A 285,946-nucleotide genomic window follows, 5' to 3' on the forward strand; every position below is an offset into this window, starting at 1 on the left:
AAACGTACTGGCTGGAGCACTGGATTGGCTCCACCAATGTGCTTATGTTGTGCTCTCTGCCTCCCAGCAAGTCACCTCTCTCCCTCCCAGTAAGCTGCCATGGCTCCTTGTGGAGCATATGCAACACAGGGCTGTCCAGGTGACATGGCTCAGACGTCAGAACCCTGGGGCCTGGGGAAGACTTGGACACAGGGCCCATCCTCTGAAAGACCTTCAGAAGCCACTGCCCCACTGGAGATTTTCAGCAGAGGGGTTCCCCAGGAGTTAATGAAGCCTTCACCTCCACAACCTGAGGAGATAGCCCTGACCTGTCCTCCAAGCCTCAGGATATGTCCTCAGAACCCTCAGCAGTACAGAAAGACACCTCTCTGTGGCCTAGGGAAAGCAGAAAGTTCCTCAGCTCTGTCAGAGCCAGGACCTGAGGAACAAAGCATGGCTCCCTTAAGCTCCGACAGTTTCCCGTGGAGTTGGGAGCATCCAAGTCTTTAGCAGCCTTTCTCAACCTGTGGGTCCCCAGATGTTGTTGGACTACAACTCCCATCATCCCTAGCTAGCAAGGCCAGAGCTCAGGGATGATGGGAGTTGTAGTCCAACAACATCTGGGGACCCACAGGTTGAGAACCGCTGCTTTAAAGCCTCCAGCCCATTTACCCTGCATCCACTGTGCTGCTGGTTTGCGAAGCAGCGTGCACACGTCACATTAGCCGCAATCTCTCCTATCGTTTCTTATGAAACATGTTTTTTTGAAGCATTTCTCCCTCAAACCAGCTTTTCTCCAAATTTAGAAAAAGGAACCGCCCATTTGCATTGTAAACTGGAAATGTGTCCACAGCCTCAGTTTGCTTGCTACCACTTGGCGTCTTGCATACAGCCTGACTCAATCCAGCTTCACTGTGAGCTGACCGTGGTCCTATTTCCCCCCTGCAGGTCCTAGCCTGGAACAGCAGTTTGCTCCAGGCAATCTGTGCAGGAGTTTGTTCTTGGGATGATGATGATGATACCCCGCCTATCTGGCTGGGTTTCCCCAGCCACTCTGGGCAGCTTCCAGCACATATAAAAACGTAATAGAACGTAATAGAACATGGTGGAGACAGTAATGTGGAACAACCTTCTCTCCTCATCATCTGTTTTCGTAGGTGCGCGAAGAGGCCTGTCTGTAGCAGGCAGGCTTCAGGCTGGTGGCAACTGAAGCTTGCTCTAAATTTGGAAGAATCAAGGCTGATATTTTTGGATATTGTGGAACAGTAGTAGCAGGGTTCCTCTCTCTGTCTGTGCACACGCTATACCTTTAAAGAGCAATCAGATAATTATGGGCACCATAATTTACAAACTACAGTGCCCATAATTCTTTGAAGGAGGGAGAATGCACTTGAAGGGTACTTGAAATATATAGTGTGCATCCAGACTCTGTCTGGGAGTAGCCATCCTCCTGTGTCCACATGGTTTACTTGTGGGAAGTGGCTGAGAAGCCCAGTTGGCTGGATCAGATGTGCCATGTGGAACAAAATGCAAAATAAAGCTCTTGCCTTAGATAGCTGTTTATCCAGCATAGAACTTTTGCACGTTGCAAACTTCTTTGAGAATACAGCTGCCCTCCCTCTGCCACCCATGGCTCTGTGGTGATGCCTTGGGTTGAGTAATGGAGAAGCAATTTTCCTCCAAACCCTTCTATGCACGTGGGGTGGTTTAACCAAGGGCAGCTTCTTACAGTCGTACCTGGCAAGGTGGGCAACTTATTCAGGCATGTTTGCTGTTTTGGTAGTTGCTTATATACTGGAGCACGAGGAGGATGACGACGATGAAGAGGAAGAGCAAAAGCAAAAGCAAAAGAAAGAATCAGAAAAAGAGCGAGAACAAGAACAAAGAAAAGTAGAAGAACAAGAACAACAAAGGGTACAAGAACCAGAAGCAAAAAGAATACAAGAACAAGAAGCAAAAAGAGTACAAGAACAAGAAGCAAAAAGAGTACAAGAACAAGAAGCAAAAAGAGTACAAGAACAAGAAGCAAAAAAAGTACAAGAACCACAAAAAATACAGGAACAAGACAAAACACGGCGGCCATCAAAAGGTCAAGGTTGGTGCATAAAACCAAGAAAATGTTTATCAGTTTAAGAAAAGTATATTATAACCTTCCAACTTCTGCCCACCCAATACTTGTTCCAAGTGTAGAATGCACAGTGTCTTGTGTCAATATGTACATTAAAGATTCCCTACATACAGGGTACACTGTATATAGTATGCCACTCCCAGCTTGCAACTTAAAGGGCAACCCAGCTAGTCTTGTCTCTCTCCCAGTACATATTATCCAAGGTGAGCCAGTGAATATGTTCCAATCACTGTGTCCTTTACGCATTAGAGCTTTTCTTTGGGCTACAGCACACACCTCCTCTTGCAATAAACAATAAACTACTCAGCTAGTCTTGTACCCCACTTAATTATTACCCACAATGATTGAATAGATTCCAAGCTCTCTGTTGATACATAACAAGAGATTTTGAAAAAAGCAAGGAGACTAGCATGTTACTAACACCCCCATTTCCTTCCCCCACCCCACCCCTGGAAGATGATGATATTGAAAGGCCCTGCACCTCCAAAGATGCATCTGATGGGACGGAGGCAGAGACACAAACCAATCCACGCTATTTCCCAAAATCACCAAAAAAGATCACATTGGATGAGATCCTGCTTGGAATGCAGAAGATCGAGTTCACCATCAGTAACACAAGTAAGTCAGGAGGACCTCTCATTTGGATTTGATCAAGCAGTAGAGGGTGTGTGACTGTCAAGAGCATATTGATACTGAAGTTGCAAAGGGAGTGGGGTGGGCTTTGACTACACCTACTGCTTTCTCTGCCCTTCCCCACTGCTGGTGTGCCCCCAAGGTTAACCCCAAGGGAATGCAACACTCAACAGAAAAAAAACTTCCATTCTTCTTTGTATAGCTTCTTTCTGTTATACTTCCTGTTTTTTTTACTTCTGTATCATTCTTGCCACTACAGGTAACTCACATTTGACACTTCTTTTACTTACGTGATTGCATGTAATAAAAAATTTAAGGTCTTATACAGTGGTACCTCAGGTTACATACACTTCAGGTTACATACGCTTCAGGTTACAGACTCCACTAACCCAGAAATAGTACCTCAGGTTAAGAACTTTGTTTCAGGATAAGAACAGAAATCGTGCTCCGGCAGCACAGCGGCAGCAGGAGGCTCCATTAGCTAAAGTGGTGCTTCAGGTTAAGAACAGTTTCAGATTAAGAACGGACCTCCGGAACGAATTAAGTACTTAACCCGAGGTACCACTGTATATATAATAAATGTTCATAAATGTACCAACCAAGCACATACATAGATCAGTACAGGAAGACCGACCTGAAACCATTCTGACTCCCAAACTGACCAAACGTTTTCTCTGCAAGGAGGGAGGGGGTGAGGGAACCTTCCCATTGTCTCAGGAATTGGGTAATCACCATCTCAAAGGAATGGCCAGACTACCAGGAAAGGCAATCAGATAAGGCATTATTGATAACCTGGTACAGGAAAAAACAACATTCAAATTTATGCTGTAGACCGCCTTTTTTGTGATGTAGGCATGATGTTTGTGGGGGGTGGTCTTGGGTTACACCCCTTCTGTGATGTATGTATGATGTATGGAGGGGTGGTCTTGAGCTCCAGAGAAGGCAATTAAAAATGTCTATATAAGAGCAGGCACACCTTTGTTCTGGGATCGCCTCCTTTCTCCTACATGTGAGGGAAGCACCCTGCTGCAACAGTTTAATAAAGATCAGGCTTACTAGCTGCTTTGCTTCTCAATATTCTCTGGTTGGCCTCTGTTATTTTCTCCTACCGATGGAGAACATAAAAAGGACTCTGTAAGGGCTCTTGTGTCCCCCATAAGGGAGTAAGGGCAGATTGTGTTTACAACAGCAGATTTGCAATTTGTGGGGGAGATAAATAGATGGAGAGTGAAGGAAACCCAGGGGTGTAGATTCAGGAGTTTGTGGCTTTTACACATATTTGTGTATACACGTGGACCCCCATAACCTAACCTTCGCATAAGATGTGAGTTACCTGTACGTATTTGAAACCAGTTGTCACAGAGTGTGCGTTGAAGCAATAGTTGTTCTGCCCAAGTCAAAAATCATGCTGTTTCATTGCAGTGAGAGACTTTGAGCAGCGCCTTTCCCGCTTGGAGCAGATTGTTTTGAAAATGAGGAATGCGTGGATCCACCACAGAACTTGCCATCTAGAGGGTCTGGAATATGACGATGAACAGGATTAATATTTTTCCCCTTTCCTGATTTTATTGGTTTTGTAGATTTGCAAATCGACATTCTTCCCCATCCAATAAAAAATATTTATTTGGGAATCAATAAGTTGTTTACTCTCCTAATCAAGACATGGCTAATTAAGACATATCTGTGTTTTCTGGTTATGTTTTAACACTTTGTGTTAAACAACCTTTACAATTATTTTTCAAAATGGAGACTTGATCATAATAAAAAGTTGACCATTATGGACTATCATTGGCAGGGTAGATAAAAATCAATGATTTTTTAAAAATAAAATAAATCAGATTTTTTTTATTTAAATCAGATTAAAAAAATAAATAAATTGGATTTTTAAAATAGAATGCTTTTGGAGGAAAAAAAATTCTCAATATATTTTTCTATTGATGTTACATTATAGTCCAAAGACGATTCATCAGGAAATAAGGATTTGTTTTAAGTTTTTCATATGTACTAAAACTCAGTCTAAGTTCTTTTCTTTTAAATTGTTTAATCACATCAGTTAACAAACATGGATAGGTATGCTATAATGCTATTGTTTTAGTTAAATTTGTTTAAATTGTTATTAAGGAAATTTTTATTTTTCTCCTTCCAGTAAAGTACAGCAGAAAAGTTGTCCAAATACAGTTAACTTATGAAACCTCACAATAATTTCAAAATTATCTGTTTATGTATTTCTAATACTATAACCAAATCAGTAATTTGTGATATAACTGAAGAGTACTCTGAAAATTTATTATTCCAAAAATGAAACCTTCATCTGGTTGTAAATATTAAGATTATACCATCAAGAATGAGTCTTTCTGTAAAAAAAATGATTTAAATCAAGTTGTACTGACTAGTGATTTAAGTCAAGTCGTACTGACTAGTGATTTAAATCGTGATTTAAATCAATTTGATTTAAATCAAATCTACCCTGATCATTGGTGATAATAATAAGCAAAACACTACCCTGTTATGCGCTATCATTGGTCTGTACCTTTGCCCACGTGGTTTGACTTCAAACCACACAGGTAAAGGAAAACATTTAGGACGGTAACCTTGTTTTAATTCAAGGCTTGTCCCCATGAGTGGGCATCTATGGAGGACCCACACCCTAGCAGGGGCTGACTGACCTGATCTCCCTGGATGTGCTTCTCTGCTTTGCCAGGCATCCTACTTGTTCACCGAGGAGAATAGGACGCTGCCTTATAGCGAGTTGGACCATAGGTCCATCAAGCTCAATATTGTCTCCACACAGTGACAGACAGCGGCTGTGCAGGATTTCAGGCAGGGGAGCTCTTTCCCAGCCCTACCTGGTAAGGCCACTGGAGCAGGAATAGGCAAACTCTGGCCCTCCAGATGTTTGGGACTACAATGCCCATCATCCCTGACCACTGGTCCTGTTAGCTAGAGATGATGGGAATTGTAGTCCCAAACATCTGGAGGGCTGGAGTTTGCCTATGCCTGCACTGGAGATTGAACCTGTGACCTTCTGCATGCAGAGCACATGCTCTACCCCTGAGCTACGGCCGCATTGGGTCAGTGTGTCTGGCTGTTGACCAAAAGTTTGGAGGTTCGAGCCCACCCAGCGATGGCTGTGGGCAGGATTCCTGCATTGGACTAGATGACCCTCAGGATCCCTTCCAGCTCTCCAGTGGTACCTCGGGTTACAGACGCTTCAGGTTACAGACGCTTCAAATTACAGACTCCGCTAACTCAGAAATAGTATCTCGGGTTAAGAACTTTGCTTCAGGATGAGAAATTGGGTGGCGGCGGCACAGCGGCAGTGGGAGGCCCCATTAGCTAAAGTGGTGCTTCAGGTTAAGAACAGTTTCAGTTAAGAACGGACCTCCAGAACGAATTAAGTTCTTAACCCGAGGTACCACTGTACAATTCTATGATTCCCTGAGAGTCAGAACCTGCCTCTTGGTCTAGTCCAGAAGGGATGAGCCTTTCTCAACCTGTGGGTCCCCAGATGTTGTTGAACTACAACTCCCATCACCCCTAGCTAGCACCAGAGCTCAGGGATGATGGGAGTTGTAGTCCAACAACATCTGGGGAACCACAGGTTGAGAACCCCTGAATGATGGCAAGGAGGAGCAGCAGCAGCAGTAGCCACTGCCTGCTTGCACATTGGCTCTGCCTTGCTAGGAGCCAGGATGAAGCAGCAATAGTTGCCAATAATACCAGGCAAAGAGTGGGGCCAATTGTGGGTGTCTTGCCCAAGCCACACCCCCCCCCCAAAGAATCTGGTACTGATGCTATTCTAATTTCCAGTTTATGATTCATTTATTATATGACTGGGATAGCTGCCTTTCCTTCGAACAACCACAGGATTCTCGTCTACCTCCGTCGCCGCCTACGGTCAGCTGCCGGCAGAAGCCTGGTGCTCTGCTGCCTCGCCCCGCAAAGGAACTGACCATCTCTCGGGCCCCTCCAGGTAATGAACTTTCCAACTCGGCCCGGAAGCTGGGCGGCGCGTCACTAGTCTACCTGCTGAAAAGTCTATAGGGAAGGCGAGAAGGCGCCTCTCCTCGGCAGCCAATGGGAAGGCGGCCCAATGAGGAGGCAGAAGGAAAGAGCTCCGCGGCCAGTAGGAGAATGGCAAGAGGAGGCGCGGAGAGCCGAGCGTGACGTCCGGGGGACGCTGCGCCAAGCTTGTAAACAGACCCTATGGAGGTGCTGTTAAAGGTACAGGGTCCCTTCTCTCTTTGGGGTGGGAAGGCAGAACCCGGCAGTTGGGGTGAGAAGGGGCTGCTCAGGGAAGCTCGAGCGGCCTCGACGCAGTGCTGCTTCTAGAAATGAGAGATGTAGTCTGCACATGCCCAGTGGCACTCTTTTCTTCTTTTTTTTGCACGGTCTACTCAATATATGTCCCAGGTGTCAACCCTGTGTTTGGAAACAGGTCCCAGAGCTGTGATTTTGAAAGAAACGGAATAGTACCTTCGGCTATAGGGCGGCATATAAAGTCAATTATTATTATTAATAATAATAATAATACTGCAGTTCTTGCGATTGATTGAATTCTAAAATTGTGTGTGTGTGTGCATGCACTATCTTGGGTACAATTTTAGACATGTATATTATATATAATTGCATACAAAATGTAGTAAAAAAAAATTCTAGTGTTTAGAGCAGTGGTTCCCAACCTTTTTTTGTCTATGCCTCACCTAAGCATCTCTAAAATCCTGATACCCCCCCCCATGACATATAATTCTTATTATTCAAAAAGTGAACTCCTATTCAAGTGGAGGAAGCCTAAAAGACAATTAACTGTTAATAACTCATTCTCGAATTGCCCCCCTGTGGGGAGTGTGCCCCAGATTGGGAACCATGGGATTAGAGTGTTGGGCAAGAACCAGGGAAACCAGAGTTCAAAGCCCCACTCAGCCATGAAGCTCATTTGGATCAGTCAGTGGCTCTCAACCTACCTCACAGGGTGGTTAGGAGGATAAAAATGGGGAGGGGGGGGAAGCACATGCACCACCTTGGAGGAAAGGTGGAACGTAAATGTAATAAAGAAAGAAATAAACTCTGCTGAAGCAACATTAACAGCATTTAAGTTTTGTAAAATGGTATGTCTTAGAGATCCAGCTTACTTCTAAGTTATGCCCTCTTGGCTGAGAAGACATTGATCCTAATGCATGGTTGTGCAGATTGGTTTTGGTTACCCAGTTGTGAAGATGCTTGATGGCATCTTAGTGTGGCATCAAAAAGAGTGTCCCAGACCTCAAAGCCCTAAGGCCTAGCTGAAAGATACATTTAAATGGCAATGGGGCGGGGGGGGGGGGACAAGAAGGCAAAAAAGAACGGGATCTATGAGAGAGAGATTGAAGCAGGGTATGGGAAAACAATATATGAATAATGGGGAAGGATAGGGAAGTCCTGTACTGCAAACCCTTTTTCTTCCACACCATACACTCGAAGTGCATGACTTCCACCAAAGAATTATGGGAAGTATCAAAATTCAAGTCCACAATGTTCATAGCAGCCCCAAAATTTTGCAAGTTACTGCAAGACATCTTTGTATTTCATCTTTGTCTTTGTTTGCATAAATGAAGAATAAAACCTGGTGGACTATATTGGCAGATATTATTATTATTATTATTATTATTATTATTATTATACTTTAGATTCTCCTTCTCTCCTCTGCAAGATGAGGAGCGGATTGTTTTGTATTATTAAAATTATATTAATAATTTTTTTTTTAAAAATGTAGAAACTTTGGTGTGTTATGGGTGCTGGGAACTGTAGCTCTGTGAGGGGGTAAACTACAGTTCCCAGGAATCTTTGGTTGAAATAATATGTTTAAAATGGATGGTATATATGTAGCCTTAAACCCAGACTTGTGGGAGAAGGCTTTTGGTGACCAGGGCGGGCACCCTGCACCTTGCAGAAGCTTTGAAACACTTCATTCTGGATTTATTTACATGCTCCCATGTCTTCGCTGACAACAAATTCTATCAAACTCTGGCTCAAACTAAGGGTTGGTCTTGACAGTTTCTGATGCAGGTGCTGGCCTCTTCAAAGGACCAATAACTGAAGGTGTACAGACCCAACCAGCTCCTAATCCTAGGCTGTGCAGCAGCGTATGGATGATAATCTTCAGGACGGAGCAAGAATGAAAGGCAACACTCTGGAGAGTTCCACTTTTCATCAGCCCCACAGGCTGACCTCTCAGCGACGAGTGGCTGAAGAATGTGTCAGGTATGGAGAAAGTCCAGGCACAATACTGTCACCAGGTATTTTCTAGTGGGATGTGCCTGTAAAGGGCCATCGGAAGAATGAAAAATGACATTCCAGTGGTAATGTTGAATTGCAGTAAGAATTCATATTGCAAAAATGACAGGGGGGGGGAGTTGTAGGAGAGCCATGCAGCATAGAAGGTGGGGTACAATTTAGGCGAGATAACAAGACTTTGAGCAGTTTGGAGGGTGTTGCATTGTTGTTTTTTTAATGCCAGCATTTACACTTTAGGAAGTAAATTGGGACCATGCAGGTTACTAATGAGTTCAAATGGGCCGTCTGTAATTAAGGAATACTCGGACTCAAGTCTTTGTTCTAGAAAGGACACTATTTTCCCCTGTGTCAAGATTTCCTTTGCAATGAGTGCTAGTCATTTTCATGTTACTGTTTTTAATGAAAAGAAAGTTCTCCCCCCCCCCTGCAAGAATGGACAGGGAATATTCTGGGGAACCTAAAAGCAGCACAGCCGATTCATCAGAGTCATTCTGTGGTAGTTGCTTCCAGGCTTTGCAAGATCTTTTTCTCTTGAAACTTCCTCCTTCTTTTTGTCTGCTTCCAGCACCCAACCACTAAGGAGCGCTGGAAAAGCCTGCCCTCCCCTAACATGCTCATTCGAAGAAGGCATAAACCGGAAAAAAGCCAAGCTTGCTGGTAGAAGACACATGAGTCCAAGCCTTGCCCCTCCAGGCCCTCCAGTGCTGGAACTACAGGGGATGTCTTACGCACAAGTCTTCCAGAATTTGGATCTCCATAACCAGTGTCCTTTCAGTATGCCACAGTGCAGGAGGACTCCAGAAAATCCTGAAGCTGCCCATGCAGCCCCTTACATGTCCATCTCTGCCCCTGCCAGACCAGGAGTGGATTTGTCACAACCCCCGTCACTGAGTCACCAGCTGATGGGTTGCTGTCATCAAAACGCTCACGAATGCACGCCTGTCAGGGACAACAGCAGAGTGACGAGTCTGTACGCTGAACTGATCAGAGAACTGGAGCGGCAGGTGGCAGAGTTGAGGAGAGCGCTGGCGTCTCGGGAGGAGGCTGCTGTGCGGCAGGAGAAGAGGATCCAGGAGCTGGAGCTGGAGAACCGTGAGCTGAAAGCTCTCACCCAGAACTTAGAGGAGCAGAACGACTTCCTGTCCATCAGGAACGGTGCAGGTGGAGGAGCACCAGCCAAGGTGGTGCTGGGAACGGGACACCCTCTCTTTGGTAAAAAAAACCCCCAGTAACACCTAAATGCTGCTTGTAGTGGGGGGATTAGAGCTTCACCCCAGTGCGCTCTCCAGTCTGTACAGGAAGTTTCAAAAGGAGGCAGTCCATGGGGACGTCTCAACAAGGGATGTGGTGTGAGAGGAACAGAGGAAAGGATGATCTTGCATACTAGGGGTAGTGTCCAATATGGCTAGGGACACGGGTGGCACTGTGGGTTAAACCACTGAGCCTAGGACTTGCCGACCAGAAGGTTGGCGGTTCGAATCCCCGCGATGGGGTGAGCTCCCGTTGCTCGGTTCCTGCTCCTGCCAACCTAGCAGTTCGAAAGCACGTCAAAGTGCAAGTAGATAAATAGGTACCGCTCTGGTGGGAAGGTAAACAGTGTTTCCGTGTGATGCTCTGGTTCGCCAGAAGCGGCTTAGTCATACTGGCCACATTACCCGGAAGCTGTACGCCGGCTCCCTCGGCCCATAAAGCGAGATGAGCTCCACAACCCCAGAGTCGGCCACGACTGGACCTAATGGTCAGGGATCCCTTTACCTTTACCTTACCAATATGGCTATGGGGACAGGGCCTCCACAAGTTATATAAAGTGTAAACTGCAACCCAGGAGGTGGTGTCAAGCACGCAGCACTGGGGAATTTAACCTTTCCCCCTGGGCCTTTTTGTCACTTCATATAGCCACCTCCTGCTCTGAGTTGCCATGGGCCTTGCAGCGGGAAACAAAGAAATACCATACCTTTGTTGTCTTCCCCACTGGGCAAAATGAAGTCGTTTATTGTTTTCCACATGACTTCCTGATTATTTACAATGTAATCCACACGCTTGAAAATTCCGCTGCTTCCAATCACTTGCTTGTTGTGTCTATTAAGTGCATGCAGACAAGAGAGGTCTGTCATAGCTATGCTTAGATCTAATGACTGCAAGCATCGGGCATGTTGCGTTTTTCTTCTTTGCTGAACTATGGGTGTCCCTATAGCACTGCTGGTTGTCTCTTCATATATGTTGAAGCTAAAGGTGAAGCAGACAGCGCTGCCAAGAAAAAGGAAGGGAAGGGTAGGGGGGAAAATCCATGTGATCCCTTCCAAATAGGAAGTACAGTAAGCCTGCAACTTATGTACATTTAATTTGCACACATTCTGTTTTATAAGCTTGGCAAAGAAGGAGGAGGAGGAGGAGGAGGAGAAAGAGGTTGGATGTTCAGGAAAAAGGGCTTTGGCAATCTCACTTATCATTGAACCCAATGTTTTGACTATACACAATTTTGGCTTTAGACACGATCCCTGGAATGTAACGCCCACATAAGTTGTGGGTTTACCATGCTTTGAAAAACAGCAGCCACAGGTGTCTGCTCTCAAATCCAGGTAGCACACCATGGGAAGATAACTACACACACTCCTTTTCTGAGAGATTTTCCAGAAATCCTGTCTGATGTACAGTTCTTGTTGTCTGTATCTGCTTTTCTTTCCCCAGATGTCAATGAAAACAATATTCAGTTCCTCAAAAGCCTGGTGGCAGTGCTGGAGAATGTCACACCTTCACAGGTAAAGGTGCCATGTAAAGGGGATAAAAAACAATCACTCGGTTGTTTTTTTCTTTGAAGAGTAAAGTGGAATTGTGAATGAGAGCTGTTATGGTTTAGTATTCCACTACAATTGTCATATATATGACAATTCTCTGTTATAAAGCCAAGAGTCTCAGGCTTGTAGTTCAGGGCTAGCCTGTAGGTAGTTGACAAAATTACTGCCTCTATACCCAAGAATAGAAAGTACCCAAGAATAGAAAGTTTTCTTTCCAGGTCAACAGCTGACATTGATTGTGTGAATACAGGTTCAATTTCCAACTTCTCTAGTTTTTATTTTAAAAGGATCGGGTAGCAAGTAGTGTGAAGGACCCTGGAGAGCCCTTGCTGGTTAGAGTAGATAATGTCAGGCCTGGAAGTGCGCAAGGATACAGGAGAATATTACAATACAAATGGAAAAACAAATTTAATAGCTGTCAACACAACAAGAAATAACAGTATGAAGAGAAGATTGCACATGGGTGAAGGGAAGTAATGGTTAAAGAGGGTGGGAGGTATAAGGCAGTAATTGGAAAATTGTAGAGGACAAATGTGCAATTTAGGAGGTTAAGAACAAGGAATTAAAAGAAGATGATTTAAGTTAAAGAATAGTAAAATAAGGAAGAATTTAGTACAAATGAAAACATGAGAGTCATGTTACTGCTTCTATCTTGGTTTATTTTGGTTGTAAAGTCTTCTGTTATAAAGGTTTATTTTCGTTGTAAAGTTCTCTGTTGTAAAGATTGTACATAAAATCAATAAAACATTATTTTTTAAAAAAGATAATGTCAGGCTTGGTAGACAAATGATCCGATTTGTTATGAGGCAGCTTCCTGTGTAAGTCTATATACCCCACTCTTTCTCTTGTTCTTTACTCCCAGGTATCTGTATCTTTTTCAGGTCAGTGGTCTGCAGCCACCACATTCTCTGGAAGATCAGAGGCATGCGCCAGCCACTGTGCCACATATCTCACCAGGTTGGAGGACACTAAACACAGAACCAGGTGGCTTGTCACCCTGGATAAATGCAGGAGATGGTTCAGGAAGTCCCATTGGGCTCAGTGATGCCACCAGCACATGGGACAACCATGTACAAGAGACACTGTCTGATGAGTCACCTGTATGGGCATTGCCAATGGAGGTAGGTGATGGGGGAAGAAGTCTCTCTCTGACTGGATGCTGCAATGATGTTAAACATATTGTAAGGCGTTCATTCAGAAGGAACATTGGGTGGCATAAAGCAAGACCTGCCTCTTTTTGATTCAGGAGGAAAACGGTTCACACATCTGCATCACAGCTCAGGCAGAACTGTGCCACTGAGCTATTGCTTTGTGGCAGAGTGCAACCAGTTACTTGCATTTCCAGATAAGGCTCCCACAGAGCCAGTGACCTGATGCCTTATGAATTAGCTTCCCATATCTGGCTGTTAAATGAGGCCTTTCATTTAACTTGGCTGATCGGTATGCCACATTCTCAGTGCCTGTCTGGGAACAACTCCTTGGGACATTAAAATAACAGAATAAAACAGCCATGCAGGGCACCATTTTATATTCCATGTTTTAATAGCAGCTTCAACCCATTTTCAAACTGAAGGAGGGAAGTGCAAAATACAATGCAATGTTGTACCAGCCTTGAAGATTAAGTGGAATGAGAGTCGCTGTGCTTATTCATAAGGAAAGCAGAAGAGCCCTGCAGATTCAGACCTAAAGCATATATAGTCCAGTATCCCATTTCCCACAATGGTGAAACAGACGCCAATGAGAAGCACACAAAGAGGATGTGAGCGAAGTAGCGCTCTCCCACTGTTGCTCCACAGCAAGAGATATTCAGCGACATTCTCCCTCTGATCCTGGGGACATCAAGATTCTTGGTAGCCCACCCTATCAACCCACAAATTAATCTCCTTGTAAAGCCATCTAAATTAGCGACTGTCACTATATCTTGTGACACTGAATTCCACCATTTAACTGGGCCCTGGATACCATCCCTGAAATGTAGAATCTAGCTTGATGCTCCTGCCCATTTTCAAAAGGCAGGCAGGAAACACTATACAAAGCAATGCAATGTTGCATCAGCCCTGAAGGTATCGGAAAGAAAATGGGTTCACATGTTCAGGGTGTCATTCTAGATTTCAAGTTCAAAACCGTATTCAGCACCTGTTTTCAAGAGGGCAGGAGTCAAGGATTCCGTTCAAACACTTGGACTTTACTAGTCTGAGTCAGGTAGTGGCAGCTGCTTGCCTTTCCACATCAGGAGAGACATGCACAGACCATGGTTGATGCTGCCGCTGAGTTGCATCTCCTTTTACCTCCTCATGACTGGTAAACAGAATCAAACAATAAAGCTCCTATGTTTTGAGAAGCTTTCCTCCTGGACCTTTGGGAAACAGGTGTACAAATTGAGCTTTCAAATACAGAATATAAAATTGTCGTGACAGTAGTGTACACCAGCTAACATTCAAATATCTCAATCGCCAAGGTAGACACCATATAATCTGAAATTTTCCTCTTCGTCCCCTAACTGCCCTGCCACTTTTGTAAATGGACCTGTAGTGTCAAGCATGTTTGCTCTCCGAAGAGAGAAATAAATCAAGATATGTCCACAACAAGTTTCACTTCAGTCTCTCAAAGTGTGACCCGTGTCTTTCTTAAATGGATGCAGCAGTTGAGCTGGGATTTGTCCTTAAAACAGAGAATGTTGTCCTGAACATGTGCACCAACCTACATCTCTGTTATCAAGAGAGATACTGGCGGTGTACTAGATTTTGCATTTCCTCTCCCTGTTCCTCTTCTAAAAATGGGTATGAGCTGTTACTGAATTTCAGTGAGATCGGTGCAGATTTGAGTGCCTAGTATTCTCAGCCCTGATTATACAACTACTAAGCATTACAATTTCCTGCCAGGTAGGTTTCAACACAATCAAATCCACACAGAATACCAAAAAGGTAAACCCAAGTGTGGCTTTGCTTGTGTGAACTGGACTGAATACAGCTAACGTTTTGTAGAGCGTAGCTTTGCTGCTGTTGCATGTCAGTGAATTTTTGAGCCGGTTAAATACTCCTCTGCTTGGTTCTGAATCGATCTGCCTGATCACAGTCTAGCCTCCTTAGATGCAAGAGTGGGAGAAAGGGGGCGGGGCTTCAACATCATAGCGCAGCTTTATAGAGTAACATAACCTTCTCCCATTGGACAGGAGAATGGGAGGACGAAGCTGGAACTGGTCCCCAACTCGCAAGTCTATGTTTCCCACCAGCAGCTGGAGGACCTATCCCAAGTCTCCACTGACAAGCCTGAGCTGATGACCAGACGCCTGTTGGATTACTTCTTCTCTCGTGAAACTCTTGCCCGGTCTTCGGCCACTGGACAGCGCATCGCCCACAATAACTTGACCATGGAGAAGCCCACGCCATTGCCGGTTGCTGTTGTAAATGCTATCAAAGGTAGGGGATGTGGCGAGATCTTAAATAGTGCTGATAGGAAAAGCAAAGTGTGAGCAGGTTTACAGTATTTCCTCTTTGGTAAAGACTGGGGCAGTGCCTTTTTATCCCAGCTGTTAAACCTCATTTGCTTTACTCTCAGATTAGAAATTCTGTAATAAACTTCCTCCTCATTCTCAACCTCAATGAATATCTAAAACTACTGTGTATAAGCCCAGGACCCTCGTACCTACGGGACCACCTCTCCCGGTATGCCCCATGGAGAGCCTCAAGGTCCATAAATAGCAACACCCTAGTGGTCCCAGGCCCTAAGGAAGTTAGATTAGCTTCAACCAGAGCCAGGGCCTTTTCAACACTGGCTCCGGCCTGGTGGAACGCTCTGCCTCATGAGACCAGGGCCCTGCAGGATCTGATTTCTTTCCACAGGGCCTGTAAGACAGAGTTGTTCCGCCTGGCCTTTGGCTTGGAGCCAATTTGATTCCCTCGCCCTCTTTCTTTTTCCTTTCTCCTCCTGTGATGAGCCTGCATTTTAATATTTAAATGTTTCAATATTTAAATGTATTTTAATCTTGTTTTTAAGTTGTATTCATTCAACTTGTTTTTATTATTGCTTGTTAGCCGCCCTGAGCCTGGCCTTGGCTGGGGAGGGTGGGGTATAAATAAAAATTATTATTATTATTATTATTATTATTATTATTATTATTATTATTATTATTATCCCCTAAGCACAGTCAGTATGCTTTTAAAAGGCCTTTTGGCTGTATACAACTGTTATTTTTTATATTTTTATTAAATTTATATGCCACCCTTCATCTGAAGATCTCAGGGAGGTCCACAAGATAAAAATGCAGGAATCAAAGCACAAAATAGTTAAAACAAAAATAAAACAATAACCCCACCCCCACCCCCCATAAACACATTTAGAAGGCCATAGACCAAGGCTTGGTTGAAGAGGTACGTTTTCACCTGGCACCTAAAGATGTAAAATGAACAAACCTCCCTGGGGAGAGCATTCCACAAACGGGGAGCCGCTGCAGAAAAGGCCTGACTCAAACTAAGTTGTGTCCATTAATTTCAGCGGGTTTACTTTGTGACTCGCATGGAATACAACTTGTAGTTTAGTTTATATTTTAAAATAATGTTTCCTACAAAGCTGGAGTCTGCACACACTGCGCTTTGAGCTTACGCTGTATGGTCAAGTGCTTTGTGAAACTGCAATTATTATTAGGATGAGGGAAGACAAGAAAATAGGTTTGTTGAGAAAAGATATTTTTGTCATGTTTCGGTCCCAAGATAATGTGCAGCCACAGAAACTGTTGGGACATTTGTGAACTTGACTTATATTATTACTGAATCATCATCAGGAGTTTTTATAGGCTTTTATAGGGTGACAAAAAGGTAAGCTTGTGTCGTAATATTTGGTGCAATGCTTCCTTTCTATGACCTCTCTCAACTTTTTCTTTAAATATACATATGATTTTTTCCATAAGGTCACAGAAAAAATGCTTTACAAATAAACTGGCTCCACTAAAACAAACAAACAAACAAAACCCTCTGTAGAACCTTCCTTACTGTTGGCTTTTGCAGAAAATTCCTAATTCTTTGAAAATTTTGATCATGAAAACACGTTAAGATCTGTGTACTTCACTTGCATTTATTCGACTGGTCTGGAAACATACAACCTGAACTGATGTTTCCAGTGTATGTCACTAGGAATAACACTGAACTAAGCCTCTGCTTCTTCTCTCTCATTGTGCTTGCACCCCCTCCTACAGAGTACGTCACCAAAACATGTGGCAGAGGCTGCAATTTCAATGCGGTGATCAACAGTAAATGTGGGACCTCCCGAAGGGCAGTTAAGAAAATGATTGACCCGGACTGTCAAAGTGGACTGAATGGCGTTACAACCACTGTTTTCCAAGAACCCCTCAAAGGCTAGCCCAGTAATCCATTTTGAGACCAGGATGATACACATTTGCACTCCTTCTTGTGCAGCAATATTGGCAGATGGAGACCAGGTTCCTATGCATTGCCAGTGCAGGGGACAGGGAAGAGAGGATGGAATTTGTAATGTTTCTCTTGGAAATCTCAGCAAGTGGGATGACCCCAGAACTCTTCATTTCAGGAAGCTTTGAATGGACGGGACTGTCTGGATGAGAACTTGACTCCCAAGTATTTTCTGAGCTACGTGTTTGCCTAGAACAGTAAAGCAGTCTGAAAACAGATTTCCCTATCCTGTTACGTGAGAACCATAATTTTAATTTCTTATCCACTAGGATCTCCCAAAATGGGACCACCTCATGCCTACTTGTTTTTTAAGTTTACTAGCTCACACTCAGTTTTACCTTCAGCTGCAAACTGTTTGGTGCTACTAGCTTTGTAACTCGCCCACGGTCCTCTCAATCACCATTATTTTATGAAGGTGGGAAGGTAAGTCAGATATCCATTTAAAAAGTCACCCGCTGGGGGAATTTGAGCTCTCATCCATTTCCTCTGCAACCCTCATCTCCTGCAAACTGGTCTAGACAGTCAACCGTGGAAGCCACTTGTTACTGAAGCAAAAACATGGCAAGACACTAGCTTCTAATAAATGTTATATTTCTTGTAAATAAGACAAGTTTCAAACTGGAGTGTAACAGCATGGGTTCATTTATTTCTCTTTCCTGCCTACCTCTCAAAACGGTTGTTTTCCCAAGTTGGTGGAAAGGCCTTGAAGTGCAAGACTTTGAGGGCAACAGGATGGAGATTCAGGTTGGTGGGATGAATTATGTATATTCTGAGCCCACACTGGAAGATTAGTTGGCTTCCTGTCAGCTAACCAGAGCATACAATCCATTGGGAAGTTCTGTACAAGCCCCACTGAAATATACCTTCTGTTCATTTCAGTGCGACGTATGCCGTAGAACTTCCTGCTGGCTTGAGCCTCTGAAAAAATCCACAAAGTATAAGCAAGTTTGCCTTGCCTGCCCTGCAGTCTAAGGCTTGTTTTATAGGCAGGGGATAGCCTGAAATGGGAGTCCCATGATGACTTACCCTGCCGCTACTGTGTGCAAAGTCCAACAACAACATGCTCAACATTTTGAATACATCAGCACTGTGTGTTCCTGTGGAACGTATACACCAGCCACAGGCCATATCAATACATGAAATTAATAAATCGTACCTGTGAATGTTGTTAATGCTGTACACAAAGGGATGGTAGGAAAGAGAGAAAACTTTAAATTAAAATGTACATCCTGCCCAACTAAGTTTTGCTTTTGCATTGTAAACTAAACTGACAATGAAGTCTGGAGCTGCCCTTGCAATCACTTGCATATAGTCTCAAACCACCTCTCTAGAACCTCCTTATACCTCAGCAAGCCACCTAAATGTGCTTGCTCTTTCATTCTTTAAAATGCAGCAAAGCAAAACGATCCTTTGTTCCCAAACTGTGGCTGGATTTGCTTCCAACGATTGGATTTATCAAGAAATGTGATTTTTCTCTCCCCCCCCCCCACTCCTCCCCTTCTGGGCTGGCATCACACTGGCCAGCCGAATTTCGTAGCATTGATTAAAAACAACAGCAAGGAATTGCCACTTAAAGAAAAACATACTTCAAGCCGTTACAACTAAAAAATAAAGTGGATTTTTTTTTTTAATTTAAAAGCTCAAAAATAACAAGCCGTATGCTTCTGAAACATGTAGGAAACACATAACGCAATATATAGTCTATGATACAATATACACTATAATACACAAAAGGGGCTGTATCGGACTTCTGTTTTAGAAAAAAAAGCGGGAGGAAACACTAGTTTTCTGGAAAGAAATATGATGGAACATAAGCTGAGTGGGAGGGAGCGAGGAGAGAGAACACCCTTCAGTTCTGGAAAAACAATGCTTGCATTTCGGCACACAAATACTTAGCTCACTTCAATAGGGCTCGGCAGTCTGCAGCCTCCCACTGGGTTGCAGCCCATCACTCCAATGCATTAAATCAATCTGTTTCCACACATGGAGCTGCATCATTCGTTCAGTGCTGAACTGCATGCCACACACCACAGGGTTTGCCAAATGCCTCGCATGTGTTAAGAGCAGATTTCTGCTGCCCTCGTGGCTGTCTGGATCAGGGCACATGGCTCTGATCCATCAGTCCTACTACAGACAAACGAGAGATCCCATTCACACATAAGACTTTCTCCACTCTCCTGAGCAAAGTGCTGCTGCTTGCACACCATAGAAAGCTCCGTGTGTAAGCACAAGAGCACCCCACTCCCCTAGTTCACAGGCCTGGGTGCAGAGCTCTTGCCTTAGCACAGGGGCTTGGAACTGTGCCTGAATCTTTCCTTGGAGTGAGACTTTCTTTTAAAAAAGGAGGAATCATTAAATTAAAAAAACAACAACTCACAATACATAATTTGGAGGAAAATATAAGGCAACCTTCTCCGTAGAAAAAACAGGGGGCTTCCTAAGGAGGTTTTGTTTTTTTTTAATATAGATATAGATATATATTTATAGATATTTATAATTTTAAATATAAAGTAGGAATGTGCTGGGGGTGCAGAGAGAGTCCCATTTTGGGCGGCTTCCCTGCCCACCATTCAAAAGCTTCACAAGCACATAGAGGTGGGCGGGAAGAGGGAATCAAGATTACAAGTGGGGTATAGTTTCGCTGGTGCTACTATCAAACACACAAGGAGGCCCTTTGGTGCGGCGGAGCAGGGCATTCGCTTGGTGGGCTCCTCAGGCCACTGGGTGGATGCGCTTTGCCTTGCTTCCCCCTCCCCCACCCCCATTTTTCCCCCTGCCCGCTACTGGGCTTTGTGCTGATTTTTAGCCAATTTGCTTGGAAGCGACGTTGTTTCTCCTTCATCCCAGACTGAAACCACAGCGTCTGATGCACCTTCCAAGAGGTTCTGACAGAGTGTGCAAGGAGGCGGAGGTCATCCGATGGAAAGAACAGCAGCTGTTACTCCCTTCTTTGTGCAGATGTTGTCCCAGTCAGGAGGGTTGCTTGGGCATGTCGCTGTCCTTTCGCAGAGACCATCCTTCATGGCAAAGGGTCGCCGGCACCCACACTGCTCCCTTTCCTTTTCCGATTGCACCCAGCCCTACAAGTTCTTGGTGACCAGGTGAGTTTTATAGTGCTTTGTCAGGTGGTCGCTTCTAATGAAGCGCTTTTGGCACTGGGCACACTCAAAACGCTTGTCGCCTGCCGAAAGGAAGGAAACGAGAGCGACGTCGGCATGCGTGATACAAGTTCACACAAACGTGTAAATTAACTGGTGGGATTTACTGACACGAGATGTGGTGATAGGCACTTGGCTTGGATGGACTGATTTTTTAAAAGGTTTCAGAAAAATGAATGAAGCCTTAGCTTTTATAAGTAAATGAAAACCACGTATACAGACATTCATAACAAGAATGGCTTATCACCGTCCGCATGTCCTGCATGCTACAGGGAGCATACAGGAGTCTCAGCCTGCTGTTTGGGGTGCCTTCTTTAAGCAAAGCGTATAACAGATATTTACATTAGGGTTCTGGGGAGCCTGTGGTTCTCCTTGCGGGACTCCATCTCCCCTCAGCTCCAACCAGCATGGCTAACAGGGATCTCCACTACACTTGTAGCAGCCACCATACGGCCACTGTAGCTGAGCAATAGTTATGGTGCCAGCAGCTATGCTTGAACAGCAACATGTTTAAGGCTTGGGTGAGCGCAGAGGCAATTGCTTTAGAGAAGAATTGGCGTAGGGTAGTTATAACCATGACCTGTGAGCCCAGGAGTCTCTCATTGGGTGGCCTCAAGCAAGAATCTAGCTTAGTCCTTTCCAAGGTAGTAAACTCTCATCTCTGAGCTACACCACTCCAGCCTGCAAGTGGGGACACATATAACTCAACACTTTTCCATATAAAGTTCCAGCACGCAGAAAACAAGTGGGTTTGGGGAAAGCTGGACTAGAATACTTCTCCATTAGACCTGATTTTCTATACGGAGGAATTAATTTCTGTATGAGGAAGCATTTAATCATGTGAGCAACCCCACACCTTGCAATAGTATAGCCCAAAGACAGGCTCACCATCAAAGCAGGAGCTAGGCCACCATCTCTCAAGCCTTAGCTCTCCATCTGTGAAACGACAGCAGCCTCATAGGCTTGCCTTACATCAGGCATGGCCAAACTTGGCCCTCCAGCTGTTTTGGGACTACAACTCCCATCATCCCTAGCTAACAGGACCAGTGGTCAGGGGTGATGGGAGTTGTAGTCCCAAAACATCTGGAGGGCTACGTTTGGCCATGCTTGCCTTAAATGGTTGTCATACAGATGACTCAGAGAAGATGCCAGAGTAATTAGGATTTATAAAATGCTTTTCCTATTCATTAGTGTTATACGACTCAAAGAGAAGGGGTGCAGGTGGGAGAGAGAAGCAGAGAGGAGACGACCCACCTGTATGCGTCCGGGCATGCCGCTGTAGCTCGTCACTTCGCGTGAATCGCTTCCCGCAAAAGACCCAGTTGCAGACGAAAGGACGCTCCCCTGTGTGCAGGCGCACATGGGCCCGGAGCAGGGAGGTCTTGCGGAAGGTCTTGCCACATTCAGGCACGTGGCAGATGTGCCTCTTCTTCCCCTGATCCCCCAGCCTGGAGGGAAATAAAAGGGGTGAGAAACTGTGTATGGTCTAACTTGTGTGCGAAGACCTGGGAACACTTGACTTCAAAGCAGAGTGCCCTGGTGAAACCTCACAGATCAGATTACTAGCTCTCCAAGGATGACTTAAGTAGCAGCAACACTGCTAACTGGTACCAAGTGGTAACCCAGCTGCTCCTCTGGAAATAGTCTCCACCCTGCTGCTGCCACCCAAATCCTAACGCAGGAACAGAAGTATTTGTTGCCAGAGCAGCAATTTGTTGAGAGGCCTAGGGGCTTCTTCCCTTACCTCTTTTCCCCATCCTTGCAATTGGGGCAAGTGCAAGCCATCCGCCGTCTCTTCTCCCCGGGCTGTAGGTCCCCCAGGAGTGCTTGCTCCATCTGCAGCTGAATCTGGGTGGGGCTCAGTCCGCTGATGGTTAGGTTGTTGCCAGAGACATTTTGCACCGTCAGCTGTTGCTGGCCTGCAGGAAAAGGGATGGATGAAGCTTAGATATGCCCAGATTCAGTGGGGGAGGTACAGTTACTCCACTAAAGCTCCATAGAAAGTTAGGCCAAGATATCACAGACCCCACACTGAAACTTTTCTCCCTTGCCTTTTTACATGTCAGTACTGCACTGGGCTTGAAGAACTATCCAGGGTTCTGAATGCCAGGATTTCGTTCCTGCCTGGGACCAGGCACCAAGGTTCTCCCCAGCCTTATCAGCTCTATTGACCCCGGTTTTAGTTCTCGCTGGAGTTCTCCTTCACAGCCCTACCTGCTCCCCACATCCCACTGCTTCCTCTGACATCTTGCCGTATTATGAACACCAAGCCTCTCATAACCTTTTCAGTCTCAGAGAAGCAGAAGTAATAAGTGTTGCCTGACTCCTTATTTCCCCAGTCAGCAAGTGTACAAAAGCAGAAAGGGTGCTGTGGTGCTATTATAGCTGTATGTGCAAGGACACACCACGCATGCAGTTGAGATAGCATAAGGATGCCTTACAAAAGCCAGAAGATCCTCCGGCACTCTTGAGCATAACAGCACTGGCACTATATTTTGGGGCTGCTTTGGCCATCAGAAGTAGCCATTCTCCTGCATCCATTTGGCAACTTGTCCTCATTCCGGGTAAGTAGGTCAATACAATCCCAAGCTTGCACCTCCTACCCAGGAAGATAATGATGAAAAGCAGCTTGAAACAGGGACCTCAAGCAGTAAGGGTTTCATTGCCTACCATATCAACTTTTATATGTGCCGTAAACTATGTGTAACAAGATTTGCAGGGCACAAGAGAGACATCCTTTAGGCAGCCCAACCCTAAAGCAAGTGTACTCAGAAATTAATTCCACTTAAATTCAGTTTTGTTCTATGGCTGTCCTAGTCTCCCTTTATGCCGTTTCTCTCCATGTTTCCCTGCTGTTGTCCCAAACCTTTAAAAAAAAACACACAATACATATCCCTCCAGGAAAGCTATATCCATCTGGATATGCTGCTCATCGCAGGATCATTACGTATCACATACACTACCTCCTGTGTTGGTGATGGTGACAGGAACACCTTGAACTTGCACCCCATTGATGCTGATGGTCTGCATTGCCTGAGCAGCAGCAGCAAGCTGAGCAGCATTGAGACTGATGATGCCTCCGGCAGGGGCGATCTTTGGCAGGGCACGCTCTTTGCGAGCCCCTGTCTTTTTGGTACTTCCTCCTGTCTGGGAGGTGCGGGGTGCAGGACTGCTGCAGGAAGTGGCAGAGGAGGCAGTGGAAGAAGGTGCCACAGTTACACCTGGGGCTTCCTGCAGAAGCACTGTCTGCAGCTCACCGGAAGGCGTCTTGAAATAGACCTAAACAAATGACACAAAAAGGAAAAAGCGTGCAGTCTGCAGCTTCCCATTTTGGTGGTCTCCCATTACCCTTTTATAGCTTTATTGTAGATTATATAACACTTTCTTAATACAGACACATTTTCTATCCCTGCATTAGTGTAGATACCTTCATCATAATGAACATGGGCTCCCCACCTCCCTATATTATACCTTATCCCTATCACTGTGATAATTCCTTATGGCAAGCGTACTCTCTTATACACTTGTCACCATTCCACTTTTGGCAATTTCAAAAAAAAAAAAATGTAGTTATTTCACTTTATTGCAATATCGACATTAATATCACCAGATAACTTAATTGTTTTTTTAATCCTGAACAACAAGTCTGGCTCCAAAACTACCACTACTACTACTAAAAGGTTTAACATGCTAAATGGCACGACAGAAATGCAACCCTCACTAATTTTCTTGGTCTCCTGGTTGCAGTAAAAAAATGTTTGGGATGCTTTATAAAAATATATATATTAATTATTTGTAAGCCACACTGGGTGCAGGAAGAAGAAATTCTATAAATAAGTAAAATAAAATAAATCAAAACAAATTAAATGTGATTTAAGAGGTTTGGTGACAGTAGACATTTTATTTTCATGTTGTCAGGAACTCTAGAGATGGGGCAGTTTAGAAGTGAAAAAATAACCAACAGATCTAGATCCAAATAAAGCTACTGAGGTGAGGTGGGGGAACCAGAGCTTAGTACCCATGTCTGGGGATGTTGGGGGGTGGGGGACAGCAATTACCTCCAAGCACTGCAGGCCCCACTACAGAAATATAATTTTCACAACGACTGAAAATTCCTGGATCAGACTGCTTTTTAAATAATTTGCACATAACCTTAGCATTTTTTATATTTTGGTTGAGAAAATGGACTCCCTAAATTTTATATGCATGTGTGTGCACATGCATACAGACACACTCAAATGAGCAAATAATCCATTGGGTATGTACTTTTCTACGCTTAGAAGATTGGAATTCCTCCCACCCCAGCCCCAATTCCACCCCATAATTCCAGGCATTCTTGACCTGCAACTGAAACCCCCAAATACCTGAGTGGGAATTGGCTCAGTTGTCTGGATCTGGAAGTTCTGCGGGGATTTCTGAGGAACGGTTGGAAGAGTGGCCGAGGCTGCCTGGACCACGCGCAGAGCCTGCTGTGGAATCTGAACCACCTGCTGCTCCTGTTTGGGTTGGACCACTTGCACCTGTTGGACCATCGCTGGCTGCCCAGATCCCGGGCTCTGCACAATCAACAGGTTGTTCCCTGCTTGGATGATGTTGTCGGCCGTCGTTTCTATCAAGACCGTCTCCACTTGCTCTGTCACAGCCATCGCAGCTGCCTGGGGTGAGGACACCACCTTCTTCCGGGCCTTTTTGCTCGGTTTGGAGGGGCTGTCTGGGACGATCTGAGTTTGAGCACTGGTGTCCCCGGCACTCACCAGGTTGCTCACTGGCAGGGTAAGAGTGACGTTGCCACCAGTGCCAGTTAACTTGACCATGTTGCTTGCGTTATGGACAGCTGTTGGTGGGGTCTTATGAGCGGGCGCAGGTTTGATTGGCACAGGCTTATGAGTTGAGGAGGAGGAAGAGGATGCTGACGAAGAAGAGGAAGAAGGGGTGATGGTACTGGGAATAATCTGTATCTGGTTGCCCAAGTTCTGCTGTACTTGAATGGTCTGCCCTGATGTCGTCTGGATCTGCGGAACCGCCTGGTACTGGATGTTGGCAGGTGAGCGGGCCCCTTTGTTGATCACAGTTGGGTTCTGGATAGTGAACACCAATTGCCCGCCGGGATAGGATGTCCCGAGCTGAGACCCCTGGATTTGGAAGAGGTTCCCTTTGGATGACAAAATCCCAATGCTGTTCTTGCTGGAGCTCAGCGGGAGGGGAGCAGGCTTGATGGGCACCAGTTTCCGAGGAGCAGGCTGAGGAGGGGCAGGAGAGGCAACTGCTGCTTCTACAGCTGGAGGACCGATTTTGCTACATGTGGCTGCAAGCAGGGCTAGTGGAGATGGCTGAGAATCCTACAGGAACAGAAGAGTTGTGTTACAGGTAGGCTGGCAAGAAATAGGTTGTTTCAGATCCAGCACAGCGTAGCTGGAAAGGAAGGAAGCCCAATGTGTGGGCAGTATCTTAATTTCCACAACTAAGATATGGGGCTTTGTTCTAAGGGTGCACAGTACCACATTCTCAAATAAGAAGATCTCACCACTGAATTTGACTTCAACAATCTAGTGTTTCTAAGAATAACAATATATTGCACTCTTGAGTGCCTAAGGTGCTCCACCTACATAGTGTCAAAATCCAACAGTCCTATAAAATTAAGTCAGTGTCATCTCCATATTGCAGGCAGACTTCCCCTGTCTCTTGATTGCAGGCATTTTCCTGTCCTCTGCTTTCCATTAAGGCTCCATGAGGCCCAAATGGAAGCTAAGATATAGCCATGCCTTGCTCCTCATTATAATGTTTCCAAAAAAAGAACAAAGTTTTCATTTCCTGCTGTCTATGAATAACACCAGAAGCTTTTGTGGGGTTTTTGAGGAGCAATGGCCTCAATACTGCTCTCACACACGTTTGAAGAACAAGAGCATAAGAATGCTGATTTCTCTCCGTCGCCAAGAGAGCACATGAAAACAGGTCAGGGGATATTCTGGAGTTTTCAGAGACCTCTGCTTCCTATAGTACAAACAGAGATGCTCTTTGATGATGGCGAGGAAACAAAAGAGATTCCTGAAACATTCACACAAAGGAAGAGGGCTGGAATCAGAACATTAACTGTGCTTCAAAGAGAGTATCTATGCGCCTGTTCATTCTGCACCTAAAATGCTTCTCTCAGGCCAACTTTACACAAACATCAAGCAAGAAAGAAGTCACCCGAAACTGAAATTACATGGCAGATGCCCCCCCCCATGGCCTTACTTGCCCCCTCAATGTTTTATTCAGGTTGATACCCCTGCTTGCCTCTTGGGTTAGAAAGTGGCATGAGGTTTCCTCCATGCCACTGCTAACAGTGGAGAAAAGCCACATGGCAATGATGGATCTGTATGATCGGTAGCACCCCACAAGGAGTAATCACGGCAGCTGCCAGAAGCTTGCCGTCTCTCTCAGCCAGGCAATCTGGGTGAGGTGGTCAGGTGAATGCCTGCGCCATTGCCACAGCTGCTAGAAAGACTTCTTAAACTTAGATTTGTAAAAAAACCCAAAACAAAAAAAACACTAAAAAAAAAAGTTCCAAGTTTAAAGGGCCTTTCTAACTTCTACAGGAAATCACAGCAGCGCACGCTTTTTTCAGGCCACCTCCTTTGTGTGTTTTGAGTGGGTGGCTCTGGGCTCCCAGGGCTCTGGGAGTTCAGGAAACCAATGAAATAATTATCTCTTTCACATAGGATTCTGAATCCCTGTGGTGTACATGCCCTCTCGTTTCTCTGATCAGGGCCAGGGGACATATAGAATGCAAATACCTTTCTCTGCCTCATTTTTTTTGCTAAAGCAGACGCTATCATCTGGGAAAGAAAGGGTTGCCAGGAGCAAAGGCTTTGGGAAAAGTGCCTCCATTAGTTAATAGCTCATCAACCAAATGTTCAGTAATGGTGCTTACTTGACCCAAGGAATATTTATATAGGGCATCCAACCCAATCTGAAGGATAGGTATGCATTAAACATGTATTGGGACCAATTACATATTTAGAAAGGAAAACATGGAATAGCCAAATTGGGAGTGTACCACTTCAGAATGGCAGGAGGTGGGGGAATTCCTGCTTATACAAAGAGGAGAGAATTCTGACATAGCCTTTTCTCTGACATGTTTTCTACACAGAAACCACTTTCACATGGGAGAGCATTAAAACATAGCATTTACCCCCTGAATTCTGAAACAGTAATATCCCACATGCTTTTTTGAACATGCAAGTTAGTTACCAAAGATCAAGGAAACCTGGGAGGACTTGACTGTCAGCTAGGCTTTCTTTGCAGAGTGAATCATTTGCCTTTGAGTTTCAGTTCTACAAAAGCCGGTCAGTCAATGCCTTCCTTTACTTACAGCCCAGGACCCTACCACACAAGCATTGCTGTCCTGTAAGTGGAACCAGCATTCATTGTCTCCTCATGCAGTGACACCACTAGGCCACAAACATTTTAAAGACCTACCTGAGCTGTAGAAGCAGCAGGTTGCAAGTATTCGCTGGGACTAACAGCAGCAGTGGCAGCCATACTGTCCTCTGTATCTGCAAGAAGGAAAGATGGCTAACTGTTTACTGAGGCCTGCATCCACAATGGCAATATCCACAAAAATCAGAGAGCCTTAGGATTACTTTCATTTTTTAGAGCATATTTAAATCTCTTGATCACAGGTCTAAGGTATGGTCTGAAGGACAAGAATGCGCTACCTTGCAGAAGCTAAGCAGGGTCTGCCTCTGGTCTGTGTCTGGGTGGGAGACCTCCTGGGAACCAACCCATATGCAGCGTTGGGTTCCATGATGGATTAAAATGTGCGAAATAAGTCTTAAGAAAAAATGTTATCCATAGCCTAAATCTGGAGAACTGTGTTCTTGATTTATTTAACAAATTTGTATCCTGCCCATCCAGCCCATTCTACTCTCAAGGCATGTCCATCATCCCAGGGCTGCCTGCTGCTGAGAACCAGGAAAATGAGGCTTGGCAGTACAAATGAAGTTTGCCACGCTTATCCTCATCTAGTGGAACTTACTAATCACCACAGGTGACTAGAGGCAGTCTGAACTAGGTGCTTCATATTTCTTATCTCATGTACACTCACAACAATCTTGTCATGTAGGTTAGGCTGAGAAACACCAATTTGCCCAAGACCTGTGGAAAGCTAATAGTTTTCTCACATTCAAATGCATGCCGGGAGAAAAAATGGGCAGCAATTCACTTCCCAGATAGCAAAAATCAGTTTGCATAAACATTCCTACGGACTGCCCCAGAAAGCATCATAGCTAAGCAAGTCTCTCCCGGTAAAGAAAAAGTTCAGCCATATTGGCCAATGCTTGCTCAGTGGAGAGTACTAACTAAGGTCCCTTTACACGTACCCTAACTTGTATCTTTGCAGCTGTCTCTAGGACTGGATCCCACATCAAAGAGTCCATGTAAAGCATAGGTGGGCAGTTGGTGGTCCTCCATATATTGTTGGGATTCCAAGTCCTGCCTGCCTCAAGCAGCATGATTTGATAGTGAAGAATGGTGGGAGTTGTAGTCCAGCAACATCTGAAGGGGCTTAGGTTCCCTGCCCTTGGTGTAATGACTTCCTCTAAATGCATGTTTAGCATTTCAAAAGTGACCAATGCCCAAGAGTCCAGACATCTCTTACAGGGTACACTGAATCAAAAGTCTTGGTGGAAGTCTTGATATGGTTTCCAATTGGCGTAGGAGCCAACTCCTAGGGCCATGGGGGCTTTGGCCACCACAATAATATATTTGGCCCCCACAATATTTTATTCAAGTTGCCCCCTCTGGCATGGTACCCATGGATAAAGTAGCATCCACCCTAGTCTCAAACACAAATAAACAAGAGCAGAGCAAGCTGACATGGACTAGACTCCCAGTGAATGGTTAAAATAACCACATCCCCTTCTTTTTTCTGCAGGAGGTGGTTGCTCTCTTGCCTGCTTTAAACTTCTGCTGTTTAGTTTGCACCATGTGGGGCTATGAGTAGCTAGCAGCTGCTTAGGAAAGTATATTGCGAGTCTTGCTGGTGGGGAGGTGGGATTTTGTTTGCATCATACTGAGTGAAAGTGAACAGATTTTGATATAGGAAAGCATGACGGTGGTGATGAAAGTGTAAACTTAACCATGCCTATTCAGAAGTCCTATTGAATTCAATGGGGCTTACTTCCAGGCAAGTGAGGTTAGGATTTCAACCTGAATTCTGATTTAAATGATACATGGCCAGGATTAACATGTCTGCTACTTACCTATGAGCAAAAGCTACCAAGCCCAAGTCAGAGCCTAAGAAATCACTGAAGTTAGTGGAGAACAAACACAAAAAGTGTTTGATGGAGTGAAATAGGGCACACAACATTATATTTCAGTGCAACATCATGGCAACAGTCCTCTTTTACTCTTTGTTCTGACTAGGCTATGGAAATAGCACGGGTCAGCAGATGTAAAAAGCTCCTCTTTGAGTGCCACAAAGATCTGGATGCCCCCCTCCCACTTTCAGACAGAAAAAGCAATAAAAAATTTGAACTAGCCAAGTCACCACTGAATCCACTTCCTAAGTGCAGAAGGGGTCCATGCTTATGGGAGATACCCCCAAATATTCAATAGCTAATTTTGAGCTCCTCCAGAGGAAAGACTGGCATCCCCCAGAAAGTCTAGTGTGAATACTGCATAAAGCACTTATATTGGGGGTGGGTGGGAAATGACAGTTCTTTGAGCTGGTTCCCCTCATTCCATTGGAATAACTAACAATGTGTGAAATCAGTATTTGTACATAGTAACTAGTGCTCAGACTCTTTGGAAAAACCCAGTTGCCAGAGACCCACAAAACCACTTATTTCAATTGGTAGGATTCTCAAGATTCTCCTTGCACCATCCCACATCACACAGCAAGGAGTACAATTTTAGAGAATGTTGTGCCAGCAGACACAAGAGTGGGAAAGGGACTCTAAAAAGGCACAAGGAAAGGATTGAGGATCTGGGAATGCTTAGTCTAAAGTGGTTGGGGAGGGGGATCCTTACTGTGGTGGCACAGAAGCAAGTCCCAGTGAATTCAATAGGGACAAATTCCAAATGGGTAGTTCTGTATCAAACACAAGTCCTGTAGCATCATAGAGACTAACCAATTTATTACAGTGTACTTTTTATGTGTCTCAACTGGCTAAATAAAAAATGAACAGTGAGGATAGATACTACATATGGGACCGGGGGGAAAGGGAGAAGGCATACCTTCAGTATACCTAGGGGCCTCTATAATTTAGCATGTCTGAGTGTATCATGGGATTGTATCCAACTAAATTCTACTTCGAGTAAACCTATTGAAAATAATAATTAGTCATGTCCATTCATTTCAGTGGCTCTAAACCACAGAGCCTAGGACTTGCCGATCAGAAGGTCGGCGGTTCGAATCCCCGCAACGGGGTGAGCTCCCGTTGCTCGGTCCCTGCTCCTGCCAACCTAGCAGTTCGAAAGCACGTCAAAGTGCAAGTAGATAAATAGGCACCGCTCCGGCGGGAAGGTAAACAGCGTTTCGTGTGCTACTCTGGTTCGCCAGAAGCGGCTTAGTCGTGCTGGCCACATGACCTGGAAGCTGTACACCAGCTCCCTTGGCCAATAGAGCGAGATGAGCGCCGCAACCCCAGAGTCGGCCATGACTGGACCGAATGGTCAGGGGTCCCTTTACCTTTACCTTAGTCTGACTAGCACTGGATACAATCCATGGATTCTATTTTATAATGTATTACTTTATCTATATAATGTACATCTTGCATTTATGGCGATGACTGGTGACCAACAGTAAGAAACACCACATCTAGTAATAAATAAATAAATCATATAGCAGCAATTGCTCATTCAAATAAACAGCAAAATCTAACAGTTCTAAATTAAAAATGCTTAAATCAGCAGTTCTTAAAAGTCTGTGGAAACAAACACCTTTGCCTGGTGCCTAATCAAGTCTCCAGGGCAGGGGGAGACCTCCTTTGGGAGAATGCTCCAAAGTCAGAAAACACCATGGAAAAGGCTCTCTCCAGTCATCACCCACCACACTTTAGATAGAGAGGAGCACCAGAATAAAGGTCTCCAGTGACAACCATAATGGACTTGTGGGTTGCTATGGGAGAAGATGGTCCAGCAGATACCTGGGTCCTAAGTAATGTATGGCATTAGAAGTTAGTGTAGACTTTAAAATGGTTGCTTATGTTAGAATTCGTTTCATTTAAAGCTGCACTGTTGTTTTGAAAAAGACACATTATAATTCTGACAACAAATTAAAAATACAATCTTTTATTCAAAAACATCAATGGACTTTTTAATCTATGCTGGTTCCCCACTATTATTTAAGTATGTGCCCACCCTCTTATAACCACTGACTGTCCCACGTGTATGTCATTCCCACCTCTCTTCATACCTTCCTGGATCCATGACCACATGTTCTCTCTTGCTCTTGGGCCACCCACACTTTCTCCTGTACACTATACGCTTATGCTATAACCACATGCCCATACGTGCACCCAGTAGTCAGCCATCAACACATCAACCCTCAAGCACCCTCTCATACCTACCTTTTACTTGTGCTACTTGACTTAACAGCCATCAACCTCCTCCTTTCGAATGCACAACCTAGGCCCTTCCAAACGTATGGGACCCATCCTTCTCCATGCCACCAAATTATCTTTGCACCTTTCCACTGGTTGCTGCACTTCCTTCGTCACATTCAAATTCTGTTTTCTACTACATGACTATCCAGTGCCTCCCAACTCAATTCACCCACCTATTTTTCCCTTGGTATGAGGACCCCCCCATCACTTACACCCAATAACCACGTGTCTCCCTGTACACTTTGTCCCCCCCAGTTCAATGCCTGCCTTTTGAACCACTTATCCCTGCCCTGCTCCTCTTTCCCTTGCTAGCTACCTTTGCATCCAGTGCTTATCTTCTTCTGCCCCCTGCTCAGTCCCTGCCCATCTCCTGCACACCTTTTAAATACCCTTGGCTGTGGCCCCCTTTTCTGTCCATTGTTAAGGCTAGTAAACCTACCACCACTACCACTCATGTACCTTCAAGAGCAGCCTAACATACAGAAGCTTATCAAGAGACAGGCATCTTTTTTGCTAACATGAAAGCAGAGGACCTGCAGACAGCTTCACCTGCTTGATATCAGGTTGCTATTAAAAGTCCGAGCCCAGGGGGAAAGCAAACAAACCCCCTCTGTTCCCACACCCCACATGCCCTCTGACCCCAGGAACCAGTCGACGACCCCAAGCCCCATCTCCCTCTCCCACTCCTTGCATTCCCCCCTCTCTCTTATGGGTCCCCCGAGGAGGCGGGCTCTCGTCTTAGCCCCGCCCCCTTCCGGTCCCAGTTGCTTCAGTCCCGCTCGCGCGCTCGGCCCCCTCCCTCGAAGGCCCCCCTCCCACTGCACAGACCCCTCCTCTTCCTCCGCACGCCCCCGCGTTCCCATCCCTTGGTTTCTCCTCCCACTTCTTCACGACCCCGGGCCCGCCCCGCTGGGCTCACTCACCGGATAGAAAAAAGAGGCGGCAGCGGCTGGGACCCCCCTCACGGCGCCATCTTCCTCCTCCTCAGCAACCCGGGCACCGCCCTATGAGGCCCGCCCACTCCGCTGTCGAGCGACCAATCCCTGTGCGGTCCCTACGCCGTTTGACCAATCAGAGCGCGGGTGGTCCGCCTGCGTAGCTGCCTCCTTCCCGATCGGCACGGCGTCTGGCCAATCGCCGCCCTTCCCCTGCTGCGTCGGGCTCACCCAATGGGAAAGAGCGGCTTTGACAAGGACGGACGTCATTTCAGAGCCCAATCGCAGGCGTGAAATCACGAATTGACTAGCCCAATCGCCAATTGGGGCTGAGGGGCAGTGTTGCGCCTATCCTTGATTGATTGACAGGCAAAGGACCCGCGAGGAAAAAGAGAGAAGAGAAACACATCCACACAGAGGCCTTAATCAAGGATGGGTGGGCTTTATTTTTTGGGAAGTCTGATTGGCCAAGGGATGGAAGAGTGGCTTCACAGGAGGCCAATAGGAAAACTGGGGTGATTCCTCCGCTACATCTTTTTACGAGCGTTTGGGTTCTATACCTGAGCTGGCTCCTCACCAGAGGCGGCTGCGTTTGGGGCACCTGCAGAAGCTGCGGCGGCCCTAGAAGAGAGGCGGCGACTGAAGACTGAGACCCAGTTTTTTCTGTTACTTAAAGCAGTTGCAAACCAAACGGTTTCCAAGCTCATCTTTGCCATCTTGGAAGCTGGAGACATTTTGATTTTTGTTTTGATTAACGAAAATGGGAGGCCGGGGGACTCCTCGGCCTTTGGTAGCGCACAGCGTCTGCCACAACAGCAGCGGCTTGTCTTCCAAATCATGTAAATGGCACCAGCATTTATGGATTAGGCAGGCAGGCAGAGAGCCCGACAGCAGGTGGAGCCAGAACCAAAGGCACGTAGAAATAGCTGAAGTCCAGTTTTGTCCCCATCGCTCCTGCCTGCTAAGTTGAGGGTCGATTTCAAAAATTTCCACTGGAAAAACCGTTATGTCCCTGTGGAGATGGCAGTACAGTGGTACCTCGGGTTACATACGCTTCAGGTTACAGACTCCGCTAACACAGAAATAGTACCTCAGGTTAAGAACTTTGCTTCAGGATGAGAACAGAAATCTTGCTCTGGCGGCAACAGGAGGCCCCATTAGCTAAAATGGTGCTTCAGGTTAAGAACAGTTTCAGGTTAAGAACGGACCTCCGGAACGAATTAAGTACTTAACCTGAGGTAATGAGTCAGTGGCTCATGTTATCACTCCTCTACTATTGTCCATGTGGGTCGCTCAATCATTCCTACTCCTATCTCCTTTGTTTTAGAAGATCAAGATGATCAGGTGACAGCAAAAACAGCAAGGTTTTTAGCGGGGGCAATTAGAATAAGATCTCTTATTTGATTATTGATGTAATTAAGTTTTTACCTCTTCAGCACATTTTATTTTATTGCTATGGCTAGTGGCTATGCAAATACAGATTCTTCTGTATTGAGTTGAGGAGGAGGAACCTGACAGGCAGGGTCTCCCCCACACACCAACCCTGGACTAGATGTAAGGCAGGCAGGAGCGGCCTGAAGTTGGTGAGGCAGTGCCCCCACTTGCCCTAATGCAGTGGTACCCTAATGCAGTGGTAGCCAAACTTGGCCCTCCAGATGTTTTGGGACTACAACTCCCACCATCCCTAGCTAACAGAACCAATGGTCAGGGATGATGGGAATTGTAGTCCCAAAACATCTGGAGGGCTGAGTTTGGCCACCACTGCCATAATGGATCACACTGTACTGCCTGGATGAGGGTATTTCAATCTAGTAGGCCACTCTACTCAGTATTTTTAGGTGGTGACATTCATTTGTTCATTCAGTTTATATCCCGACCTTACTCCGAAGCCCACTTTAAACTCTTATTTGTTCCTTTGAAGCCCCACCCTTACCCACTCCCCATCTGAAAGCTACTGAGAGATCAAGGAAAACCAAAGGATCATCATGTTTCCCTCCCCTTATGGTTTTGATCTATGGGCTACTTTTAAAATGAGGCTGCATTTTAAATTGCATGTTAACCTGTACTTTAAATTTGTCCCCCCCCCCCCGCCATTATATTTTTACTGTAATTTTACTGGTGTTAGCCGCCCTGAGCCTGGCTCTGGCCAGGGAGGGCGGGGTATAAATAAATTATTATTATTATTATTATTATTATTATTATTATTATTATTATTATTATTATACAGGACCAGCAAGGCTGTTTCGTTTCCAAAGCCAGGCCTGAAGCCCACTTGAAATAGATCTACAGAATGGTTTTATCCAACAGTGAGTATGCCTCACCTGATATCCCCACATCAAAAACACAACCTGGTCACAGCAAATGCAAGCATTTATTTCGCACCAATTTGCCTTGCCACTTCAGGCATTCAGAAACCTCTAGGCTTCAATATGCTTTACAACTCTAGGGGGCACCAAATGCTTTTGAGAACAATGCAGGCCAGCATCTGCTCAGACGTCCTGCAACATATTCTAGATTTAGCATTTGGTAGTAGTGCGATTGCAACCAGGACCTATCGTAGCATGGTTCAGGCTTCCAGCTGCTCCGTTCCACCCATCCTCCAGCTTAGCACTGTGGCCATTCTTTGCTGGTCTGTTGTGGGTTGGCTCCCTGGCTCCCAATATACTACCTTTTCCTCCAAGGAGCTCAAGATGGTGTACATGGTTCTCCCCTCTCCATTTTATCCTCACAATAACCCTGTGAGGTAGGTTAGGCTGAGAGGCAGTGACTGGGCCAAGAGCACCCAGTGAGCTTCATGGCTGAGTGAGGATTCAAACCCTGGTCTTCCAGGTTGTAGCCTTAGCACTCTAACCATTGCTCCATGCTGGCACTCAGCCTGCTGATATTTCCCTCTTATGTGTGGGTGGTGCTGTTTTGGCAACATAAGCGACTGGCATCAGAAACGGAGGGAATGCTTATCAACACTGGACAGTTCAAAAAGGAGAATATGGAAAGTCAAAGAAGGCTGTAGTGCTGAGTCTTTAATTTTCTCCCCCAGACTACAATTCCCATCATCCCTGACCACTGGTTTTGCTAGCTAGGGATGATGGGATTTGTAGTCCAAAAACAGCTGGAGACCCAAGTTTGGGAAACACTGCTAGAGTAAACCAGAGGGAGTTCAACCTGTGGAAAATATTCTACAAATGACTTAGCATTTGTAGACAACAGCCAGCCCTGTGCCTCGTGAGTGTTCATGCCTCATTTAAAGCACATGACTTCACTCAAAGAAGCCTGAGAAATATTCTTTACACCTCATAGAGCTACAGTCCCCAGCAGCCTTCAGTTCCCAGGCTTCTTCGCAGGAAGCCATGTGTTTTAAATGCATGGTATGTACGCAGCTAGTTCTCAAGAGGGTTTGAAAATCGAGGCTATTGCAATGTGTCATAAACAGCAGCAGTTATGGTCTCTGAGTATTAAGCCTATGCATTCAGTTTGGTCTTTAAAAGAGACTCTTGAAGCGATACGATAGGCATCTTTAAATATATGATGGGCTGCCTGTCGCAAAGAAGATTGGGCAAATTGGTTTTCTGTTGGTACGTTTCATTCTTCCACAAACCCCTCTTTAGTCTGTTGTATGAGTAGAAGAGCCTTAAATGCCATTTTAAATACAGTGGTACCTTGGTTCTCGAACTTAATCCGTTCTGGGAGTTTGTACGACTCCCGAAACCATTCGAAAACCAAGGCACAGCTTCCGATTGGCTGCAGGAGTTTCTTGCACTCAAGTGGAAGCAGCATCGGATGTTCGGTTTCTGAAAAACATTCACAAACTGGAACACTTACCTCTGGGTTTGTGGCGTTTGGGAGCCAATTTATTTGACAACTAAGCTGTTCGGGAACCAAGGTACCACTGTAATGATTAAAAGTTATCAGCAGTTATAGGTGTACCTCTGACTATCTGGAGACAGACTGCAAAAGCACACCATCATCTCTATGACCAGCTTCCAGAGCCCCCTGGCTGGTGACTATGGGAAACAGAGGGCTAGATTAGATGGGCCTTGATATCACTCCCTCTAATACCAGACTCAGATGATGAGTGCAAATAGCACAGGTACCAAATGGAATGCATGCGAAATTAGAGGGAGATATAAGCAAGGACTGAGCATGCTCGGAAGCCACAAAAAGTTGAGTATCCGTTGAAAAATAATGGGTGTTTTTTTTTTTTGGGGGGGGGAGTCCAGAATCTAGAAGTGTGTGGCAGGTGAGGTGAGGATTCACTGCAGCATTTTGTTGCAGGTCCCAGTTGTGATTCAGAAAAGCAATTGTGCCTTCTCACACAGGCAGATTATACATTTGAAGGGAATTAGACTGTAAATTCATTTGAACATCAAACCCAAATATAAGCTTTGAACCTTTGGGGTTTTGAGAGTCTATGTGCAAATACAAAATATTGGTGAGAATTTCCCTCCTCTCGTTTGCTTCCCCTTTACGTTAGGGGTGTGAATGTGAAACCAGGGCATCATCAAACCAGGAAAGGGCACTGACAAGCGTGGCTTCACTGAGAATCTTTGTCCCTTTTATAGTCTCTGAGATGCTTCAGTTGCTCTTTCATGTAGACCACAGAGCGTTGCTGAGAGTTTACTAAGAATCTTTGATCTGCCTTTAAACAAAAAGAGGAGTCTATGGTTGGGTGCCTTTTCTTTTTTTACAGACCTACCGCTCTCCCTCTCCTCCCCGCTTCACAATCGGTATTAGAGAACACTAAGCGAGTTCTGGCTTGCTCTGAAGCTATGAGGTTGAGAGATAGGTTGCATTGCGGAGATGACAAAGACCCTGTTGTGGGGCCAGCCAGGTACAAGGGTTTAAAATACAGGTGGAAAGATTTGTCAGTTTCCATTTCCCTCAGTCCCTCATTTCTCCAATCTTAAATTCAGTTCAACACATTTATTTACATGTTGCCTTTATATACCATCATTTCATGGTGGCTTAATTTTTTAATTTTTTTTTGTTTAAGTCATCATTAAAATCCATCCTAATATTTCTCCTTATATGCAGTTTTGCAGCCTAACGAACACATTTCTGCAAGCAGTTTCCCTTAATTAATGCACTTCTGTACCCTTTGTTAAAACCTGCATTGCATGCAAAATTCTTAGTAGTGCACATTTCAAAGGATAGCTGGATTTCAGTTTATATCTTGTTGTGTGATGTGCAATTTAGGACTAAATTTATTCCCATCCCTGAAGTTGTTTACATATTTTGTGTCAGGGTAGACACGTATTCTTTGGAAAGCTCAAGAGTTTTCAAAAGAATACTCTCCATGCACTTACCTGAAATTGCTAGATTTAGAAAATATACTAATAAGACTGCATATACATTTCACCTTTAAAGCGTATTCAAAGCACATTCTTTCCCTCAAAGTATTCTGAGCACTGTAGTTTGCACTTCACAGCGTTACAGTTTCCAACAACCCTTGACAAACCACAGTGCCTAGAATTTGCTGGTGGGGAGTGTATGTATGATTTGAATGTGCTTTACAGGTACACAGCCTACTGCAAAGAGACAAGGCAAAATAAAGTGGCGGCTTCAGGCCTAGTTCCACAATATGGGGCTGGCAGAATGAATCGACTCCCGCATTCCTCTCCCTGGAAATATTTGGCAAAAGAAAGAGAAGATGTGGTAGCATCATCACATTCCCTGTTTCACCAGCCCAGCTTCACTTTATTAGCTGCAGTTTGTTGCAGGAGGCAGGGGAATGAAGATGTCCTGTTGCCACATGTTCCTTCTACCACATGTCGCCAAGGGAGATGCAAAGGTGGAGAGAAATATAGGACACTGCCCTTTGTCAGGTCAGACTGTGGATCTATACAGTGGTACCTCGGGTTACATACGCTTCAGGTTACAGACTCCACTAACCCAGAAATAGTACCTCAGGTTAAAAACTTTGCTTCAGGACGAGAACAGAAATCGTGCTCTGGCAGCGTGGCGGCAGCAGGAGGCCCCATTAGCTAAAGTGGTGCTTCAGGTTAAGAACAGTTTCAGGTTAAGAACGGACCTCCGGAACGAATTAAGTACTTAACCCGAGGTACCACTGTATTGCCTCTATGTCAACTGGCAGCAACTCCTCAAACATTTTCAGACAGGCGTCTTTCCCTGGGATGGAAGCCGAGACCTTTTGTGTGCAAACCAAGTGACCTGCCGCTGAATTTCAGCTCTTCCATGAGGGTCTATGGCAATTTAAACCCTTGCAATAGATAATGGGAGCTGAGGTTGGGTGCCCTCCCAGTTTCTGTATCTGTTCCTTGCAGTGTTGTTTTTTTCAGCTGGAGCGCAGTTCCAGCACCTCTCACATGGGCGCCATTGCAGGCTGACACTCCCCACACCTGTTTCTTGCCTCTGTGTGCTTCTGAGAAGCCTAAAACGAACATTTCAAGTCAAAATGGAAGCTGGCCAATGTGTGTGTGAGTCTACACTTTTTTAAGATCTATGACTGAAATATACTCGGATTTCATGCTCTTTATTCAGCTCATAGTGGTGAGGAGGAATGGAAGTTCCTCCACAATATCTGCTTTATATACATTATTTACACAGTGGGCTGCACGTGATTGGCTAATTCCGGGATTCTCCTGTAGGCCAATCAGGTTGTGGATTCACTTCCACCTGGAGCTGGACTGGGTGGCTCCTGCGGACCAGTCATACTGCTGCATTGTTCTAGGACCAATCAGACTGCTGCGTTTTGGATCCTATTCAACTCAGTACATAACAATGACTCTAATTTGCTCCTAGCCGTGATTGGTTAAGCTAAGCTAAGCTAATTCATATTTCCTTTTCTTCCATCCATCTCCTGTGTAGTGGTGGCAGGATTTAAGCTTTCCTACCAGGTTTCTACCGTTGCACACGTGCATGTTCACACAAGGGCCCTTCCAGGCTGCCCATGCCATCTGCCTGAATGTCAGAGAACAAGTGGGGGGGGGCACATTGATTTGACCTGCACCAGAACCAGGGGTGACCCCCAAACCAGCTAGGCAGACAGCTTGCCGTAGTGTTTAGTACCTCTGTGGGTGGTGAACATGGCTGCTGTGAAACCGGCATCTGTTCAGGGTTGCCCCGAGTCATAGAATCATAGAATTGTAGAGTTGGAAGGGACTCCAAGGGCAATCTAGTCTAACCCCCCTGCAATGCAGGAATCTCAACTAAAGCGCCCATGACAGATGGCCATCCAACCTCTGCTTAAAAACCTCCAAGGAAGGAGAGTCCACAAACTCCCTGAGGGAGTCCATTCCACTGTTAAACAGCAATTACTTTCAGAAAGCTTTTCCTGGTGTTTAGTGGGAATTTCCTTTCTTGTCACTTGAAGCCATTAATTCGAGTCCTACCCTCCAGAGCAGGAGAAAACAAGCTTGTTCCCTCTTCCATGTGACAGCCCTTGAGATATTTGAAGAGGGTGGCTTACTCTAACAACGTCATGGTGAGTTCCAGCACCTATTTTTCCTGGAGGAAAAAGCACAGCTGGAATGTATTCTTGAACTCTGACAATGGCTCTAGCTTGCTTGGGTGGAAGAGGGGTGTGTGAGGTACGTGTAGAAACTAGCCTACTGTACAAAGGCAAAATTTACACTCATTGCTGCCCTGGCCCCACCCACCACTGGCATAAGGGAATGTGGCCCTTACATTGACAAAAATTCCCCCCTCTGCTCAGCAGAGTTCTGCAAAGTCCCCGTGAAATTACTGGGTGCAAGAGCATCAAGACCACTTCACACTACATGGGGATGTTCTTCATAGAAATACCTTTAATCACTCTTCTCCCACTTTAATTATCATGGCTCCCCTCACAAAATCCTGGGAGCCAGGGCCGGCCCAAGACATTTTGGTGCCTGAGGCAAACCACAAAATGCCACCCCCTGCCAGGGAAGAAGGTGTGAATGAGGTTCTGCATCAAGAACAAGGCGGTAATAAAGATCAACATCTGGGGGGAGGGTAGGAGGAAACCAGAGGTGGCCCCCTCACCTTGCCTCATGGATCTGTAGCTTGTTAAGGGTGCTGGGCCTTGTAGTTAGTTCTGTGAGGTGCCTCCCCTCACAACTCTCAGCACCCTTCACAAACCACATTGGCCCCCAGGGTTCCTTGGGAGCAGCAATGACTGCTAAAGAGATGTAAAAGTGCTTTAAATTGTATACTGTGGATGCCACCTGAGTAGAGGAACATCGCTTCGAAAAGAGCGTTGTCTGTTTTGCAAGGTGTACAGGAGTCAGGAAAATGTGTCACAGTGGAAATTTTAGCATTCGTGCCACACTGGTGAACTTGCAGTTTTTTTAAAAAACACAGGTGCTTGAATAGGGAAACAGTTCAAATGTGGCGCAGTATTGTGGGCGGAACAGAGGCAGATTAAGGTTTCTCCCCCTCCCCAAGCTGGGGAAATACCTGGATTCAAAGGCTCCTGAGCCGCAGCACCTGGAGGAGGGTTAAGCAAAAGGGGCCTTTGAAATAGTTACATCTCCCACCACCACCTGCCCACATCCTTCCTCTTCTGCATTTAAGAACAACATGGGAGGGCTATTATATATGGGCCTAGAGTTCCACTGCTGACGGTTCGTTGTAGGGTGGGATTGGATGTGCACCAAAAGTGAAATATCTCCTAAAGACCCTTTTGGCCCCCGAATACTTTCGGAGAAGTCCAGGAGGGATACATTCCTCTTCCTCTGCTTGTTGCACAAGGGGCTATAAATTTGACCCCACCCACAGAGCTGCCAACCCTTTGCCTCTCCCTTTCTCCTTCCCGAGGGGGAGGAAGTCGCATGGGCAATAAATCTTCTCCAGTGCCCCGAAGCACTTCTGGAAGTCAAGGCAGAAGTTCGTTGGAATCGCAGAGCAGAGAATATGCTACAGGCTGAAGCCGGTTTAACTGTCTCCCCTTCTTTCTGGGGAATTCGGGGGCTGTATATCCTTCAAGGGGGGCCCAACAGATATTCGAAACGAGGTTCAGAACTTTCACAATATACAATTCCCAATAAGTTTGTGGTGTATATATTATATGCCTTGAGATGGTCAGTATAGAAAGTGTGTAGACCTAAATTCAGGTCCTGCACCTTAAATTTATTGTTTGTTTATTAAAATTTATGTACCATCCTTCATCACGAGATTAGAAACACAATATAAAAAAGCACAAATAAATACTTAAAACAGAAACAACAAAACACATTAAAACAAGGCTTCCACCCAAAGAATTGTGGGAACTGTAGTTTGCTGGAAATTGTAACTGTGATGGATAAACTAGAGTTCCCAGGGTTCTTTTGGGGTGGGGGGAGAAGCCATGCACTTTAAATGTACTCTAAATATATGGTGCGCACATTGCCTTGATCTGAGCCAGGAGGCTCACCAGAGCTTAGCTCCAGAACTTGTTTTATATACAGTACTGTACATGTTTTATATACATGTGAAACTGTCTTATATCTGCGGGCATTATTAGAGGCTTGCCCAGGGGACCCAAGCCTCAGATCTCTGGGAACCGGCCCTGGCTCTCCTGCCCCTTTCCCTCTCCTAAAAAAAAAAATTATTAATTTTTTAATTAGTTCGCTTACAGGACAGATGGGTGAACTTCAAAACGCAGTGCTGGCGAAACCCCAGCTACCCATCATTTAATTAGCCAAGAGGCTAATGCATATGAAACAGCGTTTGCAAATTGTGTGCAAATTTGTCTCAAGACCTTAAGTAATTAGCAAAGCCTGCTTATACCATCAGATCATTTGGTCAATCTACATTTAAAGCATATTCCCCACCCCCCCACAAGAACCCTGGGAACTGTAGTTTGGTATGTGTGAATGGAATTTTAGCTCTGTGAGGAGCAAACTACAGTTCCCAACATACACATATTAGCTCAGTATTGTGTCCAGGATTTCAGACTGGAGTGTTGATGGTCATTTTCTAAACATAAAGAGTTATGCAAGTTTAATTTGTCCTGGGTTGCTGAACAGGGATTCATATTGAATTTGCTCCTTCCCAGCATCCAGTGCTCACTTTTCTGGCAGAAGGGCTACAATCCTAATCCCATTTACCTTGGAGTAAACCTCATTGAATTCAATGGGACTTACTTCTGAGTAAACATGGTTAGGATTATGCTGTTTTAAGTAGATATATAATTGTACTGTTAATTCCTTCTCCCTCTCTCCCCCCAATCCTGATTTTAAAAACAATTAGGTAGGGCTTACTTAGATGTTACTGCTGTTATTTGGAAGGAAACTAATATTTATTTTTAAATAAATAGTTCTGCACTAACCAACTGGTTTTGATAATGAATTATTATACACAGCGTTAGATAGCTTTTCGTTTTCTTTTGCTATTTTTCTGTAAATCATAAGAATAGAGGGAGCTACTTTTCTAGCTTGTGCACATTTATTTTTCTTTACATGAGTGGCACTGCAGTATATATTTGTATCTTGCCTCTCCCACCAGGACCCAAAGGCTGTGCAAATGGGTTTCCCTTCTCCCAACGACAGCCCAGTGAAGTATGCTCGGCTGAGAGATGATAGAGCAAATACTAAATCCGTAAAACTGCACATACAGTGGTGCCCTGCAAGACGAATGCCTCGGAAGACGAAAAACTCGCAAGACGAAAGAGTTTTTCATTTTCTGAGTTGCTTCGCAAGATGAATTTCCCTATGGGCTTGCTTCGCAAGACGAAACGTCTTGCGCCTTTTTTTTTTTAAACCGCCAATGCATTCCTATGGGAAACCGTCAATACACATTGGTGCTTCGCAAGACGAAAAAACTCGTAGAACGAAAAAACTTGCAGAACGAATTAATTTCGTCTTGCGAGGCACCACTGTATTTTGTTGTTGTTTGTTTTCATTTATCAGGGTTGTCAAACTGTTTTTGGGTGGTGGTGGTATTTTGCTGTAAGAATCGGGGCTAAAAAATGTTGAGGTTAAACCAAGAGGAGCTGATTTTCTGGCATTCTTTAGATGGGCGGCATTATAGATTTGCATTCTGTTTTTCCTCCAGAGAGATCAAGGCTGTGTATGTTACCCTCCCCCTTTTTATATTTGCAACAGCCCTGTAAGGTAGGCTTGGCTAAATTAATATATGCAGAAGTTCTGGCCAATAGATTGCAGGGCAGCGGGTGTCAATCCTCATGCAGTGTACATAGCCCACGAAATCCTGTCACCATCCCTGCACAGACTGCATTTCTCTTACCACGGCATCTAGGGTTAAAGGTGCTCCTCTCACAGGCGCAAGTTGCCCAAGCAAATAGCCAGAGATGGCCATCATTTCAGATACATGTAATTCTGAAGGGGGCAGGGGGGAGGGAAATCAACACACAAAATACACCGTTCAGTACAGTGCTGTTCTTAAAAGCTGGGTATTCCTTCAAACAAACAGAACGAGAAAGTTTAAAGAAGAACTAGGATTGCTTACAAAGTCTTGGGGAGAACAGATCCCTGGTCATTTGGGGGCTCTTAATTTTGCCTGCAAACGAGAACAGCCAGCAGAGGCCGCTGTTAGCCCTTCTGGGTACTGGTGGTCTCCTAGATGGTCACCAGTTGTACATAAGGTTTAAGAGTAATTTCAGTGTGACATAATCAAACCCTCTTGCCAGCTCATTCTTCCCGTGATTAAGCACAGATTAACTACTAAGCCGTCACAGGAAACTGAAATCTCACCACTTTAGAGCCAATAGGGGCAGCCTGGGATTCCCACCCCCACTTTTCTTTGTACTGAAAACTCTTGAGAGATTAGTTTTCCAGCCTCAAGGAGAACAATTTTAAAGCCTTACTTTGCTTCATTGAAACTAAGGCTTTTCAGATACCACACATTTAAAGCATGTTCCCCACCCCCAAATAATTTATTAAGGGTGCGGAGAATTGTAGTTCAGTGAGGTGCAAACTGCAGTTCCCAGGATTTGGGTGTGTGTGCTTTGCATTACTGAAACTAAGCTTGAGAGATTTACTATACTCAAGCTGTCCCATTGAGTCCATAATGAACCCAGGTCCATACCATCAGTTGAGTATCTTTGGAACCAAACTGCTGCTGTTCTGTCATCTCTCCCCACCCTGCTTTCCATAGGCTCACCCATAAAAAGCCAGGCAACCTCATGCACCCTGCCCCTTTGCGTTTTGTACATGGCGTCTCTTATTAATAAGCTCTCTCCTTGCCGGGCAGTGCGGTGTGTGCTTGGCTGAACAGGGCTGGCCCTGCAAATCTCGGGCTGGCTATAAATATTTTCCGAGTCTTTAATTGCAGTAAATTATCAAATTACATGGGAGACTCAGCTGGCTCTCAGGCCAGACGAGAGTCATTGCATCTCTGAAATAATCGTAGGGGAGTGGGACACACAGCTTACTGTGTGGCTGCGTACACACCTGAAATGGTGATCTTTTTGCTCTATCCAAGGTGTACCCTAGGCAGAAATGTTGTGAGGGAGAAGCCCAGTGTTCACTACCGGGAGAGAATTGTATCACCAGTGCAAAACATGAAAATTGTAAGTGCAGCAAACTAGCGGAGGCTGATCTATTAAATGGAACACTGCTCCATCAACCTCAGTCTGCCCTCAGCCAGACCCCACCTGCCTTCCTATAGGTCATTCTGGCAGTCAACTTCTGGCTCCTTATCCTCAGTTTTGGCTTTTGAGAACTCTGGTGGGACAAAGGCAGATGGGACAAAAACGAGAATTAGTTAGCTCCAACTGTCTTTGGTTTTGGCTGTAGCTACTCCAGGATTCCAGTCTCTCTTTCTTTCTTTTTTGATTTTTTTTTTTTTAAGTTTTAAACATAACACAAATTAAGAGCTAATTAGTTATTTATCCCTTCTGAACTCCCCCCCCCCCAGATTCCAATTTCTCCCTTTTGTTTCCTTACACATCTTAACTTTTCCATTCAAATGCAAGTCCATTTATAACCATCATTCACATTACTTCATAGATGTTATATCAATCCTGCTATTGCTTTTAAATCTTTACAGTGAGGTACTCTATAAATTTTGCCCAGTCTTGTATAAACTTTTTTTCATCTTGATCCTGGATCTTCCCGGTCATCTTTGCCATTTCGGCATAGTTTATCATCTTAGTTATCCATTCCTCCTTCGTTGGAACTTTCTCTTCTTTCCATTTCTGGGCAGGTAGCATCCTTGCTGCTGTACAGTAGTTGCATACATAAATAGTCTTCACCTGTTACTGCTAATAAAAAGGGCTCCGGTTTTATAACATTTTAAAACATTTTCTTCAATTCATTATAAATCATTTCCCAGAAGCCAATGGTATTTATCTCCAGGAAAGCCAGCAAAAATGTGTAAGAATTTATCTAATGTGTGCTGGAAGTGTAACGATAAAGTGGGTACATTTTATCATATGCGGTGGTCATTCAAAAAGGTAGTGGGCTTCCAGGATTCCAGTCTCAAATGGCATCACCTATTATAGCCTAAGGCTCCCGTCCTGTTACATGAGAGAAGGCTTCAGATAACACAAGGGAACTTACTTCCGGGTAGCTATGCACAGGGCTGGGTTGTTAACTTATCCCAAGTTATTTTAATGAATGAAAATGTACTTGTTGTTCTTTCCCAAGTGCTCGTCAGTTATTGCAGTGCCTTCGCACTCATCCATCATAGCACAGGAAGATGGGAGCTGTTTAATTTGAATAAATGGATGTAATTAAGGTGGTCGGATGCAAGAGAGGGTGGGGCTCCTGAACATTTTATTGGTGTGTAGAAAAGAGAATTTCAGCAGGTGTATCTTGCTGAACCAACTGGAATTCTGGGCACCTTCAGACTGGCGTTGTACTGTTGTGTGTTTATCTGCAACATCATCTTGACACGATAACAGTGCATTAGCAGCAGACTTGTTTTGCTTTAGTTCGCTCTGTGGTGCTCCCCCAATGCTACTTCATTCTTGCTGTCCGGAGGAGCTGTGGCGCAACAAATCGCAGAACAAAAACAAACCAGAAGACAGAATCATAGAGTTGGAAGGGATCACGAGGGTCATCTAGTTCAAGCCGCTGCAATGCAGGAATCTCAACTATAATATCAGTGGCAGATGGTCATCCAAATTCTGCTTTAAGACGGCCAAGGAAGGAGAGTCCACAACCTCCCGAGGGAGACCGTTCCACTGTCAAACAGCTCTTACTATCAGAATGTTCAGTCGGAATCTAATTTCTTGTGACTTGAAGCCATTGTCTTGAGTCCTACCCTCCAGAGCAAGAGAAAACAAGCTTGCTCCAATCTCCACGTGACAGCCTTGAGATATTTGAAGATGGTTATTGTATCTCCTCTCCATCTCCTCTTTTCCAGGCTAAATGTACCCAGCTCCTTCAACCGTTCCTCATAAGGCTTAGCTTCCAGACCCTTGATCATCTTGGTTGGCCTCCTCTGCACATTTGTGGTGCAAAAAGTTATGGGATTTCAGTAGGAGGTTACAAGGTATGCACTGGTTAGAAAATAAGCAGTGCAACCACCTCGAAAACTTTGCAGGCACAAACCATGTGGCCGTCCTGATACTTTCATAAGCACAACACATCATGAATGCACAATAAAAAGGACAACTGGAAGGATCCTTCATCTTCTTCTCAAATGTTAAAAGATGCAGTAGCTCTGTTCTTTCTTGCATCTGGCCATCCTAGGGAAAATACTCCATGCAGGACTCAGTTGTTTAACAACAGAACCAACAAATTTTGGCTACTGAAAGAAAGCTAGAAGGAAAACCAGGAGTGGATTCTTGTATGATAGGACTGTGAACTCAGGTCTGGCACTAACAAAAAAATTCTAGGCTGCTATATTCTCAGAAGAGCCCTGCTCCTTCAGTATCTGCCCTTCAAAGCAACTATTTCACATTGGCTCCAGCTAGTTGGAATTGGAGTTCTAGGGAGTGGAGGAATTATTTATTGCAAGTTTGAAGTCTTCCCACCCCTAGCTTAAATCCCACCCCACCCTCATACAGCAGATCCCGCTTGCTATTTTCATATTCAAGAGATTGCATTTGTTGCGTTTAACCCTTGAAACTAGGGTGGTTGCTCTTCTGGGAAAAAGAACTAAAGACAGCACATACACAGCTGCATTTGGAAATGGGTGGCAGAATGTGGAACTTCACCGGGATCTTCCAAGGCCTAGAGCTAGCTCCCTTGCTAACCACTAAAATAAAAGGATTGGGTAAGGAGCAATCTTGGAATAATTCGCTTAATATTCCAGGGAAATGATGATTTGGCAGTGGATTAAACCTTCCAGACCAAGCAACTGCCGGCAGGGGACGCTTGTGGTTTCTCGGTTTTCTGTTCAAATTGCTCACATGGTTTTGGGGTTTCCTCTCCCACCCTAAGGGCTAGAAACTTGTTCAGGAAAAGAGAGGAAGAGAGAATGAAAAGCAGGAAGGAATTCTCAGACTTCTCCTGACTAGGTTCCATGTAGATCGGAGCCTTAGTTCTTAGCAGCTGTGTTTATCTTACAGAGCAAGTAAGATTATACTTTTATTAAAGCAACTAATCATATGCATAAGCAACAAGTGTTGTCTCTTGGTGTTTATTGAAACAATAAATCACACGCATAAGCAGTAAGCGTTGTCTGTGGGTGTTTGTCTAAATTTTAAGACACCCCAAGTTCCCTTTAGTATTCCACTGCCTTGTCTCCACTTCCCTTTGACATGTAAAACAAAGCGATTGAGTCATCTCTTCTTGCAATGGCACACTGTGATTGATGCCTGAGCCCAGTAACCATTGGAAAGAGACAAAGCAAGCAGAAGCCAGAAGACAAGGAGGAGATTGGACGAAGCCAAGGTGGTTGCAGGACTGGCATTTTCAAAGCATTTCACACCAGTTATCTCAGTGAACCTTACAACAGTCCTGTTAGATAGGTCTATAATATTATAACCTATCTGTGGATGGGGCCCTGGAGTGCTAAGGCTGATCAAATAGAGACATACCTTTAAACCACATTCAAAACACATTGTTTCCCTCAAAGAATTCTGGGCACTGTAGTTTCTTAAGGGTTGTTGGGAATAGTATCTCTGTGAGGGATAAACTACAGAGCCCAGAATTCTTTGAGGGAAAGAATGTGCTTTGAATGCCCTTTGAAGGTATAGCGTGTACACAGCCCAGGCTTCTAGGATTCAGTGAAATAGACCAGGTTTTGCCACGAATGGCTCCATCACAGCTGCAACCATTTCTAGAACACATAGAATCTATAGACCAGGGGGCCAGGTGAAAACAGAATTTATTCTGTTTTATGCTTCAGGTAATAAATTCTAAATCGCACACCCTTTCTCTGTCCCTCTTTCCTGTATATGTGTGCCAAACCCCACACACCTTCTGGTTTTTGTTTTTGTTTTAATTGATTTGGGAATCTTGTATCCTACTTTTTAACCACATGGTGTTCAAGGCAGATGACAACAATAATGCAAATCAATTTAATTAAATGCTATAAAGCAATAAAATAAAACAAACAAAAATCAACACAGATAAAACAATAAAAGTAGCTAGCTAAAACCAATTCTCACCTGTAGGGTGTTGTAGGACATGAGCAGCACTTTGAACTGTGAAAACATAACCAGCCTGGAAATGGACTGGTAGCTAGTGAAGCAGTTGGCTAACCCCTGAGAGTGAGTCCCACTGAATTCAGTTGGGCTTTTGTCTGAGTATGCATGGTTAGAATTGCACTGTTGTTGTTGGGGGGGGGGGGTCCTCACATTCTCCCTGTACCCAGCTTTGGTTGCAGCACTCTAAACTAGCATTTCATGCAGTTTTTAAAGATGCAGAGGCCCTGTCAGAAGAAAAGTAGCAACTACCCCCTAATTCTGACCTTGCACGTTGGGGAGTTGACCCATAAGATCAAGCTAGGCGTGAGTCCTTTTAAAGGATATTGCTGTGTTTTCCTCCAGGCATGCCTTAAGTCTGGCTTGGTTTTGCAAAGGACTAGAGAAGCCCCATAATGCCCCATAATGAAAAGCCAGTGGCGAATTTATAATTAAGAATCTGTACCTCCTGTTTACCTTGATTAGAAAAAGTAACTCAAGGTTGAAAATTACCAGCAGGTGGCAATGGTTGGTCCTCTGACAAGAGACCATGGATGGGTAGGGGAAGAGGTTGCATGCATAGCTCCTGTGACTACTTCCGTGGCCAACACATTTTTATTTCTCAAACTGGGAACGATTTAAGCATGCCTAAAAGTCTTCTAACCAAGTATTTGAGCTCAGCTTCACTGCAAGAGCTCAGCCTCAGAACCTGCAAGTAACCAGCCAGGCACATGCGAGTGACTTTGTGCAGACGCAAAGTATTATGCCTTATTACGTATTAACTGTCATAAGCTCCGTTATGCACCCACATTTGAGTTTTAGGCAGGATTGGCCCGAGACATTTTGGCACCTGAAGCAAACCACATAACGGCCCATGTTCCTGCCAGAGAAGAAGGGGTGAGTGAAGATCTACCTCAGGAACAAAGTGGGGAATAAAGATCTCAATTGGGAACAGGGTAGGGCCTCCTATGTGCCAAAAGGCCACTGTAGAGACAGGTTGGGGGTGGGCCGCTGCTGAAGGCAACAGTTCTTCAGTGTGCAATGCAGAAAGGATGCTGCTCCTTCATGCTGATGGGAAGGCTACCTGAGCTTCACCTTTCCCCCTCAGGTACAACCTGTTCTATACCTTCATGGGTTGCTTGCCTATAGGAGGGCAAGCAATGTGTGAAGTACAGGTGGGGGAACTTTTAAAGCCTGCAGACCACCTTCCCTTGTGGGCAACTTTCCAAGAGATGCATAGCATTAGTAGGCAGAGCCAGAGGCCAGAGTGGACAGGGCCAAGGAATGATGCACCTGTACGACCAGGTGCAAAAACGTCAGAGGCTTCTTCACACCCACACATCTCTCCGTCATCCATTCATGTAAGCAAGAGGCATTGTCCCATCTCTGGGACACATTCCAGCCTCTCCAAAGTGCTCAAGGTGGTGGGGCATACATACCCTCCAACATTTATCTGATGAAAATAGGGAGTTAGGTGGGCGAGAAGCATGGCTTGGGAGAGAGCAGAGAAGCAGAGAGGCTTGAAGGGCCACATTTGGCTCCCAGGGTCTTATGTTATCCACTTCTGGAGTGAAGTGGGGGCCTTTGGTCCCAAAAGCAGTACAGTGGTACCTCGGTTTTCGAAAGTAATCCATTCCAGAAGACCGTTTGACTTCTAAAACGTTCGAAAACCAAGGCGTAAAGGGCAGTCTGCAAATTCAATAGAGAAAATTGGGGGAGAAACTCAGCAAAAGCCGTTCAACTTCTGAGGCGCGTTTGAAAACGGAAGCATTTACTTCTGGGTTTTGGGCGTTCGAAAACCAAAACATTCAACTTCCGAGACGTTCAAAAACCGAGGTACCACTGTATAGAAATAAGCCAATGAATGAGAGAGAGAGTTATTGGCTTGGCCTCAGCCTCCTTGTGTGGAAGCACTGTGTTTCTGCGCACTGTTTCCACACATGGTTTTTATCATATGAGTACCTTTGGGCAGAGTCTTTGTTTAGATACCTTTTAAACCACTCTCTCCAACTCAACAGAATAACACTGGAGGAAGGGTTATAGCAAAGTGATAGAGCAACTGCTTTTAATATAGAAGTTCCTAGGTTCAGTCCCCACCTTTGTCTGAAACACTGAAGAGCGGTTGCCAAACCAGTGGTCTGCCTCAGTTCAAAGTAGCTTTTTATATTCTTAACTTCTACAAAGCCACACAAGGGGGAGTGGAGATGTCCTCATGGTGTCCTATTGCAAGTACCTTTGTTGTCAATGACGTTAATCAACATGTGACACATTTACCTATTTAGGAATTTCAATTCTGCCTTTCAAAACCGAGTTCTTTCCAAATAGAGTTCCATGTTTCCAAATGTCTGTACATAAATAGTCCACACAGACAAGGAAAGGTTTGCTGGGGAGAGATTTAGAAGAGGAAGAAACCCATCAGTTGTGTTGGGGGTGGCAGAGGATGCTGCTGTCCCTCCTCTTTGTCCTGTTTGGCTCAAAAGTTAAGATGGAATGAAGGGATACTTGGCTTCCGACTGGACAGATTAGGGACTGTAATGTAGGAATCCCGTCGCCATGGGTGGATTCCATACCATAAATAAACCAGTGCTCACTCTGTCCCGCACCTGTGTTTATCTGTCTGTGTCTCGGCTTCCGTTCAGCCGGGAGGGAGAAGGGGGGGGGGTATGGAGGGAGGAAAGGGAATATATTCAATTGCTTGAGCAGACTTGTGCAGGGCGGCGAGGGGGGGCGCGGGAACCAGGGGGGCAAGCTGACAGAGAAATAAGGAGTATCCAAGTGGGGTGGGGGTTGAGGGGAGGACAGTATAAACAATAACATGGTACCATTTCATATGGTTTGCTATAACAAACAATGCAAGGAGCGTAAGGCTGCTGATGGGAGTAATGAAGGCAAGCTTTTTAAGGAGCAGAGGTAAGACTAGGCCAAGTTGCTATGGCAACAAGTGTAGCCTATCTTGGTTAGGCCATTAGCACTTGAGGCTGTTGTGAGGCCTCGAGGGCAGTTGAACTTTATGGTGGCTATAGGGATAATTTCTATAGCATGTTTGCCGTGACAGATATCGGAAAGATTGGGAAATTTATTTGCAATACATTTACTTGCAGGATCGCTTTACGCCATATATATATTCACTTGACCGCTCTGATTTGCGGAACTGGTGCAGGTGGTGTGTGATACTTATTCCACATTTGTAATAAATTAATCTTTTTATGTGGCATCGTCTAGACTTTGGAACTCGCAGCCTGTTGACCTGCTTAAACCAAGCCTGTCCAGGCATGTAGAAGTTACATGTTTTATCTCATTTTAGCTACTGTTAATTTGAATAATTTTCAAAGTTTTTTTTAAACTGAGTTTTTTTAATGCTTTGTTTCATATTTTTGTAAAAACCTTAAGAGGTTCTCTTGCAGTCAAGCACGGGCCTCAGCCAGGTTGCTCAGCTGTGGTGAGGGTGTCTAGGGTTATATCTACAGTACAGGGCCACCCCTACCATTAGGCAAAATGAAGCAATCATCTCTGGAGACAGATGCCAGAGGCTAGGGGTGGCAGCAACCCTGTCCCCCCCACCCGCAGTCATTTCTTCTCTTTTGGGGAATATTCCTCACTTTGGGGGAGCAAAGCTGTGTGTGCCACACATCTCTGGCACCCTATAAACTCGGCTGCATCCCTCTGGTGCATGGTAGGACACTATCTCATTGCTAGTGTTGGAAGTAAAATTTGACTGTCGGGCCAGTCAGCATCCATACATGGAATGGGGAAGGGGTATCCAGTGCCAGATTTATGTATAGGCTAAGTAGGCTGAAGCCTTAGGGCCTCTAAATCTAGGGGGCATCGCCAGCCTGTCTGCTCCCCAGCAGGCAACCTCCCCTCTCCCAAAATTGCAAACCCAAGACTTCATGCAAGGGGAGGGCAACTCAGGCCCAGCAACTATGATACTCAGGGCTAGCCAGTGGGGCCCAATTTGAAGAAGTGGGGCCCAGCTTTAGGTGTTTGTTTTTTTGTAGGGCTCCAGTTCACAGCCAAAGTCTGCAAAATCTTAGAGATATAAATAAAATCCATCTAGATTGCTCTGGTGCAGGGGGCCCTTTAGGAGCAGCCTGCAGGGCCCAATTTGGCCCAGCTGCTCCAATTGCCTTAAGGTCAACCCTGATGAGACTGTGCAGGGGTTGGACTGACAAGCCCTGCACCTCCTAGGTCCCTGGTGTCACTATTCAGAGTACAGACTCAAGGACTTGTTATGGAAATAAAGGAGGGGCACTTATTAGAAATCAGTTTTGTCACCTCCTCCCCACAAACCCTGGGACGATGAGCCCAGCCACCTTTTATTCACAGTTGCATAAGCACTACACTACAGCATGGCCATAAACCTGTACATTCAACAGCTGATATACACACCCAATATGTATCAATGGAGATTTATGTTACTGCTTTATAAATGAACACTGTGTTTTATTAATGGACTTGGTATTTTTGGAATTACCTAAGAGCCACCAATAGGGAGCTGTAAAATCTGATAGCTAACCAATCGGGTACTACAAACAGCGACCCCTATTGCTGAAAGCAGGTAACCAGCTTCAGCTCAGCCTTTGCACTGTTGACTAAACACCCCCTGCTGTGCAGATAATGGAGAAAGCTTGTAAATTGTATCCCTTCTGGTGTCCTGGCCAACTCTATTACACTAGTGTAAACCCTGGTGCACCAGGAGCCCAGAATAGCAGCAAATAAAATCTGCTCATATGTCAGTGGCAGATAAGACTTGTCAACCAGTTCTTCCAAAGTCTTCCTAAATTATAAAGCTCCAAAATACAGGCCAAAAGAGAGCAGGTCTGGGAAGAGCCCTGCTCCATGTAGCTCCTGCTCTGCCATTTGATAGGATGCCCACTTGCCCTCCTTCTTGACGTGGAATGCTCTCTATGGGAGTCTCCAGGTCCAATATAAAGACCATAAGAAGGGAGAGCAGGGACCTTGAAGTTCCCAACAGCTGTTAAGCAAGCAAGCAAGCAAGCAAGCACACAGGTCACCTTTGTTGCAGGATGCCTATGTCCTGGCCAGGCCTGAACCCAATCTTGTTTTTGTACAATCTTGTTTGTTCTCAGTAATCAAAATTACCGGTATATTATCAACATATACAAGCAGAAAAGTTGTTTTCCTTCATTTGCAAGGAATCGTACAAAACAAAGTGGCACTAATAAAGGAAAGTTCCAGGGTGGCAACAGAAAGCAAACTAAAAATGCTTTTGCAGTTCATCAGAACTATCCAGCAATATCAAGTTATAGGAAAATCGGTGCTATAAACAGTAATCCTTCTAGTTGGTTAATTGATTTGGCAACTTCCATGCACATGACGTCTGATGCTAATTCCCCGCAAGGAGTTAAATGATAACTCATCAGAGGCAGCAACAGTTGCAAATGGAAACAAAATATCTGTGAAAGGAAGAGGAGCAGGTTTGCTCAAGTGTGTTGCAGGTAGAAATACTGTTTGTAATGAAGTGAGAGCAGAAGTTTCTCAAATTAACAAATAAGAAAGTTTTGAGAATTTACATGCTACATTAAAATTGATTAATTCATTGAGAAGGGGATTGTAGGAAAACACTGGGACCTAATTTGAATAATAGAGTGCAGACCAAATCACCTTTCAGGAGAGCTATGAGATTCAGGTGAGGGTCATATGCCTTGTCAATCCCAGCAGGTATATAACAGGAAGACCTGCCTGCTCCAGAGGGATTTAACCACAAGCTCATGCTCTCCTCCTGCGATTTCCGGCAACTGGCTAGCAGCCATCAATAGCCCTCTCTTCCTCCATGAATCTGCCCTGTCCTGTCCTCTTTGAATGCTGTCCAAGTTGGTGGCCATCACTGTCTCTTGTGGGAGGGAGTTCCACAGTTCAACGATGAGCTGCATAAAGAAACATTTCCTTCCATCCATCCTGAATCTCCTGCCACCGGATACCCACGAGTTCCTTGGAGGAAGCCGTTATCAAATCAAATCATTATTATTATGCTCAATGACCAGCATTAAAGAAGCCATTATAATTAAGTCAGGTTGAAATCTATCGCATATGAAAAGCTACAATAATTTTATGAATAACAATATCACAGGCATGCTTCTATCATGGCCTAGCTGTGTTTAGGGCTTCGTTTGTACTATACATTTGAAACAGTAGCATATCATTTCAGTCAGTCATTTATTTGCCCAAGGAATCCTGGGAAGTGTAGTTTGTTAAGGGTTGTTAGAGGAGACGCCTATTCCCCTCTCAGAGCTGCAATTCTCAGAGTTTCCTGGGGAAAGGGATTGCTCGTCAAACCATTCTGCTTTAAATGTATAGTGTAGATGGATCCTAGGAATGGTTGCTCTGCCTGAAGGCTTTTGGGGTAAAAATAGTTTGCTATGTACATGTGGGGAACTGAGGCAGTGTTGCAGTTGTGGCGTTATATAACCTCTGTGCCAGTAGCTATTAGAGAGAGTTTACCCACACACCAGCAATTAAGGGTGGGGGGTGACACAGGGTTTTCCAACTTGTACTGAGATTTCTCATGTTATGCACCTGCCCATTTGTACTATAATACATCACTGCTTCCATGTTATATTTTTCTAGGCCTATATAAATATGAGTGTGTGTGAGGCCAAAAAACCTGCAGAAGAATGAGATTTGGTTCTAAGAAGGATTTTTTGGAATGTATCATGCAAAGCAATTGCAGAGGGGCAGGTGGTTCATGTACATTTTTTACTCATTTAGGATAGTCACAAATCACCCTTCCTCAAAAAGGAAACCAGAACAATGTACAAGAAGAACAAAAGCAAAATACACCAAACCTCTGAAGGGAGAGGGGAACGGTTAATCATTAATATTATCTACACATAGTAAATTCCGGCACTCTGCTAGGATGGTTACACAAGCTCAAACCCAAAAATGCAGTTATTTGCAAAGTCTAAATCAGACAGGTCAGGAGGCCGTTTCCTGTCTAACCAGCTATCTGAAACTGCTGATGTTAGTTACAGGTCAGAAGGTCGTTTCCTGCCTAGCCAAAAACTGCTGTCAACTAAAAACCACTAGCAAGATGTTTCCTGCTTTGCTTCTGCTTTAAGTAATGCAAGATAAGAAGAGATACGAAGGGAATGCTTAGCTAGCAAAAGAATACACGTGTACAAGGAGGTGGGAGGGGGTGCTTACTGAGCAGAGAAAATGCTTAACCAGCAGAAGAAGTGCTTAGCTAGCAGCCTTAGCCAGCAAATATAGATGTGCCATATAAGGAATAAGTTGGAAACTTGCCAGCTGATTGGGGAAGTTTTGGGGGGAGGTCTGGGAGGTGGGTAAATACTCTAAAGTATAAGAAGGCTTGCAGATGCGTATTGCTGCACAGTCAGATTTCAGAAACTATATTCTGCTGACTGTCTCTGTGCACAGATTTGCAATAAAACTCTTTTCTCCAAAGAAGAAACTTTCCTGGAATTTTTTTATTCTCTTCTCGGTCCTGGGGACGCGGGTAAGCAATTCTCTGGCAAAGTAAAGGGCATAAGCCTACAGCTTGGTGCGTTGGCCGGGAATTGCCCCACCCCAAGGGGGCCGGGAAGAGCCAGGCTCGACCAGGTGAACAGCTTGGACCGGTGTTGGGGTTCCAGTGCACACCCTGCCTGTTCGTGGGGGGAGCCAGCCACACCGCTCCTGAGTGGAGACACCTGGTCGCGGGAGAAAGGAGACGGCCGAAGGGACGTGGGTGACTTCTGAAGTTAAGGTAAGCTCCGGGAAGTGGTATTGGAGCTTAGGAATAATGGGGCTTGATCACCCCCGGCTGGCCGTGGCAATAAGGTGCCGTCAGCTAGGTAGGGAAGGAAAGGGAAGGAAAAGGAAGGAAAGGGAAGGAAAGGGAAGGGGGAAACAGGGGAGGGGAGGTGTGTGTTGAGTGAAGATACTCCAGTGCATGTAGATGAGTGGATGAGAGGCTGGGGCTCAGAGCCATCGGCCAAGCGATGTGTGGTCCTTGAAGTGCGGTTCCCAGCAGCGCGAGCTCGTCTGGGCCACTGACAGGACGTGGAGATTGGAGTGTGTGTGATTGCTGGATTAGGTGCGGAGTATCTTATAAAATGGAGTCAGGCGGTAATAAATGCACCCCTTTGCAATGTTTTCTGAACAAATGGAAAGCCGCCACAAAGGATGATGATTGGGGTTTTAAATTGAAGAAAGAAAGATTAAGAACCCTTTGCAAAGTAGACTGGCCCACCCAAGGGACTGGATCGCCTTCCAAAGGAACCTTTGGTGAAAACCTAACAAACCCCTTATGGCAGAACATTATTAAAGTTCACCCTGACCAGGTGCCATATATTTCAACCTGGTAGACAAATGTTGACAAAAATCCCCCTTGGCTGAGAGCGTGCCACACAACCCCGCCTTTGAAGAGGACCCTGCAAAGATAATTAGGTTATTTGAAGGGATCTTTAAAACCTACAAGCCCACCTATGATGATATACAGCTTCTGCTAGATTCCCTCCTGACTACAGAGGAAGTCAGGAAGGTACACACAGGAGCTAGGGATTACTTGAGATCCCAGAACAGATAGGAGGTAGAGATAGAAAATATTTACCCCAGGAGGACTCCCAATTGGGACTATAATGACCCTGGTGGAATAAATGCCATGGAGACTTACCATAGAACAGTAATAGAGGGCATGAAGAGGGCGGCCAAGCGTCCTATCAATATGGCCAAAATTGCTGAAGTTGTGCAGCCGCCCGGCGTCTTCCTTGAAAGACTGAAAGAAGCATATAGGCCACAATGCCCCCCGGGGAATTAGTGATGGAAGCCCCGCTGAGGGAATATTGGTGCCTCATGATGGTACAAGAAGAGGAGGGGCCTATTCCCACCTGCATTTTAGAGCAAGTAAATCCAGCTGTATGGGCAGAAGATAATCCTCCAGGAATGGCTAAAAATGTACCGCCCGTAATTCTGAAACCCAAACCCTTTGCTAACCCCATAGCTGTACACAAATAGACCAGTATGTTCAGTCTCTCTCTCGAGTTTTCCTTCCCTCAATAGGTGGACCCAGGCTCGCACTCCCTGTGTTTTAGTCGAGCCCTGCACCACTTTGAACCTGGTGACGAAATGTGGGTGAAAGACTGGTCCCAGACTCCGCTTCAGCCCTGCTGGAAGGGACCTTCCACCGTGTTACTTCCCACACCCACTGCCGTGAAGGTTGTAGGCATCACCCCTTGGGTCCACCATACTCGTGTGAAAAGGGCAATAACTGACTGGACAGTGATCCCCAATTCACAAGACCCCCTCCAGCTGACCATCTCCAGACGCCTGGCAGACGACCGCTCTGCTGATATCACACCGGAAGCTGATATCTCAACGCACAGCTGAAGAATTGGATGGGAGGGGCGCCCGCGGGCAGCGTCCCCAACTCCGTGCCAGGACTAACCCAGGAAGCTCACCAGGACATTTAATATTTCCATAGGGACTTTCTCTTTTCTTTTTGTTATCTGCTTTATGTCCCACAGCCCTGACCCCACTGAGCCATACCGCATTTATTGGCCTGATGGACTCTGCTACGACTGGTTCGTCTTACCGGTGGTAAGAGATGGTGTGCTCTATGGCTATTGGAAACTGGGATTTGATGAGATTGCCGTCTTAAAACACCCCACTGCCCCGTTGTGGCTCCTCTCCCACACCACTGTCCGGCATGCGTGGATAGTGCTCATACGGGAAGTTGCAGAGACGCTCGAACTCTATCGAGTTCTGGACCGCTTTTGCTGTTGTGGGAGGGTAGTCAACTGTTATATGGGAGGTAGAGCACTGTACCAACCTCATTTGATAGACCAGGTCCTACTCTTAATGCAGGCGATAGATGGGACGGAACCTATCTTAATGCAAGTATTGCAGGGGTGGGAGCCTTAACCAGGTGTGCATTGAAATTGCTAAACAAGTGGTTCAATCCACCCATCAGGGTTAGCAGAAAAGTTGACCCACGTAGTGGGAGCATCAGCTCACCAGTGGACTCTCATCCTTGAGGCTCAACAGATAGTCGGGCACAAATATCAGTGAGCTCTTCAACAATGAGCACACCCCCTGAATATTGGTGGGAGGAACCATGGAAGGATTGGGGTTGGTGGATAGGGGTTATCTCAACCGCTCTTGTCATATGGATGTGTGTTTTCTTTTGCTGGCATGAGCGTCACCGATTTTGTGGGAGGGAACAACCAGCCCCCATCCCCTTGACCCTTCTGGTACTAGCCCTACTTGGGTTGGGTCTGGGAGATGACTCACATATACGGAAAACCGGCCGGTCAGAGCCCTATCATCAGATTTGGAGTAATAATACCTATGTTAGAGATATAGATCGTTTCTCTTCTATGCTTAATCTTTCTGAATGCTGGGTTTGTATGCATATCCCTCCACAATTTAAGAAGCCTGGCATACTACTGCATAGTATTCCAATAAATGAGTCATTTAGAATTAGTAATCTTATGTCAGATGGTCGCACCTATTCACCCCCAGTGTTTCTGTCACTCATGGAACAGGCACCTCGTTGTCTCCGTTTCAATCATAACAGCAGCAATTTTTTAGGTCACTATCCATATTGCAATTGGACTTATGAGTATATTAACGGATCCTCCTGCTTCCAAAAAGGTACTTCCATTTATGATGCTATGTGTGTCGATTTTTATACTTGGTTTACCTGGATGACGGCGCGCAGCAGATCTAACTGCCTGCTCCAGTCTGATTTGTGGTTGCTCTGCGGCACAAGAGCCTACAAAGAAATCCCCTCTGCCTTTTCTGGAACCTGTACTTTAGGAGTAGTCGTACCCCTGGTGTATAAGATGGATAAGCTCCCAACAGTCCGTCTGCGTAACAAAAGGGACGCGAAATCACCTATTAACCAGTATACCTGCACAGCCATCTCTAGGTCCCTTCTACCCCCTTTGGGTGTAGCCATGAATTACCGGGATCTGCATAGATTGGCAAACTGGACCGAGGCTTTGTTTAACTCCACCATCTCGGCCTTAAAAGCAATTAATAAGGAAATGTCAGAGATAAGGGAGGTAGTCCTTCAAAATCGTTACGCTTTGGATGTAGTCCTTGCCTCTAAGGACGGAGTTTGTGCCTTAATTCATTCCCATTGCTGCATGTACATTTCAGACCAGTCAGCAAATATTTCAGCCACCATCAACCACATGGAAACAATGATAGCTGCAAACCCGCTGAAAGCCACAGGGAGTGATGCATGGGGTTGGATGTATTCCTGGCTCCCTGATGGCAGTTGGCTCAGGAATGTTATAGTATTATTAGCAGGACCGCTATTAATCCTTTTGCTTCTTTGCCTCTGTATCCCCTGCTTATTGCAATGCTTGCAGCAAATGATGCAAAGACTCCTGTCACGGAAGCTAGGACCCACAGTCATCGCTGTGATGAGGGAGTATAGGCCCATACCCCAGAACGAACCTAAGTATTAGGTTGTTCAGAAGAAGAGGAGGGAGTGAAGGGAGAGGGGAACGGTTAATCATTAATATTATCTACACATAGTAAATTCCGGCACTCTGCTAGGATGGTTACACAAGCTCAAACCCAAAAATGCAGTTATTTGCAAAGTCTAAATCAGACAGGTCAGGAGGCCGTTTCCTGTCTAACCAGCTATCTGAAACTGCTGATGTTAGTTACAGGTCAGAAGGTCGTTTCCTGCCTAGCCAAAAACTGCTGTCAACTAAAAACCACTAGCAAGATGTTTCCTGCTTTGCTTCTGCTTTAAGTAATGCAAGATAAGAAGAGATACGAAGGGAATGCTTAGCTAGCAAAAGAATACACGTGTACAAGGAGGTGGGAGGGGGTGCTTACTGAGCAGAGAAAATGCTTAACCAGCAGAAGAAGTGCTTAGCTAGCAGCCTTAGCCAGCAAATATAGATGTGCCATATAAGGAATAAGTTGGAAACTTGCCAGCTGATTGGGGAAGTTTTGGGGGGAGGTCTGGGAGGTGGGTAAATACTCTAAAGTATAAGAAGGCTTGCAGATGCGTATTGCTGCACAGTCAGATTTCAGAAACTATATTCTGCTGACTGTCTCTGTGCACAGATTTGCAATAAAACTCTTTTCTCCAAAGAAGAAACTTTCCTGGAATTTTTTTATTCTCTTCTCGGTCCTGGGGACGCGGGTAAGCAATTCTCTGGCAAAGTAAAGGGCATAAGCCTACACCTCAATAAAAACACATGCAGGCTAAACATTAAAGAACGAAACCATTAAAACCCAGGCTCCCGTTTTGCTGCTAAGGATTAAACGTCTCAATATGAAAATGAATACAATTCTTCATCATCAAACCACAGAAGCCTGAGTAAATAAAAAACACCCTAAATTGACATCTGAAAACCAGTAACATGTGAGGCAGATGTAACTCCAGATGGAGATCATTCCAAAGTCAGGGCCCTATTAAGAGAATAATCTTCTATATATCCCCTCATCAGGATTCCTCGCCAGTACTATGGGCAGATTCCCACCCACCACCAAAATGGCTGGTATTGGAGAAGGTGCTCCTTGCATATATTTACAGCAGGTGGGGGGCTAATTAGTCCATCTTGCCCATTAGGCCACTTAGGCCAAGCTACATGCATTTGGCAGAAGGGTTTTAAGTATATGGTGATGCAGATAATTTAAAATATAGGGTGAGATCTAAGGTAAAAACAGAACGTGTATAAAACAGGTGCTAAAGTTGCTGTCCCGTCCCCATCCCCCCCCCCCCCGAGGTACCGCTGCCGCACGCAAGTTTGTACAATTAAAAACGCCAAATCTATTTGACTGGGAGCTTGCAGTGGATTTGCAAACACCCTGGAGGCCTTCAGAATGCCCTTCGTATGGTGTGGAGTTTGGGGCACCTCCTTCTTCTAATTGGGTTGCTGCTGCAGAGGGACCCACAGTAGACAGGGTACTTGTGTACAGCCCTGCTGCGTAGCCAAGCACGCACACACACACTCACCGCCAAACCTCAGCATTGCCCCAGGGTGGCCAGCTAAAACCAGCTCCTCGCTGGGACCAGCACCTTCCACTGGAGCCAAATAATTGCTTGGTCCTTTGTTGTTTGGTGTCTACAGCCCCGGGGCCTTCATTTGTGGGAACTTGCTGTGGCTAGTGCCTCCCTCTTTAATTACCTTCTCCTCCTGCTCATGCACCCGCTCCCTTGGCTTACTCACTCCCCGGCAGCCGGGCGCGACTCTCCAAAAACGTTGGTCCTTTAAATTGGGCCTTGGCAGCTGTCCCTCCTCCCTTCCCTGCATACTCTCCCTCCATCCACCCCACAGCAGCCACAAGGATTTTGTATCAAAGCACTTAACAGAAGTGGCGTGCGAGAACCTTGCAGTTATATCCTCTGAGTAGGTTTCAGTTGTGGCTTTGCAACAGCATAAACAGAGCTCTGCTGGATTAGAACAGGGATGAGACAGTCCAGGATCCTGTTATCAACAGAGACCAACCTCCAGGAATCCTATGAAAAGGGCAACAGCCATTACTGTTGTATCTCTTGAGCCCCTTTGTGATGGCCTGGGATTCCGATTCGGAGGATGAAACAGAGGAATCCCGGCCTGCACAGGAGTCCCCGCCTCCAGGGCCGGCTGAACTGGGGCCAGGCCTAGATGCTGAAGAGCCTGCACCTGTGGCAGTGCATCAGGAGCTGGCCCCAGGTGAAGCCCTTCTGGCCCCAGAGAGGCTTGACGACTCAGTGGCCACAGGTGAGCCTCCTCCAGGGCCCAGTAACCCTTCGGCCTCTCCTGATCTGCAGAGGTTTAGAGCAGAGAGGCGAAGGGAACTGGTTGCCCCCAGGAGGAGTGCTCGCCTTAAGGCCAGAGGAGGCGGGGCTCCTGGGGGCCGGGACCGCCCCTGGCCTTAGAAGAGGATAAAAGCCCAGTCAGCCCGGCCCCAGGTTGCGGGAGCAACGTCGTTGTTGGCTTCGGACCTTCCTGCGTTCTTGATCCCTGCTCGGCCTCCTGTTCCTGACTATCCGGTACTCCTGTTCCCTGCTCGGCCTCCTGTTCCCGACCATCCGGTGTACCTGTTCCCTGCACAGCCTCCTGTTCCAGCGTACCTGTTCACCGCCCGGCACTCTGCCTCGGACCTTGCCCCTCTTCGTGTGGACTTTGCTACACCCAAGGTACCTTACCCCCGGGACCAGCACAGTTTGCTCCCGCCACCTCCCGCACTCCCCCTTCGTCGGGGTGCGTTCGGGAAGAGCCAGAGGCCATGGCTGAACAGGCGGCTGCACTGGTGGCTTTGGCCCAGGAGAACCAGGCCTTGTCTCACACCGTGCAGCAGCTCAGTGACGCGGTTGAGGCACTTCAGCAACGCTTGGAAGCCCTACCGGCTTCTGGGGCCGACGCCCCGGCTCCGGGCAAGTACCCAGTGGCTTTGCCTGAGAAATTTGATGGAGCCCCGGCCAGCTTTCCCATGTTCCTGGCCCAGGCCAAACTGTATATTCAGGGGCGAGCCCGGAACTTTCCTGACGACCGTACCAAGGTGCACTTTTTGATTAGCTTGTTAAAGGACCAGGCGGCCAAGTGGGCGTTGCCGCTACTCAGGCAAGACTCCCCCTTGCTGGCAGACTATACGGGGTTTTGCAATCGTTTGGAGGCCGCGTTCGGCAACCCCCAGAAAGAGAGTCAAGCCAACCGGGCGATTCGGCATTTGAAACAGGGCAAGTCCACGGTGGCCACATATACCACGGAGTTCCGGCTGTTGGCACAGGACTTGACCTGGAATGACTCGGCACTGCGGGACCAGTATCTCGAAGGGCTTTCGGACGAGGTACTGGACCAGTTGGCCACAATGGAACGCCCCACCACGCTGGACACTCTCATTCAACGGAGTCTACAAATAGGCGACCGGTTGGAGGATCGTCGTCAGGCCCGGGGTCGCCGACACTTCCAGTTCACGGCACCAGCTTTTTCCGGCAGCCCCACGGTCACAACTGATTTAACGGAGGAGCCTATGCAGCTCGGGGCAGTGCGGCCACGCCTTTCCCCCGCAGAGAAGGCGCGGCGTCGGGATGGAAATCTCTGTCTTTACTGTGGCGGAAGTGGACACTTCGCTCGGTCCTGCCCTGAGAAACGCCAGCCGCAGGGAAACCGCCAACCCCAGTAGCTGATGGCCCTAGCTACCGGGGGTCCCAAACCGTACAGAATGGGCCCGCACCAATGGACTTGCAACACCTTATGGTTTCGGTACGTTTATACCCTCCAGGTGGGCCCTGGATCCTCACCCATGCTTTGGTAGATTCAGGGGCAACCCGCTCCTATATGGACGCTGCTTTTGCCGCCCATCATCAGGTGCCACTTCGGAACAAGCCAGTACCGGTCCAGGTGGAAGCGATTGACGGACGACTTCTGCGTTCAGGTGCCGTTACTCAGGAGACCCAGCCTCTGGTCCTGTGTCTCCAGCAGCACCGGGAGTTGCGAACTTTGGACATTGCCTCTATGCCCCGCTTCCCCCTGGTGCTCGGGATGGACTGGCTGGAGGCCCACAACGTTCAGATTGACTGGGTCAAACGGACCGTGCACTTCCCAGACCCATGTTCCCATGCTCAATCCGGAACGCTGGCGGCCGCGCCCTCAGAGGAGGCAGCACCCACGCTCCCAGCCGTGTACCAGGACTACCAGGACGTGTTCGAGGAACGGGGGGCAGACCAGCTGCCGCCGCATCGGCCTTTTGACTGCGGCATAGACCTCCAACCCGGAGCGCCTTTACCAGTGAGTCGCTTATATTCCCTAACAGAGCCAGAGCGCGAGGCTTTGCAGGACTTCTTGCGCAAGAACCTGGAGCGTGGGTTCATTAGGCCTTCCACCTCGCCCACCGCGGCGCCGGTGCTTTTTGTTAAGAAGAAATGTGGGGAACTCCGCCCTTGCCATGATTACCGAGCCCTGAACAAAATTACCGTCCCAGACCGGTACCCCTTGCCCCTTATCTCGGAGCTGCTGGAACGGGTGCAAGGGGCACAGGTGTTCACCAAGCTGGACCTCCGGGGGGCCTACAACTTGATTCGGATCCGAGCCGGGGATGAGTGGAAGACAGCGTTTGGGACCCGGTACGGGCAGTTCGAATATTTGGTTATGCCTTTCGGTTTGTGCAACGCGCCTGCGGTGTTTCAACGCTACATCAACCACGTGTTTCAGGACCTGTTAGACAAGTACGTGGTGGTGTATTTGGATGACATACTGATTTACTCCCGTGACCCGGCTCGTCATGAGGGGCATGTCCGGACCGTGCTGCAGCGCTTGCGTGAGCACCGTTTGTACGCAAAGCTCAGCAAGTGCGAGTTCCATCAGCGGACTGTGGACTTCCTTGGTCACCGGCTCTCTCCAGATGGGGTGCAAATGGACCCGGGGAAGGTGACAGCGGTTCAAGAATGGGCGGCACCCCGGAACCGCAAGGACCTACAGCGTTTCCTGGGGTTCGCCAATTACTACCGGACCTTCATCGCTGATTATGCTCATCGCACCACCCCGTTGACCCGGCTACTGCGCCCAAAGACGCCGTTTTCCTGGGACAAGGAGGCAGAGGAGGCGTTTCAGGGGTTGAAGGCCTGTTTCCAGAGGGCACCAATCTTACAACATCCTGACCCCTCTCGACCCTTTGTGGTGGAGACCGACGCTTCCAGTACGGCTCTCGGTGCCGTCTTGTCTCAACAGATTGGTCCTGAAGCGCCACTCTTACCCTGTGCCTTCTATTCCCGCCAGCTCCTACCAGCGGAGCGTAACTATACTGTGTGGGAGCGGGAACTACTGGCCATCAAGGTAGCCTTTGAGGTCTGGCGCCACCATCTTGAGGGGGCACGACATCCGGTGGAGGTGAGAACCGACCACCGGAACCTGGAGTACCTCCAGACCACCCGCAAGCTGAACCAAAGACAGATCCGGTGGGCGTTGTTCTTTTCCCGGTTCCAGTTCCGGATCCGCTACATCCCTAGCTCTCAGAATCAGAAGGCGGATGCCCTGTCCCGGAAACCTGACGACAACGCAGACACGGTACAGCAAGCAGAACCCACCACGATCCTACCTCCGGCTGCATTCCTGGCCACCCAGGAGGCGCAGCCACTGCAGGTTCGGGTGCGGGAACAGCAGCGGGTCGACGCTTGGGCCCAGGAACGACTCCGGGAGCTGGCTGAAGGGTCCAGCCCACAGTATCCGGGGCTGGTCCTGCATCAGGGCCTTCTGCTGCACCACGGTCGTTTGTACATCCCGCCAGGGCCACTACGGCTGGAGGTTCTCCGGATGGCCCATGATGCCCCAGCAGCGGGGCACTTTGGACGGTATCGGACCACCCATCTGGTCAGTCGAGAGTTTTGGTGGCCCCGCCTGAAGGCTGACGTGGCTCGCTACGTTGCTGGTTGTGATGTCTGCCGGCGCGCCAAGGGACCTACCGGGCGACCCCCCGGCCTACTTCAGCCATTGCCAGTTCCACCGCACCCTTGGCACACGGTTTCGTTGGACTTTGTAGTGGACTTACCCTCGTCTCGTGGCTGTACCTGCCTTCTGGTTTTCTCCGACCATTTCACCAAGATGGTGCACTGCGCTCCCTGTCCATCTGTACCCACAGCCAAGGAAACTGCTCAGCTGTACCTTCAGCATGTCTTCCGCCTGCATGGCCTACCTGAGCGCGTGGTGTCCGACCGGGGCGTTCAGTTCACATCCCGGTTCTGGCAAGCACTACACCGGACCCTCGGGACGGAGGTCTGCCTCTCGTCAGCCTACCACCCACAGACCGATGGCCAGACGGAACGGGCGAACGCGGTGCTGGAGCAGTACCTCCGGTGTTACTGCAGCTACCAGCAGGATGACTGGGTCGACCACCTGGCATTGGCGGAGTTCGCCTACAATAACGCGGTGAATGCGTCCACCCAGCAGACCCCGTTCCAGGCCAGTTATGGTTATCATCCACGGCTGTTTCCAGAGGTGCTGCCGACATCCGCAGTCCCGGCGGTGACGGAGTGGCTTCAAGAGCTCCAGTCCCAGCAACAGCTTTTGGTGGAGCAACTGCACCAGGCCAAGGAAGCGTACAAGGCCCAGGCCGACCGCCACCGCCAGGTGGGGCCGGAACTTCGCGTCGGTGACCTGGTTTGGCTCTCCACTCGCCACCTCCACCCCTCTCGACCTTCGCGGAAGTTGGACGCCCGCTTCACCGGCCCGTTCCCTATCGTAGACCAAGTCTCTCCTGTGGCATTTCGTCTCCGGTTACCCGCAACCCTGAAGGTTCACCCGGTCTTCCACAGGTCCCTTTTGAGTCCGGTGGCCCCACCCGACGAGTTCCACCCGAACCGTCCCCGACCGCAGCCAGTGTTGGTTCGGGGAGAGCCTGAGTACGAGGTGGAACGCATCCTGGACTCCCGATACCGCAGGGGGAAGCTGCAGTATCTCATTGACTGGAAGGGGTACGGACCGGAGGACCGTTCCTGGGAACCAGCGGCCAACGTCCACGCACCTGCCTGCCTCCGAGAGTTCCATGCGACGTACCCCGGCAAGCCGGGTCCGGACCCTCGGTTGAGGGGGGGGCCTGGGAGGGGGGATGGTGTGATGGCCTGGGATTCCGATTCGGAGGATGAAACAGAGGAATCCCGGCCTGCACAGGAGTCCCCGCCTCCAGGGCCGGCTGAACTGGGGCCAGGCCTAGATGCTGAAGAGCCTGCACCTGTGGCAGTGCATCAGGAGCTGGCCCCAGGTGAAGCCCTTCTGGCCCCAGAGAGGCTTGACGACTCAGTGGCCACAGGTGAGCCTCCTCCAGGGCCCAGTAACCCTTCGGCCTCTCCTGATCTGCAGAGGTTTAGAGCAGAGAGGCGAAGGGAACTGGTTGCCCCCAGGAGGAGTGCTCGCCTTAAGGCCAGAGGAGGCGGGGCTCCTGGGGGCCGGGACCGCCCCTGGCCTTAGAAGAGGATAAAAGCCCAGTCAGCCCGGCCCCAGGTTGCGGGAGCAACGTCGTTGTTGGCTTCGGACCTTCCTGCGTTCTTGATCCCTGCTCGGCCTCCTGTTCCTGACTATCCGGTACTCCTGTTCCCTGCTCGGCCTCCTGTTCCCGACCATCCGGTGTACCTGTTCCCTGCACAGCCTCCTGTTCCAGCGTACCTGTTCACCGCCCGGCACTCTGCCTCGGACCTTGCCCCTCTTCGTGTGGACTTTGCTACACCCAAGGTACCTTACCCCCGGGACCAGCACACCCTTGTTATTTAGTGGTACATGAGCTTTGAACACGAGGGCTCCATTTTGCTACTATGACTAATAGGTAAAGGTAAAGGGACCCCTGACCATTAGGTCTAGTCGTGGCCGACTCTGGGGTTGTGGCGCTTACCTCGCTTTATTAGCCAAGGGAGCTGGCGTACAGCTTCCGGGTCATGTGGCCAGCATGACTAAGCCACTTCTGGCGAACCAGAGCAGCGCCGTTTACCTTCCCGCTGGAGTGGTACCTATTTATCTACTTGCACTTTGATGTGCTTTCAAACTTCTAGGTTGGCAGGAGCAGGGACCGAGCAATGGGACCTCACCTCGTCGTGGGGATTTGAACCGCCGACCTTCTGATCGGCAAGTCCTAGGCTCTGTGGTTTAACTCACAGCGTCACCCGTGTCCCTACTATGACTAATAGCTGCTGATAAACCTATATTTCATGCATCTCTCTCTTTAAAAAGTGATAGAATTCACTATCGGAGAATGTGGTGGTGGCCACTAATTTCTATCTATTATTATGTGTAACATAGAAATTATTTTTCTCTGTTCTGAACTTAGGGCCACTCCAGGCAACTTGTTTATTGAGCATCCATATTGATTTGCTTGCAAAGCATTTGTCCTGCAGTCACCCCAATTTACTTGTAGGTTGTTTATATAAATTCCTGTTAGTACTTCCTTCACCCCACTTTTTTCAATGCATGTTCCAAACTGCAAAAAATCCTACTCTTTTTAAAGCTAGATTTGTTGTACTAGAGTGGCAGAACCCTTTAATCCACTTCAGTTGCAAAAACCTAAAGTGCTAGTATGTGCTTGAATCCCTCCTGAAAAATAGTGACAGTCTGATGGCATCCCTACTGTGTCTCAATTTCATTGCATGAGCCCAAGTTTTAGCATTACAATAAGAGAGGGGATCTCATATTCCATAAAGTGCCTGTTATTTCTATACCCTTATATACTTTTTTCCTTCTGTTTCTTCTTAAGCTTTAAAGGGAAAGTGTTGCGACCCCTTGATTATTCTGGTTGCTCTTTTCTGTGTCTTTCACACTAATTTGATTTGATTAATATTTATATTCCGCTTTTCCAACAACAAATGTTGAGCTCACAAAAATCACAATAGCATTTTTTTTAAAAAAACAAGAAACATTTAAAACGCTATAATAGCAATCACAGTGGCATATGAACAAAGCAAACAACAGTTGACAGCACATTGAATAGGCGTTTGAAAGCAAGTGTAGGCAAACAAATCAGATAATGTGCATCAGGTGAAGACATCCCCACCCTTTCTTTGGTGTGTACAGCAACATAAAAATGCAACTTGAAGTGCAGCAGCGAGGAAACAACCTCACTGGGAGCTCATTCAAACTTCCATTTGTACTGCAATTTAATCTGTCCTATGATTTCTAGGCACAGGTCTGATAGGTTTTTCTTTTGTTCCACCACTTTCCCCGAGAAAACCTGCCGTTTTACGACTGAATTGGAAGAAACATAAATCTGCAGAAATGTTTCAAATTTTTAAATAATTGATACCATCTGCAAGGGATGCAGGTGGTGCTGTGGGTTAAACCACAGAGCCTAGGACTTGCTGATCAGAAGGTCGGCGGTTCGAATCCCTGCCATGGGATGAGCTCCCGTTGCTCAGTCCCCGCTCCTGCCAACCTAGCAGTTTGAAAGCAAGTCAAAGTTCAAGTAGATAAAAAGGCGGGAAGGTAAACGGCGTTTCTGTGCGCTGCTCTGGTTCGCCAGAAGCAGCTTAGTCATGCTGGCCACATGACCCGGAAGCTGTATGCCGGCTCCCTCAGCCAATAAAGCAAGATGAGCGCCGCAACCCCAGAGTCGGCCACGACTGGACCTAATGGTCAGGGGTCCCTTTACCTTACCATCTGCAAAACTTGGCTACCTCAGTGCTCATCCCCTGAATCCATATCCTTTATGAACAGTTTAAAGTGGTAGTGCCTCGTGGTTAAGATGGGAATGGGGAAGGGGCCTCTGAAATCATAGGACATACGTACAAGGTTATAAAATATGAATTACCCTCTTAACTTTTTTTTCACCGAACCTCTTACAATCACTATCAGGGTAGTACAACAGCGGCTTTTCAGAGTGTGCATATACGTGAATTTGAACATGATTTGTGTTAGTTATGGTTCATGTGCAACAAGGAGCGCTGAGATGTTTTAGAAAAAATTGACACCGAATACAAGGGTACAATCTTGTGTGTACAGTCGCCCCACCCTTGGGTTTGACTTGCCAGATCTAAGAATCCCAGTGACAAAGTTGTAAGTCAAAAATAGCTTATCTCCTGAGTTTAAGCCAATAAAAACTCAGAAACGTGAGGAGTTAGGAGTCCAACGTTGTTTATTGCAAAGCAATAGGTTACAGTCGGATCATTCCGCAAAACTGCAACCCTGCCCTGTGGTCCAGGCAGTGGTATTTATAAAGTTTCAAACAAAGGGTTTCAATTTTCACCGAACATAAACATCATTACCACATTTCACGTTAAATACACATGCGCAATAAGCACTGGCAATTTCTGCTGGTTAAGTTTTGATTCCCACCGTGTCCTGTTAAATTGTGTTAGTGTGCATGTTGGGAACCTGTGTTACGTGTAGCCATTTGAACCATATAGAAACTTATGTTTTAGCTTTGAGCTGTATCTTTGTGATTCACATATTAGCTGTATTTCTGCCCCAATGGGGGCGGCAACTTGCAAAATCATCAGTTTCATAAAGGAATAGGTTACCATAACTTCCGCATTAGAAGCACACTCAAGGATTTACAGGGGTACACATTGCCACATTTATTGTGGCCTTTTGGGCTGCCACCACCACAAGACCAAAGGGACACGGTTGTTATGACCTTTGCTTCCTGATTTAGGAGCTGGGACTAGGTGGGAAAAGAAATGCCACATGAAGGCTGATTTCTTTTCTTTTAAAGTTTTAGTTATTGCATTGTGGAGCATTTCCAATCCTTTATATTCTGAATTTGCTAACACATACATAAATATTAATATATGTGCACTTGAAGAACTGGGGGGACAGATGGACGGACATGTTTTTTTAAAGAGTATGTATGTGCACAAAAGGACTAGTTAAAGGGTGTTTTTCAGCAGCTATCCTTATTAAATGAATTAGGTTTTGGTTATATTCCCACTCGGATTGTCAGGGTCCAGAATGGCTGAGCCAGGGGAGATTGGCTCTAAAGTACTTGGCTGACAGACTTTGGTTCCCAGCCTCTGTTAGTGATTCCTGAGACAAATTTGCCTATTGCTTCTAAAACTTGCACTGAGTTCCATGAATGATTCCCAAACGCTCTTGCATTGCTTTGGCAAAATCCCATTTCCAGCTTCACCTAGCCTTTGACCAACAGCTAAAAGATTATACCTTTCCATCGGGGAGATGGTAAAACCCTTATGAGATCTGTTATTAAAACCTACAAACAGGCACCGGAAATGCCAATAAAAATATTGGAAGATGCATTAAGTTTGACTTCAAAAGTGTGAATAAAAAATCTAAAACCGCAGCTCCAAAGTTACTCATGGGATCTAAGCAGATACTTTCTTTAGGATACAGAGAGCTAGGGACAGAACATATAATAACTGAGGATTTGAATGATTCACAAAATTTAAGTTTGTTTCCCTATTCAGTGATCTGATATTAGATCTAGTGTCATTTTAAAGCACAGATGAGGACTATCATATGATTTCCAGTGGTGGTTGCCAGTCCACACCAAGATTTTGTGGTACCCAATCCCTCTTTTCAATGTAGGCAACACAAATGATATAAGTATTCTGTCTTCTCCCTACCCTCCCCACTGTAGCGGACGGGCTTCATATATGCTTTGTGACAGTGTCTTGCAGTTCTCATTGTCAGTGCAGGCTTGCCAGACAACAGAGGGTGAGTCTGGATGACCTGTTTACTGAGCATTCATCCTCATTTGTTACCACACAATTTGGGCACAGGTTATACCTGCCAGCTGGCTCCATTGAAAAACATTGTGTGCAGAGTGAGAAGATCACCATGTACTGAACATTTGTTCTGATTTATCTTCATGGAGGTTATTTGGTGTTATCACTTCTAGCCATTCTGTGGCTTGTATTTTGGGGAGGCAGCCAAGAGCATTAAATCCGCTTTAATCATGCTGTCTAAATGTGCTGGTATAGTATTGAAGCATATCCACAAAACAGTAAAAGTCTGGAAGCAGTCATAGAAGCTCTCTGCACCAGTACTTGTTCTCAGTGGTGATTACTGGGCCACAGTGATGCTCTGATGTGCATGCTGTGCCATGTTTACTTGTGGTTGCAACACAGGCAACACAGTTTTGGAGTTCTCTCTCATTTAGTACCTTTTCTGGTAAGCCACAGGCCTAGTTTACACAATGGTATGCATGTTCAGGACTTGATAACTGCCACATTTGGTGATAACTTTCATGTGCAAATGTGTCAAAAACAACCTTTTCACCTGGTGCACGGTTTTCAGTGGAGTCAGCTGGCACAGTTATCTAATGTAAGGAAATCATGCATGTGTGCAGCAGGCCATAGTGGTAGTCTGGTCCATCCCTATCCCCCAACCCATTTTAGGTGCTTGCTAGGCAACTTTAAGGGACACGGGTGGTGCTGTGGTCTAAACTACTGAGCTTCTTGGGCTTGCCGATTAGAAGGTCGGTGGTTTGAATCCCCATGACGGGGTGAGCTCCCGTTGCTCAGTCCCAGCTCCTGCCAGCCTAGCAGTTCGAAAGCACGCCAAAAAATGCAAGTAGATAAATAGGTACCGCTCTGGCGGGAGGTTAAACGGTGTTTCCATATGCTGCTCTGGTTTCGGTGTTCCATTGCGCCAGAAGCAGCTTAGTCATGCTGGCCACATGACCCACAAAAACTGTCTGGGGACAAATGCCTGCTCTCCCGGCCTGTAAAGCGAGATGAGCGCCACAACCCCAGAGTCGTCTGCAACTGGACTCAACTGTCAGGGATCCTTTACCTTTACCTTTTTAGGCAACTTTAAGAACACTCATCCTGTAATTGTGACCTCTGGGCAAAACACAAGTTAGTGCTCTCTCTGTTCCCCATCTTTTTCCAAAAGTGCACGCTAGATAGCACAGAAGTCAAGTCGCTAAATCACACCGAGGATTTGTGGCTTTCATTCAGCATACTTTCAAGCAGGGGTCAGCAACCTTTTTCACCATGTGGTGGGCCGAACTATATTTTTTGGGGGGGAAAGAACAAATTCCTATGCCCCACAAATAACCCAGAGATGCATTTTAAATAAAAGGACACATTCTACCCATGTAAAAACACACTGATTCCTGGACCGTCCGTGGGCTGGATTTAGAAGGCGATTGGGCCGCATCCAGCCCCTGGGCCTTAGGTTGCCTACCCCTGCTTTAGAGAGTGTTTTTTGGCATTAGCATACAGGTTGAGACATCTAGGCACCCTACTACCCCTGTTGCCCAGTGGTGACACTGGTCTGCGCAGAGTACCATCTCAAGCCCTATGCTGGCAGCAAGCAGTGTTTATCATTTGGCATGCTGCTGATTCCTCTGCCTTCCATAACATTCTTCACAACTGAGAGCTAACTATGAGATATATTGAAGGCAAATGTATTTTTTATATGCACACGAAACAGGAAAGACGAGGGTCTTCTGCTTACTCTGTGGTTATACTAAGAACTAAAGACGGTGCTTTCTATTAATGCTTTTTGTATAAATGCCACCTGGCATGGGAGGAGTTCAAAGGACTCTCGAGCTATTTTAATTTAGTACAATGGGCCTTTACAGATGCGGAAACTGTGTTATGGGGGGGGGGGGAGGCAGTAAGTGAGTTGCCTAAAGAGCCATCTTAGTGTCTCAAGACTCCTTGTCTTCCCCGCTGCGACAATTAAACTGGAATCCTAAACATCGTTACCCATAGAGCTAACTTCTGAGTAGATACGCATGTAGATACGCAGCCACTGTCAGACTTAATCTCCCAGATGTGGGAATGGAAACCTGGTGTCCAGCTCCCCAGCTCAGTATTTCTGTTTCTGCCTACTTCCTGCGGGAGTGTATTTAATAGTTTAACAGCGTTCTGAGTGGCATATATTTGTATGTTGCCTTTCCACCAAATCTGTGTACATTTACCCACCTTCCCCCTTTTATATGTACAACAGTCCTGTGAGGTTGACTTGGCTGAGTTAATATATGTACTCAAGTTGCAGTTCTTGTCAACAGATTGCAGGGGCAAGTGGATGCAGGGGGTCCAATCCAGACAGTGCATCAGGCCCAGGAAATCCCTGCACTCCAGTCTCAAAAGTTTTTTTCCTTTTCTTCAAGGATATTTTAAAGCACTGCTGTTAAGGGTCCAGTGATGTCAATATGAAGCATTACCAATTCCCTTGAACCACTGTTGCATTTCAGCCATATACAGAAGCCATTTTCAGCCACCTGCTGCTGAGGCAATGTGATACACATGAGTTTCTTTCTTCTGATGCTTTATGAATAATCTTTGTCTTCATTGCATTACCTACCATCTTTCATCCCTTCAGGCAGTAAACTACTGTAGATTAGAGCTGAGGTTGCTCCCTGAAGCTTTTGAATTCCATTCACCACCACCTCCTCCGTCTGTAATTTACATTTCTTTTCACTGGTTTCATCTAATGGACTACAAATTATTTATTCCCTTGCTAAGGTTTTCTAAAGGATGCTCCTAACAATTAAGATGCACAAGATATGCTTGCAAGAATTGTTCTAACAGTGACACTGGTATTGTAGGGTTCTTTGTAAGAGAGTTTTACAGATGGAATAATGCAAAAAACCTGTAAGATGGTTTATGTTTTGTCTTTTAAAAATGGAAATGGCAGCGTCTCTTGACTCCTCTTAAATCCAACATAAGTTTTGCAAAAGCTAAGTATCAAAGGTAACCAGGAAGTTTTCAAGAGCTGAGCTGCTAGATCAAACTCTTTACTAAGTTAGGGCTGCCATACATCCAGATTTTTAGAGACATTATCGGGATTTCAAAGGCGGAATTCACGTTGAAGGGAAATTTCTGAAAGGCAGCACTTTGTCCTGGATCATAGGCAAATCAATTGAAAAATCACATTTTTTTTTAGCATTTTTGTTTTTTAAAAAAGCAGCTTAATAATTTCAGTGGTTTCCTTTAAAAAAGCTCAAAATTGTTGAGAACCTATTGGGGAAAATTAGCTGCTTTTATTGCTGCTCAGCATTTAACAGCAGTTCATTCTGCTACTTTTATATTTCCACCACTCAGGAAGTAAGCAGCAAATGTTAGAACTGACAAACTGAGCAGACATAAATACATCTCAAACTATTTTTCAGCCTTGAAATGTGATAATGAAGGAAGTCTTTTTTACTTTGCCTTTACATGTTTCAGGGATTAAATCTGAGTAAATGCAAATACTGGGGTCAGCAAACTTTTTCAGCAGGGGGCCGGTCCACTGTCCCTTAGACCTTGTGGGGGGGGGGCAGACTATATTTTTAAAAAGAAAGAAAGAATGAATTCCTATGCCCCGCAAATAACCCAGAGATTAATTTTAAATAAAAGGACACATTCTACTCATGTAAAAAAACGCTGGTTCTCGGACTGTCTGCGGGCTGGATTGAGAAGGCGATTGGGCCGGATCTGGCCCCCGGGCCTTAGTTTGCCTACCCATGATTTACAACATGGTTCATAGGTTAGAATCTCCTGGGTTAGCAAAAGTAGCTCCAGCCCTACCTCTCTTAGAATTTTTAACATTGGCAGGTATGGCATTGATTCTGCTGACTGGAATTTCACTGCTGGGCACCTAACGCCCCATTTCCTTGGAGCTAAACAGAATACAAGTGAAGAAAGCTCTCTGCAGTATCAACTGGTCCTACAAACACAGGCAGCTGCTTGAGAACCATTTCTCATGGTGTGTTTGCGTGTGAAAGTCAGTTCCTGTGTGTGTGTGTTGTACTATAGTACCAGAAGTCTACCTGACAGTTGATCTCGGATGTGTATCCAAATTAGCAAGCTGGCATAGCATCTATCTGTAAGCATCCTAAAATTAGACTCTGGATTGAGTGGTCTTATAGTATGAGGTGGTTTTAGGGTTGTGCGACTGGTTCGGTCACACTGGGTGCCACACTGCAGGGAGCACCACAACAGTGTTGTTGTAGAACGGAGTTCAGGAGGCAAGGGGGTGCTGGATGTTAGCATTGCACAGGGTGCCGCTGAAATTTGAGAGTGTAAAGTCTGCCACTGATGCAAACAGGAGCCTCTTCAGATGGTAATGCTATTTACCTCACCTACTTCAAAAAGCAGATCCTGAAGCTGAGGCTCCAATACTTTGGCCACCTCATGAGAAGAGAAGACTCCCTGGAAAAGACCCTGATGTTGGGAAAGATGGAGGTCACAAGGAGAAGGGGACGACAGAAGACGAGATGGTTGGACAGTGTTCTCGAAGCTGCCAGCATGAGTTTGACCAAACTGTGGGAGGCAGTGGAAGACAGGAGTGCCTGGCATGCTCTGGTCCATGGGGTCACAAAGAGTTGGACACGACTAAATGACTAAACAACAACAACAAAAACTTCAAAAAGTGGTAAAACCCCTGTTGCATTTGGGAGCCCTCCTGCTCATTCTGCTGAGTGGGACCCTGAACATCTACCCCAAAGTGATGGGTAGTGGTGCCCTCATCTCTATCATTGTGATACCCAATTTTTCAATATGAGATATATAAATCAATCTTTGCATAAATGGGTCTACAGCTTAATAGAAATCCTATCTTAGACTGTATACTCACCCTAAAATATAACTTTATCCATACTCTTAATAAACAATACCCACATGTGGCAAAAATGACTTGAGAGAATCTCAGAAGGGCTTGAACAAGGGACTTGTCCACATTTGAGCATTATTTAGCAATTAATCCATATTTTCCCCACCCACAATTTGAATTAGATTGGAGGAGTTCACACCCTCACGAATTCGAATTTGTATCTGAGAAGCAACTTTGGTCTTTCCTACATTCCCTTTTGCATTTATGCCCACCTGCTATTCTGCCAATAGCAGTACTGACAGGGCATGCTTGCAGATAGCTGCCCATGCACCCTTAAAAATAAAACCCTCCCCAAAAGTGTGCAAAACAGCTTCTGCAGTTTTTGCAAATCTAAGGGATCAAAAGAAAAATAAACAAAAGGCTGAACTCACCTATCTTTACTAGCACAGTGGAAAAGATGAAATTTATGCATGTGTAACAGTTATCTTGCATGTACACACCTCAGCTTTCCTGTGGCTTAAGTTTTCAAATCAGATGGAAGCAACAGTATTTCTCAGTAAATGTTCCTCCCCTGCCATAAGAGTAACAAAATTTGTACTCCTCCTTGCTGCAATTACTGCCAAAAAAAAGAGAGCTCCCACTGGTGCCTAACCCCTACTACAGCACTGATGGAAATCTAAAAGGGGACAAGTCTCATGTATGCTCCCCTAAGCTCATTGGAGGAGTGGCAAGATACATCTAGTAGTTCGTGTAGGACTAGCAACCAGGGTTCAGTCCCCACTCTATCATTAAGTTTGCTGGGTGACCTAGGGATGCCATATTGCAAAAAGTGAAAATCTGGACAAAAGTAAAATTGTCAAAAACTGCACTGCCGACATGGGTTGCCATACGTCCAGGTTTTGCTAGACATACGGTGGTACCTTGGGTTAAGTACTTAATTTGTTCCAAAGGTCCGTTCTTAACCTGAAACTGTTCTTAACCTGAAGCACCACTTTAGCTAATGGGGCCTCCTGCTGCTGCTGCGCCGCCGGAGCACGATTTCTGTTCTCATCCTGAAGCAAAGTTCTTAACCTGAAGCACTATTTCTGGGTTAGCGGAGTCTGTAACCTGAAGCGTATGTACCCTGAAGCGTATGTAACCCGAGGTACCACTGTATTGCCAATTTCTGCTGCTTCCGACCACGGTATTCCATTTGTGTCCAGGAAATTCCAGATGTAGGCAAGCCCACCTTGGGCCAGTCACTCAACCTAATCTACCAAACAGGCTTGTTGTGAGGATAAGATGGGAACTGAGAGAACTATGTATGCTGTTCCTTGGGGGAAAGGTGGGGTATAAATGTAATAATAAATGAGTGTAATAAGTAGGATTCCTAAAGGATGAATGGGCATCATGTGGTTTCCATGCTTGTCTTTGGTCCTCCCTAATCCTTTTGTGAATTCGGGGTTCTCTTCATGTTCTTATTTGCTTCCAGCATTCTTTTTCACCCTCCCATAACATTCCCTGGTTACCTCTGTCACCAAGAGAGCTAGAAGCTTATGCTTTTTTTAAAAAAAAGAGGAACTGAGATTCTTAAATGTTGACTAAAAGTTTGCATATTTTATTTTATTTTACTTTTTGTTCCTTCATTTGTTCCAAGGAGGAACCCTGGCACAGAGAATAGATTTGGGGGCTCCACTCTGGCGCAAACAAAGGCTCCCGCCTGGGACAGAGTGCAATTCAATTTTTTATATGACTTTGGTTTGTGGGATTACTCTCTTTGTCTCTGTTAAATATCAGTTGTATCTTCATTAGAAAGGAGGAGTGTCTCCGCTCCTGTGAAATGGAAGGCAGTGAACAGCCATCTTGCTTGGGGTTAGCTTTGCTTTGAAAATGAAGGGGATGGCTGGCTTTGAGTTTTATTTCATGAAGGGGATGGCTTTCTCTCTCTCTCTCTCTCTCTCTCTCTCTCTCTCTCTCCCTCTTTCTCTCTCTCTCTTTTGGTGGGTGACACATACATTCAAGCACTGGAGAAGGCGAGTGCAAAATGGCAAAAGAACAAACAAAAATACGTAATTGGTGGGGATTTTAGTGATATGCCTTTCAGTGAAGTTTGCCTTTGCTCTTTGCTCAATCTTATTTTACAGCCTATTTTACTGTCCAGTTCTTGACAAAAGTACATATTGCATGTAATTACATGTGAGAAAAGATGAAAAGTCATTTATGGAGGGAATGATGTTCAACAGAAAAATGGCTACAGGCTGGTACTTAACCCATTCCTTGCCCATCACTTCTCTGCTTCAGTTCCCCCGCACATGCCTCCCCTTCCTCCTTTATGGTGTCCAGATGCAAATTAATCCGTAGATGGATTGAGTGAGCAAATGTGCAAGTTTTTGTAGGAGAGACCCAAGTGGCTGGCTGCCCTATGCAAGGGATAGCAGAGAATTCTGTCAAAATGAGAAACAGTCCCAGAAACTGCATCAGTTTGTGTGTTCATTCACAAGCCTCATCGGAAATCAGGCAGGCAAATATGATCAGTATTTGCTGGTGCCATTCCCCCACATCCCAAGCCTCAATTCATTGTCATTATTTTTTCTCATTACATGATTGATGACCGCCTCCCTCCATTGAAATGCATGGTGTGGAATCACCCAACAATAATGTAATTAACTATGTTGTTAAATTAGGCCACAGCAAACAGCAATCCAAATAACATTGCTTTTGGGGAACCTGAATTGTAGCAGGATGGAAATGGTGCTGCATGCGACAGGAGGCAAAATGGAAAAGTATGCCTTTTTAGATCCCTTGGAATAGCATGCTGGAGGTCTCCTGCTATCTGGTCTCCAAAAGCGTGGAACCAGCTCAGTGCTCTCTAATACTTTACATTGTCAGATGTGGCTGCGGATGTGCTAGACTGATGTCTTGCATCAGGAATTGATGTTAGCTTTGTCCAAACTAAACTTCAGTTTATTGGCTCTCATTGTATAAATCAGGGGTCAGCAACCTTTTTCAGCTGTGGGCTGGTCCACCGTCCCTCAGACCATGTGGTGAGCCGGACTATTTTTTTTTTTGGGGGGGGGGGGAGGAATGAATTCCTATGCCCCATAAATAACCCAGAGATGCATTTTAAATAAAAGGACACATTCTACTCATGTAAAAACAGGCTGATTCCTGGACCGTCCGCGGGCTGGATTGAGAAGGCAATTGGACTGTATCTGGCCCGCGGACCAGAGGTTGCCTACCCCTGGTATAAATGCATTCTAAAGGTTTTATGGGTTTGTTTGTTGGCTTTCGTGTTTCTACCGTGTTGTAAGTCTCCTTGTGAGTAAATCAACTTAAAATCACCATCAGCATCATAGTAGCAAAGGGGACACCTTCCTGTCTCGTTTATAGAGCTCTTCCTTCCACTCTGAGTAAATGATGACTTCAAGTGTTGCAGCTGTTAGGCGGCCTGGCAAGTTCTGGAGGAAGGACAGCAGGCCTGACAGGTTTGGGGAGAAAGGAGAGTTGGGAATAGAACAGACTGTGTAGAGTGAATCTGATCTGAGTATGTGTGTGTTTCTCACTGTCTGACTCGACTGGGAGGGGAAATGTGGAGGGGGGCGGTAGAATACAAGCACTGTATGTCATCAGAATGATTCATTGACCTAGCCCTGGCCAGAGAGTCCAAGGCAGGCCCATACAGAGCTTGTCTGAGGCCCAGGGCGGGAGTCCCCAGTCAGCTGGGAGCCACAGAGTGTACTCGGCATGACAGTGTAAGTCCGGCAGCCCCCTGACAGACCCCGCCCCCCAGCCAGCTTAGACCTCCAGGGCCCACAACAGCCCTTTGACCATGTGCAGTGTGTGTTTGCCTGGCTACCAAGACGCCAAAGCCACACACCTGCAGAGGGGAATACAGTGCTACCTCGGGTTACATACGCTTCAGGTTACAGACTCCGCTAACCCAGAAATATTACCTCAGGTTAAGAACTTTGCTTCAGGATGAGAACAGAAATTGTGCTACGGCGGCGCAGCAGCAGCAGGAGGCCCCATTAGCTAAAGTGGTGCTTCAGGTTAAGAACAGCTTCATGTTAATAACGGACCTCTGGAACGAATTAAGTACTTAACCCAAGGTACCATTGTATACTATATTAGCTTATAAAGGCTTAGCACTCGAAGCTAGGAACTGGCCATGGAATAGGTGTGATATCGATAAGAGAGCATGTCAGGGACTCTAGGACTTGAATTAAGAACCTTGTGGAATTAGATTGGGACCTAGCGTAGTGAAGTGTCTGCACTCAAGCCTTTAAGCCTCCTTAGGAATAGGCCTGTGCAATATTAGCCCTTGTGATTGGTGAGCTATTTCTGGTATAAACACTGGGAATCTGCACCTGGACGTGAATATTGCCCCCTCCCCAAGGACCATCTTCTGTAAAGTAGGATCGGTGGCTACGCTTTGTGCATCACTTTAGCTCTCTGCAAGTGATTCCAAGGACCTTGGGCTGGACAACTCATTCACTCAGCCTAGATTCAGGCACAGCTACCCAGAGCCAAAACCTGGACCTAACAGTAAGCATCACTGCAGCTGATGTAAAAAAACCCCACGTCCTGGCTAAATTTCTGCCTATCATATGGCATAGGGGTGAGCTTCTAAGTGGAAATGAGCTAGCCATCCTTACATTAATTCTACCCAGTTGAAAAATATAACTGTGGGAGGAGCAAATAAATATGCTCAAAGCCGACTTTTAATGGGTCTTATTACACTGCCATTCTAAGGGGAAAGCTGATCTCCTTATCTGAGTTGTAAAAAAGAAAACCACATCAGGCACTGCTAATGGTTTCTTCGAAGAATTAGAAAGTGGCTTGCAAGCCTCATTTTTAAGGCCTCATAACCTACTGGAGGTGTAATTTTCAGAGAGCTAATCCTACTCTGGTGGTGTCATTCTCGCCCCAGGTGGTTGTGACGTTGCTTCAGTTGGCTCATTCACAAATTCTGCTCGCTTTGATCCTGCCCATGAAACAAACCTGTTTTGCCATTTATTTTTAGGAGGGCAAGGCCCCATGTTTCCCTTTGCATCTTACATACATAAATAGGTAAGAGGCCAATGCACCCAGGCAAACCAGGATGGATGTGCAGAAGATTTGTTTTAAATATCACTGTATCATACCCTCCAAACTCTTAAGATGGGAGAACACTGGTACATTAATTTTTGTGTTCAGTGAACGACATATTTGTGTGTGTGTGTGTGTGTTCAGATAGGAAAAAAGCCAGCCACATCCCTGTGGCCAATGGCTAGCTCAGTTAAAGAGCTGTTGCTTTAATACAGGAAGGGGAACCTTTTCTGTCAAGGGGCATGGTCCTTAAGGAGTAATGGCAGTGATGGTGGGGGGCTGCATGCCAACAGTGGGTGGGAACATTCTCTATCTGCCTTCTCCCCCCCCCCCCACATCTTCATTTTCTCTCTCTCTCTCTTGCCATCCCCTTCTCCTGCTCTTTTTCTGCCATCCCCATACTCTTTTCCTCTCTTTCTCACTTCCTGTGTGTGCGTTAGCGAGTTTAATGGAAGAGATTGTGGGTCTGGTTGCGCACACTGCTACTGGCACAACAGAAGACAGTTATCAAATAGCAATGGAGGATGCTAGGAGGAGTCACCTGGGGGGAAAGTACCAATTTACACTGGAGAGTCAGTCACCTGTGCCAAATCTGCCAGCCTGGCCCAAGACCTTTTGGAAAATACAAACGGCACCCTCTCCCAGCAGTTAACCTGTGGGACAATCCACTGTGAAATTCTCCTGCACAAGCAACATTAAAATAAAAGAGAGCGACACGAAGGTATGACTGTACAATTGTGTGGCATCCGTCGATTTCGGTGGGGCCTCTGTAGAAGTTACAGGTGACTTGTAACCCAAAGGTCAGATCTCTCACTCTGCTACCTTCAGTGGTTTCCAAATATCTCTTAACCTTTTCTGATGAAATATAATCACATTTGCACTATGAGTCATGTATGCACAGAGCAGTCCTTGTTGATCCCACTTTCTTCCAGCCAACTAGATAAGTGACAGACCAGAACAGACTGCAGGGCTTGGACATACTAAACATGCCCCTCTCAAAAGTCAAGTTCAGGAGTGGCCTTACATGACGCATTTTTGGACATGAAGGCTTTGTTTGCAAAATATTGTGTGACTGTTTCATGTTAGTGCACTGAAATAATGTCCCACAAAAGATGAAACTTAGGGCATGTGCTAGCTAGAAACTCACGTTTCTGTTAAACTATCACCATTTTTTTTATTTGTCTTCAAAATCATGGAAATTTCCCCTCAATAGGTTCTAAATTTGGTCAAACTGGTTCTCCCCTCCCTAGATGACAATACATGCTTTCTGATTAAGATAGGGAGGGAAAGGAAGCGGGTATAATTAAAAATCAGACATGAATTATTCAGGGCTGTCAACTACTTTAAAAAATGTTAGGAGAGGCTGGGTTTTTCTTAAAGGTCAGATCCCAGAACCTTTTTGGAGCCTTAGCTCCAAAATGCTATACAATTTTAGCAGAGATGAACTGGCAAAAGCCATAATAAAACAGGGCAGGATGGAATGGGAAAGCACACAAACCAACTCTGAAGTTATTAAATAATAGTATACAAAATCATATGTAGGTTTCAGTTAAAGACCATGGCAGCTTAACAACAAGGGCAAATGAGGAGGGATGTTTGCTACATTGGCAACCCCTGGTATAGGCCTTTTTTATTTTTAATATCCTTGATGATTGAAATGCCACCTGTGTCACAAATTCACTGTGTGACCTTAGGCAAGACACCACCCTCCCCAATCCAATCTGCAACATGGGTCTAAAAATAATAATAATACCTTACAGAGTTGTAAGGATTACTGAGACAATAAGTGTGAAGTGATATGAATGTTAGATAAATACCTGATGTTATTATTGAAGCTTAGCTTACATTTAGCTGTTGCCTCACTTTGTCTTCACAGCAGCCTGGCTGGGTGTTGTGGCTTTTTTCAGAATGAAGATAAGGTTGGGAGAGTTGGGCATAGACAAATGGAATATAACTAAAGAGAATGTTCACCTGCCCAATAGTTTGTCTTCCTATGGTGATGCTCTTTCACAGCTTCCGTTTATTTAAAAGAAGCTTGTGCAGAAGGTGTGTGTGTGTGTGACCACATGTTCATGTGCTAGAAATATATTTTCCTCCTCAGGCACCAAAACTGCTTTGACTTAAGTCTTAGACTACCTTTAAAGCACATCTGCTCCTTCAAAGAATTCTGGGCACAGTAGCTTGTTAAGGATTGCTGAGAATTGTAACTCTCTGAGGGATAAACTACAGTGCCCAGAATTATTTGAGAAAAATAATGTGCTTCAAATGTACCTTAAAAGTGTGGCGTATACACAGCCTCAGCAGGGTTCTCTAGGCCCCCAAACCAACCTGGCTGTTTTAGCATAATGGACAATTGAACCAAATGGAGAGAGTCAGACCCTTTTAGCTTCTGTGGAACCTTTGCTGGTCAGCCTCCATGCGTCCCTCCTGCATGGAGCCCCTTCACAATACATCCAGGCTGCAGGGCAAGCACACACACATGGCGCTCCATGGCTGACCTGCTTTCCTGACAAACAACAATTTGTTTTATGACAGAAGAGGAAATTGCCATCAGTTTCACAAGAGCCAGCTCGAGTTTGTTTGATGTGCTCTGCCCTGCGGGAATAGGAGATCTCCCTCTCCCTCTCCCTCTCGCTTTCCCTCCCTTTCCTTCTTCTCTGCCCCCCTTTTTTTTCTAATTACTGTTTGAGAAGCAGCTGCATGGAAGCAGTCCTGGGAGAGGAGGAGCAGCGGCTGAAGAAGGGGAAGCAAGCCAGACTGGCACCCATGTTTGCAGAGAAGTTTCACTTACAGACCTTAAACTATTTCCATGCAGGCAGCAAAAAGAGCTGTGGTGGCTCCGGTTGGCAGTGCGTGTGCACATGCGTGCGTTGAGGAAGAATTAGATTTCGAGAACAAGCCTGACTCCATCAACTGCTTTGTGTGGCAGATCTGTTCTCTTTAGGGATGATCTGCTTCCTCATTGTTTTGGCTGCTACTGGTTTTTAAGCTTACCAGTTTTGCTGATGGCCTTTCTTGTCAGTGTTCGCAAGAAACACTGCCAGGGAATATCCTGCTATCAGCATTGCCATCTGAACTCTTAAGTGGGGGAAATGCTGGCAATTTGGCAGTTAAAACGCTCAAGCTGAGCTGATAAGTTCAAATTATTATGTGTATTTGGGTATACATCTTTTCTTCTTTGGTTTGTTGCTGTGCCTTGTTGGTCCAAAGTCCTCCATGTCATAACATATGGCCTCTCCTGTTCCTGGGTCCTGTTGTGGGTTTCCCCCAAGCTTCTTCCCCTCAGATTCTTGATTCTTTTACCCTGTTTCTCATATACCTGCTTTTCAGCCTATTACCCAACACGGTTTCTTCCTTCACCTGTGATGTTATGACAGGAAGCCTTCCACCCACCCACTTTACATTCATCTTGCTTGCTTAGAACTACTTTTACTGTCCTCTTTTCCCCCTACAGTGTAGAGCTGCTTTTGTCTCTAGGCCCCCGCCCCTGCTCTGCACCCACCTTAAAGCCTTCCAGTCACCTAGATGAAACTGCAATGTTTGTCAGTGTTCCGTTAATACAGCTAACCATTTGCCGCTGGGTAGTTTGACTGTTCAGGATCATTCCAAAACAGCCACTGCAGCCAATGATAGGATGGGAGGCCTCAACAGTGGCATGCATTTCGGGCTGTTTTAAATTTATTTTGAATAGATGGGTGGTTAAGGTACATTGCCTTTTGTTCTAGGCACTGATATCTATTGTCTTCCACTGCTCAAACTCCTTTCGTCAGAGGGGTGCTGTAGACAAGGTATCAGGTTTAAATATATGAGACCCTGGTTGAAATCTCCGCTGAGTCAGGAAACCCACCGTACTGCTCAACCAAGTCTAACTCCTAGCATTTTGGGGAAGATAAACATGAGGGAAAGAAGGATATCCAGACTTTGAATTCCAAAGAAACAGGGCAAAGGGTGGATCTAAATAAACCAACACATATGATATATTTCATCCCATTAACAAAGTGGCCAATCCTGGACGCCTAGAGTTTAATCTTTTCGAACCCACTAGTCCTTGGCTGTATACATACTGTATTACCAGCTTTAAAACACAGGATATTATTTTCCTCAGTTCAGATCGAAGCTGGTTTGAGGAGAAATGCATCTAAACCCAGCATTTCATAAGAAACAACAGGATGGATTGTGGCTAATGTTGCTTCCCAAACTAGCAGTGGGAGCGCATTGGATGCAGAGTGTAAATAGGAGTATATACACAGCCTCTATGCTCTGCTGGAGCAAGTTACTGTGAAAGTATATTTCTGCAGTGTATTGGCATGAGCTGGATAGCAGAGGCTGAAATCTGTGTGTCTGTGTCTTGTGGTTAGATGATCTTGCTTCTGCAATAGGTGGTATTAGGAACCAGATTGAATACATTTCCTTGTGACCTATATCTCAGGGTGGAATTACATGTTACACAAGAAACATGGTGTTCCCAGCCATGTGTTCTCCTTGTAACCAGAGGTGCTGCTGTCAGATTTGAAGTGCAGGAGATCATAATGACAGTCACAATAGCCATGCCCCCAAGGAGATTCAGATATACACATCTACAGTACACAGCAGAGTACCTGTTTTATTAGGAAAAGCTGACAGTGAGCATGCTGGACTCTGGTTGGGAAAACCTGGGTTCAGTTCTCCTGATCAGCCATGCAATTCACAGGGTGACTTCAGGCCAGTCACTTCCCAAACCTAACCTATCTGTCAAAGGGATCGTGAGCCAGACCAGACCTGTCCTCTACCCCCACCCCAAGCTTACAATGCTGCCATAAACCGGCTTCAGCAGATGTTGTAATCGCTCCTTGCTATGAAAAAAGCCCCAGAGCTTTGCTCTCCCAGTCTTCCTGCCCCACTATAGCACGGCTTCTAACGTAAAGAAGATGTTTGCAGAGGAGCAGCCGCAAGCCCATGAGATGGGATGCCTAATGGTTTGCCAGCCCACTGCTTCTGTCCTGCAGATTTTCTCCTGCTTGGTCAGTTTCTCTTTGATGCATCATCAGTGGTAGTAGCAGGGGACAGGTGAGAACAGGGTGATGCTGAAGAGGATATGATGCTGGTGTGTGGGAAAGCTGTTTAAGTCGGAGGGAGGACTTAGAGACCATCCACAAAGTATTTTTTTTTTAAAAAAAGGAATCAATGCATTAATGTACTCTTCTGCTGGCACACACTCATTTCCCTTCGGAGGAAAAGCTACCTCTCCTTCCTTTTGGAGAAGCAGTAGTGTTACTGTGGGTGCATGGTTTGGGGGGGGGTGCCACTTATCAGAATGAGCTGGAGGGTCCTAAAAATGCAGCAGGGCTGTCTAGCCACATTTGGAAGTAAGTACATAGCCATTAGGGATGCGGGTGGCGCTGTGGGTTAAACCACAGAGCCTAGGACTTGCCGATCAGAAGGTCGGCGGTTTGAATCCCCGCGACGGGGTGAGCTCCCGTTGCTCGGTCCCTTCTCCTGCCAACCTAGCAGTTTGAAAGCACATCAAAGTGCAAGTAGATAAATAGGTACCACTCTGGCGGGAAGGTAAACGGCGTTTCCGTGCGCTGCTCTGGTTTGCCAGAAGCAGCTTAGTCATGCTGGCCACATGACCCGGAAGCTGTATGCCGGCTCCCTTGGCCAGTAAAGTGAGATGAGCGCCGCAACCCCAGAGTCGGTTACAACTGGATCTAATGGTCAGGGGTCCCTTTACCTTTACCTAGCCATTTAAAGAGGAGAGAGGTCTTCAGACCATTAAGTCCAGAATCTAACTGTACCACTGCACCACCACAAGTAGCCAGTGTGGTGTAGTGGTTAAGAGCGGTAGACTCCTAATCTGGGGAACCGGGTTCGCGTCTCTGCTCCTCCACATGCAGCTGCTCAGTGACCTTGGGCCAGTCACACTTCTTTGAAGTCTCTCAGCCCCACTCACCCCACAGAGTGTTTGTTGTGGGGGAGGAAGGGAAAGGAGAATGTTAGCCGCTTTGAGACTTTGAGACTCCTTAAAGGGAGTGAAAGGCGGGATATCAAATCCAAACTCTTTTTCTTCTTCTTCTAGCAGCAAAAGTACAGATCATTTTCTGCTAAGAGTTGTGTCCCTTTCAGGGTACATGTAAAAGGGGTGCGGGAGAGAAACTGAGAGATTTATAACAGAGAAATACTGGCACGGGAAGCACTGAAAAGCCACTCCCTCGTCCAGCTTTCCTATCCATATTACAGTCTCCACAGCTACACTTTGAAAAAGCCGTAAATGTCATGGAAAACTGTATGTGAGCATTAGTAAGCATTTTTTTGCTATAAAGTAGCTGAATCTATGGAATTCACGCTTTCCAAAACAATAGTGTAAACCAAGCACAGCTATCCTTTGAAATTTGCACTTATTAGAATATTGCAATGCAGTTCTTTAACCACTGTTTACAAAAAATGCATTTATTACGGGAGAGTTTACTATCTAGATAAAAATCTAGATAGCCTGGTTGATTGGTTGATTGATTGCATTTATATACCGCCCTATACCTGAAGGTCTCAGGGTGGTTCAAAGGGCAGTTAAAATAACGTACAAAAGTGCATTATATTAGGAGAAATTGCTTGCAAAAATTCACACGTCAGTCAAAACTTCATATAAAAATGTGTTTCTTAGGATAAATTTGCAGTAAAATGCAGAATGTCTGCCACTTTGGATGCAAAGTAGTAGACACAAAAGCCATTTCCCCATTTATTCCCCAGAAAATGAAACACAGAGAGGAATGGATGGCACATCTGTGTAACCTGCTTGGCATTGTGCCCTTCACTCTACCCCCCTTCTTCTTCTTCTTCTTCTTCTTCTTCTTCTTCTTCTTCTTCTTCTTCTTCTTCTTCTCCTCCTCCTCCTCCTCCTCCTCCTCCTCCTCCTCTTCACATTTCTATACTGTCCTCCATCTGAAGTTCACAGGGCAGTTTACAATATAAAAACACAAAAATATATAGCATGATAAAAAACAAAAACAATAACTCCACCAGCGCGCACACACACACAGTTTAAAAGGCTATACTGTAGATTGTTTAATAAGCCAAAGGTCTGGGAGAAATGTTTTTGCCTGATGTCTCAAGATACGTAATGAAGGTACCAGGTGAGCCTCCCTTGGGAGAACAAGTGGGGAGCCACTGCAGAAAAGTCCCGTTCTTGTGTTGCCACCCTCTTGTGGACGAGGCACACAAACAAGGGTCTCAGATGATAATTGCAGAGTCCAGGTTGGTACATATGTTGAAACCTTGAGGTATTGTGCTCCTGAGCTGTTTAAGGCTTTTTAGGTGAAAACCAGGAATTTGAATTGGGCTAGAAAACTAACTGGCAGCCAGTGCAATCAGGCTAGAATTGGCGTTTTACGTTCAAACTGTCTTGCCCTGGTGAGCAACCTGGCTGCTGAATTCTGCACCAACTTCCGAACCAACTTCGGAGGCAGTCGTTTTTCTAAAGCAAGACCAGGCATCAGGTTCCCCCACCCCACCCCATGCAAATAAGAGACCAATGAGGCTGGTTTGGGGGTCAAAACATGCCACAACGGTATTGAATACAGATGAAAGAGGTTTGGCTTGGGCATGGGGCAATCAAAATACTGCCAGCCGGTCCGCCGGAAGTGATGCATGGTCAACCCAGATGGGGGTTCCCAAGACTTACATAAAATAGGGTGACCCCCGCAGGGACCACCATCTGGGGGAGCGCCTTCAGCCCTGGCCCCTCCTGGGTACATGGACACGGCCACTCTCCCCCCCCCCCCCCGATACCTTTAACAGGATACCACAGCGTTTGGAGGGGCAGGCAGAGACTACAATCTCCCCTCCATCCAAAAAAAAGAGGATTGCCCCAGTGCCTAACCAGTTGTGACAATTGCTATGATGTAGGCAAAACCACTGGGTCAGTGCCAATTTAGCCTGGCAGGCAAATTCCTACCCAGCCCCTTAAAGAACAGCAACCACCGTAGCCGCAGCAAAGTCATTGACTATAAGTTTAAACCGAGGTTGGGTGGGCAGGGGAAAAAACCTGGTGAAGGAACAAACAGATAGTGCCCCAAGTGTGGGCTGCTTAAATGGGCAAGGGGCGGATCCGAGGGAAGCCTACCTGCTCCGCCGGCTCTGCCCCCTGGCACAGCCCAAGTCTCCAGCCTGCACCCCCATTAGCCAAAGCTGGGTGCAGGCCAGGATCCAGTTCCTATCAGGAAGGGCACCACTGTTCCAGTTCCCTTGTCAGGGCCCTGGTGAAGCCTTTGCCATCCTGCAACACCGTGGCACCAAAAGGGGTGAGCGGACGTGCAGTAATCTAACCTACAGGTTAACAGAGCTTAGACAACAGAAGTTAGGCTATCCCTGTCCAGATAGTGATCAATTAACCATCAATTAACCATCAATTAAAGCATTGGCTGATTTATTTGTTGATTAAGTTTATTAAAGTTTATTAATAAAGTGTATTAATGCCTTTTGTCAAGGGTTAATGGCTCTACTTCACCTTTGCACACTGTGTGGCAGTGCAGAAGGGCCAAATGGAAGCATCTCTCAGTTTCTACACTGTATTTTGTGACGTAGCCTTTGTGCCTTGCTGGGTGAAGCATACAGGGCTATGTAGGATCACTGAAACGGGTCCTTTGTTTGGAGAGAGAAATTGCTATGGCAACAAAACCCTTTGCAGAACCATCTCATTCTGGAATCCCTTTGACCTTGACCTGAACTCATTGCCATTTTTGCTCTGTCACACAAGCGTGCCCTGCTCCAAAAGGAACAAGGCATGAGCAAACCAGCTCGTCTCCGCAGCCATCTCTTTTACACCGCTCCACCCTGTTTTGTGGGTGAGGAACTCCATAAATGAGTGATTTATAGATGGGCTTGGCTTAACTAAAATATACACACATACAAGCAAAAAGCAATTAATTGAGCCCTGCTTGGTATCTAACAGCTAGACACCCATATTTGAGCTAGTAGTGGTGGCCTTACCATTGAATTTCAGTCAGCAAGCTGTGCATTTTCCACACTAAAATAATTACATTTCTGAATCCAGGTGATCTAAGTATAGTACCAAGGAAAGCTAAGCTCGGCTATCTTTCAGAGATGGGCATAATTTCTTGTATTTTATTTACTAATTTATAGCAGATATTTACAAACCGAAGACCCAAACAAAATATCAAGGCAGTGTGCAGCAATGTATACCAATAGAATGAGACATGAAAATGTCATCGAATTAATCATTAAAATGGCCACCTTTTCTTGCAGGGGCAGGGGGAATTACACAACTGAATAGGCCTATGGCACGATGTAAAAAGCTCTTCAAGAGACAAATGAAAGTTAGCTGCAAGCAGTGCTTTTTTTCTGGAGGGACGCAGGGGTACGCATACCCCTAAATATTTTGTGAATCTCAGTTTGGTCTAATTGAGAGGCAGTATTTCAATATGAGAGTACTCCTAAACATTTTTTTAGAAAAAAAGCACTGGCCGCTAGGATATATGCCAAATCTGCTGGAAGAGAATTCCACAGGATCTGACCGGCAACATTAAGTCTACTTCTAGTTAAGGCCTGCCAGATCTCTGTCACGCAGGGGACAACTAACAGCACTCCTCTGGATAACCTAAACAGTGATATGGGTAAGCCAAAGTTGTTCAGAGCTTTGCATATTAATATAAGAACCTTGAAACTGGCCAGGCAGCTTATAGGCAGCTGGTGCTGATGTTTTGGCAGAACTTTCACATGCTGTCGGCCGTCTACATACTTTATTCAACAACTTAAACTATTTTGCATAAGTAATTCTCCATTTAATAGTCATGGTGGCAAGGATCAAAGAGCTATGTAGGACACTGAAGCTCCACCCCCAACCACACCTCTGAGCTCAATTTCAATCATTTATTTGCAGCCATAAGGCCTAGAAACTTGCTTTTAATTGTTTTCAAACCAAAATGGAGATGACTAGAAAGCAGAATTCTGCACTCAGTGCCACAAGTTCGTCTGTACACCTTCAGAATTGTGACATACACAGAGCTCTGATTAATCCACCTATCACTACCACCAAAGGGAAAGCTATGATCCACCCATCAGCTCCTCACAGACCAGGGAAAGGTAATCTGTGGGCCTACAGACATAGCTGGATTCCCATCAGCCCCAGGCAGCAGAGATTAGGGATGATGGGTGATGTGGTCAACAACATCTGGAGGGTTACAGGTTACCCACCCCTGCCACAGACCAACCACAACATATGCCAAAAGTGGAGCAGCAGATCTGACTCTTCCCTTTGTTTGGAAGGCTGCATTCCAGCCTACTGTGAAGTCTGCCCTCCTTCCAGGCATGTAAGAGACATTATCACAGTTCAGTAATACTTTCCAGTCTGGCACAAGCTCTTGAACAGGGTGTGGAGCAGGCCTAGTGAGGGGTGTGGCCTAAGAAGAGGGGGTGTGGCCTGAGGAGGATGTGTGATTCCTGGAGAATCCCAAGGACCAAATAGAGCCACATTCACCCACTGGCCCAAAGTTCCCCCCTCCTGGTTTAAACCCTCCATGCAACAGGAGCCGGCGCAGCTGCTGTTCACTTTTAAGAAACATTCAGGCAATTACAAATTGTGTGAATCACTTCATGTCTGATTTGTCAGCTCAGTTTTGGCCTGGGGTCCACTCACGATAAAGAGACCAGCCAAGTCTGCAAGGGGAAATAATATGGAAAAGATTCTTGCACTCTCCCAATCAATCTAGGAAATGGAACCTTCTGGATCTTCCTGCCTCTGGCCAGACAGACACCTGTGTGAGGGTGTGGGCCTGGGCTTACTAGCTCCTAACTGGCCAGCTTTAATGGACTACTGTTCACTGGGCTGGAAACTGAAGAGAGATGGAGGCAAGAGTTATTATTTTTTAATCAAAACCACATGCAGGTTTAAACACTTTTAAAATCCAGATATTAATCTACAGTGATTGTTTCATAATTTCCCGTGATTCATGAAGCCCTGCTGTTTCTCTCATCAGATGTGTGGAGTTGCGGGAAATGTTTTTGAAAGAGCACCTGCGATTCCTGACACCATCCTTCAGCTAATGTTAATTAGCTAGGAGAAGAGTTGAAGTATTGCCAGAAGCTCCGGACCTTGCCTAGCTTGTATTAAGAAAGTCTGAGATCTAGCAGCTCAGTTCCCGCAATGCATATCTCAAGGAATCTGCAATCAAGCTACAGCAGTGGCGGGGAGCCTATGGCCCTCCATAGGACTCCAGCTCCCATCAACCCCATTCAGCATGATCAATGGTCAGGAATTGTGGGAGCTGTAGTTCAGCAACATTCAAAGGACCACAGATTCCCCGTTCCTGGGCTACAGCATTGCAAGAAGCTCTCCGCTTTGTAGCTCAGCTGTTGCAAAGGCTATCTGAATGTCTGCCTCTAAGGTCAGAGTCAGTATCCTTCAGAATGCCAATTGCTGGAAACTGCTTTTGTGCTCAGATCCTGCTTGCCCAGATTCATCTGGTTGGCCTCAGCGAAAACAGGATGCTTGACTAGGTGGGCCGTTGGCCTGATTCTGATGTTCTTATGAATCATCAGTAGCAGTGTTTTGGCAGGGCTGGCCCAAGACATTTTGCTGCCTGAGGCAAAGGACAAGATGGTGCCTCTCCCAATCCACACCTAAAGACGACCAGTCAGGCAGCTGAATACTAGCAATGAAAGAAACTGTGTCTCCTGCAAGCTAGATTGGGGACACAGAGCAGGGTGCATGGTGCACCCTGCTTACTGGCCAGCTGTCTCACCTTCCTTAATGGCAGAGCCGGTCCTGTGTTTAAGCAACCTCAGTTAACACAGCAACCATTTCAGTTTTTTAGAAAAGTAAGTGGAGCAGAAGAAAGCTAGATGATAGAAAGCAGGAACCAAGGGTGACAGAGAAGTAGATCTGGATTTATAAACTGGTGATTTAACGATTTGGCAGATTTGCATTTTGCTGCACTGTTACCTAGTGAAGGAAAAAAAGAGGGCGGGAGGGGGGGAGGGAAGAGAGTACAAATTACAGATCCCTGGGAGGAAGGAAGCAAAGTCTTAAGGCAGCGGAGGAGGAGGAGGAAGAAGGGATTTGAGGTAGGGGTGGGAGATACAGACGCGAGTCTATGTGTCTGAGCCACAGAGATGCTTTTGAGCCACCTGGAAGGGCGGCTTCTGAACTGCAGACATCAAAAACCCACCGACGGACGCACTGTCTCCGGGACCGAAAGCCTTAGCCGGGTGCTGAGTGTAGGTCTTTCCTGCCGTCAGGCAAAAAAGCTTGCAGGGGGAGGGAGTTTGGATATTTTATTTTATTTTGAAACAAGGCCTGCAGAGATCAAGGAAAATAAGGAAGTGAGTGGACCAGAAAGCCCAGGCCTCACACGGCATTTCTTTAAACATGCTACAAAAATTAGATGAAAAACTTACTCAGAGGAGATGGGGGAGGCAAGGTGGAGTCAGAATCAAAGTGGGGGATTTGTTTCAAGCTAGTGGTGGTGACTTTCCTAGCTGAGGAACAAATTTTGTTGTGAGAAAAGTGAACTGTCCCTGATAGCAGATACCCTGACACCCCCCACAAAAAAAAAACGGAGAGAGGAAAGACCTCTGCACTTTTTTTCTGGCCTGTTCTGACCTATAGAAAAGTTATTTTTTGTACCTTTATAGACTCATAACATGGATGTATTTATTTAAGTGACTTCTGGGGGTGTACACAACACCAGTTTAAGGTGGATTTGATGCGTCTTCACGTGAGCATGTTTTATCACTGCGTCCGCACAACATCGTCCAAGTGGCAGCACATACTTTATTCCCATTTAATTCTGATTTGCGCAATCCACAGATAACACAGTATGGGGGGGGGGAATGTGACCTAAAATTGCACATTACCTAAGTGTGGATGCTCTAGAGCACATTGGATAGGGGGGCTATTTTCCCCCAATGTGCTTCGTGGCGCTTTCCTGGGTGCTGTCCATCGCAACACACCCTACTTCCATTTGTTCATCACCTGAATGCAAACTAACAATTTTGTTACCCATAGGGAAAGATACAGATTGCCTATTTCCACCAGTGGTTCCTGAAGGCGCATTTGTATGGTTTTTGTAGTTTTTTAAAACAGCTGTTTGGTGTGGAACTTCTGTTGCACACAATGGCTGTATTAAAAATAAATATTAAATAGGCCAAAGCAGGTATGGGGGTAGTGGGGGGAACCAAAAGAAGACAAACTGTCTCCACACCCCTCTCCTCCAAATTGCTCTCCCCATCTTGCCTTGGCCATGTGTGCTTGTGTGCGCGCATTTGAAATGTACTGTTTAGGTCCTTCTCCAAAATCACTGTGGCTTTCTGTGTTGGGCGGATGCGTGGAGATCAGAGGAGCCTGTGTCTCCACCTGCCCAGCTGTTATTTGCTCTGGCAAGGCACTCCTTTGTGGGCTGCTAGCTGTTTAGCTGATGGGGCCAAGCACAACGCACAAATATGTTTTCGGTTTTGAAACTGCTGTTTTGAGCAAATTTGGTAAAAAATAAATCTATTGCAAAAAGTGAAAACTGGCCATTTTGCCCACAGTGAAACATGCATGAAGTTTCATTATTGCACTAATGCATTGATCTTTTTTTTTAAAGGTGTATGTGGATGGGTAGACACCTGGGCACAAGCCCACAGTGGATCTCAGGTGTCTGGAATGTCAGACGGATGGGGAAGAAGAAGAGTTTGGATTTGATATCCCGCCTTTCACTCCCTTTAAGGAGTCTCCAAGCGGCTCACAATCTCCTTTCCCTTCCTCCCCCACAACAAACACTCTGTGAGGTGAGTGGGGCTGAGAGACTTCAAAGATGTGTGACTGGCCCAAGGTCACCCAGCAGCTGCATGTGGAGGAGCGGAGACGCGAACCCAGTTCCCCAGATTACGAGACAACTGCTCTTAACCACTACACCACACTGGCTCTCTGGGAAGTACTAATGGAGGAGACAACGCCACATAGTGCAAATACATTCCATCAAGCACTGCTTGCTGGCATAGACAGGAAACACAGATAGTTTTAAACTGAAAGCACTTTCAGTTGGTTAAAGCATGAAGCTGATAATGCCAAGGTTGCAGGTTTAATCCCCATATGGCTCAGCTGCATATTCCTTCATTGAAGGGGTTGGACTAGATGATTCTCTGGGTCCCTTCCAACTCTACAATTTTATGATTCTAAGTGTGGACAAAAGATGTACAGGAAAATTGGGCCTGTAAAACCCACTTGCACACAGCCTCTATTTACTCATACACACCCAGGTTAAAATACTGCAGAACGGCTAACAGGTAAAAATAAATAACTGGACATGAACCCCACATAAAACAGAAGCAGCAGGAGAAGAGAACGCCAGATTTAAAACTGTATAAAAAGTCAACATTTAAAAAGCTTTGGCATGTACAGTGGTACCTCAGGTTACGTACTTAATTCTTTCCAGAGGTCCGTGCTTAACCTGAAACTGTTCTTAACCTGAGGTACCACTTTAGCTAATGGGGCCTCCTGCTGCTGCCACACAATTTCTGTTCTCATCCTGAAGCAAAGTTCTTAACCTGACGTACTATTTCTGGGTTAGCGGAGTCTGTAACCTGAAGCGTATGTAACCCGAGGTACCACTGTAATAAGGCCTTACCTTGGTATGAAAAAGACTCCAGCACCCTTGGGTAGGACCCAGTAGTACTAACACCTGCCCTGGTATCTGGGTCTGTAGGCCGCCATTTTAATTCCCCACAATACTGCTGCTAACAGGGCATTGTGTGAAACTCAAGGGGCCAACGGCTGCTCTCACCATCACTGCCAAGTACACCCACTCACTTAAGAAGGGGACTGCTAAAGGGCATTTATGCCTAGGGTTCCCTCAGCCAGTGGAGCCCTCCATAATCCCCTGTCTCCATGGAAGACATTTCAGAATTGGGGTACCACAACTGGAAAAGCCCTGTTTTAAAGGCAGTGGTGGTGGGGACCCCAAAGAAGGACTTGTGAGAATCATTTTAGTGTCCCAGCAGATTCATGTGAGAGAAGGGAATAAACTGATGTTGTTGTTGTTTAATTTCCGTTTACAGTGGTACAGCAGCAGGAGGCCCCATTAGCTAAAGTGGTGCTTCAGGTTAAGAACAGCTTCAGGTTAAGAACGGACCTCCGGAATGAATTAAGTACTTAACCCGAGGTACCACTGTATTGAGGGACGCGGGTGGCGCTGTGGGTAAAACCTCAGTGCCTAGGATTTGCCGATCGTATGGTCGGTGGTTCGATTCCCCGTGGCGGGGTGAGCTCCCGTCGTTCGGTCCCAGCTCCTGCCCACCTAGCAGTTCGAAAGCACTCTTAAGTGCAAGTAGATAAATAGGTACCGCTTTATAGCGGGAAGGTAAACGGTGTTTCCGTGTGCTGCGCTGGTGCTGGCTCGCCAGCTGCAGCTTCGTCACGCTGGCCACGTGACCCGGAAGTGTCCTCGGGCGGCGCCAGCTCACGGCCTCTAGAGCGAGATGAGCAAGCAACCCTAGAGTCGGACACGACTGGCTCATACGGGCAGGGGTACCTTTACCTTTACCACTGTATTGCCTGCCCTTCACCCCAAGATCCCATGGCAGCTTACAACAATTTGAAACCATCTGACCAGCAGCACCCATCTACCAGCCAGCCAAATCACCTGGAGTCACCTCCAAGCATGCGTTCCAGGGACAAATGAAATGAAATAATTAAATCTTTCGTGTGTAGATTCCCACCCCCCTCACAGAGAGCCCTCACAGATAGCGCATTAGGGGAAAGGGCTTCAAGGACAGTCAGTTGGCTTCTGAGGGGTTTCTCTGCAGATGTGAGCCCTGGCATCACTCTTAATAAATGAAGAACTGCTCTGCCCAGATTTGCCCATGCAATCCAGGCCACTCTGCGCCACAAGCAGAGAGAGCAGGTGCTCTGTAAGAAAAGTGCCTGCAGAACAGAATAGCTCCAGGTGACTCAGGAAAGTGAGTGAACCAAATCACACACTTCATGAGTCAGGTAGGAAACATTCGAGTGTTATGAAGTGATATTATACTGCATCGCACCACTGGTTTTCCTAGTCCAAAACTGTCTACTCTTGATGGGTAGCAGTTGAGTCTCTTCAAGATCTACGCCTTTAAACTGGGTATGCCAGGAACAAAACTGGAGACGACTTTGGTTATGCATAGTTCGCGCCGTGTCACTCGGCTGTGGTCCCATTTGCCTGACTAATCGGAGGAGGAAATTCCCTCCCAAATTTAGGCATCACGCAAACTCTGAGGTACAAATTGCACCAGGTTATCCTAACAGAATATTTGCTATGGGCTGTTTCCAAGTGCATGCCACCCTGAATACTATCTCCAACGATGGCATTCCCTCCTATAGCCTAGAGAGAGGGGAAGCCCATAAAGTCTTATGTGAGGTACCCTTTCTGAACACAATTCTCTGTTCTGCCCCCATGTTAATAAGAGGGAAGTGAAAGCCGTTGTGAAGATTTTCCATTTGGGTGTCAAAATGACTTGGACCAGCCTTGCTTAGGGGCCGAACCCTACATTACGCACATATTATATAACTATAGACCGAGTAGGTCTTTTTCAGATTGTAAATTTGCTTTTTAATAGACAACTGAGAATGTGGAAGTAGTTGGGTGGGTGGGTGCCCTTACTCCTTTTCCCACAAGCCACTGTCCTGTTACAAATAACTCCATGACAGTTTTCCTCATGTAGCATTTTTGAGACAAAGAATAATTGGGCCAATATTTACTTACTTACTTTATAAAACTTACATACTACTTGGAACAATAAAAAAATACATACAATAAAACCAAATCCACTAAATACATTAAACAGCTACCAGAAATACCAGCCTCATAAATAATAATCCAGAATCAACAAAAATAGCAACTCATAAAACTCTTGAAGCCAAGTGAGGAAAAAGGGAATCACTTTAACATATCAGCAATGATAACATTTTTTTTGCTGTAGTTAGAGGATATTCCCCTGGGTTGTTGTGAGGTATGTCCCAGGGGCCAGGGGCCTATTCCAATAATCTTTTAGACCAGGCCCCAGATCTGCCCTTTCCGCTTTTAAAACTAAACAACAACAACAACTTTGCCTATAGGGTGAATGGTCATGCTACAAAGTGCAGTGGTGGTGAAACCCCAGCTAGCCACCATTTTAATTAATTCTCCCAGAGGCACTTGTTTTAGTTTTATTATGTACATAAGCAAATGTAAAGTGAGACCTCAGCTCTCTCAGAGGCTTAGTGAGGGCAGCAGGCCAGGTAGAGTGGCATCATTATTTCCTCACCAGGAAAGCACACACAATATCTGAATACTGTTGACTGAGAACAGAACTGGAGAAGGGAAGCTAGACTGCAGCAGCCAGAAGAATTGTTGCACGGTAGCTTCTGAGCAGGGGCAGTCTATTTGAGCAGTGAGAACATGGAATTACAGCCAATTCAAGAGCCACCACCAATTTTAACCTGCTCTTGGGCAGTGCAGGTCCCGTGGCGAAAAGGAGCATAAAAGAGGGAGCTGTCTCTGAGCATAAGAATTTCTAGTTGTCGCAACTGCTCACAGCCTCCTGTGTGCATTCTCTTAGGAATGCTTTCAACATTTCCGTCCGGTAGGCCACTGTCATTTGAGTATTCACAGGCAAAACTGAACACACAGCAACAGAAATTCCCTCCACCCCCATGCAGCTCCCTGAAAAGCTGGCTCTTAATTTAAAACTCATATTTCAGATTATGAAAATCCAGCTTTTGGATGCACAAAGTGGGGTTTCCCCAGCTAATTCTGCAAAATGTCAGGCCTCTTTCCAACATCTATTTAGCCTCTAGTGCAAATCTAGGATCTTTCATCTCTCTAACATCTCTCTCTTCTCTCCCCCCCCCCCACCTCACTCTCCCCTCTTCCTCCCGAATCCATCCTCCTCATCAGGCTATCTTCCTTTCCACCCCACCGCCCTTTCCCTCTTTGTCGCCATCCAACAAGCGGAACTCTCTTCCTAAGTGCATGGAAAGGATTGGCGGCAACTGCCTCTTCTCCTTGTAATTTATGCAAATGGCCTCTATAATTAGCAGTAATTTCAAGGCACAGCTCGGTGCTTCAGACGCTCCTCAGCGAGGAAATGCCCCAACGGTAATTCTACGGCATTAACTTTATTTACTCCACCTGTGTGGTCTCGGCACTAGCTAGGCCTGTGAGCAAAGATACGATACCGGTTCTCTTCCGGGAGATGATCCTGAGCTGGGGGCAAGCCCCTACCTGTCCCCAGGAACCATGGCCTTGGGAAAGGGGGGGGTACTGCAGGCAGATGCTCCTGATAAAAAAAAGTTCCATGAGTTTCACAGTATGGTCTCAGGGCGAAAAAATAATATTTGGGATGGGATCTGTAGATTTACGGGATAAAGCGTTATCCTCGCTTCCCACCACCTCTGAACAATGCTTCCTGTGGAACCTACTTTTCAATCTGTAGCTATTTAATATTGATCATACTCTCAGGGATTGATCCTGTATGCTCACTATATCCCTGGCCATTCGACATGCTGGCTGGGGCTAATACAGGGTTGCTATACGTCTGGGGATTCCCGGACAGATCTGGAATACAGCAGTCGGCAGCAGTGTCCGGGCGAAAATCAGTTTTAGGAAACGTCCAGGAAAATCCAGACATATGGTAGCCCATTCATGTCGGCGGTGCAGTTTTTGCCGATTTTCCTTAAAAATGGCTCAAAAATGGCATTTTTTTGCAATTTTTTTTCCAAAGAAGCTCAACAACTTTGGGCAGAACTAAAAAAAAAAAGAGCTAAACAACTTTGGCCAAAAAAACCTCAACAGTTTTCAATGTTTGAAATATGGCAACCCCAGCAGGTAGTGACTGGTCCATTGGATTTAGGAAGTATAGAAGTTTTCAAGTGACTTTTATTGAATCAAGACCATGGATAAGCATAAGAGATGTCTCGCAGATAATAATGGCATTGAAATTAATTGGGCGGGCAGGGGAAGTTTAATTCCAAAAGTAAAAAAAGGTGCACAAGTTCGTAATTCTTGCTCTGAATTCTGAAGTTCTGACCGGTTTTGAATGGGTGCAATATTTTGTTTCAACTGCACGTATGTAATTCAAACCTCAAATGAAAGCAAGAGCCATATATATTTGCAACAACAAGGCAGTCCATTAACATGATAACAGCCGCCATTTGTGGAAGCACTAATGGCCCTCAATCAAATGGAGAGTATCCTCACATTCACTGTGCAAAGCAAGAGAGAGAGACACTGGGTACACACTCCTGTTTACTCTGGATCCAGTGTTCTCCCATGGCTGGTTTGGGAAGTGGTGTACAGTGGCACCTCGGGTTAAGAACTTAATTCGTTCTGGAGGTCCGTTCTTAACCTGAAACTGTTCTTAACCTGAAGCACCACTTTAGCTAATGGGGCCTCCCGCTGCCACTGCGCCGCCAGAGCACGATTTCTGTTCTCATCCTGAAGCAAAGTTCTTAACCTGAGATACTATTTCTGGGTTAGTGGAGCCTGTAACCTGAAGCGTCTGTAACCTGAAGTGTCTGTAACCCGAGGTACCACTGTACTCATGTTGTAAACCTCAGTCCATATATGTCCTGTCACTTATTATGAAATACTGTATTTTGATTTGTTTTTCCTCAAATGGGCTTTGAACCAAACTGAGAAAAGAACAGCCTGTAATGCGTACACAGCCTGCGTACACAGCCACAGACTCCCATCAAGTGCAGCTGTTTTTTCAGCACCAGTTCTTAAAATCTCTGGCTGTACTCGGCTTAAAGAATGTAAATCTGCAGCCTAAAGAGTTCATCAGGTTATATCCACACCATATCTTCAAAACACTCTTATACCACTTCAACAGTTGTAGTGAATCCTGGGAACTGCCCCATGATCCTTTGGGGGATGTCATAAAGTGCTTCCATGTATGGTATGAACGTGACCTCAATCTCAGTGTGGTGCAGTTGTGCTTCAAGATCCAGGGAGACCCAGATGAGTTATGAAGCTTACTGTCTGACCATTTTGAACACAAACCTGCAGCACAAGATGATTGTGAGGATAAAATGTTGTCTGTATATGTAAGAACCATGTATGCGACTTTGGACGAAGGGTGTGGTAAAAATGCAATACATATAAATAATAATATTTTCTTGTGTGCACTTATAAGCACTGGAATGCTACAGCCCAAAAGGACAGAATGCACTCTTTGTGAGTGGTTCTCCAATGCAAAGGACAAACCTAGCCAAGGTGGGGTTTTGGTGCAGTTTTGTATCCAGCTAGGGTGCTTCTATGCAGAGGTTTATTAAAAAAATCCGTGCAGCTCATGCACATCTGCTTAAATTCCACTGCAGGGGGAACCAGGAACTCTGGAATTTCAGCAGGCTGCATTCAGAATACAGTGGTACCTCGGGTTTAAGTACTTAATTCGTTCCGGAGGTCCGATCTTAACCTGAAACTGTTCTTAACCTGAAGCACCACTTTAGCTAATGGGGCCTCCCGCTGCCACCGCACCGCCGGAGCACAATTTCTGTTCTCATCCTGAAGCAAAGTTCTTAACCTGAGGTACTATTTCTGGGTTAGCGGAGTCTGTAACCTGAAGCGTATGTAACCTGAAGCGTATGTACCCCGAGGTGCCACTGTACTGTTTTGCAGTCCTTGTATTACTATTTTCAACCTGATCTTCATAATCACCCTCTGGAATAGGTCACTATTAGTCCCATTTCGTTGATGGTCAGCTGAATCCTGGAGGGAGTGACTTGCCCAAGGCCACCCAGACAGCACCTCAGTCACTTCCAACTTTACAATTCTATGATTCCTAACCGAGGCATGACTTTTAAGTTAGAGTTTCTGATGTCTGAGTCCCAATGCTTTGGATCTAGGAAGCGGTTGAGGACAATCTCTGCTCAACACTGCATCTTTGAAGATGGGAGAGAAGCTGGTTTTGCATCATGCTCTCTAGAGGGTAGATTGTGGAAAGCTGGATATTTGGCTGGTGGAATACTGATGGAATTCGCTTTTCTGAACACCTTCAGCAAGCTAAATCTCAGCAGAGCGGGCTCAGTGGAACAGGGGCACAGCTTGGCAGCAGATAACGTGGCTTTGCATGCAGAGGGTCCCAGTTTCACTCCTGTTGTGTGCAGGGAAGAGTTGTCCTGCCTGAAAAACATCAGAATACTGCTGCCAGTTGTCTTTGTCCATGGAGTTTTCTTGGCAGGGATACTGGAGTGGCTTGCTGGTTCCTGCTCCAGGTAGTGAGAGATTTTACTTTCTTGGCTCCATGATCACTACAGATGGTGACAGCAGTCACGAAATTAAAAGACGCCTGCTTCTTGGGAGAAAAGCGATGACAAACCTAGACAGCATCTTAAAAAGCAGAGACATCACCTTGCCAACAAAGGTCCGTATAGTTAAAGCTATGGTTTTCCCTGTAGTAATGATTGGACCAGAAAGAAGGCTGATCGCCAAAGAATTGATGCTTTTGAATTATGGTGCTGGAGGAGACTCTTGAGAGTCCCATGGACTGCAAGAAGATCAAACCTATCCATTCTTAAGGAAATCAGCCCTGAGTGCTCACTGGTAGGACAGATCGTGAAGCTGAGACTCCAGTACTTTGGCCACCTCATGAGAAGAGAAGACTCCCTGGAAAAGAATCTGATGCTGGGAAAGATGGAGGGCACAAGGAGAAGGGGACGACAGAGGACGAGATGGTTGGACAGTGTTCCCGAAGCTACCAGCATGAGTTTGACCAAACTGTGGGAGGCAATGGAAGACAGGAGGGCCTGGCGTGCTGTGGTCCATGGGGTCACGAAGAGTCAGACGCGACTAAACGACTAAACAACAACAACACTGCTGCCAGTCAGTGCAGACCTGGGGTGGAGAACCCATGACCCTTCAGAAATTGCTGGTTTACAGTTCCCATCATCCTTGGCCACTGGACATACTGGCTAGAGCTGAGGGGAGCTGGATTCCAACAACATCTGGAGGATGCGGGCTCACTATCTCTGGTGTAGACAATACTGAACTGGTTCGTCGAATGGTCTGACTCAATATAAGGCAACTTTCTCTGTTCCTGTTGAATCCATTGAAAGTTGGGCCCTTCAGGCAACCAAAGACCAGTTGGATGTGTGCGTGTAGCTCTTGTGCTGACAGTCCAACTTCCCCAATTAAAGGAAAAACCGGTTGTACTCCGAGAAGACCTTTGGGTGTGCATCAAATGTCCATAGTTTTGGTATGTGTGATGTTCCCTCTGGCTACTGTTAAGAGGCATACTGCTTTAGAATGTGTTTCAAGAAACCAAAAGTGTTCTTTCTTGTATGGATGCCAAAGCCCAGAGATTTCAGCATGGAGAAAGCACAAAGCCAACCTGAAATCTCCTCAACCTCACCGTCTTTGCAGCAAGGGGTATTGGTTGTCACCAGGTGGCGCTCTTGCCAATGCAACTAAGAGCAGTTTCACAAGTTACGCAAAAGGCCAAAACAGCGCTGTGCACATTCAGGCAATCTTGCTACACAAGGGAGACACATTTGGAATTAGGTCAAATCCAATATTTTCAGCTTCCATTGTGAAAAAAAGTTTCGAGTGAACGTAATCATGGGGGCAACACCTTTGAAGTGGGAAAGGGCTGACCACAAGTTGCATAACTCTTTAGCCATAATAAACTGAAGCAGAATAACAGACACACAGTGGATGTGGATGCAAATGTAGTTAATTTGTCTATAGGATTCTGTTAGGATTCTGTTTTCTTGGTGCAGCATGTGTACGTGGAATCCACATCCCTGACTAAAGGCACTTTTTCCTCACTTCAGCTATTTGTGTGCAAGGGTGAATACAGTGCTGAAGGTGTAGAGATAGTTTTAAAAAACAAAAACTGAAGTTCATGCAGGAAGAGAGATTTACAGTGGTACCTCGGGTTACAGACACTTCAGGTTACAGACGCTTCAGGTTACAGACTCCACTAGCCCGGAAGTAGTACCTCAGGTTAATAACTTTACCTCAGGATGAGAACACAAATTGTGCGACAGCGGCACAGCGGCAGCAGGAGGCCCCATTAGCTAAAGTGGTACCTCAGCTTAAGAACAGTTTCAGGTTAAGAATGGACCTCCAGAACGAATTAAGTACGTAACCAGAGGTGCCACTGTACATTAATATCTGAACCATCATTCACTTTTTATGTCACTTATGAGCATTAAGTGCATGACTGGTCTTCCAGTTTCCACTGTTAACCACATCTCCCCATATATTCCAGACAAAGGGGTTTGTGGCTATCATTTATTTGCTACAGGAAGCACCTTGCAAACAGAGATCGTGTGACCCAGGTGGCGCGGCAGTGGCAGCATCAAAGCTTCACAGGTGGTAATTAGAATGATTTTTCAACTCGCTGATGAAAAACACCCATCATTTAAATTAAATATATAATATGGGATAATGTAAGCTTTGGGCGAGGGTCTGAAATTTGCAGCCCTATCCTTGGCATGCTTATTCAGGAGGAAATCCTGCTTGGTTCTGCGAGACTTACTTCCATGTAAGTGTACATAGGATTGCAGCCTCGGTGTATATTCTGCTGGTTGTGTGTGTGTGTGTGTGTGTGTGTAAATCTAAATTTATTGCTCTATAACAGGGTTGGGGTACTGTGATACAAATCAGCATGGCCAAAAGTCAAGGTGGTGAAACTTATACATTCAGCAATGCTTGCCACTCCAAAGATTTCCCTGGTATAAAATATATTGACATGTCATTTCAAAATAGTAATCTGTCCCAAATTTTAGGAGACTGGGTATGAATTGGAATAAACAAGGGCATAAATATGCAACTGAAGGGACAGGAAGGCCATCAGAGCAAAACCAGGCCACCTACCACCAGATTCCCCCACAGATTAAATCGCAAAATTCAGATTACAGCGTGACATTGGCAGAACAAAGGAGAGAATCAAATGCTTGACCTCAAAAATGCTCTCCTCATTCACACCTCCTTGCTGCTCACATTATATTTCATTTTTAATTTGTGTGCCACCTTGCCACTTTACCGTTCTTAGGGCAAAATATGCAGCAAAGTAACATGGTCATCCTCGAACAACTTGAGCAATATTCAAATTCAAAATACAACTAAAATCCAGAATATAACTAATAATATGTGACACAATTAAAAAATGAATTTCACATATAACATTGTGAAATAATATAATATCGGCTAATGATAATAAAATAAAATCACCCCATCAGTTATGATAAACCTCAGGAGTACATTAGAAACAACCAAGAAAAATGGGTTATCCAGACTAGGAATGGGGGAAGAATTTCATTCAGTTTGCTTTTATAGGCGAATCTGTCAAACACACACTTTCTGAAACAATCTGAGAACTGAAACACAGCCAGGCTTTGAAATTTGCAATTATGCAACCAACAAAAATGTTTACAAAAATGCATATATTATGAGAAAGTGTGCATAAAATGATGCATTTATTAGTGAGAATAGCATAAAAATGCCTTAGGCTAAGTTGTACATCAGTCACAGCTGTGTACAAAAATCTGTTTTATTAGGAGAAAATCACACTAACATGCTGGTGATGTTGTTTTTAATTGCAAATCGCTGTAAACTAAATTTAAGATTGAAAAATGAGAAACAGAGAACCAACGTTGAAAGATCGTTTGATCCCTAATCCAGACCAAATTAGCTACACTCGGGGCCCTTTTAAATCTATGTGAAAAGATTAGTCAAACTAACTCCCATCTGGATCCAACCCAGGAGTAGCAAAATGATTTATTGGGCTAACTTCCAGCCAGGCGTGCAATACTATCCTTTAAAAATAAATAAAAATGAATTCCTACACCCGAAGATGAACTCTGTGTAACCTAAAAGCTTACACTCCCAGCATTCTCCATTGTAATCTATGGCCCAATAAAGTAGCATCCATTTCTTGCTCAGCACAGCTGACAATGCCATTTAATGCACATGAATGAGCAAATACCTAGGTTGAGAGGAGAAGGGGGAAAACATTCCTTCACCATGAGTTGATTCCCATGTAACCTTTTTGTAACCTCCAGCAGAGGGTCAGTTGGTTGGGTGGCTTTTTAAATGTTTATTTTGCTTCAGGGTTTTTTTTCTCTTTGGTCATTGCGGAATGCTGATTGCTCTCTAATCCTTTTAATGTAACCAGCCAACCTGTCTTCAATAGAAACTGCCGGAATTAATGTCGCCATTTCTTTCTACTTCAGGTTCAGCCTTTCCAAGACTTATTTTGTTCAGTCCCCAATGCCTGAAATAAAGAACAAAAATCCATATATAATGGGGTATTGTTGCTATTATTACTATTTATCATTTATCTAATTCCCATCAGTGCACGACATACAGTACCAGAAAGGTTGCTGGGTTAAGTTTGTGTGTTGCGCAGAAAACAACAAAGAGTCTTGTGGTGCCTGGAAGACGAACGTATTTATTATGGCATAAGCTTTTGTCGAAACACGAAGTGTAATCCTCAATTGCAGGTACATACAAACAGGAGGGGGGAATTTTTTAGCACGGGCATCAGAGGGAAATGAAATGCAAGAAATAAGAGTCAGTTACAATTCAGTTACAGCAAGATGTATGCAACATAAGTACAGTAGCCCTTTGCAAGAGCAGTGATATATGATAAATCTATCAGCTTGGCAACATGAGTTAATGAAGGTCTGTAATGGTACAGGAAACAGTAGCAGCCCATATTGCGGGGAGCAGAAGTGGCATGAGGCTTGGTTAGGGCAAGGTTGTAGTGAGTTGAGACGCGGTGTCAGGAGGGGAGCTTAATAGCTCCCTCTCTCAATGGGGCTGGAGCAGTCAGGAAACCATTGTCTGTATCCAGCCCTAAATGATTAGAACTGAACTTTTTTGGTGAATTGAAATTCTGGCGCTGTGGTCTAAACCACAGAGTCTAGGGCTTGCTGATTAGAAGGTTGGCGGTTCGAATCCCCGCAACGGGGTGAGTTCCCGTTGCTCGGTCCCTGCTCCTGCCCACGTAGCAGTTCAAAAGCACATCAAAGTGCAAGTAGATAAATAGGTACCACTCCAGCGGGAAGGTAAACGGCGTTTCCATGCGCTACTCTGGTTCGCCAGAAGCGGCTTGGTCATGCTGGCCATATGACCCGGAAGTTTTCTGCAGACAAACGCCGGCTCCCTTGGCCAGTAAAGCGAGATGAGCGCCGAAACCCCAGAGTTGACCATGACTGGACTTAACAGTCAGGGGTCCCTTTACCTTGACCTTGACCTTACTTTCCTGTTAAGCGCCTCCCTTTGATGTTTGTTTGTGCAAATATAGCCACAGTAAATCAGTAGCAGTGGGCTGATACACTGAAACGGTCTCCTATTAGGAATCAGGGCTCAAAACTGGGTTTCTTTCTATCCAGTCCTAATCTGTTAGCTATTGTGTTTCAGCACCTGCTTTGGAGGCAAGGTCTTGAACCAATTGATTCAAACCACAAGAAAAGAGATTTCGACTAAACATCAGGAAGAACTTTCTGGCCGTAAGAGCTGTCCAACAGTGGAAGACACTTCCACAAGAAGCAGTGGACTCTCCTTCTTTGGGGATTTTTAATAAGAGGTTGGATGGCCATCTGTCATGTATTTTAGCTGAGATTCCAGTATTGCAAGGGACCCTCAGGGTCCCAACTTTACAGTTCTTTGATTCTGTAAGAGAGAGCCATTAATCATGTGCAGAGTGCAAGCTCTCGATAGTCCATACATATCTAGATCCAGTCCATACATATCTGAAGTTTGGAGCAGAGCTGCGGAAAGCGGTTGGCTTCTAGGTACGCATTATTATTCTCAGTATCTCTGGTTTTTTAACCACCGTTTTAAAGAAAATGGAGCCAATCCAAGCACTCCAGTGTGAACTTCTCATTCTGTACCGCAGAACGAAAACAACAGCAACCAAACATGTCACCGCAGTTAATGAACCGAAGTTTCGAAGGAAGCAGAGGAAAGAGACCACAGCTTTCTGCCTCTAATTATCCTATTTGTGCATCTGAAAAAAAGTGGGCTCTAGCCCACTCAAGTTGCAACAGGCAATATGTTGATGCATATATTCCCATCTTACATATGTAATACATATCTCTTTATGTGTGTACGTACTGTCTTTTACAAAGGAGACCCACTGCCAAGGCACTTGTCCGTGACTGAAAGGGTTAAAGTCAGCAGGTAGTGGGTGGGGCTGAGAGGTGGGGTTTGGCTCTATCCTGGCTCCTTCCCTGCTGCGAGTGCTTGAACCAGTCACTCCTGGAGTGGCACTTGCATATACCTGCCTAACTTGCCTCTGACACATTCCCTCTCAGTGCTCTACCGGGACTGCCTCACTTCATTGGATTCTGGATTTTGCTTTGGAGACAGCAACACAATTTGCCTGACAAGCCAATGTGGAAAGACCTGCTGGAGGATCGCTGCTCCTACCAGTCACTCTAAACAAGTATGTAACTAAACTTTTTTTTTTATATTCTCTCTCTGTCTCTTCTTTCTCTCTCTCTGTGCCTTTTGTTTTGGAAGACAGCTCTTCCCAGGCAGATGCTAAAGTCACAGGTGAGCCAAGGGTGCCATAAAGTGACCCAAAACTTGGGTCACCTTCTACCGATAATGACAGGTGGATAAAATTGTAAAGAAATGTTCTCTAGCCACCGCCACCCACCCCATAAAAAGGTAAAGGTAAAGGAGCCCTGGATGGTTAAGTCCAGTCAAAGGCTGGGAGACATAATTCATTGAAGCATTGTAATAAGATCTGCCACATACATAAACGTCCAACTTGGTGGTCCATATCCTGTCATTTAATTCTGTACTAAGGAAGCCCTCCAGCTAGCACTGCTCTGAATTATGCAAACCCTTGAAACCATTTTTAAAAGCAGTTTATAATTTAGTTAGCTGTACTTTTTGTTTAGTGAGGCATTCAAAGCAATGTAGCTGAGCTTGCGACCCTGTGCGCACTTAGGGAAAAGTCCAGTTGCACTCAGGGAGAACATATTTCCAAGTAAGCATGCAAAATAGTTGCAAAAATACCTTTTTAAAATAATGGACCAAAAGACTGATGAAAAGCTGGTTTAGTGCAATTACACAACTTTAGGAAATGAATAAAATACAATCACATTTTTGACACATTTCAAAATAAGATTTTTTTTTTTAAAAAGCATTTAAGTTTAAAGAAATTATAAGGGGGATATAGGAATACAATCAATGCAGATGAAAACAAGGATATATAAATGATATAGGAAGCTGGTTTTTATTTTTAAAAAATCATCATTTTATAAAAAGTTAGATTTCTCACACTTCAAACCCAGAAAAGGTCTGGGTGGTATGTCTCATTTGTGTTGGTTTGATCTGGATATCAAAAGATGCAGCTCTCGTATTTTGAAATTAATCCCATTTTAAGAAGTATCTTTAATGTGGAAAAACAGGATCAACCCAACTAGGTGTCTCCTGGAGAAACAAAACAAAAACCATAGCCTTGAAAGAGAATGATCACATTTCAAAATTAATTTTCTCATTATATTGTGGGGTAGTGGAATGTATATCTGCAAAGACATTAGGAAGTCAGTCCAAGATGAGCACAGCCTCTCCCCACCCCCCACCCAGAAGTGCATTTTAAATACTTTGCAAAAATATTATAAATGAAAGGACTGAACGCAGTCTTACTGAGAGTGGCTTCTTTCCTTGCAATCAGGAGTCAAAATTTAAAATGAGATAGGAATTTGGGGGGTTTACTGAAGTCTTGATTTAAGTCCATGGCATGGTTCAATCATTTCAAGATGTTTCATAGGAAGCAACTTATAAATGGAATTAAGTAATAGATAGACAGACAGACAGTAATGTCATGGTTTACCCCAGCCTTTCGCCACCCATATATTGTCGCCTACAACTTGTGTGGAGTTTTCTGCTGCTGCCCTGATCACAGGGCACATTTCTTTGGGAACAAGCACCAGTTTGTTGCACCAATGGGTTAATAAAATTTTAAAGTAAAAACAAAAAAATGGGCATCGGTAACCATGTACATCCACAGCCATCTGTCCCCCAGCTATAATTTAAAAGGAAGAAGATGAAAGGGTGCTGCCTCTGGAACGGTTTGCCACTAGCGCCTTCATCTACCATTCTCTGAGTAGTCATGTGGGCTGTTTGTGTGCTGGGCTTCAGGGCCCTAGACTTCGGCCTTGAGGTCCAGCAAGTGTGCTGGCTGGTGCTGATGAGAGTGGTAATCCAAAACATCTGAAGGGCACCTGGTCAGTAAAGGCTGGTTTACCTTACAAGAATCTCAGGGCCTCTTCACACGCTACATTTTTAGGTATATGTATTAAAGGGTATACCAAAAAATGTGAACATGACATATTTCTGAAAACACATGTCTCATACAGGTACATTCAGAGTGTGGGGATTGGCTGCAGTGCTCTGTTGAGTATGCGCACAGTGGCAAACCTGGGTTGCCTGTTGTGTCCTCTGTGAAATGCTCCTCAAGCATGGGCGCCAATTGCCTTGTCTTGAGCATGGCAGCGTATACACAAAGTTCTACTGATCCCACAATTCCCAACGTAACTTGTGGCGGCTCCATGCTTTTCTTGTGGGACCCCGGCACTGTAGAGAAGAAGACGTGCAGGTGAGAATTGGGAGAGAGATGAGAAACACAAAGGTGTATCCTACCATTGAGGGTTCGGTCTCAGGGGCCAGCCCAACTCAGTCATAGATCTTGTGTTCTCAGTGATGGCTGGATCAAGGTGGTGCCAGCAGTCTGTTGATTGAATGCCTTCGCGTTGCCCACGAACCAAATTAGGCAAAGTTAACTTGTTCTCGTTCTTACTACTGTGCTCGTGTGCAACTCTCATTCATCTCATAATGCTGGCACTGGAGAACCTTTTTCCAGTGAGCTTTATCCCATAGCTAATATCAGATCTGTCTATGTTCCACCCTGCTGCCCTTAATGGAGAACATCATCTGAAGCACTCACATCACTCTGACTCGTGTTAGGGCCGCCTGTGTGAACAAGGGAACCAGGACTGCTGTGTTGTAACCAGAGAGTTGTTTCAATTTTTAGGTTACGAAAGAATGCCTGTAAAATACGTTTTGTGCTTCATGAACATGACCAATGCGCATCTGCAATTCTCTAGTCAGCTATTTCTGGGGAGGTGAGACTGGCTATGGCTACCTAATTCCTGGGTACCTGACTGGTAGCCACAAGCACAGAATTGCTCCCATGTGATTGGGGAAGACAAAACTCCCGAGGTAGATTTGTCGGATGTATCTTGGATGATGGCCTGCTCCTTTTTGTTTTTCTCCTCTCCCTCTCTCTTTAATTTACTCCAGTTCTCACACACATGTGCTAGTTTTGTCCTACTTACACAGAGGTAAATTTCCATGCATGGGAAAGGCTACCATTTGTAATAAGCTTTAATAAGAATTAATAAATTACAGTAGGGTTCAAGGTGCATTGTTCACATCAACCCCAACAGACTGTATAACATAACCTGTAAAGGAGGCCAGAAGTCTTCACCACTATTGTAGTTGGGGTGTGTGTGTGTCTTCACAAATGTGATGCAGGAGAAATTCAGTTTGGTTTGCTTTTTAATGCGAACCTACCTTATTTGTGCTTTCTGAAATAATATGCAATCTAAAACACAGTTTTTCTTAGACATTTGCGCTTCTCGGGATTTTGTAGTGCACCACATCAACCAAAAACATTTGTACAAAATAGTGTGCATTAAGGGAAAGTACGCAAAAAAGCATATATTTTTTTGCATACTTTCCCCTAATACAAACTTAATGAAAATAACATGAATGCACTTTACGTTATGGTAAATTGCTTGCAAGAATGTGTCTATTTTGCAAAAATAATTCATTAGGAGAAGTGGGTACTAAAATGCTGACAAATTTTCGTGGGGACTTAAAAAACCCCACCTTAAATTGATGCAGAAATATGGTGACCTGAATTCTGGACTGGAAAAATTAGAAATGGAGAGAAACAAAAATGGCCAGATTCCTCTATGCCTTGCAAGAGGCTGAGGAAACAGTGACTTGTGAAAGGCTGCCTAAGTCCCATCTGAACTAAATTATTGGACCACACCAACTCCAAAATGTATGAATGTGTTTCTTGAAATGTATACTTATAACAAATTTAGAGGTGCTGAGTGTGTTAGCTATTCAGACTGCCCACTGCACTGACGACAAAAAGCACACCCATGTTGCCCCCCTGTGTAACAGAAAAGACCTACATTTTCCAGAAGAAGTACTACAGGAAGCAATATAATACAGAGGGACCAAATATCTATAGGTTTGTCATCTGCCAAGCTGCCGTCTCGGGTCCTAACAAAATGTGGTCTTTGTGCAATGGGTTACCTTCGACCCATGCAGAAGTAAAAATATTTCTTTGACATAACACCCATACATTCCCACACACGTATGTCTCCATACAGGCAAACAAGAGGCAGTATCACAGTTGAAAGGACATATTCCAGCAAGGCAAAAACACCGAAGGCCTTCACTTAGGTAGACCAGTGAGCAGTGAGCCTGGGGAGACAGTCCTGACCCGAGAGCTGGATAAAGAGGCCTGTGGGTGGCTGCAATAGGATTCATTCAGAACCAGTTCACAGCCAAACAAACACACTGGGAAGGCAGGTCATGGAAAGCTTGGCCCATACAGTGTGTGATCCACCATGCAACTGCTTTGCTGTACGCAGAACTGAGCCTAAAACTGCTTGAGCACTGACGTAATGAATGTGGGTTCAGCTTAAGTTGTTCCCCTTGATTCTATGAGGACAGAGAATCATAGATTTGTAAAGTTGGAAGGGACCTTGACAGTCATCCAATCCAACCATCTGCAATGCAGCGACTTTAGCTAAAGCATCTATGACAGATGGCCGTCCAACCTCTGCTTATAAACCTCCAAAGAAGGAGAGCCACCACCTTCCATATTTCGCCTTCAAAGAGCTCTTGCTGTCAGAAAGTTTTTCCTGAGGTTGAGTCAGAAATCTCCTTTCTTATAACTTGAAGCCATTGCTTCGGGTCCTACCCTCCGGAGCAGGAGAAAACAAGCTACGAATCATCCTAAAAGTGGACAGCACAGATTTCCACAATATATTTCCACACGTTTAGCAATATTTATATTTCTCATCATAATGAGGAGACTGTAGCCTGGTGACCTGTGTGCCTGCCTGCTCAGTCTGCTGCCCTGGTTGGTAGTAACCAATGATAAGCAACTATCGAGGCAGCTACTCTCCCTTCATAGGGGAATTTAGTTTCGAAGCGGACTTCAGCTGGGCAGCCCTTCAAATACAGGACTGGAAAGTAGGTCACATCACTACTGTATTTCAGTACAGTGGTACCTTGGGTTACAGACGCTTCAGGTTACAGACGCTTCAAGTTACAGATTCTGCTAACCCAGAAGTACAGTGGTACCTCGGGTTAAGAACTTAATTCGTTCTGGAGGTCTGTTCTTAACCTGAAACTGTTCTTTAACCTGAAGCACCACTTTAGCTAATGGGGCCTCCCGCTGCTGCTGCGCCGCCGCTGCATGATTTCTGTTCTCATCCTGAAGCAAAGTTCTTAACCTGAGGTAATATTTCTGGGTTAGCGGAGTCTGTAACCTGAAGCGTATGTAACCTGAAGTGTATGTAACCCGAGGTACCACTGTAGTACTGTGGGTTAAGAACTTTACCTCAGGATGAGAACAGAACGCAACGCAGCAGCAGCGGGAAGCCCCATTAGCTAAAGTGGTACCTCAGGTTAAGAACAGTTTCAGGTTAAGAACGGACCTCCAGAACGAATTAAGTTCTTAACCCGAGGTACCACTGTAGTATGCTGGTTGAGTGAAAGACTCAGTGTGCAGAGTCGTATGTTGAGTTCTGCACAGGTCCTTTCAGGGCGTATCCTCAACGTGCTACGGTGATAATGTAACTGGTTCCTTGGATGCCCATGCCAAACCATCGGTGCAGGTGGTGTTTTAAGCAACGTGAGAACATAAGGTGAGCCTGCTGAACCAGGCCAATAGCCCATCTAGTCCAGCATCCTGTTCCCACAGTGGCCAACCAGATGCCTGTGGAAAGCCCACAAGCAGGACATGAGCGCAACACCTGCGATTCCCAGAAACTGACATTTGGAGGCATGCTGCCTTTAACAGTGGAGGTAAAACATAGTAGCTGTTGTATAAAAAGTGGCAGAAAATGGTTCCTGCCCCCGAAAAGCTTACAGTCTGGTGAAGGGTGACAACAGCAGGAGAAACATGGAGGTAGAGGCAAGAGTAAACAAGTAGAAGCTGTTTGCTGGATGGCGCAGGGCCGTCATGCTAGCTTCCCAGGAGGTGGGGCAGTGTTGCTTGCTGGGAGAGATTTCTGCATTGCAGGGGGCGGGACTTGATGAGCCTTGGGGTCCCTTCCAACTCTACAATTCTATGATTCTAGATTGTGGGGTGATTGGCACTTTACAAAAGCTTGTGTTCATTTGCAGCACACTGATGTAACTGCTGGGAAGCTAGCATCGTGGCTCTGCCTCACTTGTTGAGCCACTTCTGCAAACGGGATACTTTCATTAAGTTTAGCCATTTTTATCCCCCCTCCCCTGATATACCTTTTCCTCCCACAATGCCAAGGCTCACAAAAAAAAAGCAGAGCACACACAGGCTTTGCTTCAGTTGAAGATATTACAGTTTGAAACCAGATTACATTCCCACTGAAGCTAATGACTCTTCCTGGTTGCTGCTAATTTTGGGTGGGATTCAACAAATTCAGGTTATGCCATTGCAGGTGATTGCAAAATATTGCACGACAATCCGGCTTCCACAAAAGGTTGGACTTTTTGAGATAAAGAGAGAGACAGGGAAATGCATCGGAAAGTGTGAGATAACACTTGCCTTGACATAACATCATCTGACCTCTTCACAAACTCGTCAATAAATAGCCGATGTTGTCTAACCGCTCTGCAAACAAACATGGGTGAATGTTTAGTAAGCAGGTCATCTGGAAGTGACCTAAGTGAAGGCAGTGCCTACCTTGATTTCAACATCAAGAAGCTTTTTCTAGATCCAATCCATTATTATTATGGCGATGCTGGTTGTAGTGAGACGTGGGGAAGTTAATGGAAGACTGTAACTACCCCTCCTGTGGGCACATGGTGAAGGGACTTGGTGTCTCTTTGTCCGGCAGAATAAAATGTGGCCATCCAATGAGCGGAAAGGAACTAGGTATATGCTGAAGCAATCACATATATAGTTTGCCACGCGGCCAGAGTAGGAGTGTGTGGGAAGGACATAAAAGCATTATCACTCAACCCATATTTCCCCAATTAAAAATGGTTGAGCAATCTAATGATCTGTGTTGGATGATCATAAGAACAGACTCTACATAGCTCAACTTTCTCTACTACAAATCTATTCTAGTTGCCAAGACTGGTCTAAGACACTTTGGTGCAGGGCCAAGTTTAGGTTTGATGAGGCCCTAAGCTACTGAAGGTAATGGGGCCCTTTCTTTATATGTCCAGCTGTCCTTTGTCAACAACAAATTGTCGCTGTTTTTTGTGTTGAATATATGCTATACGGTAATTTATGGACCTAATAGGTCCATACACAACACAAAACACTGTTGCTGTATGTAGGTTTTATTTCTTTGTTTATTATCTTATATTTTGGAAATGTACATCCAGGTTTTTTTCCTTTAAATTTTTTTGGGGGCTCCGAGAGAGTGGGGCCCTAAGCTATAGCTTGTTTAGCTTATATGTAAATCCGGCAGTGCTTTGGTGTCAGAGCTACAAAATCCAAATAGCATCAACCTTTCTCTAACACAGGGCACAGATTCTATTCCCATCAGTATCCAAACCCTGATTTGTTTTCTTTTGATGGTTGCCATGTTTTCTCTGGCTAGTCACTAATTTTGGGTGGGATGAAATCATATGCCAGCAATTTCATGTTGCACAATTATAGTTAATTGGGTTAGTCTTGCAAATGCACTTCCTCAAAAGATCAGAATGTTTGTAGTTAGGAAAGTGACAGGAAAACGCACTAGAAAGTGTAGGATAATGCTTGCTTTGATGCAACATCATCAAACCTCCCAATGAATGCTTAGTAAACAAAGTCATTTGGAAGCACCCTTGGTCACCATTGTCAAATGATAGGTGCATGTTATATGTGCTTCTACAAGTGTCTACAGGCAATTTATCTTTCAGTTAGAGACTGTGGCTCAGTTTCAAAATTCAAGCACATTTTTCCAATTAGTGTTGTGAACAGATTTAGACTGAGGTTTGTTTTAACAGACTACTAGAACAAGACTTTCATGTACCGTACTTAATTAATTGATGAAATATACATGAAAGTTGCAAACCACAGGTGCAGTCTTAAAGGATCCTGATGATGGGACACTTTCTCTTTTAAATATGCTACTGTAACAACTTAATGAGCAAAACCTACCACTATTTGCTTATTGTCATCCCTACTAATTAATTGAGAGTGCAAAATTTAACCTGCCATTAAGGCTTCCAGACAGTCGCACTGATCAGTTTGATTCTAGCCCTGACTGAAAAAATAAAACAAAGCCTGTTTTGTTTAATAGTATATATTAGTCCCATAGAAGTTTGACAGAGGTATCAGAGAGGCTAGGTAACAAATAATGATGAATGAGAGCAAAATAAGGTAAGATAACTTAAAATTCTGTTGTTGTTGGGCATGAAGATGGGAGAGGAAGGAAGCTTAAGTAAAGGTTTTGCTTAAGAGATTGACTTTGAGGGGTAATGTGTAAGAAGGAGAGAGGTGTCACCATGCTACTCAGGGACAGAGAGCGCTCCAGTGGTCATTGGACTCTGCCATCAGCCCCAGCCAGCATGGCCACTGTTCAGGGATGATGGGAGTTGTAGTTGAGCAAATACTTGAGGCCCACAGTTCCCAAGCCCTGATATAAGTGTTCCGGGAGAAAATTATGGGATTGAAGGGCAGGAATAGTGAATGGGCAGAGCTAGTAAAGAGAGCACATGACAGCTGAGGGTGGTAGATCTGGAGTAATGGAAGTCATGAGCAGGGATATATTGGGAATAAGGTTAGAAAGTCAGGGCAGGCCATAAACACCTTTAGAGGTAAGGATATGGATTTGTGCTAAATGCAGGAGGGGGTGGGAAACTCGTAGCAGGGATTTGAAGAGGCCATCATGCAGGTGACGGAAGAGAAAACAGTGGCCCTTCAGACGTTGTTGGACCATCATCTCCCACTAGCCCCAGATAGCATGGACAATGGCCCAGCTGATGGGAATTGTAGTCCAACAACACCTGGAAGGCCAGAGCTTCCCCATTTCTGAGATAGACAGAGAGAGGGGTGAATTGTTGGGCCAGGAGAATTCTAGGCTGAGGCAAAAACTGAAGGATTGTAAGAAGCAGCCAGGAAGAAGAAAACTGTAGTAACCAAGATGGGCATTAAGGAGGTGCCTATAAAAGGCCCTGTTCTTGCATTAATATAAAGGAAGAGGTAGATAGTGACATTCTGTCAGTAGAAAAATAAAGAGCAGTGGAAGGCTTGGGAAGAAAGATGAGAACTTCATATTGGGTTGGACCCAGGCTAAGTTGGTTGTATTTGGTTTCCATCAAAATCCATGGGATTTGTAAAGTTTGTAAAGACAAATTGCTCCCATTTGATTTTAGTGGAAATGAATGCAATTAGTGCAGGGTCCTTCCCAATGAGTGTTTCTTGTAGGGTTGGTGCTCCTAATGCATGCAAGCTTCCCACCCCACCCCAGTGTCCACATAATGTCATTGTCATCAAAATGCCGGTTCATATCCCTGCCCCCAATTTAATTCAGATTTATCTCATCTGGGGGAAATCCACTAAGTTAAAAGAAAACAAAACACCTATGGCCAGGTACCTATTTGCACCACCTCAATAACCCATTTACGATATTAAGCCTTAATCTGGAAGCACCCTAAGTCTGGATCATTGCGATTCGTTAAGGACCATGCCTAAACCACTTACATATGAATGTGTTTCATGCCACTCCTTGTTTAAATGTGCTTTCATGCCTGCCATGTGCACAGTGTCAGCAAGCACACCAGATGCACGTCCACCCAGGCCACGAATGTCTGGCATGCCAACACTGAATGCATATGGACTAGCGCAAGTGAGAGACGCATGCTAAGGAGATGGGAGTGGCGTGAAATGCTTACACCGGTGAATATTTCAGCTGTAAACATGTTTAATTTGAGCCTGAGGTTGTGGGGAAGGCCCGTAGCTCAGCGGTAGACTATCTGATTCACATGCAGAAGATCCCATGTTCAGTCCTTGGCATCTCTGGGTTGGGGCTGGGAGAGAACCGTGTCTGAAATCATTGTCAGTGAGAAAAGACCGTACTGAGTACTGACCTAGATGGCCCAACAGTCTGTCTTGGTCTAAGGCAGCTTCCTGTTTTCCTATGAAAAGACATCAAGGATAAAATATCAGAAAAGAAGATGGAGGGGAGAGAGGGCGGGAGTTACACTTGGGTAGACAGACATAGCTGAGGACCAACAGGAAGCAGCAGCTGCAAGGGGTGGGATCTGGGATCAGAACCATGGTGTACAAGAAGGGTGTTAACCCTTTCCTTCCATACCGTGTTCCCAATGAAACACACACACACAAAAAGCTGTTACTTGCATTGAGCCTATTGGTACCAATGGAAGCGTCTCTCCCAATGGAAATAGCAACTTTGAGGGTTTCGGTGTGTCAGAACTGTGGGGAGGGAAAGGTGAAATTCCCTCCATCCTCAGCCTGATCTGGTCACCCCTAGTTACTATTTCCTTTTTTAGTAACAGACACATAAGTAAATCACATGTTTACCATTAAATATACTTTGGCTCTGTTAGACTATAAATGGTATTGCAAACCTAGTACAGCCTTCCCTGGGCTGATGCTCTCCAGATATGGTCAACTTCAACTCCCAGTAGCCCCAGCCAGATGACCAATGGTTAGGGATGCTGGGAGCTGTAGTCCATGTATGGCTTAGGACATAAGTGTCCACCCATGGGCCCCTCAGATGTTCTTGGACTGCATCTCCCATCAGCCCCAGGCAGCACAGCCAAAGATCACGGATGATGGAAGTAGAATACATTAACATCTAGAGGGCCACAGGCTCCGTATCACTGGCTTGCCCTGTTATACACAAGCATGTACCTATTTAATGAGAGTAAAAGAAGAATACCAAGAAAGTGCAGTACAAATGTGACAGAAAGTGTGTAGATTCAAGCCATAAACTTTTACAATGGACTGTGCTTGTAAAACACAATGATCCAAATAACCAAAACATAAAACCTGTTAGTCACATTAGCCTGTCTCATAGCTAATAGTCTTTCTTTGCAGATATGTGTTCCTGTATGAACCTCACTTTATATTTAAACACTTGTGTCCTTCAGGTGTACCCTGAGCAACTCATTTTAAAATTTAATAGAGCTGAGCCACAATAATCGTTTAAAATTGTTATTACAGTTCAAGAACCCTTTTAAGATGCTGAGAAAGCTCATCTGCACTCTCTCTTTTTGCACTTTAAAAAAGCATAAACAACCAAAGATGCAAAATGATTCATGAATCTGTTGATCTTTAATTCTAGTTTAAATCCATACCATCACCATCCCTGTCTTATCAGATGCAACACATTTTGTGCTTCTATACCAATTTAATTATCATGACTTCCACACAAGAATTCTGGGAATTGTAGTTTGGTGAAGATGCTTAAAATTCTGTGTTAAGTGACCCCTAGCCTCCATTGCAAAACAACAGTCTCCAGAGTTCATTGGGGAGAAGGATAATTGTTAATCCCGTTCCAGTCTGTGCTATCCATATGCCTTAATTAGACATCTCAATTTCTGCTACATCACACTTCTGGCCACGTAAAGTGGCCATTTGAAAAGGAGTGGGGTTTTTTTGCTGCCACGCATTTCGTTCTTTAAGAAATGCACAAATGTATTAATAAGTGTCATAAATGTTATTTGCTTCTTTGGGTGCATGTGGGTCCCTATGGAGAAAGGCGGTGCTTCTGTTCTGAGAACATTGCTGGATTAGAGTGCTATGTGGCTGTGCAAGAGTTATGGGCGCCCATTGCTTTGTAATATGAAAGGAGGCAAATGATGTCCCTTCCTCTCCCTTTGGACTTTCAAAATGTGTAAATCTTCAAGTGGAAGCCGTGAATCCAAAGCATGTACACTTCACCACAAAATAATTTAATCCAATTAAAGACTACACTTACCATCAAGACTACACTTTAATCTCTGCTGTGGAGCTCAAATTGAACTGAGCGTTTTGTGGCCTGCACATGAGGTTTAGCTACATTTAGGATGAATGTGCTTTTTAGATTTTTATCGTCTCTTCATCCTGAATGCTCAGAGCAAGTAATCACACTGTTAAAGTGCAACCAATTACCATGCAAGACAATTAAATAATGCTTGCGTTTTTACCTTTCTAGTGTTTTAGGAACATAAGAAACACCCTAGAACATTGGTCCATCTAACTCAATATTGTCTATACTGACCAGCACCTGCTTGGTAAGATTTCAGGCAGGGAATGTTGAACCTAGGTGACATCCACACCCATACATTTAAAGTGCACAGCTTCCACTAAAGAATTCTGGAAGCTGTGCTACAATTCCCGGCACCCTTAACAAACTACAGTTCCCAGGATTCTCTGGTGGAAGCCAGGTGCTGCAAATGAATGGTGTGGATGTGTCCCTGGAACCTCTTATGGAGTGTGTCAGAGACCTGGAGAAACTTGGCTTCCCTTTGCTGGAGAATGGTCAGAAAGTGTGCTTTACAGAGGACAGCCATCACATCTCTGCGTGAAGGCATTTGAATTGATGTCCAGTCCAAATCCAGTTTAAAAACAAAGAACCCTAAATTCTGAGACCTGCAGGCTTTTGAAGTTGCTTGCCAGCAGTTAGAACTCAAACAGCAGACTAAACAGGCATATAGACTGTGTTACACATGGGGGCAGACTTTGGTAATATGGCCTCCTGAGCAAGGACAACATTTGGTGCCCCCCTCAAATATTTCTTATGTTCACAATAATTCCTTTTGATACTGATGCTTTTTAAAATGAATTTTCTCAGTAGGTAAATTATAAACATAGGTGTTGTTGTTGCTGTTTGCTCCCTGCCCCCAAGTTCGGCGTCCTGTGGGGGGAACGGCTGAAACCTCCGAAATCCAGCACTTGTATATGCTAAACCTTTAATACAGCACATTTATATAGCATTATTTTCCTCAAATAATTCTGGGCACAGTAGTTTGTTAAGGGATACTGGGAATTGTAATTTTGTGAGGAGTAAACAATCTTTTGATTTTTGATCAGAGGCTGGGAAGCCTGTGGCCCTTCAGATATTGCTGACTCCAGTTTCCATTAGGAACCACCAGCATGGGTTATGGACAGGGATGATGGGAATTGTAGTCCAATAAAATCTGGAGGGCCATGGATTCCCCATTCTTTTTAGAAGGCGTGTTCATATTTCAAATCAAGATTCAGCTTTGAAAGGGAAACATTCTAGTGTGAATAAAAAAATCTGGATACCTGCCTTCTGATGATGCTTGCCATCTACACTTTTTATACATACTTATATTTCTTTTTTTTAAGCTACTACCCTGGTTAATTGGGTCACATTTTTAATTGACTAAAATTGTTAGGTGGTTTGTTTGTTTTAAAAATATTACTCTTATCTGGGTAATAGTTTAACGGTGCAATCTTGAAGAGTAAGTCCCGTTGAGTTAAGTGGGGCTTACTCACAGGTAAATGTGAATGGGATTGTAGCCTAAATGCTGCCTGGAATACCTTGATGGTCCTATGTTGCTGATGGTAGGAATTTTATGCTAATGGAGCAGCCACCAAGAAAGCCTCTCTAGAGGTCTTCATCATTTTAGACTCACCTTAAGGTCGCAACAGGATATAGACGAGGATTTGGGGAATTTTATCGCACCCTGGCTTGGAGGCTTTGGGCAGGTTGCAACATAGATTTGAAACAAACATAAACTCCCAAAATAGAACACATGAAACGCGGCAATAAAAGCCTACAAAATACAACATTTAAATAGCCCAACAAGCCAGCCCTAATCATGTCTTATGTAGAATCTCTTTGATCTTAAACAAAAAGGAAAAAAATAAAGTACATTATAACCCATGCTAAACTTTAGGGTTTTGACGGGTAATAGATTTTAACTATATGATGTGACTCCAGCAATTTAAAATTTATTTAATGATCACAGCGTGGTAAGAATCATATACATCTTGAGTGAAACTCAGTTATTACTGCATTGGTGTTTATACATCAGTGGATTGCATTTTCCCACCAGCCAGGCACTGCAGTTTTGCAAATGGCAAATCCGTCATGTGTACATTTTTCAGCTGGTGATCAGTCTGTTTTGTATTTGTTTTAAAGCAGTATTTTATACCCCACTTTTCTCCTTCAAATGAAGATGCCCCCAAGTGCCTATCAGTGAATAAAAGAGCTTAGAAACAAAAATACGCACACAAAAAACATTATAAGAAAAGCCCACATCAAATGGAATCAAGGCAGCTGTAAAACTGGAAAAATTAATAAAAGCAACCAAGAACCAGCCTAACATAAAAATCAAAGTGCCGACTTTCGGAAGTTTGCAGCTGCAAATTCAACTGTCACAGGAGACAGAAGTGGAGAAGGCTGCAATCCTTCTGGTCTAGAGCACTCACTCCTGTCCTGTTGCATCTGTCATATATAATGGCTGAGATCACAACTTTCCCACATCTGGGATGTGTACCTGTTCACATTCATAGCCTTTTTACACAAGACTTAAAGCCTAGCAATATTAAATATAAACATCTACACTGGTCAGAATTCTCGTTTGCATCTCCAATACCTTCCTCATACTTTCTCTCCCGCTTCAACATCAATCAGACATTTGCAGAAACAGCATGAAAGGTGATCAGAGGCAGTGTAAACCTCAACTATGAAACACCCTTGCATATTGCCTAATAGCAATTCCCAGTTGACTCACTTGTGGAAGCTGAGAAGAATGGCTAAGCGCTTTTTATATCGCTATTGGAAGATCAAAGATGAGTTATGCTATCCCTTCACTGGCTTGTGCGTGTGAATCAAAGGGAATTGCCTACAAGATGAGAGATGAAGGCTCTTTGTGGTTGCACCGAACATTCTTCGGCACAACAATTAAAAGAAAAGATCATAGTCTAAGTTGAGGGTGATCTCACAAATGACTAAAAACTATAAATCCTGGTAGTTAAAGATATAAACCATCCTATATCTGATGAAGGAGGGTGTATGCTTCTTTTGGAACAAGCCAAATGAGAAAGTCGCTTCTTAGAATCTGAGGCAAAGAATCCCCTAATAATTATTGGCATATCTAGGGTTGCCATATTTCCGGGAATTCCTGGACATGTCCTCTTTTGGCAGTCCCACATGCCCACCCAGGGGGATTTTTACATTTTAAAGCACGTGTCCTGGATTTTGGGTTTTAAAAAATTGTGTGTGTGTGGGTAGGTTTGGCTCAGGCTTGGGCTCTGGCATGGGCAGTTTAGGCTCGGCAGTGGCAGAAGCTCAACAGTTTTTTGTGTCCAGACTTTTACCTCTTGAAATATGGCAGCCCTAATATGAGCCTCAAACTATTACTAAGATTATTTGAATCCTCTGGTCAGATTATAGCATAAACAGGTCTAACCCCATAAAAGCATTTTGCCATTACATGCGATTGCACAACATCATGCATATATTCTAGCTGTCCAGCTGTTCCACTAGGAACAATCTCTTACATCCCCTGATCAAATAAATGCTGATAGTAGATGTTACTGAACATGTTTCAACCACAGCTAGTAGAACCAGATCCATTATGGAATTAAGCATTTACTTAAACATTCCTTATTTCTTATCACAGAGCGCTGATAAGGTCCGCTTACGAATTCACATCTTCAAAAATCAAGAATGGGAAGGCAAGCTGTTGCACGACAGATGAAAAGGGCAGTCAGGGAGCAGTCTTTGTTGCTTCTAGATGGGAAACGTGAACTGCAAATGGTTCCATTTGCATATCTAGCAAGTTAACTTCCACCCATTCTCATTTTTCGGTCATAATATTAATTGCTACTCTGTGATATGTTGTGCACGCTAGGGATGTGCAAATCGGTCCATTTCAGTTTTACACAGTTTCTCACTTGTCCAATGAGTTTTTATTTATTTATCAGTTTTTCCATGGTAAGGCTGGCATTTTGATGATGCCACGTGGTGTGGATGCTGCAAACAACAACAACAACAACAACCACCCCACGAAACAAAACCCTATGGCTTTGAGCAGCAAAAATTCCAGAGTAAACTCTCATCTGGAAGTACCCATAATGTGTAATATTTGTATGGACATGGGTATACATGTGTTAGAGGGAACGAGCCATGGTTTCAGGATAAACCATTGAATAAGTGGGGTTCAAAATGCCTACTGTGGCCTACTCATTTAGTTTATGCAGAAATACAAGCTACTACTTCTCCTTTGTCAAAACGGTGGATGGCCTGGTTTTAAAAAGAACCCCCTTTTGCTTTAAGAGGCCTTTTGCCCATGCCCCTAAAAGTACTTCTGTCCAATCGCTTGGATGGTTTCTACAGTTGGTCTGGCCCTAAACATAAGGACAGGGAGCTTATTTTTATGTATTTATTTTATGTTGTTTAATATCTTCTTTTAAAGGTAAAAACTGTTCTTCAGCCAGTTTACAAAACAGGTATTACAAACACACAGTATGATTAACTTAAGACACCAGCATTAAAATAACATTCTAAATCAAAAGCAATCAAACGCCTGCAGTTTGCCACACTCCAGTGCCCCCTCCAAAGGCATAATTGTGCAAATACAGTGGTACCTCAGGTTAAGTAGTTAATTCGTTCCAGAGGTCCGTACTTAACCTGAAACTGTTCTTAACCTGAAGCACCCCTTTAGCTAATGGGGCTTCCTGCTGCTGCCGCGCCCCTGGAGCACGGTTTCTGTTCTCATCCTGAAGCAAAGTTCTTAACCCGAGGTACTATTTCTGGGTTAGCGGAGTCTGTAACCTGAAGCGTATGTAACTTGAAGCGTATGTAACCCGAGGTACCACTGCACCGTAATAGTGCCTGCAAGTGTTCCCCACTTGTGTAGGCACCAGTTCCCCATGGCTCATTTTTAGAGTATGCGTTGCCCTGGTGGCAGTCTTGCAGTGCCACCACATACTATACTATTAGGTAAAAGATAAAGGACCCCTGGACGGTTAAGTCCAGTCAAAGGCGACTATGGGGTTGTGGCGTTCATCTCGCTTTGAGGCCGAGGGAGCTGGGTCATGTGGCCAGCATGACTGAACCACTTCTGGTGCAACAGAACACTGTGATGGAAATCAGAGCGCACGGAAATGCCGTTAACTTTCCCCCCAAAGCGGTACCTATTTATCTACTTGCACTGGTGTGCTTTTGAACTGCTAGGTTGGCAGGAGCTGGGACAGAGCAACAGGAGCTCACCCCGTTGTGTGGATTCGAACCTCCAACCTTCTGATCGGCAAGCCCAAGAAGCTCAGTGGTTTAGACCACAGCTGTACTATAAATGAGAATGGACCCATAGAGTCACAAATGGGACTGAGAACTCCATGTAGTTAGTAGAACAACCTAACCTCTCCTATTGATCCTGGCTTTCTGGCCCACACTCCCCATCTTGCTATTAGTCGCTGTTCCAGTGCCTCAAGCCATATTCTACCAGCACAGGCGCTACCACCAAAATGCCGCCACCACCGTCTCAGGCTGTGTATACATTGCCATGTACTCTGGCTCCAGCATGCTCCCACTGCTGGTGTTTGAAGCCAAGTACGCATGACATCAGCCACAATTCGTAGGTGTCCTGTAGGCTGTAGCTTATTGAGAAATACTCCTGTTTGATTCCTCAAACCAGCTTGCATCCCATTAGAAAACGGGAGCTTAGGGTAAAGTTGAGGTGTGTACATTTCAGGTAGCCATTGTGGATGCACAGATGACCACATCAGTGAAGCAGAGTTTGGAAACAAACCGGGTAATGGGTTTACTCGACATCCCCACTCCCTCTCTGGTGTGTGCAGTGACTGCAAATGCAGCAGGGGGGGGGGAGAACAACCTTCCTGTATTTCAAGCTGCTGATGTGTACATAACCTTAGACACAGTGCGGCATATTTTCAGGAGCTCTGAGTCCCGTGAAAACAGGGCAAGAGAGCCCTAGAGGAACAGGGGCCATCAGCCAAAGGGCGTGTGTATCTGAATCTAAAGGAGATGGCAATCACAGATGGTTCACGTGATTTTAATACTCCGCAGCCATACCTGCTTAATAGGTTTAGCATTTGCCCATCATCTTTCTTCATTGCTGCGGTGTCCTAAGGTGATCGCAGTTTAAAGCATGCCTTGTATATGAGGAACGAGGAGGGAGGGAGAGGGAAGTGTCAAGGTTTCGATGGTTATGCTGTCAGAGGCAGTATGAAAAACTTTCACTAAAAGGCTGTGAATTTACAAGGATTTTGTAGAGGTGTGTGTGTGTTTTGGCAAGTTGCTGTCAAAAAGGGAGAACTTAATTTTAGATTGGAAAAAGGAAAGTCTGGGAGAAGCTAAATTGGTAGATCCTTCCATTCCTACCTAAACGGCTCCTGCCAACTCTATGGTACTACTGATTATCCCCCCCATAGATCTGCCATTGGATCCCGATCTACCTTCTGTCAGCCTCTGTTGTGGTTATGCTTCTAGAGTAGGCTTTTGAATTTGGGTATTATGCATAGATCCTGTATGTCTCTTGCTAGCAAGAGGTACTGAGCCAGATAATTGCTACTGTGTCGCTTCCAAACTTCCAAAGTCATGTCTGCAGTATGAAGATTAAGCAGTGGATAGGCTTTCAAGTTTTGTTTCGTTTTTTTAAAAAAACTTCCATTCTGTATATGTGAGAAACAGTGTGCATTCTTAGGGAAGTTGTGCCGCTGTAATATCAGTCACCAGCACTACATAAGTTTTGATGCCAAGTGTACTTTCTTACGAATGGGAAGTACATTCCATAAATCCACTGATTGCCACCAGCTGGGCTTAATCCTGCGATTTCCATGCACCTCAACACACCAATCAAAAGCTGTTTAGAGGGGTAAGTGAGGCAATTCAGAGCATGCACCAGATCACTACAGAAACCCAATATAAGTAGTTTGTTAAGTAAATAAGAGAGAGAAATGATATGTTGCATTAAAAAAAAAAGAAGCATTAAAACGGCAGAGTCTGGCAGATCCTAGACCAAAGGAGCCTTCTAAAAGGATTGTGTGATCTGCATGCGACCCATGAGGTTCCCCAGGTGAACGAAGGCAAACACCTGTGTTGCTTCCAGATGATCTCTTTCCAAACATCGTGCAAACAAAGCATTCTTCCTGACTTGATTTGCGCAAACCTTTTTCAGGGAGGTTATGTGGCTATATGTTCAATAGGTCTTACTCCTGTGTAAGTGTGTTTTGGATCGTGGCCTAAGGCTAACCAAACGGCTGCTTTCATCACGACTAGGAATTTGTTTCGGCAATCTTCCCTGCATCTCCAGTTCAGATGTTACACCGCTTGCAGAACTTGCACAAGCCGTTATTTAGTGGGAGGGAGGGTGTTACCTGAGCCAACTGTGATAACATCTGCAGTGCCTCATAGTGAGAGAGAGTGAAGAGGGACTTGAATGATTTCTCCTTTTGTTTGACTGGGAACTTGATGCATCCAGTTGTATAGATGAGTAATTGGCTGGGGCTTAAAGATCTAGGATGGATCATTATTTCTGTCTCACAGACTTGAGCCACTCTCCGTGTTTGTCGCAATAGACTGAGCAGGGCACCATGTGACCCTGGAAGAGTGGCTAGGGCCACCAATTGTGTGTATTTGTGTACATGTGTGTGTAGTGGATGTATGGCTCAAGGTTCACTGGGTGACCTTGGGCCAGTCACAGCCTCTCAGCCTAACCCACTTCACAGGGTTGTTGCAAGGACAAAATGAAGAGGGTAGAACTATGTACAGTGGTACCTCAGGTTACATACGCTTCAGTTACATTATCACTGTAGTACGTTGAGGATACGCCCTGAAAGGACATGTGCAGAACTCAACATACGACTCTGCACACTGAGTCTTTCACTCAACCAGCATACTACAGTGGTACCTCGGGTTAAGAAGTTAATTCGTTCTGGAAGTCCGTTCTTAACCTGAAACTGTTCTTAACCTGAGGTACCACTTTAGCTAATGGGGCTTCCCGCTGCTGCTGCGCTGCGTTCTGTTCTCATCCTGAGGTAAAGTTCTTAACCCACAGTACTACAGTGGTACCTCGGGTTACATACGCTTCAGGTTACAGACTCCACTAACCCAGAAATAGTGCTTCTGGTTAAGAACTTTGCTTCAGGATGAGAACAGAAATTGTGTTCTGGCGGTGCGGCAGCAGCGGGAAGCCCCATTAGCTAAAGTGGTGCTTCAGGTTATGAACAGTTTCAGGTTAAGTACGGACCTCTGGAACGAACTAAGTACTTAACCCGAGGTACCACCGTATACCTCTTTGAGCTCCTTGGAGGAACGGTGGGATATAAATGTCATCGTCAACATAATCGTAATTTTATTATTTGTACCCCACCCATCTGACTGGGTTCTCTCAGCCACTCTGGGCAGCTTCCAACAGTAAGAGCATCAAACGTTAAAAACTTCCCTATACAGGGCTGCCTTCAGATATCTTCTAAATGTCATATACCGTATATACTCGAGTATAAGCCGACCCGAAAATAAGCCGAGGCACCTAATTTTAGCACAAAGAACTGGGAAAACTTATTGACTCGAGTATAAGATGGTTCACCACACCACAAACCTGGTGGTGGCGGCAGTGGCGGAGGAAGAACAAGCCGCCCAAAAGGGCGGCTTTCAGGCTGCTTGTTCCTCCACTGCCGCCGCTGACAGCAGCAAAGGTGGAAGAGGAGGAAGGAGCAGCCTGAAAGGACCCTCACTCAAGTATAAGCCAAGGGGGGCTTTTCAGCATAAAAAATGTGCTGGAAAAGTCGGCTTATTCTTGAGTATATACGGTAGCTGTTTATCTCCTTGGCATCTGATGGGAGGGCATTCCACAGGGCAGATGCCACTACTGAGAAGGCCCTCTGCCTGGTTCCCTGTAACTTCATGTCTTTCAGTGAGGAAAACCGCCAGAACGGCCCTCGGAGCTGGACCTGTGTCCAGGCTGAATGATGGGGGTGGAAATGCTCCTTCAGGTATACAGGGGGCTGAGACAGGTTAGTTTCACAGCCCAGGGCAGAAGCACATTTAGGGCAGTGTGACCAGTTCCCCCACATTAGGCACCAAGCTGCGGAGGGCACCTCAGGGCACCACAGCTTTGATGTTGTGCGCATGCAGAACAGAAGCTGAGTGCCAGGGAGTGCCAAATTTAGGCCTTGCGCAGGGTGCTGCCGCAGTTTGAAAGACCAAAGTCCGTTCCTGCCCAGGGTGGGGTTTTCCCTTCTCCCATTGCACCATTTCCATAGAACTGGGGAGTGAGTCACACCGCCACACAGCACAACATGGAATTCTGGGATACTCCATCAACTTTGATGCTATCTGTCTCTTCGAAGCCATGCAGCAGCAGGGGTGATTAGAATCTACAACTGTGAGCCCACTACCTTCCTCATCTCCTCCTTTTCTTTTTCTTTTCCCTGACTGCATCCTTGCCCTCTTTGAAATTCTTCCTCTAGAGAAGCTTCGACCCAAACTGGGGAAGGGGGAATTCTAATTGATATTTGCAGATTGACAGTCTCTCATTTTTTGACTCCACCACATTTCCCATTCTGTATGCAGATACAGTGGTACCTCAGGTTACATACACTTCAGGTTACATACGCTTCAGGTTACATACTCCGCTAACCCAGAAATAGTGCTTCAGGTTAAGAACTTTGCTTCAGGTTGAGAACAGAAATCGTGCTCTGGCAGCAGCAGCAGGAGGCCCCATTAGCTAAAGTGGTGCTTCAGGTTAAGAACAGTTTCAAGTTAAGTACGGACCTCCGGAATGAATTCAGTACTTAACCCGAGGTACCACTGTACATTTAGCTGCACAGGATGCTAAAGTACTGAACTTGGCAGGTTTATGTGTAGTAGGATTCCCTCAAGATGTTGCACATTTCAGTGGGCATTTTGCAGAAGGGGACATCTTGGGGGAAGTTGCCCAGTGAAATAGGCCCCCTTTCTACACCCCCCAATTAATGCCTGAGTTAGCTGTGATGTGCTGGTAAGCGATGCAAATGTGGTTAGCCTCTTAGACCTCTAGCTAGCATGTGTTGTTGGTGCTCTATGTTAAGTGCAATTGCAGATTTGGCACAGGGAATTCCTCAAACACGACCCACTTAGCTGCATCTGGTAGTCACCTTTAGTATGGTGGCGTTCATGTTACTTGACTGGCTACTCCTAAACGTCATAAAGCGTTATTTATTTGAGTTGTATTTCCTCGTCCTTCCGCCCAAGGCATCAGACACAGCAATGATGAAACATTAAAAACACAGCAACTAAAAGCATTTTTAAAGGTTCTGTTTTAAAAGTTTTTTCCCCCTGTAAAACAATTAAAAACATTTTCAACCAGTGATTTCAGGGTTGCCAGGAGCAGTGTCTTTCAGCCATCAAATGGCTGGGAAAGCAGGAATATTTTTTAATTTCTCCTGAATACGAGCACTGAGGGAGATAGATACGCCTCAGTAGGGACAGCAGACTACAAATGGGGAGAAGCCACTGAAAATATAACCAGCAACCAAGCAGCCCCCAGTGGCTGATTATTAACAAGACTTCACTTGCCTATCATAGGATCCAAGATGGTTGTTACTGGAGAAGGTGCTTTTTGGGGGGCCATTTAGAGTTAATATGCTAGTACTGTTGTCTTTGTCCATGGAGTTTTCTTGGCAGGGATACTGGAGTGGCTTGACGGCTCCTACTCCAGGTGGATCACGTTTGGTCAAAACTCTCCACTATGACCTGTCCGTCTTGGGTGGCCCTGCATGGCATAGCTCATAGCGTGCTCTGGTCCTTGGGGGTCACGAAGAGTCGGAAATGACTAAACAACAACATGCTAGTACTAACACCTTGAGTTGGGTCTGATAGCTCACTGGCTGCCAGTGGAGTATTTTCAAGACCAGTGACACATGGTCCAATCTGACAGACCGCACTGGCAGCTACAAGGGCAGCTCCACATACAGTGCATTGCAGTAGTCCAGATGGGAGGTCACCAAAGCATGGACAGCTGAAGCCAGGCTATCCCAATAGGGGTGTGGCCATTGCTGGTGAACCAGCCTAAGCTGGGCATAAGCACTTACTGTATAGCACACATACAGAACACATCCCAGAACATGAACCTGTCCTTCAAAAGGAACGCAAGCACTCCCAGGGCAGGTAATACACCTAATTACCAGAAATGGAAATGACTGTGGCCTTCTTCTTGTTCACCACAAGTAATGGCCTGAACGGATGCACAGTGGTACCTCGGGTTACATACGCTTCAGGTTATAGACTCCGCTAACCCAGAAATATTACCTCGGGTTAAGAACTTTGCTTCAGGACGAGAACAGAAATCGTGCTCTGGTGGCGCGACGGCAGGAGGAAGCCCCTTTAGCTAAAGTGGTTCTTCAGGTTAAGAACAGTTTCAGGTTAAGAACAGAACTCCGGAACGAATTAAGTTCTTAACCTGAGGTACAACTGTATCTGCAAAGCAAAATGGTCCTCGTGTGAGAGAGCCCAGGGAATCTCCTAGCTTCCCCCACTTCGAATTGTAGTTCCCCCGTCACTCCTCTTTTTAATTTAGGTTTGTTACTATTCACATGGCGTTACAATTCACTCTGGCTCAAGTACACTCTCGCCGCTGGTATTTGAAATCATATGTGGAGGATAACCTTGGCCTACGATCCATATCTATCCTGCAGTTTCTTGAGAAATGCTGCTCTTTGATGCAGTTCCCCTCAAAGCAGCTTCTGTCCTGTTTGAAAACGTAAGCCGTACTCACTTTGCGGTTAAGCCGAGGTGTGTGCATCTGAGGCAGCCGTTGCGCATGTGCTAATGGCAGCCCATCGGCAGATGACAGCTTCATGAAGAGGAGTTTGAGTGGGGCTGCAGGCACAGGGAAACCAAACAGGCAATTAGTACCTGGTGAAGACATTTCCACCTTCTCTCTGGTGTGTACATAGGGTTGCAAATATGACTTGAAACACAGCATGCGGGTGGTGGAATGACCTCCTTGTGATTTATGCTGCTAATGCGCCCATAGCCTCAAAGTGACTTTTAAGAAATGATTTAAGAATGCACTTTGACTAGAAGCATTCTTTCTTTATAAAAAGCAGCCCTGAACTCCTAGCCTGTATCAGGAAGGGCTTTAACCCTTTGCATTTTGTTTTTCCACTGAAAATCTCCCCAGAATTTGCTATTCGCTCCTATTCCTCCCCCCCCCCCACTTGAGCCCATTCAGAGGAGCAGTTGCAGTGGGAAATGGCAGGGGGTGTTATTAAAGCTCCCCCTCCAGCATGCTATGGTCCCAATCCGTGCTAGAATCCACTACAGCTGCTTTTTGCAGATCAAGGTATATGGTCAGTCTAAATGTGCTTAATAGTCTTGTCTAGTTTGACACTGCTGAGATAGTGATTTGAGCAAGCCTACATAGTGAAGGTGTCACGGTCTGGTCTACGGGCTATCAAAGTCCCGGCTGAGGATGTCGGGACCGGGGGCAAGATGGCGGGGTGGGAGTAGGAACGAGAGTCCAGAAGCCAGGGGTCCAAGGGTCAGGAAGCAGGGAGTCACAAAGTCAAGGGTCTGAGGGTCGAGAAGCAAGGAGTCACGAAGCCAAGGTCTGAGGATCAGGAAGCAAGAAGGCAAACACAGCAAGGCAGGAAATGTGTTGCTGTGGCAAAGAGCCAAAGGGAAATGCTGACCTTATATCCCTTCCTGGCTCTTGCCACCAGGTGCAGTGAGTTACCAAGCGGCCTCACCTGTGTGGCCGCGCCTTGCCTCTCCAGAACAAACTTAGGAAGGCCCCAGTCCTGCGAAGCACTACTGGGCACAGGGCCCGGCTCCAGCACACACTCCTGACAGAAGGTGCTTTTTGTTCACATTTTACATTGCATTTAAAAAAAATTTGGAACACTAATGTGAATATGGCAAACATTGCTTGGGAAAACAGATATTCTTAGTAGGGATCTGGAACTGACTGGGCTTCCCTGCTGAAATTACACTTGGTGGCAAATATGGATTTGTTGCTGTATAATAAACAAGTGAAGCCTGCAACTAAGTGTTGCAGCGTAGAGCATTTCATCCAGGATTGTAGCCAGCCATGACCACTTCCAGGATGTTCTATTCAATATCCCCTGCCCTGGGTTTTTTGGGTATTCCTTCCAACTGTTGGAAAGCATTCTGTGGCTGCTGAGTCATTGGGACTGTTTTGGAAGCTATTTTCCCTAAAGATTTGTTTGTTTTTCACAAACCTTGGGGTTTCCCTACACCAACTGATACCTTTCTCTTGTGCATAGAAAGAAGTTGGATGTTGAGCTATTTTTAAGTGAGGAAAATAAGCAAAAATGACACTGCTGACATGGGCTGCCATGCGGCTGGATTTCCCCAGATATTTCACTGATTTCTGACCAGACACTGCTTGCTGAAGTTGTAGTTAAGAAAGATTAGGTTCCTCACTCCTGGAATATAAAGTGGTCTAGCTATAAGGGAAGGTGAACTTGGATCTATGATTGCACTGTTAGAATTATTATTTTCTGGCAGGCCTGCTTTATGCCACACAGAAATTCAGCAATTGAAGCTTTTCCTAGCATGACAATGCAGTGATGGCAAAACCTTCACTTGTGGAAACCCGAGGAACAGGCAATAAATATGAAATAAAGTTCGGTTTTATGGAGAGCTGCCGATCTCGAAATGGGAACGGGTGGAGGGCCTCTGGAAAAAATGGGGAGGGGGTAAACAAATGTTCCATGTTTCTTTATAGAACTAAGCATCTCTTTTCTACGGAGGAAACAATATGTATTTCCTGACATCCATAAACACCCATAAATAAAAAGATAGCTTGGCTTGTCTGTAGCTGTTTCACCCTTAGTGTGTTGAGTATCACAATGGTTTGTGGACTCTTCAAGCACCTCTTAGTTTTTCTTAGCTTCGCTTGGCAGGCCTCAAATCTTTATTTTCTTCCCCATCAGAGTGGGAGGAAACAGACGGTGCGTTTTTATGCTTTGTAAAGTACTCAGCAAGCCCTCTTCCCTTCGATGGGACAAGGCAAGAGTTGTGCCATCACAGCTAAGTCGGCTGAAGATCAGATGGTATAATTACTGTTATCTGCCTTGCAGAAGCCGACGATTAGAGGGTCTGTCTCTAAGAAAGGCTTTTGAAGAAAAAGAGAATAAGCTATATTTAAATCTCTTCCCCACCCCATACCCTCACCACAACAACCTCTACCACAGTGTTGTTTTTTTAAAAAGAACCTAACGTGTCTACACTCCAGACGTCCTTTTTATTGTGCATTCATGATGATTTGCACTCATGATGGTAGCAGTTATATACTATCTAGTTTTCAATAGTGTTTGCGCATGCAAATGTTTCAGGGCAGATATGAAGCTTTGTTTCCGATTGATGCATGCCCCATAGCTTTCTGCTGAAATCCTATAACTTTTCAAACCACAAATGTTCCCAGGTTGCATTGAGGGGTAGGTTGTCCCACGTTTGTTGCAAGAGTGTCCCCTCCAGGCAGCAAGAACGTGGAGAAGCGTCACATAACAACTAACAAAGCAGGATGGTGTGTGGAAAGCGCAGTATTAATCCACCACAAATGCACTATTATTGTGTCAGTAACACGTTGCAAAACAAACTAACAAACATAAACCAGTCAGGAAGGGCCTGCAAACAGTAGCTTTCAAACTAGGCTTCTGGGATCTCTGAGGTTTCTCAGAAAAGGGTCAGGGGGTTCTCAGTGAAAGGATCATTTGGGATCCCACCTGCAGGGAACAACGTTCTAAAGCATTTTAGAGAAGTCATCTTTCACAAGAAAATCTACCATAGCTTTGTTGTCAAAAAATTGTTCCTCTGGGATTTGGGAGGGATTTCCCAATAAATACTGGTTTGCATCCCGCCTCCTTGGTTTTACCCAGCACCAGCTAACCAGTATGAAATGGGGGAACTTGGGGCTTATCTACACTTAACTTTCCTACACTCTTTCCGGGCACAGTCTGTGATTTAAAGCTCTGTGTCCGAGCACTTGCACAATTTTCTTTTGCTCCAGAGCTTTCCCTGTGAAAACTCACTCTTGAATGCTCAGTCGGAGCAAATGTCAAGCCACCCAAAACCTGAATTGATGTTTGTTCCGATTCAGCTTTAAAGAGCACGTTTTTGCTAGGGAAACTTGGGGGTGGGGACGTGCTTGGACACAGAGTGGCAAAGCACAGACCTCTGCCTGGAAGGAGCAGGGCGAAGTGTAAGTGTGAATAAAGTCCTCAGAAGGAGTAGGCGTTGGGGATAATTTTGATTCAGTTTGCATGTAAATGTGAGCCTTCCTAACTCAGACTTTTTTTTGGAAACAATGTGCAAACCAAAACACAGAGTACACTTGGGTAAAGTGAAGATACCTATATTAGTGAAGATAACCTACAAAAATGCACTGTATTGGGGGAAACCAATTTGCAAAAAAAATGTGTATGTGCCAGCAATAAATCACATGGAGTAAGTGAAGTTAACTTTTTGTTAGACGAAACAGGATCTGCTCAGGAATGTCAGGTCTAGTGTGCAGCTCTTCATCGCTAGGTCTTGCCCCTATGAGGCAGTTGCAGAGACTGAAGGTCCCACAGCTGCCTAAGTCTCCTTCTCCCCTGGGTCCTTCCTAAGCAATCTGAGACTATGCTGGTGCATCCGCTTTCTTGCTCCTCTTGCTTCATACTTCTTCTGGTCCTGGGAGACGTGGCGGGAGGGGAGCATGCCACAGCCAGCAGCTTCCCCCACCTGACTCATCTCTGCCTCTTGGCCTCCCTCATCCCACTTTCCTGCTTCAGCTTCTGCCTCCAATTCTGGACTTCTCTCTGCCACAGACTCTCCCTGCTCACTAAACCCTGTTACCTCTTCAACTTCTGTCACCTCCTCCTCCCAGTCTTCTCCCTCTTACCGCTCATTGTCGTCCCCGAGCTTTGAGCCTTCTTCCTTCCCTTGGTGGTTCTCCCGCTTGTACTTCCCACCATTCTTCTGCATCCAGCCAGTCCACGACAGTACGTTAGGCAGAACTGCATAGAAAAATGAGTATCTTGGGATAAATCCACACTAAAATGCTGGTGAATTCTCATAAGAACTTGAAAAAAAGTGTGGAAATGCAGAGAACTGAAGATGGGGAAAATGAGAAACTAAGAAACCAAAATTGACAGATTGCCTGTCCCTTAGAGGGAGGGTTACGCTTTCTGTGCTGTTGTTTGCTGTTGTCTCACAACCATTTCTCTCTCTTCCTCCTCCTTTCCTGTCCAGGTGTGTCTGAGAACCTACCCACCGAGGAGTTCTGCAATGCTCACAGCCGTCTGTGGTTCTCTTGGCAACCAGTGTTCGGAGACACCCCGTTCCTCTCCAAACCACGTAGAGCTGCAGCCTCTGCAGACCTTCCAGCCCCACACCAGCCCGGATAGCGGGGGAGATTTCCCGTCCCCTCTGCAACCCACGGAGCTCCAGCACCTGCCTTTGGCTGGGCCCGACACGGAGTATTCGGGCAATGCTGGTTACGAGCTGCATGGGGCTTCAAGGTTAGACCTGGACGGCGAAAGCCAGCTGGCCCCTGGCCCGTACTCTAAGCTCCTACAGGCAGCACCAGATATGGCTCACCACTATGAACCTTGGTTCAGGCCTACCCATCCTAGTAGTGGCGCTGACGATGGTGGCATCAATCCATGGTGGGATCTCCATGCCGGATCCAGTTGGATGGAGCTTCAGAGTGGTCTCCAGCCGCCAGGCCACACAGGCGGACTTCAGCCAGGGCTGGGTGGCTATGGCACTGCAGAACATCAGCTCTGTGGCCCGCCTCACCACCTGCTGCCTTCAGGGCCACACCTCTTGGGCCAGGAAGTGATCAAGTCCCTGGATTCTACTCAGGAGCCCCACCCAATGGAGCAGGCTGGGGATGGTAGTGGTAGGCCAAAGAGCTCAAGGCGCTCTGTGACCCGGAGTTCTGGCCAAACCGCCTGCCGGTGCCCTAATTGCCAGGAGGCCGAAAGGGTGGGTCAGTGCCCTGACAACTCCAAGAAGAAGCACCTCCACAACTGCCACATCCCTGGCTGTGGCAAGGCCTATGCCAAGACATCCCACCTGAAGGCCCACCTGAGGTGGCACAGCGGCGACCGCCCCTTTGTCTGCAATTGGCTGTTTTGTGGGAAGCGCTTCACCCGCTCTGATGAGCTGCAGAGGCACCTTCAGACCCACACGGGAACCAAAAAGTTCACCTGCCCTGTTTGCAACCGGGTCTTCATGAGAAGTGACCACTTGAGCAAGCACATGAAGACACATGAAGGTGCCAAGGAGGAAGGAGAAGGAGAGGCCAAAGCTGGGACAGAGCCTCCCGCAAAAGTCAAACGGGAACCTGATGGAAGCTCTTCGAGTGCGTCTTCCCAACCCAACTGAGCCTTTCTTCCTCGCCATCTCTCCATCATGGTGCCTCCTGGCCTACTGACTTGTCCTCCTTGCTCAAGGCTCTGGGATGACACGACACCCTCTAAGCCTGAACCTTATCCTGTCCTTGGAAGGAGAAGTTATTTATTCCCTAGGAGGAAAGGACGATGTTGTTGGGACACACTGGGAAGGGCCACGCCCTTGAGCAGCTTTCGGCTGGGTGTGTTGAGTGTGTGTTTGGGGAGTATGGGAGGGATATTTTTGAAGGATGGTCTTTGAGGTGGGTTGGGCAAAGTAGAATCTTCTGGGCAGATACAAATGGAGGGATATGGGCCTTACCTGTCTCCATCTTGAATGATGGGTTTCTTGTCGCTAATATACACAGAGAACACACAAGTGTGTTAACAGTTATGGTGGAACGACATTCTTCAGTTTAAGCTTGTAGAGATTTAGGGGGTTGGATCTGCTATTCAACTCCCACCCACCCCAGGTCTCTGATTTAGTAGGTAACGAGGCTACCCTAGTTTTGTAGGCAAAATAGCTACCACACCTCCATTGGATTTTTATTTTTATTTTTTTCGGAAGGATAATGGGCAGAATTGTTGGCTTGTGTCTTAGATTACTACCTTGCTCTGTCCCCGAAGCCTCTAAGGCCCTCAACCTTATCCTTAACTATAGGTGTTTTCACAAGTGGCTCTGAAAGTACATTTTAGTTCCCCTTGTGCTACTTTATAGCCCTTGTAACCTAATAAATCATGCACTACAGATTTATTTTAAAATTTTCTTAAGGACCAGGCTGAAATGTGAGTTTATACACATATTCAGCACTTTCTTTAAGTCACCTGTGAAAGGATACAATCTCCAAAACTGTGTTTATACCCTTAACTAGCTTCCAGGCTCTCTCCCAATAGACATTCCTGATCTTAAAACAATAGGAGCAGGAGACTGCTCCTGTAATGTGAATCTTCGTAACGTGTTTGTAACATCACAGGAGTGTGACAGATATTTAAAAATCATCGGTGATTTTCAACTCTTAAGGAGTTGCAAAATCCAAATTGAACACAGACATATCAGCTGCTTCCGTACTAGGTGTTTAGTGTGGAATAATGCCCTGTTCATTCACATTTGGGGGGGGGGTGTATGTGTGTCCAATACAGCATTGTTATCCATTTATAATCTTGCCTGTGTTTCTTCTGTCTTTTCTTACCATAGAAAATCTTATCATTTTCTTAGAAGGACAGAAGACTGTAGATGCCCTTAGCATTACCCTTCCATCTTTTTTAGAAGTGTTGTGTCAACATGGACAGTGATGTATCCAGCAGGTGAACGAGTCTGGGTTTTATAACCCTTTTTAATTGAGCTGTTAATTAGTGAAAATACACTTTTCTAGCTATATATATATTTTATTTAACTTTAAAAAAAAATGAGCCAAATGCTGCTTAAATTAAAGTGCCATAGCACTATAAGACTCTCATGCTAATAAAAAATACTAAGAAGAAAGCTGTTTCAAGTCACTGCCATTTTAGAAGTGCACATCCTCCCTCCTAATTAAATGCTTCCAAACTATATTTCTGATCCAGTTTTTAAAAAATATTAAAATATTAGTGAAATACTGCTTAAAATAGTGTGTTGCAGTGCTATAACACTATAATGCTAATTTTTAAAAAGAGGGGGGAAACCTTTCTGGCCATTTTAGAAAAGTGGCTTACCTGATGAACATACAGAAAAAGTTCAATGTCCTCGGGACCATGGAAAATCTATTGCAATTCTGCTTCTAGCTTACAGTGGAAGAGCAAGGACTTATTAGTGCTAGGCACCTCCAGAAGCAGTCACACAGTTAATTCTATGGAGTTACATTGCTGTCCTGTTCAACAATAAGGAAGTTTCTAGCCCTCATTGTTGTAAAGCAGAGCTTAAAAGCATCTCAGTGGCGCATACCAAGAGCACTATGGGAGTACTGACATTGTTGTTTGTGCAGAGGAATAGTCCTTAGGTGGGAGGGAGGTGTAGGGAGAACACACATAATGGCCTTGTTTACATGTAATGCTAAGCTAAACAAGGGCTAAGCACAGATGAGCAGTTGTGCTAGTGCACAGTTAGAAAATCACAATGTTGTGCTCCTCCCCTGCTCCTGCTGTGCCACTGGGAGTTAAGGCATGGTTTGGCGAGTTGTTACATGCAAACACAAATACATGGTTTGTCTCTCTAAACAAACCACACACAGTAAACATTGGTTACAGCTTGTGATTTGTTTGGAGGGGAGAAAAGCTCATTCATGCTAAGCCATAGTTTGTCTTACTGTGATGTGAAAACCAGGCCAATGAGCATATTACTACACTGATATTGTGTACTTGCTGTATGTACATGGATCACATTGGGTGCATTAGTGGCATGGATCTTTCCCTTCACTCAGCTCAAAATTCTCAAGTGGTTTGAAAACAGAAATTTTGGGTAAGAAATTATGCCTCAATCACTGATGCACAGAACTTACCTGTGATAAAAACCCATGTCTTAAAATTATCCCTGTAGTTAAGCATATGTATCTGACTATAGGTGAGCTCTCTGTTGATGTTTCAGACACAACATTTTTAGCTGTGTTTCAGGAGTGCATCATATTATTGCATTTGCAATCCCTGTTAAAAAAAATACCACACATACCAGACCTAAAATGTTTCACAGTGAAGCAATTGTATGCATTTCCGCTTTGTTTGTTAAAATAGCAGTATGTAGGGTTCCTACTCACAAGGAACAATTTGAAGGAAAGGGTTCAAATTCAAAATACACAATTAATTGTATTTCTATTTGTACCAAATGGGAGGTGTTCCGAGATTCTTTTTTCTGCAGCACAAAATGTATTGCCTTCTTTGTCTACATCCTTAGCCCACTGAGGCACCTGCTATGCTAATCTCTCAGTCACCACACCAATTTCAGTGAAATGCAGTTTTGCAAAAACATTAAATTTGATGGATGGGATTTTTAAAACCCAGTTTCGAAAGGGTGGTCTTTAAAAACACACACACACACACAAAGCTCCGTATAGATATTTCTTGGTATATAGTTGGAGAAAGTCATGTAAACTATAGCATTGCCAAAATTCAGTCTTTTGGTTGTATCTAATCTTAGTCATAGAATAGACCCATTGAAGTCAATCAGTTTAATGTCAATGTGTCTACTTTGAGTACAACTTATCTGGCTACAACCCTTTGTATGCCCCCCCCACAAGTCCAACAGCATCTCAATATAATAATACAGTATTCTGCTAACTATATTCCAAATAGCAGAATTCAGACTTGAAGTTTTGCAGGCCAATCAGATTTAGGAGAATGGACTGGAGACTCTTTCCCACCCAATCCCCAATTTGTTCTAGCTCTTCAAAGCCTCTTCCCACACCCCACAATCTTAGCATTTTTCTTCCTCATTAATGACCCCACCTGGAAAGTTCAGCCATGTTGCCTCCTGCCCAGTAGGGGTTTCTCCCTTGCTCTTTTTGTCTTGTGGCAATATCCTTGGCTCCACCTGCCCTTTTCCCCAGCATGCAGCATGAACATTGCTCTACAATGGCATGAGGGAGGATGTTTGGAGAGAGAGAGAAATTGTGTGGGATCTCGTGCAGCCTCACAGCAAGAAGGTGTCCAGACATGTCCAGGCCAGAAAAGGAGAGAGGAAAAGAATATATAACAACAATTGCTTGGGAAATGCTTGTTAAAAACATAACTCTGCCAGAAGGAAGAATCCTTTTTACACACACACACACACACACACACACACACACACGGGAAGGGAATAACTAATGGCTCTGCCTGTGCTCTCCCTGCCCCCTAGCATAGCAACAAAGGGCCTTCCAGTGATTATGTCTTTTTACAAGCTTGGATTGGCTTCAGTTTTAAACTAAATCTGGGCATGGTATGGACTAGGCAATGGATCCTGATTTTTATTTTTGGCATTGGGTTCTTCTTCTGAAAACCCTTACTCTTCTCATTGGTTAGGCCTGGGTTTCCCAAACTTGGGTCTTCAGCTGCTTTTGGACTGCAACTCCTGTCATCACTAGCTAGCAGGACCAGTGGTCAGGGATGATGGGAACTGTAGTAAAAAAAAACTGCTGGCGTCTCAAGTTTGGGAAACTCAGAGGTGGCAACAGATCCCCAAATTCAGGGTGCTGGGTGCAGGGGCTGGGCTGTAGTGAAGTACAGTGTTTCTGTACTTATTCAAAGCTTTATTTTCATTCTAAAAACAAGGTGAACAACTAGGGGTTAAAATCTATCTGGAACCTATCGTGCTTTCACCTGGAAATCCTTCCCTTGGATCATGTATATTTGCGGAGGTTGTCTAGTGAGGGAAAGGCTCATGTTCAGAGGCATCCCTCAGCTAGCATAGAAGAATGCAAGATTTGAGAATCAGTGAGTTGGCTGAAAACAAGTTTGAGGACTTTACAGTCCCTGCTGCTCCCTGTTCTAAATGCTGGTAACCAGGCTGTGGTAACTCAGTGGTGATAAAAATGTTTGTAGGCAGGTTATGCTTAGTCATGGTGAGAGGGGGGAAAAACACCATGAGTGTTGTTCTTTCCTATCTCCTTTTCTGATGGTGTTTCCTGCTTGGCAGGGGGTTGGACTCAATGGCCCTTGTGGTCTCTTCCAACTCTATGATTCTATGATTCTTCATTCTGAGGCATTTGAAGAAAGCTAAGCCCTGGTGGGCTGAGCCACGACTTGAGTTTGCAGCATGATTTCCAGGACAATTTACCCAGATATTATTAAGTCCAGTTCTTGGTGCTTTCCTGCCCATGAGGGTGGCCGAATGTCCTGTTTTATAGGGGAAAGTCCTCTCTTTGAAGGTCTGTCTATTCCAAGTACAGTTTAACGATAAAGAACCCTAAGAAAAGAGGAATAGCTCAGTCAGTAGAGCATGAGACTCTTAATCTCAGGGTTGTGGGTTCGAGCCCCAGGTTGGCCAAAATAGTCCCATCACTGTGCAGCGCTCCCTCTTGCTGTTCTAGCTTCTGACTTAGCCGTGCTCTGTCCCTTCCCCCACCTCCCACAAAAGAGAGAGCCGCAGTCCCTTTAAAGAGCCGCGCAGAGCTCTTTCCCCGAGGAGGGAGAAGGGCAACCCCTCAGTGATGGGCTGCCCTTCTCCTTCCTCAGGGAAAAGCCTGCAAGTGCCGCACACACGCTCCACGCGGCTCGTGAAAGGGAGCGCTGAGCAGAGCCTGGGATGCATACAGACTCTGCTCAACACTCCCTTTAAAGATTTTTTTTTCTTGCATTCCCCCTCTAAAAACTAGGTGCATCTTATGGAGCAAAAAATACAGTAAATTATATTTGTCATTTCTAAATTTGTGTGTATACATATAAAGGAGCATGAGTAATTTTTGTGCAAAGCTGCACCCTTTCTTGTCCTCTTTTTTGTTCTTCTGGCGATGCTCATGCAGTCACTCTCCTGCCCATGGGTATTTAGCATGCTTTCGAAACTGAACTAGAGTACTGGACACTCGCAATCCACATGGAAACAGCAGCATCCTGAGTGACCGCTGGCTAACAATGGTAGCCAATCCCCATGTGCAGACTCCCTTTCTCTCCTTTTCTTATTTCTTGTGACCTTTGCTGAGGAACTGCTTTCACTGTAGGAAAACGACACAAGGCCAAAAGTGCAGTGTCAAAATAGCCTCAGGCCCCAGAAAACAGCCATGACCCAAATTGTCCAAGACGAGGTACGTGCAAGTAAATCTCGACAAACTTAGCGACGTGGATAAGCTCTGTAGCCCAAACCTTCCGGAAAAGCTGAGGATTAAATGTGAACGCGGGTGGCGTCGGCGTACCCGAGCGGGAGAAGGCAACTTAGCCAGCCCCAAATTAGTAGGCCGACATTTCCCTTCTGGGCTCGAAGGAGGAGATCCCACAAAGCAGCTGGCTCGTGGCTGGATCTGCCGTGTGCGTTTCGTGCAACACGCTGTCCATTGAGCGATTGCCAAATGCCGAAGACACCTGCTGCTTTCCCACACCCACTTCTCTCTCTCTCGCCCGCCACTCTCTTCGCCTCGGGGAAATGCTCAGGCAGGGGGAGGCGGGAGCAGTTCCCAGAAGCCAGAGAAGCAGGCCGAGCCAGGATTCCAAAGAGATGGCCCAATTGTGTGGGGCAGAGAAGAGGGTGTGTTGTACACCTGTCTCCTTTGCAACCCGGGCCTTATACATTTCGATTTGATTGGATTTGCACTTCTCTCATGTTGTGCATTCCGGCTGCTGTTGCCTGTGATTTTAACTGAAATCGTAACATTTTTTAAAAAATACAGAACTGTCATCGCTTGTCAGGAAAATCCCCTCTCAACTTCTCCCCACGGTATTTTTAGGGTGTTAATCAGAGCTGGAAGGGAACACAACCTAGTCCAATCACCTGCAATGCAGGAATCCTTTGCCCAACATGGGGCTCAAACTCACGACCCTAAGATTAAGCGTCTCATTCCCTACCTACTGAAATTTCCCAGCTGTCTCTCCTCTGGTGGAGGAGGTAGATCTGAGTGTATGGAGCCGAGTGTTTGGTGGCCGAGGAAGCAGGTTGTTTTCTTGCTGTCTCCACCCTCCCCCATCCGAAAACCCTATTTTAAAAATGAAACGGCTTGTGTTTTGTATTAAGAATTGGAAACAGAGCATAGTTATCCCAATACATAAAAAGGGGGACCCACAAGATCCGCGCAACTACCGACCTATCAGCCTGTTGGACATATCATACAAGGTTTACTCTAGATTCTTGCTAGAGAAATTAATTGAGTGGGCAGAAGAAACAAAGCTATTCCATCCGGAACAGGCTGGCTTCCGCAAAGGTCACAGCACATCTGGCCAATGTCTTGTTCTACTTACCCTGATTGATAAATACCTAAACAGGTTCAACTGCAAACTACACGCGGCTTTTGTGGACCTGACCTCCGCCTTTGACTCCATTCCCAGAGATAGGCTATGGCAGAAGCTTAGTCATACCAGCATAGATAAGAGACTCCTCCTCCTTCTTATGGAAATTCATAATGACATATCGGCCAGAGTAAAATTCGGCCCTCTGGGAGCTCTTTCTGATTCTTTCCCTCTGAATAAAGGGGTCAAACAGGGCTGCCTCTTGGCCCCTTTTCTATTCAATTTCTATATCAATGACATCGTCACAACTACGAAGGCCCTAAATCAATCTGCCCCCTCCTTACAACAGCTCAAGATCCCCATATTACTCTATGCGGACGACATGGTGATACTGTCATTAACCAAGCTGGGCTTAAACAACATGCTCAGAGGGCTCATGACATATTGTGATACCAACTCCCTTAAAATTAATTTCGCCAAAACCAAAATTCTTACTTTTGGCATGAAAACTCGGAAGTCACTCTGGAATTTTGAGGGCCATTCTATTGAACATTGTTCAGCATTCAAGTATTTGGGTATCATTTTTCAGCATGGGCTTAGTTGGTCAGCTCACCTAAATACAACCATCCTGGCTGCCCGCAGAACCATCAAAGCCTTGGAGAAATTCTACTATGCAAAAGGCGGCCAGCTGGTTCCACCAATCAGAAAAGCATTTATCAGCAAAGTCCTCCCGATGTTATTGTATGGGGTTGAAATCTGGGGGTGGAATTTAAAAACACTACAACGGCTGGAGATTCTACAAAACTCTTTTGCACGGAAGATACTGGGTCTCCCCAAGGGCTCGGTTGCAGCACAGTTAAGAACAGAACTGGGCCTCCCCTCCATTGTTGCGAGAGCCCACATTAGAATTATTAGCTTTTATTGTAAATTAATCAATGCCCCAGGTCCCCTACTAGCCAGGCAAGCCTTTTTAACGTGTTCTCAAAGCAATAAATGGTCCAAGGCCATGGTGACTATTACTGCACGCTACTCTCTCCCAAATCTTGACTCGCTGTCCTCTTGGGACAAACATAAAATCCGGGCCTGGATTCTTACAAGAGACGAGGCCATGGACCGGGCACAGTCCACCTCAGCTCGCCTCTCCATGTGGCTCCCTAAAGTGAAAGTGGTAAGATCACTTGCCAACTACTTGATAGACCTGACGGAGCCCAACTTGAGAAGAGCGTTTACTATGGCCCGCTTCCATTCTATACCCACGGCCTTCCTGCAGGGGATTTATTCTAAGACCCCTATTACCCAGCGTCTATGTCCATGCACAATGAATGAAGTAGAGGACTTCATACATTTCTTTTTCTACTGCCCTATTTATGAGCCAATAAGATCTAAGCTCCTCCTTTTGATTCCGTCCACCATTACATCTAAGGAAGACTGTTTGAAATCGCTTCTTGTGGACGCAAATCCCCAAATCTCACGTGGGGTGGCAATATTCATAGTGCAGGCTCTGAAACTCAGGGCTACTCTGACAGGGTAGCGTGCCCTAGACCTGGACCTGTTTTAATCTTTTTATTACTTTTAACTCAATATGCTGAGTCTGTTCTGGGGCCATTTTGTGCTTTATATATACCCGCATACTAGTTTTTGGGCGCTGGCTATTATATCTTTGCATTATTGTCTTCGGGTAACTTAAATGTCACTACGCCAGCCAAAACACCTGAATTTTGCTGGGTTGCTTGTCGCTAGTTTGTCTTTTTTCTTTTTTGTATTGTCTTATTTTGCTATGGCAGTTTGCTAATGCAATAAAGGTTTTTGAATTTGAATTTGTATTAAGAATTATTGCAATTACTTTCCTACCCCACCCTAGCCCGAGATCGGTGAAGCCCTTGAGCAAATAATAACAAGAACTGGATTTCCCCGCTAGCTGAAGTGTAATGAAATTAAAAGGAAGGGATTTTTAGGGAGGGAAGTAAATACGAAACAAGCAGGGTGAAAGGGTTATATATCTCAGCCTGGAGTCTTGAAACCTCAAAACTCAGGTTTCTGTTCATAGCTGGAGGTACTGGTGGTCTTGTTGCCAACTTTTGCTGACTTTTGCTGACTGCTTGAGACCCTCAGTAGCTTCTGGGGTCCCTCCAGGTTTAGGGACCCTGAAGTGTAAGCTTAAATAGTTTCATAGCAGATCCGCCCCTGCTTCTAGCCCAGATTACTGAGCTGCCTTGGCATAGTATGTGGTTACAGCCAAGGGCATTCAAGGTGCCCTCCCTGGCTTTATTGGACAGAAACAGACAGCTGGGTTAAATTTCCTTACATCCTTCAGTTCCTTATGCTAGGACTTTGTTGTTTTTTTAAAAGGCAAATCCATCCTGTCTGCCTCACAAATCCTGTTTCTTAATCCTAAATGTGTGAGGTCAGTATGTGGTTACTTGGTGGTGAAAGGAAAAGCACTTTGTGCATGCTCAGAGGCGTTTTTCTTACAACTGGCATTCCTCATTTTGGGCCCTGGTGCTGAAAGTAGATTCCAGGGCTCAGCCTTGGCACAAGTGAAGCCCTTTCTATCCCCCAAGAAGAACCGGCCAACCCATCACCCATATTAGGGTTTTCTGTCTTTCACCACCTCCTGCTTTTTTATTCTGGATTTGGCCAGTGAGAAGAGAGACAAAGAAGCCGCCAGCTGCTTTTGCTTGCTGGACTGAGAGACTTGAAGCCTGACACTTTAAAATTTACGAAGTTCTGTTTCCTTTGCTTTTTCCATTTGACAAACAAACAAAAATCAGCCAAGCCATCTGTAAATCTTGTGACTCTGGGAAGCTTACCCTCTCACGTCATTTCCCAGTTTGTGGGAAGAACAGAGGTCTGGAAATTCTACAATAAAAGATTTTTCAGGAGCCGGCCTAGTACCCTTTCCCCAAACCCCCTGCCAGGAGAGGTACTAAAGATCTGCAATAAATCTCACTCTCCTTTTTTGCTGATCAATTTCCTTTAGAAGAAACGTTCCCATGCAATTTTCACATTTTTCTTCACAGCCATGAGGACTGGAAACTTGTTTCAATTTAAAAGGCGGGGAAAACAGAAAGATTAACAGATTCAGACGGCAATCCCTGCTAGGAAGTCATTCCCACTGAAATAAATAACAGTTGTTCTGGAATCATTGTGCTTACAATAATTGCGCTATCGGTCTCAATTTTGCCCATCAGTTAGAAGTTTCCAAGACAACTTGAGACTCCTTGGTGGCTTCTTACCTTTATGATCCCAAAAGGCAACATATAGAATGGCTCGTTTCCAAAGGCTATTGAGTAACTGGTTTTGTAGGTAGCCACAGCACCCCTCGCTCTCCCCCTTCCACCATGACTCTGTGAGAAATTGTAGCTGAGGGGCAAAAAGAAGATGCTGGGGGAGATCTGAAAACCCCTTTATTGACTGAGGAGAATGAAGGGCTTTGTTAGAAAAAATCCTGAAATCTCCCTTCACCTAGACTGTTAATGTGGGGCTATATACGGTACATATTACAGTTGATTGGTTTGAGATGTGTGTAGCAATTATTTATCAACGGGGGAAACGCAGGGACAAGAAACAAACAAACACAGCATAAAAGGAAGTCTGGATGAGAGCGCTAGATCATGGGTAGGCAAACTAAGGCCCAGGGGCCAGATCCGGCCCAGTCGCCTTCTCAATCTGGCCCGCGTACAGTCTGGGAATCAGCATGTTTTTACATGAGTAGAATGTGCCCTTTTATTTAAAATACACCTCTGAGTTATTTGTGGGGCATAGGAATTCGTTCATATATTTCTTACAAATTATAGTCCGGCCCACCCCAAGGTCTGAGGGACAGTGGACCGGCTGCCTGCTGAAAAAGTTTGCAGACCCCTGCCTTAGGTGGACCAGAATGCCCCAAATTTGGTCTAATGCCTTTTGCCACACTCTGAGTCGAATGGGCAAGTTACTAGAGGGCTGGTCAGCTTAGAAGCACCCATATGACCTGCTACGTTATGGGATCAGTAGTGGAGCAAACTGTTTTGTAGGACCTTGTTCTCTTCCCCCAATCCCCAAGTGTGCTAAAGTAGAGCAGCTATAGGGATGCAGAAAAAGGCTATGGCACTATGATGACAAAACCAGAATATTCTGTTTTTACGTCTGGAAATATTATTGAGGGTTAGTTGTTGTTCCAAATGAAAATAAAGGCTGGGCACACACCGAATATTGAAAACGCATGACTGCGCCCTGCCTCACCCCGCAAAGAACATTGGGAAATGCAGTTTGTTAAGGGTGCTAGGGGGGGGCATTGCAGCTTTTTGAGGGATAAGCTAAAGTTCCCAGGATTCTTTGGGGTGGAGAGTCGTGTGCTTTAAGTAAATGGTGTGTCCATGGCCTAAAAGTCTCCAGGTTAGCAGAACTGCAGCCGTTGCTTTGGTAACAACGATCCCATCCCTGACCTGTTCCAACCCAGCTTTTGTTTCTTTCTTGACTTGGCCAGGAGGCAGGAGACATGTGCTTGTGGGGAGGCAGAGGAGAGAGAGGTATGTAACATCAGGTAATCAAGCTGTGCCATTAAGTCATAATTAGAGGATGTCTTTTTAATGAGGGCTAGCGATTGCCTTTAAAAAAATATATCAAAAGCTGTAAAATCTCAGGATGTACAGCTCTGGGACGGTTGCTATAGCAACCACCAAATCCTCCCTCACCTGTCCCAGGCATCCCAGGCCTCTTGTATGTCTTGACTTGACTGAACCAGGAAGAGGAGTGCAGTAGAAAAATGTAATATTAATAAATCTTCCTTGGCAAATGTGTGTGTGGATGCGTGTTAGAACTGCATAGAACTGCTTCTTTGCTCGTTAATGGGATATCCCCAGTAAATCAGGAGCCTTTCGGCTGGTTTCTGTGAGTTTAATAATGGGCTTGGAATTCATGGTGGGGGTACTTTGAAAAATGGGACTTACCACTTTCTAGGAGTTCGTAGCTCCTCCCTAGGGAGTGGGGTGGGATGTGCTGCTTAAAGACCGAGAGGAAAAGTTGGAAGTGAATTACATTTTATTTTAGGAATAAGTTTGGAGTGCTGGAGACCATCCATGAAATATTCCATACTTTTAAAGGCCTTTTTAGACACCTAGTCCCTCCCAAACATCTCTGTAGCTTGTAACTCAGGTGAAGAGTAGAGGGGCAGTGGACATCTCCCCCCTCCATTAATCCATCCTTAGCTTAACAACCTTAATTATTTTCACATTATGTGGGCTGATAGAGTATTAATTTAAACAGGGCAAAAAGAATATTCTGTTGCAGACTGGGTGGGAGTGTGTTGTAGTTGTGCATCTTAGAGCAAGGGGGCTGAAAACCAGAGTGAGAGGTGTTCCTGTCATGAAGCTAGCGCAGTTGGTAGATTCTGGATGCCATTAAGGCTAGCAGAGAGAAAATACTTACAGAACTGACCTTTGGCAGCGTATCTCATTCATTTCAATTAGGTTTGTGCAGGAGAACTTTCTGGTAGATTGTGCCTCCTATTCATTAATGGGTATAGAATGCTGGGTTGTGGTGACTTTGTCTCAGGCACCAATATGACAGTTGATCTTCCTCCTCCAGTAGCAAATACATGTAGAATTTAAATGGAGTTTCACACCAGTTCAATACTTCGCATATATTTCTAAATGCAGGTTCCTGTTTGGGTGATGGAAGTTTCTGTATACAGCAAATTCAAAATCTGAGCATTGGAATGGAAATTTTGGCCCCGTCCTATGCAAATATTGGAATACATTACTAGTGTTGCTTAACAAATCACTCACACTCACCCCCACCCCCCAATCTTCAGCATATCTGTATTTTCCATGAAGGGAAAACTAGCAAAGCTTGTCCTTATAATCCTTTGCTATTTGGGAAACCAAATGTTATATCTGAGTTTCAAAAAACGTATCTTTCTCGGGTTTTGGCCACAAGTTCAAATCACCAAAAAGTGGGCATTGGCTCTTTCAACTAGACACTTTGAAAATACAGATACGGTAATTTCCCAAGAGATAACTTACCACGGGAAGCATGCAGCTAATTGGGGGAGAAATCAGAAATTTAGGAACCAGAGTGAGAAGGGAGTTTGCTAACTTGCTTCGTGCACAATGGGAGTAACGTGCTTGCTTTTGGAAAGCTAAAAGCAGAAAAGGCATTCCTGGTAGGCCTGTGTGTGTGCGCGCACAGTGACACACCATAAGTCCCACTATGCTCACTGAGGCTTATTTTTGGGTAGGTGCCTAGAATTGCAGCCTTGAAATTCAAATATCCCATTTTTAAAACTTTGGACTTGCAATATCCTTACTGTGTGTGTGCATGTGTGTTTTGCTATGAATACTGCGACATACAGAGATGGATTTATTTGGAAGAATTACCCCCAAATAACTACAGGAAGCCAGGACTTCTCTGTCTTGATGGAGTTCGTTGGTTTGTTATTTGCTGCAGCAAAAGTAAAGTTCCGCAGCCTTAATAATAATAATAATGAAAAATGACTGATTTCAGTATGGTTGGTTGCCTGATGCTGGGATTGAAAGATGTGAAATGTTGGCTCACTTTCACCTGGGTGTACTATTGTTCCTGGTAATGGTAAAATGCAACACATGATCTGCCCTTCTGTTTGATTTCTCTCTTCTCCTTCAGCACCCTGCGCTCATTCCCTTCATTCCTCTTCCAGTACGGTTTCTTACACACTGGGGAATATGCACTAGGATTTGTCTAGCTGTGAAGTAAATTGGGGTGAAGACTTGTGGGGTTCTGCATTTTGTACCCTAATAAAAGAGTGTGTTTTCTACCCTACTTCTGTCTGTCTGCTTCAGCAGAAGGGCAGCAAACTGAGAGTAAGTGGGCAAAGGGGGAACAGGCAGCGGTGAGTTTAGCCTTTTCCAAGGCAAATGTTTCATGCCTAAAAAGAGGTACTGGGAGGCAAGCAAGCTAAGCTCAATATCACGCCCTCTGAATTGGTAGTGTTACTTTCCTAATACCCAGTGTGAATGGTCTGTCTAGGGTTACTCTGTGGAAAAAGGTACCTAACACACCTGCCTTTTTATCAGTCCTTTAGATGGAAATCACAGGGCTCAAACAACGATGGATAACAGCTCACCAAGTCCCTAAAGCTTTGATACCTAAAACCATCACCACTTATTGCTACCCTGAAACCATCTCCAAAGTAATATATCTCTAAAATATAATGTAGGGACACAGGTGGCGCTGTGGATTAAACCTAGGGCTTGCCGATCAGAAGGTCAGTGGTTCGAATCTCCGTGATGGGGTGAGCTCCCGTTGCTCGGTCCCTGCTCCTGCCAACCTAGCAGTTCAAAAGCACATCAAAGTTCAAGTAGATAAATAGGTACCACTCCGGTGGGAAGGTAAACGGCTTTCCATGCGCTGCTCTTGTTTGCCAGAAGCGGCTTAGTGATGCTGGCCTCATGACCCAGAAGATGTACGCCAGCTCCCTCGGCCAATAAAGCGAGATGAGAGCCAGAACCCCAGAGTCGGTCATGACTGGACCTAATGGTCGGGGGTCCCTTTACCTTTACCTTTAAAATATAACATATAAAACCAAAAAGGTGTAGAAACCTTGAGACCCAGTGCATGCGTTGTAAACTGCTGAAACCATTGCTGCTTGCTGACATTATTAACAAACATAAGTTAATTTACTTGCACAAGAGTAGAGTACATGCAAGGAGCTCTGCTTGGAAACTTTGGTTCTTACAAAACCTGGCTTGATTTTTATCCTAATTTGCTAATAACGTTGTTAAAGAAACCACAATGAAGACATACAGTGCTTTTACAACACGCTGCATTAGAAGGCAACCCACAAGGTATTAGGCACTTGAGAGAAGGGAAGCAGTGCTTGGTGAATTAAAAAGGGAAGCCAGGATTAGGGAGCGGGGGGAGGGGGGAGGAATGAAATTTAGTTCAGATTTGGAGACAAATCAATTTTCAATTTACAAACAATACACAATCTGAAACACAGCCATCCTTTGTATTTGCACTACTACGAATTTTGCTGTGCTATTCTTCAGCTGAGCAATAGGTACAAAATTGTACACTATAGGATAAAGTGTGCAGGTAAATGCATATATTCATAAAAATAGCATACAAAATACATTATATCTGGGAAATGTGCATACAAAAATGGGTGCCTTAGGAGAAATTTGTGCTAAAATGCTGGCAGTCCCCCCCCCCCCACATGTCTACTTTTTTGTATACAGTGGTACCTCAGGTTACAGACGCTTCAGGTTACAGACTCCGCTAACCCAGAAATAGTACCTCGGGTTAAGAACCTTGCTTCAGGATGAGAACAGAAATTGCGCGGTGGCAATGGGAGGCCCCATTAGCTAAAGAACAGTTTCAGGTTAAGAACGGACCTCCAGAACGAATTAAGTTCTTAACCTGAGGCACCACTGTATATAAAAAAGAAAAGCAAATTGATTCGAATAAAATATTGGAAAAATCAGAAACTGGGGGGGGGGGAGAAACAGGTTCGCCCATCCCTAATAAGGATGCAGAAGACATATGCCAGGAACTGATTGTCGCCCAGATATTGTTGGGTGACAATTCCCATCATCCCTCAATCATCTGTTATGCTGGCTGGGGCTGTTGGGAGTTGGAGTCCAACCACATTGGAAGGGCCACAGATTCTTCGGCCCTAACGCATGTCCCATGACACTAAGTCTCAGGTGTCTAGTGACCAGTACCAGTTTACTCCTAATATAGTGCTTAACTAATTTATGGAAGTGCTGCCACAAATGGCGATAGCGGCCTCTAGTTTATACGGCTTTAAAGTGGGGTTTGGTCAAATTTATAGCAGCCTCCTCCAACCTGGTGCCTTCCAGATGTTCTTTGACTCCAACTCCCATGAGCCCCAGCCATCCTGGGCAATGGTCAAAGGATGATGGGAGTTGTAGTCAGGAAGGCATCAGGCCGGGGAAGGCTGTCATAGAGAATATTATATCCATCTCCTGGTTTTAGAGGCACCATGCATTGGAATATCAGTTACTAGGAGACAATGGCGGCTGTTGTTTATTGCTGTCATTGTGGGCTTCCCATGGCCATCTGGTTGACCATCATAGAATTGTAGAGTCGGAAGGGACCATGAGGGTCATCTAGTCCAACCCCCTGCAATTCAGGAATATTTTGCCCAACGTGGGGTTCGAACCCACAACCGTGAGATTAAGAGTCTCATGCTCTACCAACTGAGCTATCCTTTGGACAGAGGATGCTGGACTAGATGGGCCTTTGGACAGATCCAGCAGAGTTGTTATTCAGTGGGTGGGGTGGGGTAAACAGAGAGCATTCTGCACATGAGAAGAAATGTTCTCATCTGGATTCAGTGGGGAAATGGAAGGATTGTTTCTGCGTCACTCGGCTGCCTCCCTCAAAAGCTGCTTGTTTGCCTGCCGCCTTATTGCTTTGAGGATCTTGGGAGCTATGGGCCACTCCAAGATCTGCTGCCTCGCATCCCTTTGCAAGAGCAGACATGGCAGAACAGCTCCCGGCCATTTTCCCGTGGCCACCTTTTACGTGATTTATCATCCATGCTGACAGGAGGGAGGGAATCGCTCAGCCATGTGGAACTGGTCTGGTTTCATACCACCGTGGCAGCGCATGACAAGGCAGAGCTTCTGATGTATGGGATGCTCTGAATCAAAAACTTTTTTTTTAGTTAATTGATACAGAAGAAAACTCTTTCATAGCTGGAAGGAGAATCAGCACTGGGAAAACTGAATCTAGCTCAGACCCCCACCCCCTGCCCCTGGAGACTGATGGTGGATGGTGCTTGGGGTCTAGCAAGAAAAGTTCTGGGGTTGACCCTGACCCTCTATTAATCTTGAAATGGTGTTGGGGGGGGTGGCCCTAGGAATCCTGCTTCCTTCACAGAAGTTTTTTTAAAAATGTTTGTGTGGTTGTCCTTTTTTTGTGGGGGGTGCTTATAAATTCTTCTTCTTCTTCTTCTTCTTCTTCTTCTTCTTCTTCTTCGTCGTCGTATACCACTCTTCATTTGTAGATCCCAGGGCGGTTCACAGCATAAAAATACAAGATAAAAGCACAAAATACATAATAAAAACAAGAACAAAAATGAAAAGATAACCCTGAATGGTGTTCCTGTCTCTTCCAAGGATTTATTTTCTTTCTTTCTTTTTCAATTTTTAAAATTAATTTTCCACAAAATTTTTAAGACGAACAAACGAACAAACATACATCCTAATTGTAATTAAACCAATCTTAATATCATTGTTAAGTGACTTCCTCAAATCCCCCTGGTTGAATTTTATTGTATAACATTTTAACAAGTTTCCAAAATCAATCTTCTCAAAAGAAATTAACTTGATCACGCTTGCAAGGATTTCTTGGCTATAGCTCAGAACTGCCAGCCTTGTTGGGCTTCACCAGTAGATCAGGGCGATGGATTGTCTCGTTTGGCACCCTGTTCTCACAAGGGCCAGCCAGACCTCTGTGGGAACCTCGCAAGCAGGCCTCAACCTCAACAGCCCTCTCCCCTCCTGCGGCCCATGATGTTGCTAGTTCTGATCCCAGACCCCAGTGACTGCCTTGAAGACCAAACCAAGGTCCTGCTCAGAATAGACCCACTGCAGTCAATGGATGTGACTAACTTTGCTCCATTCATTTCAGTGGGTCTACTTATAAGCCTCTTGGGCTTGCCGATCAGAAGGTGGGCGGTTCAGATCCCTGTGACGGGGTGAGCTCCCATTGCTCTGTCCCAGCTCCTGCCAACCTAGCACTTCAAAAGCATGCCAATGCAAGTACAGTGGTACCTCAGTTTAAGTACTTAATTCGTTCCGGAGATCCATTCTTAACCTGAAACTGTTCTTAACCTGAAGCACCATGTTAGCTAATGGGGCCTCCTGCTGCCGCCGCGTTGCCAAAGCACAATTTCTGTTCTCATCCTGAAGCAAAGTTCTTAACCTGAAGCACTATTTCTGGGTTAGTGGAGTCTGCAACCTGAAGCGTATGTAACCTGAGGTACCACTGTAGATAAATAGGTACTGCTGCGGCAGGAAGGTAAACGGCGTTTCTTTGCGCTCTGGTTTCCATCACGGTGTCCTGTTGCACCAGAAGCCGTTCAGTTCTGCTGGCCACATGACCCGGAAGGCTGTCTGTGGACAAACGCCGGCTCCCTCGGCCTGTAAGCAAGATGAGCGCCGCAAACCCATAGTCGCCTTTGTCTGGGCTTAACCGTCCTGGCGTCCTTTACCTTTTTACCTACTTAGTTGAATGCAACCCTAAATTTGAAAACTGTGTGATTTGGTCCATACTGTTTCAACTTCTAGTTCTCCTTTTTCCCCCCTCATGATATTTTGAACTGGTTATTTGTCAGGCAGCAGCCTCTTATGGGTTAATTGGTAGTGGAATTAGGCTTTGGAGAGACTTTTGAGTTCACATCCCCACTCATTTTACTGGGTGATCTCAGACCATTGTCTAATGTGCTTCTCAGTGCTGTGGTGAGGGTTAAGCAAGAGGTAGTTAAGCCTGGCCTGAACTCCTTGGAAGAAGGATGGGATAAACACTGGGTAGAAGAGCAGGACATTCTGGGGTCAAATCAGAAACTGGGACGGACAGCTTCTGTAAATCCGGGACTGTCTCTGGAAAATAGCGGCACTTGGGGTGGGGGGTGGGGTCTGTTAAGGTCCCAGGATCCTTTGGGGGAAGTCATGGGCTTTAAATGTGTGCTGTAAAGGTAAAGGTACCCCTGCCCGTATGGGCCAGTCTTGCCAGACTCTAGGGTTGTGCGCCCATCTCACTCTAAAGGCCGGGAGCCAGCGCTGTCCGCAGACACTTCCGGGTCACGTGGCCAGCGTGACAAGCTGCATCTGGCGAGCCAGCGCAGCACACGGAACGCCGTTTACCTTCCCGCTGGTAAGCGGTCCCTATTTATCTACTTGCACCCGGGGGTGCTTTCGAACTGCTAGGTTGGCAGGCGCTGGGACCGAACAATGGGAGCGCACCCCGCCGCGGGGATTCGAACCGCCGACCTTTCGATCGGCAAGTCCTAGGTGCTGAGGCTTTAACCCACAGTGCCACCCGCGTGCTGAATATCCTTTAAATGTCTAGTGTGGATCTGCCCATTAAAAGCCGCTTTGTAACACATTTCAGGCATAACATTACCACATGGGGAGACTTGTTGCTAAGCTCCCTTGGGAATTATCCACTCCCAGTCCCTTTTCCGAGCAATGTGTCACACACACTGTTTGAAGAGCACCTGGAGATAGAATCTCCATTACCCAATATATTTGTGGAAGATATTCTCTTCTCCCTCCCTCCCCCCACCTCACCTCAGCTTATTATTTCAAAACATAAGCGGGGAGGGATGGGAGTTACTCCCTTGAACAGCCGGTCGGACAGGACCAAAGCACTTCCGACCGATCCAGAAGCTACGGTCGGCCTGCATTTTTCATCTCAGGTTTTCTGTCACCTCCGTGGTGGGAAAAGGGGTACAGGGCGGGAGAGAGAGAGAGTGTTTTAAAAAAAGACTCTAAAATTGAAATGAAAAGGATCTCCCATCCCCACCCAAAATTCTTCGAAACACCCACTCCCAAATCAAATCGTTCTCCTCCAGAATAAACGATGCAAACTTTGCAAACTTTAATGTGCGTAAAGCTTGACTGCGTTGAAAATGTGCGCTTTTTAAAATAAAATAATTGATCCATACAGTGCTTAAATTATGGAGTGAAAGGTAGAGAGGCCCTTAATAAAATCTACAAGCTCGATTCCCCACAAATATCAGCTGACTGATGCCAAATGAAGACTCATCTACACCTGTTTGCAGTCAATCCCTCTTCCTATGCAACTCTGAAAATTATAACTGTGGCTGGGGTGGGTGGGAGAAATAGGAGTCTCCTAACAACTCTCAGTACCATTTAACAAACTACAGCTGCCACGGTCATGGGTCCAAGAGGTGTTTATTTTTTGCCCCACCGCTTTTCCCGAGAAAACCCCTCTTAATCTTAATACAAGATCTGGATAGAGAGATAAAAGCAGACCCTCCAAGTGTCCCTATTTTCCAGGGACATCCCTGATTTAGAGAACCTGTCATGGTTTCTGATTTGATCCCAGTATGTCCCACTTTTCCTTCGTATGTCCCTATTTTCGTTGGAGAAATGTTGGAGGGTATGGAGTTATCTGCCCCCCTGAGCTGCCTGAAGGCAATCCTGTGTAAGGAAGGGTTGTTGTTTTTTAAAGTTTAATGTTTTATTATGTTTTTATCTATGTTGGAAGCTGCCCAGAGTAACTGGGGCAACCCAGTCAGATGTGTAGGGTATAAATAGCAAACGATCATTATGAAATAGGACGTCCCTATTGTCACCAGAGAAATGTCGGAGGGTATGTAAAAAGGCCTTTCCAAAGTATCACACATCACTTTGGAATTCAACATGAAGGGCAGAACTTTCTTGAAGGGTGAGGTTCCAACTCCTGGAGCAGGAGAAGGTGGAGTCTCTGGGGCATAGCTCAGAAAGCTCAGACTGGATTGAGATCCAGCCTGAACCAACCGGTTGCAGAGGAGGAAAACCTATGGGTGACGCAACAGGGTGTAACATCCATATAAATAATGCCTGGGGTACAAATCGGAGGAGGCCACCGGACCAGCAACTCCAACTCTGTAAGGGAGTGTATCTTGTTATCTGTATCTTACTTTCTCCACCCTTGTCCTCTTTTTGTTGTTGTTGTTGATTGTTTGTTTTTAAATCAAGTGGACACTTTCGCTTACTCCAAAGAACTTGCTCAGGCTTGATTTAAGTGGGTGCAAAAATTGGAGCCGGATCTAAAGGAGGGTGTCACAGTCACAGGCCAATTGGGAAATGGGTGTGTACCCAAAATGGGAGAATCATTTGCACCCACCTAGCAGTGCTCAGAGAGTGTGTGAAGAATAAACATGGGACTTAAGATGCCCAGCAGCAAGGCAGGCCTTGGAACCAAAGGCCTGGTTATCATCCCTGAGTACTTGCACTCTTAATGGTTTTTACAAGACATCTGTCAAATCATTTTCTTCCTAGGTTTTACCTGGGCTTCTTGCAACTTTTTTCTTTAAGGCTACAATAAATCCATATTATTAGGGACGCGGGTGGCGCTGTGGGTTAAACCACAGAGCCTAGGACTTGCTGATCAGAAGTTCAGCGGTTTGAATCCCTGCAACGGGGTGAGCTCCCGTTGCTCGGTCCCTGCACCTGCCAACCTAGCAGTTCAAAAGCACGTCAAAGTGCAAGTAGATAAATAGATACCACTCCAGCAGGAAGGTAAATGGGTTTCCGTGTGCTGCTCTGGTTCGCCAGAAGCGGCTTAGTCATGCTGGCCACATGACCTGGAAAGCTGTACACCGGCTCCCTTGGCCAATAAAGCGAGATGAGCGCCACAACCCCAGAGTCGGCCACGACTGGACCTAATGGTCAGGGGTCCCTTTACCTTTACCTTAAATCCATATTCTTTTTAAAGAACAGAACAGTAGTTCAGTCTCCCCAATTGTAGATTTCTGTAGCGCTTCTCTTCCATCTTTTTAAAAAAGGCATAGTTTTCAGGTGTGCAAAGATGTTTTGAGTCGGTAGGCCTATTGCCGCGCATGTACAGTTTGGCACAACCTCACTACTGCCTTTCTTGACAATAACATTTTTTTAAACTGTCTTTTAATTGCCCCATTTGCCTATTTTTTTTAAAAAAATAAAATATTTATGCAGTAGTACTTAAATGAAAAAGTGCTTCAGGCAAATTTTTAAATTGATTTTAAAATGCTCCATTTCCAGTCTTTCCAAACACCTCCATTTTTCATATAACCCCATCCCCAACATTCTGTTTTTAAAAAGTAATTGCAGAATGTCCCTGACTTTTTTAGTCTTTTAGTGTGACTTTTATAAAATGATTTTAATGGTAGTATTAATTTGAGAATTGCATACTCAGTAATCCCCATTTGTATGAAAGCTGGTAAGACTGCTTGATAAAATTGCTCTATCTGTGAGTTGCTGTTACTGACGGCACGTTTCTGTTGTTGTTCTTTGTAATGTTTTGAAAAAAACATAACAAAACATTAAATAACAGACACAGACTTGGGGGGGGGGGTTTAGAAAAGTCACAAGGAAATCCACTGACTATTTTGGGATGAATTAAAGATGAATGGGAAAATGCATAAACACCACACAGGCAAATCAGGATGAATGCACTTTGTTGTAGAACTGCCCTGTAAACAAACCAGAACAAATGCTGAATAAGAATTGGGCCTAGTCTAACCACTGCATAAGCTCTGTGCGAGCAAATCAGAATAAACATGGAATAAACAGGTCATCTACTGGCACCCTTGGATTTTGCACCTTGAGCATCAAAAGGTCTTGTTGCTGCCTTTTCGAAGAGTCCTAGGGATGGAGCAGAGGAGATTTGGGAGGGTCAAGGACAGATTAGAAAGGAGAAGCAAGCCTCAAGGGGAGTTTAGAGAAGCATGTCATGAACTAAAATGACCTGTTTATTCAGCATTCATCCTGTAAATTTTTGCACAAAATTTGTGGGGAGCTTAGATGGTGCTGACGATTAACTGAGTGTCCAGTCTTATATTTGCTTGTGTTGTGTATACGACATGGTGTCAAGCAATTGTGATCCCACACGCTTTCCAGTTCATCACTCTTCTTATCACAAAAAGCCAGCAACTTTAATTCTGTGGTCCAAATTTGTTGGTATGTGATTGAATCCCACCCAAAAACAGCAAGAAACCAGAAGGGGGCTGAGGCAGAGCTTGGACCGATATATTTTCCTGTCTGATGCACATAATAACAACAACAACAACAACAACAACAATTTATTATTTGTACCCCGCCCATCTGGCTGGGTTTCCCCAGCCACTCTGGGCGGCTTCCACAAACACCAAAAATACACTAAGATGTCACACATTAAAAACTTCCCTGAACAGGGCTGCCTTAAGATGTCTTCTGAATGTCAGGTAGTTGTTTATCTCAAGATGGCATCCCCCTTCTATTCCGGAAGTTGACCAAACTCCAACACTGGCGACGGGCTGGCACACTTCACGACAGCAGACAGGCCATGTGGCAAACACAAAAACTCATACCAGCGTACCCCACCCTCTGCTGGCTGAGGCAGCCACCTCCCTCTGCTTAATGTTAGTGCCAACCTTCCATGAAGCCTGTGGGCTTGCCAGACATGGAGCACAATCCGCTGGGAAATTCTGCCCCATCAAAATGAATGGGAAAGCACAAGAGGGAGGACAGAGGCTAAAGATAGGAAAGCAGTAGTAGACAAGAAAGAACTGTAAACACTTGACCAGCTGGGTCCCTTCTCCCTACTCAGACAGACATTCGGCAGACACAGCTTCCCCAGGGCGCCAATTTGAAAGACCAAAGTCCGCCAGTGAATTTAGAACCAACAGCCTGGAGATGAAGAGCCATCAAAGACCATCTTATGTGGGCTTGATGGTATCTGAAGCTGGCAGACTCCATTTTCCAGAAGGTTGAGACCCCCGACCTCCAAGGTCAACAACTTCTGGCTGCATTATAGTCAAGAGCTACAAAAGCTGGATTGCCAGGCAATTTCTCAGGGGCTCAGCAAGGCCTTGTTTCTCAACTGTGAACAGCCTGTTTTCATCCAAGCTGCTCATATTATGTACCTTGTAACGTAAAGGATGTGGTTTCTGTTTGCTTGTTTTCCTCTACCCTCCCCTTCCCTTTTGTCTTTTGTGCCCTAACCTTCTAGACTGTAAGCCTGAGGGAAGAGATGGCGTTGTTTTTATTTGTCTCTGCAAGCGAAGAATTGGGGGGGGGGGATATTTAAATAAAATAAAAATGATAGTAAGGCCGGCCTCCTGTATATTTAGTAGTTGTGGGAAAGAGGGCCTCCCAGCAGGGGAATTTCAGCAGATGTAGCTTGCATGAGCAGTTGTCAGATGCCTTCCTGGCCTGGCTCCAGGGATGGCAAGCTACACCTGCTGAAACTCCCTCTTGTACACAACGATTAAAGGCCCAGGAGCCCTATCCTTGAAGCTGGGCATCTTCGGTGTGCAAGACCACAATGGGTTCAGCACCGGATTACTAAATAGACAGAGTAGGCACTAGCCTTTTAGGGGCCCAGCAATAATGGATGAAAATAAAATGGATTTGATCTTGAAATGAAATTACAATCAAGCTGTGTTTGTGGGAGGGGGGGTGTGCTCTTGGTTTGTTTTTGTTTTATTATGTATTTTGCATTCTCATTTTGTATTTTCCTGTTGCGAACCGCCCTGGGCTCTTCCAATGAGGAGTGGTAGACACATTGAACAAAACAACAATGGGGGTTCATTGGGAGAATTTCCTGCCTCGTGAGAAGGACTTTTTTCTTTCGTGCCCTAACCTTCTAGACTGTAATCCTGAGGGAAGAGTTGGTGTTGTTTTTATTTATCTCTGCGAGCGAAGAATTGGGGGGGGGGGTATTTAAATAAAATAAAAATTATAGTAAGGCCGACTTCTTGTATTTGGACTTTCCCAACGAGCTATTTGGACTTTCCACCTCGGGGCCCCCCAAACACCTTAAGTTGGGCCAGGTTTGCGTCTGAAGACACTTGAGTAACTTTTTTTTTTTACTACTTCGCTTTGTCCACTCTTAAGAGAAACCTGCGTTTCACGTCCTGGGCTCCGTACGTGATCGAAGAGCGCCCTCTAGTGTCCCTCTGCGGCAACGACAGCATCACGCACCCACCCCAAGCCCCACACACGTTTTCTTAATAAATCATCCAAGCAGCTCCAAACATAAGCCGGCCCTAGCGCCGCCGGTTCTCCGATGCCGTCTTCAGCTTTGCAAAGTTTGACCCCGGTTCGCTGCAGACGGCGGACACGTCTCCTCCCGGAACGCGACAGATCCGGAAGACGCGGTGGGGGAAGGCTAGTCGGGGCTCCTGCCTCCTGCATCGGAAGCCTGTAAGAGCCGTGGGGGATTGGGGGCTGGTGGGAGGGAGTGCACGCGCGAGAAAGGGATTTTATCAAGGGATATAATATTTTATCAAGAGCTAGAATATAACTCTGCAGGCCCTGGGCAAAGCAGAAGGGGGAACAGCTGCAAGCGTAATAGCAAATAGTAAACGGACCAGCATGGTGAATCGGCTCGATTGTAGCTGGAGGAAGAGGAGGAGGAGGAGCGAATGAGCCGCTTCAAAAAGGGATATATTGCGAAGGGCCTGCGAGAGTTTAGGAAAAAGTGCAATAGTCACCGCCAAGCCCTGGCTGCTGCAGGGCTTGGGGGAGGTAGGGCGATCTTTGTAAAGTATCATTGAGCAGGGACCCCACCCCGCAAGGCCTGCTAGGATAGACGTGGGTGAGTCGGTGGGTGCATAATAATAATAATTAAATTTATTATTTGCACCCCACCCATCTGGCTGGGTTGCCCCAGCCACCCTGGGAGGCTTCCAACATAGATAGAAGCATAATAAAACATCAAACATTAGAAACTGCACCGTGGCACATGCCCTCTTATTGTGCATGCCATGAAAAGGTTACAGGGTGCAAGGTTCTCTGCCGTGCATAGCACACACTGGAGAGAGAGCTGGGGTTTAAATATTGCAAAAAAAAAAAAAAAAAAAAAAAAAAGGCTTGTGAAAAGTTTGGGCCCTGCAAAGGGGTTGGGGGAGGGAGAACATTAGGAAGCAGTGACGACAGGGCTTTTTTTCAACCGGAACTCGGTGGAACCGAGTTCCGGTGCATTTCAGGTGGGTGCCTTGCCATTATAAGAGAACAGTAGAGGCATTATTCTTGAGTTCCAGCACCTCTTTTCATACAGGTGTTTGTAGGAGTGGCATATAAGCGTTTAAAGGAGCCTGCTGTCCCTGTTTGTGACAGCTATCTTTGCATACCTTGAGCTGTGATAAGGCTACGATCCTAACCTCGCTTGTTAGGGAGTAAAAGGTAAAGGTAAAGGTACCCCTGCCCGTATGGGCCAGTCTTGACAGACTCTAGGGTTGTGCGCTCATCTCACTCTATAGGCCGGGAGCCAGCGCTGTCCGCAGACACTTCCGGGTCACGTGGCTAGCGTGACAAGCTGTATCTGGCGAGCCAGCGCAGCACACAGAACGCCGTTTACCTTCCTGCTGGTAAGCGGTCCCTATTTATCTACTTGCACCCAGGGGTGCTTTCGAACTGCTAGGTTGGCAGGCGCTGGGACTGAACGACGGGAGCACACACCGCTGGGGGGATTCGAACTGCCAACCATGCGATCGGCAAGTCCTAGGCGCTGAGGTTTTACCCACAGTGCCACCCGCGTCCCTTGGTGTTAGGGAGTAGGTCGCACTGAATTCAACAGGGCTTTGTTTTCAGTAGGCATGCTTAGCACTGCATTGGACAGTAGCTTCAAATAAAGTGGGAGAGACTTTCCCGCCAGGTCAGAAAGCAGAGAGAATCTCATGCAACACTTAGCAGGAGTGGAAGCTACAATCTCCAGCTGTTGTCTTGTTGTCTTATTGCCTGTAGATAAAATGACTGACCCTTGTCCCTGTCGACCCTCCTCCTGCGACTGCTTCGTCTCTCTTCCCCCGGCCTCTGCGGCCAGAGAGATCATATTTGGCAAGAATTCTGACCGGCCGAGGGATGAAGTCCAAGAGGTAGTCTATTTCCCAGCCAGAAGCCATGCCAAGGGGGCAAAGGTCCAGGTGAGCTAAAATCCAGCAGGCAGCATGGGAACACGGAGCTGCATTTGTGGGAGAGGGCTATGTTCTAGAAAGTAATGAGGACTCACATCTCCAACGTATCTATTGCTGTGGTCCATCCTAAATCAGGGCACACAAACCACCCCCTAATTACTAGCATATACATTCTCTATGAACAGAACAGTGACCAGGTTTGCAGGCAGTGCTAAGCCAAACTATGCTTTATCAAACTCTGGTTTAGCACACTGGTCCTCAAACTTTTTTCTCTGGGCCACACTTACACAATAAGTATTTTGCTCCTGCCACACCAAAATTTCGTTGATAATTGGAAAACGAAAAGATTACAACTAGGATTGTCATCAGTATGACCTGGTGCTTTCTGTTCTCATTTTGAAAATATATCTGTCCATATTCTGCAAATAAAAACAATTGCTTTATACTACACTGAAATGTTTAAATGCTTGATTGTCCTTAAATCTTCCTACCACATTTGTCATTATCTTCTGGCACATCAGTGTGGCTTGCCATACTTGTTGAGAACTGCTGGTTTAGCATGAACATATGGAGTCCATGGTGACTTTGCTTCTACTGCTTTGCTGTGCGGCAGCCTATGGTTTGGCCTAACATGCCGTCTGAACCTGGGTTCATGGTTTGTCTTGCTCCAGACAAACCATGAACTGCAGCCAAGGCTTGTTCTTGTTTGCATCCCATGGTCTGTGCAGGAGACAAACCATAGGCTCAGGTTTGGGCAGCGTGCTAAGCCAAACCATGGATTAGCTCACTGCAAAACATCAGGACCAGAGAAGGAGCAAAGCAGCGGTAATCTTCCCTTGAGTAGCCTGCACACTTGGCATTATGTGTGAATTGAGACACTCTCAGAAAAGAGGTGGCAGAATCTGTCCTTAATGCACTGCCAGCACTGCCGTTCTGGAGTCCTGTGTTCCAATCTAGGTACTAACGTATTAAGAAAGACGTCGGGAAATTGGAGTATGTATAGAGGATGGCAAGTTATGTTCACATTAACACCTTGGAGCACAGTGAAGTGTGTGTGTGTGTCCGTGTCCGTGTCCCTCCCCCCACATTTAAAAGCTCTTTTCCCCATAGCTGTTCAGATCAGCACAGCTTCATTAGTGTCAGATTCATTTCAGTAGGGTGCTGATGGAGAGGGGATATCTTTACCCTATGCAAAGATGAATTAGGAATGGCTTGAGGAACAACGCTTCGAACAGGGAAGCGTATCACTCTTTTTTGTGAGCAAGACAACAAAAATAATGAAAGCACCAGCGTGGACTTTTGTTTCAAAGGCTGCCTTTCTTCCCAGTGCACATATATTGAAGTGGACCAGGTTGAGAAGACCCATGCGGTCATTCTCAGCCGACCAGCCTGGCTCTGGGGAGCCGAGATGGGGGCCAACGAGCACGGGGTCTGCATCGGCAATGAAGGGGTGTGGACCAAGGAGCCCGTGGCAGAGGAGGAAGCCTTGCTGGGCATGGATCTCGTCAGGTAAGAGGCGACATGTTGGGTGACTGTGAATCATCAGCTTGCGCCCAAGTTGTATTCTTCTCCTCTGTAATTGCATGGCCGTAGCCAGGATTTTTGTTAGGGGGCAAGCTTTCGTTAGGAGGTCAGAACTTCAGATTTGTATTGATTTTTATTGATTTAGGGGAGGTCAGCTGCCCCCCCCCCCGGTTGTGCCCATGCTGCTGGCCCACATGGAGGCTGAGATGATACTGTCATTGCATCTGGACAAAGATGGTCTGGCCTCAGTTCTTGCATCTGTATAATGGGAATGACAGTGAATGCCCTCTCAACAATTGTTCTGAGAATTGGTGAGCTAAGAAGAGTTACAGCACTATAGGTAACCATAGGTTGACCATTAGGTCCAGTCGTGACCGACTCTGGGGTTGTGATGCTCATCTCGCTTTATTGGCCAAGGGAGCCGGCGTTTGTCCACAGACAGCTTCCAGGTCATGTGGCCAGCATGACTAAGCCGCTTCTGGCAAACCAGAGCAGCGTACAGAAACGCCGTTTACCTTCCCGCCGGAGCGGTATCTATTTATCTACTTGCACTTTGACGTGCTTTTGAACTGCTTGGTTAGCAGGAGCAGGGACCGAGCAACGGGAGCTCACCCCATCGTGGGGATTCGAACTGCCGACCTTCTGATCAGCAAGTCCTAGGCTCTGTGGTTTAACCCACAGCGTCACCCATGTCCCTTTTTACAGCACTATAGTTGTTCATAATAGGAAAACAGCATCCCTGGTAGGTTTGAACACCTCCAGCAAAGGAGAGTCCACATTCCAAGGCAGTCTGTTACACAATTAAATCATCAGGAAGTTCTCCCTGATGTTTAATAAGAAAGCTTTTTCTTGTGGTTTAAGCCATTGGTTCAGGGTCTGCCTTGTCGAACTGCAGAAAACGAATTGCTTCATCGCCTGTATGACAGCCTATCAAATATTTGAAGGTGGCTATCATGTGTGTGCCCCCCCCCTTTAATCTTTCCCCCCAGACCAAATAAGAATCGCAAAGCAAACGGTTGTAATTGGTGTCCTTTAAACCTGGGTCTCCCACAGTATTGGCGGTTATTGGAGACTTGTTTATTTCTGAAACCTTTTTAGTTCTGTTCAGTTACTGCAAGATTCCCGACTCGATGAACAAAAGAGTCAAACACCGTCTGATTTTTTAATAGCGATCAGTCACGGTTTGCAAATGATCTTACTTAAAAATCCCTGGTTTGCCTAAAAGCCTCTTTTTAAAAAAAAGCTACATTGAGAAAATATATTGCTTTTTAAAGAATACTGTAATAAGTTCGGTGCATCAATTAGGGCAGAGGTGGTTAATCTGAGGGATTTGAGCTGTTGCTGGACTACAACTCCCATCATCCCTGACCAGTGACTATGTTGGCTGGGGCTCATGGGAAGCGGAGTCAACAACAACTAGAGAGCCACTGGTCATCCATCCCTGAGTAAATTAGTTCACAGCCAGGTTTGCAGAGGCAGTAATGGCTAAATAATGTATTTCAGGCTCGGTTTGGAGAGAGGCAGCAGTGCCCAGGAAGCAGTCCAGGTTATAACAACCCTCCTGGAACATTACGGCCAAGGGGGCAGTTGCAAGGAGGAGCCGACCCCCTTCATTTACCACAACACCTTCCTCCTTGCGGATCGCACTGAAGCCTGGGTTGTAGAAACAGCCGGGCGGTTTTGGGCAGCTCAAAGGATTCGAGGTGAGTACATTGCAGAAAGAGATGACAGGACACCTTAGATCTTAACAGATACACAGAACTATCTGGCGTTGCTCTTTTGCGAACGGTCAGGGCTTTTGTTTGCTTACTTTGCCGAGATTCCTGGTTCAGATTCTGCTCTGAGAAAAGTTCAGTTCGGAACCCTGTATGTGGTTAGAAAGGGCGTCTCCACCCCCATCGTTCAGCCCAGACAAAGAGGTCCAGCTCTGAGGGCCTTCTGGCGGTTCCCTCACTGTGAGAAAAGTGAAGTTACAGGGAACCAGGCAGAGGGCCTTCTTGGTAGTGGCACCCGCTCTGTGGAACGCCCTTCCATCCAATGTCAAGGAAATAAACAACTATCTGACTTTTATAAGACATCTGAAGGCAGTCCTGTTCAGGGAAGTTTTTAATGTTTGATGTTTTATTGTGTTTTTAATATTCTGTTGGGAGCCACCCAGAGTGGCTGGGGAAACCCAGCCAGATGGGCGGAGTATAAATAAATAAATAAATTATTTATTTATTTATTTATTTATTTATTTATTTATTTATTTATTTATTTGAATGTTAGTCTAGGACCTCGGATCTCCTTCGAGGAAAAAGGAAGTATATAAATGTAATAAATAAATAAAACCTCGGGCTGCTGAGATTTATTATGGAATTGTATTCCAGATCGGCTAAGCCTTTTCAAACTTCCCGCTGGTTGAGCAGGATCTCCTTGTCTCTCCTCCCACCCTGCAGAAGGAGCCCGTAACATTTCCAACCAGCTGAGCATTGGTACCGACATTACCTCTGAGCATGCGGGCCTCAGGCAACATGCCCGGGAGCAGGGATGGTGGAGTGGCCAAGGGGCGTTCAGCTTCCTGGAGGTCTTCTCTCTCACCCACCAGCCTGTGCGCATGGAGGCGGCCAAAGCTCGCTATTGTGCTGGCCAGCAGCTGCTGCACCAACATTCAGGTGTGTATCCAAAATACGTAGAGCTGTAGGGTTTTGGAAGCTTGTTTTTTGTTTTGTTTTGAAATGATTTTTATTTCATTTTACAAATGCAAAGTTTTTATAAAAGAATCCAAATACAGTGGTACCTCGGGTTACAGACGCTTCAGGTTACAGACTCCATTAACCCAGTGATAGTACCTCAGCTTAAGAACTTTGCTTCAGGATGAGAACAGAAATCGCATGGCAACGGGAGGCTCCATTAGCTAAAGTGATACCTCAGGTTAAGAATGGACCTCCAGAAGGAATTAAGTTCTTAACCCGGGGAACCACTGTATATATCCATATACAGAGTTTCCTCTGAATCTTGGAACTCCCATGACCTCCATGGGGTCCCATTTTAAACATTTAATACTACATATTCTTCAACATGCAGCCCTCCAGATGTTTTTGGCCTACAACTCCCATGATCCCTAGCTAACAGGACCAGTGGTCAGGGATGATGGGAATTGTAGTCCAAAACATCTGGAGGGCCAAAGGTTGGGGGTGGCTGTTTTATATCAATCCATGGTAATTGTTGCGCTACAAGTGAAATTGAAATCCTGCTAATGTTTCCATCTGCTTACAGTGGTCTCCTAAATAACTTAGTTTTTCCCCGTTCTTTTATAAAGTTTTTGTCCTCTTGGTTTCTGGGTTTTCCAGTCAGTTTTGCCATTTTGGCATAGTCCATCAGCTTGGTTTGCCACTCCTCTCTGGTAGGGACTTTGTCTTCTTTCCAACTCTGGGCCAATAACATCTGAGCGGTTGTTGTTCCATACATGAAGAGTCTTTTCTGCTCCTTTGGTATATCGGTACCTGTAATTCCTAATACGAAAGCTTCTGGTTTCTTAACAAAGGTTATTTTAAGCATTTTTTTCCATTTCATTATTTCTTATCTCCCAGAAAGCTTTTATTATTATTATTATTATTATTGGCTTTGTTTTGTAGAGGGAAGCGTATCCCATAGAGCCGCTTAATATTGGTTCAGATAGTCAAAAGCTCAGCCCAGCTGGTCATGTGACCCCACTGGGGTGGCAGCTGGAAATACCAACATCCTCCTGGTTGCCTAGCAAGCATCACTCAAGGAGGACCCAGAGAACTTAGCATTTGGTTTGCAACCCCATAATGTAATGGAACAGATCTATTTAAAGCAGTGTTTCCCAACCTTGGGCCTCCAGCTGTTTTTGAACTACAATTCCCATCATCCCTGACCACTGGTCTTGCTAGCTAAGGATTATGGGAGTTGTAGTCCAAAAACTGCTGGAGGCCCAAGGTTGGGAAATGCTGATTTAAAGATGTGGTTTTAGATGTAGGCTGGAACATCTATGTGGGAGTACAGTCGTACTTTCGTCTATGTAACCCTCTGGTTAAGTAAACTTCGGGATGAGTGTGCGGCAAACCCGGAAGTATTTTACCAGGTTTCGCAGTGTGTGCATATGCAAAAGCAGTCTGCGCATGTGCAGAAGCGGTCCTCAGGTTGTGGAAACCTTGGGATCTGACGAGACCTCCGGAACAGATCCTATCTGCAACTGGAGGTACCACTGTAATGGATAGATCTCTCTCTAATCCTGGCACCAGATTGGGAGATTGGTTACCTTGAGACACCTGGCTCTTGGATTTGGTGCGGTGGTTAGGCGTTGCATTTGGGCGTAGGGGGACCCACCGATCAGCTGGTGCAGAGAGAGTGCTTATGAGCACATGCAGAATGCCTCCCTTTGCCCTTAACACTCAGGAACCTCACCTAGTCCTTCTGCATGTCGGTTTGGGTGGGGCAGAAATTAGTCAAGAGGAAGTGACTCTTACACAAGTAAAAAGGCCCGGCCCAGGACATTTTGGCGCCCGATTCAGAAAATCCAAATGGGTGACCATTTTCCAACAGGCTTCGTGCGGGAGACTTCCCCAATGGATTGTTCCCAGTTGGTCCGCCTGCCTCCCACTTCGCCTCTCTTGACGGTTCCCCAGATCTGTCCCTTTGCCTTGGCTCCATAGTAGAGCAAACCTCCATCGAGTATTTGCAAATTCTGACACCCTCTTCTTCTGGTATCGGTACAGTTTCCCATCTTCCTCTTTACTGATGTGCAGGGCAGATCACCGCAGAGACCATTATGACCATCTTGAGTGACAAGGCCAGCGGGATCTGCGTCGATTCAGAAGGTTTCTGCACCACGGGAAGCATGGTGTCCGTCCTGCCGCAGGATCCCCACCTGCCTTGCATCCACTTCTTCACGGCCACGCCAGACCCTTCCAGGTAAGCCGAAAGCTCCTGCGTCGTTAAAATTGGTGAGTGCCCCTGCCAAGTTAGAGGAGCCCTGCTGGCCAACCAGAATAGCTATTGGAAGTGCATTTGTTATTTCAGGTGAGTTCCTTATTCCCCAATAATTTATTGGAACGGAAAAGAGTTTTATGTGAACAAAATAAATGCGCCTTTTACAGTTACTGAAGACCAGTCTCCAACCAATACATAATCTATTGAACGGGATAAGTGTGACGTAATCTGAAATTATCTTTCTTGTAAAACATTGTTTTCTCCCATCAGCCTTGAGATACTTATAATGATATGGTTGTGTGAAAGTTCATCCTGTCAGTATTTTATGCTTCATTTAATAAGTTCCCTTTTCTGCAGGACTTTCCGAAATATGCTTTTTTTCCAGAAAGCTGTTTTTTTTGCTCCCTAACAAAGGTATAGGACAGGTGATACTGAAATTAAACATTGAATAAAAGGAGTACAGTTGTACCTTGGCTTCCGAACGCCTTGGGAGTTGAACATTCCGGCTCCCAAACGATTGAAAACCGGAAGTGTTTTCCAGTTTCCAAACATTCTTTCAGAAGCCGAACATGCAATGGGGCTTTCATGGCTTCCAATTGGCTGCAGGAGTTTCCTTCAGTCATTCAGAAACTGCGCTTTGGAAGCCGAATGTTTCGGAAGTCGAATAGACTTCGGGAACGGATTCTGTTCGACTTCCGAGGTACGACTGTATTAAAAAATCTTTCCATCTCAAATTAAGTAAAATGGCAGTAAATCAGTGCGGACTCTTCTCGGGACATGAGTGCAATAACCCTCTCCATCAGGTGCTCCCCAGCAACTGTGAATCAGCAACCATGCTGCCTCTAAAACTTGGCGGTTTGCAGGCAGCCCTCCTGACTAGGAGCCACTGGCAGCCTAATCCTGCATGACATGGTCTAACCGTATTTTAAAACTTGTCCAAGTTGGTGGTCACCACTTTGAGCTTCAGAAAAGCAGCACATTGCATTTTTGTTTTAACTTATTTTTTTAAATCATGTTGTCATGTTCATATGTTCCCTCTGTGTTTTAGGGGAGCCGTTTGATTAAGAGTGTCGGGTACATTGTCCAATTCCTCTCTTCTCTCCTGCTCGGCAGGTCGATCTTCAAACCCTTCATCTTCGTTCCCAACGTCACTTTCTTTCACCAAGTGCAATCGCCGGCCTTTGGCGACAAAGACCCCGTCAGGGAGACGCCCAGGTTTCAGAGACGGGTGGACCGGCGGCACAGTCTCTACAGGGAACACCAGTTAGTCTTGGACACCATGGACCGCAATGAGGTGAAGCCCTGAAGAACCACTTGCAGTTACTGTAGATCAGGGCTGGGGGACTTATACCGCCTCCGGATGCTGTCGGACTACAACTCCACTAATCTCTGGCCCCTTCCCCCATATTCTCATTCTGAACTCTTTCCTCTAGCCCAGCTCCTTGTCACCCGATATTTCCCAAACTGACTTGGTCCCACTTTCCATGTTCTCTGAACTCTGCTCGTTGGCTGCCTTATTTTCTAGCTCTCTCTTTCCGCCCTCCTTTCTGTCTCCAATCACTTCCTTTCCCATTGTTTTTATTAAAGATTTTTGGGTTACAAAAGTACACAACAGTCGTACCTTGGATCCCAAACGCCTTGGTACTCGGACGTTTTGGCTCCCAAACACCACAAACCCAGAAGTGACTGTTCTGGTTTGCGAACGTTCTTTGGAACCTGAATGTCTGACGGGGGGCTTCCCTGGCTTACGATTGGCTGCAGGAGCTTCCTGCAGGCCAATCGGAAGCCGCGCTTTGGATTCCGAAAATTTTAGAAGTCGAATGGACTTCCAGAACGGATTCCGTTCGATTTCTGAGGTACAACTGTGCATCATCTCTGTTTTCAGAGCATAAAGTCCTTTCTACAGAATGCCTCTAATCCCTTTCCACCTGCTATTCTCCATTTCTTGTGGATCTTTATCTTCCCTTAAACAGCCCTGACTCGGGATGTTGTCCCACCCAGTTGCAGCCCCAATGCATTACCCCAGCTTTTCATGAAACCTTGTGGATGAGCGAATTGGCTTCCAAGTCCGCCTTCCCACCCCCCGGATGACATCAACCATGGGTATTGAGGGGCGGCATCTGCCATGCCAGGAATGGGTGACAAATGAGTTATGGCAACACCCTACGGTCTCCATAATTAATGCCCGTTCTTTTTCTCCCCCCCCCCCCCCCAGCATGAGCGCCAGAGACTCCAAGAGATTATGCGGAAATTTCAGCGGCAAGCCCTGGAGGCCATGAAGAACCTGCTGGCGGGCTCCTTCACTCTGAAACCCCAGGAGCTGGCTGACCTCTTCTATGACTGTGTGGTCACAGAAATCAAGTTATATAAACAGTAAGATCCCTATCAGGGCAGAGAGATTGAGGTTCGTTCCCGAGACCACTGAGAGTTCCATGTGTGAAACAAAACCCTACTTGGATTATATGATACGATAATGCTGCACCTTTAATAAAACAAAAACAAAACCTTAAAATTGTGGAGTTGGCATAGGCAGCCTTCAGAATTCATTGTTGCTGCAAGAGTGAAGACCACGGGCATGGTTGTGGCTTTGAAAACTTCGTGAAGGCTGGTGGTTCTGAAATGTGGAGCAGCCTCTGTGTCTTAAGGGCTACAGACGAACAAGGGAAGTGGGTAGCACTTTAGTGCACTTCTGGAACCTCCAACTGGCTACTGTCAGAAGCAATGAAGTAGAGCGAGATAAGACATTTGGAATTGTTTGGCCTGAGCTGTTGGGGACGCACTAGATAGATCTCAGTCTGCAAGATAGATGGGTCTCCATTTTAGTTTTGTCACTGCGTTTTTGGTTTGGAGGGACCGAGTAAAATAATCTGGGAGAAGGGCTGTTTTTTCTTCTTCTAAAAACAGAGAAACGGTCCTCTGAATTTTAACATCTGTCTGAGATATCCCAAACATTTTTTCTTAAAACGACCCAAGATTCCAGCAAATGCCACCAGTGTATTATTGTAGACACAGCAGTACAGAATAACCTGTGAGATGTATATTCCTCTCTTCTATTACGGATGCTGCAATCCTGATTTTTTACCCGCAAGCTTTGTATCCTCAGCCTTACCACTGTTCTCAGTTGCTGAGATGATTTGGGATGGAGCTGCCTTCTAAACAAATATCCCGTCCCAAACCTTTCAGAGGTATGATGGTGCAAATCTGTGATTAATATGAACCTGCATATAGCACAAATACACTGGGGAGATGACGCAAATTGCCTTTTAAAGGCATATGCAAGGTTTCAGACCTGCATCACTATTTTGTTTCCTCACCAAGTTTTAGGCAGCTCCAAACTCCTAACAAGGAATTCTGAGCGGCCTCATAACTCTATACTTCCCAGGAATAGTTTTCACAGGTAAGCCGGTTTTCATCAAGTAGGTCAGAATTTCAACAGGCACAAAAAAGCCTTCCTGCATGTCCTTAGGAAGGAGCAAGCCCCCTTGGCCTGAGTAACCCTGCAACTGGCCTCGCCGCTTGCACCCTTCACTTAGAGGAACCTGCCTAAAGGTTTCAGCAGAGGGCCTTTGTCAGTTTTCTGCCTCCTTGCTTTCCCCCCCACACTTAAAAGATGGATAACGACCCATCTGCTGATTAGATTCAAGGAAGTATTGTTATTTGTTTGACAGAATAAAGCAGAAATTAAAAACGAAAAGCAAAAGGATGCACTAATCATTTCTTTACACCTTTGCTTGTGGTTTTCATTACACCAGACCCCTCTCCCTTTGAAGCTTTCAGCTGTGTTGGACTTGAGCCGCCAGCCTTCCCCTTTGAGGCTCTTGGCCCCTTTTTGGGTGTTGGGTTTGCCGTTTTCGAAAGGTTGGAAGGAGGGTGGTGGTGATGATCACTTTGGAGCACGCTCCCCTCTGGGGCTGTGGATAATATTTCCGGTGCACCGAATGGCCAGGGCGGCCTTTCACTTGTGTTGAACACCAGCTCTCTCAGATTCTGCATCTGCCTCAGCTCCTCCAAGCGGTCTTCATATTCCCTCGCTTCCTCCTCCCTCCGCTGGGCTGAGTGGGCTCTTAACTCCTCACGGAGGTCAGCAAAGAAGTCTGCCAAATGAAGAGGATATAAGTAAAAAAGCAGGCCCGCTGTGTCTGGTGCTAGAGAAACTCCTCCCTGCCAATTCCTTTTTCTACTGTCCATTCTCAGCAAATGTGCAACGAGATTCTATGACTTCCCAGGGCGTTTTAATTTTTTTAAGGGCAACAGTGTGTGCACTCTTGGCCAAAATAATATGAATTATTTGCAATTACATGGAGTCTGCATCATCCGGAAGACACTTGCTCGAGAGGCGTGGGGAGCTCTGCGTCAGCAGCTGCTGCCTCTAGAATGGGCACAGAGTGTTCCTTTATGTGGAGATGACTAGTGGAACCCCACAAGTTTTTGACTAGTGTGCGTCACTGGAACGACTGCCCTTTTGGCCTCGGAACCAGCTCAGGCAGGAAGTTGGAGAGTCACTCAAATTTCCTGCACTTAATTATCCCAGGGATATGAGGCAGCTGCTCTGCTGAAGCCATGGAGTGCTTGGTCAGGTCAGTCTATAAATGGGAAGATCCTCTGGGAATGCTACATATAGTTCCATAACAGAGAGAAGTGACATTCAGTGATACCTCGGGTTAAGTACTTAATTCGTTCTGGAGGTCTGTTCTTAACCTGAAACTGTTCTTAACCTGAAGCACCACTTTAGCTAATGGGGCCTCCTCCTGCTGCTGCTGCTGCACGATTTCTGTTCTCATCCTGAAGCAAAGTTCTTAACCTGAAGCACTATTTCTGGGTTAGCGGAGTCTGTAACCTGAAGCGTATGTAACCCGAGGTACCACTGTAGTTATCTGCAAGTTATTTCCAACTAAGAAAAGGCCCGTTCTTGTGTTGCCACCCTCCAGACCTCGCGTTGAAGAGGCACCACGCAACGAAGGTCCTTGGTCCCTGATGTTCCTAACACCTAAAACCTGGCCTGGAAGCTTTGGGGGTACCTTTTTCTGCGCTCAGAGGTATAGCGAGATCAGACCAATCCTCGTCGCTGTCTTCTGAACTGTCCTCCTCCTCTTCTTCAGTTTGGACGGTGTCTTTCTGAACACCCTGCGTATCCAGTTCTTTCAGATGGGGCAGAGCTGCCAACACGCGCTCCCTTGGGATGGCAGAAGGAAGCAAGAGTTCTCAAGCTGGGCGTCTAAACAAAACATCTTCAAAGCCCATGGCAGCCCCCTAGTGAGGTGGGAACAGTTGCTAAAGGAGAGGCAAACTTCCTAGATGCACCCATTTCTTTGGCACTTGAATGAAGAATCAGACACAGAGCGCTCCCCGCCCCCCACAATAGCTGCTAGAAGCCATGCTGTTGTTGCTTCAAAAGCCCTGCCACCACTTCCCACATCTCCCATCCATTCTGATCCTTCCCTTGAGTTTTTCCTATGGTACTGTGCATAGAAACCTCCATTCCTGCAGGATGCCCAGGCAACAGGCAGGCAGGTCCCAGAGATGGGGCAGGTATGCCAACACAGGGAACCGGATGGGGGCGTTGCACTCTTCATCCCTCACCTGTAGGTTCTACATGGGCATGATGCACATGCCTAAAGCTATTGGGTGGGATATTATGCAGGAACGTAGATCGATTCTTGGCGTTACCTGTAGTTGTTCTGCTTAGTGCATTCGTTTCCTGTCAGGTCAAGGATCACGAGGCTCCGGGGCAGCTCATCTGTACAGAAAGTTAGGCAGAATCGGGGAAGCTGATGGGAATAAATGCAAACTGGATACAGGATTATTCAAGTTTAGCACATGAAGCAAAAAATGGGGGGTGAGCTTTTTTTACATGGGACAGCTGCCTTTCTGGTACAGTCAAACTTTGGTTCTCGAACGGCTTAGTTGCCAAACAAATCAGCTCCCGACCACCAAAATCCCAGAAGTAAGTATGTTTTGAACATTTTTTCGGAAGCCAAACATCCAATGTGGCTTCCACTTGAGTTCAGGAAGCACCTGCAGCCAATTGGAAGCCGTGCCTTGATTTCTGAACGTTCTGAGAGTCGAGTGGACTTCTGGAACGGATTAAGTTTGAGAACCAAAGTACCACTGTACTAGCTTCTGAGGCTAAAATAAGGGTGGCAAACAGATCTGATTTGTCAACCCAGTGGGAAATTCACCTGCACAAGAGAATTTGAGTTGGCGGGTACTGGATTTCAAGAGGGGTTTTGTTTTGTTTTGTTTTGTTTTGTTTTGTTACTTATGCACAGAGTACTCCTAGCCCAGTGTTTTATTAGTCAAATTGGCTGGATAAGCAGCCGGCCAGTTTGATTTAGTCTTAATACCCACCAGAGTAGGCGGATGGGTGAGTTGTTTTCCACAATGGATCCCAGGGGACTTGATAGTCCACAAGAGAGTATTGCAGGTGGTGAAGCCGAGTGTAGGAAAAGCTGTACCTGTGTCCAGTGTTTCAATGCGGTTCTGTGAGAGATCCAGAAACTGCAGCTTTGGGAGAGTATGGAGGTTCTCCACTTGGCTAATGCGGTTCCCGGCTAGTGTCAGAAAACTGCAGTTGCGTGAGAACACAATAGGAGGAGGTGGTGAGATCCAGGAGACCAAAGATGACTCTGCCTTCTAGAGACGGGGAACTGCACACTGAAGTCGTGATTTACTTCTCACTGGGCAGCAGGAAAGAGTTGTGATGCAACTCTCAGAGCCAGATGCAGTCAGCCTCTTTTCCCTTCACTATCCTTTATCCCCTGCATTGGTTTAAAATTAGCAATGCACTTCTGCTCCTCACAATTAAAACTCCCTGTACCTTTGCTCCTGATGATGGAAGCATAAAAATATCCCCTCCACAACGAAAACCAGCACACCAGAGAGAAGGCCTTTAGCCTATATTCTCTACATGGTGGGAATAATACCTCTTACCTCTCTGGGCAGGTCCACACCATACATTTAAAGAACATTTAATGCACATTTTGGAGAAGCCAAGTGCTTTAAATGTGCATTGAATGTTATTTAAATAGGAAGGGGAACTGTATTTCCCATGATCCTTTGGTGGAAGTCATGTGCTTTAAATGAGATTTGGGTGTACTTTACATGTATGGTGTGGATCTTCTAACTCATCTTTGGTTTGCCACCTTGTCTCCTCCAACTCTGCTCCTGGTTGTCTTCTGCCATGATCCTCCTATGCATCACAGCCTTCCCAGCCTTCCCTGCCCATCAAACTACTTCCTATTCCTCCTTCAGGACCCACTACTTGAACAAAATATTGACTCCCCAGTTAGTTTGATTTAGAAGCAGTTGAAATTCTCTAACTTCCGCACAAAATGTCCTTTTAGAGGTAGGTAGGGAGGTTGGTAGGTAGATAGATACTGTAGATACAGACATACCTTGGAAGTCGAACGGAATCCGTTCCAGAAGTCTGTTCGACTTCCAAAATGTTTGACTTCCAAGGCGCAACTTCTGATTGGCTGCAGTAGCTTCCTGAAGCCAATCGGAAGCCATGGAATGTTCAGCTTCTGAAAATCATTCAAAAACCGGAACAATCACTGTATAATGTTGGGGAAACAAGTAATATCACTTACGTCAAGTTTGGAAAGCAGCTCAAGTTCTCAATTTTCTCTATTTGGTTCTAAAATGAAATTAACATTAATCAGCTTCAGAGCCTCTGAATAATGGAGCCCACACACAAACACTTTTTTTCTGCCTGTGTTCCTGGTTCAATACTCCTTCAACACACAACCAATGTTTTTCACAAAGTCCTTGAACTTGGGCCGATACCTTTCTCCTAGGATGCTTCTACACTAACTGACCAGGCTTTGACACAGCCCCATCTTTTCAAGAGAATGTTGTTGTATCATGGCATTTAATGGTGTGGTGACTTATTTTACCTGTTGCAGGTAGAGGCTGTGGACCTGCTCTAATCCTTGCAGATTTGCGATGCAACTAATTCTCTCTCTGTCGAGCCGGAGGGTATGAAGAGAAGTCAAGGCTTGGGATCTAAAAGGAAGAGAAGTTTATCAGAAATCAGCCCCACAGCTCCTCTCCTTCCAGCCCTGAATATTATTACCATCAGAATGAAAGCTTAATGCCAGCTTAAACATCCATAAGATACTCACATACTCTCTGGGGACTCTTTTTCCACTGGAATGTTCAGGTTCCTCTGAGCAATGAGGGATTTCGTCATACTCACTCCTCCTATGGGGAGATAACTTCTGTGAGTTATCTGAAAGCAAAACCACTGGAATTCCCTTTAGATTGCAAAGCCAGGTGATGTTTAGCTAACAATTCACTTGAAGTGCCATATTAGACCAAGGGTAGTAATAAAAAAATAAGCATGTCTTCTAAAGGCTCAAATCGCCTCCTATTCATTGACTTCATGATACTCTAGGGTTGCCTTAGTTTGAAGAGCAAAAAAGAGGACACATCTGCCGACTTCTACATTTAACTATGGCACGCTAAGACAACTCTACCCATGAAAAAGAGGACGTGTCCTGGAAAACAAGGACACATGGCAATGCTATGCAGGGATGACCAGAACATAATTTGTAGTTCAGTGTTGGGACTAGTCCTTTTTTAGTGGATCACCTGGCACCTGCTGGTTGCTGGGATTCTGCTAAGGAAGCTTACGTGGACTTTGATGTCATCCATCAAGGCTCTGACTACATTCATATGGTTTTAAGGAAGAGACTGAGTGCATATTTGTATATTTAGACACTTAACATTGATTAGTTATGCCTGCATATTCTCATTAAAAACAGAACCAGAAAAACTGACATCAGCCCTCCGTTGGTTGGCAAGACTGAACAACCATCTTCCTTTCTCCTCTGAACAGAGGAACATTGCAAGACCTGTTCTCTGAGCAAATGCAGCAATGGTTGGTGTAGGTTGACATGTCTCCACCATTTTGTAGTCCTGTCTCAGCCATTTTGTGCTATCTGATGCTCCCATGGCAGCCATATTGTGACTGGCACCCATGACACTTTCTTAAAATTCCACAGCTGCTGCCCATCATGAACCATGATTTGCAAGATCAACAGCAACAGCAGCAGATACGTTCTATGCCTGAGATATTCTTAGTCTCTTGTTAATTATGCCATTTTAAATGTGCATTTTATATTTTACTTTCTTTAGTAAAGTTTTCTTTTGAAATGTTATTATTAATTTTGTTTGTTAACTTTGCTGTGTTAAATGTGCATTTTGTTTCCCATTAATTGCATTGCTTCAAATGTATGCTTTATATTTGACTTTCTTCTGTACTGTGGATTGTTTTATTTGACATTTTAATGTAGGTTGTAAACCGCTTTGAGGTTTTTTCCCTTAAAAATATAAAGTGGGATAGAAATTAATAATAATAATAGCCCTATAATACAATGCACAGTCAATCAGAAGGATTTTATTTTTCATGTTCAGCTAGTTTGGGGCATTAGCTCTTACATGCAAACTTGTTTAATATTTATAATGGAAAGCAAATAAGATCTAACAAATTATTAAGAGCAATTGGCACAGGAGAGTACCTGGAGTGCCCATAATGATGATAAAGGAAGTTTTCCACCTGCTGAATTTCTCCTCCTCCCCAAAAGCCAATCCTACACAGATATAGTTGTGGGTGTCTATATAGAATTCAACATGCGAAAGGCTGGACTGGATGAATCCCAAGCCGGAATGAAGATTGCTGGAAGAAATATCAACAACCTCAGATATGCAGATGACACAACTTTGACGACAGAGGACAAGATGGTTGGACAGTGTTCTTGAAGCTGCCAACATGAGTTTGACCAAACTGCGGGAGGCAGTGGAAGACAGGAGGGCCTGGCGAACTCTGTTCCATGGGATCACAAAGAGTCGGACACTGCTAAATGACTAAACAACAACAAAATGTATGTGTACATATAACACACAGAGAACCAGCCCCACTTAGGGGTTAAGACACCTTCAGACACGATTACTCACCTCCTGACATCATTGATGGAAAGGGTCACCAGCCGGGATACCTTGACCACACCACTCCCAGCAGTGCAACAGGCCTATCTGTGCTGAGTGTGAGGCACCCTGGGAATTTGTGGTGCTGTGAGGCGGGGAGGAAGGGAACCTGAAGCAGCTACAGTTTGGAAATCTCCATAGCAACCGCTCGGAACTAGTGTCAAGGTCGTCCTGGCAACAAGCGCGGGGAGCGGAGAAACGGCCTTAGCAGCAGCAGCTTGGAGGTTGCCTAGCAACGGGTGGGAAGTCGCGGGATCTCCTTAGCAACAGGCAGAGAGGGTGATGTGGGATTCCCCTTAGGAAGGCGTGGAAGGCTTCCCTTGAAAGTGGCCGTGCGGCAACTGCGGGAGGGGAGAGAGAAGGGTGATTTGTGGGGGTGGGGCAGTGCCCTTTCGGGCAAGAGCTTGCAGCAGGATTCAGCCTAGCAAGGAGAGTGCATGCATTGGGGTATGTTTCCTGAAGGAGGTTAGGCGGCTTGCGGGGCATCCTTTGCAAAGCCTCAAAGGCTTGAGAAAGGGGTCTTCCGAGTTGCACCTTGAGGAGAGGGGGAGCCCCAGTCCGAAGGAGGCCTTAAGCACCTGGAGTGGGGGGTCTTGAGGAAGGGTCTCAGCTGTAGCGAGAGACGGGGCGGGTCTCGATGAGATTTTATTTTTTTTAGAAGCAACAGCTTGGCGCATTTAGGGGAGTGGATGGAGGAGGTCGTGAAGTCTTCCCTTAGCAACAACAAGCGAGGGCTGCTGGGAAACAAAAACCTCCGCCTTTCCCTTCTGTGAAAGAATTGTGAAGCAGAAAAGCGCGCGCAACCCGTTGCTAATAGCCAGGAGGTTTCTTTTTATTTGTCAGGCTTTCTTAAGGGGGAAAAATGGGTTCCTTCTCCTTTAAACCTCCCCACCGCCCACCCAAGGAGGAGCTATGCTTCCCATCCCATAATGCTCGGCTTCTGTTCGCCGCACACCCCTCAAGATGGCTGCCGTTACTCGCTGGTGCAAAAGGTTTTGCAAAACCGGTAAGGGCAAGATCGCTGTTGGGGAAGTTTTGTTCTCCTGCAGATACTGGTTGCTAAGAACTGCCCCTTTCACGCGTTGCATTTTCTCCCCTTCCACCAGCCTCATGGAGATCCGGTGCCCTACGTCTCGCCCTGTTGAAATCCAAAATCTTAATAATTTTCTTCCCACCCCACCATCCGAGATCCAGCATGTGGCATTTCTGGGGTGGTCTTTTTTTTTTTTTTAATTGGACAGACTCTGTGGCGTGTCCAGTCATTCATTTCAAGGCTAATAAGGTGTTGCAGAACTAAAGGCAGCTGCATCCGTTCTTTAAACCCGTGCAGCGCTCGAAGGACTCTTGTGGGGAGCGCTAGGCTCAAAGTTCTCAGAAATTCGGGTTTCGACCCCAACCCATCCTTGCCTTTCCTCAAATTTGTGATCGAATTTGTTGTGACAAGGGAAATTACCCAGTCTGGCACTGAAGTGGAAGTGAAGTTGGTGGGCATGCAGATTGCGCTATCGTAGAATTATAGAACTGGAAGGGACCACCGGGGTCATCTAGTCCAACCCCCTGCAATGCAGGAATCTTTGGTAGAAAATAGATTTAGTTAGGTCTCTTAAAATACATACTCTATCATTTGTCATTCTTGTGAAATGTATTATTGGCCATTGGAATGTTTGTTGAATATGGTAACAATCTGGAGGAAATCTTCCCATAATGGGTTTCCTACCTGAGGCACCCAAAATGCAAACTGTCTCTAAAAAATATGAATGGGAGGCAGTCCTAAGTTCTTTGTGCCTCTGATGCCATAACAGCAAAAATAATGTTCCTTACCACTTTGTCCCTTGCTATTAATTATATACTCAGAATTTACATTTACTGTATTTTTCCATGTATAAGACGAGCTTTTTTGACCCAAAAATGAGGTTCAGAATTTAGGGTCGTCTTATACACAGGTAGGGGTGGGGTGGGGTGGGGACGACAGGCCAATCGCCACTTAAAATCTTGGGCTCGTGCTTCATTCCAGCGGATGAGCGATTTTCAGCATTGGCCACTTGATTGTTGCGTGGGGGGGGGGGGGGATGCTGAAAATCGCTCACCTGCCGGAACGCAGCACACAACCGTTCACATCTCAGAAACCACCTATCAGCTGCCTGATCGCCACCAGCGGCCACCAATCATACTCCCACTTGCTGCGACAAGGGCAGCTGTCTGTTGGCTGCTGCAGCGGCAATTGAGAGGGCTAATGGCGGTGATCGGGCAGCTGATAGGTGGTTTCTGAAACGCAAGCAGTTGTGTGTTGTGTTCTGGCAGGTGAGTGAATTTTGGCATTCCTCCCCAAATAACCCCCCCACCAAAAGCTCAGTCCCCCCCTATTTTCTAATACAGTCATACCTCGGGATGAATACGCTTCGGGTTAGGCAAATTCGGGTTGCGCTCTGCGGCGACCTGGAAGTAATGGAGCGTGTTACTTCCGGGTTTCACCCCGCGCGCATGCTCAGACCATCAAAATAATGTCACACGCATGCGCAGAAGCGCCGAAACGTGACACACGCAGACACGGGTTACGTTCGCTTCAGGATGCGAACAGGGCTCCGGAATGGATTCCGTTCGCGTCCCGAGGTACCACTGTATAGAGGTCGTCTTATACTTGGGGGCATCTTATATACGGAAAAGTACGGTACATTAGGAATAGACTGTACTGTTATACCTCCAGGCCATTAACATTTGGTAAACCCCCCACTCAAGCTGTGCCAAGAATTCCTGTGTGCATACACATTCAAAATTGTGCTTTTGAACCTGTTTCAGCTCATCTCTGACGCTGAGTTACCAGAGCTGCATGCAATACTTTACCTATAGGCACACTATAAATATGTAGAACAGCATTCGGATGCTTCTTTGTGCCTTTAATTTTTCCGCCTTCTGCTGTAATCTGTAATTTAGCTGGCTTGCATGAGTCACAAAGCTTTCTACTCTGTAAGTGTCTGTTAATGTCGCTGCATGTTTCTGGAGCACTAGTTTGGAATGTGTGGATTAGTATGTGGAGTGGCAACACCTGAGGAAGTGAACACTAGGATTCTATGCTTCCCCTTAGCTCAGTTTTTTATGGTTGGAAAGGATGGGATTACACAGTATGAGAGCCCACAGAATGTCCTACATTTGGGGGTTGTGTCTTGGGGGGCCTAGCCATTCTGATTATTCTGCTTTTCCATTGCTCCAGACTGGCTGCCCACCCTTCAGCTTATTCGCCATGGCTCCAAAGCCGTCACTCGCCATTGGAGACCTATGCATTTTGTGCGTCAGAAGCTGATGGAGGTGACAAAATACATCCCACCAAAGCCTTTGATCCCGGAGAGGTGCATCAAACCCCAAGTGAAACAAGTTGAAGAGGTAACAACACCACACACCCTTCTGCGCTGATTGCTACTGTCTAAACTCTATGGTGCAGAGCCCTCAAAATCATAGAGTAGGCTCTCTGCCCTTCTTTATCCGTGTTTTTGCCAATTGCAGCAGGGCTGTTATGAACTCTGAATGCAAATGATGTCTGATGTTCTGCTCTTTTCCTGAATCTTCCCTGTATTCCTTTCAGTGCCTGCTGAAGACATTATTATATAGACAAGCCTACCCCACCTACTCTGACGTTTAGAAAGTGTTAGGCAGTTTTATTTGTTTTAGTCTACTTGGCCGTGGTTTTAATGTTCTGTATGTTTTAAATTACGGTTGTAAACACACACACATATATATACAGCGGTACCTCAGAAGTCCATTCGACTTCCAAAACGTTCAGAAACCAAGGTGCAGCTTCTGATGGGCTGCAGGAAGTTCCTGCAACCAATTAGAAGCTGTGGAAGTCGTGTTGAACATTTGGGTTCCAAAGAACGTTCACAAACTGAATGCTCAATTCCAGGTTTGTGGAGTTTGGGAGCCAAAACCTTCGACTTGCAAGGCGTTTGGGATCCAAGGTACGTGTGTGTGTGTGTGTGTGTGTGTATGTGTACACACACATACATACCTTTTGAGCCACAATCATTGGCAAGCCTTGTCACTTTGGCTCTTAACTGTTTGCCCCAAGTGAAGGATTGGAGGTACACAAAACAGGTCACTGAATTTTTGTTCTGGAAAATGAAGTCCTTGAAAAAGGACTCATTTGCAGAGAATCCTCTTTAAGGGCTTGAATTGAAGGAGCTACTTAGGGTAAAGCAAAGGTGTCTTATTACCTAATGGAATTCACTCTCCTGTGACAAACAATTACTGAAACTTTCCTCATTGCTATGTGATACAGGGAAGGCTGCTCATCACTCTAAAGTTGGTTTCCGTAACTCACAAATATATATTTTACAAGAGTTTGTAGTATAGAAGTAAATAAATAATAATGAGTGATAATCACTATAGCAGATTTTGCACATGTTGCCTGTTTAGCCTGGATATAGCTCAGTTGGTTAAGAGTGTGGTGCTGATAACGCCAAGGTTGCAGGTTTGATCCCCATCTGGGGCAGCTTCATATGCCTGCATTGCAGGGGGTTGGACTAGATGATCCTCGGGGTCCCTTCCAACTCTGTGATTCTTTGAAGTCACAGGGATAAAGCTTCATAGCACGAAAACTTTCTAACAGAGTTCAGGCTTGAATGAAAACATTTCATTTGGTTTTAATGCTTCACTAGGTATGCACAGAGCATGGAAATGCCCTGTTCCCTGGGCAGGGTAAGTAGATCTAAATCAGTTGCTTAAATCATCGGGAACACAATGACAATTTAAACCACTGATTTAAATCTAGTTTAATTCATTTGTTTTCTGAACAGGCATGCATACTGCTTGCCATTGCTGTTCAGTTTGCAACTGAACAGAACCTTTATGTTACCTACAGAGTTAACTCAAAACCTCTGCACTCTGCCTGCCTTTCGCAGCACAGGATTTTTATCTGTGTAGCTTTCGACAGCTTTGTGGGTTTTCACTCTTTTCAAGTCTAATGGCAGCAAACAAAATTTCTCGCCTTCCCCAGGAAAATGGCTACGTGAAGCTGTTGCGTCGAGATGTCGAACAAGCATTCCACGAGAGTAAAATGATTGCTATCTGCCAGTACAACGAAGTTCCTGCAAATGACATGGTACTCATGGGGTATCGACTGCGGAAGTACAACATCCATGTCAAATACTTCCCCAATGAGGTACAGTTACATGCAAACAGTTCTTTTAGGAATAGAGAGGGCAACGTGCCTTAGACCATGTTGCCTCATTTTCTCCCAAGCAATTTTCTGTATCCTGTGAAAGCAAACCTTAATCAGAGCTAAGCTTTGACATGCAAATCTGCTGTATTGGATATATAAAATGCTGCATGAGGTGCCAGTATTCATTGATATCTTGACAGACTTTGTATCTGGGCAGCGGATAAACAAAAACTGCTGTTGCTTAGGCATTTCATTTGTTGTTTAGTCGTTTAGTCGTGTCCGACTCTTCGTGACCCCATGGACCAGAGCACGCCAGGCACTTCTGTCTTCCACTGCCTCCCGCAGTTTGGTCAGGCTCATGTTTGTAGCTTCAAGAACACTGTCCAGCCACCTCGTCCTCTGTCGTCCCCTTCTCCTTGTGCCCTCCATCTTTCCCAACATCAGAGTCTTTTCCAGGGAGTCTTCTCTTCTCATGAGGTGGCCAAAGTATTGGAGCCTCAGCTTCACGATCTGTCCTTCCAGTGAGCACTCAGGGCTGATTTCCTTCAGAATGGATTTCATTAGAAAGCACCAATTTCCAGCAAGTTTGGCATGCGAAATTTTGAGACCCTTTTGGAGACGTCTGCTCAGAAACAACAACATCCAAGGAATTTTGAGTGAAGCGGAAATTTTGATTTGGCTGGCAAAATTCCCTAGAGGGCCTTCTTGTCCCTTGCCCAATGTATAGCAGCAAAATATCAAATGGCGATTAGAGTCTGACCAGTCCAATGGCTCAGTCCAATTCTACAGCATACTAACCCAACTACTTCTCCCAGTCCCCTGTATTTTCTTCCCCATATCCCCCTAACTAGATTCAGCCTTTCCTTCAACTAAAGGTTGCCTTATAGCTAGTGGTGCCAGACCGCAACCTGGAGACCCTTCATGGTCCTTTAAAAGTTCCAACGCAATAAGAGAGGTTGTAGTTACAGCATCACTTAACTCTTTTTTTTTAAAGAAAATCTGTATTATTTTTCACATAGACAAATATACATGAAATACATAACATACATAAGATAACATATAATACAGAAAACAATACAGATGAATAAAAACAATGAAATAAGAAAAGATAGAAATAACAAACATAAACAAATACAATATATTACACTTACATGACAAATTAAAATATATAACTTCCAATAATTCTCATTATACTACTTATATTATCTGTATTCACTTAACTCTTATTTCTTGACTTGTAAATCAAAACTGGAGTCCTGCCCTGGTTCAGCAGGTATTTCCCCCATGTTTAATTGGTTCTTTACTTCCACTTTTCCAGGTCGTGATACCCTTTCTTTCGGAATCCAAATATAAGAATCTCCTCCCTCTCTTTGTGGGGCGCAACCTCCTACTGATGAGTCCGGAAACGAGGGCACAGGAAATGCTGCGAGTCCTGAGGGGTGTGCCACAGATCAATCTCCTAGGTAAATGTTGAAAGATGGATGGCTAAATTCTGTGTTATCAAATGGATTCAGAAATGAGGACCAGGTCTTGAGTTGAGGTATTCTGGAATGCAGATTTCCATCTGGATATTGAGGCAGTGATTCACAACTCTTGTTGATTCAGCAAGCATGGAAGCATCCCGATGGAATTTTATTACCAATTAAAACAGACTTCACAGGCTGGTAAATAGAGAGGCAAATGCAGCCTAATGCTCATCTCTGTACTATAGCTTCCTAAAAGATTACATCACATGCTGACTGTTGTAATATTATTAAATAGTTTTAAGCATCAAAGTGAATACAAAAGGCAGTTGTGGTGCAGTCCCTATTCAAAGGGCTTATCTTTGGTGATCGCTCGTAGCCAAGTAAAATTGTCTTCCATGAACACAGTTTTAACACTGAGTGTGTAAGTGACTGTGGAGGCCAATTCTGGATCCACACATCCTTCCACAGTGGGGACATAGGTTTCCGGGTGGGACTTGATCATGGTGAGGATTTGCCAAGCGTGCCTTCCTCTTAGCACATTTCTCCCTTTTGTCCTGAGTTCAAGCACCTTCAAAGTCCATGACACCTTTGGTAAAGGCTGTTCTCCAGTTGGAGTGCTCGCAGGCCAGTGTTTCCCAGTTGTCTGGGTTTATACTACATTTTTTTTTAGATTTGCCAATAACACTCACAATAGCTGCTGATGGCCACGGCAGCAACCAATCAAACATCCACCCCATGGCACTATCCATGTATAAGACCACCCCCTTTTTCTACCATGATTTTCACAGAAAAATACCTAGTCTTATACACGGAAAAGTACGGTAATTTTCCCTTAAACTATAACATGCCGTAAATTTTATATCCATGTTCCACAATCGTTCCCAAGCTTCCATATCTATATTATGACCAAAATCTGTCATCACTATTTTTTATTTTTAGTACTTCTGAATGTTACTGATGGTGCCTATTTTCTCATCCTTCCAGGAGCTTGTGTTGACAACACCATCCTAAGCAAACAAGGTTTCACAAACTATGCCAAACTGCCGTCCATGGTGACTGCCCAAGGGGAGGTCGTGGGTGCCCTCTCTCTCATGACATCCCAGACTAGCACACTTCTACAACGCGGCCCTGTTCACTTGACTTCCTTGCTGGACCAGTATGTCAAACAGCAGAACTGTGAATCAGTTGAAGCAAAGGAGACAGGGACTCTGGACAAGTCGGAAGCCCTTTCATGAACTTTCTTCCCATTTCTGCTCATTGCTTCAGGCACAACTTGTATTCTGTTTGTTGCATGTTTGTATCCTGGGTGGGGCAAAGTTGGATGGCTAAATTCTGTATATCAAGTGGATTTGGAAATGAGGATCAGATCATGAACGAGGTATATGCTGGAATGCAGTACTTGATTCACAACTCTCCTTGATTTAGCAAGCATGAAAGCATCCCGATGGAAGTTTATTATCAATTAAAACAGACTTCGCAGGCTGTACAGCTTCCTAAAAAAATTATGTCACATGCTCACTGTTGTAATATTATTAAATATTTTTAAGCATCCTGCTGTGTGTGTCTTACTGTGTTGGGATGAAAGTAAGCAGTGCACTGAATATAATCTGTGAAACCAAATAGGAGTTCTGTGAACTCAATGCACGCACATTTTATTAATAGGGTGTAACTCTAGTAAGTTGCCTTTGAGGCACTCCAGAGCGGATGAAAATGTCCACTTGCTCTTCCAGCAAGAATACCCCTTAATGTTTAATATAAATGTTTGCTTACATGATGTACTTGTTCTGTTGTTTTGGGAGGGGGAATGGGTGATAATGAAATGTTATTTATGTAATGTATTGTGTAATACTGGCCTTTCCAGGATAGAATCCAGGGCAGTTTACAAAAACTGGAACAGCAAAAACAAGATAAAAAAATGAAATATGACTAAATAGATAGCAGACACATGATATAACAATATTTTAAAGTGCTAGAAAGGGGGGGGGGAATGGATTTTTGCCAGGCTGGCACCAGTTTCCAGCAAGCCTCCCACAACTGGATCCTATCTCTAGAACAGTGATGGCTTACCTGTGCCCTGAAGGCAGTATCTCACCTCCAGTGGGTGTTTTGTGGACTCTCACGAGCCCCACAAAATTTGCCTTTAAAAAAACCACAAAAAACCTTTTTAAAAATTACTGACTGCTCCCACAGGATATGATACAGTGGTACCTCGGGTTACATACGCTTCAGGTTACAGACTCTGCTAACCCAAAAATAGTACCTCAGGTTAAGAACTTTGCTTCAGGATGGGAACAGACTTAGGCCATGCCCATTAGGTCACGTGGCCTCCCAGATGGTTGGTCATGGGTCACTCTGGCCCTCAATTCCCAAAAGCTTATACACACCCATTCTTGAGAACAAGTCATATTTCAGATGAAACAGGGAATTGGAGGTTGGGGTTGGCAGGTGACTTTAGTCATCTAGTTAAGTCTATAGGCAGGATGTTGTGGAAAGAGTTGCTCTGTCAGGTGCTTGAATCTCAAGTGATTTGGGGCTTTGAAATCAGGCACCAACACTTTGGATTGGGCTCTTTGACTGCCAGACTGCTATATTATTATTATTATTAAATTTTCTACCCCACCCATCTGGCTGGGTTTCCCCAGCCACTCTGGGCGGCTTCCGACAAAAGATTAAAAATACATTAAAACTTCAGTCATTAAAAACTTCCCTAAAGAGGGCTGCCTTCAGATATCTTCTAAAAGTCAGAGAGTTGTTTATTTCCTTCACATCTGGTGGGAGGGCAGTCCACAGGGCAGGCGCCACTACCAAGAAGGCCCTCTGCCTGGTTCCCTGTAACTTTGCTTCTCACAGTGAGGGAACCGCCAGAAGGTCCTCGGTGCTGGACCTTAGTGTCCAGGTTGAACGATGGGGTGGAGATGCTCCTTCAGGTATACTGCTCAACGCCACATGATTTCATAGAATCATGTTGTTGTTATTTAGTCGTTTAGTCATGTCCGACTCTTCATCTCTTCATGATCCCATGGACCAGAGCACGCCAGGCACTCCTGTCTTCCACTGCCTCCCACAGTTTGGTCAAACTCATGCTGGTAGCTTCGAGAACACTATCCAACCATCTCGTCCTCTGTCGTCCCCTTCTCCTTGTGCCCTCCATCTTTCCCAACATCAGGGTTTTTTCCAGGGAGTCTTCTCTTCTCATGAGGTGGCCAAAGTATTGGAGCCTCAGCTTCAGGATCTGTCCTTCCAGTGAGCACTCAGGGCTGATTTCCTTAAGAATGGATGGGTTTGATCTTCTTGCAGTCCATGGGACTCTAAAGAGTCTCCTCCAGCACCATAATTCAAAAGCATCAATTCATAGAATCATAGAATTGTATAAATTTAACAAAAGCATTGCATGCACACTTTCAAGCCTATTATAGCAGTAAAGGGTAGCAACTTGCTTTTAAAAAAATAACGCGCTGAGTGAAAACAGAATTGGAGGCTGTTGAATGGGATGTGGACCTTTTGCCATGACTTTGACGTTTCTGGCCTTTGTGCATCTTTGCTGTTGTTTCCGTTTGAGCCTTTTGTGCCCTACCAGGAATGTACGGTTAAACAAGTCCAACCCTCTTTTTCCTATTGCATTCCTCCAACTTACCACTGAATGACCTGACAAAACACGCAGCCGTTTCTAGAATATCTGTGGTCCCAGCATGAGTCATAAATGCATTCTGTGTGATAACAACCAGCTGTTCCTGAAAAGACAAAAATTGCTTTCCCCGCTGGTGGTCTGCCAAGTGACCAGTGAAAAGGCAATAGGCATGACGGAGCAAGTAGCAGTTCATTGCCCTAGGAACTCTTAATTTGTGAGGAAGGGTATGAGACTTATGTAGTTGTCAGTTTCCTTTAATGGGGAGCCTTGACAGCTAAAGCAGGTTTGAAACAGGTTAAGATTTGTGGCATAATTAGACATTGGGGAGTGATTCATCTATGTTGTGGCTGGTTGTATCTGCTAAGCTTGTTTAGGAAAGGCATTCAGCGACATTACCGCCCGCCAATTGAGCACCTGTAGAGAGAGAGAGAAAGAGATTTGAAGAGAAAGGCTTTTTGAATACCATTTCTCCATAATCCAAAATACGCTTGGGCAGGTTGAGATTACTCAGTGGAGAATGTACCAACAGCTTCCTATTTTTCAAAGCCTCAAGCAGGATAACAATTGTAACTCTGTTGAACACCATAAAAATGCTATAGAAATAGATGATGTTATTTCATCTCAGATTAAGCATTGACAATTAATCCTTCAGAATTAGGCACTGGGAGGCAGATGTGCTTGTTACACCAAATGAATCGTAAGTCTTCATGAGAGTCGACTACATCATCGGCTGTAGAGGTTTTCCAAATACAAACCTCCAAAACATAACTTTCATTCCAAAGACTACACATCAGAGTGCACATAATTATGCTGTAATGGGATATAAAACTGCAAGAGGGGTTCAGAATTTCAAACCTCGGTGTATGGTAGAAAAGTGGTGATGTCTAATCTTGGGACAGAAACTATTAGCCTAGCCAAAATAGGTGAAGAGTCAATGATAGCTAATCTGGACCACAAAAGTCAGGAAATGTAAATAAAGGTAAAATGGACAGATCCTGCATACATAACTTATGTAGGCAAAAGCAGGCAGTTCCTAGGTGCTCTCGCACTCAAGTACAGGAATGGTGGGCCTCTGAAGGGCCTAAAACATCTGGAGGACCACATAACTATTGGCCATACTGCCTGGGATTGAAGCAAGTTGAGTCCAGCATCAACTGGAAGCCCAGTGGTTCCACATCCCTGTTCTAGTATATAACAAAGAAAAGGAATTCCAGTGGTAAGCTGTTCAGGCTGGCTTTGCTTTCAAGGATTACCTTTGGAGGAACATCCAAGGCTTCATAAACCATGGTTTATGGTGACATGGATAAGCAACTCCCTCCCACTGCACGCTGGAATGCATTAGACCAGAGTTCCACATAATGTCTGAACCTGCCAGCTCTGGCTTAATGTTGATCCAGGAAAATAAGCCAGGAGGACATCCTTAAACGGGATTGAATTTTGAGACACAGTTGTAGGGCTAGGGACAAAACCTGCCCCTGGTCTCAGACTCTAGCAGACTTAGTCCGCACCTTGGGAAATCCAGCTGCTATGTATACAGCTGATATGGTACATTGCTTTTAGGCACACAAACCATGGTTGATGTTGCTAGGAGAGCCGAGGATGGTTTGGAAAGGCAGCTGATAAGCACTCAAAAAAACAATATAAAATCAGTGGACAAAGTCCTGTAAACAATTGTCTTGCACAAACCTTACTTACATGAGTGGGAGAAATGCACTGATGCCCATCACGTTGATAGTGCCTGCTCAGGAGAACTCGCCGGATGATGTGAAGAATTAGCACAGCCTAGGAAGCCGCCTTATAGGAAGTCAGAGGATTGGTTCATCTAGTCCAGGCTTCCTCAAACTCAGCCCTCCAGGTGTTTTGAAACTACATTCCCCATCATCCCTGACCACTGGTCATGCTAGCTAGCTAGGTATCATGGGAGTTGTAGGCCAAAAACATCTGAAGGGCCGAGGTTGAGGAAGCCTGATGTATTTGATTGTTTCAATGGTGGTGGATGTGGTTATCGTTTAGAGACGCTTCGTAGGAAGTGACTCATAGATGGAATAAAATAAACAAATGACTACTAGCCTCCTCTTTCTCTTTAACAGCTTGTTTTTGTTGTAACTGACAGTCCTTTTGTGGTACTTTAAAGGCGGACAGATATATTGCATGGCACAAGCTATTGTGACCCAACCTGTTTTGTCGCACACAAACGCGACCAAATATTTTAAAAACTCTGAGTAAATGCAAGAGGCATGAGCCTTTTATATATTTCAGGGCCATTTGGTCTCGCTGTTAATCCCCCGCACCCCAGAGATGTATATCTCTGTGAACTGAAGATCATCATTCCATGCACCTGACGACGGGGCCTCGCAATTACAAAAGCATACATTACAACAAATCCATTCTTTAAGGGGCCGTTTGCAGCTTCTCTGTACTTGCACTGTTTGCTCCAGATAGGATCTGATCCCCCAAGCCTCTTTCAGAAGCATCGGTAATTATTTAAGTAGGGATTTTCGGATTATATATATGGCCAGGGTTGAAAATGAAAGCAGTTTGCAGAGTATTTAACAGGAATAATTGCACACACGCAATCCAGGCGAAACTGAAGACTTCTGGCAGCGGCGGGAGAATTTTTGCATAAATACAGTACAAATATAGAGATTTTAAAAACAACTCGGGGGGGGGCACCCCATCCTTGGCAGCTCAGTAGGTATTGAGCATGCTTAGTGAAAGAAGAACATTTAAGGAAGGGGGTGGAACAATCAGTGGAGGATCCTGTAAAAAGGCTAATTGGTTCTGACCAGTAAGCTGTTCCGCAGTGGAATGGACTCCCTTGGGAGGTTGTGGACTTCCTTGGAGGTTTTTAAGTAGAGTTTGGATGGCCACCTGTGATGGATGCTTTGGTTGAGATTCCTGCATTGCGGAGGGTTGGACTGGATGTCCTCCAGGGTCCCTTCCAATTCTACAGTTCTGATTCTGTGGTTGGCCCCGTGTTACAAGAGCACTCCCGTTAGGACCTGAGGATAGGCTACTGCATAGCTGTCAACATTCAGATTTGGAAATAAGGGATCAGCAGCCTCGAAAATAAGGGATCAGCAGCCTCACCTGTCCTGGGGACAGTCTACGGGATATCTAACAATCCCGGATAGCAGCGGGAAGCAGCGGGAAACGGCGCTGGAATAAGGGAATTTCCCGCAAAAAAAAGGGAAGGTTGACAGCTATGGGCTACTGCAACATTTTGTTGCAGCCGACAGAACTCCATCACATAACTCACTCCGCTTGGCGCGGCTCCGCCCTGATGCTGCTGCAAACAGACCCCCAGTCCTAGTCGGGCAGATTGCCAAAGGAGAACTTCTCCCGTCGAGGGGGCAACCACTCTGCACAGAGGCAGAAGACCAGCCGGCTTCCATCCGGTCCTCCAAGAGGCAGGGCGGCAGAGGCGAGCCAAAGCGCAGCCAAGCTGCAAAAGGTGGATTAACTCAAGAGCACCACCAGCGAGAGGGCTGGCTGCTTGCGACTTAGCTTGGCAGCTGCTTCCTGATTCCGGTTTGCAGCAGCAGCAGCAGCAACAAACAGCCGTTGCTGCAGGAATTGGAAAACGGAGAGTCCAGGGAGACGGGAGGGGAGAGCAAGCATCGCCTCTGCGCGCAGGTAGGCGGCTGATCAATAAAACCATCACTCTCTGCCCACCTCCTGCATCCCACTCTTGCCGCGGGGCGGGGAGGGGGGCACCTCTTTTGCACTGTGTGTAGTTGGGAGGGCAGGAAGGAGGAGGAAGCAGGGCGGGTTGCTCGGGACTTTGCCCTGTGGACTGGACAGATGGGGAGTGGAAGGAGTGCCTGCTCTTTCTATTTTTGGTAAGGCAAATGTTGCAGCCTGGCGGAGCGGGATTTCCTGGGACTGAGCGGGGCTGGAGGGTAAAGGGGGGTGGAAGAGTCAGGGAAACAGAGACGCCGAGGAATTTTGTTCCCCCACCTTCAGAGGGGTGGACTGTGGATCTACGGCCGAGAAAGAGGTCAGGAAATTTCCTAGTGGGGATGGAAATAGGAGTGCTTTTTTTGTTGTTCTGTTTTCATGGACAGAAATAGCCTGATGGGAATGTGGTCCAGGGAACGCATTGGGAAGGGGGGGGGGGCTGTTGTTTTTGTTTTTATTATGTATTTTGCGTGGTTTTATCTTGCATTTTTATGCTGTGAACCGCCCTGGGAGCTGCGGAGGAAGGGCGGTATGCAGATTTAATAAATAATATTAGTAATAGGTCTGGGAACTGTGGGATTTGGAGGGGTTATGATGGTTGCCTGGGTGGGGGGAAAGGTAAAGGTACCGGTATTTTGGGAAGTGGGGCTTAAGGGATAGATGATAGATTGGCCCACAGAGAAAGTTTGTCCCCATTTCAAAGACTTGTGGGGAGGAGAAAGGGGGATTTTGGTTTCAGGGAGAGATAAATAGGAGGGATTAGATGGATTTTGACATCTATGATGCCTCGATAAAGAATCCAAAGGCTGGGGGATGTTGGTCTCTGGCTGAGACAGTCATGGGCATGATTTTTCTCCATGGCAAAGGTATAGGAGTGCTTGAAGTTTTGACTTGGGGAAGGGCCCCTGGGGAAACTGAGAGAAAGTTGGGAGGGTCAGGTGAACTGTGCTCCACAGCATCAATAGATAATGGATTATTCCACAGCACAGAGAAAAATGTGAAGGGGAAGTGGGAGGGAAGAATTAATTGGAAAACTAACAGCTTGGTACAAAAGCAAGGGTGGCGCAAAAGAAAAAGAAAAAGCCTAGAAATGCAGTCCTGGAAATAGTTTCCAGAGGTTACTGAAGAGTTGGTTTGCATGTGTCTGTGTCTGTGTGTGTGTGTGTGTGTGTGTGTGTGCTGTATGTTGATTACTGTACACATTGATATTCTCACTTAATGATTGCAACATCCTGTAATGGCTTGGGTCCACATTCACACCATAGGTCTGGTGCAGGGGTCAGCAAACTTTTTCAGCAGGGGGCCGGTCCACAGTCCCTCAGACCTTGTGGGGGGGCCGGACTATATTTTGAAAGGAAAAAAAAAAAAGAACGAATTCCTATGCCCCACAAATAACCCAGAGATGCATTTTAAATAAAAGCTCACATTCTACTCATGTAAAAACACCAGGCAGGTCCCACAAATAACCCAGAGATGCATTTTAAATAAAAGGACACATTCTGCTCATGTAAAAACACGCTGATTCCTGGACCGTCCGTGGGCCGGATTGAGAAGGCGATTGGGCTGGATCCAACCCTGGGCCTGAGTTTGCCTACCCATGGTCTAGTGTGCTATGATACGACTTTAGGCAGCCATGGCCTTCCCACAAAGAATTCTGGGAGCTGTAGTCCGTTAAGGGTGCTGAGACTCACAGAGCTACAATTCTCAGAGTGGCTTAACAATCAAATCGCTTTCCCCAGGAAACTCTTAGAATTGTAGCTATGGGACAATAGGGGTCTCCCGACAACTTTCAGCCCCCATAATTATTTGGGGGAAGCCATGACTGTTTAAAGCAGCATCATAGTGATTTAAATATCTGGTGTGCGTGTGGCACAGCATGGGCCTTCGCAGACCGCATTTTTGTATTGACTCTGACACAACTATTTGTGCTGGAGTGGCTCATTCAGCACCAGCAATGAATTACAGAGCAATCAAACGTCGTGCGAGCCCGCTTTCAAGGACCCGATCCTGAATTTATGAATTATTTCCGTGGAAAAGCATTGCATTTGGGCAGTGGTTGGATGATCTGAAATTTCTGTCTGTGGGGTAAGATCTGTGGTGATGCATTCACACATTCGCACACCAGTCATCACTTGATGTTGCAGTCATCAGGTGATGCACATGTGTGAACCAGCTTTTATTTCCTTGCTGCACTAGTTAGAGTATTCAGATATTCCAGGATGCCTCTCCAACCTTTGGAAGGCGATTCATTGGGTCCTTCTTCTATTGCTGGAGTTAACAGTTTGATAATTCTTCCAAAGGGATGCGACTTACAATAAAATGTCACTGTGTATTCCCGCCCCCGCTCTCCAGCCAACAATTCCTTCTAAAAAAGACATTCCACTATATCCGCTCCCCTCCCTATTCTGCCCCCCCTCCTATCTGCGCATGTGTGTACACACACACAAACCATCCCTTCTCAATGAACTCTAAGCTTGGTACGCCCAGTTCCTTCAGCCTTTCTTCATTTAGGCCCCTTCTCTTCTTCATAGCTCTTTCTCTTTTCTTGACTCCTTTCCAACGTTGCCAATGTCACTCCTGAGCAGTGGTACTCAGAACTGAATGTGCTATTATTCTAAATGGAGCCTTGCCAGTTACCAAGTCCAGCAATTCTATTAACTTCCCAAGAACTGAGAACTATGCTTTTGTTGCTACAGCCTAAAAACGTCATTGGGCATTGTTTACAGTGTACCACCAGAAATCGGGGGCGGGTAACAACCAAGCTTCCGGTTCCCGTTTATAGCTCCAATGTGGTGTTTTAGGGTCAAAGGGAGTGTCAGCCTTGGTGTCTAGAGAAGGAAACTAAGCTGATGAAGAGCTGAGGCCTTGAAAACAAAAAGTAACCCTGCTGTGTTTCCTCCATTTCCACCTCTGGCACTGATTGACAGCATAATCTTACTCAGAAGTAAGTTCTATTGAATTCAGTGAGGCTTACTCACAGGTAAGTGGGGTTAGGCTTCCAGCCTTAGGCTGTGTACGCACTATACCAGGGGTGGCCAACTCCCAAGAGACTGCGATCTACTCACAGAGTTAAAAACTGGCAGTGATCTACCCCCTTTTTTGGGTTCAGGTCAAAGTTGTTGAGCTTTTGAGCTTTTTTTAGGAAGCAAGGCCCTGGTTTTTTGGGTTAAGGGCTTTTGGGGGGGAGCCAAAGTTGTTCAGCTTCTTTGGGGGGAGCCAGTGATCTACCTGTTGGACGTGCCTGCACTATACCCTTAAAGCACATTCAAAGCTCATTTCCCCCCTCAAAGAATTCTGGGTACTGTAGTTTGTAGGGTTGCTGGGACTTGTAACCCTGTGAGGGGTAAACTACAGTGCCCAGAATTCTTTGAGGGAAAGAACATGCTTTAAAGGTGTAGTGTGTTTACGCAGCCTTACTTTGGAACCTCGGGAAACCACTTATGTAGTTATGGGAAAAGTTCATGTTTGTTTTAGTTAAGTCATGTGCAAATCAGCATTTAAGAAATGTAAAATATTACCCATGGAATTTTAATTGTAGCTATTGTTGCAGCTGCTGCAAATGCCCTCAGTATAAGAGGTGTTGCCACCCCATTATCCTTTATTAATATCCTGGCTTTTTCAGTTCCTCCCTTGGTTTTATTTTGGTGTCACCTGCTTGCTAAAAGCTCTGTAATGTTGTCTAACTGGGCCACTTAAATGCTGCTCATGACTGACACAGGTGCCCTGCTCTAAAGAACCAGACCTATTGCTGGGAGTTAGATCCGTCAGTGGCTGCTGGCTGTACCTATTTATAATACTTTTATGCCTCCTTTCTGGAAACCACCAAGGCAACGTCCAGAAAATCAGAAGATGAGAACAACATAGTAAGAAACATGAGACTACAATACTATTTAAAGATGTGCAACTCAAGCCTAACCATGGCTGCTCTACATCTGTGTCCAATGGGGCTTACTCCCAGGAAAGTAGGGTTAGGATTACAGCCTTGAAAGGCCAAATGTATCACCCTAGAGCCTAAACAAACAAAAGCCCCAGAGCCAGGAAGCAGGGTTCATCGGTTTATATGAACAAACAGGGCATAGCTAATTTACCCTAACCCTACATCACAGGGAGGTTGTGTAGATAAAATGTAGGGAGGTAACCCACTTTGAGCTTTTGAGAAGAAACAAATAAATAAATGGTCTTTGCGTGGGTCTTATAAGACCTTCCTTACGTTCTCCCCGTCCGCGGCATGTCACCCTGCTATATCCAGTTGCAACTCCACACACCTTTTTTTATATGCCGGCCTGTAACAAGAAGCTGCTGTTTATTAAGCCGAAACCTATTTTTAACACCCAAGGCAGGTGATGCGATGTGAGTGGTTGGAACTGACAGATGGCAGGCCGCTTGGAAGCCTTTAAAAGCAGCTGTCCCCTGAATAGGGCTTCCCCAATGCAGGTCCCTGGCACTCTTTACGTAGCCGTTCTGGTTGTTGTTTGTGCAGGTTCCAAAAACTTGAGTCATGTCATATATGTAATATATATATGAGAATGAAAACATGGGCTCGATCCATTGGGGAGGTCTCCTGTTCCAGCCTGAAATGAGCAAGTCGAAATGAGTGGGAAGAGCCACTACTGTTCTCCTGAGTTGTTCCCGTTCACTTCAACAGGGTGAGCTTTGGCTAGAAACCAGTGGAGAAGGAAACAAAATCCATAATGTGGAGGCCTGTGTCAGCGCTTTCTAAGCTACGAATTCACTTTCCTGGGTGAATTTGCTGCACTCTTTCTGGCTCCATCATAGCTACGCTGTAATAAAAGGGGCCAGGGGTCTTGCTTTCCCTCAGCATCAGCTAGTGGTCCAACTGTGTCTCTTATCTGAACAGGGATAGCCTAACCTCTGTCGTCTATGCTCTGGTGACCTCTAGGTTAGATTACTGCAATGTGTTTTACGTGGGTCTGCCTCTGAAGACTGTTTGGAAACTTCGGCTGGTGCAGAATTCAGCAGCCAAGTTTCTCACCGGGGCAAGACGCTTTGAGCATATAACACCAATCCTGGCCTGACTGCGTGGGCTTCCAATTTGTTTCTGCTGGTTTTGACCTATAAAAACCTTAAATAGCTCAGGATCGCAATGCCTCAAGGAGCGCCTCAGACTCTGTGATCATCATCTGAGGCCCTTCTTCATTTCCGACCCACCCCCCTGCGAGATTTCTGGAGGGTGGCAACACGAGACTAGGCCTTTTCTTTCTTTTTTCTTTTTAAAACTTTATTCTAAAACCGAAAAGAATTACAAACATGAAAGAATTACAAACATTCGAGACGGGGCCTTTTCTTGGGTGGCTCCCCGATTCTGGAATGCTCTTCCCGAAGAGACTTTCCTGGCACCATCGTTATATATCTTTAGGTGCTGGGCAAAAACTTGCCTTTCTAACCAGGCCTTTTGGCCTTCACTATCTGTGGCCTTTCAGAAGTAGGTGGGACGTTTTTAATGTATCTTCCCTTGCCACTTGGTTTTCATGTATCTGTGAGGGTTTTTCTGATTTTTGTTTGATTGGTTATCATTCGCTTTGGGCTGCATTGAGCAAGATAAAGCGATTAACAAATATAATAAACAATAATAATAATTCAGAGGTCTGTCAGGTATACAGAGAGAGAATGTAAGTATTCAGAGCCCAGGGTCCTTTCCATCAGGGGTAGGAAACCCCAGGCTCTGTGTGTTTGTGTGTGTGTAATGTGGCCCTTCAGGCCTCTTCACCTGGCCCTTGGGATTCTGCCCGGGCCACACCACCTTTCCCCAGGCACGCCCCTCCCCAGACTTCCATTCTCCTTTAGCCTGGCTGGAATGTGTTCATGAATTGTGAAGGTGCCTCTGGCTTGTTTGAATGGAGGATGGAGAGATTGGATGGAGGTGCGTAGCAACCTCTGACTTTTGCATGTCTGGAATGTATCCAGTTCCCAGAAAGGTAGAAATTAAATCCCTTGTTCCGTTTACATTTGCTCTCCTGTCCTCACCCAACCGCAGGCATATGCCTTTAGGAGATTGCCCATGAGGGGTGTGGCTCTCAGACCAAAGAACATTTTCCATCCCTGGGTTAGAACCTGGACAGCACACAGAACACCTGGTCAGCTTTCTCCACTACCTTGGGATAGATTTAATTCTATACCTGTGCCAGTGCATGCAATTAGCATATGCAAATATTATGTAAATCCGGGGGGCCCTTTAGTCCTTTTCAGGTAGTGTTGTAAGGAGCCGCTCTCAGGAAACCTCAGATTTTGTGCTAAGCGAGAGACTCTCTTCATGCAAACACAATTACGCAAATCAATTCAACATGTTTACAAACGGGCTTCGTTTTGCATTGACTCTGCTCAGCGTGTTAAGATCCAGATTGTTGCTGAGAGTGGGACGTTTTTGGGCTTTTTCAGTAATTGCTAAATTTAGAGGTTTGGGGCGAGGCACAGTTTATATAGTGACAGAAGGAGAATGAGAAATGGGTGAGGGGCAACTCTGTTTATGTGGCTGCAGACTGGGGGGGTGGGGCTGGGGGGGGGAGAGGAATATGACCGGCTACAAGGGAGGATAACTTTTGGTGGGGGGTTGGAAGGGGAGGGAACTTCTTCCCTAACACCTTGTTTTATTTGGTTATTTATTTGCTTATTAAATTTCTATCCCGACCTTCCTCCCCAAGGAGCTCAGTCTGGCAAATTATAAAACAGCAAAATGCAATGAATATATGCAGGTCAGGATTGGTTAAACAAGGTGGGATGTGGAGGGGAGATTGAGACTAATAATAATAATAATAATAATAATAATAATAATAATAATTTATTATTTATACCCTGCCCATCTGGCTGGGTTTCCCCAGCCACTCTGGGTGGCTCCCAACAGAATATTAAAAACACGATAAAACACCAAACATTAAAAGCTTCCCTAAACAGGACTGCCTTCAGAAGTCTTCTAAAAGTCAGATAGTTGTTTATTAAGCCCATTTAATGAGTCAAGTTCACAGTTTTGAACTGTGAGTTTCCTGGCACTTTCCCCTTGCAGCTCATCTCAGTCCAGCAAACACAATCGGTGTATAAAATCTGATTTTTGTAGGCACGGATTTGCTGTTCAGAGTGTAACCCAGATATACACATTTAGGCTCCCCATAGAGATCCTCATTGGCCGGCCCAGGTCACAGCCACACCACATATGGCTTCCCGCAAATAATCCTGGGAGCTTTAGTTTTTTAAGGTTGCTCCCAGGATTCTTTGAGGGGAGCCTGTGCTTTAAGTATACTCTAAACCAAGGCGGGTCCAACGTCTCAGAACAAGTGGGCCGCAAGAGTACTTTGACACAGAACCCGGTCCGAGCGAGTGAAGTAAGGCACACATTTCTTTTTCTTGCAAGTATTTCCCATTGAATTTGGTGGGGCTTGCATCTAGTTAGACTTGCCTAGGAGCAGGCTGCAAAGAGAGAACCTGTTTGCCAAGGGAGGAGAGATGGAAAATAGGTGTAGGTGAGCAGGTTATCCAAAGCAGCAGCTGCAGCTGCTCTAAGAGTCTTGTGGAACAAGCAGGTGAGATTGATAAAAGGGTTAGCGGCAGAGATGACGTTCTGGAAGCCAGGCTCATCATGGACCGGAGGTGTCATCCAGGCATCCACCTAATGGGAGGACTGTAGGAAATCAGTCACAGCAGTGGATTATAACCTCTCTCCTTTAAAATATATTTCTCCCCTCTGTCCTTCTCCTTTCCTGAGTGTGTCTTGGTCTAGGGTTTGTTTGCTAAATCCTGCAACTGGGGGAGGAAGACGGAATTTCTGTTTAGTTATTGTTTGCTGATAAGAGTTAATTTTATTGTGTCCTATTCTAATAGATTATTGACTATTACTTTATTTTATATAAGTTGTTTCATTTTAAGGCTATGCTTTATTATGACTTTTTGTATTACAAGGTTCTTGTATATTTTGTTGCTGCAAACCACTGTGTGTATAGTACAGTGGTACCTCGGGTTACAGATGCTTCAGGTTATAGACTCGCTAATGCAGAAATAGTACCTCGGGTTAAGAACTTTGCTTCAGTATGAGAACAGAAATCGTGCGGCGGCAGCACAGCTGCCCCATTAGCTAAAGTGGTACCTCAGGTTAAGAATAGTTTCAGGTTATGAACAGACCTCCAGAACGAATTATGTTCTTAACCTGAGGTACCACTGTAATAGAGAAAGGCAGCATACAAATTAAAAGTGAAATGAAATGAAGGGAAGAAAGTTCACATTTTGCAACCAATCAAACATAGAAATGCAAAAATGAAAGAACATCCAAACTCACATTTTATTTCCCAAGACGAAAGAACGAGCAGTTGTTTGGAAATGTAATCATTCGTTGTCTTCCTTTCATCCAAGATAATGGTTGTTTTGTTGGTCTTCCTCGTTTTTTTAAAGCGTTCCTCTGTGGAAATCCCTGGTTCTCTCTGCTTTTCCTTGTGCTGAACTGTAATAAGGACGTTGAGTCTTGTTTTTTGGTCTCTCTTCTCAGCTGCCCTTCTGAATGTGATGCTCAGGAAAGGAGGGCAAGGTTCTGATCGACAGCGGCATCTCTGACCCTTCCTTGGCATCCAAGAGGGCATTGGCCAAAGAGCTGGACTGCACAGGAATGGGTAGCCATGAGAAGGACCCATCTTCTCCCAAGAGGGCTCCGCCCCCCTCTCGCTCCAACAGCACTGTGTCTTCCAAGCACAGCATTGCTCGGCAGGTGAGATGTCTCCCCTCTGCCCAAGAGTGGGTAGCCTGAGACCCTCCAGATGTTGTTGATCTCCCAACACCCATCATCCCTGTCCATTGGCCATACTGACTGGGCTGGTGGGAGCTGCCAGCCACTCCTGGAGGAACCACATAAACAATCTACACGCATCCCAGAGGTTGGTGGGAGGGGCTTTCAGGTCAGAGGGTGTGGCCTAAAGGTTAACCAATGGGTATGTCATTGAATCGAGCCTTTGGACTGCAGTGCAAAACTTCAACCAGTTTTCCTACTGGGAGAACACCCCTACCTTTCTTTCTAACGTTGTTGTTTTAAAAAATTCTAGGGTTCCGAAAGCTGGGAGGTGGTGGATGAGCTGCGGATCCAGAGCGGGGTCATTCAGGAGCCAGAGAGGCAGGAAGGCTACCTGTTGAAGAAGCGGAAATGGCCCCTGAAGGGCTGGCACAAGGTGAGAGATTTGAGAGCCCCGTGTGTGTATTGGGAATTGCTGGTTGTGGGTGTGGTTGGTACTCCTGTTCTAATGTGATGCCAGACTTCCTGTGGTTCTAAACTGTGGTCCCTTCCAGGCCTTTGGAATGTAGGTTCAATCAACCTGGGACCAGAGTGGATCCCTCGCAGCTTCCAGTGCTGTAGGAAAACCAATGTGTCAAACTAACTCATCCCACATTCACAATAAATCACGTGAACCCCGTAAGATTCATTCCTATGTAGGCCACTTATTCCGCTCAATCTCCTGTTACTACTATGGTTCTCTGGACTGGGGCAAAGGGTGGATATTTTTGTTGTGCCTCTGGTATTTTTTAACCACATGGTTATTTGTGACTTCTTCCTTTTCTTTCTCCCCTTCTCTCTTTCTCAAAGCGCTATTTTGTTTTGGAAGATGGGATTTTGAAATATGCCACCACACGCCAAGATGTGAGTACAGGGTAGGGAGCCTGGGATGCCTGAATTTCAATGAGGTGGGGACTCACGGGAATCTAAGAGCAAAAGTGGCCATAGGGGGATGTCAGAGATCAATGAGATTCGTAGGGGCAGAGCTCAAAGGTCTGGGTCAGTATTCATTTCACCATTTCACCCTCCCTCCCAGGTCTTGAAGGGGAAGCTTCATGGTTCTGTTGACGTCCGCCTGTCTGTCATGTCGGTCAACAAGAAGGCGCAGCGTGTAGATCTGGACACAGAAGAGAACATATATCATCTCAAGGTAAGGTGTGCAAAAGAGGAACCTCATGCAGGTTGCGGGGTTGTGGTAACAGGTCAGGATGGGACAGAAAAGCATAAGGAACTGAAATGGGGAAAAGGCGAAAGATTTATACGGTCTGAAGAGAAACCAGATGTAAAACTGGAAAAGGAAGACTGGGTGAGTGAATGGGAAAGGTCAAATGCCAACCCATCATTTAGCCTTGAGGAGGTTGTTGGGCCTCGATTTCCCCAGTCTGGAAAATGGGAGCGTTAGCCTGAGGATGGGAAAGCTGAAAGTCCTGATCTGGCAAATGACACCTGAAGGGAAGTTTCAATTTGCTTGCCTCTTGTTCTGGATGAACAAAGGTTTACTGGGAAACAAGATAACAGTACGCGGCACAGTAATGTGTACAGTGGTACCTTGGAAGTCGAACGGAATCAGTTCCGTAAGTCCGTTTGACTTCCAAAACGTTCAGAAACCAAGGCGCGGCTTCCGATTGGCTGCAGGAAGCTCCTGCAGCCAATCGGAAGCCACGGAAGCCGCATCAGACGTTCAGGTTCCAAAGAAGGTTTGCAAACCGGAACACTCTCTTCTGGGTTTGCAGTGTTTGGGAGCCAAAATGTTTGACTCGCAAGGCATTCGATAGGCACTGTGTATCAGTTAGGGTTGGAAAGCTCTGCATGAATGTAACTGCCTTTGTAGTTCTCTGTGTCAGGGTATCATGTAAAAAAGAGATGGTTTGTCCTGTTTGTTTGGCTTGCGTTGTTGCTCTGGGTTCAAATCCAAGCTAATGCATGAACACCGGGGCCCATAACCAGGAGGATTCTGTGGGCATGTAGAGTGTGGGGAAAGGTTTCTCCCCAGCTATGGCAAACCAGGCTAGGTGGACATCCTTTGCCATTCACTGCAATTAGCTTTCAGCGCACGTTTTCCTGGCAGTTCCTAAAACATGCAGGAAGCTGAACATGGTATGTATCAGTGGTGTCATCAGATCGTTTTGCTACAAGCTTGGAGCCCTCGCTTGCAGACTTTCACGATGCTTTAACTGTGAACCGGATTGTTTTGAGGATTCTGTGGTCTGGGTAGGACAATGCCGACAAGGTCTTTATCTGCGTTTGCCTTTAAAAAGAAAAAGGGGAGGGAAAGCTTTGTTGTATTGAAAAATTGTTATGTATTTAAAAGCCTAATAAAAAGATCTGAAAAGAAAGTGAAGCAACTTTAATCTGCAGGAGAACTAGCATCTTGCTCTCTCTTCTCTGAGATCTTTTGAATCCGATGGCTGCGAAATAAATTAATCTCCACAGTTTAGGTTGAGGATCAGCTGCGCTCAGGACCCTATTGGCTCTTGGGTTCAGATTCCAGACATCAGTGTAAATCTCTACTTGGACAGGTATCTTGATTCCCCCGCCCACCTTTGTGCTCCTAACGGTTCATTCCTTCTAGATTAAATCCCAGGAACTCTTCAATAACTGGGTGGCCAAGCTCTGCTCACACCGCCAAGTGCAGAAGTTGGATGCCTCCCAAAGGCAGTACCTGACAAGTAGCCATGGTGGAAGAGCCTCGCATCCTACACAGGTGAGTTGGTGGGAGGGGTGGGGGGAAAGAACTTTTTGTGTTGCGCAAGATGGATGGGAAGGGACATGCACATGGAATGATGGCAGGGTGAATGGACAGAGGACTCCAGTATCTCTCCTTGGTTCTTTCCCCTTAGTCATATGCAGGAAGAAGAGACTTGGGGCCTGGACTCCACTTGCCTTCTTAATTGCACATTCATGACGGTTTGTGCACACGATGGTATCAGCGGGGTTACACGTAGATCCTGCTTTCAGTGCTGTTTGTACCTGCAACAGTTTTGGGGCAGACACACCACTTCATTTCCAATTGGTGCACATCTCATAACTTCCTGCTGAAATCCTGTCTTTTTTCAAATGAAAAGAATGTTACAGGAGTCCTTTTTTGTGCCACTTTGGTTGTGCTACAGCGCAAGAGCTGCCCACTGAAGGACAATAATGCTGTATCATTCTGGAAGGATGCACTATTTTTGCATCAGTGGCATATTGCTGAATAGACCTGCCAAAAAAAACCCCAAACCAGTCTGGAGGGGTCCTCACATAGCTCTGGCAGGAAAGAGTTGCTTTATAGGCCAAAGTTAAGCTTTGGTGGTTCCTGTGGAAATGTTAAGTACATCTAGCAAATACATTTCTAACGTTCAGCTGCTAAGTTGCGTCGGCTGCGTGTATGACTGAATTTGTACATCTCCAGATGTTGTTGTACATCCCCAGCTTCCAATCCTAGCTAGCCATGCTGGTTGAGGTTTATGGAAGGTGAGAGTCCAATAACATCTCAAAGGTTATAGGTTCCCTACCCCTAGGATGACCAGTATACTAAAGAGCTGCGAGCTCTCCAACACCAGTTTATGTGGCTTTGTAAAAGAGTTTAAAGTATTGGCACTTAGCTGGTTTCACCTAGTGGATTTATAGAGAAAAGGGGTGTTGAAATCCTAAAATGACTTTGCCTCTGCTGTTCAGCTTTGTGCCCGGGTCCCAGGGAGAGCTTCCTGGTGAACAAGAGGCTAAAAGCTCACAGCTGTGACCTGCAAAATGGACACGCCTCCCACAATCCTTTGCTCTTAGCTTCTGTTCGGCCCCCATCTTCTTGCCTCCTTCCTGCAGGCCTGTAGCTCACGGCACCGCATTCTGATGTCCGAGAGTGCCCCTGCCTTGTCTTCCCTGGCCGGCCCCCGAGACAAGGTGAATTCCTGGCTGAGCGACAGCAAAGGCCTGGACAGGTGCTCAGCAGGTGAGATGGGATCTTCTTACTGCTTTCCCAGAACAAATGCCCTTCCGCCTTCCACCATTCCCAGCTCCCTCTCCTCTGCTCTTCCAAGCCAGGCAGTCTTTCTGAAGCACCGTCGCTTCTTGACATCTGCATTTGCTGCTGGTGGTGAACCCTTTCCTAGTCCATTGATCTCTCTCTCCTTCTAGCACCTTTCCAGTATGAAGGCTTTTCCCTGGGGAGGGTCAGCAGATCAGAAGTGGGCTAAGTAGTGGGAGGGGGGCGGGAATCAGTGGCCGTTATAAGCCAGAATGAAGGGGCTGCCTGTGGGTCAGAGAGGCTGTGCATGCTGTAGTTCTTTGTGGGAATTTGGCTTCTGAACTATGCTGGAAGTGCAAGCCATCCACCCAATGTCTCCACAGCAGGAATCAGCAAACTTTTTTGGGAGGGGGCCAGTTCACCGTCCCCCGGGGGGTGGGGTGGGCCGGACTGCGTGCACACACACACACGGCGGAGGGGGCTTCTCTCTCCCCCCCAGCCCCTCCCCTCCCCCTGCCTACCTATGGTGCTGCCGGCGCAAGGGTGGGCTGGCTCCGGAGAGGCGCTGCCCAAAATGGCGCTCAGCCAGCTCATCCCAGTCCCCTTCCTCCTCTACAAAGGGCGGGGAGAAGCCAGGAGGAGGGAGGGAGGAGGCGCCGCGGTGTGTGAGAGGGAGAGGGGAAATGGCGCCCCCAAAAATGGCGGTGCAGAAAAAAATGTAATGAACAGAATCCACATGATCCACGGACCGTCAGCAGGCCGGATCCTGAGGGCAATTGGATCAGATCCGGCCCACAGACCGTAGTTTGCCGACCCCTGCTCTACAGTGCTGCCGTGATATAGTACGCACTTTCTTCCAAATGCTTCCCGATCAAAGAGCCAATGTACTCAACAGACAGGAAGTCCCGCCTCCTGACTCCCTGGCCTGTTTCTGCCATGTTAAATCTGCAGACATCGCCCATGCGTGTTCTTTCAGAGTGCAAAATTTCCACACGCGTAACGTTTGGTTTCTTTTTCCTCAGAACTCTCCGAATGCCAGGGAAAACTTCAAGAGCTCAACCGGATGCTGCAGAGTTTGGAGACCCTGCACCGCATTCCGTCTGCTCCCCTCATCTCCAATAGTCAGGTATGTAGAGCGGCGATGGCAACATGTCATCCTCACCTGAGGCCCTTCTTTGTGTGCCTCCTCCACGAGAGGTCCAGAGGGTGGCAGCATGAGAACGGGCCTTTTCTGCAGTGGCTCCCCACTTGTGGAATGCTCCCCCCAGGGAAGCTCTCCTGGCGCCTTCATATCTTTAGGCGCCAGGCAAAGCATTCCACTTCTCCCAGGCCTTCGGATATTTCAACAATCTGTGGCCTTTTAAACTGTGTGCGTTTTTTAATTGCTTTTGTTTGTTACCATATTATGCATTTTTGTGTTTTTATATTGTAAGCCGTCCTGTGGAATAATAGAATTGTAGATTCTGTTATTTGGGTTGTTGGGTTGTTGTTTTTGTTTTGATTATTTATTTTGTGGTTTTATATTTTGATTTTCTTCTGTGAACTGCCCTGAGTCCTCCGGGTATAGGGCGGAATGATAATAATAATAATAATAATAATAATAATAATAATAATAATAATAGATTTGTAAGGGATCCCAAAGGTCATCTAGCCCAGCCCCCTACAGTGCAGTTGCCACTGGCTCTGGAGTTGCTTTCTTGCCATTTCAGTCATGTACCAACCATGGGCTTTGAACGGATTTGCATGGTTATGTACCCACTCTTACAAATTGAGGAATTCCTGCTTTGAGTTCTCTGACTCTGAATAAACTTTCGATGGCAGCTGTGGCAGGAGACTCTTTCTTGATTTTTTACAGACCTCAGCGGGCACGGAGAGACCCAGGAAAGGGAAGAGATCCACTCGCATCTGGTGCACTCAGAGTTTTGCAAAAGACGACACGATAGGCAGGGTGAGCCGGCTTGGAACTGGGGGTGTCTGTTCTGATATGGCAGTGATGGCCAAACTTGGTCCTCCAGCTGTTTTGGGACTACAATTCCCATCATCCCTGACCGCTGGCCCTGTTAGATAGGAATGATGGGAGTTGTAGTCCCCAAACAGCTGGAGGGCCAAGTATGGCCATCACTGTGATATGGGTTGTGTGAGAGGGTGTGTGTCTAGCTTAGAAAGTGGAGGGTGGCATTTTGCATTGTCTTGCTGTTATTGAGAGAGCAATGCTTTTCTGGGACAGAGGAGAAAGGCCTTTTAAGCAGTGCTTTTATAATGTTTAGGTGCACTCTCATTTTGACTCAAGAAAATCACCACTTTATAGTTCAAATTGGGGAAAACAAATACAGTAAATGGACAAAAGTACAGAGATTTACAAAATGTTTGGGGTATGCATCCCTGCAGGGGGAAAAAGCACTGCTTTTAAGTAATATGGAAGGGGAGAGGGTGCGATGGGGGAAATGCTCTACTTGGGTGTCTAAACCAGAAGTGTTTTGTCGCCTGCAGGTGGGGCGCCTGCACGGCTCTGTGCCCAACCTTTCGAGATATTTGGAATCCTGTCAGAACCAAGCCATCTTTAGCGTCCCTCCGGAATACAGCCAGCTGCAGAGAAGTTTCTGGATTTTAGCTCAGAAAGGTCAGCTTGCGGCAGGTGTTGGCTATTGTTGTTCGCAACGCTCAGGAATGACAGTCCTACTTTACCTATATTTGTTATTTTTGTTGTGGGTGGAGAGGGATGTGCTGATTTCGAAGGTCAACAGAGAGCAGGAGCAGAAGAGAGATTGGAAGGAAAGATTGTTTTATGGGCTTGTTCCTTTTGGGGGGGGGGAGTTAATTCCCCCCATTTCCACAACCTGTTCTTTGCCGCGATAAATCACAGGGTTGTGACTGAATCAACCCAGATTCTGTACAAAGGAAAGCTGGATTTTGTGTCCTGCATAAATTGCAGAAATGTTCTTGTTTTACATGACTAGTTCAGCTTCTGCAGAACAAGGGGAGTGTATCTATGGGCTACTTTTAAAACGAGTCTGCCTTTTAAATTGCATTTAAACCTGTATTTTTTCTTTTCCTATTATGCTTTTACTGTAATTTTACTGGTGTTAGCCGCCCTGAGCCCGGCTCTGGCCGGGGAGGGCGGGGTATAAATAAAATTTATTATTATTATATAAATATATATATATATACACACACGCCTTGTTTGCCAATTCTGCTCACACACTTCGCTCCACTTCTTGAGTTTTCATTGGGTGTTATAAACATTTGTTTTCAAATTGGTCAAGGTGGCCTTAAGGGCTAGAAACTTGAGCTCCTTCCTTTAAAAACAAAAGTTGATCATTCCAAGGATTCCGGAGTCCTTGCCGAATGCCTGGTTCCTTATGAGTGATGGGATCTGATTTGAAATGTGCTTTCCTCCTTTGCCAGTTCATGGCTCCCTCAGCAGCGTGCTGGCCGTGCTGACGGCGGAGCGAGACCGTCTCCAAGAACTGCAGCGGACGCTCGATCTGCAACGCTCCACTGTGTCTTCCGCCCAGGGTGGTCGTGGGGGTGGCATCGGCATGGCAGCAGCCGGGGTAAGGCTCCTCCCACTGTCCTCTGGCAGGCTCGCCAATTGCTGGTTTTGAAACTTTGCTGGTATAGAATTATTACTACTTTTTTAAAAAAAAGTTAGATGCTTATACCAAAAAAACAGCAACCCAACATATGCAGAATACTGCAGCATTGGCACAGAATAGCTCAATCAGTGTACAGTATCGTATTTTTTGCTCCATAAGATGCACTTTTTCCCTCCTAAAAAGTAAGGGGAAATGTGTGTGTGTTTTATGGAGCGAATGCAGGTGGGAGGCAGGCGGGAAAAGCCCCCAAGCTCTGTGCGGTGCAGCCCTGTCACTGAGGGCTGTCCTTCTCCCACCTCGTAGAAAAGGCCCCAAGAGCCGCGCTCCCTTTCACGAGCCACGTGGAGCGTGTTTTCCCTCCTGGGGAAAAGCCTGCAAGTGCCACACACACGCTCCACATGGCTCGTGAAAGGGAGCGCTGAGCAGAGCCTGGGATGCATACAGGCTCTGCTCAGCGCTCCCTTTAAAAATATTTTTTTTCTTGCATTCCCCCTCTAAAAACTAGGTGCGTCTTATGGTCAGGTGCGTCTTATGGAGAGAAAAATACAGAATGTATATAAAGTGAAGAGCATGAACTTAATTTCAGGCAGGTAAAGGGAGTCTGACTGGCTCTGCCCCACTTCTTCAGGTGGCTTTGGGCACACCAACCCCAGCCTTCTGAGGGAATGCAAACCTTGACCAAAAGAAGTTTTCCATCTTTGATTTAAGTATATGCCCAAGTCATAGAGAATATGGGGCTCCACAGATGTCTGTTTTTGGTTGTGCATTCATGATGGATTTGGGCTCACGATGGTATTGAGGCAGGTATAAGCGGTCCCGTTTTCAGTGCTCCTGCGAACGTTTTGGGGCAGGCATACTGCTTTTGTTTCCAATCGGTGCATGCCAAAGCCCTGTCAAATAGTGCACCACAAACATGCCACTTAATTTATTTAATTTTTGCCTCACCTTTGTTGCGCTATAGTGCAAGAGCAGGTGGTGCTGTGGGTTAAACCACAGAGCCTAGGACTTGCCGATCAGAAGGTCGGTGGTTCGAATCCCCGCAACGGGGTGAGCTCCCGTTGCTTGGTCCCTGCTCCTGCCAACCTAGCAGTTCAAAGCATGTCAAAGTGCAAGTAGATAAATAGGTACTGCTCCGGCGGGAAGGTAAACAGTGTTTTCGTGTGCTGCTGTGGTTCACCAGAAGCGGCTTAGTCATGCTGGCCACATGACCCGGAAGCTGTACGCCAGCTCCCTCGGCCAATAAAGCAAGATGAGCGCCGCAACCCTAGAGTCGGTCACGACTGGACCTAATGGTCAGGGGTCCTATTGCATATGTGCCCTTCCAAATGACAATGATGTGATAAAATTCGTGTCCCCCAAATGCCTCCGTGGAGCCTGTATAAGCCCCACCCCTGTTCTGCCTCCTTCCAGGTCCAAAAAGACCCACGCATCAGCGATTGCACGTCAATAGGACGCACCTAAAATGGTCGCCACCTGTAGATAATAGATAATAATTTACTATTATTGCATCAATGACATGTTGCAGGATACACCCCCAAAACCAACAAACCCCAGTTTGGAGGGGTTCCGTATCTTTCTGGTGGTTTTGAGCGCTGGTATCTCATGTTTGAGAAATTTAAGCATTGCCTGGTCTATGATGCTCTACAGGGCAATTTCTTTATCTACATTTCGCAGCCCTCTCTAAATTCCTCCTTTCCCCTTCCTGGCTTCTCTGCAGACCCTGGACAATATGGAATGTATACGCCGTTTCCATTCTCTCTCCATCTCCTCGGACACAACCCTGGACTCTTTTGCCTCATTTAACCCTGATGAGGTAAACTGTCCTTTTCTTTACAGCGGAGAAAATGTGTGGCGCTACATGCTAGCTGGGGCTGATAGGAGTCTTAGTCCAAAATGACTGGAGGGCACCAGGTTGGCAAAGTCTGCTGCAAGCTCTTAACCTGATCAGAGAGTATTGCAGAGAGCTCCAGGCAGGCAAACCCAGAGATGCACTAAGCAGCCATTTTCCATCCTGTTTTGAGTTTCACTAGTGGTCGGTCATAGATCTGTTCCGTCGTGTTGCGTATAACTTTTCGGAAAGAAAAAAAAAGCCTGCATTTAAATTGTATGCAATTCGTGTGGAGATGAGCCTTTGTAGTCCAGTTTGGAATCAAGTTCAGGAGTGATGGATTGGGCTGATCTTCTGCAAAATAAACAGACCAGACAAACTCCTGAGTCCCTAAGGCAGGCTGATCCCTTCCAAACCACTAAAAGCGGTTACTTTTATTACTTAATTACTTACACAGGTTGTGACTCTGGCCATTAGGCTGGATGTTAGATTTTTAAAAAGGACTATAGAGAGATTCATGGGAGGTGAGGTTCATCCACAGCTATTGGCCGTGATACTTTCAGGTTAAGGGATGTGGGTGGCGCTGTGGTCTAAACCACTGAGCCTCTTGGGCTTGCCAATCAGAAGGTTGGCGGTTCGAATCCCTGTGACAGGGTGAGCTCCTGTTGCTCTGTCCCAGCTCCTGCCAACCTAGCAGTTCGAAAGCACGCCAGTGAAAGTAGATAAATAGGTTCTGCTGTGGCGGGAAGGTAAATGTTTCCGTGCGCTCTGGTTTCCGTCATGGTGCCCCGTTGCTCCAGAAGCGGCTTAGTCTTGCTGGCCACATGACCCCAAAAGCTGTCTATGGACAAACGCCGGCTCCCTCGGCCTGAAGCGAGATGAGCGCCGCAACCCCATAGTCGCCTTTGACTGGATCTCTTGGCAACATTTTTTTTCTTTCTCTGCCCTCTAGCCGGATGCCCTGTTGGTTAAAGGTCAGGAGCAGCAGCACTCCAATCGCAGCATCGTGTCTCTCTCCGACTCGCACACGGAGTTCTTCGATGCCTGCGAGGTTTTCCTGTCGGCCAGCTCATCTGAGAACGAGGTTGGTGGATGTAGCCATTGGGGGGGGGGGAGTCTTTAAAACAGGAATCTGTGGCCCACTAGTTGTTCCCGGGCTACAGCTTCCATCATCTGGAGGTACACGGGTTCCCCATATAAATAAACAAAATGATTGTGGTAATTTAGAGCAAATGGTCGAAACCCATCATTTATGGCGACTCACATCAACAGGTGAAATTATAGCTGATCCCAGCATAATCTACCCTGCTGCAGATTAATTGCAAGGTGTTCTTACAGGCTGTTAGGAGAGAGTGGTTGTTTCAGTAGAAAACCCACCCTTTAGTGCTCAGTCAGAGCAAACATCAGTTCGGGGTTTCCGCAGATGGACGTTTGCTCTGGTTGAGCGCTAAAGAGCAGGTTTTTGCAGGGAAAGCTCTGGAGCATGAGAAATGCTTAGACACAGAGCTTTAAAGAGCAGGCTGCGCCTGGAAAAAGTGAAGGAAAGGTAAGTGTGAATAAGGTCAGTGTCTCTACCTGCTGATGCCTGAAAAAATAACCAGCAACCTTTAAATAGGACTTCCAGCTTCCTGCTGTGGGAAATGGCTGCCTCCCACAATAATTCGGATTGTAATTAGATTTTTTGTGTGTGCTTTTTTCCTTGATTTGGATTATGATTGGATTTGTTATTAATTAGATGTTTTTGATGGAAAACTAATAAAAATTATTTTTAAAAAGAAAGAAAAAATAACCAGCAACCACAAGAAAATGCACAATAATGTTGCTCAATTAACGTCCTGCACATCTGAGCTCTTATTCTTATAAACATATTCTCATATTCTTATAAACAACTCTTGGTGAGTGTTTCATTTTTTAAAAGATAGGCCTTGGCAGCATTTCTTTTTTAAAAAGCAGTGGGAATGGTAAATAAATTGGATTTAGATTTTAATCTCGCTTTTCAGGGTATGATTTTGTGTCACACGCTCCATATCTGTGTAAGGTTTTTTTTTTTAAAAATCACATTTTTGTTGCTGTGTCTTCACTGTCGTCTTTTTCTCTCTCTCTCTCATCCTTTTGTGAATTAGCCAGCAGCAAAGCCACTCCCCCCCGCCTAGCAGCTGCTGTCCCCCCCAAATCCCCCCCCAGTGGCCTATTCCCACCCCAACTCCTCATACACATCTGCCCAGATCTTTTATGTTCAGTCTCTTTCTCTTCGCTCCCTCTTCCTACTAGAAGGTCCAGGCCTAGCCCAGTTCTACAATGTGTTCTCTTAGGCCTCTCCTCCTCCTCCTCCTCCTCCTGCTATTCTACCACCTTTTCTCCTTCGGACACAACTCTAGGTGCCTGCTTCAAATTGAGAGACTCAGGAGCACTATGGTATTGAATTTCACAATCCCCTGCTTGCATGCAGCTCTTCCCATGAGTCTTGAAGGCATCTGAGGAGATGGCTGGACTTTTCCAACTTGCTGTTCCTTTGATGTCCAAGGCCTCAACTCATGGCTTCTTCTTTCGATTGCTTTGAAGAGTTCTGTGGTCACAGTCCTTACTGTCTCTGCAATGTGGACCTGGAGAATCCTGTGAAATCTTTCTCTCTTCTTTGTCCTCTGTCTCTCCTTCTACCCTACACTTCATGGGAGAAGCAGCCTTTGCTTCCCACATATCCTCCCCAGCTTCCAGGTTCAGTCATTTTGCTGGGGATGAATTTCAGGGCCAAATTTTCGCTATAGGGCCAAGAGTAGATAAGGCTCACGGACTTCCCAGCAGCCTCTTCCTTTAAAGTGAAGAACCTTTGTTCCTCCAGGTGTTGCTGAACTACAATTCCCATCAGCCCCCATCAAGCATGGGATGATGGGAGTTGTAGTTCAGCAACACCTGGAGGAACAAAGGCTCACCATTCCTGCTTTGAAACTTGATTGGGAAGGAGAATGGAGATTGCGCTGATTAAATTTGTGCTGTTAGTCCACCCTGACACCATTTTCCAAAAGCATCCCTGTTGGATTTTTGCTGGGCCTTTTTATATAAGATCCGCCTCTGTCCACCTTGCCCACACAGGAAAGTTGCATTGGGTTCCATGCCCCTTGCCTAAGTCCTAGCCTTTTGTCCTGCCTCTGACTACATTTAAACTCCACACAGCTACCTCCTCCTCCTCCCCGTCAGTCCTCTTTCCTGGCAAACCCACCACTTCCCTTGGCCTGTGTAACCTCTGTTGCTCCTCCAGGCCACAGACGACGAGTCCTGCATCAGCGAGGTGACTAACAGCATCTTGGAGGAAGCCACAGACATGGCGGGAGGACCAGGGCGTTGTCTCAAAGGTACTTGTTCCAGGAGGTGATCAGGGTGGGTGTGCTTGCAGACGAGGAGCTACACAACAGAGCCACAACTAGGGGAGGGGATAAATCAGGGGCAGGGAACCTGTGGACTACAATGCCCATCATCCTCTACAAATGTCCTTGCTCGTTGGGGCTGATGGGAGTTGTAGGCGAACAACATCTGGAGGGCACTAAAGAGCAATGAGCTGGAGGTAATCCATTATTTTTATAAATGTCGCCTGCCGTCCCAGAGTATATGCCGACTTCCCAGAATAAGTTATACAAAATAGTAATAGTACAGTGGTACCTCGGGTTAAGTACTTAATTCGTTCTGGAGGTCCATTCTTAACCAGAAACTGTTCTTAACCTGAGGTACCACTTTAGCTAATGGGGCCTCCCACTGCCACCGCGCCACTGGAGCACGAGTTCTGTTCTCATCCTGAAGCAAAGTTCTTAACCCGAGGTACTATTTTTGGGTTAGCGGAGTCTGTAACCTGAAGCGTATGTAACCCGAGGTACCACTGTACAAAAGTTGGAATAGACACCAAGGGGGGAAAAAACCATTCACATAACAAATGATTGACATTTTGGATTTCACTTCCACAGGGGTGTGGGGCTGTCAAGAACAACATTCCTAGGGGATAACGGAGCAGGGTGGGGCTGATGCTAGAATTGGGTGGAGCCAGAGCTGAAAGTGGGTGGGACCCCTTTTCTGCCCCTGCCCCAGCCCCAGCCCCAGCCCCATTTCTTGCTTTCTTTTTCTCAGCCACCACTTTCTCTCTTCCTCCACACTCCATGGGCTGCTAAGTGTGGGTGGGGAGAGCACACAGATCGCTCTTGCCTGAGGTCTGATCTGATCACTAGCAGAGTGGGCTTCCTCCCCACCTGCTTCTTTTCCCATCGCTCCCCCCCATTTTGACTCTCCCTTCCTAGCACCCTAATTTGTCCCCATCTTGCCTTCCTCCTTCCCTGTCATGCTCCTTCCCACTGTCACAAAGCGAGTCAGGGGGCTGTAAGCTTCCCACTCCTGCACTATCACAAAGTCTGGCGTTAGCTGCTAGGTTAAGTAAAGGTAAAGGGACCCCTGACCATTAGGTCCAGTCGTGGCCGACTCTGGGGTTGCGGCGCTCATTTCACTTTACTGGCCAAGGGAGCCGGCGTACAGCTTCCGGGTCATGTGGCCAGCATGACTAAGCCACTTCTGGCAAACCAGAGCAGCGCACAGAAATGCTGTTTACCTTCCCACCGGAGTGGTACCTATTTATCTACTTGCACTTTGATGTGCTTTTTGAACTGCCTTTGAACCGTGTCCCTTAGCTGCTAGGTTAGATGGCTTTAAAAGCGAAAGAACAACCCCCTGGAGGATTTGTGTGTGTGTGTGTGTCTGTCCCTAACTGTTATCCACTTAGTGGAGCTTCCATATTCAGAGCCACTAAACTTCTGAATATCAGAAGCTGGCATTCAGCACAGCAAGGAAAAAGTTTTGCATCCTTAGCCTTCCTGTGACCTTCATAGAAGCATCTGACTGACCGCTGCTGGAAACAAAATGCTAGACATTTAACATTTTTAAATGTTTTATTTATCTTAGCAGCAACATCTAGTCCAATAACACAACAGTAAAGAAAGACAATGCAATTGAATTCAAATTAAACACACACAAATACAAATTTGGGTCATGTAGTTTGCAAGGGCTCTTCGTGCGGAAATTGTCTATAAAATGGGCCGTGTTCGGCTTCTTTGCAGGGAGTAGGGGGCAGCCCTCAGAGTTTGGGGCTGTGCTTCTTGTAACACAGAAGCCTCATACACCCCACATCGTGGGCAAACTAGACAGAGAGGGAATATCTAAAAGTCCCTGCCTGGAGGAGACTGATTTCTGGCTCCTAATCTCAAATGCGCAGGAAGAGGCGGTGGAAGCACCGCGATGAGTCAGACAAGGAGGAGGCAAGCTCTTTGTCACGAATCACTGCAGAGACAAAACTGGGTTTTCGAATTCAGGTTTGCAAAACAGGGTGTTTCCTGGCTCTGAGGCGATGAAATTTCCCGAAGCAGGGGTTTTGTATTCCGAAGAGCGACAACAGTAAATACGTTTCTTCAGCCATCCCCGGGTCTTGCCTCTCAGTTTCACAGCCAGGCGTAGGGTTTCTTTTAAGACCTGACAGGAGCTGCTTCTGTCCCCTCGCTACAGGCCCAGGCGCCATGCCCTGTGTTGGGGACACCTCTGATTTGAGCCTCAGCCTGCCAGTGCCTCTCCCTTTGTACCTCCCCGGGCCGGGTCCCGGGATCATCCGACGGAACTGCCTCCCGGCCTCCCACGTCCACGCCAGCGACGTCAGCGTCTGGAACATCCTCCGCAACAACATCGGCAAGGATCTCTCCAAGGTCTCCATGCCGGTTCAGCTGAACGAGCCCCTCAACACGCTGCAGCGCCTCTGCGAAGAACTTGAGTACAGTGCCCTGCTGGATGCGGCCAGCCGCAACCTGGACCCCTGTGAAAGACTGGTATTTGGCCTCGCCCTCTTTATTGCCTTAACCAGGCCGCCATCTTGGAACAGGGGTTGTGTTGGTCAGGCGAAAAGGTCATCCGTGTGTATCCCTTGGGGGACCAGCTCTTGGTGGGGAAAAAGAGAGTTGGAGGTCACATTCCAGGCAGGCCAAATATAAAAGGCTTCAAGGCAGGCGCAAATCGGGGGCAGCGACAGGTGTGGCCCAGGGAAAGTCCTGAGGGCCAGATTGAAGGCCTGCATTTGGCCTCTGGGCCTAGGGTTCTTTCATCCCTTTGGCCTGAATCTTCTTACTTGGCCTGAGATTGAACCCACCCCCTTTGGAAAAGCAAAGTCTGCAGTGAGATTGGCAGAACATCTTTGTCCTTTCCCTTTGGGGGGGGGACTTATTATTATTTTTAAAGAATTTATTTATTTATTTATTTATTTATTTATTTATTTATTTATTTATACAAAATAATAATCATAAATAAATAAGAATGAAAATGTGCACGCCACCACCGAGACCGTTCCACTATAACTTTCCAACCTCCCAAAATTTCAACACCTCTTGCGATGGTTTGACCCCTTTACATTGTAACAGTATAAATCCTACAAACACCTTCCACATCTCCTCAAAATAATTTCTCCTGCATATTTGCCGTCTTACCTTAATGGCACATGTTAATCTGTCATTAATAGCTATATCCCACACCTCTCTAGACCACTCTTCCATTTTATATTCTGCTTGCCACTGTCTAGCTATCATAATTTGCGCAGCTGTCAATAAATTTGTGAGCGAGTTCCTTCATAGCCTGCAAACCTTCTACCCCATCGTAAATTGATAATAAGGCTCCCAGTACGTTTCCAAGCACAATTCAAAGTGTTGGTGCTGACCTTTAAAGCCCTAAATGGCCTCGGTCCAGCATACCTGAAGGAGCGTCTCCACCCCCATCGCTCTACCCGGACACTGAGGTCCAGCACCGAGAGCCTTCTGGCGGTTTTCTCACTGCGAGAAGCCAAGTTACAGGGAACCAGGCAGAGGGCCTTCTCGGTAGTGGCGCCCTCCCTGTGGAACGCCCTCCCACCAGATGTCAAAGAGAACAACAACTACCAGACTTTTAGAAGACATCTGAAGGCAGCCCTGTTTAGGGAAGCTTTTAATGTTTGATGTATCACAGTATTTTAATATTCTTTTGGAAGCCGCCCAGAGTGGCTGGGGAAACCCAGCCAGATGGGCGGGGTATAAATAATAAATTATTATTATTATTATTACTACTACCTCTGGACTTTTGGTCAGCTTTAACCCAGTGGTCGTCCTTTCCCTTGGCCTTTACATAGTATTTTCTCAGCTGGTTATGTGTTGTCCCCCACCCCCCACCTTTCTCTGCCTCTAATGTTTATCTCCCTTCCCTTCCCTTCCCATAGATCTGCATGGCTGCCTTCGCTGTATCGGCTTATGCCTCAACGTACTACCGTGCCGGCAGCAAGCCATTCAACCCCGTGCTTGGAGAAACGTACGAGTGCATCCGGCCAGACAAGGGCTTTCGTTTCATAAGTGAACAGGTAAGGAGCTGGAGAGAGCAGAGGGAGGGGGGCAGGCAGGCAGGGCAGTCGAGAAAGAGGGGAGCACTCATCCGCCAAGCAATATGGCAGGTGCCTCAGGCTTACAGGTCCAGAGGGGTTGGGCGAGTGTTTCTCACGGAGTAGCGAAAGGGATCAGGACTTTGCTTTTTTAGCTTAGGAGGGAAGGAGAGGATGAATGGTGCTGAGAGAGGAGAATGAGTAGGACAAAAATAAATTAGGGCTCATCCAAACTTCCGCTTGCCCCCAAGGAAAACCCGCCGAATCAGAGCAAATGTTTCAAATGTCAATTGAGTTTTCTCCAGATTGACGTTTGCTCCGATTTAGCGCTGAAGAATGTGTTTTCCAAGGGAAAGTGGCTGGGGGAAAGGCAAAACTGCTCAGACCCATGTCTAGAAGGAACAAGAGAAGTGGGGAACAGATTGGACCCGTGCTTTCTAGACGTGGGGCAAGTGGAAGTGTGGACCGAGCCCTTTGTCTCCTGGCGCTGACTCAGAATTGAAGCCCTGGGGCTCTGTCTTGGGCTGAGGGCATTCCCTTCCCTCAGTGGCCCTCAGTGGACAGTGCTGCCTAGTAGGCAGCGGCCAAGGAGAAGGAAGGGTGAGGGCAGAAAATGCCACTTGGAGTCATCATGGCACCATATGGGGTGCCGAGTTATTTCTGTTCTCGACACCAAACTGGGATGTGATCTTTTATTCTGAGGATATCACTGAGGATACCACTGGGGCTATCAAGAGTTGAAATAAAACCTGCAAAGAGATTGTGGTTTCCATCGTCAGCAGTTCACTGGGCCCAGGATTTTTCAGTAGAAGTTTTATTTGCCAGGCACTTCCTTCAAGGAACATACAAGTGCCCACCCTGTTTTTATCCTTACTGTGAGGTAACTTATGCCAAGTGTTTAGGCCCACCTAAGGCCTAAGGCTGCATACATATTACCAGCTTAAAACGCAGCTAGTTTTTATTTCCTTCCTCAATTTAGATTCACGCTGGTTTGGGGGCGGGAATGCATCCTAACACAGAATTTCCTCAGAAACTCCAGGATAGATATGAATTGTGGCTATCATCGTGTGTACCGTCCTTCTTAAATCTGTGACGGGAGCACATTGGATGCAGAGTATACAGGTGTGGGTACACAAATTAAATCTGTTGCTCTGCGCAGAATGTGGTCCCTAAATCTTGGATGTTTAATGTGCAATCCAGAGAACATTTGTAATCTTTACATCCTGTTAAACCACAACCCCCAATTTAAGAGTGCAGTCATGACCTGAATTTCTGCTGATTTCTCTGAAATTTAACTGGGCAGAAAAAAAGAAAAAACAGTTCCTTTTTTTGAAATGGCACACTTTTTGAAGGTGTCCATCCCTGAAACGCTGTTGGCTTATTATCTTCCTTCTGCCCGCCCCCCCCTAAACTACAGGTCTGCCACCATCCTCCTGTTTCGGCTTGCCACGCAGAGTCTGACAACTTCGTATTCTGGCAAGGTGAGGCTTCAAGGTAAAAGCAAATACATGCCTGGAAAGAGTGTGCAGGAGAGAAAGAAAATGGCACCCAGGAGTTCTCTTTGGGGGCGGGGGAGTGTGTGCTTTGTTTCTTGGGTCAAAAAGACCGTTCCAGGTTGTCGACAGAATTCCATCCCAAATCAGATTTTAAAACATTTGAGGGGTCAGCTCTTGAACATGAAAGAGTGTTTTCTGAGCATGTGTCCCTTCCTCACCGATGAACAAAAGCATGTGGGGGGAACCTGTGACGCTCCTTATTTTGCTGAAGTACATCTTGGGTCCTGCTTACTAGGGGATTATGGCTGTTGTAGTTCAGGAAGATCTGGAGGGCTGAAGGTTCCCCACAATGGACTCAAGCAGAAACCTCTTTGCATTTGACAGTAGGAGGCCAGGATGGGCTCTGTCAGAAAAGTCAACTGGCAGATACCATTGGCCATAGCACTGGATTCTTCTTTCTTTCTTTCTTTCTTTCTTTCTTTCTTTCTTTCTTTCTTTCTTTCTTTCTTTCTTTCCCTTCCTTCCTTCCTTCCTTCCTTCCTTCCTTCCTTCCTTATCTTCCTTATCTTCCTTAGAACAGTGTTTCCCAAACTTGGGTGTCCAACTGTTTTCGGACTACATCTCCCATCATCCATAGCTAGCAGGACCAGTGGTCAGGGTTGATGGGAATTGTAGTTCAAAAAAAGCTGGAGACCCAAGTATGGGAAACACTATCCTAGAAGAATGCTTTTAGAGTAGGCTCATAAACTGTGCTGCAGTCACCACCCCACTTCACAATTTGGTTTACCTCCCAAAGACATAATCAGTGTGACCTCACTTTTCATATTTCTCTCTCTCTCTCCCCCCCTCCCCCAATATTTTGTTTTGCATAGACATGAAGTGGAAAAATAAATTCTGGGGCAAATCCTTGGAGATAATCCCCGTGGGTACAGTGAACGTCCACCTTCCCAGGTGAGTCGCCCGTCCTGTTTCCTGCCCCTTTGATCCTTGGTGGATTTCCCACCCACCTCCAGACCCTGGATCCCCCTTTCTTTCTTTCTCCCAACGAAAGGTTTGGGGATCACTACGAATGGAACAAGGTGACTTCCTGCATCCACAACATCTTGAGTGGGCAGCGCTGGATCGAGCACTACGGCGAGGTGCTGATCCGGAACACGAGGGACAGCACCTACCACTGCAAGATCACCTTCTGCAAGGTAGGTTCTGACCTGGGGCTGTTTTGTCTGTGTTCTTCCCTCACCCCGCTGCTGCTCCTTCTGCTCTGTGCTTGCCCCTTCAAATCCTGCCCCTCTTGGCTCTGATACCAGTCTCTGGCATCTGAATTTGAACAGTCAAAGCTGTATTATACTGAGTCAGGCCAACTCAGTCTTGTCTACATTTGCACTGGCAATGACTTCATGGGCTTTGGGGCGTTGGTCTTTCTCAGCCAAACCTGGAGATACCCAGGAATGAACATGGGACCTTCTGGCTGCAAGGCAGGTGTTCTGCCACAGAGCTACGACCCTGCCCTCTGGTGCCTCTCCCTCTTTCCTGGCACATCTTGTGGTACCTGGGTTCTTCCCCTTGGACTGTCTCACCCCTGCTGCTCAGTGTCTTCATTCTGCACTCCTCACTCCATCTTTTTTGAGCTTTCACTCTCTTTCCCCCTTCCCTCCCCCCCCATGCCTGTTACTGGAGATTCTTCACTCTGCGGCAGCATTCAGAGATCACTTTAAACCTTGGTTAACCTTAACCATGGTTTAAAGATGAACAAGCAGCTTGATGGTGCATATGGCAAAGATAACAGCTGCTTCACTCCTTCTGCTGCCACGTTGCTGAGACTTAACCAATGGTTTGGCTTAGCATTAGTTTTGAACTGGGGCTTCTGGTTTGTTTCCTCCAAACAAACTGTGAGCAGTAAACTAAACAAGAAAACCTTCATTGTTTGAAGAGAAACAAACAATGAGCCCAGGTTTGTAAGTGATGCTAATCCAAACCATAGCTTGGCTGTTGGCACTGCAGAAGCAGGGAAGGTGCAAAGTGGCCGCAATTTGCATCTATGTACCAGCATGCTATGGGATGCGGGCGGCGCTGTGGGTTAAACCACAGGGCCTAGGACTTGCCGATCAGAAGGTCGGCGGTTCGAATCCCCACGACGGCATGAGCTCCCGTTGCTCAGTCCCTGCTCCTGCCCACCTAGCAGTTCGAAAGCACATCAAAGTGCAAGTAGATAAATAGGTACTGCTCCGGCAGGAAGGTAAACGTTTCTGTGCGCTGCTCTGGTTCGCCAGAAGCGGCTTTGTCATGCTGGCCACATGACCTGGAAGCTGTACGCTGGCTCCCTCGGCCAATAAAGCGAGATGAGCACCGCAACCCCAGAGTCGGTCACGACTGGACCTAATGGTCAGGGGTCCCTTTACCTTTTTACCAGCATGCTGCATGGTCCACCTTTAAACCATGGTTAAGCTTAACTCTGGTTTAAAGTGACATGCAAACCAGGCCTGTCTCTCTCTAACCATCCTGAAATTCCCCTCCCCGCTCTGGAGCCCTTTTAATTCTTACACTAATGCCTGACCCCCAAATTGATTCCGTCCCTTTTACTCCCAGGTTCCTCTCTGCCCTCCCACCCTTCAATCTCTCCTTCCAGCCCTATTCATCCCACCCTGTTCCTGCCTGCATTGACACCTGATTGTGTGGAGCCCTCCTCCCTGCTCTAACCGCACCCTCCCCTCTCTGGCAGGCGCGGTACTGGGGCTCCGGGGTCAACGAGGTGCAGGGCGCCATTTTCAGCCATAGCGGCAAGGTTATCCACCGGCTCTTCGGGAAGTGGCACGACGGGTTGTATCGCGGCGTGGCCCCTGTCGGCAAGTGCATCTGGAGGCCCAGTAAGGAACTGCTTGCACCGGGGAAATGGGGGAAACTGGCAGTTACTGGTGCTCCTTTAGGTCTTGCCCCACAGTGCTTGATGAGTCCGTGCTGAAATACTAGTTCCGTGAATGCAACACTTCCACAATTCTTTGTGGAAACTCGCAGAACTAGGATTTCTGATGCGGGTGGTGCTTGGTCTTAGTTTGAAACCAGAGATCAAATTTATCAATTTTCTAGCCATTGTTGTTGAACCTCGGAAGTACATGTAAATATGGCTTCTAAAGGTGTGGAAGCTGTGGGAGGGATTGTTGCTGGCTAGGGTCCAAGTAGCCAAAGGCTCCCCTACCATGAAGCAGACATCTTTGGCGACATAATTTGGGGGCTGTTAAGGGTAGCCAGCTGATCTGACCCATGGAGCGCAAATCACTAAGGTGTTCTCCTGGGGAAGCCCTATTGAAAGGAATGGAACCTGTTCAAGAGATACCATCAAATGGATCCTTATCGTGTATAGCATTCCTCCATGCATCTGTGAATCTGTTTGCCCATCTTTTCCTGAACCACTTTTGCCATCTGAGTGGGAGTGATATCCTGTAATCTGAGGAGGCGAGGAAAGTAATAGACTTTGGTTGGGGACTTTTCCTTTAAGAGAGAGAGCTCCCAGTTCCTTAACACCCTCATCCCATAAGAACTGCATAGGAACAAATGATTTATTGCATTGGTCCATAACAGAAAGGAACTGCAAGAAAGAAGTCTTCCTGTTCTTCTGGGAAGCATAGACTCCTTTGTGACATCAGCAGCTGTTGTCCTAATCCCCTGCCACATCTCAGACCTATTTGCTTGTCTAGCAATCAGCATACCCCATTCTAAGGAAACGGGAAAGGTTGCCTTGCTTAACATGCCTTCGAGGATGAATGTGGGAACATAAATATGCAACAGACCAGGGCAGCTGTTATGTGATAGTGCATGACTTTAAGAATGTGGGATACAACCTTTGAGGCAGGCAGAAAATAAAAACAAATTCTGTTCATCTAACTCTGGGCCACAAAGCAACAAAGCAAACATTAGTGAAAACGGTGCTTATTCTGGCAAGAAGCACCTTCCTTTTGGTAGGCCTATGTAAATTCAGCAACCAGTCCCCACTCTCATCTCAGGCCACCTTGCATGACCAGCAACCAATACAATCCACAGCTTTTGAGAGATTTAGGTAGGATCAACCTGTCAGAGTAAGTGGGTGGTGGGCACCTGATCTTCTGAAATCTTTCTCTCTCCGCCTTGTGTCTCCCCTGCCACTTCCAGACCCCATGCCTCGAGACTTCGAGAAGAACTATGGTTTCACTCAGTTTGCCTTGGAGCTCAACGAGTTAACGCCGGAGCTCAAGCGTCTCCTTCCCTCCACAGATACGCGCCTGAGGCCTGACCAAAGGTGAGGGCAGGAAAGCCATTGGGGACTGTCTCTTCCTCTTTTGTTTCAGATAGCCTACTTTTCTGCTGGTAAGGTGTTCAAGGCAGCTTCCGTTCATAGAAATCCCTGTTTTTGCAGCATACATGCTAAAGCTGATATACACAAAAATTAGGGAAATGAGCGGACATAAAAAACGCAAGGCCATCGTAAGCTTTCCTGCATATCCTGACTGCCACTTACACCCCACAGACGTGCACACACAAGTTTTTGATATGAAAAGAAAATGAATACGACCGGGTTTGGCGCCCTTCTCCTCTCCACTCCTCCAGGTACCTAGAAGAGGGAAATGTGCAGGCCGCAGAGTCGCAGAAGCGGCGAATCGAGCAGTTGCAGCGAGACCGGCGTCGGGTGATGGAGGACAACAACATTCTTCATCAGGCGCGCTTCTTCAGGTGCTTCCTCCTTTGCTTCCTGTTGTTTCTTCCTCCATGGAGCCTATGGCCAGGTTTTTACATAAACGCCAACCCATGGTTCATGTAAGCTGTGGTTTATTTAGCAAACCAGGAGTTAACCATGGTTGGTGAAGCAAAGTGTCCTGTTGCGAGGAGGTGGAACTAGAGTCCCCTTGCCATTTATAGAAGCAGAGCAGAGGATGCAAAATTAAAATTAAACATGTAGTCTTCCTTGATTTGCATCTATATGCGGGATTCATCCTTTTTTGGTACATGTTTCTTACTTATTTTTGTAAGCATATAGACTACACACACACACCATAGGTTGCATCCCTTCAACAACCTAGTTCCCTGCTTCCGAGGGGTGAATCAAACATGCCCTGCCTTTGAAACATGAATTGGTAGTGGCTCCAGATGCATCTCCCCTCGCCAAACCGTTAACCCTGACTTCTAATGGGCTCCTTTTCTTCTTCCTTCTTCCTGGCAGGCGGCAAGTGGATGCAAATGGCAAAGAATCCTGGTTGAGCAACAGCAGCTACTGGAAGCTGAGGGCGGAGCCTGGCTTCAGCAATATGGACAGCGCCGTCTTGTGGTAGCGGTTAGCAACTGCGGGAGCGGCTGTGCCTGCCCGCCATCTCTCAAAGTGGGGGTGGGGGTTGGGGGTGAGTAGGAGACCAGACAACAAGGACCCCCTGCTAGATAAGCACAAAGGTGATCAAGGCATGCAATCCTGGGATTACCAGCACCTCGTGAAGCGGAGGGACGCCTTTCGGTGTTGCGCCATGCACTTCCAAAGCAGCCCTACCCCCCTCACACACTTGAGGACGGCAACCGTGGTCCATCTCGCCTCCTCAAAACTGCTGCCTGCTGGCTAGGCAGACCTTGGTGTGGAGCCTTGGGTTGCCGCGGATGCCAACAGGAAGCACTTTAACACCCGCCGAGTCACAAATCTGCTCCAGGGCAGAAGCAGCGAGACTGGATGCCCCCTTAAGCAACTTGAAAATGGGAAACCGCTCTTTAAATTTTCGAAGCCTGCCTTTTGCTCAGAGAACAGTGGCAAATGTGTGCTCCAGCGCGGAGTGGGTGTTTGCACAGCGAAGCCTGGATACCGGATGTTTTGGGTCCTTCAGACTACCTAGTAGTTTCCTTCTGGGGGGTGGCTGGTCGCGCCCTCCCTCCCCTCCTGTTTTTTTGGTTGTTTTCAAGTCGCTCCTGGTGGTTGTTCTGAGGTAAAGCCTGGCCTAAGTTAGGAATTCCTGCTCCAGGAGCAGATTAATATGTGAAGCTGTGGTAGCCCTCTGAGGCAATTCTTCTTTCTCCCCGCAAGGACAGGAATTGGGTTAATGTCGCTCTGAGCCAGAGATGCCTGGTATGGCGGAGACTCCAGGACTTTTCCCCACGCCTTAAGGAAGTCCTCCGAGTTCTGGGCCACTGTTGGGGCTTATAGCATTGAATCAGGACATTGTGTGTATGTGTGTTTTGTTTCCCTTCATCACCCCATCTCTGGTATCTCCTTCCCTCCCTATTTTCTAGGATTGTAAGCTGTTCTCCTCCTCCCCACTGTCCTTCAGCATTTGAAGCAATAATTTTAAAAAGGGGAAACACTGGCACTCCCACAATCCTTTGCAGAAATTTTTACCTCAGCATCAGGTCCGGGTCTATCAGAATTTGTGATATTCAAAGCTGCCTCGATTATGATTGAATGTAGAGGTGTGTGTGTATCGTGGGAGCAAAACACATATTCCGATCTCTTTCTCTGCTGTGGCAAGAGGAATATAGACTATCCTGAGGCTCGGGTCCTGTTTTGAAGGGAGGGAAGAAAGGAGGAAGTTCTGGCTGAGTCTAGAGCAGGCCCACACCAGTTGTGGCCCACTAAGCCAATGAAGACCAGCGACAGTCCCCGCTATCGTTGCATTTCCAAATTTATTGAACCCCAGAGGGGTTGCAGTACACATGGTTAATTTGGCTTGGTGGGTTACAAGGTGTTGCAAACTCAGTCCAATGGCTCCGTTCACACCTAGCTTTCCAATTTTATGGTTTTTGTTCCTGGTTTCATCCCCCACCCAGTTTTCAAACTCTGTTTCGGGAAGTACTGTAACTGGAAAATGCTGCATGTCTTTATGAAGTTACAAAGTGCAGGCACAAGTATGAGACCATCATGCAGAACTCCTAGGACCATCTTCCATGCTCCTATATCCTGCAAACCTGTCTGAGCTTTCCCATTGTTACAAAAACATCTACTGCCGAAGTGGAGAAATGCAACATGTGAAGCAGCACTCAGTTCTCTGAATTCCCAATCTGGATGCAGGGCAGCCTAGGGACATCACAGCTTTATATATTTTTAGCGTCCAGACTCTTTTACTGCAGTTCACCACTGTGCTGCCCAACTCACCCCGAGGTGGTCATAACCTTTTCCTGCTTTTTTCTTGTTTACTGGCCCAGCCTCACCATTTACGTGGGTCTGAAGTGGGTGGCATCATTAACTGAATGTCTACAAAGCACTTTGGTTCCCTTCCTTGCTGGGAGAGGGTGGGGTTTGCACACTGTTGGAAACTTAGCCTCACTTTTCAGCTTTGATCTTCTATTTTATTTTAAGAGATACTTCTTGAAAGGGTTTTGATAATCGCTGCATAGGAGGGGGAGCTTTAATTTATTCCCCGTTATTCGCTCCTCCCTCTCTGCCCCTTCCTGAAGATTTCTTGCCCAACAGATCCAGATTGGTGTCCTGTCTTGTTGTCTGCCCCTCCTTTCTGTGTGCTGGTTGTCTTTAATGTCTCGTCTGGCCCACAAAGCAGGTAGGCCTGCTCTTCGTTCACCTCACCTGGCTGGTCCAGTGATGAGCCGCCGTTCCGTCTTCTGCGTCCATGTTGACTGGCCTCTGTTCTGTCTTTGTGTTGTGGCTTGAACACTCCACAGCGTGTCCAATAATAAAAACAAAGATTTCAGAAGAGTTCCAATGTGTGGTGGCCATTTTGTTCATCCGCCTCAGCCAGCAAGCATGTGTTTTCTCCTCTTGGTGATCAATTGCTTGTCCCTCACCATCAATAATTGAATAGTAAAGGTAAGGTAAAGGGACCCCTGACCATTAGGTCCAGTTGTGACCGACTCTGGGGTTGCGGCGCTAATCTAGCTTTATTGGCTGAGGGAGCCGGCGTACAGCTTCCGGGTCATGTGGCCAGCATGACTAAGCCACTTCTGGCGAACCAGAGCAGCGCATGGAAGCGCCGTTTACCTTCCCGCCGGAGTGGTACCTATTTATCTACTTGCACTTTGATGTGCTTTCGAACTGCTAGATTGGCAGGAGCGGGGACCAAGAAACAGGAGCTCACTCTGTCGTGGGGATTTCAACCGCTGACCTTCTGATCGGCAAGTCCTAGGCTCTGGTTTAACCCACAGCACCACCCGTGTCCCTAATTGAATGGTAGTTTAAAACAAAAACAAAAAACCACCATTCATATGCCCTTTTTTGACTGCTCAATGTGCACAGTACGTATTCTCCTCCTAAAAGCAACTCTGGAATAGGAGCCATTTAAAAAAATGAAATAAAAAAATCAAGCCCATATTGCAGGTAGTGGGCAGATGTCACCTCATAAATCTATGGTTGTGGAAAGGTTCAAAAGGGTGAATCACTGCCAAAGATACTGTGCTACAGCGCCAGTTTAAGATCATTTTGACAGATGCGTGGTACTGCAGCCACCAGCCCTGCCATGGTGCAGGAAAGTCTACCACTTGCTGGATTAGTGGAGAGTGACAAGCAGCCAGAGGAAGTACTTAACTACAATGGCTCTCAGTACATTTCTGAGCACAATTCAAAGTGTTGGTGCTGACCTTTAAAGCCCTAAACGCCCTCAACCTTGTATACCTGAAGGAGCGTCTCCACCCCCATCATTCTGCCCGGACACTGAGGTTCAGCTCCGAGGGCCTTCTGGTGGTTCCCTCACTGAGAGAAGCAAAGTTACAGGGAACCAGGCAGAGGGCCTTCTCAATAGTGGCGTCTGCCCTATGGAACGCCCTCCCATCAGTTGTCAAAGAAATAAACAACTACCTGACTTTTATAAGACATCTGAAGCCAGCCCTGTTCAGGGAAGTTTTTAATGTTTGATATTTTATCGTGTTTTTAATATTCTGTTGGGAGCCGCCCAGAGTGGCTTCGGAGGCCTGGCCAGATGGGCGATGTATAAATAATAAATTACAGTGGTACCTCGGGTTACATACGCTTCAGGTTACATATGCTTCAGGTTACAGACTCCGCTAGCCCAGAAATAGTACCTCGGGTTAAGAACTTTGCTTCAGGATGAGAACAGAAATTGTGCTCCAGCAGTGCAGCAGCAGCAGGAGGCCCCATTAGCTAAAGTGGTGCTTCAGGTTAAGAACAGTTTCAGGTTAAGTACGGACCTCCAGAACGAATTCAGTACTTAACCTGAGGTACCACTGTATTATAATTTATCATAATAAGGGCCATGCCTGCACTAAATCTTTAAAGCCGTATGATACCACTTTAAACAGTCATAGTTTCCCCCCAAAGAATCCTGGGAACTTTAAGGGTGCAGAGTTGTTAGAAGACCCCTATTCCCCTCAAAGAGCTGCAATTCCCAACAACACTCAGCATCCTTTACAAACGACACTTCCCAAGATGATTATTTTTTGGGGTGGGGGGACCATTAGCCTCTGCTGTGTTGCAAGGAATACTGGAGCACATGACTTCAGCCCATGAGGTGAATCCACTTGGGGGCAGAAGCAACTATGGCTTGGTCTGGACGTGAGCCTGCCGGTGGGGAGTGAGGCATAGAGACAATTGGCACAGATAATTTAAGTTTCTTTTCCTGTAGACAAGTAAACAATAATGCTTGGCGTCCTAACCATGACCCAGTGAGGTACATCAATACTACCTCCAAACTATAGATGGGGCTACTGTCTTAAAATATAAGTAATGGGTACCTTACTTACTGATCCAGGCAGAAGAAATTTGACAGACATGACAGGCTGCATTTGTCACATGGAGAGACACCCAAAGAACTAACAGCTTTACAGTTTATTTAAAGAAATTCTTAAGCCAAAACGAAAACTCAACAGGCAGCCTGTACACTGCTATCAATAAATATTTGCAAATGTCAAGAATTTTTGTTGTCTTGAAAAATAAAAAAGAGAGAACCTCAAAACACCACAAAGACCGTTGTGTCTTTTACATCTACATTTTTTTTTTTGTTTTAAGAGTGTAAACAGTTAGGAGAGCTGAGCCTAACTCCCTCCTCCACCTCCAAGAAACTCAGCTGGGTTTGCCGAGCCACGAGGAGCGCTTAAAAGGGGGGAGAGTGTCCCATTTGATTGTCTAGCATAATTAAAATTCACTTCACCAAATGACCATCAAGTCTTTCCAGGATTATAAAATACCACCAAGATTTGAGGGAGGGAAGGGGGAGAGGAAATCTCTTCAGAGGAGGAGGTGGAAGTATAAAAATACAACTTATGTCTTTTGCCTCCTGCTTTCCATAAAACTAATTACGGAGGGCTTTAAATATGATCATTTTGGGCACAATCCACTGTAGACCTGCCCCATTGAAATGTATGGTGTCTCTTGTTTTATTTCTAGGAAGGCATGCATGCGAAGATGCCCAGATGACTTGCCCCTTTTTTTGCAATTGCCTTCCACTTTGGGGATCTCACCAAATCAAAGTGTGTGCTCTGTGGCACACACAGCTAAACAGTGAGGCACAATGCTACAAAAATTAGCCAAGGGGCTTTCTGTACGGATAACCCCCTATGGCTCTGTACAAGACGTTGTTTCTCCCCCAGTTCACTTCTCCTCCAATCTCTCTGCGTAGGCATCTCCACATCTGGCACGAGGGCTACCTGAGAAACCTGTCCCTTTATACCAGAGATGAGGAAACCTGTGGCTCTTCAGGTGTTGCCGGACTCCAACTCCCAGCAGCCCCAGCCCCTGTGGCCAATGGTCAGGGAGCCTGGGACTTGTAGTCAAGCAATATCTGGATGTCCATATGTTTGCCATCCCTGCTGGTTCCATTTACTAATTTGGGGCACTGGCCTTCATTGAGGGCTCATGGCTGTTGTCTGGCATGTAGGAAGCGGGGGGGGGGGGGGGAGAAAAGGGCAGGTAAATTTTGTGCTGCATAAATCCCACCTATGGCCTGTTCTGTTGTTGCTTTTCATGGGGGGCGGCTGTTCACGGCACTAGCGCTTCCTGTATTGCCCAGGTCTGACGCTGTTTGAAGAGAGTCCATGTTGCAGGGCTATCCCCACCCCCACCCTGATGTTTCTTCGATCCCCAGGAATCTTTCCACATGTTCTTGGACCCTGAATTCCGATTCTTGAAATCCCAAGAGATGGAGGAAGGTGTTATAGCATTTCCAAGTCTGCCTAAAGGCAGTGCTGGGAGATGCCCGTCTGAGAATATGCTGGTTAGTTAGCGGGGTTTTTTTCCCAGCTGGAACTTGCCGGAACTCAAGTGGGCGCCATTGCCATTATTATAAGAGAATGAGGGAGGTGTTCATGGTGAGTTCCAGCAGCTCTTTTTCAAGAAAAAAAAGCACTGGTTATCAAAAATGGGTGGTTTGCATTATCACATGTTTTCAAACCATCGGCTAGGCTGGGATGAAGAACTCCAGAGCTGGCTTTAACTTCTGGCTTGTTTACATGTTCTAGGGCTGAACTGAGAATGGGAAGGCAGCCAGCGCCCTCTTGTCAAACCCAGGGAGCTTAAAACAGAGCATTTATCTCAGATGTGTGAAATGCACAGTTTACTTGAGAAATGGCGACCCACGAATGGCCCAAGAGCATTTGTAAGGGAGCATGGCTGTGACATCCCAGATTTCTGGCTGAAGTGAACGCTGGCCGCTGCCTCAGGGGTAGCAGTGCTCTTGCCCTAAACTACGTATCATCACCTATAATGATAATTGCACACGACTCCAGAGCGAGGATGTGGGAATGCCTTTTAAATGCACATTCACATACTCATTACATTGAATGCAATGTGGTGCGGACAGACATGATTAGAACTCAAATGTGCATTCTGGCCTGTGTTGAATTGCATCTGATTCATGCTCGAGGTTCCCAGTCCCTCTCTGAAGTGGGCCAAAAGATACTGATTTTGCAAACGAAGTCTCAGAACTGCAATGAGTTTCAAGGGCAGAATTTTTCTCAAGCAAATTTTCCTGATTTCTAGCTGCTCCCCACCCAGGAATCCTAAATAGGCATGCTGGGAAAACCAGAGTATGAACGTAATCATCTCAATCTGGATCTCGTTTCATGTGATGTCAATGTATGAATAGGTGTGCAGGAGCACGGGAGGGGATATGCCCTCAAAATATACACTGGAGCGTCTACCCCATTCTAATCAATGCACTGCAGCGGGACAATCTCATACAGACACACACCTGGTTTTCCCCCTGTGGTTCCCAATTCAGCAAGTGAGGAGTACAATGAAGCCTGCTTCTGTACGCAGATTTCCTTGGCTGGATCAGGGTTGACGTTAACCCGACAAGCACCATGTGGCTTTCAAAACCCATCCCACCCAAAGTTGGATTTTTATTTCCGAATTTCTCCCTGGGCTTTGAATCTCTTAAAAAATTTTGCTTCCGTTCTCCCCAGTGACACAGCCCCAGAACTAAACGTGGGTGGGAGCGGAGACAGGAAGCTGCCCTGGCAAGGCAGGCGGAGCTGCTGCACAAATGAGTGAAAGCTCTTCGGGTCTGAACACAAGCCCAAGATCTGAACTCGCCGCCACCATGCGGGCATCTGTCCGCAAAGGGGAGCGCATGTTTTAACACCAGCAGACTAGCACCTGGAAGTGGCTGAACAGGGGCGGAGGGCAGGGAGATACAACTACATACAGCTTCATTTATGCCATCGTCATTATTTCCGGCAGTGCCCATAAAGGTGCGAAACTTTCCCCCAACCCAAGAAGGGGGGCTGTCCATTTTCCTTTTACCCCTGATATGAACGGAGGAGGGCTGGATGGTGAGAAGGCCCCCACCCCCACCCCGTGTTTCCCTCACGGGTTTCTATCCCGCCTTCCCACTTCAGTTGCCATAGAAGCCATAATAGCCCCCATCCCCTCCTTCTTTGTCATAGAGCTCCCCGTTGCGGATGGGCGGGGAGCTCTCGGCGCTGGAGACGTAGGGGGACACACGGCGGCGCTTGCACTCGGCTTCGTACAGCCCGGAGTCCGAGGAATCGGCCGACTTCACAGAGCCGGGCTCGGCCCAGCCTTCGCTGTCCTTCCCTTTCTCGTCGGCAGAGGGCACCGCCTGCAAGTCCCTCATGGGCCGGAACCAGCTCAAGGCCCCCGGGGTGGGCTTGGGGTGGTGATACTGAGGTGGGGAGCTCCAGGTGGCAGGGGGCCCAAAGGGATGCTCCTGGTAATAGGGCAAGGAGGGGTGCGGCGCCGCCTGCAGGGCAAAGGGCTTCATCCCGTACGGCATGAATTTGTTCCCTCTGAAGTCGCCCTCGTAGGTGCCGTATTCCAGAGGGGCGGAAGGGGCCTGCTGGGAAGCGAAATACCAGTGGTGGGTCTCCTTGGGCGGCAGAGGCAGAGGGGCCCGCTCCCTGTTGTAGAAGCGGCTCTGAGGGAGCGTGTACTGATCGTGCAAGAAGGGCTGGAAGCGGCTGCTGGTGAGGAGCTGCTGGCAGCTGGCGGCACTGGGCGGGGATGGAGTTGTGCGGTCTCCTTCGGCCGTGGTGTACATCCTGGAGGACAGGAAATGGACAGGGTGAAACAGGAAGTTGATGTCTTAAATGGGACAGCACACCGCTTTCAAAAACCACTTCAAACCACAGCTTCTGCTTCTTGGCTTTGCTGTCTTTATTTGAAGGCCACGGTTTGTCATTACGGAATCGTGCCAAACTATAGTTAAAAGCTTCCTTTAGAGTTGTGGTTTGGTGCACTATCTGAACTGATCTACTGTATGAAATATCCCCCCCCCCCCCCAGGTGCTAGAAGGGGAAAAAAACCTAGCTCTTAACAGAAATGGTTGAAGTAGGTGGGTGTAGGAGAATGTGAGTATTTTTGCAGGATTCTGATGCAGAGTTTAAAAATTGAAATCGGGACGTTGCCACAATAGTCCCCCCCCCCCCGGACCGATGTGTACTCAAACAGGCAAGCCAAATTGACACTGGGCAAGTAGAAGAGACTTACGAATCAAAGTTGTCCCGGAACCCTTTAGCAAAAGGATTGTGGTCTATCTTCAGCTGGGTGATCTAAGCGAAAACAAAGAAGAAAGCTATTGTTCTGAAGTTCAGTACCAGAAAAATAGATGTACCTTGTTGCACCCCATATACTCCCAAATTCCTTCATAGCTGTTTATCTGCTTCCATTCCTCTACCTCCTTTATTCCTGCCACCAAATCCCATTATGATGTAGTGAATGATAGGATGAATGAAAGCACATTTCTTCACATTTTGTAGCTGCTGCACAGAAATCCACTGTGTTGGGTGTGGAATGTGAGTGACCAGAGCAAACAGTGATCTAGTAATGCATTTATAATCCTGTCTGTGCCTTCCATGTACCTGAACCCGTTTTGCTCACAAGCACAACTTTCTGCCATTGAAGATCTCTAAACAAGAGAGCGTCTGTAAACCAAGGAATCACTTTTGGATGTCATGCTAAATTAACCATGGTTTACAGTTGGCTTGTTTCCAACAAACCATGGTCAACATTAAGCACATCTTGCCAGGTCGGATTATTATTGCCATTTATAGTTATTCCCTATTAAATTTCTATCTCACCTTCCGTCTCAAAGAAGCGCAGGATGGCAAATGTCAAAATGTTAAAACATAAATAAAACATTTATTTATTTCGACTGCATCAGACTAACACGGCTACCTACCTGAACTTAAAATAAGCTGTTTTAGATAACACTACAAAGCTGTGGTTAAGTAAAAGAGAAAGGTAGATTTGGGTGGGGTTGGTGGGCAGCACACAAGCGTGAGGCTTGCTGTGGCTTGTTATCATCACACTAAACTATGGTTTGAACTCTCCCACTTCTTGTTTATGAAGTCACAAGCACCATAGCTTTTAGTATCTTTATAAAGCTATGTTAAACATTTGGTGTCAGTCAACATCATCACTGCCTACGGAGGTGGTAGAATCTGTCTTCTGTGAGCTTTTACGGGCTATCAGATTATGTGCAATAAACACACAAGTTGTTACTCTGTTGTTGAGGAGGACATCACCCCTCAATTAAGAAAAAATGTCTTTTTGCCAGGAACGTTTTGCCACAGGCAGAAAGTTATTTTCATCCTAGTTAGCAAGCCTACCGTGATGAGTTTATATGGCTACACAAATATCATAGGTATGTATTAACTAGTGCATTATAAAAACTTGTGGCAAGCAACACAGCTCCCCTTCCTCTACACTCTCACACTCTCGCTTATGCTCAGAAGCACTCGAGTTTCAAATATTTTCGGCATGTTCTGAGGTTACACCGATGCTGAAATATGAAAAACCCGCACTCACAGATTCCAGGTGAATGCATACCTCAGTTCCCAAACCCTGCACAGACCAATATGACCCTATTTCCCAGACCCGACCCGACCCCTTCTATCTCATCTGTTATCCAAACGGTGAGCAGTTGCGACCGAGATTGCAAACTCACGTCAGCATTCTGGTACGCTGTAACGGCAATGAACTGAGTCTCAGGGAAGGTGAAGGTCTGGCTACAGATGGAAGGGTGTACTTTGTCCACCTCGCCGTCCTTGGCCTCAGTGACATGTAGACGGGGCTGGTACTTGTGCAAGGACTGTAGCACGATCATCTGCCGGACAAACAGGATCCATGAATAATGTTATTTCAGTATATTCCATGACATTAACTCTCCTGGTTTTGCTTCTTTGTTTGGAGGAGAAAGCCGATTTAGGAAGCCACCATTACCTGTGTAACATTGTTGGATGCTCCTTTGTTATTGGTGAGCTTCAGCTTCCCGAAGGAGATCTCCTGCCGCATCCAGTGGGCTCCGGTGTTGGGAGAATCCGGGTGCATGTACGTGCGATTCCCTGCCGGAAAGAGGGCATTTCTAGTAAGCATCTCTCAGCCTTATTGCCTAGGTCCAGGTCAAAGCACAGACGGCCCTACCGTTGGTCTACACAACAAACATTTAAACTGCTTCGAAATCACTCCAGCTGGATTGTCCTACAAAGTGACAGGAGCTCGTCCTACACCTGAGTAGGACTCTGGCAGAGACACATGCCTTCTGGTCTTTCGTTCGGGAGCTTCAGAAGCTTTATTCTGCCCGAACATCACAGCGACCGATGCCAACAGACACACTTAGGGATTCGCAGAGTCTTCGCACCTTGCGTGACAGAACCCTAGCAACTCAGCATTTTGGCTAATCTACTTTATTTACATATAAACACACACGGTGCACTGCAACATGGCTCCCTCTCTCTCTCTAGCATCAGACATCAAAGAGAAAGAACAAAGGACAAGAGTCCCACTTCAAGGAACACAGTAACACAAGCATCCTGTCTCCGTCACTTCCCACTCTGTGGAGTCAAAACATATACTGTCATGTGAAAGTCAACAATCCCATGACTGCAAGCATGGAGCAGGAATTCTAACACAAAGAACCCTAAGGAATTGCTGGACTGTGGGGCTGCTGAGAGCTCTTTCTTAGCTCCAACAATCATGCCAAGGGTTTCTTGTTGGAAGTCGTGATAAATAAGCAGTGTTGAAAATTGTTTCAGAGCTTGTAGCATAGCACAGAGAAGCCAGGCCTGGTGTTAAGCACACTGGGGTGCACACACCTGGCTGAACTGACACCTTGCCCACCTGGCGTAATAGGATGGGTGCCAGCTGGCGGCTCAGCTCCTGTCCAATTATGGTACTGCAGGTGGGTAAGTCTATGATTGTGAAAGAGAGGCTGGCAGCTGAAGCAGTGCAGGCAGATGGGAGTGGGCACGTAGCAGCAGCAGCAGCAACTGGGGACAGTCATTGCTGCGGGTTTCATCTATGCCCCCCTCCCAGCCCTGCATTATGGAGCCAGGCCCAATAGGAAGCAAATTGATGACCTTGTCCAAGATAAGATCACAACCGGGACTATCATTTCAGATTCCCGTTGCAGGTGGAAGAGGCAAGAATCACAGCGAACTTTAAATGCCTGCTGTTGGACAGATGGAAGATTAAACATAAGTCATTGCGTAGAATTTAGAGGGGGGGGTCAGTAGGTGAATCTCTCAAATATAGAGCAAAATGTATGCATTGATCCCAGCAAACCAAGATGGTGTAAGGAGTGTACAGCGTAAAAAGTGAAAGAAAAATATTTTTTTTGTGTACTTTGAAAGGGTTTAATGATTCACGTGGCCATAGCTGTTAACTTTTCCCTTTTTTAAAGGGAAATTCCCTTATTCCGAATAGAATTCCTCGCAAGAAAAGGGAAAAGTTGACAGCTATGACGTGGACTGATCAGTAAAATAAATTTACTGAAAGTGAATTATAATATTTCATTTGGTTATTTGTTCACTCTGTGTGTTTGTGTGTTTCTTCTTAAACTTACATCCTACCCCTTATGTACAGAGAACTTCAAGGACTGTTAACATTATAAACCATTCAAACAATAAATGCTCAAGAAACTGAATTAAAAGTGGCAGAGTTAATACATCGCAGCAGGTTAAAACCATGTTCAGCTAATATTTAAAAAGCTCTGGGAAAACAAAAGAAGGCCTTTGCTTGGCACGCAAAGGACATGGGTATATAACATAAGACAAGTTTCCCTGGAGAGAGCATGTAGTTACATTCTTGAGCTTTCAAAAGAAAGGTGCCAGAATTCAAGTCATGTCCTCTGCCATGGATGCTCAGCTCTTAATACTAAATGCATGGGGTGCAGACTAGTCGTTTAGGTAGTAGCAAAGGAAATGCACAACGTTATCAAAACGGTTCTGTGCAGAGCACTGTGCTTTAACAATGAAGTGATTCAGTTTCTTCTCTGGACCACCAGATGGGGCTGTAGCTCCTGAGAAAGGGGAGGTGGGGGCGCTGCAGAGCAAACAGGGCAAAGGCAGCAGCTGCTGGACTAAAAAAAAAAGATGTACTGTGATTTCATTTCCAAAAGTATTTGGTTAGATTTAAATAAACTTTTTTTTTTTAAAAAAAAATTAAAACTGTTGTGATGTCTTTGTTCAAAAGTTCTCTGCAAATGCTCTATACTGCCCTGGGTATGTAAGACTTGAGGACTATAAAAGTTCAAGTAAATAAATTATTGGTTAAATAAAAGGGAATCCACATTAGGGGGAAATAAAAGTTTCCCCACCCACCCACCGCTCAGCAAATTCATGCATAGGAGAAAAGGGGGGGGTGGACTTCAGAACTTTCCCTTGCCAAATTCATTTAGGGTCTAATTGAGAACGGCCACCAAGAACGAAAGGCTGAATTTGGGCTCCCGCCGAAAAAGGTCTTAAATAACCCAGCTAGATTAGAACAATTTCCCATATTCAAAATTCTTCAAATTTTCTCATGGTTAGAACTTTCATATACGACTTTTTGGAGGAGAGTCATTACATTGAATTTGGCACAAGATTCACACGTGAAGTAAATGCAAGAAATCCCACAATAATTTGCAGAGTGCTTTCTCCTCACTTTGCACAAGTCCTGCAAAACCCAGATGTTGCTTTTCTTTCTGGCTCATTTCCATGCAGCCTAGCAGGATAAGGCCCCAAGTAATTTAACAGTTGTTGTTGGGGGCAACATTTAGCTGGTATTTGTGTCATCACAGAATTGTAGAGTTGAAAGAGACCATGACGGGTAATCTATTCCATCCTCCTGCAATGCAGGAATCTTTTGCCCAACATGAGGCTTGAACCCATAACTCTGAGATGAAGAGTGTCATGCTCTGCCAACTGAGCTGCCGAGGTGGATTATTCTTGTATTTCTCCCAGTATGCCCCACGGAGAGCCTCAAGGTCCATAAATAGTGGTCCCGGGCCCTAAGGAAGTTAGATTGGCTTCAACCAGAGCCAGGGCCTTTTCAACACTGGCTCCGGCCTGGTGGAACGCTCTGCCTCATGAGACCAGGGCCCTGCAGGATCTGATTTCTTTCCGCAGGGCCTGTAAGACAGAGTTGTTCCGCCTGGCCTTTGGCTTGGAGCCAATTTGAATCCCCCTCCCTCTTTCTTTTTTTCTTTTTCCTTTCTCCTCCTGTGATGAGGCTGCATTTTAATATTTTATTGTTTCAATATTTTAATGTTGTATTTTAATCTTGCTTTTAAGTTGCATTCATTCAACTTGTTTTTATTATTGCTTGTTAGCTGCCCTGAGCCCGGCCTTGGCTGGGGAGGGCGGGGTATAAATAAAAAAATATTATTATTATTATTATTTAGGCTAAATTGTTAGTGAAATGTTTAGCCTTAGTGTGTATTTGTTAATATGAGCTCTTCAATTGCCAATCTAATTTTTTAATGACTATTTAAATGCTGTTATGTTTTGCAACGGTTGGTTTTCTTGAAATGGCGCTATATTTTAGAATCAGTGTGACATAATGGTTAGAGCACTGTACCAGCACCTGGGAGAGAAGGGTTCGAATTCCCACTCAGCCATGAAGCCCCTCGGGCCAGTCACTGCCTCTCAGCCTCACCTACCTCACAGGGTTGTTGTAAGGCTGAAATGGGGGGGGGGGGGGAGGGAACCATATACACCACCTTGGAATATAAAGGTGGTATATAAATGTAAAAAGTGAATAAAAATGTTTTTTTATTATGCAAACTTTCCTGATGTGAGCTACTTTCTGGTTTACCATGGGAAAACATATATAAAGAAACTAGCCATGATGAAGGAATGAAGGGGGAACAAAGGAAATGTGTTCTGTAGCAATGTTTTTCCTCAGATGATGTTGGACTACAATTCCCATCGCCTCTCTCCCCTGACTGACCTGGCTGGGGATGATGGGAACTGTAGTCCAACAAAACATAGGAAGACCTAAGTTGAAAGAACACTTGTCAATAGGAAGTGGTCACAAAACTGTAGCAAGATTTCAAGCACTGGGGAATTCAAAAGTTTGCTGCTGTTCTGTGACATTTTGGTTAGTCCTAATAAAGTCATGGCCCAACTGTGGATGTTCTAGATTCCCTACCCATGGGCTAATATGTCTAACTCTGCACTGGAAGATAATTCCTCCCTCATACCTGGCATATTGCCTTCTGCTTTGCCACACTGCACCCATTTCCCGCCTTGGTATCGCCAATGGTGTTGATCCACTAGCACAATGTCCACAAAGATGCTGTAATGGGCGACAGGGTCCAGTCCAGAGATGTTGAAGCTCAGAAATGGGAACATCCTCCTAAACAGCGTTGGGGAGGGAAGGGGAGAGAGAAAACACAACCATTTGTAAAACAGGAATAAAATAGCCCCACGTTGCTGGGTTGGTTGTTTTGCGGTTAAGGCACAAGAAGTTTTCAAAATGAATGTACTAACATCAGTTGTTAAGAGCCGCTGCCCTGAATTCAAACTGCAGTCCCTACAAAATTATTCAAACTGGAATAACCACATAAAGCCTCAGAGCAAAAGAAGTCTGTGAAACCCCAGCCTTCTGCCTCCAGACTGTGACCAGTCAGGAGCTCAAAGAGCACGATGGAGATAATAAACCAAAGATTGTAATCTTCAGCACCTCAGTCATATTGTACTTCTGAACATCAAACTTTCAATATGGTGGAGATAAACAAGAGATCAAACTTTCATCTTTGGCTAGCTGGGTGAATGGGCGCTGTTAGAACTCTCTCTCTTGAATTTGTCTGAAAACCCTGTCTTAAAAAGCTTACCATCACGTCTAACTCAGATAATTCGGAACAAGACGACTGGGCTTGCCCACGCCTCCATGAATCTCATGCCTAAAATCATAGAGTTGGCAGGGACCCCAACGGTCCTCTAGTCCAACCCCCTGCAGTTTTCTGCTTCACCCACACTTCTAGGCAGTTTTCCCTGTGCCCCACTCGTTTCCCAGGGAAAAGCTGCTCTTTACTGCTAAATCGGAGCAAACATCAATCCAGAGAAAACCTGAATTGTTGTTTGCTGCGATTGAGCACTAAAGAGCAGGTTTTGTTGGGGAGGGCACATAGAAGCAGCGGGACAAGAGGAATTGTGGGAAAGCCCTTACACCACTTAGACTGCAATCCCATACATACCTTAACAAGAACCCATCCACATTCATCTCAGTGAGACTTACTCCTGAGTAGATATGCATGGGATCGCACTGTTATAACCTCTCCCATCGGTTATCTAGGCTTGATAGTCTATGCAGGAGGAGGCAGAGGGCCTTACCTTCCAAACACAGAAAGGAAGAACTCCTTGGGAGGAAGAACGGTGGATGTGGAGGAGGTAACTAAGGTTTACATTGACTTTAGGTTCAAAGCACAGTTTTCCCCAAAGAATCCAGGAAACTTCAGTTTGCTAAGAGTGCTGGGAACTGTTGCTCTGTAAACTACCATTCTCTAGGGAAGCCAGGACTGTTAAAGTGTACAAATGTGATTTAAATGTGTGGTGCGGACGTAACCTACATTGCCTTGTTTGGATTCCATTGTTCCACCAGATAACATGAGGGTGCGTATGGGACATCAAGATTATTTCTTTCCTCACAACAGCCCTGTGAGCAAGTGATCTCTGTGTGATAATTCAAGCAAATGGCAATACAATTTTTTTATCGTCTGCTTCCTTGGGATCGTCTGGAGGAGGCCATAAAACTCCCCAGGAGTCTTTGTGGCTCAAAACTTAAGCAGGGAAGCGGAGCCTAAATGCTTATCCCACAGAGAACTGTTGTAGTAATAAGGGGGGGGGGGGCAGCCTGGGCTCCAATGCTGTATGGGAGAAGCCTTTTGACTCCTTATCTCTTCCCACAGGAGATAATCTTGTCTGTATTCCAGCTGGCTTCATCAATTACTGCACCCAGCCCTAATAGTTCAGTGCTATGATCTACTTTCCAGCGGTCAATATATTTCCAGGACATTCCCCGCACACACACACACACACTCCCAGCAGAACAGCTCCATCCAAATGACACTCGCTCCATCTTTTCGTTCTTCAAGCTAAGCGGCTTGAAGTGACGGCGACAGATGCAAAAACAGCTCTGTTTCCTTCTTACCCCCCCTGACCTTTACCAAATTCTCTACCTCGCCACTTCCCTCTTGCCCCCCGGCCCCCACCCAATCCCTCTACCTCACTCCCCTCCCCTCCACGAGCTTCCGGTTCAGAAATAGACGCAGCTTCTATTTTCAGAGAAAGCGAGAAGGGGACAGAAACAGAGAAAGACTTGGGACGGATGGCCAGAAAACGGTGGGGGGGGGGGGCGCGGAGAGAGAAACACCCAAGAACTCATGGATGGCTGTGAGAAACTTATTCATACAGCATGTCTAAAACCTTTCGATATCTGAGGTGGAAAATTCGAAGGATAATAGGGTGGCCGTATTTCAAAAAATGAAAACCGGGACACTCCAAAAGTTGCTGAGCTGCTTTTTTTTTTTTTTTTAAAGGGAAACCACCAAAAGTTCCGCCTTTGAAATCCAGGTAATGTTTGGGAAAATCCGGATATATGGCAGCTCTAAATGACATTCCACCCCACTCCCTGCCATGTAACACACACAGATGTGCACGCAGTCCAAGCCGCAAGGAGTGTGAAGGCAGCCCTATATAGCTTTCAATCTTTGATGTCTCATTGTGTTTTTCTATTCTGTTGGAAGTCGCCCAGAGTGGCTGGGGCAACCCAGTCAGATGGCCAGGGTAATAAATAATAGAATTATTATTATTATTATTATTAATAATAATAATAATAATAATAATAAAAGCTAAGAAGGAGGAAGAGCCCCAAACACAGCAATAGAACGCACCTGGGCTTCTCCCAACTGGGAACTGTAGTTTGCTGAGGGTGCTGGGAATTGTAGCTCTGCGAGGGAGTAAACTACAAGTTCCCATGATTCTTTCAAGGGGGAAGCAACGTGCAAGTGTGCTTTACATTTATGGCGTGTACCTAACCCCCTTCTAAACAGTCTGCCACTCCCTAGAGGTTTATTGGGCTGATAGTTCTAGACTCATGGGAGTCAATGGACATGACTAACGTAGGACTATTGGTTTCAGTGGGTATAGCCTTGAGTAGAACTTACTTGTATACAACCCAACTTTTCATTCCTAACACACTGATTGCAGACATTATGTAACAGGCCCACTGAACTGGAGCTTCATTGCAATGGTTTGTGCCAGTGAATTGGGTCAGGCTTATGCAAATCCCACCCTTTCGGGTGACTAAGATCTGCCCATGGGGGAAGGCGCCTCACTCTTTTCCAGCTTTATTTTAAAAAATACCACGGCAGTGTACCATAAAATCATTAACGCATCATGAAGTTATAAAAGCGTAGAATACGGAACCAAGTCACCAACACCGTATCAAATTAATTATTTTTAAATGGGCAGTGAAACAAAAAACATCTATGGGGGGGGGGGGGAGGAGAAAGGGAAGTGAAACTTGGCCTCAGCCTTCCCAAACTGTGGTGCTTTTCTGTTTAAATGACACTTGCCCTTTATAAATTTTCACCTACACCCAATACATTAGCATATGCAAATATGATGCAAATCTCGACCTCTATTTAGTTATTTAATAAAATACATGTGCCGCTTGATTGCGAGAAAACCTCTAAGCTGTTTGCAAAAATATAAAACGCTGAAATTGTCAGTTGAAAAACTGGTATTTACAAATATTCAAAAGAATATTGACATCAACAGCAGCTAAAAGGAAATAAAACAAATGTAACTTCTACATGTCTGGCTGGGCTTCCTGTAACAAAAAAATGTTTTTAGCAGAATTTGCCGGATATCAGTATGTGCTTTGCCTCTTATTTGGGGGTTCAAATATGTCATCCCCGTCCCCCCCTGCAATCTACCACTATCCATAAGTGACATTGGGATGGAAGGGAAGGAGAACACACAATGTATTTTGCTGCTGATAAATTGGGGTGGGGGTGGGGGAGAGGAACTGGAGTGATGAAATATAAATGATGAGGAGGATTTTCCCTCCTGCTACAGCAAGAGCTTTTTTTAAAAAAAAAAAAAAACTTAGATATATACAGTATACTAAAAATATGAAGCTTCATATATGACTAAAACATAAATTATTAGGAAAGTTTAGTCATAGATTTGCAGTCATCGTGCTTAGGCACAAGAGGTTGGTTTGGAATGTCCATGAATCATCTCTTAATGCCAAACCAAAACACCTTCCATTCGCCTCTGTAAGCCCCCAAACCAGTCAGAAAATGGCAGACCATTTCTGGTATGCGTACATTTAATGTGGATCACTGAGTATGAGCTAAGGAAAAAATTAACAGCCAGGTTAATAGCCCCTCTAGCCACCCCCAATTCACCCACACACAGATAGAAATAGATTTTGCCATTTTAATAAGGCGGTGGGTGGCATTTTCCACTCTACCTTGCAGTCAACACCACTGTGTAGGACCATCCTAGGTGGGCTCCATGAACAGAGGTGGGGGCAGTCTTGACTTGCCCCACATTCAGGACAGCACCCACAATCTTCCCCAAAATTAAATGAGTAGCAGTTTCGCCACAGTACAAATTTCCCGATCCTGCTCAATGCTCTAGCATTGAATGATCTCATGAGAAATTCCCTGGAAGAGGTGCTACAATGTGGTATTATCTAGCACCAATATAAGTCACACTTGAGTGTAAGTGGACAGAATAGCTTGCCCAGGTTCCTATGCAAACAAGTAGCGGCTCAGTTAGCCCATTTTAGGAGTAGAAGTGAGAGCTGGACCATAAAGAAGGCTGATCGCCAAAGAATTGATGCTTTTGAATTATGGTGCTGGAGGAGACTCTTGAGAGTCCCATGGACTGCAAGAAGATCAAACCTCTCCATTCTTAAGGAAATCAGCCCTGAGTGCTCACTGGAAGGACAGATCCTGAATACTTTGGCCACTTCATGAGAAGAGAAGGCTCCCAACTCTGATGTTGGGAAAGATTGAGGGCACAAGGAGAAGGGGATGACAGAGGACGAGATGGTTGGGCAGCGTTGTTGAAGCTACCAGCATGAGTTTGACCAAACTGCGGGAGGCAGTGGAAGACAGGAGGGCTTGGCGTACTCTGGTCCATGGGGTCATGAAGAGTCAGACACAACTAAACGACTAGATTTGGGGGTGGGGGAAGGAGATGTAGGGCTTAGGTATGACGGAGATCTGTGAAAATCAGGTGCCCCAGCATAGGTGAGTGGACATTTTCCCCACTATGACAAATCCACCACAAACCACAGGATCTTATGGCACCTTAAGGACAACCCCAATTTCTCTGAACATGTGGGGAAATAGTATCTTTGTTATAGCAATGAGCATCTCACCACACACAGGAAGGTAATTAAAGGCTCAATAGAGACACCTTCCAAGAAACGTGGGCCCCTTTCTTTAGCTATGTTAATGACCAAAATCAAGACTTTCTTATATCAGCGGCCCAATATTCTCAGTGGAGGGGTCACGTTAAGTAATATGTTTGAATTTTAACTGTGTAAGTGCATGTCTAGAGACAATGGAAAAAACAAACACTGCTGGCTAAGGGTATAAAGGTCATTTTGTTTGTGTTTGCTTAAAAACCCATACAATTTTTTGACATTTGCTTGCCAATGTCAGACTGTTGTTGCCATTTTGTGAGTGGGATTCATTCACATACCGGCAGGTTCAGGTTCTGCAATGACAGTCAATTTGGTGCTCTTGCACAACAAACCAGTATCGAAACCCAGACTTTTTGCAATAAGGAAAGTGGGGGGAATGTGCAGCAGAAACCATGGGGCATTTGCTTGACCCAACATCACACAACCTCCCTGCAAACCAATCAGAATGAACACTCAATAAACTGGTCGTTTGGAAGCGCCCCAATATCCTGCAAGACTCTTCGTTGTTCAAAATATACTTTCACCTGACGGTTTAAACTTTGTTTGCTGCCTCAAGAAAATGCACTCACAAACTACACAGAATTTATTACATTTTATTTAACACTCACACCCACGAGAAATAGAATCACTTGAAAGGAAAAAAATCGGCATTCCTCCAAGGCTCCCTATTGTACAGATTCAATGGGTGCCTAATTTATAAAATCAAGTGTTTCTGCTCTGCCCAGGACACCCTTCTCCCTAATCCCAGATATGCAGATAGGCTTGATTCAACAAGGGCTCTGGGACAACCCGGAAACCTGTTTTCAGAGTCAGGGCTTAGGCCTGGTGTGCAGGTAGCCATAACAAAGAAGTGTCCCTGAGCATGTGAGGAGTGCATGACTCAATGGTTTACAGTGGTACCTCAGGTTACATACGCTTCAGGTTATATGCGCTTCAGGTTACAGACTCCGCTAACCCAGAAATAGTACCTCGGGTTAAGAACTTTGCTTCAGGATGAGAACAGAAATCGTGCTTTGGCAGCGCAGTGGCAGCAGGAGGCCCCATTGGCTAAAGTGGTGCTTCAGCTTAAGAACAGTTTCAGGTTAAGAACGGACCTCTGGAACGAATTAAATACATAACCAGAGGTACCACTGTACTTGGTAAATTACCATCAAATGGCTATTTTAAACCAAAACCAAACCACCAGGGCTGTAAACATCACACTTAAACAAATTTAAGTTTTAATTCTCCCTCGCCCTGATTTTCTTGGAGGGGAGGGGGCGCTCTGATGATGGCAGACACGTCCCAAGGCATGTTATGAATGCACAGACACTTGCTTTAAGTCAGGGGTGTCCAAACTTTTTTTCAAAGAGGGCCAGATTTGATGACATGAACATGCATGACCTTCTTTTAGGATTTTACACCAGGAAATAAACTGCCGCAGGGGCAGGATTAAACTGACCAGCGGGCCGGATTAGGCCCCTGGGCCGGACTTTAAACAGGCAGGTCTGGATTCACTCAGTGCCCCTGGGCTGGAGGCCACCTTTGAACCCCCATGGCATTTTATTCCATAGGAGAAAGAAGGCATATGTCATAAATGGAATAAGTAAAACTGTTAGGAAACTGTTGGCTGTCTGTAGGAAGCAAGCCTCACAGAGGAGCAGCGCTTCTTCTTGAATGAACTCTGATAAAAAAAGAGAAATCAACAGTCCATTCAGAAGTAAGTCCCTTGAGTTCATTGGGATTAACCTCCCCAACATAGGTAAGCGATGGTGATCATTATCAGTGTTTTTAGGGGGTACTCAAGGGTACACAGTACCACCACTTCTTTTTAAAAATAAATTTTATTTTCACATTTTACAGAACGTAAAAAATATTATTTCATACATTTAATGTGGATATTGACTTCCCTCCCCCTCCCTTTCTTTGGTTACATAAATTGCCTCTTCTTTTTTTCTGCATCTCCACCACCTAATTATAATTAATCACTTATATTCAAAATTTCAACATCGCAATATGCGTATGTTTATGTTAATCCTGCCAATGTTTTAAATTGTTTACAATAATTCTTTAAGTATAAATGATCCCTGCTTTTTATTAAAAATTCTCTCTTCTTGATTTCTTAATCTTGTTGTTGTTAAAAAGTATGGCACTTATTGCAACAACTTCATTGTGAGTACTGGCACCTATTTTTCTAGGGGGAAAGCACTGATTATGATGGTGCTTATTTTTGTACACCGCCCATCTGACTGGGTTACCCCATCTGGGCTACTTCCAACAGAATATATAAAACCTAATAAAACATTAAAGATTAAAAACTTCCCTTTGCAGCGCTGCCTTCAGATATCTTCTAAAAGTATCATCAAATTGACATCAGTTGGGACCTGCTATTATTAATTATTATTATTATTATTATTATTATTATTCTCAATGGAAAAAACAGTGCTATTTGAAGCTTGCCTGTTATTCTCTCCAAAAGAACACACCCAGAACAAACTTAGTTCGTCTCTAAGGTGCTACTGGACATTTTTTTTTTATTTACAGTACTTCATCTCCAAAATAAGTCCATTTTAAAACACACACCACCCCCAAAACTGATCATAAGCATTCCCACTGCAATTCTGAGTCTACATAGTTTCCAATCACCATATAACACGATGGGGAGATTTTATCAGTTTTTTTGCATTCGGAATCGAACACAGAATCCACGTCAGCTACTCCTGAAGGTTACACGTTTGAAATGGAAAAGAGATAAAACTTCTAAAGAGCAAACTAATTTCATGGAATCAGAAGCTTCCTTCTTCCCAGCTGATGCACAACCAACCCTCGTTTCCCTCTTCCCTTGCAGACACAAACACACACCTGACCCCCCCCCCCCCAATCTGGGAGCATCTCTATGCAAAAAGAAGTAATCCATTCTTCAATGGCCTCCCCAGGGAAGGCTAGGTCAATATTTTAATACTATTAAACAGTACATTTAAATCCCAAGAGGAAGCAGCTCATCCCGGAGGCAGGATGAAACGAACAGCAGAAACGAACAGCAACTGAGATCAAGAAAAACGCAGGGAGCTTGCTTTGCCATTAGGAAATAAAGCCTAAAGAAAAGTTTGCTTTTCTTCCTCTTCCCTTCCAACCAGTGTTCCTTTTGTGACATGTCTCTTATACTGCAAGCCCTGAGGGCAGGGACTGTCTTGATATCAGCTATCATGAGCCCTTCTGAGAGCCTTTTATCCAGCCAAAGAGCAGGGTAAACAACAAATACTTTAAATAAATAAATCCAGAGATTTTGGTTCGAGGTCAGGTTTGAGTTCCAGCACCTTTAAAACAAAAACAAAACAAAAACCCACAGGTTTTTTTCTCTTGTCCCCACCTACTCCAGTGATAGGATTACCCCCATCGTGTAGGAGTTCTGAAGTTCTGTAATTAGAGATGATGAGGTCCAACCCAGCTAGGTGGGTTTCAATTAGAAATATTTAAGTGATTTGTTTTAGTAAAAAGATTTTAAGGATCACAAATAAAGGTAAAGAATCCCAGGGCGATTAAGTTCAGCCAAATGCGGCTATGGGGTTGTGGCACTCATCTTGCTTTCAGGCCGAGGGAGCCAGCGTTTGTCCACAGACAGCTTTCCAGGTCACGTGGCCAGCATGACTAAACCGCTTTTGGCACAACGGAACACCGTGACGGAAACCAGAGCGCACGGAAACGCCATTTGCCTTCCTGCCGCAGCGGTACTTATTTATCTACTTGCACTGGTGTGCTTTCGAACTGCTAGGTTGGCAGCAGCTGGGACAGAGAGCAATGGGAGCTCACCCCATTGCATGGATTCGAACTGCTGACCTTCTGATCGGCAAGTCCAAGAGGCTCAGTGGTTTAGACCACAGCACCACCCGCATCCCCAGATCACAAACTCCTTGTCAACAGCTAGGCTAGAAGGTGAGGACCAGAGCAAGACATACCCTGTTTTCTGCCAGTCTTGGAAGTCACATCCTGGATGCCCTTTTATCTAATTCCAGAGGTGTGTGGGTTGCCTGTGGTCCTGCAGCAGAGAGGAAAAAGGATTCTGCACTTGCTCAGAGGCATCTCGTATTTTTTCTGATGGAGCAAAGCCCTGACATCTAAAGCAAGTTCCAGGGTAGAACCGTAGTCTAAATTATATCTTTGTGGCAGGGACCATTTTGCCCTTGCAGATTAAAAAGGGACAAGGAGCATTGAGGACCACTCATGGGTGTACAGTGGTACCTCTGGTTAAGTACTCTGGTTAAGAAAGCCAGTGTGGTGTAGTGGTTAAGAGCAGTAGTCTCGTAATCTGGGGAACCGGGTTCGAGTCTCCGCTCCTCCACATGCAGCTGCTGGGTGACCTTAGGCTAGTCACACTTCTCTGAAGTCTCTCAGCCCCACTCACCTCACAGAGTGTTTGTTGTGGGGGAAGAAGGGAAAGGAGAATGTTAGCCACTTTGAGACTCCTTAAAGGGAGTGAAAGGCGGGATATCAAATCCAAACTCTTCTTCTTCTACTTAATTCGTTCCGGAGGTCCGTACTTAACCTGAAACTGTTCTTAACCTGAAGCACCACTTTAGCTAATGGGGCCTTCCTGCTGCAGCCACGCCGCCGGAGCATGATTTCTGTTCTCATCCTGAAGCAAAGTTCTTAACCTGAAGCACTATTTCTGGGTCAGCGGAGTCTGTAAGCTGAAGCGTATGTAACCTGAAGCATATGTAACCCGAGGTACCACTGTATATCTAAACAGGGGATTGCTTCTGTTCAGAATATTGCATGCCCTTGAATTTATGGAAGAAGCCTGTGTTGGCCCTCAAAATCTGGTGCGCTGTGCCATCAAATGGGCACCAGCAGGAATTCCAGTAATGAAGGGGGCAAAGAGAAAAGAGAGAGTACATAATCGTCATCCTGGTTTTATCCTTAAGAGACTGACAACTGGAAGGTGTGGGGGTGGAGAGGGAATTAATACATGGCCAAGAATCACGTATTCTCTAACTGCCGAGTCATATTTTCCATGGACCTTGCACGGGTCAGAGGACAACTGCTCAGCCAGTCTCCCAAAAGCAGGAAAATTTTCTGTAAGGCTGCATTTTTCACAAGTGGAGTCATTATCCATGCATCCCCCTCTTCCTATGGTCTCCGAAGGGTAAGGATGCTCAGTCAAAGCCTTTTGGCTTTAGCCCAGAACTCTCAGCCTCTCCCTCCCAATGTACAGAAAAGTGGCTAGGGCAGAATTAACATGTTGAGACAGTGACAGTCATAGATGGACAACCAGCTGCAATAATAATAACGGTCTAGTTTACCAGGCGGTGGTGCGGTGAAAACTGCACAAATAAAGGCATGTTTATTACCACTGCTGCTAGTAATAAGTACTAAAGTTATTAATAATACTGTTTTGGCCATGTCAGATTTTACAAGACAAAAGGCCTTCAGGACACATCAAGGGTTATATAGAAAATAAATGGATTGTGCATTTACAGGTTGCAAAACGCCGTGTTTTCAAAGAGGAGAATGTAAAGCAAACGGCTGCTGTGGTTTGTAACTTTGGTATCACCTCTTTGACAAGGTTTTTGTTTCACAATATGACAGGTCAAAACTATATATATGAAACTTACACCTGACCTAACCCTAGTTCTTCTCTTTTGTTTCCAAGAGTTTTAATTACTTGGTGATGAGTGATTTGTTGATGAGACTTAGTGATAGGAGCTGGGCTATTCATGTGATTACTCAGTGAGCAGAAAAAGCACTCTCTGCATGGTCAGGGGCACACTCCTATTCTTTCATATTGAGACTGATTAAGTTCTGTTTTGGGGGGGGGTCAATATCTCTGACATTTTGAGACCCTAATTCCCCCATCCCAGGTCATACCAAACAGAATGGCAGAGGGGAAAATATCGGGATGGGGTGCTTGTCCTTTCCAAAATGGCAAATCATATCTATAAACGTTCTCTGTTCCCCCTACTAAAAATAATGTTGCCTCTGAAAAACGTACTAAAGAATTAAGAGTGAAGAGAAATATTAATTAGGAATATGACTTCGAAGCCTGCTGGTTCGGATTCATCACCTAAGAGGAAGGATCTTACAGCCAGGAACTCACAGCTCATTATGAATAGACCTCCTGGGCTTTAAGTTACACATTTAAAGTGGAACTGGTGTTAAAGAGACAAAACTCCTTTGGTCTTCTGGGAGACATCCAACTAGAATGAAGATTCATTTGCCAATCATTCCATAGTTATGAAGCAAAACTGACAATAACTGCAAGAATGCACCTCACGTTTATAGTTGGGTCTCCCCCAAATGTAAACATTATAGAATAACAATAATAAAATGAAAAATAATGTTATCTCCCACACCACCTCTAGTGACCTGACAGAAGAATAGTACAGCTGTGTCGCATAGTGCTGGTCTGACTGGGGAAGATGACCTGCCCTCAGAGTGTTTTCCCTGTATAGTCATAACTTGGTTCTCGAATGTAACCCATTCCGGAAGTCTGTTTGACTCCCAAAAAGGTTCGAGAACCAAGGCGAAGCTCCTGCAGCCAATCAGAAGCCACGCCAGACGTCCGGCTTCCGAAAAACGTTCAGAAACTGGAACAATCACTTCTAGTTTTCAATCGTTCAGGAGACGAAACGTTTGAGTTTAAAGGCGTTCGGCTTCCAAGGTTCCACTGTAATACATCAGTAATTGTTTAGAGACTGTTTCAAAACTGTAAGGTCGCTTCCAGATGACCTATTTATTGAGCATTCATCCTGATTTGTTTGCAGGGAGGTTAGATGGTGTTGCCTATTTAATGAGCATTCATTCTGATTTGTTTGTGGAGAAGTTAGATGATGTTGGGTCAAGGCAAGTGTTATTTCATGCTTTTCAGGAAATTTCCCACCTCACTTTACCGGTCACAAAAAAGTCCATTCATTTGGGGAAGCAAGTTAGTTGTGCAAGACCTCCCAATCAACTATTGCTGTGCAGCCTGAATTTGCCAGAAGGTGACTGAATCCCACCCGAAAATGAGAAGCAGAATGGGAAATGTCCTAAATTTCCAGCTGTTTTTGCAAAATAGAAATAACAAAAGGGAAGGGAAACATAAATCATTAGTCTTACAGCTGATGTATCTCAAACCTTTATTTCCTCCTCCCTTTTGGACTTTGAGGGTTCTGTTGTTGTTGTTTTTATTATGTAGGTACGTATGGGAACAGCTCTATCAATACTCCTGCTGCTAAACAAATGAATAAATGAGCAGAAGAAAAGGACTGGCACAAAGCTTTCTAACTAACCAATTCAGTCTGGTCAGCTCAGAGGGACCTCAAAGGAGCTGCATCAGACAGGAAGGATGCATATATAAAAAAAGAACAGGAGGTTGCCAGCATACGAACGGAAATGTATGTTGTCTTCTCAAGTTTCCCAAACCATCACTGAGCTATCAGGGATGTTTTAAATGTAACCACAGCCCGGGTAAGAATGCGGAAAAAAATTAGCGCAAGCTTCTGAGAGTCACATGCTTCTGTATCTACCAATAAAGGAATGCTTATCTTATCAATCATCTGCCTTTTTGAAAAGAATCTGGTTAAATCTGCAAACTACAAAGGACTTGGTATAGACGCCTTGTTTGGATATTCAAAGCAATGTGATAAAACTTAGCAGTTCAGTTGTACACAAAAACTACCACTCACTGACAAAAGGAAAGGGAATCCTTAATATTTTCTTTTTCTTTTTTAAGTCCCTTTTATGATCATACAACAATTTGGCCCTTGTTTTAAAAAATGGGGATGTGTTGCTTAGATTTATCACTGGTTATTTTTAGTTGATTAAAAGGCTGCAGTCCTACATTCTTACTAGGTTGCAACTCCCACTAAAACTGAACAGGACTTAATTCAGAGTAGACATACATAGGCCTGCGCCTATGGTTCTTAAAATTATTACCCTGACCAATTAAGCAATTAAATTTATAAATCATTAATTCTGGGATCATCTGTATCATAACTATTTTTTGGTAAAAAGTTTTTATACGCAGAATTGTGTTTAAATGTTTGTATAGTTTTTATACGTTCAATTATTTTATTTATCGGACTGTTTTTAATTGCTATTGCTCTTGGTTTATGGTTGTAACCATTTTATAACTGGATATTGGTTTAATGTGTGTTTCAGTTTTGTAAACTACTTTGTGATTTTATTTTTTAAAAAATGTAAGCAGCATAGAAATGGTATCAGAATAAAATAAAATCAACAGATATTTTATTATTGTAAACCTGCCCTTGGTATCTTGTGGTGAAGGACAGATAAGCTATCTAATAAAACAATGAATGAATGAATGAATGAATGAATGAATGAATGCTGCAGTCGATCTGATTTCCAATCCCAGATGGGAATCTGTGGTCATCTGCCAGGATCTCAGCACCTAGCAGGCCTCACTGCGGATGCCTGCCCTGGCCCTCTGAATATCGTTGACCAGTTGGCTCTGGCTGGCATCTTACTTTTCTACAATGCCCCGGACATAGCATCCTTCTAGGGAGCTACAGAAAATGTCAGTTTGATGCAGCCACTCATCTGCCAGGTAAGTCCAAAGGGATCCTGGGCCTGAGGGGGTGGCTCACTTTGCTCAAGACCCCATCAAAGCTGGCAACAGCTTTGGCTGGGGTGGGTGAGCAATGGGGGCCAAGACTTAGAAAAAGAGGAAACTGAGATGCTTGCCATCTTTGTTTTGTTTTTTTGAAGACATAACCTGAACTGACCTCTCCTGGTTTGTTTACTAAATTATGTAAAAGAGTAGCTCTCAGAGAGGCAACAGGAAATAGGTTTGGTACTATTAGTAGCAGTTAGAGTCAGGTGTTGGGACGCAGGTGTTGGACAACAGCCAAACTGAGATGTCAAGTGGGAAATCTGCCATTGGTTCAAAGCATCTGCAATTGCTCTCAATTTTGCTTTGCGGGGGTGAGAGGTGGCTGTTTAACCTTTTCCCCATCCCATTTCCCTGACTTAAATTCCCCACCCCAACATAGCTACTATTAGCCATGGAAGGTTCCCATGGGGGTGGGGGGAATTTAAGTCAGGAAAACAAAGCAGAGGGGAAGGGTTAAACTTGTGCCGTTACCCCCATTGCAGCCCCACCTTACCCCGATCCAGTATCCAGTCTGATTTGACCCTCTGGGACTCACATGGAGCAAGAACTATTGGACAAGTTTTGGGAAGTTCTCTCTACGGCTATGTATAATAGTATATAAGGACAGATGTTCAAGGCAAAATAAGAGAATGTTTGATGGTTTTGAAGCAAAGGTCCATGTATCAAAAATCCGTCCTTAAGGGACACTTTAATAGTTTAAGTAATAAAAGGAAATCTTTGAATACATTTCTTTTAGAAAGGAAATACAAGTGGCAGGGGGCACAGTTCACTGGTAAAACTCAGGCTTTGCCTTTGAAGGCCCTAAATTCCATCCCTGACACATCTGGTTTGAAAGATTAGCAAGAGCTGTGGAAAATTCAGCTTGAGGGCCAGTTAGTCCAGTGGCATCATAGGCAAAGTTATTTCCACTTTCACATAAACCATGGTTTGCATCCAAACCAGCATATAGTAACATGCAGTTTGCTGCCAAACTACGATTCAGCCCAATTCAGTTTATTGGCCCAAACAAAGTGTGAAACGGAATATCAAACTTATAAAGCGAAAACGAACCAATAAACAAATACAAACTAACGAGACCCACACAAACAAAGAACACTCCCATCTAAATGATACTTAGCAACTAATACTTATTATTACGATTTACAACATGTGGCTTTGCAGCCGCTAGCAGTTCAAAACTGGTTTGCAATCCTGTTTTGGTGGGCAAGTGCCAACCTTAGTTTGCTGGGCTTAGATGGAATAGCATAACTATGGTTTCCATAAAAGAGAAAACCATTGATTGAAAGAGTGAGAAGAGCGTGGAGTATGAAAACACAAGATTCACTCTTGGAACACTGAACCATATTTACCTTACTAACAGTGACCATTCAACAACAACAACAAAAGATAGTTGATAACACAGAATCTTGGAGGGAGGGGTGGGGACATTTGTCAGGACATCTTTGTCCCTTCCACCCAGTTCTGAAGTTCCCTACTCCTGGATTGTAATTCCTGAACACCGTATCTGCTGTATTGTTACTTGCCTGAATTATAATCTCTTTCTTAAAGTAAAGGTAAAGGGACCCCTGACCATTAGGTTCAGTCGTGGACGACTCTGGGGTTGCGGCGCTCATCTCGCTTTATTGGCCATGGGAGCTGGCGTACAGCTTCCGGGTCATGTGGCCAGCAAGACTAAGCCGCTTCTGGCGAACCAGAGCAGCACACAGAAACGCTGTTTACCTTCCTGCCAGAGCGGTACCTATTTATCTACTTGCACTTTGATGTGCTTTCGAACTGCTAGGTGGGCAGGAGCAGGGACCGAGCAACGGGAGCTCACTCTGTCGTGGGGATTCGAACCGCTGACCTTCTGATTGGCAAGTCCTAGGCTCTGTGGTTTAACCCGCAGCGCCACCTGCGTCCCATAATCTCTTTCTTACTTCCAAGTAAAAGCCTCTGTCTGCATGTGTTGGGTGGGAGCTGGGACACATGCAAGGATTGCGGTGGGGAGCGGGAGGGGGGAAATCAAGTTTTATAGACTGAACTTTACAGAAGGGGAGCCAAAACCCATCCCCTCTCCTCATCGCCGCACCACAGCAAAACAACAAAAAGAACTAAACAGGGCGTGTGGTGGGCTGCTGACTTCCTGAGCCAACGTTGCCAGGGGAACGTGATACGGGCCGCAATAACCACTCAGAGCCGACAAGCTTCTCAACCCCAGTACCTACAATCCCACCTTCGCCCCTGTTGCAAACGCAGAACTTTGCAGGTGTTGTTACATCTAGTCACTTCTACTGTAGAGCACGTTCTCTATATTTTAACCTTTCCTAACAATGGGACGCGGGTGGTGCTGTGGGTAAAACCTCAGCGCCTAGGACTTGCCGATCGCATGGTCGGCGATTCGAATCCCCGCTGCAGGGTGGGCTCCCGTCGTTCGGTCCCAGCGCCTGCCAACCTAGCAGTTCGAAAACACCCCTGGATGCAAGTAGATAAATAGGGACCGCTTACACTGGCCACGTGACCCGGAAGTGTCTGCGGACAGCGCTGGCTCCCGGCCTATAGAGTGAGATGAGCGCACAACCCTAAAGTCTGGCAAGACTGGCCCGTACGGGCAGGGGTACCTTTACCTTTACTAACAATGCCACCAAACTGGTTCCTGGCCTGCTCATCTTGCAGACAGAGGAACTGAGGGTGACAGACTACCTACTGCCCATAGGTATACACAGGCCCTAAGTCACAACTGTGGTCTCTAGACCAGGGGTTTTCAACCAGGGTGCCACGGTACCCTGGGGTGCCTTGAATGATGGTCAGGGGTGCTGCAAGCAACACTGGCCTCTGTCCTTCTTTCCTTCCCTCCCTCTGATGCCCTCTCACGTCTCTGCCTCCCAAAGCCTTGCATGGCTGTTTGTTGCAGCAGCCCTGGCTACAAGCTCCCCAGGTGAATGGTGCCTTTATGGCTGGCCAGGGGTGCTTCCCAGGCCCTGTGGGGCAGCTCAGAGGTACCTCTCTTTGGGGTGGGGGGCAGCTCAGAGACCAGGGGCGGCAGCAGTGGCTGCCCAGAGGACTCTCAAGGAGAGGGGAGAGGAGGCTGAGGTAACCCTCCACAAGGGAAAGTATTCAAAAAAAGGGTGAGAGGTTGTCAGCTCTGCAGGCGAGGGGTGACATAACTGGGCTCCTGAGCTCCACAGGGGTGTCGCAGAATGAATATAGTTGGGCAAGGGAGCCACGGACTCAAACATCGAAAACCTTTGCTCTAGACCAAGCTCCTACCACAAATGAAGCAGATTTACCATAAAGCCAGCGTCCTGTAACGGAGTACTTTGTCACATTTTCCTATCCCATCCACACAGATGCGGTCTTAAATGTACACTGCCACACCACATCAAAGGCAGGAATATTGACATGTTTATTATATCTGCATTAAAAGTATCCATTTCACAGGCCTTTCTGTGGAAGCTGATTGCCCGATATATGCCCACTTGTCCCACTTTTGATGCACGTTACTAGCTATTCCATTGGTTAAATCTGAAAATCACAATATTTCATCGTTGGGGGGGAAATATTTTATTAAAATGCATCCACTGATTTAGACATCTTCCCCACCCCCCCATCCTAAACTAAGGCTTAGTTATTAATCTATAGGCACAAGAACGTCAGGCCTGGGTGCTAAATGTGGCCTTCTGGGCCCCTCAGCCTGGGCCCTCAGGCCAGACTTTTCATTGTCCCTGCTCTGTGACCTCCTCAAGTGCTTTTGTCTGGTTGGAAAAACTTTGAACTGACATCGTGTATCTTACTTTCCTGAATGAAGGATGGAGAGATGCGCCAATAGCCAACAGGAATATGCCAAAAAGCTTCAAGGTGTGAGGAGGTACTAGGCATACTCTCTGGTGGGCTCCTTCCAATGTTGGTGGGGCCCTTGTCATGTTACCTAGCAGCAACAGAAGGTGGTTGTAAGCCTGCATTTTAAATTCCCCACAATCTCCCTGACAGAGCATCATTCTGGGGCATGGTGGGAAATCTTAGACAAAGGCTCACTGACCCAGTTGCACAGCACAGGGACCCCAGGGAGATGTGTGCAGAAACCTTTGACGTTTGACGGGGTGAACCTGGCCTAGAGTACAATGGGAAGGGTCAAATCCAATCTTCTGCCCATGTCTGCTCTCGTCCCACCCATGTGGTCTGTCTGTGGTGCCGTCTACTAGCGGTATGCGATCTCCCACTCCCCAGAATGTTGCTCATGGCGGGGAGAGATGTGGCACTTGTGCTGAAAGAAAGTTCAAAGGAGGCAAAATTTTGTCTGAATAAAACTGCCTTAGCACAACAAACAGAGAGGCCTTTGGAGAGTCTCGCGAAACGAGAAACTTCTGAAGTTGATTGGCAGCCACCTAGAAAACCTCTCTCTCTGGTCCTGATTTGGGAGATAGTTTCTTTAGCTGTATGTGCAAGCACTGGGACTGCTTTTTGCAAAACTGAAATAGTCAAGGAAACTGTGGAACTGTATCATCTTTGCGTAGTTTGGCCCTATGTCCAGGCGTTTCGACACTGCTGGGTCTTCCCAAGCCCCCAAGAGTGGACTTAGGTGTCCGTTTCAACGTTTCTCATTTTGCTAATCTTAAATTCAATTATTCACATTTCCACAAGAGTATGAGGGTTTTTTTAATAAAAAGAAAATCCTCATGAACACTTATCATTCTAGTTCAAATTTCTCCTAAGCGACTTGTTTTTATATGCAGTTTTGATCAATATACACATTTTTGGCAAGCGTTTTCCCCAATGTATTTACGCATGTGTTAGTTTTGCTGTGCCAAATGCATGAATGCACTGTGCCTAATGCATGCATTTTTGTACACACTGTTTGGTTGGAGAATTGTATCGAGAATTCACAGTAATGTGCCTCTGAAAGGCAAGCCGTGTTCATGTGTTGGTTCAAGAGGTGTGAATTAGGTAATTTCTCATTGCAATGCAAACAAAAATAATATCTCTCTTAATCCTACGCCCCCTAATCTGAAACCGTACCTCCTGTGAATATTTTCTACCTGTCTACGATAAAACAAAAAGAGGAGAGTGGTGTTTTAACTCTCAACGCTAACCTTCTGTTCTTGAGTTTTATGCCACAAACCTCAAAAGTTTGGCAGAACTGAAGGTACAAACCTCGCGGCAACAAATCAAACACTTGTTATCAACAAAGGGGTAAAACCATTTCTTCAAACACTTCATTCAACTCCCCACCTGCACCTCCAGAGATTTTACATATGCAAGTACACACACACACACACACACACACACACACACAGCTAGCAGCCGACTTGGGCAGAGTGCTATCCTCTCCACAACACAGCCTCATATAGGTTTAACAATTATTTGATTCAATCTGCATACATTTCAATACAAAGAAAGACAATATTTTTGAAGAAAAACCAATACAGTGGTACCTTGGTTCTCAAACTTAATCCATTCCGGAAGTCCATTCCAAAACCAAAGCGTCCCAAAACCAAGGTGCGCTTTCCCATAGAAAGTAATGAAAAACGGATTAATCAGTTCCAGACTTTTAAAAACAATCCCTAAAACTGCAATTTAACATGAATTTTACTATCTAACGAGACCATTGATCCATAAAATGCAAGCAATAAACAATGTACTGCAGTCACACAATCAATCATTCAGTAGCTGAACTGGGTTCCATACAGTCACAAAAACAAAACAAAAAAGAGCCACGAAAACAAATGAACGCAAAACAAATAGCAAAAACAGGCAGACCTCAGTGTAACACTAGAAAAGGATGTGTGGCACTCAAATCGGAAGCGTAACACTCAAAATGGAGCACATTCGGCTTGTGAAAACGTTCGCAAATCAGAACACTTACTTCCGGGTTTGCAGTGTTTGGGTTCCAAGTTGTTTGAGTACCAAGGCATTTGAGAACCAAGGTTCCACTTTCTTATTTTTTAACTGGCTTCCGTGAAGCCAAGTAGGGATTTGAACCTGGGTCCCGAGTCCCCTGTCCCCCCTCAGTCCTGTCCTAGTCTGCCATACTAACCACTACACTGTGCTGGCTCATGCTCTAAGAGCTGATGTTTTAAAAAAAGGTTAGGTATATTTGTTCGCTCCCTGAACAATGGGCAATCATCCCGCCATTGCTACTGCAGATGTGCACAGTGATATTGCCTCCGAATTGTCAAGTCAAGTCATGGTTCAGGAATGGGACCAGGCTTCCTGGGCAACAGAGATGCTTCTGTGATGCTCCTGCATCTTATCATTTGAAACATGGATTACATTTGGTGCCTTCTTGGGCACAAGCCCTAGTCCAGGCATAGGCAACCCTCGGCCCTCCAGATGTTTTGGACTACAATTCCCATCACCCCTGACCACTGGTCCTATTAGCTAGGGATCACGGGAGTTGTAGCCCAAAACATCTGGAGGGCCAAAGGTTGCCTATGCCTGCCCCTAGTCTTTATCTGCTATCAAACTCCCCAATTATTGCCCATCCTCTGTAAGATACAAATGGAACTGAAAGGTGCTTTCAACACTTTGGGGAATATGGTGGGTACATTTTGCTATGTTCTGTGAACACGAATGGATCTGAGATAGCCTGTGGGAAGAAGGGACAAAATGTCTACATGTGCCATTTTTAAAAGTAATTTTTTTGTTTCCCAAACAATTTTTTAAGATCAGTTTTTAAATCTGCATTATAACGCTTTTTTAAACCTAGGTGCTACTGCACAATTTCTTTAATAATTTTTAAAGACAAAATTAAAAAAAATGTCTTTTGGCACTAATTAACAGATGGGGGAAATAAACACAATGCAAAAATGGTGCCAACGATAGGAGGGTTGGCTCCCCGTCCCCCTAACTTAATGTTGAACTTTGTGCTAAAATGCTTTTGAAGTTTTAAGTGCTACTGTGCAAGCTTTTTAAGAGAGAGAGGTGTGTGTTGTGTATAATGGCGTTTTACGGCAACTTTTTAAAAAAAGATCAATGGGGGACAAAACCATGCTAATAAATGGGTTTTGACAGGAAAGTTGCTGGGGAGGTTTTGCCAGAGTATAGATGCATATAGACTCTCATCACTGCACATGTCAATGCTATGTCTTTGTGCCTTAAAAAAGACAGAAGAACAATTCTAAGGTGGTGGAGAATGCACTAGGTTTTGTTCTTTCTCATATAATTATTTTTGGACCTTCTGCAAAAATATTAAAGGAGCATGGGGAAATGCAGGAGGATAACGATTTGTTGACAGTAGTCTGTAGATGCCCCACTTGAAGGTTGTGGATGAAGTGTGGCTCCTCTCCAGTGAAAAGGCAAAAAGGAAAGGATCCCTGGACAGTTAAGTTCAGTCAAATGTGACTATAGGGTTGCGGTGGTCATCTTGCTTTCAGGCCGAGGGAGCCGGCATTTGTCCACAGACAGCTTTGACTAAACCACTTCTGGTACAACGGAACACCTTGATGGAAACCAGAGCGCACGGAAACGCAGTTTACTTTCCCGCCACAGCGGTACCTATTTATCTACTTGCACTGGTGTGCTTTCGAACTGCTAGGTTGGCAGGAGCTGGGACAGAGCAACGGGAGCTCACCCCGTCACAGGGATTCAAACCGCCATCTTTCCAATCAGGAAACCCAAGAGGCTCAGTGGTTTAGACCACAGCGCCACCCGCGTCCCTCTCCAGTGAACACCCTGTGTGAAAACACCCTCTCCCTAATTGACCTGAAGACAGATGATTCCTCTCCTGTTTACCCTCACCTTGCCTCTCAAGTACTGAAATTTGCTTTGTAAGCTCCTTGAGGCATGGACCACAAGTTTCCCCATCCCTGTGGTACAGCTTCCATCATGTCGGCTCCAGTCTCCCCTTCCTTTGTTTTTAAAAAGAATAAAGTTCCTCTCTCCTCTGGCACAGCCCTGTTAGCGAAGGGGACTCAAACCACACGGAGAAGCCCCGTTCCTCATCTTTCCCTCCAAAGGTTTGGAATTTTTTTTTGTCCACATTCAAAGGAGGCCACTTAAAGAACATGCGTGTTGACAGCTTCCCCCCAGGGACAAAGCACTGGCACTGTGCACCAACAGGCCCTTGGAGAAAGGAAGGTTCAGTGGATAAAAAATTAACAGATATAAACACTCCCCGTGGGTGTGAGAAAGATGCAGCCAAGATTTGTGCGGAAGAGACATAATTTGAGTCTCGGAGAAGTGGCAGGCGGAAGGGCGGGGTGGAGAGGGAGACGCTTCGAGGAGGGCAACAGGGCAGCAAGCCCGCAACTGGCAACTTGCTCCGTGCTCATGGGGCAGCTTGGAAATGTATCGCGAGCCAGAAGCTTGCAGCTGATTTGCCATATATATATATATTATATATATAGGAATCAAGATTTATATCCCGCCTTTTCGGTACCATTGAGCACAGCTAAAGTCAATCAAAGCCAACCATAAAATACAATTAACAACAACAACAACAACAACAAAAAGGATTATAGAAACAGTGGAGGGCTCTCAAATTTCAGTGGCACGCAGTACGATGCTAGAATTCGGCGCCACTCGGCCTCTCACATTCTGTTCCACGGCCTTGTGGTGTCGCCCCCTGCGGCTACTGTAAAACCCCCCCTGAGAGAAACAGAGACAAGTACAATGGATAAAATAGAGGTATCGGATAAAAACTTAGCCATTAAACCAGTGTCGTGTGGTGGTTAAGAATGCATAACATAAGACCAGGGAGATCAGGATTCAAATCCCCACTCAGCCACTGAGCAGCCAGTCACAGCCTCTCAGCTTAAATTTACCTCGAATGGTTGCTGTGGGGTTTACCGTATTTTTCTGTGTGTTAAGACGATGTTTTTTGCTCTCTCTTTTTTTAGTGCAAAAGAGGGGGTCGTCTTATACATGGGGGGGGTCATCTTATACATGGAAAAATATGGTCCAGAGCTTCAGCTGCTCGTTCCACTTCCACTACAGTGCTACCTTGGGTTAAATACTTAATTCGTTCCGGAGGTCCGTACTTAACCTGAAACTGTTTTTAACCTGAAGCACCACTTTAGCTAATGGGGCCTCCTGCTGCTGCTGCGCCGCCGGAGCACGATTTCTGTTCTCATCCTGAAGCAAAGTTCTTAACCTGAAGCACTATTTCTGGGTTAGCGGAGTCTGTAACCTGAAGCGTATGTAACCTGAAGCGTATGTAACCTGAGGTACCACTGTATCTTCATGCCTTGCTTGACTCTTGTCCCTTCTTACACTCCCTATTGCTAGCTATCACTTGCTCATCTGCCCGCCCACCCCGCCTTGCCTGCCTGCCTGCCTCCCTCAGCGGCGACGAAATTGGGTGATCTCAGGTGTTTAAAATACTGATTTCTTAATTTAGGGTTCAAAAAAATAGTCTTATACATGGAGTCGTCTTATACACAGAAAAATATGGTAAATACACAAGAAAAACATGGAAGGGAAGAACCATGGAAAAAAAGGTGGGGGCAGAAAGGCAATAAATGAATTAATACTAAACACCTGCCTAAAAAAACTATACAAGGAGTGGGCAACTGAGCCTCTATTCAATAAAGAAAGCCTTTCTCTAGTCTCCATGAGCCAAGCCACCACCATAGTCAGGATGTAAGAATATTATATCTGTAAGACCGTAGGCTGTATGCAGGCTAGTATAGTATATCATATTATACACATACCATTTGCGTGAACTTAGAACATCCATTTGGATTTCTTTGAAATTGCATTAGTGTTGTGCTGTGTGCACAAGATACCTTGCCTGTATTGATGACAGTATCAACTGGTTTGCCTCGCCTGGCATCCCTCAGAGAACTCCGGGAACTGTTAAGTTTTGCTTCAGTATCACTGCAGCGCTTCGGCCCAGACTTTTTTGCAAGCAGGCAATGGAATTAGAAAGAAAAAGAACCTTACCCTTAGACTCCGAGCGGATTAAGCTCATTGCATTTCATTGCCATGAGATGCGATGGCCACTAGCTTACATGACTTTTAAAATGTCATTCAGAGACTGTATTCAGAGGCCTTGTACCTCTGATTGCTTCAGTTGGGAGTTCCCCCTGGTGAGTCCCATTTCCTGGGAAGATACACCAAGTTTTGTGATGGGCTGATCATGATCCAGCTGCTCAGCCCCAATGATAAAAGGACATGAGAGGGAGGTGCTACCAGGGGAGAATGATGGGTGCAATACCCTGCCAGTTAATCAGTTCAGGTGTCTAGAAGTTTGTCCTACAGAGGAGCCCAAGTCGAAGATGAGGATGAAGGGTCACAGTAAGTGCACAAATAGCTTCCTCCACCTAAGAAATGCTTACAGCACTGGAACAGAAAGCAGCCCTGAGTGTTTACTAAACTCACACCTTATATAAGAAGAAGAGTTTGGATTTGATATCCCGCTTTATCACTACCCGAAGGAGTCTCAAAGCGGCTAACAATCTCCTTTCCCTTTCTCCCCCACAACAAACACTCTGTGAGGTGAGTGGGGCTGAGAGACTTCAGAGAAGTGTGACTAGCCCAAGGTCACCCAGCAGCTGCATGTGGAGGAGCGGGGAATCGAACCCAGTTCACCAGATTACGAGTCCACCACTCTTAACCACTACACCACACTAGCTCTCTATATAACCAAAGAATGTCCGTGTACAGTAAGAATTAGATGTCTGAATATTTGCAACAGACCATAAGCATGTGAACTGTCCCTTCTCAACAAGTTGGTTTTAAAGGACTGATTGTTTGGTACTGCCAACATCTCTGCAAGCAAGGTTGATTAATGTAGCCTTAATGAAGGTACCTAAGTATCAGATTCCCTAACAGATGAATCACACAAAGCTTTTGGCGGCCAGGAATGAGCAAACAAATTGAGGAAGTAATCAGAAACTGTATAGCTTATACTGTACTTGTGAAAAAGCCCAGAAAACATTCGCCACAAGCCCAACAGAATATCCTAACAGCCCATGGGGAGTTATGTTTAACTCTAAACATAAGGAGACCTTTAGACATTGACCAGCCTGCAAAATAAGAGGTTTATCATCATTGTGGGGGACTATTATTCTAAATGTCCAGATGTTTAATTTTCTGGCAAATCACTACTGTAAAAGCAACGTAATTTGATTTGTCTGCAGTCCTTACCAGAGAAGGCCTTCCCAAGGAATTAGTGACTGACAATGGGCGACAACTTACCTCATTTAAACTAGAACAATACTTTTACAGCAATTTTTTAAAATTACAATGTGTTCCATCCAAGAGAGAATTGCTTAGTGGAAAGAATGAACAGATTACTAAATGAGAATTTGTAACTGACCATTTCACCTCAACTCTCAAAAGAGGCAATTCTCAAAACTCTGTTTGCTTAGTAGTTACCAAAAAGTTTAGTTTAGCTAAGACAAGACAAGGGAATGTGTGCATGGTTTGTCTTTAATTTTGGCAGTGAGAGGAGCATTGTGGTCACCTGAGGAAGTCCCTATTGTGTGAGTCAGCATTGGTGTAAGCTTGAGGAACATTCCAGTTACAAGGAGGAGGTAACACTCCAGCCTAATTAATTCCAGAAACAAGTACCACATCTGATGCAAGCAACACCTTCAGCATGGTTTCTGATCTCCTATTGTGAGTCCCTGGTTCAGCCGGTTCATCCCACCTTAATTAAATTAAGTAGCCTTTTTGCATTTCCTGAGAAGCCCGAGTATGCTGAATTCCCCTTTCAGCAAAAACAACAATAACCTTGTTAAAATACTTTTATCAACAGAGAAGTCTCTTTCGGTTGGGCTTTCAACCTGTGGCATCATATCAAATTAATTCCATTCAGGATGTCTGAGGACCTCTCCACCTATGTATTTTGTTGTGCAATGTGTTACAATCTTATTTGCAAGCTTGGATCCTTTGTAGAAAAGCCTTTTCAGATTCAAGGTGAAGCTGTTTTGATACATTTTCCTTATTACTGAATGCACCAGGCACTCCCAGTTGAGTTCAACTTTTCAACTAATTCCCCAAAATCAGGTGTGCGTTTTGTGAGTACACTTCGAGTATTCATCAATTCCTGCATAGATGCAATTCATCAATTCCTGCATAGATGTACGCTAGCAGATGTGATATCATTACGTAACTACTACTCCACCCTGTTACATGAAAATCGCCTTCTGAATTGGGTGGAAAGCAAACACCAAGCTTATCCAATGGCAACTCACAGGACTCATCAACTTTGTTGGACTGGTCATGTTGTGCGGATGTCTGATTATCATCTTCCAAAGCAACTACTCTATTCCGAATTTAAAAATTGAAAGCATAGTGCTGGTGGTCAACAAAAGAGGTTTAAAGACTGTCTCAAGGCAATTTTTTAAAAATGTAGTATAAACACCAACAATTGGGAAACACTTGCCTGCAAGCGCTCCAGTTGGCGAACAGCCTTTACCAAAGGTGTCATGGGCTTTGAAGACACTTGAACTCAGGACGAAAGGGAGAAACAGGCTAAGAGGAAGGCACGTTTGGCAAATCCACACCATGATCAACTCCCGCCCGGAAACCAATGTCCCCACTGTGGAAGGAAGTGTGGATCCAAAATTGGCCTCCACAGTCACTTACGGACTCATTGTTAAAACCGTGTTTATGGAAGACAATCTTACTCGGCTACCAGTGATAGCCAAAGAAGAAGATATTCCTAATGATTCAGAGGTAAGGTCAAGAAGAAACTACTCCAGCTTTGATCTCACAGATGAGGTTCAAGAAAGTGACAAGAAGCTCTCAGTAACAGTGGCGCAGCGTGGGGGGTGCAGGGGGGCCGGCCGCACCGGGCGCAACATTGGGGGGTGGGCGCGTTCCCCCTCGCAGTGCTAAAATCCACGGGTTAGGGGGCGCAAATTACTTGCCTTGCCCCGGGTGCTGACAACCCATGCTACGCCACTGCTCAGTAAATACAAGAAGATAGGTGACCAGTTGATTTTGTCTCTGGCAACCCAAATACTAGGGGAAAACTTCAGGATAAATCAACAAAAAGATTATAAGTCTTTTAATGCCAATAAGACCTAGATCCCAATCCTGTTGTTATAAAAGGGAACAATGTGCTGCGTCCTGCAAGTTAATCACTTCTGTTGTCTGGAAGTTTGTCCTGAAGAGGAGCTGGTAGAAAAGGAGACAGCCTTAATGGAGAAAGGAAGGAAGGAATTTCCAATTAAAACTGCACCTGATGTCCTGTATTTCTGAGGAAGCCAAGATACAAAGGCAGGAAATGCTGCCTGAAGAATCCTGGTCCTGTGTGGACACCATGCAATTTCTGTTCCTGTACTAGTTTTTGAGAGTGAGCATGTGTTTTGTTTTATTTCATATCAGTAACTGTTTGGGTTCATTGGATTTTAAGGTTGTTGCTGCTGTTTCGTGTTTGTTTTACTGGATGTCATTTGAGCTTATACGTTTCAATGACCGAATGTCACATCTAGTATTTTTCATAGACTAGTGACTCATGAATAAATTTCTAGTTGTTGGGGATGGGAAAGGAGAATAAAGTTATGAGCCTCCATAGCTGTTTTGACGAAAACCTTATGTCCAGTCTACACAAGTGTAGACTGTAGTCTATTGATAAATGCACTATTATTTTTTTGTTTATTTATTTCCTGTGTTTTCCCAATGGGACTGAATCCCTTTTTTCTTTTTCTTTTTTTTCCTTTTTGCCCTAGCCTTTGACATCTGAGATGCATATTTTTAGGACCCACACTACTTTTGTAAGTTGTTTAAAAGTAGTGTTTTAAATTGTTGCAACCTACCCTGAAACCTTAGGGCGAAGGGCGAGTAATAAATTGTTGTTATTGACAGCAAGCTATTGCTTTTCTTTCTTTCTTTCTTTCTTTCTTTCTTTCTTTCTTTCTTTCTTCATTCAGAATATCAATGCTTCCCAGGCAGTTTCCAAGTAACATCAAAACGCATTAATTAAACCACAATATGAAAATATAACAGATCATTGGCATCCTTCCCACAGAGCAGCTGATGGGAGATAACCCTGAAGAGGGCAAGAGGATAGTCTCTCTCTCCCCCCCCCCCCCAATCTCTCCTGAAATCCTACCCAGAAGGCAGCTGGTTGGAAATGGCCTTGTCAGGGTGTGAGGACGAGATAACCAGGCTGCAGCAGGGCTCTGACACCAGTTTTCAAACTTGCCACAGCTCATCCTGCCAAGGACGTTCTTACCCAACACGTGCCCATGTGGCAGAACTGGTGCTGCTACAGGTGCTGCATGATAGCTGTTCCGCCTTTGTAAAAATTCAGTCGTTTGGTGTGGCAGTGCCTACATTGTGGGATTCCCTGTTTAGGGAAATTTAGGGTAGCCCTGCTTAGGGATTTTTAATGTTTGGTGTTTTAGCATGTTTTTAATATTTTGTTGGGAGCTGCCCAGAGTGGCTGGAGAAACTCTGACAGATAGGTGGGGAATAATAATAATAATAACAACAATAATAGTAGTAGTAGTAGTTGTTGTTATATCCTGCTTATTGAGATAAAGCAGGTGCCTTCAACTGTGCTCTTTTTGGCACCTGCTCATAATCTTGTTCAGACAAGTCTAGCCAAACGCTTAAGAAATTTTAAAATCTGTGTTAGTAAAGTGCTACCTCAGTTTACATACGCTTCAGGTTACAGACTCCGCTAACCCAGAAATAGTACCTCGGGTTAAGAACTTTGCTTCAGGATGAGAACAGAAATCGTGCTCCGGCAGCACGGCGGCAGCAGGAGGCCCCATTAGCTAAAGTGGTGCTTCAGGTTAAGAACAGTTTCAGGTTAAGAATGGACCTCCGGAACGAATTAAGTACTTAACCCGAGGTACCACTACATTTCAACTTTTGTGTGTTTTTAAGCGTAGTTGTGAGCCCCCCCCCCCGATTTTCCTGTTTTATCTTCTGTAAACCGTTTTCAGGTTTGTTTGTTCTTTGTTGTTTGTAAATTTTATGAACTAAACAAACAAACGTCTGCCGTGGACCTCCTGTGAAGAGGATTATGGGGCATATTTTCTAAGACACACTCTTGCTTCCCATGCACCAGGCCTCTTGGCCACCGTTGTTGCCCTGTGTGAACTGAGGCCAGAGAAAGACCCACCCATCATATTCCCCTGTCCCTACACAACGCTGAAGAAGAGAAGCAGTGGTTAGACAAGCTGTATTTCAGGGAAGTGCAGCCCTTTGAGGAATCCCTAACAGGATTTGGAGGAGCACAGGCGTTCAGCAAAACCATTGCCGGCTCCTTGAGCGAGAGATGCTGTCATTGCATCGTTTGCCCTTTTCATCTTGGCCCAAAGTCACAGTCACAGTCACACACACACACACACACACAGGCTGTGGGGAGGCCTAGGCATGCCTAGGCTGCTGTCCCATCTCTCTGTTGTCACCTTTGCCTGTTCAGAGAGGTGAGCAGGCAATGGCAGCCAGGAGGTGGCACACCAGGGTCAGGATACACACACACACGTGCGCGCACACACACACAGTGGCATGGGCCTCACAGACAGCCCCGCAATGCTGACCCCCACCCCCATGGCATCACTGTCTAGAACACAGACAACCTACAAACTAAATACCCAGCCGGTTATATGATATAATAATGGCAAAGACTAAAACCAATACAAATATGTATCTGGTATGGAAGCAGTCACGCTTCTCCCCAATTGCTCTCCCCAGCAATTGCTCATAGCTGCTCAAGGAAGCCCTTTCACACACCTTCAGGAACAGTGAAATCCCATTTTACAATTTGGTCATTTAGTCCATTTCTGCCTCCCTTGGCAAAAGCCTATGTGAGCCACTGAACCCGGTGAAGCTTAAAAATCTGAAATAAATTTGATCAATAAATATAACGGTGCCGATCACAGAAACTCCAGTGGAAGGTATATTTTGCCTACCTGGTGAGTGACACCAAAAGTTTTTTTTTTAAAAAAAGCGAACCATAGGTAAAGGTAAAGGTACCCCTAACCGTTAGGTCCAGTCGCAGAAAACTCTGGGGTTGAGTGCTCTTCTCGCTCTATACGCCAAGGGAGCCAGCGTTTGTCTGCAGACAGCTTCTGGGTCATGTGGCTAGCATGACTAAGCCTCTTCTGGCGAACCAGAGCAGTGCATGGAAACACTATTTACCTTCCTGCCAGAGTGGTACCTATTTAGCTACTTGAACTTTGACATGCTTTCGAACTGCTAGATGGGCAGGAGCTGGGACCGAACAACAGGAGCTCACCCAGTCATGGGGATTCGAATCACCGACCTTCTGGTCGGCAAGCCCTAGGCTCTGCGGTTTAGACCACAGCACCGCCCGCATGAACCTTATCAGACACTAAAAACACAGAGGGATAGGCATTTAAAGCACATTCAGTGTGCATTTAAAACATAGGACTTCCCTCAAAGAATCCTGGGAAGTGTACTATGTTAAGGGTGATGGGAATTGTGGCTCTGTGAGGGAGGAAACCACATTTAGAATCAGAATTGTAGAGTTGGAGGGGACCACAAGGGTCATCTAGATACAACGCAGGCAGAGGGCCTTCTCGGTAGTGGCGCCTGCCCTGTGGAACGCCCTCCCATCAGATGTCAAGGAAATAAACAACTACCTAACTTTTAGAAAACAACTGAAGGCAGTCCTGTTTAGGGAAGCTTTTAATGTTTGGTGTTTTATCATGTTTTTAATATTCTTTTGGGAGCTGCCCAGAGTGGCTGGGGAAACCCAGCCAGATGGGCAGGGTATAAATAATAAATTTATTACTATGATGATGATGATGATTATAATTGCAACGCAAGAATCTTCTGCGCAACATGGGGCTTGCACCTATGACCCAGAGACCCTGAGATTAAGAGCCTCATGCTCTACTGACTGAGCTATGCCATGATTCTCTGAGGAAAGTCGTGGCTTATGAATACTGCGTGGCTCTTCCCAGATACAACACAGTTCTTCCTTCTTGGAACTGAAGGTTTCCTCCCCAACCTCCTCAACCCATTGCTTTATTTTAATGCCTTTTTGAATGTTTCTATCCCACCTTTCCCTCAAGGAACTCAGGACGGCATGTACGGTTCTCCTCCCCCATTTTATCCTCGCAGAAACCCTGCGAGGTGGGACAGGCTGAGAGACTGACTAGGCCCAAGGCCACCTAGCGAACTTGATGTCTGAGTGCGGATTCGAACCCTGATCTCCCACTGGGATCCCAAGAAAAAGAGGGAAAGTTTGGAGCGGCGCACGTGGAAGTTTTGCTTCGGAACTGGCTGCGGACCATTTTATGTCAGCGCAGTTTCAGAATAGAATTATTCTCTTTTGTGTTGGTATCTCTTTCCTTCCCCCTTCCTTTCCCTGATGGTGGTGGCGTGTCGCTGAAGCGCCGGGAGCACAAGGCGGACGGGGGTTTCTTTTTCTCCAGATTGCAAACCCTTGAAGGGTGTTCAGGAAATGAAGCGGCTTTAATGCATTTAGACTTTCAACACATTAGGAGCGGCTTGGTTACAGCATCAAAGTGACACTCTGTGTCTGGGGCTTGAGAGAAAGGAGAACAAGGAAGGATGAGAGAGAAAGAAGCAAGCAAGGGGGAGAGATCAAGAGGCTGCCTTGTAGACAGTGCGAGAAATAAACAAAGAGGAGTGTGTGTGTGTGTAAGAGTGTGAATGTGAGTGTGTAAGAGATAAAGGGGAAAGGTGGCATTTCACAGGCAAAAGCTGCCAGCTATGCCCCGTCTGCCATTCATAAATATTGTTATTTTTTTGCACTTGAAAATAGGATTCCATGAAGAGTACAACGTCGGACTAGATTATAGTTGTTCCTCGGAAGTCAAACGGAATCCGTTCCAGAAGTCTGGTCGACTTCCAAAACATTCGGAAACCCAAGGTGTCGCTTCCTGCAGCCAATCAGAACCTGCAGAACCCACATCGGACGTTCGGGTTCCAAAGAAGGTTCGCAAACCGGAACACTCACTTCCGGGTCTGTGGCGTTTGGGAGCCAAAACGTTTGACAACCAGAAACAAGGGAAAAAGCAATTCCTGGTTGCTGGGATTGCAAATTTGAATTCTCCCACATTGGGGGTGCTCCCTGCACACAGAAAAGTAGCATGTGAGGGAGAAGGCTAGGATAAACCCTCCCATCTGAGTCGTCTATACCTAGAGGTGATTTGTTGGCTTGCTAATAGCAGAACATTCAAACCACCACTGCAGCCAGACGTGGTAACATCCAGGAAAAAGCTTTACCACTTAATTCTGCTGAATTGCTGACATTTTTATCTGCACTTCTGTCAAAGTCTACTACAGTGTTGGAGGCATCCTGACTCTTTTCTCCCTTCCAAGGCTGTTGTACACACCATAACAGTGTTAAAAAGTTCATGGCCTTCCCCAAATAAACTTTGGAAATGTGGCTTATTCCCCACACAGACCTACAATTCCCTTAATAAACTACAGTCCCTAAGATTCTTCGGGGGAAAGTCATGTGCTTTAAATGTATGGTGTGTATGCAGGTTCAACCTGGTCCGGTCCTACCATTTGGCAGGGAGGTGGCTGCCCAAGATGGCAGGTGCTGGAGACTAGGAAGCAGCAGAAAGCTGGTAGCTTGCCACACTCAGATGCAAGGGATGGTGCTGTCGGATAAACAGTGTTGAAGTAAAAGCCAGCTGCTTGCCCAGTCAATATCTGTATGGGGAATCAAGAAATGCAGTGTCTTGTTCACCTTAGCACAGTTGATGGCCAAACTTGGCCCTCCATCTGTTTTTGGACTACAACTCCCATCATCCCTAGCTAACAGGACCAGTGATCAGGGATGATGGGAACTGTAGTCCCAAAACAGCTGCGGGGCCGAGTTTGGCCATCACTGCTAGCAGCAAAAAAGGCATTGGCTTGGTGATTTGCTCCCATCTAGTCATGTCTTGCTTTCTGCCATGCTGCCAATGGGAAAGATATGTCATAAAATTTATATACTGTGCAACTGTAAGGGGGGGGGGAATCCCCAAAGCCGGTGACAAAAAGAACAAAGCAATGAGATTATAAGCAAAAACATTTATTTTAAACATTCAAAAATACTTCAAATCAATGGCAGGCTAAAAAGCGGGTAAAAACACAGGCCAACACTGAGGGTATCTTGTCAAAAGACCCTCTCAAACTGTGAGATTCCCTTCTTGTGATGGTGCCCACAAGGGAGAAGGCAAGCCATTTCCCTCAAAGCCTCTAAGGTGGCCCTGAGGACAATCTTTAAAAATTAATCTAACCATAATATGGTTCCCTATGTTTCTAAATTTTGAGGGATAGCAAAAGAAGCAGAATGAATTAGAAATCCTACTTACACTTTAGATGAAGAAAGTATCTTCATTGCGCAGGAAAAAATCTTGGCTTTCTCACAAACTAACTCTAGCTCCTCAAACTATCCTTAAATAGTTGCTCTTCCCAAGGTCCTCAGCCAAGTCACTCAGCAGGGGGGCGGGTCACAATGGAGGACTTGGCACCATGACTTTAGCTACCCTGCTTAACAATGGGCATGGCTCCCCTTAATATTCATTTTTTAAAATATATATTTTAGTGGGTTAAGCAGTTTTATTTATCGGTAATTTATTTTTTAAAAGTTCAAGACCCCTTTTCATGCAGCTCAGTGATTTTCTGGAAAGGACAGGAATCGCCACACAAACACACACGCTTTTCAATGTGGTGGGGTTACCAAAGGAAAACACTTCTGGCCTAGACTATGGCTGCTGTTTCTCACTTAATAGTTAAAAATAACCCCTCTCAACACCCTGTAGTAATCTGTCCAGTATTATGATGGCAAGACTTCACCCTTAGACCTCCTCATCCCCATTTCTGCCCAGTGTGTTCTGCCAATAAACAGCTTTCCTTAGGCTGCAAGGAAGTGAAATGTTGTGAGTTTGTGGGTGTCATGAGTTTGTGATTAAGCAAATGGCTTTGTTTCAAAAAGACCCAAGATTCTGGAGCAGGAGGTCATGCAAGTTCAGTTCTTTGTATGTGCCCAGCAAAATATGTTTTATCACGTTTTTAATATTCTGTTGGAACCGCCCAGAGTTGCTAGGGAAACCCAGCCAGATGGGCGGGGTATAAATAATGATAATTTATTACTTTTTTTAAAAATCACAGGCCAACATACTACAGATCTGCATAGGATTGCCTATACAAAAATGGTTCTAGCAGGGGCTGAAAAGAGTACAGTGGTACCTCGGGTTAAGTACTTAATTCGTTCCGGAGGTCTGTTCTTAACCTGAAACTGTTCTTAACCTGAAGCACCACTTTAGCTAATGGGGCTTTCTGCTGCCGCCGCACTGCTGGAACACAATTTCTGTTCTCATCCTGAAGCAAAGTTCTTAATCTGAAGCATTATTTCTGGGTTAGCGGAGTGTGTAACCTGAAGCGTATGTAACCCGAGGGACCACTGTACAGTGAAGGTGTCTGCCTGATCTCAATCAGCAGGGAGTTCCAAAGTGCAGGTGCTGCCACAGTAAAAGATTCATTTCCTACAAATGGGGAACAAGTGTTATGTGGCAATTGTTCTAACGGTGTGCCAGTTCTGATATGAGAGAGGGAGACACTCAAGTCATTTGAGAAGGGATGTGGTGTGATGTCATGGAAGGCACTCATTAATGGAAATAACTCAGCAATGTTTAACAATGGAATTGGTGTCGTTTTACCAGCCTGTTTCATTTCTTAAAATTTCCTTTCCTTCCCCATAATATTAGCTTGAGGAAACCATAAATCAAGAAACCATAAAGTTTCAGAACGGTTATTACTGTACTGCACATGCGCACTCTTCGAAAAATTAAGTATTTTTAAAAACTGCTTAATCAATGTGAAAGGCTGCATTTTGCATTTTCTGCAGAAACAGAGAAGCTGGCAGAGCTAATGGGCAACCAAGGTTAAGGCTGCAATTCTTTACATGCTTTCATGGGAGTAAGGCCCAGTGAACTAAAAGAGACTTACATCTGAGTAGAGGTGAATATATATCTTCCAACATTTCTCTGATGAAAAAAGGGACATCCTATTCAATAATAATAAAATTTATTATTTATCTCCCACCCATCTGACTGGGTTGCCCCAGCCACTCTGCACGGCTTCCAACATACATAAAAATATAATAAAACATTTTAAAACTTCCCTACACAGGGTTTCCTCCATATGTCTTCTAAAGGTTGTATAATTACTTATCCCCTTAGGCTAGGGGGTCGCATAACTCCATGCTCTCCTGCATTTCCCCATAGAAAACAGGGACATCCTACCATACCCTCCAACATTTCTCTGATGAAAATAGGGACGTGCTAAAGAAAAGCGGGATATTTGGGGATCAAACCAGAAACCAGGACAGCTTCTGTAAATCCGGGATTGTCCCGAGAAAATAGGGACACTGGGAGGGTCTGCCTTCAACAAATACAGAAGATCAGCTGCCCTCTATATCAAAAACTTGTTAAAATGATGATTTGTAACCAGCCTCATGCCTATAGTTTTGAGAAAGGCAGATAAGAAATGTAAACAAGCAAACAGACAATAATACGATGGTGATTTAAATGTCACACATAGCCCAAATTATTTTCACCAAATTATTAGGTGAAAGAGGGAGTGCTTAACTTTCTTTCTTTCTCTTTCTTTCTCCATCTTCACACTTCTCAAGCCCAGCGCCTACCATTAGACAGAGTGAAACAGGCATCCGAAGCAACAGATGTTCTGTGTCATGAAAGGCCAGCAAACTGTTAGTTACTCAATTTTTTATTATTCTATTTTTACTGGCGGGGAGGTAATTCTGTGATTTCCTGCCTCAGGTGCCAAAATATATCAACTGGCCTTAGGGATACTGCTCTGCACCTTGACTGGGCAGGGAGGCTTTCGGTGGCAGCCCCTTGCCCCTTCTACGGCAACAAAATGTCTCATGGGTCGTACCTGCCAAAACTTTCTGTCCATCGTGGAGAGATTAGACTCCAAGAAGGTTTGTACATTTGATTAAAAAATATTTATAACCCCCTACTTCATCACACTGGGATATCAGGGCCAACTAGAATTGTAAGTATTTTAAAATAAATTTTATAAACCTAAAATACTATGCAATAAAAGAGCAGACAAAAATGGGGTTGGATCAACTCTCGGGGGTAATACTCACAAAACTACTCAGAAGTTGTTGTTATTATTATTATTATTATTATTATTATTATTATTATTATTATTATTATTAATAATAATAATCTGCCCTTCATTCTAACGTCCCAGGGTGGACTACAACAATTAAAACACAGTATGAAAAATAGTGTAAAACAAATTACCGTCATAGAAATTAGGTGGGATTAAAATATGCATCTCAAGTGTCAACGTGGTTTAACTATCAATAGTGGTTTTATCAATAGGTCTTCCCAGGGAATTCTGGGAACTGGAGCTCTGTGAGAGGAATTGGGGGAGGGGGTGTCTCCTAACAACTCTCAGCACCATTAACAAACTATAGCTTCCATAATTATTTGGGGGGGGGGGAAGCCATGCCTCTTTAAAGTGGTACCACAGTGTTTAAATCGTATGGTGTGAATTTGGCCTCAGTCACAGATGTCCCACATCACGTCTCTCTTTGCCCTCAATTAAAAAGTAAACCTGCGTCTGGACTAGACCACTTCAGACTTCAAATGTGAGGTCTGACCTCAAAACGTTCACTTTACATACAAATGTAGCCTATCAGGGAGAAGAGTTCTAGTCATACCTTCTCCCAAATATGCTAGATTTCTATATGCAGGTAATTTTGGCATTATATGTGCGTTTGTCATGTGAGCTCTCCACCCGGAGCCTGAAAATGCGTCACTTAAAATTCTATCATTCTATGATTCTATACCAGGGTTTCCCAAACTTGGTTCTCCAGTTGTTTTTGGACTACAGTTCCCATCATCCCTGACCACTGGTCCTGCTAGCTAGGGATGATGGGAGTTGTAGTCCAAAAACAGCAGAAGCCCCCCAAGTTTGGGAAACCTTGTTCTATACTGTCCTGATTTACCACCTCAGTGACAATAGGCCTAAGACTGCAAGTTCCCTGGGACCAGGGACCTGCCTTGTTTTGCTGTATGTAATAAATAAATAATAATAATAATAATAATAATAATAATAATATATTATTATTTGTACCCCACCCATCTGGCTGGGTTTCCCCAGCCACTCTGGGCAGCTTCCAACAAAGATTAAAAATACATGTATGTAAAGCACAATATATTTATCGAAACCACCACAACGAATAATTTAAAAAACCCAGTTTTTACATTTTGCACTTGGGTGGATACAGAAGACGAGCATGCACCTTTTACCAAGGAAGCACCCCTGTGAATTATTGGGGGGGGGGCATGTTATTTAAAAACCTTTGGAAGCAACAGATCAAAAAGGACAGTGCCTGCATTTCTGATTATTTTTAAAGGGACACGTTTCGACTTTTACGTTTTCCTGCCCTTCAGTCTTTGTGCATTTGTGAATGCAGTTTGCACCGTCCCAGTACAAAATGTGAAGTGTGAGTCAGCCCCACATCTCAAAACTTGAATCTTGTTAGCCCTTTGCTCGACCGAACTCAGCTTCCATCTGATCCTATTGCATGGAGTGTGGCTTTAAAAGGGCCAACATTCAATAGGCTGGAAGAGGAGGAAAAGATTTTGGTGTCTGCCGCAGCCCCTGTGGCTGTGACCCATATCATCTACTGCCTGGGGACCTTGCCTATCTATGAACCTTCGCAGCCTTTCAATTCTTTTTTTCCTAATTCCCCCCCTCCATCTGACTGAAAGCAATCCCTTCCACAAACAGGGGTGTGAGTGGGTGTCTGTGGACAGCTCAGTGGAAGGGTGGAAAGAACAGCTCTTCTCTGCACACAAACCCCACCTGCAAACCGCCCCCCAGGCCAGGTTGCAACAGGGGGAAACTCTGGCGATTATGTTTGTATGGCGCTGCCCCCCTCCCTCCACTACAGAGCTGGTGCCTGGGGATTTCCAACTTGGTTGAAAATGCCTAATCACCTTACCAGCATATCCACAGATATACTGAAAAGAGGAAAGTGGAAAATAAAAGGAGGTTGCGGGGGGGGGGGGGAGGAAGTTGTGGAGCCACAATGGTGGTTAATAAAGAGGATTCGCAGACCTGACAGTGAACAGCCTGGAGGAGAAATGAGGAAAGGTGAGAGATTATAAAAGAGTGTGTGTGTGTGTGTGTTCTGCTTAATTTCTAGGAAAAGGGCACATCAACACTGAGAAGTCCTTCACTCCAAACCTTGAAATGTGTGACCTGTAGTTAATCAGCATGGATAGAAGCAAGCTCTAAAAAGGCACTTTATTCTTGCCTTTTTAAATACATAGATTTAGACATTGAAAAACCAAGGGCAAGGAGACAAATTAGTTTGGTTTCCCATTTCCACATGAACCTGCCTAACTCGCCCTTTCTGAACCAGTTTGCAAACAGAAAAGCAACGATCCTTCAAAGAGCTCGCTTCTCCCAAAAAAATTTCTGCTCAAAATATTTTTTTTAAAAACACATGAACATTAGGGGAAAGAAGGCACAGAAATGTGCATGAAAATGCACCTCACTTAAAAAAAGAAAATAAGTTGCAAACTGTTGCAGAAACTAAACTGAAATTAAGAGTGGGGAAATGAGAAATGCAGAGAAATCAAAATTGACAGATTCAGCCATCCCTGTTGAAAGCAGATGCAAAGTTTGAACTCTAGAACAAATCAAGTTAATTTCTCCCCCGCCCTCTCTGTGTGTAACAGAGTGAGCACAGAGAAAATGGTCACAAACACACTAATTTCCTTTATTAACAATATCTGTATCCCCTTCTTTGTACCATCAGTGAGACTCATGAGAGCTGAATTTTTACCACTTCTCTGTCTGCATCTTGCAAAGCCAGATGGTGTATTCACACATGACATTCAGTTTGCCCTTTGCATTTCCTAGCTCTGAAATGGGGATGGGGCTCTCTTAAGATCCATATTGGCTAGTAGCACACATTTATCCAGGTTTTAAAAAGGCTCTCTTGCATGGATAAATCAGTGCCCACAAACACCATAAGAGTCGTTATGATATTTTTCATGCCAAGTGAGGAAAACAGAAGTCTGAAAGATGCAAACTAGGATTTGATGACTTCTAGACCTGGGCCAACTCTGCCCACTCACATACCAACCCTCTCCGTCCTTTTCATGCTTGCTTGAAATATCTGCATGCCACATAAGCTTCACTGAGCATTTTGGAATGAAGGGCAGGTTATAAACCTCACAACAGAGGCAGATTTAGGGGAGCGCTATCGGTTCACCTGAACTGGGTGCACCACAACAGTGACTTAGAGGTGGCAGGTGGTGGTTGGTGCACAATTTTTGCACTGTATAATTTGGAAAGCCCAAAACCCCTCACTGCTCAAAAAGAAAACCTTGGGATCAGTTTACTTGCAAGGTTGCTTTACCTCATATATGCCTGCTTAATCACTTCAATCTGTGGAACGGACACTGTTACAGGTGCCAGATAATACTAGTTCTGCATTTGCAAGAAATTAATCTTTGGAACTCCCTGTGCATTGACATCAGGAAGGCACCTTCAATATACTGTTTTTGGTGCCCGCTGAAAGCATTTTTGTTCAGGCAGGCGAGCCTATCTAGACATATGTTTCAATCTGGTTTTTTAGTTTATTACCGATTTTACTTTTAAAAATATTTTAAATAGGTGTTTTTAATGGTTTTAGACTTATAATTTTAAGTGTTTTGTTCTTTTCTTAAACCATTTTGAGGTTTTATTACCATCAAATGGTATATAAATCATGAGAAATAAAAATAAATGAATAAATAACTTGAACAAATTGCACACAGCAATGAGCAACCTAGTCTTTTTGTCCCTTCTCTTCAGATTAGGCCGGGGATGGGTAACTGGCAGACTATAGTCCAGATGGGTCCACGTCATGCCTCTGTCAAATTGAAGTCAAGTTTTCACTTTCAGAACAAAAGCTTTCCTTCCAAGCTGTAGAAAACAGACATTCAACATTCTAATGATACATTTCTTCTTTAGATTTTGTATGTAGTATGTACAGTGGTACCTCGGGTTAAGAACTTAATTTGTTCTGGAGGTCCGTTCTTAACCTGAGGTACCACTTTAGCTAATGGGGCCTCCCGCTGGTGCCGTGCAATTTCTGTTCTCATCCTGAAGCAAAGTTCTTAACCCGAGGTACTATTTCTGGAAGTGTCTGTAACCCGAGGTACCACTGTATATATAGGCCTCTGTATTTACAATGCTGTGCCTGACCTCAGGGGAAAAGGGATGCCCTCCTGGCTTGACAACACTTTTAAAGGGGCTTGGTCATTCATAAGCGCATCAGTTTCAGGAGTAAAATTTGTTAGTGTGCACACATGTGTCCAGTGCTGGTTGTATGGAAAATTAAGTTGCCTCTAAAAAGGCAGGCACTAACCATCTCTGGCCTAGCATGTTTTCATAAGCGGTACTAGAAACCTATTTCGAGAACCCTATCAAAATAGAGCCATTAAAGAATTTTCAATCGATTAATCACCTGCCTTATAGCTCATTTACAGAGTGAGTCTGTACATGTATACTCAGACATAAGCCTCACTGAGTTAAATGGAACTTACTCTCAGGTAAGTGTGTACAATCCTGTGCACATCTAATTGAATTTCGTGAGGACTTACTTCTGAGTAGGCACAGGATTGCATTGTTAGTTGTAAACGGATTGTATTTATGTCCATATTATCAGGCTCTATTTTTTTAAAATAATAATAATAATATTGAAGGAAGTGCAGGGTAGCTCAAAATTTAAAAACAACAAGTTACTATATTGTTAATATTATAATTGCTCCTTATGGTAACATACCAAAGCCAAAATAGCCTTACAAATAAATACATAAACAAATGTACCTTTAAGACTTAACCACACCCTTGAAATTGGCCTCCACTTTTTGCTAAAAGGGAGAAATGGCACCTGAAAGGGAGAGAAGTCCGTAACTCAGACTTAACTTAGCTATCAGAATCAACTACCTTTAAAAACCTTGGTGCATTAACCTACCAGTTAATCTAATAAAAAATTGCATCCTGATGTTGGAGGACTAGAAAGCACAAGAAAGTCATTTAAAACAAAGACACAAACTCAACCCTGAATGTATATTCCAAGTGATGAAGCTTTTGCATTCATTTTTTAGAGGGGAGGTTTTGTTGGTACTGATGGGGAAAGATCTACAAAGTTTTGCTTGTGTATTGTTGTTGTTTAAAGGCCTAAAACATGAAAGGAGAACTAGATTCAGCAGAGAACTAAATTTTCATTGAACTAGAACCTACTCTTCCTTTTTCAGGTCCCTTTTACACCATTTAAAAATAATTTCAAAACACACTATGCCAACAACTGCTGTGCCTCAGCCATATTCTCCAAACATATTGCAAAGTTTAAGTAGCAGCGTTTAAAGTCAAAGCTGGCTCTACCATTAGGCAGAGGGAGGCGGATGCCTCAGTTAGTAGATGCTGAAGTGCAGAGAAAAGCCACAGTGAGTTGCCTGGAGATATGAAATGTGTAATATAGCACGTAGCCTCCTTTCTTCAGGCACAAGGAGAACACTGTCGCATCATCACTAGAGTTAAAGAGTTAGTTACCAGTCAGGTAGGTTTCGAGGGGCTCTGCCATCTTGCAAAATATCTTAGCTCAACCCTGTCACAGCACTGAGGTACAACTGCTTCTTCACAAATTTAGACGCAAATGCAATCCCAGCAGCCCAGCCACACTTTTGGCCTTCTGTGTTTTTTTTTTGTTTTTTTTTTTTGTTTTTTGCTCTTACCTCTTACGCGGGACAACCAGCTCCAATGTTATTAAGAGACGAAGCTCACTTTCCCTTCACAGCCTTCACACCCACGACTCGCATACTCCATGCTGCCCCTCAGCCATGTGAACGTGAGCGGGAGAGGGCTTCCCGTCACACCACTAAGAAACACGGGTTTCCCATTCGCACGTTAGGAATAAGACATTCCAGAGCAGGGCCTGTGACAGTCAGCGGGTACATTTAAGGTACACCCCCCCCCCATCACACACAAAGAATCCTGGGAACTGTAGTTCATTAAGGGTGCTGGGGATTGTAGCTCTGATGCTTGGGGAACCTGGCAAATTTAAGGAACAGGTGAACTGCGTTTTAATCGGCTTTTGGTTTTCGATTAATTTGTTCCATTGCTGCTTTATACTGTAGTTTTGCGTGCGTGCGCGCGCGCTTTTGTGAGCCACCCAGAGAACTCTTCTTATGCGGCTGGAGAATAAAGGTAAGAAATAAAAGCAAAGCAATGCGCGCTGCTAGCCGTTCCTCGAGCGTACCTGCTTCAGCCGCACGCCCTTAGGCGCTTCTCTCTCCCTCCCTGGCAAAACTTTAGGGTTGTTTATGTCCTCCGCGGCGCAGTCCAAAAGCCAACAGCCGGTCTCTCAGCGGACATATTTGCCCCAATTAAGCGCCTGACCCGGGATTATTCCCTGCCGGGCCCACCCTTGCCAACCTCCCCAAGATCCTCTTCCTGCGCGCTCCAGAAGTTATTGGCGCGCAGCGGGATCCCTCGGCGCTTCCGACCTCTCCTTCCATTGGGATCACGCTTCGATCTCCCAGATCCGCACATTCCTTCTCTCTTTTCTCTCCACTTAAATCCCTGCCTCCCGCTTCCCGCCGGCCAGCCCACCCCGCGCCACCTCGTGCGCCCTCCAGGCCGATCGCGCGTTGCTGCTCACCTGCCCTGCTTCGTGATGATCATTTCCGTCTGGTGCTTGTGGAACTTGGCCCAGAGAGGATAGTTGTTGAGCACGACCTGGATCTTCCCGGAGACTTGGTAGCCCGGCACTTGGTAGAGAGGCCCGCGCGGGAACATGTGCTGGACGGCGGCCGAGTAGCAGCCTTCTCCCCCGGGCGCGCTGGGATACAGGTCCCCGGCGCTTGGGTAGATCTCGGCCGCGGACACCGAGAAGCCGGGATTCCCCACAGGGGCAGCCGAAGAAGGAGCAGGAACCGGGGGAGGAGGAGGAGGCGGAGGTCTGTAAGAGGAGCAGTTGTTCACGGCCGGCCCTAGAAACCTGCCCGATGGGGCCGGGCTGCTCACCCCAAAGCCGCCTCCTCCTCCCTGCACCATCTGTGCGCCGTAGGTCAGCCCTAAGTTGCAGCCGCCTTCTTGCATGTGGGGCTCCGGGTAGTAGAAGCGCTCCTGCGGGACGCCGATCTTCAGCTCGGCGGGGTCTTTGGTCGCCGCTCCCTGGAGGTCTGGCGGCTCCTTGGCGAAACTTTGGCTCTCTGCCCCGTTCAGCATGGTGAGGGCAGCGGCGGTCGGGTTGGCGCTTCCTCCGGCGAGGGAATCCAAAGCGCCCATTGAAGAAAGGCTGACGGGGTGGGGTGGGGGAGAGCGGGAGGGAGTTGGCAGCAGAGGAAAAAAGAGGAGGAGGGCTGAGGAGGTGGAGGAAGGTAGGTAGGTAAGTAAGTAGGGAAGGGGAGGGGGAAAGTCCCGAGGGTTGGCTTGAAACCCTCAAAGGCTCATCGTGGCTGGGAAAGGGGACACCCAGTGGTGTCCCCTACCCGAGACCAGCCTAGTCCGCTTTATCAACAGCACAGCAATCTGGTCCGTTTCCTTACTTGGCGGAACGAGGCTGCTCAATTTCGCTCCTCATCCTTCTTTAGCAGCCGAGCTTTCTCCTGCATCGCAAAACATCGCCAGAAGTTTGGGTTGTTGTTTATATATTCGCCAGATCCGTATGCGGCAGCTAATGGGTCAAGATCACAGCT

The 285,946-nt window shown here is 45.5% G+C and overlaps 9 protein-coding genes and 1 long non-coding RNA gene across 24 annotated transcripts in view; 6 read left to right on the forward strand and 4 right to left on the reverse strand.

Annotated features, from left to right (window-relative positions):
- Nucleotides 1-4,378, forward strand: part of LOC310662004 (uncharacterized protein) — a 6,772-nt gene extending 2,394 nt beyond the window's left edge. For both annotated transcript variants that reach the window (XM_083408797.1, XM_083408798.1), the window contains exons 3-5: nt 1,763-2,074; nt 2,564-2,725; nt 4,163-4,378. In XM_083408797.1, coding sequence (XP_083264923.1) covers nt 1,763-2,074; nt 2,564-2,725; nt 4,163-4,284 — 596 coding nt within the window. In that variant the 3' untranslated portion in view covers nt 4,285-4,378. The remainder of the gene's footprint in view (nt 1-1,762; nt 2,075-2,563; nt 2,726-4,162) is intronic.
- A 2,137-nt stretch (nt 4,379-6,515) lies between these two features.
- On the forward strand, nt 6,516-17,854 carry LOC310661956 (uncharacterized protein). The gene is made up of 7 exons (XM_083408691.1): nt 6,516-6,964; nt 8,774-8,980; nt 9,579-10,225; nt 11,702-11,772; nt 12,690-12,929; nt 14,981-15,227; nt 17,000-17,854. Exons 2-7 carry the CDS (start codon nt 8,865-8,867, stop codon nt 17,161-17,163), a joined length of 1,485 nt encoding a protein of 494 aa, XP_083264817.1. The 5' UTR covers nt 6,516-6,964; nt 8,774-8,864; the 3' UTR covers nt 17,164-17,854.
- A 1-nt stretch (nt 17,855) lies between these two features.
- Nucleotides 17,856-33,023, reverse strand: SP2 (Sp2 transcription factor). Of its 2 annotated transcripts, none has more exons than XM_083408653.1 (7): nt 32,904-33,023; nt 27,851-27,927; nt 24,754-25,728; nt 23,353-23,668; nt 22,134-22,308; nt 21,644-21,837; nt 17,856-20,412 (listed from the first exon to the last, which is right to left on the reverse strand). In XM_083408653.1, exons 2-7 carry the CDS (start codon nt 27,911-27,913, stop codon nt 20,312-20,314), a joined length of 1,824 nt encoding a protein of 607 aa, XP_083264779.1. In that variant the 5' UTR covers nt 27,914-27,927; nt 32,904-33,023; the 3' UTR covers nt 17,856-20,311. The 2 variants fall into 2 exon arrangements, with proteins under 2 accessions (XP_083264779.1, XP_083264780.1); XM_083408654.1 differs by lacking the exon at nt 32,904-33,023 and adding an exon at nt 31,945-32,675.
- A 440-nt stretch (nt 33,024-33,463) lies between these two features.
- Nucleotides 33,464-141,810, forward strand: SP6 (Sp6 transcription factor). 3 transcript variants are annotated; one of them, XM_083408752.1, is made up of 5 exons: nt 33,464-33,831; nt 35,143-35,221; nt 109,170-109,320; nt 109,588-109,718; nt 137,701-141,810. In XM_083408752.1, exon 5 carries the CDS (start codon nt 137,737-137,739, stop codon nt 138,838-138,840), a length of 1,104 nt encoding a protein of 367 aa, XP_083264878.1. In that variant the 5' UTR covers nt 33,464-33,831; nt 35,143-35,221; nt 109,170-109,320; nt 109,588-109,718; nt 137,701-137,736; the 3' UTR covers nt 138,841-141,810. The 3 variants fall into 3 exon arrangements, with proteins under 3 accessions (XP_083264878.1, XP_083264877.1, XP_083264876.1); XM_083408751.1 differs by having other exon boundaries at nt 33,464-33,827; XM_083408750.1 differs by lacking the exons at nt 33,464-33,831; nt 35,143-35,221; nt 109,170-109,320 and having other exon boundaries at nt 109,530-109,718.
- Nucleotides 136,817-143,762, reverse strand: LOC310662053. The gene is made up of 3 exons (XR_014504232.1): nt 143,465-143,762; nt 142,260-143,386; nt 136,817-137,465 (listed from the first exon to the last, which is right to left on the reverse strand). It is a non-coding gene; the product is annotated as an uncharacterized lncRNA (long non-coding RNA).
- Nucleotides 143,763-148,886: 5,124 nt separating this feature from the next.
- SCRN2 (secernin 2) lies at nt 148,887-175,420 on the forward strand. 3 transcript variants are annotated; one of them, XM_083408720.1, is made up of 8 exons: nt 148,887-150,175; nt 165,092-165,270; nt 166,589-166,770; nt 168,289-168,488; nt 169,224-169,439; nt 171,537-171,702; nt 172,834-173,014; nt 173,936-175,420. In XM_083408720.1, the coding sequence occupies exons 1-8, from the start codon at nt 150,145-150,147 to the stop codon at nt 174,095-174,097; spliced, it is 1,317 nt and encodes a 438-aa protein (XP_083264846.1). In that variant the 5' UTR covers nt 148,887-150,144; the 3' UTR covers nt 174,098-175,420. The 3 variants fall into 3 exon arrangements, with proteins under 3 accessions (XP_083264846.1, XP_083264848.1, XP_083264847.1); XM_083408721.1 differs by lacking the exon at nt 148,887-150,175 and adding an exon at nt 163,123-163,549; XM_083408722.1 differs by lacking the exons at nt 148,887-150,175; nt 165,092-165,270; nt 166,589-166,770 and adding an exon at nt 163,116-163,549.
- Nucleotides 174,806-181,906, reverse strand: LRRC46 (leucine rich repeat containing 46). Of its 4 annotated transcripts, none has more exons than XM_083408769.1 (9): nt 181,678-181,906; nt 181,242-181,399; nt 179,844-179,922; nt 179,616-179,724; nt 179,310-179,356; nt 178,176-178,285; nt 177,388-177,508; nt 176,739-176,893; nt 174,806-175,814 (listed from the first exon to the last, which is right to left on the reverse strand). In XM_083408769.1, the coding sequence occupies exons 2-9, from the start codon at nt 181,252-181,254 to the stop codon at nt 175,432-175,434; spliced, it is 1,017 nt and encodes a 338-aa protein (XP_083264895.1). In that variant the 5' UTR covers nt 181,255-181,399; nt 181,678-181,906; the 3' UTR covers nt 174,806-175,431. The 4 variants fall into 4 exon arrangements, with proteins under 4 accessions (XP_083264895.1, XP_083264897.1, XP_083264894.1 ...); XM_083408771.1 differs by having other exon boundaries at nt 177,388-177,457; nt 181,678-181,899; XM_083408768.1 differs by lacking the exon at nt 181,242-181,399 and having other exon boundaries at nt 181,678-181,904.
- A 656-nt stretch (nt 181,907-182,562) lies between these two features.
- MRPL10 (mitochondrial ribosomal protein L10) lies at nt 182,563-189,876 on the forward strand. Its single transcript, XM_083408788.1, has 5 exons — nt 182,563-182,713; nt 184,916-185,085; nt 186,695-186,859; nt 188,178-188,322; nt 189,310-189,876. Exons 1-5 carry the CDS (start codon nt 182,671-182,673, stop codon nt 189,558-189,560), a joined length of 774 nt encoding a protein of 257 aa, XP_083264914.1. The 5' UTR covers nt 182,563-182,670; the 3' UTR covers nt 189,561-189,876.
- Nucleotides 189,877-194,980: 5,104 nt separating this feature from the next.
- Nucleotides 194,981-230,320, forward strand: OSBPL7 (oxysterol binding protein like 7). 6 transcript variants are annotated; one of them, XM_083408552.1, is made up of 24 exons: nt 194,982-195,589; nt 204,123-204,338; nt 204,670-204,792; nt 205,206-205,259; nt 205,432-205,545; nt 206,968-207,099; nt 208,197-208,323; nt 209,361-209,464; nt 210,194-210,286; nt 210,829-210,958; nt 211,744-211,892; nt 213,652-213,747; nt 214,715-214,846; nt 217,019-217,112; nt 219,295-219,608; nt 221,018-221,155; nt 222,591-222,654; nt 223,542-223,620; nt 223,721-223,865; nt 225,389-225,533; nt 226,813-226,939; nt 227,248-227,370; nt 227,858-227,996; nt 228,170-230,320. In XM_083408552.1, exons 2-23 carry the CDS (start codon nt 204,240-204,242, stop codon nt 227,964-227,966), a joined length of 2,691 nt encoding a protein of 896 aa, XP_083264678.1. In that variant the 5' UTR covers nt 194,982-195,589; nt 204,123-204,239; the 3' UTR covers nt 227,967-227,996; nt 228,170-230,320. The 6 variants fall into 6 exon arrangements, 5 of the variants coding, with proteins under 5 accessions (XP_083264678.1, XP_083264675.1, XP_083264677.1 ...); XM_083408553.1 differs by lacking the exon at nt 194,982-195,589 and adding an exon at nt 195,813-195,953; XM_083408549.1 differs by having other exon boundaries at nt 227,858-230,320.
- Nucleotides 230,321-232,387: 2,067 nt separating this feature from the next.
- TBX21 (T-box transcription factor 21) overlaps nt 232,388-285,946 on the reverse strand; it is a 53,820-nt gene continuing 261 nt past the window's right edge. Inside the window, exons 1-6 of the mRNA XM_083408656.1 lie at nt 284,908-285,946; nt 242,496-242,650; nt 238,256-238,377; nt 237,981-238,139; nt 236,522-236,583; nt 232,388-236,073 (exon numbers count right to left, since the gene is read on the reverse strand). The exon at nt 284,908-285,946 is cut by the window's right edge and continues 261 nt beyond it. Coding sequence (XP_083264782.1) covers nt 235,407-236,073; nt 236,522-236,583; nt 237,981-238,139; nt 238,256-238,377; nt 242,496-242,650; nt 284,908-285,536 — 1,794 coding nt within the window. The 5' untranslated portion in view covers nt 285,537-285,946 and the 3' untranslated portion in view covers nt 232,388-235,406. The remainder of the gene's footprint in view (nt 236,074-236,521; nt 236,584-237,980; nt 238,140-238,255; nt 238,378-242,495; nt 242,651-284,907) is intronic.

The sequence above is a fragment of the Podarcis tiliguerta genome, assembly GCF_965153285.1.
Source record: "Podarcis tiliguerta genome assembly, chromosome: 13".
NCBI lineage: Eukaryota > Metazoa > Chordata > Lepidosauria > Squamata > Lacertidae > Podarcis > Podarcis tiliguerta.

Excerpts from the sequence above, each read along its gene's own strand:
- SCRN2 (XM_083408720.1), top strand. The coding sequence starts at position 150,145 with ATGTGCTTGTGGGGAGGCAGAGGAGAGAGAG. Across the intron at positions 166,771-168,288 it reads CTGGGCATGGATCTCGTCAG|GCTCGGTTTGGAGAGAGGCA; the intron begins GTAAGAGGCGAC and ends AATGTATTTCAG. Across the intron at positions 171,703-172,833 it reads GCCACGCCAGACCCTTCCAG|GTCGATCTTCAAACCCTTCA; the intron begins GTAAGCCGAAAG and ends CCTGCTCGGCAG.
- OSBPL7 (XM_083408549.1), top strand. The coding sequence starts at position 204,240 with ATGGGTAGCCATGAGAAGGACCCATCTTCTCCCAAGAGGGCTCCGCCC. Across the intron at positions 214,847-217,018 it reads CCAGCTCATCTGAGAACGAG|GCCACAGACGACGAGTCCTG; the intron begins GTTGGTGGATGT and ends TTGCTCCTCCAG. Across the intron at positions 223,866-225,388 it reads GCAAGATCACCTTCTGCAAG|GCGCGGTACTGGGGCTCCGG; the intron begins GTAGGTTCTGAC and ends CCTCTCTGGCAG.
- LOC310661956 (XM_083408691.1), top strand. The coding sequence starts at position 8,865 with ATGGATGATAATCTTCAGGACGGAGCAAGAATGAAAGGCAACACTCTG. Across the intron at positions 10,226-11,701 it reads AACGGGACACCCTCTCTTTG|ATGTCAATGAAAACAATATT; the intron begins GTAAAAAAAACC and ends TTCTTTCCCCAG. Across the intron at positions 11,773-12,689 it reads AGAATGTCACACCTTCACAG|GTCAGTGGTCTGCAGCCACC; the intron begins GTAAAGGTGCCA and ends TATCTTTTTCAG.
- SP6 (XM_083408752.1), top strand. The coding sequence starts at position 137,737 with ATGCTCACAGCCGTCTGTGGTTCTCTTGGCAACCAGTGTTCGGAGACA.
- SP2 (XM_083408653.1), bottom strand. The coding sequence starts at position 27,913 with ATGGCTGCCACTGCTGCTGTTAGTCCCAGCGAATACTTGCAACCTGCT. Across the intron at positions 25,729-27,850 it reads CTGCTGCTTCTACAGCTCAG|GATTCTCAGCCATCTCCACT; the intron begins GTAGGTCTTTAA and ends CTGTTCCTGTAG. Across the intron at positions 20,413-21,643 it reads GCATGCCCGGACGCATACAG|GCGACAAGCGTTTTGAGTGT; the intron begins GTGGGTCGTCTC and ends TCCTTTCGGCAG.
- LRRC46 (XM_083408769.1), bottom strand. Across the intron at positions 179,357-179,615 it reads ACAGCCTCTACCTGCAACAG|AACCAAATAGAGAAAATTGA; the intron begins GTAAAATAAGTC and ends ATTTCATTTTAG. Across the intron at positions 175,815-176,738 it reads ACCTCTGAGCGCAGAAAAAG|ACTTCTTTGCTGACCTCCGT; the intron begins GTACCCCCAAAG and ends TTCATTTGGCAG.
- MRPL10 (XM_083408788.1), top strand. The coding sequence starts at position 182,671 with ATGGCTGCCGTTACTCGCTGGTGCAAAAGGTTTTGCAAAACCG. Across the intron at positions 182,714-184,915 it reads CAAAAGGTTTTGCAAAACCG|ACTGGCTGCCCACCCTTCAG; the intron begins GTAAGGGCAAGA and ends CCATTGCTCCAG. Across the intron at positions 185,086-186,694 it reads AAGTGAAACAAGTTGAAGAG|GAAAATGGCTACGTGAAGCT; the intron begins GTAACAACACCA and ends CGCCTTCCCCAG.